Genomic DNA, 284559 nt, shown 5'->3' on the forward strand with positions numbered 1-284559 from the left:
TTTTCAATTGGATGCTAGACATGAAATGTGCTGTGTTGGGTCCTGGGTATTTTTGTATTCCTACACATTCCTTGAACTTAGTTCTGGGATTTTATGTGAAGTCAGTTCAGTTTATTTGGGTCTTGCCTTTAAGCTCTGTTGGGTAGGATGACAGCGGAATTCTGGGTAGGACCAACATTCCCCCAAATACTAAGGCAAAATCTTTCTGAGTATTGTAGCCAATGCTCAGTGAATTTCTACGAGTTTTCCATTTTGGCTGGTAGGAAGAGGCACTTTTCTCTGCTTTAAAATTCTGAAGATTTTTTCCTTTAGTCTTTTCATGCTGTTTTTTCCCCCAGACTTGAGATTTACTCAATGCTTAGGGGAACACTTGAGGGTCCTCCGCAGACACCCAGCACCTCGCTGTGAGGCTCCCTCTTCTCTGACTCTGATTATAAACTTGGGAGCTTGCTAGACTCCATTTGGGGCTCTCCTTTCCTGTACGGTGGTCTGGAAACTTCCTCCAGAGATGTAAGTGGACAATATTAGGGCCCACCACGTTTAATTTTTTTTTAAAGGGTTATTTTTTTTGTCCTTTTGGAACCGGGGATTGAACCTGCACAGCAGGAGCTTTGCCACTGAGCTATATCCCGGCCCCACCACATTTATTTTTTGAATCTCAGGGGTCATGATTCATCGCTGCCTGAGATCAACTGTCTTGAAAACTGTGGCTGGATTTTTAATTCTTTCAAAAAAAGAGAATACATCTGCTCTTAGGAATTCTTCATGCTGGAATCAGAAAAACACACCTTGGCTCATTTAAGATTAAGGCGGTTTATGGGCACAGGGGTGCCTGCCTGCAGTCTCAGTTACTCCAGAGGCTGAGGCAGGAAGAGCACAGGTTCAAGGCCAGCCTCAGCAACTGAGCGAGACCCCGTCTCAAAATGAAAATAAAAGGATCGGGGATGCTTTCTTTTGGTTTTGTTTGTTTTTGTTGCAGTGGCAGACTGGGGACGGAGCTCAGTGGTAGGACACCCCTGGTTTTCATCCCCGGCACTGCAAAAACAAAACCAAAAGAAAACAAAACGACAACAACAAATCTTCCCAGATTTTCTACAGGAAAAAATAACTTAGAAATACTCAAGACAGCTTGGGGGGAGGGGATGGTGTATGCCTATCATCCCAATACTTGGGAGGCGGACAGGAGTATCTCAGGTTTGTGGCCAGCCTCAACAACTTAGTGAGGCCCCCCCTCCTGCAACTTAATGAGATCCCCAATAAGAAGTTAAATAGGGCTGGTGAGCGGGGTGCGCTGGCACATGCTTGGAATGCCAGTCCTGGGGAGGCTGAGACAGGAAGATCCCGGTCATGGCCGGCCTCAGCTACTTAGCGAGGCCCTCCACAACTTAGTGAGTCCCTGTTTCAAAATAAAGAATAAAAAATTGGGCCGCGGGTGTAGCTCGGAGGTAGAATGCCCCTGGGTTCCACCCCTACCCCCCACCCACACGAAATACTCAAGACAGAGGAATTAGTCATTAAAAAAGTCATAAAGCGATTTCATATAAGCACAGTCGTGCGTCAATGAAGAAAGCAGCGGCAGTTCTACGGTCAGTTGCCGCGTCCATCAGCGGCGGGTGAAATCCGCCGGTAACTCAAGGGGACACGCTAACGCTTGCCCGAAACACAGACGCCCTCTCTCGGACCGCAAGGCTCTGTGCCTGCAGAAGCCCACCCCACCCCAGCACCCCCACCCCGCTGCCAGAGGCTGCAGTGCAGCCACGCGTCTCCCCGGATCTGAGCGTCCTCTGCAGACTTTCTATTGCTTTAAAGTTGTGAACGTCTAGCCCTGGTCATCCTTTCCAGATCAAGAGGCCACGTTTTGTGCATGCAGGGAAGACACAGGAATTCTGTGTTGCTGAAGGGATGCTCATTTTCAGGCATGGCAACTCAGCAAAAGAATGCTGTCCTGAGCTGGGCGTGGTGGCGCACACTTGTAATCCCCAAGCTTGGGAGGCGGAGACAGGAGGATCGCACAGGTTCGAAGCCAGCCTCAGCTACTTGGTGAGGCTCTCAGCAATTTAGACCCTGTTTCCAAATAAAAAATATAAAATAGGTCTGGGGGTATAGCTTGGAGAAAGCCTCTGGATTCCACCCCCAGTACCACAAAAAAAAAAAAAAGAAAGAAAGAAAAAGAATGCTGTCCTGAGGCTTGGGCATACCATCCACAGGGGCTGAGATGTGGACAGAAAGAGAATAGCTACTGGGCGTGGTGGCGCACGCCTGTAATCCCAGGACTTGGGAAGTTGAGACAGGAGGATCATAGGTTTGAAGCCAGCCTCAGCAACTCAGACTCTCAGCAACTTAGACCCTGTTTCAAAATAAAAAAAGGGTTTGGGGTGTAGCTTAGAGGTAGACTGTCCCTGGGTCTAATCTCTAGTACAAATGATTACTACTACTACTACTACTACTACTAATAATAATAATAATAATAATAGAGTTTGCTGTCAGGCCAGCAGTCCACGTTGGATTCTCTTCTCTAGCTCAGCCCTTCCTACCTCTTATTTGCAGCATTAATGGATTGCCACAACATAGACCCCCGAGATCCCTTTTCCTGTTTTTAGGCAGCTAAGCCAAGTGCATTTTGAATTTTCTATTTATTTTTTGCAGTACTAGGGATGGAACCCAGGGGCATTCTACCTCTGAGTGATACTCCCACCCCTATTTTTATTCTTTATTTTGAAACAGGGTCTCACTGAGTTGCAAAGGGCCTCACTCTGTAGCTGAGGCTGGCTACAAACTGCAATCTTCCTGTCTCAGCCTCCCAAATGCTGGGATGACAAGCGTGCGCCACCACGCCCGGTGTTCTTTTGGTTCTTGATGCACAATAAACATCACCTCTGAGCCAGGCCTGGTGGAGCTCACCCATGATACTAGTGCTTGGGAGGCTGAGATAGGAGGAGGGCAGGTTTGAGGCCAGCCTAAGCATTTAGTGAGATGATCAGCAGGCCAAGTGTACTTTGAATTTTCTATGGTTTTTTTTTCTTCCAGTGAGACCATTTCAAAATTAAAAAAAGGAGACAGTTGCGGTGGCGCACGCTTGTAATCCCAGTACTTGGGAGGCTGAGACAGGAGGATCACGGACAGCCTCAGTTACTCAGCGAGGCCCTCTGCAATTTAGTGAGACCCTCTTTTCAAATAAAGTATAAAAAGGAGGGCTGGTGGTAGCTCGGAGGTAGAATGCCCCTGGGTTCCATCCCCAGTCACACACACACACACACACACACACACACACACACACACCCCACCCTCTGAGTGGCCAGGCCCTGTCCTTTCCTCCAGACTCCTCAATCTAGGCACCTGGGTACAACATACTTATTCTTCGTAGGCAAGATAAGTCATTGGAAGGGAAAATGTGTTGTGGAGAAGTTGTGGTGCATTCCAACTTTATATCCCAGAGGAAGAAGCCGGACTCTATCACACCGGTGCTCACCTCAAGAATAAAGGCAGAGGTCCAGCTTCAGCCCCGGGCACTTCAGAGACCTTGCTTCAGTGAGGCTTGCTGCGAAGCAATGGCATACCTTCACGGGTGCTGGCCAGCTGGGACGCCGAAGGCTGCTCAGGGCGGAGTGGAGGTGCAGGGCCCGCCTGGCTTGCACCCTGGGCACACACCCCTGTGCCGTGCACCTGTAGGAGCCCAGATGGGGCATGTGCTGCCACTGCGTCCTGCAGAGACGTAGGCCCCGCCACCGCGAGGTCCCCACGCGGCCATCCCAATAAAGGACTTCTCTGGCATGGCCGAGTATGTGAAGAGAAAGTATTTACCACCCCTACTGCAAGCTGCGAAGCTCTCAGAATGACCCCACCCCTGGGCCGCCATCTTGTCAGTTCTGGATTAGAAAGAGTCAAATTATGGCACCAGTCTAGCTGTTCATCAACAGATGGATAGATCACAAAATTATGGGATATACACACATGGGATTCTTTTTTTGTGTGTGATATTGGGGATTGAACCCAGGGGCATTCTACCTCTGAGCTACACCCCCAGCCCTACTTTTAATTTTTTAGTTGAAGCAGGGTCTCACCAAGTTGCGGAGGGCCTAAGTGGTTGAGGCTGCCCGAGAACCTGCGATCCTCCTGTCTCGGCCTCCCAAGTACTGGGATTACAAGCGAGCGCCACCACGCCCGGCTGCACACAATGGAATTCTACTCGACAATCAAGAAGAATGAAATTATGGAATCTGCAGGAAAATGGATGGACCTGGACAACACGTGAGATTAGCCAGTCACAGTGAAGGGCCGATGCTTCCTCTCATATATGGAAACGAGGGAGTAACCAGGATACAGAGAGAGACTTTAGGTAACAAAAGAGAAGGGGGGCTCTAGGGGACGATCAATGGAGGAGTCACCTCCATCGACATCAGTGCACAGGTGAGAAAACCAGTGTGAATGAATCTCAGTGCCCTGTGGGGAGCGGGAGGGCAGGCGCTGGGGAGCCCGCCACGTGCTGTGCGCACGTAGGTCCCTATCACCCCGTTACGATGTGAGACGACAGTGCACCAAAGAAAGTATAAAAATAAAGACAAGAACAGCCACCAGAGCCGGCGACTCAGTCCCTCCCGGCAGCAGGCTCACTGCAGCCCTTGAATCACAGCCTCGTGCTAACGCGTGCAAGGGAGGTGTGAGGGACTTACCCTTCAGCCCTCACTCTGTCAATAAATACTAATGATGGTAACGGTAGTACCAGCTGTAGATGCGGCTTCTCATTTACTCCCACAGCACCGGCGCGGTGTCGCCATCCCCCTTTGATAGACGTTGACCCAGGTTCAGAGAGCGTAAGTAACTTGGCCAGCGCCACGCAGCTGGGAGGTGGCTGGAGCCCGGTGCACCCATGATATTATTATTATTATTATTATTATTATTGTTAATTAATTTTTTTGGTGGTACTGGGGGTGGAACCCAGAGGTGTTCTACCTCTGGGCTATACTCCCAGACCCATTTTATATTTATTTGTAAACGGGCTCACTAAGTAGCTGAGGCTGGCTTCGAACCCGTGCGATCCTCCTGTCTTAGCCTCCCAAGCACGGGGATTACAAGCGTGCGCCACCACGCCCGGCTGCACTCATGATCTTAACCAAGAAACTACTCGCTGGATCAAGCCGCTCTCTTCCCCTCTTGGGTCTTAAGTCCCTTCCACGTTTAGGAGGGAGAATAGGAAGATTTTCAGTCCTAAAATTCTGGGCTTCTTTGGTCCCCTCGGAGGCCAGCTCTGCTCAGCACCTCTCTCTCAACACTCCCTGCAGCCAGTGCCACGCTCGGTAGGGGAGGGCCGGGTGATGCGCGCACAGCTGAACAGCTGGGACCCCAGCACCTCGCCATGCGGGGCGCCAAGCGCTGGGCTGGGTGGACGGCAGGGCCGCTCGCGAGAAGCACGGCACGTGGATAGATGCTTTTGGATCATGGCCGCCGGTCCCACCACCTGGAAAGCTGACAGCCACATGGCGGTGTGACACCACACGGCTTGACTGTCACGGGATGCTTATTCCTGTTTCCAGAGAGGCTCAGATGTAAAAAGAGGTCCCTGAGACCACAGCCAGCAGGAGACCAGGCTGGAGGGACCAGAGCCCTGGGATGGCGCGGCGAGAGGCGGGTGGACTCACCGCAGCTCAGGGGCACCTGCTGGTGGCGGCGGGGGGGCAGCGGGAGGACTCAGCCCGCACCGTCCGAGGCCCGTCCCTGTGGAGGACCGCCTCACGCAATCACGGCTCCTTCACTTCCCTGCGCTGGGGCAAATCTGTGTGCCCTAAAACAAAGAGGAAGAAAGCAATTCAAAAGCAAACAGCCAGAGTCTGGGGATTCTAACTGCTCCTGGAAATGTTGCCTGGCGACAATTAAGCGTTTCCATCAGCTCATATGGCCTCTTCTGTCAGCCGCAGCCAGTGACTCAAAGTCAGGCAGCCCAGCTCTTCCTCCTCCTCGCCCCGAACCAGCCAGCTGAAGGGCTGGGCAGAGGAGCTGGGCAGGGGGCAGGCAGAGCAGCTGCCCTTGCCCCTGCAGGACCTGATGGGGGCAGAGGGATCCTGGCCTGGGGTGAGCTGGCACCCTCTGTGGCCAGGCAGGCCCTGTCCTTCTGTTTGGGGCCGGCCCTCTCCTGAAGGGAGCGCTGCTGGTCGGCTCTGTGAGGTATGGAAGACTTGTGAAGCCTGTGCCCAGGGCTGTGGCACAGGGTCCCACCTGCTAAGGCTGGGGTCCCTCCCGGGGAGCCACCGTGAGGACCCCAGTGGCCCTGCCTGCGTGGGCCATATGAAACGGGCGAGTCTCGGGGAGAGCCTGGGGCCCAGGTCCGGTGTCTGTGCGCTTCCACACCCTCGCGCCTCCTGGACCCGAGAGGCGCGGGCCCCAGGAGCCATCAGCTGGCCCCGGGACGCTGGCTCTCTGAGCCGCCACCTCGTCCTCTGCTGGGTCAGGCTTTTGAGCCAGGGCTGGCTTCCTCCCGGGAAGCCATTTACCCACGGTCCCTGACTGGCTTTGTCAGCCCAGGCACTGTCAGGGGCTGAGGACAGATAAGGCTGCCACAGTCCTGCCCTCTGGAGCTGACCACTGACGATCAAATAACCAAGCACACAACCATCAAAACAGCCGAAGCCGGGCGTGGTGGCGCACACTTGTAATCCCAGCATTCAGGAGGTGAAGACCGGAGGATCGCAGTTCACAGACAGCCTCAGCTACTTAGTGAGGCCCTTCGCGATTCAGTGAGACCCTGTTTCAAAAAATAAAAAGATGCCGGGCGTGGTGGCGCACGCTTATAATCCCAGCATTTGGGAGGCTGAGACCTGGAGGATCGCAGTTCGCGGACAGCTTCGGCTACTTAGTGAGGCCCTCTGCAACTCGGTGAGACCCGGTTTCAGAATAAAAAATAGGGCAGGGGGTGTAGCGTGGAGGTCAAATGCCCCTGGGTTTCATCCCCAGACCTGCAAATAAATAAACAAATAAAATAAAAGGACTAAAAATAGGACCAGGTGTGTAGCTCAGAGGTAGAATGCCCCTGGGTTCCATCCCCAGACCTGCAAATAAATAAACAAATAAAATAAAAGGACTAAAAATAGGACCAGGTGTGTAGCTCAGAGGTAGAATGCCCCTGGGTTCCATCCCCAGTACCGAAAAACAAAACAAAACAAACAAAACCCAAGCACACAACCATCAAAACAGCAGAGCCAGGCGTGGTGGCGCACGTTTGTGATACCAGCTTTTGGGAGGCTGAGACAGGAGGATAGTGGTTTGCGGACAGCCTCAGCTACTACTTTAGTGAGGCCCTCTGCAACTTGTTGAGACCCTCTTTCAAAATAAAGAATAAAAAATAGGCCGGGAGTGGTGGCGCACGCTTGTCATCCCCGCGCTCGGGAGGCGGAGACAGGAGGATCGCGCAGGTTCGAAGCCAGCCGCGCGCTGGCTTAGGAGACCCTGTTTCCAAAATGAAAATGTAAAAATAGGTCTGGGAGTGTAGCCCCGAGGTAGAAGGGCTTCCAGGAACGCCAGTACCACCAAAAAAAAAAAAAAAAAAAGAATAAAAAATAGGTCTGGAGGTGTAGCTCGGAGGTAGAATGCCCCTGGGTTCCATCTCTAGTACTGCAAAAACCCAAACCCAAACCCAAACCCAAAAAACAGCCGAGCTGAGGACAAGAAGGCTGAAAGCAGTCAGTACCTGCAGGTGGCAGGTGGCCCAGACCCACACAGGTGAGAGCTGGGGTGAGTGGGGGGAGCCCGGGGGGCAGAGTGGGTGATCTGAGGAGTGAGGTGTGGGAGGGCCTCAAGAGCAAGGGGCCCATAAGCCACCAAGAGGGGCGGGGCACACTGCACAGGCCGAGGGGTGTGAGGGGTGTGAACATCCAGGTTGCCTTCTAGCACCCTGGGGAAAGCAACGCCTGATGGGGTTAGGACGCGAAGCTGAGGCTGGTCCTCCTGGGCCAAGACCAGCTGGCCAGGAAGCAGGCCTGGGAGAGGGAGCCCTGTCCCCCACCTCCGCCCCACAGACGCCTTCTCTGCAGCTGGCAATCTAGACCGAAAACAATGCCGGGAATCTCCGGCCAGGGATGCGGTATGGATGGCTTCTATTTATAAGCAGAGAGGGGCTGAACAATGTAGCAACTGGCGCTGAGTGGGTCTGTGGCCTGACCTCCTGAGGGACTCTGGAAAGCCTCAGAGCCAGGCCGGAGGAGGTGCAGAGGGAGGCGGATTAGACAGCTGGAGGCCCCGACCCAGCTGCTTCCGCCAGGTCTGCTCAGTCCACTGAGGACTTGCCAGCCCCATGTGTGAAGGTGCAGGCCCCTGTGAGCCGAAGCCCGAACCTCCTTCCCCGCTGTGCGGTTTAGAGACCATGATCACACGTATACATAAAGCGAGGGGCAGCGGGACGGTGGGGGGGCAGTGTTTGCCTGGCAGGTGGGGGTGCTGGGCAGCGCTGCCCGTGCGACAGGCAGGGGTTCCTTCTAAGGTGAGTGGACTTAGGTAGCAGGGCTCTGAGGTCCCACGGGGACAGCCCTGGCCTAAAGAGGAGCGGGAGGGCAGCACAGCCCTGCCCACCACTGGCCCCGCTGGCTCCCTTTTGTGACTTGGGCAACTGCTTCCTCTCCGCCTCATTTCCTCACCTGAAACCCATGGGTTCTAGTGCATAGCCCACAGGGAGAAATGTGACGAGGCAGTGGGGAGGGGGCCCCGGTACCTGGGAGACTAGACAGGAGACCGGAGGTTCAAGGACAGCCTCGGCAGTGTGGTGAGGCTCAGCAACCTAGCAAGACCCTTTACAAACAAACAGCCTGGGCTGGGGGTGAGGCTCAGAGGTAGAATGCCCCTGGTTCAATCCCTAGCAACGCGCGCACACACACACACACACACACACACACACACACACACACACACACACGGTGTTGGGAGTGCTGCTCAGTGGTACAATATCCCGGGGTTTGGTCCCCGGTAAAACACAAAGCTGGGCACGGTGGCGCACGTTTCTAATCCTAGTACTTGGCTAGCCAGCCTCAGCTACCTAGTGAGACTCTGCAACTTAGTGAGACCCTGTTTCAAAATAAAGAATTAAGAGCCAAGCGTGATGGTGCACACTTGTAATCCTACTTGGGAGGCTGAGACAGGAGGATCTGGGTTCGTGGCAAGCCTCAGCTACTTAGTGAGGCCATCTGCAACTTAGTGAGACCCTGTTTAAAATAAAGAGTAAAAAATCAGGCTGAGGGTAGAGTCCAGAGGTAAAATGCTCCTGGGTTCACTCCCCAGCAACACACACACACACACACACACACACACACACACACACACGATAAAAAAAAATTAAAAAATAGGGCTGGAGGTGTAGCTCGGGGGTAGAATGCCCCTGGGTTCCATCCCCAGTACCAAATACACACACACACACACACACACACACACACACACACACCCTCTGACAATACTGCAATATCCCTGGCATATCATAAGCCCTCAATGAACTGTGACTTGTATTATAATCACATCAAAAGAGGGAGTGTTAGAAAGGCAGCCCGCGGGGGCTCACTGTGCTTCCGCCCAGGGACCTGAATGACGGAGCACTTCCCGGGATGAATTCCAGGAGCCTAGCTCCAAGCAGAAAGGCTCCTGGGTAAAAATATTTGGGAAATGGCATTCTGCTGACTTACAAAGCACCCTTGCATATTACAGGCTCAGCAGCATCCTTTCATGAAAAGATCTGTAAAGCTGTGTTCCAGCCATTCTTTCCCCAGGCTTCTGTGACGTGGGTGCTTTTTGTCTCGGCAGAATGACGACTTCAGGAGGAAGCAGGCGGCGTGCGTGCCGAAGGCGCAGGCCAGCGGAGGGGCCGGACGGGCCAGCTGCTTTCTGCCACGTGCTTGGCCCTGGAGGTGCAGCCCCGAATCCCGGCTGGTTCTGTTTGCTAAAAAGACTTAAAAATGAGAAGCAGTGAACTGATGACAGGAGGGAGAGAAAGACTGAGGTGACGCCAGAGCTGCCTGCCGGGCTGGGCTGGAACATGAATGGGTGGCGCGGGCCGTGTCAGGCAGGAAGAGGGTAGGGCTGGCATTTCCGTCCGATTTCAGTTAGGGGTTTCATGGAGGGGCTCAGAAGCAGGGAGCCCACTTGTACTGTTGCATACATACATACATACATACGTATGTATACACACACACACACACATATATTTAGCAGTTTTCCAGAGACTAGCTTAGACTAGTGGCTTTTATCAACAATTCCAGAGAGATCACTTACCCTGGACACAGTAACCATGACCATGGAGGTAGGTTCTGTGAGGGAGAGGGTATTTAGGGTGACTGTCATGAGAGGGTTTCTCAACATGTGGTCCATCATCCATCTATATTGGAATTGCCTGCCTGTTAGACTTGGGGCCCACACCAGTTGTGCTGGGCAGGTTGGGATCTGAGCAAGCTGTGTCAGTCGGTTGCCGGTCAGTTGGGGCGGCATTGCACCGAGGGGCCCCCTCCCCGGGGCAATGTGCTCCTGCCTGATACGGAGCCAATGGCCAGGATGCTCCCACCCGGCCCAAACCAGATAAGGTGGGAACCTACTTGGGACATTGACCCGCTGTTGAGTGAGACTTGGTTTGTGGGATGTCACCGCCTGACGTGGTGCCCAGGCCCCTCATGTACTGCCTCCTTCAGCCCAAGCCACCGCCAGCCACACAGGCCCCAAGCAACCCCCATCCCACTACTGGGGACAAAACCTTCAAGACGCACCGGGGCCACGTTCTGGTCTTGGAGCTGGTGAGGCCCAGGGCCGGTCAACCTGCATGGGCCACAGCCTTTCTGCGGGGCAAGCACCAGTCTCCCAACACAGGGACGGGGATGCTGAGAGCAGTGTGACCACACCAATGTGTGTCAAGGGGACCGTACTTCTGTCCCCCAAGACACCCGCTTGTGCCTCTACTGCCATGTTACATTCTGAAGCATCAGTTTCACACACAGGACATTTGTGCTTGGGAAAAGTCAAGGAAAACATGACCTAGCCCACGGAACCTGCTGGTTCACTTTCCTTCTCCAGTTCACGAAGTGGACCACAGAAGAGACGGCCGTGCCACACCCACCCACTGCGACACCCCACCCCAGGGCCTGCCGGCCACCGTGGCCGTTGTACCTCACGCCTGCTCACCCAGACTCCTCTGCGCTCCCTGCCTGCAGGTGAGAGCCACTGTGCATTCCTAGAAGATGAGGGTGCTGAGCTGAGCTGACCCCCACCACCTATTACTGCGATCAACTCCAAAAAAGGAACTCGGAGGGGCTCAGACGCCAGCAGCACATTCCTCTGTGCCGTCGCACGACACCAAGTGGCGGAGTGCTCTATCTGGCTAAGTGCAGCTGATACGGCCGTGTGGAGAGATGTCACATGCCACTTCAATGGAGGATTAAGCAGAGAACCTGAGGTCAGGGTTTAGGCCAGGCCAGCTTCTATTTATAAGAAGGAGCCTCTGGAGCAGGGGGTAGAGGACTGGCTGGGTGGGTCTGGTCGGCAGGATGCAGGCCCTCCGCCGCTCTCCATCAAACGGGAATCCCTCTGGCTCAAGACAGTTGTGTGGACAGGCTAGCGCAGGCTGTCTGGACTGTCCCCTGCTTCACTGCAGCCTCACACAGAGAGGGTGACAGGCTCTCCAATCCCACAAGGACCGAACAGTACATGCTAAGTCTCTGAAGAGCCCAGCGCTTCACAGAGGCAGAGCCCCTAATTAACAGAGAGCACAGAGAGCAGTCCTCCTTCTGTCAGAAGCAGAGAGCCCAGGGCGACAGTCTCCACGGGCTCTGCAGAGCTAACTGCAGGCCTTCGCTCTGCTAAGAGCTGTCCAGGGAGGGGTTCCTGGAAGCCCGCTGTGCGATACTGAGACGCCTCCTCTTAGGAGCACAAGACACCGCGGAACACAGCACCAGCAGGGGTCCAGCCCGGTCCAGTCCTATTCAATCAGTCCCCAAGAGTGAGGCGTGTGAATCTCTGTCAACAACTCCCTGGGGGGGCCAAGCCCCAGGCAGAAGGAGCCCCCAGTGGACCGTGGCTCATGGGAGACCTCGCTCTGCTCTACCTGCCCAAAACCAACCAGCAGAACAAGCCATCTCGCTGGCTGCGCCACAGCAAATGAACACAGCTAGCATTTATTCCAACATTAAAAATGTCACTTTCCAGTATGTAGAACTCTGAGTCATGGCCCCTTTCCAGCCCTCCCTTGCCAATGGCCCCAGCCAGACCTCTTCATATTCTGGACCTGAAAGAGAACAAACTCTTACACCGATTTCTGAGGTGAGGTAACCCTTGTTTGTTATCAAGATTTCACAGGCGTAAGAAATAAAAAAGAGCCAGGGCCTGAAAGACACTTTCATAGACTCCTAAAAAGCACTTTAATGAAACTGGAATTACAATCACTAGGCCACACTGGCAAGCACCTTGTCAAGCCCAGCACTGCCTGCTGGTGGCACCTGGCAGTGGAGTGTCTGCAGCAGCTTGGGGTGTCTTTTTTTTTTGCAGGTCTGGGAATGGAACCCAGGGGCATTCGACCTCCGAGCTATACCCCCAGCCCTATTTTTTTTTTTTAATTTAAGACAGGGTCTCGCTGAGTTGTGGAGGGCCTCATTAAGTAGCTGAGGCTGGCCGCGAACCGCGATCCTCCAGTCTCAGCCTCCCGAATGCTGGGATTACATGCATGCGCCACCACGCCCGGCTCCTCCAGAATGTGAGAAGTCAGCTGCAGGGCAGGGCCCGGTGCCGCGCTGAGAGGAGCAGGCAGTCTGAGAGTGCGTCTGGCAGGGCCAGGCCCCTCCCTGCTCATGATAATACTAACGGTGCTGCCTTGGCTTGAGATGGGCGGCGCCAGGAGGCGCTGCCTACCTCCACCCAGTCACTGAGCGGCTGCACGGTCGGACAGCACCAAGCTCCCGGCTCCCACGGGCAGCTGCCAGCGTCTCCCTGGGTGGAGGGTGCAGGTCTTGGGACTGGGGCCGACTCTTCCCTTGGTGACCAACACCCAGTGCTGGTTTTTCAGAGCCACAGAAGTGGAGAAACTTCTCTCCTTGGTTATGTCCTGAATAAGCCCACACACATTCTGTATAGAAACAGGCCAGTTTAATAGCAGGAAGAAAACCCAACATGAAATATAAAACAAAACAGGTCGTCGGGCATCTTGAATTTTGGTCTCTGCTGTTTCTCTCTGGGTGTGTTTCAGTGAGAAAGTCTCTCTGACAGCCCGCTCCGTGTTGCCTGGGGAGGAGGAGCCACAGGGGCCGTCGCTCACAGGACGGGGAAGGGACGCCGACACCTGCTCAGCTTCTCCAGCCGCCGAATCCCTGGACAGACCTGCGAGGAAGCGCAGGAGGGCCGGTTAGCTCCATTGCTGCCCAGGAGGGCTTTGGCGCTGCCCTGCTTGCCTGAGCCAAGGGCAGGACTCTGGATTCTACCCAGGAGCCCACTGTGAGGACCAGTGCGCAAGACTGGGGCCACCTGGAGCTCGAGGGCAGCGTGGAGCCTGAGGAACAGCAGGAACAGGGAAGCACCTCCCAGTCCTGCCTCTCCCAAGCATGTCTGCTCTCTGGCTCCATGGTCCTTGAGGTGGTGAGGCCCGGCTCCTCCTGCCCTATTCTCAAGCTGGAGAGCCGAAACCCAAGACCTGCTGCAGAAGGAGCCCTCATCTTCCCAGGACAAGCTTTTTTTTTTTCTTTTTTTTCTTTTTTCTTCCTTTTGGTGGTACTGGGGTTCCTGGAAACCCTTCTACCTCTGGGCTATACTCCCAGACTTATTTTTATACTTTTTTATTTGGAAACAGGGTCTCTCAAGCCAGCATGGCTGGCTTTGAACCTGCGTGATCCTCCTGTCTCTGCCTCCCATGCGTGGGGATTACAAGTATGCACCACCACACCCAGCTAGGACAAGCTTTTAAATGGGAAAAAGGGAAGCAGAGCATGAGCACAGAGAACATCAGTATCTGGCAGTTTTCACAGTCCTGCCCCTCCATTCATCTGTTAGGCCAGACTCCCATCAGGAGACAGCTACTTACGAGTTAGATGATCCAAAGGTGAATCCTGAAACACAGACAAGAGGCCACATCAGTGCACACCCACGTGAAAGCCAAAGGTGGCCTCCTGGCTAGGCTCTTTCCCCAGAGTCCCTAGCGGAGGCCCTTCCTGACCCTGTCTGCAGGACAGGCAGCAGCCCTGTTCTCCAGCAGGAGAAAGCAGGCCCTCCTTCATTTGTAAGCGTTATCTTCCTGGTATTTTAGGGCCTTCCCCTTCTCCCCAGGCTGCTCTGTACCACACAGACAGACCCACTTCCTTAGGGAGCCTCGGCTATTTTTCTTTAAGGCCCGCCTGCTCCCTCTCCCGTCTTAGGACCAGAGGTGCAGGATGCCTGGCCTAGGCTGGCTCTGCCGCTGTGTGTGCCTGGGCATCACCGAGCCCCGGGAGCTGTCTCTTCACTTGTAACCCTAGCGATGCGAAGCTCTGTGCTTCCTAAGGTGCAAGGACAAAGGACCCACCGACTGTGCTATCTGAAGAAGCAGTCACACCAACGCAAGACATCTTTGGCTTTGGCAAGTTTCTCCTTCCTGTTTTTGAGTCTCTGGTGTGGCTTTCTAAAGCAAGGCCTGGCCTCTCACTTTCAACATGGCTCTCTCTCATTCCTTTGAGTGTACGATCCTTGCTTTCCTGAACAAATCCGTGCCTCGATGAAAACCGAAACCAAAACCAAGGTTTAGTAAGACTACGTGGAGTTCTCAAGTCCTGAGATAAAGCCAGCGATTTCTTTATTCGATAAGAAATGGCATAATGTTGTGAGTCTAATTAAAATCTAAAAAGGAACACTTTCTCCAGCCATGCTGAGTTTTTAAATACTACAGTGAACATTCACTAACAGGCCCGACACTCCCCCCTTTAGGGGGAAGGAGTTTATTGAGGAAGCGGCGGCAGGCCACCGCACTTGTGCATGAGGAAGGGCCGCCTACCTCCAGTGCCTGATCCAAAACCAGAGAATCCGCTGCTCTGGGTCCCAAAACCAGTAGTCTGCTGGGACAGGGAGCCAAACGTAGGAGCATTCTGACTGGCGAGAGTGCCAAAGGAGGTGGTGCTGCTGCTGCTCCCAAACCTGGTTCAGAGAGAAGTGGACTGTGGTCAGCGCAGCCTCGCGACGCCCGGCTTCCCCAAGCCTCAGACCACTGTCATCAGTCAGAGATGCAGAGCGGACATGATCTGCATAACAGGCTCGCTCTCTGCTGACAGACTCTCAGGAAGAATGGGCTGTATCCCAGGGCAAACCCGTAGCTTATATTTAAGAAGGACACATAACAAGAACGTAACTGAAGCCGGGCCTGGTGGTGCACGCTTGTAATCCCAGGATTTGGGAGGCTGAGACTTGGAGGATCGCGGTTCGCAGCCAGCCTCAGCTACTTAGTGAGGCCCTCTGCAACTTGGTGAGACTGTTTCAAAATAAAGAATAAAAAATAGGGCAGGGGTGTAGCTCGAGGTCGAATGCCCCTGAGTTCCATCCCCAGATCTGCAAAGAAAAAAAAAAAAAAAAGAATGCAACGGAAAAGCACCCTGGCCATGTGTGCATTTTTGTCCATGGTCGGAGCCTCAGGCCATCTGGAAAGCAGCAGCACTGCTTGCTTTCACTATTTCCATCTCTAACAACCCTTCAGTTTCTCATTTACTGACCAGCCTCCTTTCCCCATTTCTGTCGTGAGCCCTCGATTTTATTTAATTAATGAAAGAGATGGGGTCTCACGAGGCTGCCCAGGCTGGCACTGTCCTGGGCTCAACCCTCCTGCCTTGGCCTCCCAGGGAGTGGGAACCGTGGGGCACACCCTGCAGCTGCTGACCACTTACTGCACAAGAGGCTTGCCATTCTAGCTGCCTTTTTTTTTGGGGGGGGTGCTGGGGATGGAACTCAGGACCACTGTACCTCCGAATTACATCCCTAGCCCTGGTTTTTAGTCTTTTTATTTTTGAAACAAGGGTATCAATGAATTGCAAAGGGCCTAAGTAGCTGAGGCTGTCTGCGAACCGCGATCCTCTGGTCTCAGCCTCCCAAATGCTGGGACTAAAGCTGCGCCTTTCTTTCTTTGGTGGGGGAGGGGGCAGTTTCCAAATCATTCACTCAGAATTTTTAGTGTTTTATGAAATTAATAAATACAACGGAGGGGACACTCCCAAGGCAGCCTCACTCAGGGCTTCAAGCTGATGCTTTGGGAGGAGACTGGACCTGGGACAGGAGCCTCCCAGGGCAGGGCGTCGGAGGTGTCCTCTAACAGTGCAGGAGGGTCCCTGAGCCATGAGCGAGGCCGGGGCTGGCTTCCTGACTCCTGCCTCGGGTGGCCTTCTCGGCCTTGCCAGCCCTGTTGACAAGATACAGCCAGGGACCTAAAAACAATAGCGGCTTTTCTAGTGATTTAACATCTCAGCCAGTGCTTGTTAGCCCCATTCTAGAGAAGGGAACCGACCAGCCAGTGAGGGTTTACATGGGAGTGCCATGCCAGCAGAATGGAATACTTTCTATTAGTAAAGAAAAGGGCTGATTTCAAATAAATAAGTAAATAGGAAGAAATAAAATCTCAAGAGTGCTAGTTAACTGAACTTTCCTGCCAACTCCGCAGTGGTGTGTGCAGGGCGGGGGCAGGTGGCCTGGCCTCGCCTCTCCTCGAAAAGCTGCCCTCAGCCCCACTCCTGGTGTTCCCTGGGGGATCGTGAAGGCCCGTTAGTCCCTGAGTAAGACCCACGGAAAGCCCATCCACTTGGGCACTCTCCCAGGGGCCATGCAGGGCCTTCGTTGAGAAGAAGGTTTTAAGAGTCATTTACTTTGGAGATAAAGATATCTTGCCGAGACTCATCCCTAGCACCCTTGCACATCCCCCAAACAAAATCCTCCTCCCCACCCGGGTCTTGAGGCCAGCCTGAGGGTGAGGGGCACGTTAAGAGTCCTTGTTTCAGATGCTCCCACCTGCTTCAAATGAGGACTCTGCAGCCAGCCCCATACACCGTTGGGACTTTGTGGGGTGGCAAAGGCTATTTTTGACTTGTGGTGGTGGCAACCAGACTGACACCCTGGGGCCCTCACAAGCAAATCCCTACCACATTTTCCGGGGAGGCTGTGTGGAGGGCAGGAGAGCGACTCTCACGGGGAAGACGCCCAGGTGGCGTACTGTGGGAGCCGCCCTGGGCCTGTGACACTCAACGGCCACGCTGGGTCCTGGGGTAGGGTGATCAGAGACGAAAAGTCTGGGCAAGATATTCCTTTATAAGGTCAAACTCAAGCCCACCGAGGTGCTCTCCCCACACATGGCGGTGGGGCTGTGATGACCAGCACAACAGAGCCTGTTCAAGGAGCCACATCCCGGGAGCAACGGGGCTCCACAGCGACTTGTTTGCCTGTTTCAAGGCGGGCCTTCGGCTCGTCATCCCACGTTTGGGAAATACAGGAATGTTCTTTTCAGAGCCAGAGCTCTGGGCCCAGTACTTTGGGCTGGCTGAGCAGTAGTTTCCCCAAGGTGCCGCCCCAGGACGCTTACCCGAATCCTCCTGCGCTGGCGGCCGCTGTACCCTCTCCGAACACTTTGCCTCCCGTCGAGCCCAGAGGGCTTGTAAAGGATGGGGCTGAACCGAATGCTGGCACCCCTCCAAACCCAGGGGATCCCCCAAAAGTAGGAGGGCTGCCAAACACTGGAGCAGCACCGAAGCCACCTGAGCAAAACAGAGGCAAACAGAACGGGGAGAAAGAAAGAGACAGAGCGGACAGCGGGCAGCGAGAAACCAAACCAAAAGAGGAAGGAGAAAAGGGAAGACAAGGTTAGAAGCTCAAAGACAAAGAACTGCAGTAATGGGCAATGTCCCTTCTGGCAACACGATAAGAAACCCACACCCCAAGCCAAACTGCCCCCTGCATTTGCAGCAGAGGTCTGGGCACACAGGAGGGCCCCACAGACCCTGTGTTCAAGACCCGCGTCCCTTTCAGAGGCAGGCCGGCTCGTCACCCAGCCTCAGGAGCAGACCACCACCCAGCGCCCGCTCGGTACATCAGGCCCCTCCCCAGCCCCACGCTGTGATGGGCTCCTCACTGCAAAGCCATCCTCAAAAGCCCCCTCCTAACCCAGGTGTCAAGACGACAGGGTTAGCATGTGTCACCACGGGCCGGGCCTCCAGCTGCACAGACACCCAGGGCATAAAAGTGGAGGCTCCGAGCCCCTCCCGGGAGAACCTGTGAAGTGGGTCATGGTGGAGACGGTGATGTGCGCCTGTGCTGGCACCCGGCCAAGTGCTTCTGACTTATTTACAGCCTGGTAGATGCACGGCCCTTACCAGTATCCCTCTCTCTGTATGGAAGTGTGAAAAACAAATGCTTTCTTTCTGCGGTTTGGAGCTCCTCCTTAACAAAAAGGCACACTGAACTTCTTCTGAGGAAGGGTGTGGTCTAATCCAGCAGTGAGGCAGCTGGGAGGAGGGCCTTAGTGTCCAGATGCTGCGCTGTGGCCTTGGCGACCAGGCAGAGTTGGAGGGGATGCGGCCGGAGTCCTCAGCGTGCTGAGCCAGTGGGGACAGCGACTGTGGACACAGGTCAGCCTCCTCTGAGGGGTGGCCCTCTTTTCATAGTAAATAGAGCACGTAGGATGCTGGCTCCTGAGCCACAGGCTAAAGGGAATCACAGGGCCGAGTGGCCGCCAAGACACCATCAACCTAAGGTCGCAGGGACGTTATTCTTTACCCTCTTGTCAAGTGAATCTGTTGTTAGAAGATTATGAGGCCTTAAACACACTGCAAGCTTCGGCTGTCTGAACCAGATCAAATACTGGGCACGAAGCGCTATCCGGCGAATTCTCAAGGTAATGTTAGTTTGCGACACAATTACGTGCGTGCCTTCCACTAAAGGTGACACAAGGGAGAAGACCGCTCTGCTGCCTGGGCAACAGCCTGCATTCTAAACCCGAGTGAAATTCCAAGCCATGATAACGGAGACTGGGGGACTGCAAAAATAACAGAATGGAAAAAAGAAAGTGCTAAAAACTCTTGCAGCTGAATTATTTAAGACTGACCGCAGATCTGGTTACACTTTCTTTCTAGACACACGGTGCTTGATCTAGTGCCTTGTATTCAACTTTGTTTAGATTTCCTGGGAAGGTGAGTGAAAAACGAGACGTTGCAATGACTGAGAAAGTAAACTGGACAGGAGAGGGGATGCGAGTAAACACACACGTGTCAGAGTCCAATGAAACGGAAAGAAGCAGTCACCGTCTTACTTTGGAGGCAGATAACTCACTCTTAATGTGAGAAGGCATTAATTTTATTACAGATGTATTTTTATGATTTCCTTCTCCAGAAGAAACAGAAACTTGCTAATACCCAACAGTGAAGAATCCCCTGCATTCCTGAAGGCGGCCTGGCACCAGGTGCGGCACCAGGTGCTCCCCGCTGGGGAGCGATGGAGGCTCGCCTCCTAACTCACGGTAGTGGGCCGGCAGGTGGTAGAGCTGGAACCGGAGCATCTGCCTGACTCTAAGCCACCTCTCCTCAGCTCTCTACCATGCATCCACACCTCGGCAATGGAGCAGGGTGTAGACCCACAGGCAGGAGCTGGTGGCAAGGCCACATTCAGGTTCAGTCTGCCTCATCTTCTGTCCTCTCCTTGGTAATCTCCACCACTGCTGTTTCCTTTTACTGAAGGGAGGACGGACACTTTTGAAAATGTTCAAAGACCTATCCATAACACTGGCCTGAAATCCCTCTTAAAGGGATAGTCCTGATGTCTTTGGCACCTGCCCTGCCTGGGCCAGGGGGAGCCCCAGTCACCTGACTCTCTCTGCAGCTGGGATGCAGTGTGCTTCGCCGCCCAGTGGCGCCCTATCTGCAGCGGCCCTGCCTCCTGCCTGCTTTATGGTGAGACCTCTCCTCCACACGCTGATGTTTCTGGTGACTTCACCCGTCTCAAGGGTGTAGAAGGCAGCTCTCCCTCCACCGGCAAAGTGGTGCTGCCTGTAACTCCCGCACTTGGGAGGCTGAGACAGGAGGATGAGAACTTTGGCCAGTGTGGTCAATTTAGTGAGAACCCTGTTCTCTTAAAACAAACAAACAAACAAAAAAGGCCTGGGATGTAGGATGTAGTACTAGCAGACTAGCAGAGTGCTTAAGAGGAAGAGAAGAAAGGCAGACCTCCGCAATAGTCTTGAATCTAGGAGGATTTATCATATAGAAAAATATTGTGAAAAGTAGGAGGATGTGTTTTCTCTAAGACTGATATATAATAAGAGGGTCAGATTCTTAAATCAACTGGGACATGATTAACAGGGTAAGAAATTACACACAAGAATGAAAAAGGCAAAGAAAACACTGGGTTCCTAAAAAAATAAAAAAGGCATGATGACTAGCGAATGAAAATTTCTCAAATGGCTTATTTAGGGTCAAAAGCTTTGTGTCTTTTCATTGTATGTATGTATGTATGTATGTATTGCGGGTCTGGGGATGGAACCCAGGAGCATTCGACCTCCGAGCTACACCCCCTGCCCTATTTTTTATTTTGAAACCGGGTCTCACTGAGTTGCGGAGGCCTCAATAAGTAGCTGAGGCTGCCCGCGAACCGCGATCTGCTGGTCTCAGCCTCCCGAATGCTGGTTTGACAAGCGTGCGCCACCACGCCCGGCTCTGGTCTTTTCATTTTAAAATCATTCTGTGTGTGTGTGTGTTGTGTGAAGCTGTGATGCCTGCTTTCAGTTTGATTTCTCCTCTCGTCCATTCACTCACCCATCCATCCACTCACTGTGGCACTGGGGATGGAGCCCAGGCTGCCATGCCGTGCCGGCGCTCTCCCACTGAGCTACCCTCGTCCTCTAGTCCACCCTAAATCCCAGAACAGTGTTCGGAGCTGGCAGCCAAGCCACCACTCAGGCTGAGGTAAGGTGCACCGCCTTCGGGGGCGCGGTACCTCAGGTTCTGAAGGTGCGAGAGCACGCTCGGGTTTGGGGTGGCTTCACTTCCAGGGAGCACCTACCCCACAGGGAGCTGGCTGGAAGGAGCCGCGTTCTCAGCACACAGCCTCCCCCATCCTGCCTTCCACAAACCTTATCACACAACTTTATACCAGCAGGGCCAGTGATGTAGACCTTCTGCAGACCTCAGAGACAGAAACAGTACATGTTTTTGTATCTAAGCATACCCTTCTTTAAATTTTTAAATTACAAATGCAGAATATAGGATTGTAAAAAGGCATACAGTTTATAAATGAATACTTTATGTTTATTTACTTACTTTTTTAGTGCTAGGGATTGAAACCAAGGACATTCTCTCTCTGAGCTAACATTTTATTTTGAAATAGGGCCTACGTTGCTGAGGCTGGCCGTGAATCTGTGACCATCCTGTCTCAGCCTCTGGGATCACAGGTGTGTCACCATACCCAGCCAATTATTATGTTCTGATCTGTTAAGTATTAACAATATTTTCTTCCCTAAATAGACTCAAAGTTCTCTCAAGGGCAGCATTACATGCATTCTGTCATTTTTGGACAAGTCTCAGAAGGCCTGGAAAATCATTAGGAAGGTAGGAGACGCTCAATAAATATAAAAGTCAACTGGAGAACAAAGCAACTTCCACTCTGATCCCACTCCCTTGAGAAAACCACCTCAGGGAAGCTGCCTCCCAGATACCTACGCGAACGCAAACACACGTGTGAAGATAGCTGCGTGCAGTGCGTATGGGGTACCTGTTTTATTTGGAGTGGAAAACCCAAAGCCTTGTGAGGCCACGCTTCCTCCTCCAGAGCTGAAGGTGCCAGCAGGTTTCTGGTCTCCAAAAGATGAGCCGGTAAATCCTCCAAATGTCTTGGCCCCACTGTTTCCAAATAAGTTAGAAGTATCTGCGGGGAGGAAGAACACAGGTGAGGGGCTTGATGGAAATGTTCATATTTATTCTCAGAAGAGAGCGATAAGCCAGGCGTGGTGACGCACGCTTGTAATCCCAGCATCTGGGAGGTGGAGACAGGAGGATGACAAATTCATGGCCAGCTTCAGCTACTCAGTGAGGCCCTCTGCAACTTAGTGAGACCCTGTTTCAAAAGAAAGAATAAAAATTGCCAGGCGTGGTGGCGCACGCTTGTAATCCCCGCGCTTGGGAGGCGGAGACAGGAGGATCGCGCAGGTTCGAAGCCAGCCACGCTGGCGTAAGAGACCCTGTTTCAAAAATATAAAATAGGTCTGGGAGTGTAGCCCGGAGGTAGAAGGGCTTCCAGGAACCCCAGTACCACCAAAAAAAAAAAAAAAAATTGCCGGGCGTGGTGGCACACGCTTGTAATCCCCGCGCTTGGGAGGCGGAGACAGGAGGCTGGCGCAGGTTTGAAGCCAGCCTCGCTGGCTTAAGAGATCCTGTTTCCAAATAAAAAAATATAAAATAGGTCTGGTCTGGGAGTGTAGTCTAGAGGTAGAAGGGTTCCATCCTCAGTACCACACACACAAAAAAAAGAATAAAAATTAGGGCTCAGGGTGTAGCTTAGAGGTAGAATGCCACTAGGCTCCAACTTCAGTACCACACACACCCCAAAAATAAAAAATTAAAATAAAAAAAGTAGAGCACACACACATGCATGAGACAGGAGGGAGGGAGGGAAAACACTTTCGCCAGGTGCCCGCAGGCCTTGATTTTCATGGTCCTGGCAAGTTTGTACTCGCTGTGGCAACAGGCTCAGGACTTGCTGTGGGACACTACAGGAAACAGAAGGGCAGAAAGCCCACTGGAGCCCCAGGGCTCGAGGCCCCAGCCAGCAGCCAGCCTCCTGGGACTGCATGCTCTGGGGAACAGGGCCGCTTCCCTCAGTCTCTCCGTCTGAAGACCAGCTTCATGTCTGTGCACACAGGGAAATCAAGCCAATGGCCACAGCTCCCGGTGTGCTCACTGACAACAGCAGCAGAGCAGGGACAGCCTGCATCCCTGGTCCGCTGGGAGCAAGGCTTCCAGTCTGATTTCCTCTTTCTAAGAGGGTCAGTGAAGCCCTTGACCTTTCAGATACCTATCTTGTGGGTCATTCCTCCTCTAGCCACGCACTGAATCTGCTCCACAAATTAAAAGAAAAAAGGAAAGTGAAAACCCAAGATGGGTAAGAACTTTTGTTATAAGAAATGCAAAGCTGGTATGTGTGTGCATATATATGTGTGTGTGTGAGACACGCAAAGCTGGTAAGTGTGTGCATATATGTGTGTGTGTGAGACACAGGGAAAGCTGGTAAGTGTGTGCATATATATGTGTGTGTGAGACACACGCAAAGCTGGTGTGTGCATATATGTGTGTGTGTGAGACACACACACAATGTCAAAGCCGCATACATAGGAGAAGGTGCTGAAATAACACAAAGAGCTTTGACACTTTGGGAAGGGTGGCGGGCAGGAATAACTCACGTTTCCCCGCCATGTTTTGATGGGTGTTTTATGAAATGAGTCTAAACTCCTGAGAGAGCAGCTGTCCCGACTGGGTGGGCGTGAAGACACAGGCTGAAGCAGGGGACAAACGCATACCTGGGCGGACAGTGGCGCGCGAGTCTGTCGCCGAGCGTGAGGTGCAGACACTGTGAGCCCAGCCTTTCCCAGCTGCCAGGCGCCCACAGCGAGGGCGCGAGAGCGAGGTGGCTGTGGAGGGGTGGCCCCCACCTGCCCCACCCACCCGGGGAGGGCTACGCAGCCACTGTTTCCGTTCAGTATTCTTGAGCTACAATCTGGGAGGTGACTGGCCCCATTTCAGGGACACTCACCCAAGCTTCTCAGCACCCAACACATCAGGTCCCACAGTGCAGTCAGCACCCTGGAAAGCCCCGCCGGCAGCGAAGACCTGGCTAAGGACTGAGCACTGCAGTGGCCGGAGCTGTGACAGCTCCTTCCAGTTGGTGCCGAGCGACGACTGATTATTTAGCTCCGGTGGAGCTGACTGGTCCCCTCAATGGGGAGCCAAGGTTCCCCTGGACTCCTTCAAGCGAGCGTACTCGACACCAAAAAAACGCGAGTCCTCAGCCACTGCGTACCCCGCTATTTCAAGAGCCGGGAGCATCATTCTGACCTTATTAGTGCTAGCAACGTAAAATTCTAAATGACAAATTCAAGTGCAAGGTTAGGGGTGGGATCTCCTCAGAAATCTGGTACGACCGTGGGAAATGAGAGATGAAGTGATTATACCGGGACAATGCCGTGCATCTTAAATTCTTTGAGCAGATGGAGACTGCCTAGAAGTCTTTGCGCTTCTCTCTCCACCTCCTTCCCTCCCTCCCTCCCTGTGCCTGTGTGCACACGTACGCACGTGCGTTGCACTGGGGACTGAACCCCAGGGACATTCTATGTCTGAGCTAGTCCCCAAACCTATTTAATTCTTTATTTTGAAACAGAGTGTTGCTCAGTTGCCAAGGGCTTTGCTAAATTGCCAAGGCTGGCCTCAAATCTGCGATCCTCCTGTCTCAGCCTCCCAAGTACTGGATTGCAGGCATGCGCCATCACACCTGGCTTTCTAAGAATTCTTTGTTAAAGAAAATCAATCAGGCAGCACCAGGCTCCAGAAAGGAGGGGAACTCATAACGGAGCTCAGAGCCACAGAGGAGATACGCTGGCCTCACACCTGAGGGCATGGCAGCAGTGTCTTACTGCCGGCGGCGGCAGCAGCGAGCTCACCGGACGGCACCAGACCAACGCACTCAACAGCCTACCAGGCTCCAGAGAGGAACGGCGGACAGCGAGCCCAGGTGAGCCGCTGCGGAAAAGCCGGGCGGGATTCGGCAGATTTCTCAGCGCAGGGAGCATCTAAAGCTCCCAGGGGCTGGGTTCAGCACACCTTGCAGGGACTCAGAGCGGAGCTCAAAACCAGAGAAGAAATACGCCAGCCTCACGGCCGAGGGCGTGGCAGCGGCGCCATATTGCCACCGGCGGCAGCAGCAGCGAATTCACCAAGTCCACTACAGTTACATCTGCGCACTTAACAACAGTGAGTCAAATTGCGGGCCCTGGAGGAGAAATCCCAGTACTGACTCCCAGAGACTTGACCCAGTGGGGGAGTGGCGGTGGTAGAGATATCACATCATAGGAGAACGCCCAACCTGGCACCCCTCATGGTTTAAAGCAGCCTTGATTGACTCCCTGGGTCTGAGACTCTGCGATACAACCCAGTAAAGGAGTAGTGGGGACCGAGATACCACAGACTCGAGATCCAGAGCACCTTAAGTGAAGTCGTAGTGACCAAAGGGAAGAACCCAGAGAAGGCACAAACTTCCGAAATCATGGGAAAGAGAAATAACAATGGAGCAATGAATGCCCACACCCCACAACATCAGAACCTGAAAAAACAGAAATTCAGAGATTTCTAGAAGATCAAATCAGGAAAATAACTGTAGAAATAATAGAGGTGTTTCGAAAAGAATTCAGAGAGTCAAAAAGAGATAAAGGATGCAATTAATGAAGTAAAGGCCTCAATTCAAAGTACAAACAACCGACTAGACCACATGGAGAATAGAATCTTGATCTTAGAAGATCATTCAAAAAATGAATGCATAGTTTCTAATTTAGAAAGAAAAATCCGACAGCAGGAATCTGACATTGAAGAAATATGGGCCCATTTTAAGAGAGCTAACCTAAGAATAATTGGAATAGAAGAGGGAAAAGAAGGTGAAACCAAAGGGATAAGTAATATCTTCAAAGAAATAATAGCAGAAAATTTTCCAAACATAGAGCAAGAGGTCAATACACAGGTCCAGGAAACTTATAGAACTCCCTTTAGACAGGATTGGAGAAGAGGATCCCCACGCCACATAATTGTCAAAATGACCAATGTGGAAGCCAAACAGAGAATCTTAAAGGCAACAAAAACAAAGGGCCACGTGACATTCAGAGGCAAACCAATTAGAATCACTCCAGACTTCCCAAACCAAGCCATGAGAGCCAGAAGGGCTTGGAGTAACATATTCCAAACTCTGAAAGAAAACAACTTCCAGCCAAAAATTTCCTACCCAGCAAAACTTTCTATCAAATTAGATGGGGAAATAAGAAGCTTCCATGACAAACAGAAACTGAAGAAATTTATGTCTTCAAAACCAGCGCTAGAGAAAATACTCAAAGAGATTAACTACAAAGAAGAAATAGGTAACTTACACCAGAACCAGAGAAACAAGATTTTCCATCCAACAGACAACTAAGATTGGTTATCTGTGGAGATTCATTATTTATGTTAGTCTTTTACCTATCTCTAAATTGTATTGTTTGCTTTTATTGTTGCTATTTTTAGGATTTCTAGCTGGAATATTAATATACCTTCAGATATAGCATTTGGAAATATTTTATCCCATTCGATCAGTAACTTTTAACTCTGTTTACATTGTCTTTGGATATACAATATGCTTTTATTTTTTAGGGAGTTTGTTTACCCTTTTGTTGCCTGTGCCACTGAAATCATATCCAAGAAATCACTGCCAATTTCAGTGTTGTGAGGTTTTATGACCCAGATTTTCTTCTAAAAGTTTATAGTCTTAAGATTTATATTTAGGTCTTTTATCTATTTTGAGTTAATATTTGTATATGGTGTTAGGTAACGGTCCGATTTTATTCTTTTCCATGTAATTATTATTTTACAACAATATTTAGTTAAAAGATAATTATTTCCTCCACCAAATGTTCATGGAAATCTTGTCAAAAATAACTTGACAATATATGGAAGAATTTATCTCTAGGCTTTTATTTAACTCCAATGGTTTATATATCTGCCTTTAGAACAGTACTATACTGTTTCAATTATTGTAGCTTTATATGGTTTGAAATCAGAAAATATACATCTTCTAGCTTTGTTCTTTTTCGAGATCATTTTGGGTATCTAGAGTCCATATTCCATATTAGGATAAATTTTTTCTGAAAAATAAATAAATAAATATATGATAGTTTCACCTTAAAAAAGAAAAAGAAAGAAATATTCTATGGTAAGAAAGAAAGCAAAAAGAAATATTGAAATGTTATCTTTAAGTCATCAAAAGCTTGGTATCAGACAAATGAAACTGTTATGTGAGATTATCAACGTTAATATTGGATAAACTGCTATAATACTAGATGTCAACCACTAAGCCAAGCATGGGAAGGAGGGATGGGAGGGAACGGGGTGGGGATCGGGTAGGGGCTAACTGGGCGATGTGTGCATGTATGTCTACAAAAGTATTATTTTTATCCCATTATGATGTATGAATACAGTGCACCAATAAAATAAATAAAAAAAATCAATCAGAGAGATATCCACGTGATCATGTTTAACTGTAGTACCTGGAGCCAAGCCTTTTAACATTTTTGGATACAGGATCTTGCTAGTAGTTTAGAGTCTTGCTGAGTTGCTGAGTCTGGTTTGGAACCTGTGATCCTCCTGTCTCAGCCTCCTAATTACTGAGATTAAAGCATGTGCCACCACACTTTAAAAAATATGGTAAATAAGAGAATGTTTTGGTAGGTAAAAAAATACATATTTCATAGTATAAGTTTCTTCCTCACTTGTGAATAAACCAGCCAGGAAAAAAACAAAGTCTGTCTTTGCAGAGCCACCTGATCACATGCGACAAGTTCAGGTAAAACCGACCCCGTTCTGAGCCTCCCCCCGCCGGTCTTTTATTTGGCAGCATCACCGACACACTTCAGCACCAGGGTCTACTCAACCTCCATTCAATGTACTTGATGTAAATTAAGCTTGATGTGAAGAGTGCCAGAGACCAGGCTCCAGGTTTTTCTGGAGGTCTGTCACTAAACACGGACCCAGCACACACCCGGAAGAGGGCGCTCTCAAAGCCCTGGTCAGGGGCGCCCTCCGCAGGCAGAACAGAGGGACCCGTGGGTCTGAGAGACCATGGCCAAGGCTGTCCATGCTCCCCTCACCGTGCCCACAGGACAAGGCTCAGGAGGCAACGTGTCCTCTGGGTAACAATGCAGGCTGCTCAATCTGAGGCTCCAGGAAGCCCATCTTTGGTGGAGCCTCTGGGGACCACACCTTAAAGTCCCAACAAGGCCTGAGCTTTGGAGACAGAGCACGCCAACTCCCAGCAATGAACTTCTCTGCTTGTCTCCTCAGCCACGGCACGGCTCTCGTGGCTTCTCCGGGCGAGCGGCAGCCCTGGGACCAAGGGAGCTGCTGCTCTCCCCGTCTGCGCTGAGATAGCCGCGCGCTGTGTGCCGCGCCAGGGAAGCATAAGGGCAGTTGCACAGGGCACAGCCGAGGCCTCCACTTCCGCCAGGCAGGGCAGTCATTTAGTCGTGTACCTGCCGCAGCCACATTCCTCTTAGGAGGGCTTCTTCGTTATCAGTGAAACGGGGATGGTCACATCCAAGAGGCCCACTGTAAGGAGTGCTCAGACCACTGGCATCAAGCACCTGGCACACAGCAGGTGGCTAATGAGGCTGGTTCCCTCCTGCTCCATGTTCTATCAAGTAAGGACTCCAAAGGCTGCCAAATGTCTAGGGAAGGTGAGATCCCAGGCCGGCTGAGGCTCAGGCACGGTATGCAGAGGACAGCGCATCCCCGTCCCCGCGGGAGGGCCTGCAGCATGAGCGCCCAGCGGACACAGGGAGAAGTGCGGGGCTGTGCAGGCGGCTCTGACAAGCAGGAGCGCAAGGCACGGGCCGGGGCTGAGTGGAGTGGAAAGGTGAGCCAGGCAGCTGGCGGAGGGCTCCAACTCCGCCCAGAGCTGGCCTGCAGTTTATCAAGTTGCGAGGAAGTTGTGAGGGGTTCCGAGTAGGGAGACTGGCAAGATAAAAGCAGTTTAGAAATACTTGATTTCGAATGATCTCCTGGTCACAGTGAAGGAGACTGGGGGCGGGCAGAGGGCAGACCGCCGCCATGGCCCAGGCGGCTCTGGGGAAGGAAGGCACTGCACAGGGTGAGGGGAGAAAGCGGCAGGCGGGCACTGTGTGAAGGGCAGGCAGGGAGCAGCGGGCGCACAGCCGAGGAGAGCAGCGCTGCGCACAGGTAGCGAATGCCGCCGTCACCCGGGGGCAAGAAGCCGCCCTGAGGATCTTGCACAAAGCAAGAGGGGCTGTGCTGAGGACCACGCCCTCTCGGTGACTCCCCTGCTCCTCCTCCTCTGTCTCTTCCCCTGTACTTGGTCCCAAGGTCAAAGGGTTCCTGTTCCTTTTACTATCAAATCACAGGTCTAATTTTTAAAGTTAAAATGATGAAAAGGTATACGACAGCCAGCACTCAAGAGATGAAGGCTAGCAGGTGCCTGTGGTAAAGAGCAGATCAAGAGATGAAGGCTAGCAGGTGCCTGTGATAAAGAGCAGGTCGGTGTTAGGACAGCACAAAGCATCAGGAGTGCGCGCCAGGGCATCAATGACGTGCTGGTGCGCATTCGCCAGTCTGGAACAAGGAGTCCTGGTCTGCAGGGTGCCCTAACTTCCACCGTGTGAACGCTCCACCACGCTGACTTCCGGCTACACCGTGGTGTCACTGCAGTGGACCTGGGGAGAGCGCAGCTGGCTCTTGTGAGCCGACGCAGCATCTCCAGCCGACGTCCGAGAAGCTACGGTGACAGTTAAGAGCCAGAACACGAGAGGTGAAGTGGCCAGAAGAAAGCAATGTTTACAGAGACACGATGCACCTAAGTCACGAGCAATGCTGGCGGCAAAAGCAGCTCGCAGGCGATGACCCAGCCCTGGGGTGGCCCCGAACTTCTCACCGACACCTGCCGAGGGCCCGGTCTCGCCAGGTGCTGTGTCTGGCCTGCTTCACCCGGCCCAGGAACAGATCTGCTCGTTTCTGGCTTTGACTTCATTTTATTTTTTGTGATACTGGGGACAGAACCCAGGGGCATTCTACTTCGGAGCTACACCCCAGCCTCATTTTTTATTCTTTATTTTGAAATAGGGCCTCACTAAGTAGCTGAGGCTGGCCGGGAACCTGTGCTCCTCCTGGCTCAGCATCCCACGCACTGGGCTTACAAGTGTGCGCCACTACACCCAGACTGGCTAGGCTTTAAAGGTTTGTGTTTCTGAAGTATGCGTGAGGCCAAGGAAACAGCCCATGTCTCTTGGGCAAAACAGGCTTTGAAGACTATTAGACTTGATTTCTACGATCTCTTCATTGTAGGATTCTGAATCCCTTCTGGCAGAATGAAAGCTGAAGAACAAAAATGTCTGATTATATAAGCTCGTGAGTTAAGAAGGATGTGTCGACAGCAATCTTCCCTCTCACATTACTCAAGCGAAAAGCGACATCAAAAGAACCATTTCTTACTCTCTGGACCTCCAAGAGCAGATCAGGGCAGGAGTCTGCTTGAACTCTGCAGGTCTTACTATCAGGGAAAACCTGCCAGGCTCGGAGAACATCGCTCACGGTACATTTAGACCTCGTATGGCGCAAGAGAGGGGCTGCCGCACCCCGTGTGCCCCGCTAAGGAGAGAAGCTGCAACAGGCGCCTGGCTTCCAACCTCAGCCTCCAGCCTCAGGATATGTACGTTTTAAAGATTTAAACTAATTTCTTTCATTTCCAACTGTGAATAGACAGACCGATTTTAAAAATTAGCTGAAGAAAGTGCTTTCAGGTGCAGCCTCACACGAAAAGAGAGCTGAAATGTAAGAGATGAGAAATAGCCAAAACTTCGACTCTGCAGCAGCTAAATTCAAGCAGATGCGGAGAGAGAAGCAAGCCCACGGGCCCGCCCCGCGCACAGCCTGCTGCCGGTGTGCTGCGTTCCTGCCTGCTTGCCTGCGTCTGCTTCAGGGCATCGCAACACTAAAACAGAGCAGCCCCGGCCTCGGAAGAGAAGATGGCTAAGTCAGTGCGCCGTCCTTCCCGCAGCTCTGATGCTTCTCCCGCTTTATAGGACATCTCATTAAAAGAACAACAAGCTGGGCGTGGTGGTGCATGTTTGTAATCTCAGCATTTGGGATGCCGAGACAGGAGGATCGTGGTTCGAGGACAGCCTCAGCTACTTAAGTGAGGTCCTTTGCAACTTGGTGAGACCCTGTTTCAAAATAAAGAAGAAAAACTAGGACTGGAGGTGTGGCTCAGAGGCAGGATGCCCCTGGGTTCCATCCCCAGTACACAAGAAAAAAACAAAATGAAACAAAACAGAGCCAGAGCGTGCTGCTTTGGGGCAGCACTTTTTTCTTGGTGGTCCTGGGGATTTCACCCAGAGTCAGCCTACCTCAAGCACTCCCGGCCTGTTTGAACTTTTTGTTTTGAAACAGGGTCTTGCTATGTTACTGAGAGCCTCACTATGTTGCCAAGGCTATCCTTGAACCTGCGATCCTCCTGACTCAGCCTCCTAAGTACTGGGACTACAGGCAGGCACCATCATACCTGGCTGGAGTGGATATTTTAAATGGCCCTCCAGATCCCCGTGTCCCGCTCTATGCTTGTGAAGCTTGGAGACACCGCGAGGATAACTTACTCGGGGTGGCTGGAGATCCAAAGCCCCCGCCGGCGGAGCTGAACGGGTTTTTGTTGGCCGCATCCTGGCTGGGTTTCCCTCCAAGGCCACTGAAGAAACCTCCCCCTCTTCCAGTGTTTCCAGACCCGAACACGCTGCCACTGGAGGTGGATGCCTGCTAAAAGACAAAAGGGGCAGGGAGCAAGAGAGGATGAGCGGTCACCGTGAAATGGCTGGCCACTTCTGCGGCGGGGGCTCATGGCTGGTCCACGTGGGAAGGCAGGGACCCTCAGCGTGCAGGCCGGGAGGCCGGGCTCTGCACAAGGACTTCCTGCGTGCCTGCAGTCCTCAATATAATGCGGGTGAATGGCAGGTGCAAAGTTCTATATTTATCTGCCCTGCTACCTGAGTGTCAGACCCAAGTCCAGGGAAAGGAAGACCAACTCCACATGAGAGCCCCCAATACTTCTGATTCTTATGCCTGGCTGAACTCAGCAGATGACGCTAAGTGTTCAATTTGGCCACTTTCATCCTAAATGACTCTTCCAGTACTGCAAAGGAGCTGAAATGAGCTCCATTGCTGAAATGATGACCACCACTGAATTCTGTCCAAGCTTGCAAGTCGTGTGCCCAGAGGCACGTGCCGACTCACAGCTGGACCGGGCACCAGACACCCCATTTGTTTGGGAGCCGGCTCTCTAAGGACGCCCAGTGCTGGACTCACGTGAATGCAGCTGACGTCTCCTGGACGGAGAGTGCAGAGATAGCTAGGCTTTAGAAACGGGTCGCTGTGCAGAGGAGCCTCACAGGGCGCTCCCTTCAAAGGGGCAGAGTGGTGCTGTCAGTCCTCTTCTGTAAAACGGGGGGAATAAACTACACATCTCAGCTGGGCGCCATGGCGCACACCTGTAGTCCCAAGGACTTGGGAGGCTGAGACAGGAGGACCACAGATGAGAGGCTAGCCTCGGCAACCTAGCGAGACCCTGTTTCAAAATTAAAAAGGGCTGGGAATGTAGCTCAGAGGTAGAATGCCCCTGGGTTCAATCCCCAGAACAAACAAACAAACAAAAAACCAAAAAAATACCGACTGAGGATCTGCAGAAGTGCGTACCCAGTAGGCAGTCACTGGGGAGAACGCGGACGGCCAGCCACGCACCTCAGAGAGGGCGAGAGGACAGGTGAAAAGGACACCAGAGGGGACCATCCTGGAGTAGTCACTCTACTGTGCTGTTCTAGTAAGTTGTTTTTTTACTTCACATCCTAGATTTAAACTTCAGAAACAGATCGAGACTTACTGGTGACCGAGGAGGCACGAGTATTTTTCCTAGACAGCAGGGCCCTCCGTTGTGGACGGGCTCGCGAGGAGGTAACGATTCTGATTTCACTAAGGAAGGACCCGGGAGGGAGGGAGTCCTGACGGACTGCGCTCCCCTGGCCAACCCCGCTGTCTCCGCTCAGGGTTTACGCCATGTGTTGATGTTATTTGTTATTTGCCGGAAGGCAGCTGGGCTGCAGTTACCTCCTTCACACTGAACAGACCCGGGCGGCGGCAGAAGGCAGCGGTGTGAAGCCTGTGTTCAGGCCTGCCTTTGCTTCCTTTTTCCTAGCAGGTGGGAGAGGGACGATGGAGGCTTTCGTGTCAGGCGCATCACTACTGCCCTCGCAAGACTTTCAAATCCCAGCCTGACTTTCTTCTAACCAGCTTCATGAAGGGAACGGCTCATGTACAATACAATACGCTGCCCGACAGCGTAAAACTCAACACGCTTTGGGATGCTACTGCCAGTGTTTAGAATCATGGCAAAATATATATAACATACAATTTACCAACTTTTTTTCTGGTATTAGGAATTGTACCCACACACAGTAGCTCTATCTCCTGAGCTACACCCCAGCCCTTTTCAATCATACATACACATGTGTATGAATGAAAATTACCATATATATGAAAATTGTCATATATATTGCCATATATATGAAAATTGCCATATATATACATATATGACAATTCATATATATATATATGACTCGCTGAGACTGGCTTCACTCCTACAATCCTTCTGTCTTAGCCTCCCAAGTTTTTTGGACTGCAGGCATGTGTCTGGCCAATTTAATCTGCTTTTCGTCGTACTGTGGCTTTGAGCCCAGGGCCATGCTACCCTAAGCCACACCCCAGCCTAGTTTTATTCTTTGGAATCAGGGTCTTGCTGAGTTGAGGAGTCTCCCTACTTGCAGAGGCTGTCCTTGAACCCGAGAGTTCCTCTTCCAGCTTCCCAAGTACTGGGATTACAAATGTGCACGCCACGCCCAGCTCAATCTAACCGTTTTTAAGTGTTCAATTCAGTGGCATCAGTTACATTCATAATGCTGTGCGACTATATCCACTGTCTATTCCCAATACTTTTCATCACTTCAAACTGAAATCCTGTAATCATTAAGCACTAACTCCCCATTCCTCCCTCCCTCCAGGCCCTGGCAAGCCACATCTATGTCCTGTCTCTAAGAATGCATACATTCCAAGCATTCCATGTAAGTACAGCCGCTTAGTAATTGTCCCTTCGTGCTTGGCTTCTATCACTTAGCCGACCGTTCTCCAGGTTCACCCATGTGCAGCATCAATTAGAACTTTTCCTGGCTGCATAGCACTCCGCAGAATGGATACATCACATTTTGCTTATCCTCTGGTCTGTGGCTCCACTGACTCTTGGGTTGTTTCCATCCTTTAGTTACTGCAGACAATGGCAGTCACCACTGGTGTAAACGTATCTCCTGGAATTCCCTTTTTCTATTTCTTTGGGTACAAGCCTAGGAGAATTTGAGTCATATGGTAGTATGCTCAGTCACATGGTCAATACTATGTTTAGCCATCCGAGGAAGCACCAAATCATATCCATATCAGCTGCCCAATTTTATACTCCCACGAGCCACGTATGACAGCTCTGACTTCTTCTTCTAACATGTGGCATTTTTGTTTAAATTACAGCCATTCTAGCCGGGCGTGGTGGCACATGCTTGTAATCCCCGCGCTTGGGAGGCGGAGACAGGAGGATCGCGCAGGTTCAAAGCCAGCCGCGCGCGCTGGCTTAGGAGACCCTGTTTCCAAAAATGAAAATGTAAAAATAGGTCTGGGAGTGTAGCCCGGAGGTAGAAGGGCTTCCAGGAACCCCAGTACCACCAAAAAAAAAAAAAAAAAAAAAAAAAAAATAAATAAATAAATAAAAAATAAATAAATTACAGCCATTCTAGAATGTGTGAAATAGTTATCTCATTGTAGTCTGATTTTCATTCCCCTCGTTTTTAACGCCAAAGGTCACTTTTTCTTAGCTTACTGGTCATTTAAATCTTGCCCCAAAGCTGCTAAAAGCTTCTCAAGCCAGAAAATCCTCTCAACCTCTGGCAAGGCCTCTCCTCACCTGCCCAAGTCCACCCCTTGAGGCTCTTCCACCGTGCTCACCACACAGGCTCCGCTCCGCCAGGCCCACGAGCTTCCCACCCTCGAGAGCTCCATTCTAACTAACGGAGCGTGCTCAATTCTGCTAAAGGCGGTCGGTCATAACGAAGCTTCTCTCCCACACGCTCCTGTCGAGCAGACATGGCCTCTCTCTCCTGCCCTTGGACCTTGAAGGGCCTCGGTGGAGCCTCGATGAAAAGGGCGCAGCTCCCACGGAAGCTCTGGGACTTCTGAGGACTGGTAACAAAAGGCTCTCCAGCCTCACCTCGGCTCCCTGTCTTAGAAAGCTCCTAAGTGAAATGGAGACACCAGGCTGTGGGAAGCCTAGGACCAGAGGCCAGATGTGGGTGGGAGTTAAGGCCAAAGCCAGCAGCCAACCACCCCACGGACACCGAGGGTGAACTTTGGGGTGACACTAGCGCCAGTCTTTCAGCTGGAATCACAGCCACCATGGGACAAGGACAAGCACCCCATCCGTGACCTCTGGGGCTAGAGACTCCAGTGCCCTCAGCATTAGTGGGGTTCTTACACTATCTGGATTTTCCCCAGTGTTACCACGAGAGTGAGGTTTCCTAGATCCTTTTATATCTTAGCCAGCTAAGTTTTCTGAGGATACTCTTAACCACCTGAAAATGAACTCACTTTTAAAAGGCCTCTGTCCTCAAAGAATAAAATCTTGACTTTAATTTTTGGCCCAGTCAGCGGCAAACAGTTCTTATGACAGAAGACTGGGGCGGGGGTAACAACCTGGCGTCCATCACTGCAGCGAGCGCTTTCTCCCGACTGCACGTTAGGCGTGTCAGTCTCCTGTGTTAGCTGCAACTGCTCACTGCCACAGACATCACGTAAATCTCCAACCAATGTTTATAAAACACGTGGGTTGCTTCAGTTTTTGGCTACTTCAACAATGTTATACGAACAATCTGTACCTAGTGTGTGCGTTAGTTTCTCTGAAAAATATGTATCTGGCGGTGAAATTATTGGTCTTTTATTAGATGATACAAACTATGATCCCAGGTGAATGTACCAATCTATACTCCCATTAGGGCATACGCGGGACCCTCAGCATTGCTGGGCTTTTAATTTTTGCAATCTTTTAGCTATGTATCTTTTCATAGTTTTAATTTATATTACTAATCAATTGAACATCTTGATGTTTACTGCCATTGTCTGCCCCTTTTTAAAAAAAAGTTTTTCGCCGGGCGTGGTGGCGCACGCTTGTAATCCCCGCGCTTGGGAGGCAGAGACAGGAGGATCGCGCAGGTTCGAAGCCAGCCGCGCGCGCTGGCTTAGGAGACCCTGTTTCCAAATAAAAATGTAAAAATAGGTCTGGGAGTGTAGCCCGGGGATAGAAGGGCTTCCAGGAACCCCAGTCAGTACCACCAAAAAAAAAAAAAAAAAAAAAAAAAAAAGTTTTTCAATTACATCATTTTCAGGGAAATGGACGGAACTGGAGGACATTATGCTAAGTGAGATTAGTCAGTCACAAAAAATAAGAAATCAGATGCTTTCCCTAATATGTGAGAGTTAGGGAGAAATGGGTCATAGGAGGAACTCTTATAAGAGGAAATCCTATAGAGGAGCAAACAAGACAACCTAAAGGAGGAGAAAGGAGGGGGGAAGAGAAAAATCTCTAAAACACACAATGTACTTAAACATATCGAAGTCAATCACTAAGCCAAGCAAGGGAGGGAGGGACGGGGAGGGAATGGGGTGGGAATTGGGTAGGGGTTAAATCAGCGATGAGTACATGTTTGTACACACACATTTTTTACCCCAATATGATGTTTGAATATAATGCACCAATAAAAAATTTAAAAGAAAAAAAAAGTTTTATCCCTATTTTTCTGATTGTGGTAAAATACACACAATGTATAACTGACCTTGTATTTTTGGTGTGGTAATGGGGACTGACTCCGGGTGCTCTACCACCGAGCTCCCAGTCCTCCTCTTTTTGAGACAGGGTTTCACTAACTTGCCTAGGCTGGTCTTGAACTTGTAATCCTCCTGCCTCAGCCTCCTAAATACTGGGATTACACACATGTGTCCCACATCAGTCTCATTTAAGCTATTTTTACTTCAGTGCAATTAAGCGCAGTCATAGTTTTGTGGAACAAAACTATACTTTTAGGACCTGTCTTTTGCCTGTTTTCTTTTAAGTTCCCCAACTTCACGCAGAAAACGCAATCAATGTTGACATATAATTACAACTGTGTATAAGGCTAATGTCCAAGATGTCATTTCCAGCGCATCCCAAGCTCCCTAATTGTTACCACCTAACGCGAGAGCCATCCCAGTTTCTACCGCTTGGTAAACCTGCCTGCCCTCAGCCTCTGGGCGGCGGCAGTCTTAGGTGGGCGCACCGGTGACAGCTCCTTCCACCCGGCACCAAGTGTGGGGAGGCGCTCGTTTAAGTTGTGTAGGAGCAGCCCGCTTTTACTTCACAGCTTTCCCGTCATATAAACAGCACGATGTGTCCATTCTCTGACTCGTAGGCTTTGGGCTGTTTCTTGCTTTTCGCTACCAGAACACAGCACCCTGGTGAACGGGCCTTTTCTCTTGGCTCCACGAAGCAGCCACGCCGGGCCGGAGAGCAGTGCGCGTGGCTGCCTGGTGGCTTCTGAAGGAGCTATGTGAACTTCCCCCTGCGAGCGTCGACAGCCAGTTCCCAAAGCCCGAGTCTTCAGCAAGGCCCTCCCGACTGTACGATTTCTGTACATCAGCTGCTTCTTGTACAGTTGCTCTGTTGGCTACAGAGGCTACAATTCCCCTATTTCATGACTTGTCTTATCATAAAACTAAAAAGACCATAATATTGGTGAAATAAAAAAAAAAAAAAGCCCCCTCGGACTTCCTTCAATTTCTTCAGTCACTGTTTATTCGAAAAACTGTCTTGATTTTGCCTCCTTCTTTAAGGACTCATTTTATTTTGCTGGTTTAGAAAACCCATGTCCACTGAAGCTATCTTCTCACTTTCTTCGTCACTGCCGGGAAGTCAGCTGTCAGTTCTTCTATGGCTCCTTAGAAGGTAGGCTGTCTTCTTCCTCCGGTTGCTTTTAATCTTTTATCTTTGTTGTTTTGCACTTGTACAGAATGGATTTCTTTTTATGTGTTCTATTTGGCAGCTGTTAGACTTTTTTTTTTCCAGTACTGGGGATGAAACTCAGGGACATTCTACCTATGAACTATACCCCTAGCCCTATTTTTTATTCTTTATTTTGAAACAGTATTTACTAAGTCACTAAGTAGCTGAGGCTGGTGTGAACCTATCCTCCGGTCTCAGCCTCCCAAATGCTGGGATTACAAGCGTGCACCACCATGCCCAGCTGCTGTCAGACTTTTAAAAAAGTCTCGATCTAGCCAGATGTGGTGGCGCACGCTTGTAATCCCAGTCCTTGGGAGGCTGAGACTGGAGGATCCAGGTTGGCGGACAGCCTCAGCTACTTAGTGACTTAGTAAATACTGTTTCAAAATAAAGAATAAAAAATAGGGCTGAGGCTGGGGCTCAGAGGTAGAAGACCCTGGGGTTGCATCCACAGTGTGCCAAAAAAAAAAAAAAAAAGTACCTATTGGTTTTGGAAATTTCTTCCTTTCTCTTCTCCTTCTGGGACTCTGACTAAATGTATATCAGATTTCCCTTTAAAAGATTTTGGCTCTCTTATTTTTCTATATCTTTTGCTCCCTATGACACAGTCCAGATAATTTAACCCAACTTCTAGCTCAAGGGTCAGGAAATTATAACTGCTGGCCTAACTCATGCCCACCATCTGTTTTTGTAATAAAGCTTTACTGGCACATAACCATGCTCTTTCATTGCACATTGTCCATGGCTGCTTTTGTGCAACAAAGGCACAGCTGAGCAGCGGAGACACTTTCTGTAGCCATTAAAGTCTAAACTATCTTTTATTTTTGCAGTACTGAGGGTTGAATCCAGTGGTGCTCTACCACTGAGCTACATCCCAGTCCAGTTTTGTTTTAATTTTTGGTAGTACTGGGGTTCCTGGAAATCCTTCTACCTCCGGGCTACACTCCTAGACCTATTTTATACTTTTTTATTTGGAAACAGGGTCTCTTAAGCCAGCGCTGCTGGCTTCGAACCTGCGCGATCCTCCTGTCTCCGCTTCCCAAGCGTGGGGATTACAAGCGTGCGCCACCATGCCCGGCTCAGTTTTATTTTTTAATTTTGAAACTGTCTCACTAAATTGCCCAGACTGGCATCACCATCTTGGGATAGCATCAGGCCCTACGATTCTGGAGTCTAGGGTCACGGGGCGGAGGGTCTCTTTTGAACTCTCCATTTTGATTCTTAGTGCTGTCTGTCCCTTTGCCCTTGAGACTATTACATACAGAAATTCCAATGTCCTGACACTGGTGCATGCCCTCAGGGCAGAACTGGTCTCTGCGTTCCACCTTCCTTCTCTAGGCTCCCATTTTTATTTTAATTTGACTTGGTAAAATACCATGTTAGCTTATCAATGCTTTTAAAAATTTGGTTTTAGCTGGGGACAGTGGCACATGCTTGTAATCCCAGGACCTGGGAGGCTGAAAGGGAAGGATGCCAATTTCATGGCCATCCGTAGCAACTTAGCAAAGCCCTCCTTAACTTAGACTGTTTCAAAATAAAAAATAAAATAGGGTAGGGTTGGAGGTGTAGCTCAGAGATTGCCCTTGGGTTCAATCCCCAGAACCACCACCTCCTACCCCTACCCCCCCCCCAAAAAGAACCATGTTTAACTCAAGAATTTTTTTTTGAGGTACTGGGATGGAACCCAGGGACATTCTACCTCTGAGCTGCACCCCCAGCCCTATTTTTATTCTTTATTTTGAAACAGGGTCTCACTAAGTAGCTGAGGCGGGCCTGGCCGTGAACCTGCGACCCTCCTGTCTCAGCCTCCCAATTACTAGGATGACGAGTGTGCGCCACTGTGCCAGTTTAGCTCAGTAACTTTATATAAAACAAAGCCTAGTGGGAGAAGAGTGATGGGAACTATGCAAGCAAGCACTTTCCCAAAGAGCTGCCTAAGAAAGGCCAACGTCCTGGCGACTCTCTAAGGTAACTGGTGACTTCTGCACCCTGAAGGCAGAAGGGGAGTGGAAGGAATGCACACACCCGTGCGGCTTAGACACACAACACGGACACTGCACTGGGGAAAAGTAGATAGACGTTAACAATGGACACAAACACACATGCTTACCTGGCCAAAGACTGTCCCACCAGCACTGGATGCTTGGCCAAACACAGAACCGGTATTACTCGAACCAAAACCTTTAAAACACAAAAGTTCAACTTAGATGAGTCTTTTACAGCATCGAATGTTTTCTTCAAAATTGACTTATGGCTTACAAAATTGACTACACAATCCTCTTATATACTTTAAGTTTACCTCTAGATTACTTGTAATACTTAGTAGAACATAAATGCTATATAATTTGTTGCTATACGGCATTGTTTGGGGAATAACAGGAGAAAAATCCACCAGGTGCTTAGTAGATTTCTGTTTTTTAAATGGTTTCCAATCCTGGTTGGTTGTATCTGCAGATACAGAATCTGCAGAGACAGAGGGCTGACCTCTTTGTAAAGATCCGTGTCTACTGCTAACACTTTATAACAAACTCCAAAGGTCTAAGAATGGAACCCTTCTCCTACCGAGTGTGGGGGAGTTAATGGTATCCTCTTGGGTAGCTTTCCCCCAGACTTCTGGCCATCAAGAGTATTTTCCAATGACTGTCTCAAGGTTATGAACATTTCTTTTTTTTTTTTTTTTGGGTGGTACCGGGGGAGTTAATGGTATCCTCTTGGGTAGCTTTCCCCCAGACTTCTGGCCATCAAGAGTATTTTCCAATGACTGTCTCAAGGTTATGAACATTTCTTTTTTTTTTTTTTTGGGTGGTACCGGGGTTTCAGGAAGCCCTTCTACCTCTGGGATACACTCCCACGGGCTACACTCCCAGACCTATTTTTTTACTTTTTATGTGGAAACAGAGTCTCTTAAACCAGCACGGCTGGCTCCAAACCAGCGCGATCCTCCTGTCTCCGCCTCCCAAGCGTGGGGATTACAAGCGTGCACCACCACGTCTGGCTGGTTATGAACATTTCTATTCCCTGGTTTCCTCTGCATCTCAAATACCAGACTCTTTCCAGCAGCAAATTCTCCTTCTGGGTGGAGATATTGGGCTGAACAGGACCACAGCCAGCCAGGCAGAACTACCTTAAACAGAAGAGCTAGAGACATGGACAGGGAGGCAGGAGTTCCATTCTCATTCCGGTGACTTATCAGACAGGTGAGCTTGGGCAAGTCCTCAACTGGGACTGCAGGAGGCAGCCTAGTACTGACTGTGTGAAGCTCCCTTGGGGGGCCTGGTCTTGCTCAACTGGAGTGAAGAAGCCTGAGCCTCCAGCGCCTTGGTTTTCTCCAGTTCTGACCGCAGAATGGGCGACACACTGCACACAGAGGCAGTGGGAACACCTTGCTCTCTTTCAAGACTCACAGACCCTCCCTGCTTGTTCTTGGGACCAGCTCATCATGTTTCCATCACCTAACAGGCCGTCCTGTCCTTCCACAGGGCATCAGGCAGACCTCAAAACTGCATCTTTTCACTGCTGTGTCCTTACAGCTGTTCTTAGGACTGTTCTTATATTTGTTAAAAAAAAAATCTTTCCTAATAAATTATAAGCTGTTTTCAAGTAAATCATCACCAAGATAGGAGGGATCACAGGTTTGCAGGAAGCCTCAGCTACTTAGTGAGGCAGTGTACAACTTGGTAAGAGCCTGTTTCAAAATGAACACAAAATAGGGCTGGGAGTGTAGCTTGGAGGTCGAATGCCCCTGGGTTCAATCCTCAGTACCACAAAAAGAAAAAAAAAAGTCAAATTTTAAAAAGTTTTGGTCAGGCGTGGTGGCCGACGCTTGTAATCCCAGTACTTGGGAGGCTGAGACAAGAAGACTGCGCACGTTCGAAGCCAGCCGCAGCTACTTAGTGAGGCTCTCAGCAACTTAGTGAGACCCTGTTTCCAAATAAAATATGAAATAGGCCTGGGTGTGTAGCCTGGAGGTAGAAGGCCCCTGGGTTTCATCCCCTACACCATAAAAAAAAGTTGTTTTTTTTTTTTGGGTGGTACTGGGGTTCCTGGTAACCCTTCTACCTCCAGGTTACACTCTCAGAAACCTATTTTTTATATTTTTATTTGGAAACAGGGTCTCTTAAGCCAGCATGGCTGGCTTCGAACCTGCGCGATCCTCCTGTCTCCACCTGCCAAGTGCGGGGATTACAAGCGTGCACCACCACGCCCGGCAAAAAAGTTTTGTTTTTTTAAACCAGAACAGTGAAAACAAAATACCCAATTCCTTAAATACCAGTATCTGTTCTAGCGAGGAAGATGGCGTCAGAGGGAATAAAAAACTATCCCAGAGCAATGAACTACAAAGAGGAGACCCGGGCTCTCCTGGCTCCGTGACTGGCACTATCTGAAATGAGATCAGTTTCCTTGAGGCTTGACAGCTTTGGCTGCAGTGCTGCTAAGGGGCCTTCCAATTTAAAACTTTATACTGCGAGCCATTAAACTAATTGCCATAACCTCACACTAAAGAGGCTAGCTTTCCCCCGTGGAATAGGCACTCTGGTGGCTGGCAGAGTAGAGAACTTGCTGAGGCCAAGGACCAAACCTGGAGCTGCACCAAGCAGCGGCACATCTAGTGCACTAGGCTAGGCAGTTCCCCAACTCACGTGCTCCACCGCCCTCTGAACCTTACAGATTCCTTTCCAATGACAAAAGTCACCCAAATTTGTTGCAAATGTCTCAAGTAGCATGGAGGGGACGAGAGCAAAACCTTCCAGAAATGCTTACCTGAGGCTTGACAAAAGCTAAACCCCGAGGACGCTGCTGTGGAGGTAGTGGCTGAGGCGCCACCAAATACCGAGCTTCCTTGCCCAAAGCCGGGGCTCTGACCAAAAGCAGGAGGGTTGCTCTGGCCAAACAGCCCCCCTCCTGTGCTGGCAGAGGACTGTCCGAAGGAGAAGGAGCTGGAGCTGCTGGTGCTTGAGGGAGCGCCGAAGACATTCCCACTGGTGGACGTGGGGGTGGAGGACACGGACTGGCCGAAGGCAGGCACTGAACTGAACCCAGGCTGACTGAAGGAGAAGCTGCTTGCAGGGCTGCTGGTCGCCTGTCCAAAGGCTGGGGCCTGTCCAAAGGCTGATTGCCCAAAGACCCCTGGGGCCGAGGTGCCAAACGCTGGACTGCCGAAGCCCGAGCTGCTGACCTGCGGGGTGGCAGCTGCCGTGCTGGCTATGCTGCCTGTCTGCTGCCCAAACAGGCTTGGCACAGTGCTGGCTGCCACCTGCCCAAAGATGGGGGTGCTGGAGGGGGCAGTAGCTGTGTTGCTGGTGAGCTGGCTGAATGCAGAGCTAGAACTGGCGGCAGGTGGCTGAGTAAAGACTGATGAGCCAGAAGTGACAGTTCCAAACACTGCTGTCTCTGTAGCGGGGCCTGGAGCACTGCTGGACACAGGGCTGGAGACTGTGGGGGAACGCGAGGTTTCCCCAGCCACGGGGCCTACACTTGGGAGCGTAGCTGCTGCAAGAGCAGCCTGCCCAGGCGCTGCAAAGGTGGGAGCAGGAGATACTGCCTCCGTCTTGATGTCAAGGCCCCCAGCGGCTGCAGGAGCGGCCTCGGCAGAAGGCGCCCCGGACGCTGCTGCACTGGGGCTGCTGACAGCAGGCTGCACGAGAACGGGCTCTTTTTTAACGGAGTCGGAAGTGGGCAGAGGCGCCTGGGGAGGCGGTGCTGCCTGCTGCAGCCCCAGGAGGGAGGCTGCTGAAGCCGAGACCTCAGCGCTGCCTGACTTCTCAGGCACGGTGGATGGAGTGGCCTCCTCTGTGCTCTTACCGGAGGACATGGGCAAGGAGGGGGCAGAGGCCGAGCTTAGCAGGCCACCAAAGGACAAGGTGGGCGGCGAGGTGGGGAGGGCAGCGGCGGCGGAAGTGGCTGTGGATGGAGGGACAGGTGGTGGCACAACAGTATTGGTCTGCGGGCTTCCAAACGAAAAACCTGCCTTGCCACCACCGAGCGAGGCTCCACCCAGACCGCCCGCCCCAGAGGGTGCTGAGCTGGTGAGTGGCAGGAGGCCAAAGATACCGGGGGAGGAGCTGCCAGGGCCCGCGCTGGCTGCTGCCGGGGGGGCGGCGGCGGTGGCGGCTACAGAGGACACGGGGGGCTCTGCCGGCCTCCCCAGCACTGGGGGGCTGGCGAAGCTGAACCCCGAGGGTCCACCTGAAGTCTTGGGCGGCGAGGTGCTGCTCAGGCTCGCGGCAGAAGCCTTACTAGCTGGCTTCGGCGAATCCCCCGCCTGGCCCACGCGCAGTCCTGAAAAGCTCCCTAAAGTCTCTCCAGCCAAAGAACTTGGAAAGAGGAGCTCTCCCAGCTTGGATGGTGGAGTGTCCAGCTTGCTCGAGGTGGTGGGAAGGGGAATTCCAGAAGGTGCCCCAGGCCTGCTGCTGGGGGAAGCAGACTCTCCTGGAGACGCAGCGGCAGCGCCGGGGGTGCTGGGTCCCGATGTGCTTCCTGGGGGAGGGGAGCTTTCAGGAATGGTTTCATAAAAGGCTTTGCCTTCCCCACCAAAGGAGAATGTGTTGAGCTGGTTTGACTCTTTTGTGGGGGCTGTTGCACCTAGCAAGAAAAATAAATTAGGAAACAGGTTGGATTTAGCAAATATGACCGTCACATTTCCACTAACTGGATTTCTAAGCCAGAGTCTCTTCTGGCTACAGAGTCAGGAACAGCTGGTTCTAATGGCAGCTGCTTTGGAGGACAGAAAAATGTTTCTCCACAGGACCATTAAAGGAACAAATATTCTTTTTATGACCATTAAATCATAACAAATGTATGTCATCTAGAATACCTGAAATTAACAAATTACCCCAAAGGAGAAATAAAAAAGGCTCCTTGGCCGTGCCCTACTAACAGTGGTGCTCGGCGCTGCGCTGAGCGCGCTGCCTCCCTGCCACCCTCGGCACGGGGAGGGCTCGGCACTAGCCTCCTGCCTCCGACTGGCCGGCCAGGGCTTGATGCAAAATGGAAGTTCTTCCTTTATTTTTACATGCACAGAGTGTCTTGTATGATCTTTGTTTTTTGTGGTACTGGGGATTGAACCCAGGGGCATTCTACCTCTGAATGAACCCCCAAGCTCTATTTTACTTTTTATTTTGAAAGAGTCTCACTAAATTGCTCAAAATGGCTTGGAACCTGAGATCCTTCGGTGTCAGCCTCTCAAGTACTGGGATTTCAAGTGTGCACCTGCTACACTTGGTTTAGACAATCATTCTTCTATAAAAGTAAAGACTACTCACTAGGGATCCATTACGTAAACGATTCTGTCATTGGTATATCCTCGCCCTATAGTATCAGTCTATAAATTGATGAAAGTTCAAGTGACAAATGGAAAAGAAAAATCTTAATTCACATGTTAACATCAAATGTTAAAGCACTGTTTGTAGAAACAAATCCTTTCCTTGTTTTCTTTTTTTTTTTGGGTTTTTTTGGTGATACTGAGTATGGAACCCAAGGGCTTTTTTTTTTTTTTTTTTTTTTTACCTCCAAGCTATACTCCCAGACCTACTTTGTAATTTATTTGGAAACAGGGTCTCACTAAGTTGCTGAGAGCCTCACTAAGTAGCTGAGGCTGGCTTCGAACCTGTGTGATCCTCCTGTCTCAGCCTCCCAAGCGTGGGGATTACAAGCGTGTGCCACCATGTCCAGCTTCTTGTTCTTAATTTTTTAAACAGACAGAAATCCTTCACATCAGTTTCTTTTTTCTTTCTTTCTTTTTTCTTTTTTTGGCGATACTGGGGATTGAATCCAGGGCCTTGTGCATGCCAGGCAAATGCTCTAGCACTGATCTATAGCTCCAGCACCTTGAATATACTTCTTCTTTTTTTTTTTGGTGGTACTGGGGTTCCTGGAAGCCCTTCTACCTCCGGACTACACTCCCAGACCTATTTTATACTTTTCATTTGGAAACAGGGTCTCTTATGCCAGTGTGGCTGCGTGATCCTCCTGTCTCCGCCTCCCAAGCGCGGGGATTACAAGTGTGCGCCACCACGCCCGGCTTGAATATACTTCTAATGCACATTATTAACATCTAATTTACTGCAGAAACTATAAAAAAAATGCAGGAACATTTAAAATGTCAAAGCATCTTCACAAAAATCACCTGCACCATTTAGAGAAAACACAAGAGTAATGCTATGCAGTGCAGACTTACCTTGCGCAGCAGAGAAGTTAGAAGACGGCGTTGGTGTGATTATCCCGAAATTAAAGCCGGTCCTAATGAGTGGAAAAAGGGAAGTTAGAAGGGGCCTCACCAAAGGCACATCATTCTCCTTTTAGTATTTACTTATAATTCACTCATATAACCTGCTCTCAAGGAATTTACACTCAAGAGGTAACGGCAGGGTTACAAGTGTGCACCCTGGAAGCAGCAAGCCACTGCAACATCTCCACGCAGGGAGAGGCGATTCGTGGGGGGTAGAAAGGGTGCAGCTGGACAGCTGAGGCTGTGGAGGGACGGCTGGGCTTCCCATGGCAGTCTGCGTGGAAACCACTTCCAAGAAAAGCAGAGTGGCAGTAGTGGAAAAGCACTGGAAACGTGCACTGGAGCAGAGGGCCTGCCCGGCGGCGGAGGAGGGCTGGAGGGCAGAAGCCGGGGCTGGGGGACCTCCGAGTGCCCACACCAAGGTCAAGAAGCACGTCTGTCTGCAGAGCCCCCGGCTCTGAGGGCAGATGCCGGGCAGAGCGCAATAGAAGCCAGTCTCTGCCACTTGGACAGTGCTCTGGGCTGGGCTGGGAAGATGTGTTCAAAACCTGGCAGCTCCTCTTATCTCTTCTCTCCTGCACACGCTCTGTGTGCCGCGAGTAGACACCACACCAAAGGAGCAAACTCAGCGCGAGGGTGAACCAGAACAGACTATTCTCTGTACTAAAAGCAACAATAGCAAGGCCAAAACTAGAGTTTTAAAATATGAGGGACCAAGCATACCATGCAAATAACGTAAGGATTTTAGATTTTCTCAGTCACTGTTGCCTTCCCCAATGAACAAAGATCATCTAAGACACGCTAAACATTTCTTGGTGGTACTGGGGTGGAACCCAGAGGCTTTCTACTTCCGGGCTATACTCCCAGACCTTTTTTTTTTTTTTTGGAAACAGGGTCTCACTAAGTTGCTGAGAGCCTCACTAAGTAGCTGAGGCTAGCTTCAAACCCGTGCAATCCTCCTGTCTCAGCCTCCCAGACGCAGGGATTACAAGCGTGCGCCACCACGCCCGGCTACGCTAAACATTTTATCATCTTTTTTGTGTGTGTGTGTGGTACTGGGATGAAACCCAGGGGCATTCTATTTCTGAGCACCCAGCCCTATTTTTTTTTTTTTTTTTTTTTGTGGTACTGGGGTGGAACCCAGAGGCTTTCTACCTCCGTGCTATACTCCCAGACCTATTTGGGGAAACAGGGTCTCACTAAGTTGCTGAGAGCCTCACTAGGTAGCTGAGGCTGGCTTCGAACCTGTGTGATCCTCCTGTCTCTGCCTCCCAAGTGCGGGGATTACAAGCGTGCGCCACCATGCCCGGCCTATTTTTTATTCTTTATTTTGAAACAGGGTCTCACTGAGTTGCAAAGGGCTTCACTAAGTAGCTGAGGCTGTTTGTAAACCACGATCCTCCTCTCTTCAGCCTCCCAAATGGTGGGATAACAAGCGTGTGCCACCACGCCCCGGTGCCATTTTATCATCTTAAAAACAAAAACTCTTACTCTGTTGCTAGGCCTTCACCCAGGCAAACAAATTTTATCTAACAGAGAAAAACTACTCCCTCAATAACCCAAACTTTTCCAGCTTATTTTTAAAATAGGAAGAAAAATGTCATTTCACAGAAGTCAAGACTTAACTACTACCACTTATAAAAGATTCAATAATTCTTGGCATTGACCTACTCTTTAAAATTCGCTCTGAGTTACACTCCCAGCCCCCAGCCCTATTTTATTCTTTATTTTGAAACAGGGTCTCACTAAATAGCTGAAGCTGGCCGTGAACCTGTCATCCTTGTCTTAGCCTCTCAAGTACTGGGATTACAGGTGTGCACCACCACACCCAGCTTTCAAATTACCTTGGAAAAGTATACAAAAAATACATTAATACGTAATTCTCTCCCTTAAATTCTATTCTCTAGTGTTCTCTTTTTTCCTTATATGTTAGATTGAAGAATATCTAAGAAGCATATTAATATCAGGGTAAAAAGGTTGTGGTCAGCAGGATTCCAGTTACAAGAGCACAGACTAAAAGCGCTTCAGGGGCTGCTCTAGTGGACCTGCACGTGCAAACCTCCAGCGGCAGCCAGTCTGCTGACGCCTCTGATGGCGGCCAGTGTGGCTCCTCAGTATGGGGAGGAGGACATTTCAGTAGCTCCAACGGCTTTCGACATAAGTGCTTTTAACCCAAGGAACTGGAACTCGCATACCCAGTAAAGAAAGCCTATCTCAGATGCAATCTAGAAGAGTCTTCCATTTCATGAAATGTCTCAACTTTACATGTTTAGCCATCATTATTTCTAAAAAAATGAAATCAAGAGACCCCCCCATATCTATATAGAACCCAAGTTTCAAATGGCTCTTGTGTTCCGTTGCAGGTTTGTGTATCAAACTCACAGTACAATAAAGCCAACTCAAGTGTCACATCTAGCCCCCAAATGTGATACATGAGATGATCTAAAAATTTAACAGATCTACTACCAACGACAGTGATGCACATGCTAAAAAACTCCAAACGAAAAGCGAATAACACACAAATAAATCTGAGCTACAAAAGGAGAAATAGATTTACATTAAACTTGCAGCTACTGCCGCTATCAGCAGGTGTACTGTCATGGTGATAAGAACTTCATCAGTTTCAGGCATATAAAGATCCCTACGAATTGCAAGAGTTGGGGACTGTATCTATAAAGTTGCTAGCAATTTGCCACAAAACCCAAGCTTATTACTGACCCTGGTGAAGCAAATGAGAAAGGCTTGCTGAACTGCCCCGCAGCAGAAGGAGTCGAGGTCACAGCTGTTTCTGCCTTGGCTGTCCCCGGCCCTGAAAATAAGGACATTAAGACAGCTAGTTAGAAGCATGATTATGGGTGCAATTCCCTGCAGCTCAGGCTGCACGGTGCGCCGAGAGCCTCGGTTTCCAGAACCTCAGGTACATTCTGGAATAAGTCGGGAGCCAAGGATGGAAGCATGCTGCTGAGCTCAGGCCCAGGTCTCCCCCTGCCCTTAGAGACTTCCAGCGTAGCTTATATTTAAACTTTAAAAGTACATTCTTCTGGGTTATAAATGAATAGAAATATGCTTAAAAGGTGAGGCTAAGCTATATATATACTTGTTTAGCTTTATAATTATTTGAATTTAACATACGCTGAAGGAAAAAAAAATCCAAAGATAAATATATCAATATGCTAAAGTTTTCTGAGTGGTGACTTCACTGGACTTATATCACACTTATTTCTCCATTCATTTCTGCACTTCCCATTTAAAAATCCCAAATCAAGCCACGCAAGACAATAAAAAAATACCTTGTCTTTAAATGGATATGGGGTAGTTTTTAGTAAAAAATAAATTTTTAACTACTAGAATGCTGTTGTGTGAACAACCATGTTCATTGGAGCCTCACTTATAATTGAGAAATACGATAACCTAAACTATCAGAAGAGTGTTGTTAAAATTCACCAGAAAACTGCAAAATGAAGCCTTAGCCACTAAAATGAATCTATACCCTGGCTTGGATAGATGAACAAGACATTTATTGTGGGAAGGGGTAAGGGAAACGAATATATATAGGATAGATGTATTTTTGTTTAAAAAACAATGAGGTAACTTCAAGAGGTACACATAAAATTAATGGCTGTTAACTTTGCAAGATGGAATTTACAGACAGGGCACCTTTCACTACCTACAACATGGGGGAGTTTTTTTTTGATACATAATAGTTTTATAAATCAGAAAAACAATGAAAATACTTCCATTATTAACTAACAAAAGAACTACTTTATAAAAATTTTAGAAATGCCTTTTCACAAAAAGAAACTTTAATTGGGAGTGGTGGTACTATAATCCCAGTACTTGGGAAGCTGAGACAGGAGGATGGCAGGTTAGAGGCAAGCATCAACAACTTAATAAAACCCCCTATTTCAAAATAACAAAAGAGCTGAAAAAAGGAAACTTTATGCAAACTCAGTAATTTTCTTTCTTTCTTTTTTTTTTTAACGGTCCTGGGAATTGAACTCAGGAGCATTTTACTTCCAAGCTACATCCCCAGCCCTGTATTTTATTCTTTACTTTGAAACAGGATCTCACTAAGTTGTGGGGGCCTCACTAAGTAGCCGAGGCTGGCTGTGAACTTGTGATCCTCTTGTCTCAGCCTTCCAAGTACCGGGATTACAAGTGTGTGCCATCACACGCAGCTCAGATAGGAATTTTCAGAGAAGTTTCCTACATGCCCAAAGCTAGTTATTTTCTAAACCTTGATAATCCAGGCAGTGAAAACACAAACATCTAGCAATGTAGGAAGGCCTCTCACCATCCCATGGGGTGGCGAGTCTCAGAAACTTCTTTGCAAGTCACATCACTTGCCTATGACTGCATGAAGCCAAGTCCCGCAGAGGTCCTTGACTCTTAGCTTCAAGAGTGACAAGGAGACTCTCCAATGAAGTCCTTGAAAGAAACTGGAATATATGACCTTTCAAAAACTTTTTCTAAAAGGCTATCCAAGAGTAGAAACAAATTTCTTAGTTTGAATCCTAGATGATTCACAAGTCTGAAGACTCCTCTAAAGTCTCCCTTTCCACGTCGAGCGTTAGGCCCCACGTGAGAAGCGCTATACATCTCCTCATGGGAGGTGGCCATGACACCAGCCGCGGTTCCACGCTGATCTGAATTCTAGAATACAACTCTGGCTTACACAATAATGGTTTCCTTTTGAATGAAAGGAATATTTATTGAAGGGAGACCTGACATCCAATCAGAAAGCTTTGGAAAACAGAAAAAGAATGACCGTATGACTAAGCAGATTATGGGACTTGGGATGTGGGAAGGTAATGTGTGAAAAACAGCGTAACAGAATGTTTTCAGGACCCACTTGAGTGAGGTCAAATTATGAGGCTGCTGACGCGCACGGAGAGTCACGTGTTCAGAGAAGGCAGGCACAGGAGAGAAGTCAACAAAAGGGGACACCGAGCGAGACACGTATGAAAATTAGGTGCTTCAAACTGGCTTAGGGGCAAAACACTTACGTTACTATAAAAGCCCACTTAAGAATATTGAGGGAGCACTGGGCAAGTGTGTGAAGCCATGAATTTTTTTTAGTAGCCTGGGGCTGGAACCCAGAGACAGTCTGCGTCTGAGCTACATGCCAGCCCTTTCACTTGGAGACGGGGCCTTATTAAGTTGCTGAGGCTGTGAAACATCTTCTAGCACTGACTTCTCACATCACTCTATGATCTTACACCGTGACAAAGGCAGCTTTTGAAATGTCACGGTGAGGCAACAATTTTCATTCCATTTAGTCGAGAAAACAGTTCAACATTCTGATCTAGTCCTCTCTAAACTGTGATCACTCAAGCAGGGCAGAAGACAAGGTTGTTGTTTCTTTTTAAACTTAAGGAAAGGTTTAAGTTCTAAATTTCTTTAAAAAACTCAAAATTGAAGAAGCTATTGAAGAGCTCATTAACTTCCCAGAAACTCTTTATCAGCGTAGGCCTTTTTGTTTGGTACTGGGGATGGAACTCAGGGGCATATTCTACCTCTGAGCTACACCCCATCCCTACTTTTTATTCTTTATTTTGAAACCGGGTCTCACTGAGTTGCAGAGGGCCTCACTAAGTAGCTGAGGCTGTCCGCGAACCACGATCCTCCTGTCTCCGCCTCCCGAATGCTGGGATTACAAGTGTGGGCCACCACGCCCGGCTTCAGCCTAGGCCTTTGTAATATGACCTGTACTAGATTACTATGTCAACTTCCCATGTGATCTAGAACAATAAACTCTACTAGGTGCTTCTTGCACCTCTATTTTAGGAAAACAAAAATGCAAACAGACCTGAAGTTTTATCACCAGATGACAATGGGCTGGATGCTGCCGTGGGCCCTGATGGCTTTAGCGAGTTTATTAGAGATCCCTGTAAGAGAACACATGAAAAACGTTTGTTATACCACTAATACCCTTGGAATAAAAAACCATGTAAAATATAAAAATAAAAACTAAGCAAGCAGGAATACTTCATAAATACTTTCCTTTAGCTTCTTTATGAAATAAAAGGGAACAAGAAGCCAAAGTTTCAATATAAGTCAACCGGTCATAGGATCACATTGGAGGAGAGAGGACTAAGCCACAAGGCCTTGAGCAGTCGCACCAGGCCAGCCAATGATTTTCACTCCTTTTAGTAGAGAAAACAGAGAGTTGAACACTTCGATCTAGTCTTGCGCTGTCTTCCCAGGGTCCAGCACAGTACTTGGCACTTGAGAAACTGGCCGAAGAATAAGTGGGAATGGTTCCAACTCAGGGAATTGACAGTGAGGTTACAAGCAAAACTGTCTGACTCCTCCATCTCCAAGGCCCGCGCTCCTGAGCTCGACCTATGCCTTGCCACCCGCCCTCCACAGTGACGACGCAAGCCCCCGGGACAGTGCCAAATGCTAAGTGCATAAGTGCCATTTTGTCATGAAACACCACGAAAAGGGCCATGTCCGAGAACTCACAACAGGCAAGCTTGGAAGTGCAGTCTCAAATCCTGATCTCAAACACACGCTTACGTAGCTCAGAGACAGATGTAAGAAACCAGAAATCCTTAATTCCAGAGGTGGCTGGCTCTACTTTCCCACCATCTATTATCTTCTAGACTGTTTAACTGTTTCCAGTGTAACTTGTTTTTATAGAAGTCTTAGCAGTCTTAAGGCAGACATAACATCAACTGTAAATATGCAAACTGTGAAATACAGAGGTTGCAGGAGAAGACAAGACAACCTATCTCCCAGACACCGATACTGACCAGTGTGTGCGTGGGGTGGGGGACAGGAAGAAGCCAGCCGCTGTGGGCTGCGTCTGAGTGCACTGGCTGGGGAGCTTCGAGCCCGGGCTGCTTCATTAGTGGGCCGCACCTGCATAGGACTGCGTAGGACTGCTGGACGCATGAACTGGGATAGTATTAAGTGAAAGTAAACTGCAAACCCAAGCACCTCCTCCGCATGTATGGAATTAGAATTAGGGCCCACGAGTACAAGTACGGAGTGTCAAGTGGCCCAGTTTCAGGTACTGACTGACTGTTCTTGCTAACCACGTCAAGGCTGGCATAAATGGTAGGGAATGAATCACAGTGTGATCAGATTTATGGCTCATTTAAATAAAGGATTTAAAAGATTACAATTTTCAATTAAAAGCAGACCCTGCGTGACTACTGGAGTGAACATCAGTTACCTGTTTGGCCTGGCTGGTGGCCACTGGGGCTAACACTGGGTGGGGCGTCTTGGCTGTGGAGTATGGGACTGAAGAACTGAAAAACACACAAAGCATACAATCAGACACACAGGACTGTGTAAAAATCATTCACAGCTGTAATCCCAGTACTTGGGAGGCTGAGACAGGAGGATTGCAGGTTAGAGGACAGCCTCAGCAAGTAGTGAAACTCTCCTTAACCTAGAGAGACCCGTTTCAAAATAAAAACAAAACAGGGCTGGGGTGCAGCTTAGAAGTAGAATGCCCCTGGGTTCAATAGAAAGAACAACAACAACAACAAATCACATTCACCCTTGAGCCAACTTTCTGTCCATAAGTGATACCAATTTTACATAGAATATGTCTGTCTGGGAACCCTACACAAGCTCCTCTGCCATTTTGTTGATCGAAGAATACATTTTTAGTAAAATAAGAGTATTTAGCATGAAAGTCGAAACAGTGACTTAAGACTTAACTTCCTCCCTGTAATCCTCAGGGTATTTTTGGTACATGGGGATCGAACCCAGGGTGGTTCTAGCTCAGAGCTACACCCCCAGCGCTCTTTTATTTTTAAATTTAAAACAGTCTTGCCAAGTTGCCACAGGCCTTGAACCTGCAATTCTCTTGTTGCAGACTCCCAAGTACTAGAATTACAGGTGTGTGCTATTACGCCCGGCATAAGAAAATATATATATATATTTTTTGTGGTACTGGGGATGGAACCCAGGGGCATTCAGCTCCGAGCTACACCCCCAGCCCTCTATTTTTCTTCTTCATTTTGAGACAGCATCTCGCTAAGTAGCTGAGACAGTCTGCAAACCGTGATCCTCCGGTCTCAGCTTCCCAAATCCTAGGATCACAAGCGTGCGCCACCACACCTGGCTTCCCCAGCCCTATTTTTTATTCTTGATTTTTGAAACAGGGTGTCACTGAGTTGCAAAGACTTCACTAAGTAGCTGAGGCTGACCGTGACCCATCTCATCCTCCTCAATGCTGGGATTAGAAGTGTGTGCCACTACACCTGGCTAGGAAATAACTGAACTATATCGATATACATCTCTTCCTTACCTGGAGAGTGAACCCTCTCCTTTCCCATCCTCTCTCCACTCTAGATCATGTGCAGAATTCCTGATTCTCTGAAAGAATGCTCAACAGAAACTATGGGCTGACTTGCTGCGCGAAGAAGAGATGTGGGCGCTCACAGCAGCTACCCCTGGACCCCGGGCTCAGTGGGTCAGCCACAACGGAGACAAACGTGCCAGTCCTCCATTCCAACCCGCACCTTTGCTACAGTATGAAAACTACATGCAGGGAACTATTTTTATTTTTTTCACTCATTAGTGTTAACAAATGGAGAAATCATCTGTCAATGCAATTGCAGACAAAAGTTCTTTTTTTTTTTGTAGCACTGGGGATTGAACTCAGAGGCATTCTAACTCCAAGATACACCCCCAGCCCTATTTTATTTTTTATTTTGAAACAGGGTCTTGCTAGGTGCTAGGTTGATGAGAGTCTCAGTGCTCTCTCTCTCTATCTCTCTCTCCCTACCCCCCCTCTCTCTCTGCGGTACTGGGGATGGAACCAGGGGCATTCTACCTCTGAGCTACACCCCCTGCCCTATTTTTTAGTCTCTTTAAGTTTTCTGAAACAGGGTTTCACTGAGTTGTGAAGAGCCTTGCTAAGTAGTTGTGGCTGTCTGTGAACTGTGCTCCTCCGGGCTTTGCCTCCCGAATGCTGAGATCACAAGTGTGCTCCGCCAACCCAGCTAACAATTTTCTATTTAAAAAGTTAGTTTAGCCGTGCGTGGTGGCGCACGCTTGTGATCCCCGTGCTTGGGAGGCAGAGACAGGAGGATCGCGCAGGTTCGAAGCCAGCTGCGCTGGCTTAAGAGACCCTGTTTCCAAAAAAAAAATATGTATATGTTTATGTATGTACGTATGTATGTATGTATGTATGTGTGTGTGTGTATAAAATAGGTCGGAGAAGGGTTTCCAGGAACCCCAGTACCACAAACAAAACAACAACAAAAAAATTAGCGTAGAAGAGAAATATCAAGGATAAGCTCATGACTCATGAAGGAAAATTCTCAAACAATCACGTTGGGATTTTCTGCTAGGATAACACAGAAACCTTTCAAAAATCTTAATGAGAGAGAAGAAAAATGGACTTTGTGTGTGTGTGTGTGTGTGGTACTGGGGGTGAAACCCAGGGGCTTTTCTACCTCCGGGCTATACTCCCAGGCCTATTTTATATTTTATTTGAAAATGGTCTCACTAAGTAACCGAGGCTGGCTTCGAACCTGCGCGATCCTCCTGTCTCCGCCTCCCAAGCGCGGGGATTACAAGCGTGCGCCACCACGCACGGCAAAAAAAAGGACTTATTTTCAATGAAACAAACTCCTTTAAGATTCTGCTAAAGCCTTAAGTTGCTGCAGATGTGCCTCTCTCTGGAGGAGCACGTCCCGCTGCCCCGAGATGCTCCACCAGCAGGTCCACAGGCACAGTGCTCCCCTCGCCTTTGCTCAGTCTCCAGTGGAAGAAAGGAGTGTGCAGGCGAGGCCGCCGGGACCTCAGTGACCCCTGGGCGGACACAGCACGTGTGCTGAAGGAGGGTTGGCGCGCACAAGAATCACATGGGAAATGAAACAAAAAAAGAAAACCAAAAGTAAAAATAAAAGCAGCAATTTATTCTAATCTTGGGAAAAAAATTGTATGCCCCAAATTTAGTTATAATACGATGGTGACTTAAATGATGCAAGCATTAGACTGAGTGGAACTGTCGTTCCATTTACTTGTGATAATGCTATCTCCTGGGTATCCTAGATCCCCAAACACACCATTAGGACTCACATTACCTACCTACCAGGCCACGTGACACCCCTAGAGACAAATGCACTTCAGTGCCACCAGCCAATGAGCTGTCTGCTAAGTCAGATCCAAAAATCCCTACCATGATCCAAAAGGGCGAACAGAAAAGAACAGTGCACCCCAGTAGACACGCTCGAAGATGTGCGGAGCATGTGCCAGAAGATGGAAATAAATAGCTATAAAATTTTTGTGAGGTGGAAAAGGCAAATTCAGTTACATTTTGGATGACTTTATTCTATGTTCTAGCAAGACAGACCTGAAGTATATCAGCCATTTATCTTGAAACTGTTCTACAACTATAAGAAAAAAAAATCCAAGGACCAAAAGCAGAAAGCAGATCAATTATAAAATAAAGTTGCTAAATTGTGAAGCATTAAATGTTGCCTAGGAGCTGGGTGTGGCGGCGCACACTTGTAACCCCAGTACCTGTGAGGCTAAGACAGGAGGGTCGAAGATTCGCAGCCAGTCTCAGGTACCAGGCAAGGCCCTCCGCCACTGAGTGAGACCCTGTTTCAAAATAAAGAATAAAAAAAGGCAGTCCTTCAAGAAGAGAGAAATGTTATGAGGGAAGCCAGGAACTAAATGAAGGAATAAGTGACACCAGAAATGGAAATTATATAGCTAAACAAAAAGACATTTCCTTCTCATTTAAATCTCTTCAAAAGATAGCTTTTTTTTTTTTTTGGTGGTACTGGGGTTCCTGGAAGCCCTTCTACCTCTGGGCTACACTCCCAGACCTATTTTTATATTTTTTTATTTGGAAACAGGGTCTCCTAAGCCAGTGCACGCGGCTGGCTTTGAACCTGCGCGATCCTCCTGTCTCCGCCTCCCAAGCGCGGGGATTACAAGCGTGCGCCACCACGCCCGGCAAAAGATAGCTAATTTTTATAATAATGAATTATAGGGTTTATGACACAGGCGGAAGTCAAATGTACAGCACAAAGGAAGGAAAGGAAGAAGCTGAAGAACATTGTTACAAGTCTTATACTATTCTTTAGTAGATAATACCACTTGAAAACAGACTATGATAAGTCAAAGATGTATACTATAAAACCTAATGCAACCACTTAAGCAATACAATTTATTATATATAATCATAATAAATATATTAAAAATACAATTATAATAAAGCAATATAATTATATATAATAATTATATAATAATTATAATTATTTACTTGGTTAATTATAGCTAATTAACCAAGTAAAGATTAAATAATAAAAATACTCAATTCAAAAGAAGGCAGAAAAAGAGGGAAAATGGAAGAACAGGTAAGACAAATAGAAAACAAACAGCAATATGGTGGATTTAAACCTAACATGTTAATAATAACACTAAATACTCCAATGAAAAGCCAGACTGCCTCTGGGCGTGGTGGCGCACGCTTGTAATCCCTGTGCTTGGGAGGCGGAGACAGGAGGATCGCGCAGGTTCAAAGCCAGCCTCGCTGGCTTAAGAGATCCTGTTTCTAAATAAAAATATAAAAATAGGTCTGGGAGTGTAGCCTGGAGGTAGAAGGGTTTTCAGGAACCCCAGTACCACCAAAAAAATAAAAATGCCAGATTGTCAAACAAGACTTAAAAAAAAAAAAAAGACTATTATAGCTGGGTGTGGTGGCGCACGCTTGTAATCCCCGCGCTTGGGAGGTGGAGACAGGAGGATCGCACAGGTTCAAAGCCAGCCTCAGTTGGCTTACGAGACCCTGTTTCCAAATAAAAATATAAAATAGGTCTGGGGGTGTAACCCGGAGGTAGAAGGCCCCTGGTTTCCATCCACAGTATTACCATCAAAAAAAAAAAAAAAAGACTATTATATATGCTGTCTACCAGAAAACCTTCTAAGTTATTTTTAATTATGGTAAAGTACACCTAACCAGTTTCTAACTAAAAATTAAGTGTATTTTTAAGTGTATAGTTCAGTAATATTAAGTATATTCATACTCTGATGCTATAAAACCCATTTTATTAAAAAAAATTTTTTTTGAGGTACCAGGGATGGAACCCAGTAGATTTCTACCTCTGAGCTACACCCCCAGCCCTAATTTTTTATTTTGATACAGAGGTTTCACTGAGTTGCAAAGGGCCTCACTAAACAGCAGGTGAGGCTGGCCACGAACCACGATCCTCCTGTCTCAGCCTCCCAAATGCTGGGATTACAAGCATGCGCCACTATGCCCGGCTTAAAAAACCCATTTTATGATTATATATTTTTTTGTGGGTCTGAGGATGGAACCTAGAGGCATTCTACCTCCGAGCTACACCCCCTGCCCTATTTTTATTCTTTATTTGAAACAGGGTCTCACTAAGTTGCAGAGGGCCTCACTAAGTAGCTGAGGCTGTCCACGAACCGTGATCCTCCCGTCTCGGCCTCCTGAATGCTGGGATTACAAGCGTGCTCAACCATGCTCGGCTTCATAAAAACACATTTTAAATATAAAAACACAAAATAAATTCAAAATGAAAGGATGGAAAAAGATATACCATACTAACACTAATCAAAGAAAGGTGAAGATATTAACATTGAAGAAAATAGGTTTCTGAGCAATTAATTTTCTGGAGATTAAGAGGGTCATTCTGTAAAAACGTAATCAGTTTACCAAAGAGCACAACAATCCTAAATGCTCGTGAAACTAGTAAGAGAACTTCAAGAACCATGAAGAGAAACGACGCAATGCAAGGACAGTAGGCCGCTCCCAAGCAGGCCGGGATGGGACGGCACTTGCACGGCAGGAGCGGACAGCACTAAGAGTGCGACGACTGCCGAGTGGGGCGCAGCTGCGGGAGCCAAGGCGTTTTCCCTGCGGCGCTGGGGATGGAGCCCAGGGGCATCGACCTCCCCGCTACACCCCAGCCCTAGTTTTTATTCTTTACTTTCAAACAGGGTCTCACTGAGTTGCAGAGGCCTCACTAAGTAGCTGAGTCTGGCCGCGAACCTGTGATCCTCCTATCTCAGCCTCCCAAGGACTGGGATCACAAGCAAAAACTCTTAAAGGAAAACACAGGTGTAAACCTTACAACCTCGGATTAGGCAAGTTTCTTAATATGACATCTAAAGTGCAAGCAACAAAAGAAAAAATAAACTGGACTTAATCAAAATAAAAAGGTTTGGTGTCGAAGAACATACCAAGAAAGTGGAAAACAACCCAAAAGGTGGGGGGAAATATTTGTAAACCACGTATCTGATAATGAATGGAGATAGATTATATAAAGAAAAACTGTGCCGGGCGTGGTGGGCACGCTTGTGATCCCCGCGCTTGGGAGGCGGAGACAGGAGGATCGCGCAGGTTCGAAGCCCGCCACGCGCGCTGGCTTAGGAGACCCTGTTTCTAAATAAAAATGTAAAAGTAGGTCTGGGAGTGTAGCCCGGAGGTAGAAGGGCTTCCAGGAACCCCAGTACCACAAAAAAAAAAAAAAAAAAAAAAAAAAAAAAAAAAAAGAAAAACTGTGTAAGTACATATGTAAAAGACAAAGGGAAATAATTCAATTTAAAAATAGGCAAAGATAGCTGGGCACAGTGGTCTACACCTCCAAGTCCAGTACTTGGGAGGTTGAGACAGAAGGACCTTAGATTCAAGACTGGCCTCTGCAACTTGGTGAGACCCTGTTTCAAAATAGAAAAGGCTGGGGGTGTAGCTCAGAGGCAGAATGTCCCTAGGCTTCAATTCTAGTATCACAAAAGGGCAAAGAAAGCAGGCAGGTATAGAACAAGCCTATAATCTCGGCTACGCAGGAGAATGAGGGAGGAGAGGATCAGAGTTCAAGGCCACCCTGGGCAACTTGTGAGACCCTCTCTCAAAATACAAAGGGCTGGGTTGTAGTTCAGAACTAGAGGGCTTGCCTAGCATGTGTGAGACCCTAGATTCAATCACCAATACCATGCCACTCTTCCCGGAAAAGGCAAAAGATTAAAGTAGATATTTCTCTAAGAAAGAAATAAACAGCCAATGAGCCTATGAAAAGATACCCAAGAGCTGGGCAGGCCTATGCTCCCAGAACTGGTAGGTTGAGACCGGAGGATCAGAGGTTCGAGGCCAGTTCGAGGCCAGCCTCCACAACTTAAAAGACCCTTGGCAACTCAGTGAGACCCAATTTCAAAATAAAAAATAAAAAGGACTGGAGTGTAGCGTGGAGGTAGAATGTACCTGGGTTCAATCCCCAGTACCCAAAGAAAGGACACTCAACATCATTAGCTGTGAGGAAAAAACCAAACCCAAAACATAATGTGGGTAAGTGACCGCTTCACGCCCTCTAGGACGTGTATGATAAAAAGACAGTCGATAGTAAGTGCTGGTGAAGATGAGGAGAAACTGCAGCCCGGCACACTGCTGTCGGGAATAGAGAATGGCTCAACGGCTTTCTAAAACGGCTCGAAAAGCTCAATGGGAAATTCCCCTACGAACCCGCAATCCCTTTCCTAAACATCCACCCCAAAGAATGAAAGGCAGGGGCTCCGCTTCCAGTCCACCGGGCCTGCCCTGGCTCCCTCGGCTCCGGCCTCCTGGCTCTCTGGGGACCTGCCAGGCCCGCTCCTGCCCTAGGCCCCGGCTTGGGACCCTCCCCGGCTACTCAGGGGACCTGCTCTCTGGCTGCTCCAAACTTCACTTAAATGTCACCTTCTTGCAGAGGTCTCTCCTAAGCATCCTACTTACAATCTTAACCCATTCCCAGACGATATTCCCTAAAACACACATTTCCAAAGCTGGCAAGCCCCCCGCCCAGGGAGGGGAGGACTGACGTCCCCCCGCCCAGGGAGGGGAGGACTGACGCCGCGCGATGGATCCCGGAGGCGGCAGTCATCTATGGCGTAACTGGAGGGTGCTGACTAATTTCTTTCTGACAAGGGAGCGGTAGGCGAGCAAGTCGGTCAGGGAATCTGCGCTCCACCATTCTCCTGCACCTACTGTCCCTCATAAATCACATTTCTACTTCTTTTCGTTGCTTACTGTCTCTGTGACTGCAGAACGGCTTTTGGTCTGTTTTCGTAACTGCTTTCTGGTTAGCACCGAGGACAGTGTACTGGCGAACAGTAGCTGACCATTAAGTACTGCTGAAAGAAACGGATAAGCGACTGGCACGTCTCTGGGCGGGATGAGGCGCCTGCTCCTCCTGCGGCCCACCTTCTCTGCTGGCCACTTCCTTCCTGCAGCCTCGCCGCGCCTCCAAGGGCCCTTTCCTGGGTCTGGCATTTACGCCCTTGCGCCTCTCCTCTCCTTGCCCAACGGCTTCTGGTCCTTGAAATGTCGACTGCAACACTTTTCCATACGCAACCTGTTCCCAAGCCCACTCACTCAGCTGCCCTGTTCCGAGCGCTCCCAGCACCCTGGATTTCTCCTTCGTGGACTTAACACCGCAGCCATGGACCTTTAACTGGTAGCTTCCTGGCCGCCTTCCTGCTGACATGTGCGTGCCGTGAGAGCAGGCGCGCGCACATCTCACGACTGTTTCCCCGGCTCCCTACGGCCACCGCGAGAACCCGCTGAAGGGAGCGAGCGCTACAGAGGAGGCTGAATAGCCACGGACCTGCCCCAGGTGAACACTCCTCCACAAAACAGAAGCTGGCCAGTGAAGAATGGGTGAAGCCGACAAAGATAAGAGCAACTGATGGCAGAAGTATGGACGCTTTTCCTACAACAGATCTGTAAGATACCACTTAGAAAGAGTTGAATACAAAATTAAGTTTAAAATTTAAACACTAGAAATAAATGAAAAAACTACTGCTTCAAAGAATCTGAAACTCAGTCATTTTGCAATGAACATATTTCCTTCCCAATTTTCTTGTGCAGAGGCAGTACGTAATCAGTTTCTTTTTCTCCCCTCAGTACTAGGGATCAAGCTACATCTTCAGCCCTATTTTTTATTCTTTGTTTTGAAAAAAGGTCTCTCTTAGTTGCAGAGCATTTTTCATTTATTAATTTAGTTTACCAATAAGTTAATAAATAAGTAGTTATTAGAAGAAACAATGAGAGCCAGGCATGGTTGCGCACGCTTGTAATCCCAGTACTTGGGAGGCCGAGACAGGAGGCTTGCAGGTTCAAGGCCAGCCTCAGCTACTTAGTGAGACCCTGTTTCCAAATAAAAAAATAAAATAAGTCTGGGGTATATCCCAGAGGTAAACGGCCCCTGGGTTCCATCCTCAGTACCACACAAAAAAGTGAGCCCAGTGTGGTAGCACACATCTGTATCCCAGAACTTGGAAAGCTTAGGCAGGAAGATCACAGGTTCCCAGCCAGTCTCAGTAACTTAGTGAGAGTCTGTTTCAAAATAAAAATAAAATGTAGCTCAGAGGCAGAATGTCCCTGGGTCTAATCCCCAGTACCACATACACAAACAAACAAACCAAATAACAAAATTAAAAAAACAAAAACAAAAACAAAACAACCCATCAACTGTGTTCCAGGCACAATGCTGGGTAAGTAAGTAAATAATAATGCCAGAGTCCAATTCTGTGGAGAAAGAAGAGAAAGTTTCTTCAAGCTTCCTCCTCTTCAACTTTCAGGTCCATTTTTCTTGTAAGAAAAAGAACAAACTCAGAAGTGCTCTTCAAACAAAGCCCTTGCCAAACATCAGCTCTGACGGCGAGAGACAGCCTCCCAGTGGCCGCCGGCTAACCTCGGACAGTCGAGCCTGTCCTCCCCACGCGCTGCGCCTCCCTGGCCTACAGGACGTTCTGCCTCTCCATAGCTGTCCTCACGCTCCCTCTTTTGGGAACCTGGCAACAGTCTCCAATCCATGAAGCAGTTCTTCTCTCAAGAAATTTCTCAACAGTCACAAACACCACCAGGGTCTAATCAGCACTCCAAACTTCAAGGTCACTACATGATAGAAAAGAGGGTAAGCTTGTTGGGGGGCCTTAATGTGGCCCTGAGATAACTACAAAACCCCTAGAGCAGGCAGTGTTGATACACAATCAACATGGGGAGGAGGGCCAGCTGGCCCTGAAGCAGGGCCACTCAACAAAGCAAACTGGAGCGGCCAGATCGCGGGCACCTTTAGAGCACCCCTGGCCAGTGGCCGCTCTTCTCGCTGCTGGACTCTGGGCACCAGACACTAGCTCCTTCAAAGGCCCTGGTCTTCACGATCCCCACATCCAAACCAAGAGAATGACCCTAATGCTTCCCTATGACACACAGGAAGCTGGAAGGAATTATGGCTACAAAATGCACAGAACAAGGGCCAGTGCTGTCAGGGCAGTGGAAGGGAGAGGGCACCCGAGCTCGAAGCCCTGATGTGGAAGAAAGACAAATGAGGTCTAGCCAGTCATCCACCCTCAACCATGTCCTACCACTATGAAAACCCATAAAAATTTAAAATGAGCTGGGCCTGGTGGCACACGCTTGTAATCTCAGTACTTGGGAGGCTGAGACAGGAGGATCACAGGTTTGTGGCTAGCCTCAGCTATTCAGTAAGGCCCTCTGTAACTTACTGAGATCGTGTTTCAAAATAAAAGAATAAAATAGGGCTAGGGGCATAGCTCAGAAGTAGAGTGCTCCTCAGTTCTATCCCCAGTATCACATACACACAAAAAAATCTTAAATTGAGCAATAAATAAACCACTTATGGCAACTCCAGGATAACTATATTTTTAGAGTTCTATTCTTTGAGAAAACAGGTGAGTGATTAGTGATAATATTCATTACTATTAATAATAAATAAACCAATTTAGATGAATATTTGTAGAATTGGAAACTTGGGACTTGATGGGCTAAGAGGGCCCAGAGGATAAGCAGGAAGGTCTGTAAACACGTCAGCCGGGCGTAGTGGCACACGCTTGTCATCCCAGCGCTTGGAAGGCTGAGAGAGGAGGATGACACAGGTTGGAAGCCAGCCTCAGCTAATTAGTGAGGCTCGCAGCAACTTTATAAATAAATAGGAGACTTCCGGGAAGACGGCGACCGAGAAAAGCAGGGCTTAAGAGCCCCGCTAACAACAAATATCCATTACCACAAAATCAGCGCCTTTCAAAGCCAGAAAACAACATCACCAGAGAAACAAAAAAAATCACCAGGCTCCAGAGAGAAAGCGGACTGAGAACAGAGCCACAGAGGAGATCCTCACGCCCGAGGACGCGGCAGACGCGGCAGCAACGCCATACTGCCGGCGGCACTGGCGAATTCACGGGACGGCCACAGCAAGCCGAGGGGAGCCGCTGCGGAACAGCCAGGCGGGATTTCTCGGCGCAGAGAACATCTAAAGCTCCCAGTGTCTGAGCTAAGCACACGCTGCAGGGATTCAGAGTGGAAATCAAAACCAAGAAGAAAAAAACGACAGCCCAACAGCCGAGGGCGTAGCAGCGGCGCCATATTGCCACCGGCGGCGGCAGTACCGAATTCACTACAGCTACATCTGCGTACTCAAGAACAGTGAGTCAAATTGCGGGCCACAGCGGAGAAATCCCAGTACTGTACTCACTGGGACTTGACCCAGTGGGGGAGGGGCGGTGGCAGTGATATCACACCACAGGAGAACGTGCAACCTGGCACCCCACACAGTCTAAAGCAGCCTCTATCGACTCTCTGGGTCGGAGACTCTGTGATACAACCCAGTAAAGGAGTAGTGGGGTCTGAGATACTACTGACTCGAGATCCAGAACACCTTAAGTGAAGTCATAGTGACCCAAGGGAAGAACCCAGAGAAGGCACAAACATCCGAAATCATGGGAAAGAGGAATAATACTGGAGCAATGAATGCTCACAACCCCACAACATCAGAACCCGATAAAACAGAAAATCAGAGATTTCTAGAAGATCAAATCAGGAAAATAACTGTAGAAATAATAGAGGTGCTTCGAAAAGAACTCAGAGAGAGCCAAAAAGAGATAAAGGATGCAATTAATGAAGTAAAGGCCTCAATTCAAAGCACAAACAACCGATTAGAACACATGGAGAACAGAATCTCGCTCTTAGAAGATGATCATTCCAAAAATGAACACATAGTTTCTAATCTAGGAAAAAATATCCGACAGCAGGAATCTGATATTGAAGAAATATGGGCCCATTTTAAGAGAGCTAACCTAAGAATAATTGGAATAGAGGAGGGAAAAGAAAGTGAAACCAAAGGGATCAACAATCTCTTCAAGGAAGTAATAGCAGAAAATTTTCCAGACATAGAGCAAGAGGTCGATACGCAGGTCCAGGAAACTTATAGAACTCCCTTTAGACAGGATCGGAGAAGAGGATCCCCACGCCACATAATTGTCAAAATGACCACTGTGGAAGCCAAGCAGAGAATCTTAAAGGCAACAAAAGCAAAGGGCCAAGTGACATTCAGAGGCAAACCAATTAGAATCACTCCAGACTTCCCAAACCAAGTTATGAGAGCCAGAAGGGCTTGGAGTAACATATTCCCAATTCTGAAAGAAAACAACTTCCAGCCAAAAATTTCCTACCCAGCAAAACTTTCTATCAAATTAGATGGAGAAATAAGAAGCTTCCATGACAAACAGAAACTGAAGGAATTTATGTCTTCAAAACCAGAACTAGAGAAAATACTCAAAGAGATTAACTACAAAGAAGAAATAGGTAACACACATCAGAACTAGAGAAACAAGATTTTCCATCCAACAGACAACTAAGATTGGTTATCTGAGGAGATTCATTATTTATGTTAGTCTGTTACCTATCTCTAAAGGGTATTGTTTGCCTTTATTGTTGTTAATTTTTAGGATTTCTAGTTGGAATATTAATATACCTTCAGATATAGCATTTGGAAATATTTTATCCCATTCTATTAGTAACTTTTAACTCTGTTTACATTGTCTTTGGATATACAATATGTTTTTTATTTTTTAGGGAGTTTGTATACTCTTCTGTTGCCTGTGCCATTGAAATCATAACCAAGAAATCACTGCCAATTTCAATGTTGTGAGGTTTTATGACCCAGATTTTCTCCTAAAAGTTTATAGTCTTAAGATTTATATTTAGGTCTTTTATCTATTTTGAGTTAATATTTGTATATGGGATTAGGTAAGGGTCCGATTTTATTCTTTTCCATGTAATTATTATTTTTCAACAATATTTAGTTAAAAGATTATTATTTCTACCACCAAATGTTCGTGGAAACCTTGTCAAAAATAATTTGACAATATAGGGAAGAATTTAGGTCTAGGCTTTTATTTAACTCCAATAGTTTATATATCTGCCTTTAGAATAGTACTACACTGTTTCAATTATTGTAGCTTTATATGGTTTGAAATCAGAAAATATATATCTTCTAGCTTTGTTCTTTTTCAAGATCGTTGTGGGTATCTAGAGTCCATATTCCATATTAGGATAGATTTTTTTTTCTGAAAAATAAATATATAAATATATGATAGTTTCACCTAAAAACTAGAAAAAAATAGATTCTCTGGTAAGAAAGAAAGCAAAAAGAAATATTGAAATGTTATCTTTAAGTCATCAAACGCTTGGTATCAGACAAATGAAACTGTTATGTGAGATTATCATTTTTAATTTTGGATAAATTGCTATAATACTAGATGTCAACTACTAAGCCAAGCATAGGAGGGGGGGATAGGGAGAGAACGGGGTGGGGATCGGGTGGGGGCTGACTGGGCAATGTGTGCATGTATGTCTACAAAAGTATGTATCCCACTATGATGTATGAATACAGTGCACCAATTAAAAATAAGTATGAAAATAAATAAATAAATAAATAAATGTTTCTTCATACATATGGAAAAATAAATTTCTTTTTTTTAATTTTTTTTTATTTTGGTGGTACTGAGGGTGGAACCCAGAGGCTTTCTACCTCCAGGCTATTCTCCCAGACCTTTTTTTACATTTTATTTGGAAACAGGGTCTCACTAAGTTGCTGAGAGCCTAACTAAGTAGCTGAGGCTGGCTTCGAACCCGTGCGATCCTCCTGTCTCAGCCTCCCAAGCGCGGGGATTACAAGCGTGCGCCACCACGCCCGGCCTTGGAAAAATAAATTTAAAGAACAGAAATGCCGGAGAGGAGGTGAGAGAGGAGACTGTGACTCCTGAGATTACCAGTCCTCTGAATCAGCAGTAAGTGTTAGAACTGAAGTGTCAACTCTGGAACCCTAACAGCATTAACAAATCAAATGTCACACCTGACCTAGCAACTAACCTAGGTACCCAGGCAGACACACAGCAGCGCGAGCTGAGCACATGCCAGGCAGACTCGGAAGGCTCACAGGTGGCGGTGACTTGCTGAAAGCCCACGTGTGGGAGCAGCGGGGTTGGCTGTCCAGCGTCACCTGCCACACCGAGACGGTCGGCAGCACTGCTGCCCCGCAGGCGGCTCTTCTCCTGTACAGACGTCTACCAGCTCAAACATGCTGAAAGCTGTAACGTACCCCATGGCTGCAGAGGGGGCTGCAGGATTATTCTTCAGTTCCTGAACATTTACCACTTGAGGGACATTCTTCAAAGTGGATTCGGTCAAAGCACTCACAGCTACATAAACAGAGGGGAGAGAAGACCAGATTAACTTCAGTTCTAGCCACAAGAAACGAGCCAGCACGTGGCCTGGAGCAGACCGCACCTCATCACAGAGGAAATCACCGAGCTCTGTGCTCGGCGGAGCGCCTGGCCGGCCCCGTCAACAGCTCACGAGACAAGGCTGCGTGCACTTCGGCCAGGAGTACTAGCAGGGGAGAGAATTCCAGACTCCCCGGCCGGCGTTGCCGCAACAGAACTGAGGTGCCTGCTGCACATCCGGCCGCCCTGCAGCAGGGCAGCAGAAGCCAAGGGAGTAACAGCACCCAGACGTGGCTCTCTGCCTCGCATTCATCTGGCTCCCCACGGGCACAGCACTGCCAGCCTCTGTGTTAAGTGCTAAGAATACAAAAACTATCTAAAATGAAGTTCCTTCGCTAATGGAGCTCATGGCCTAGTGAGACAGACATGCTGGCACAACGAATAAACTATAAAAATCTGAGCTTGGAAAAGATACGGAAAGAAGTCAAGAGGCTTGGATTAAAGAATGGTTATATATTCACAATATTAAGGAAAACTGAACTGAAACAGAATGAGCACAGGTTAGACTTGGGCTTTGCTATGATACTTCTTTGAATCTTGCCCTACTGAAATGCAAAATGGTTAATGGGTATGCTAATTTCAGCCCTCACAAAGTGGCTGGGCTCCTTAAGATACTATGAGATGGTCTTAATATCACCAGATGGTCTAGTTTCAAAGATTAATTTTGGGCTCAGCGCAAACAGCATTCAGAAGTAGGGATTATCAACAACATCGAAAAATCCCAGAGATTTCCCACTTAACTCAATGTGGAAGATCTGACCTCTCAAAAGAAAACCATTTCAGACCTAGTCTGTGCCTTCTGGGAGCTCTCTCCCAAGAGGCAAGGGCTATCAAGTCAGACTTCTCTGAGGGCAGCAGAGAGCCAGCTGATTCCTGCCTCCTGCTGCCCTGGCCTCTCACAGTTGCAGGGCTCCCATTTTTACCTGGTGCCTGATTGGCCATCTGCCGCCTCAGGGCTGCAGCAGCAGCTGCCTGGGGAGCTGCGACGGTGTGGGAAGGGCCAGGCGCGCCATGTTTCACGGTTTTCGTTGCCAGCATTGTGCTATCAGCCCCTTGAGGAATAATTTTGCTAGTGGATGTAGACACTGAAAGGAAAAGAAAAATTAAGTGAGAAAGTGGGTCAGAGAAGAGGAACATACAAAGGTTAAAATGGCCAAGTTTCCATGTTAAGCTGTAGGGAAAATGCTAAAATTAAAAATTCTTAATTGTTAACACAGAAAACTGCCTGTTAAGTGATAGCTGGCACTTAGATCTTCCAAAGACATCGGAAGCAGCCTGCCTGCCTGCTGCCCTTGTTGGATACACTACTCTGCATGAACACTGTCTGACGCTTATCTAGTACTGACCGTTCCCTGGCCTCATTAGAATCTGCTCACTGCGGTGTGATGCAATCGTGTTTGTGTGTGCTAGAAGGCAGCTCATGCAATGTCTTGACCCTAAAGGTGTGAGAGCACAATCCAGGTGGCTTTAGGGAATCGATTCCAACAACGCGCCTGGGAGCCAAGGACTTTTGAGGCAGAATATGAAACAAGACTGGAATGAGCTGGATTGGAAAGGCCTGAGTGTGGGTGTTGCTTTCTACTGAGGTGAATGGGCTCTTCTTTTACTCCTGCTGGGGTTCTGCTTTCAACAACACAAGCTGGACTCAGCAGGGAAGCTGTCAGGTAAGGGTGGAATCTCCTACTCCTCACAGTGGCCTGCTCACTGCTTTCAATGGGAACGTACATCTTTGGAATCAATCTTCTAATTTTTGGAATACCAGCAGAAGTGAGCTGAAATATTGGTGTAATAGTCTAAAATCTCGTTTTGGTTCCTTCATTAGCCAGAAACCCAATAGGGAGCAAAGAGTATTCTTTCTCCCCATTGACTTACTTGAAGTTCCCATCCCAGCAGGTGAAGAGCCATGAATCAGGTGAGACTTAGCAAAAGGTGTTGCCTGGGGCAGGAGACTGGGCTGGATGGAAGGAGTGCGGGCCACGGGGGCGTGCCGAGGGGCCTGGACCACAACCTCCTCATCTCTGCAGGATGCCCGGGCATCTTCACTCTCCAGAGACTGAGAGATAGAGGACGTCGAGCTTACTTCATCCAAGTCTTCATAGTATCTCTGAGACAGGAATGCTGACCGTGACAGGCTGGCTACAAAAGCCATGACAAAGCATCCATTAGACAGCTCAAAGCAAGTCGAAGGGCTGTGCAATTTTCACTGTTAATAGAGATATATCTCATTTGTGAAGAGACTGTTATGTACTTTAAGTGGAAGTGGCTATTGCTGAGTGTGAACAAAGATGTTTTTGGTCACTGACCAAAGGGACTTTCAAAAACAGGAGTAGGACAAGGCCATCTTGACTGTCAAAGAATGTGAAAGAGAGAAAGAATAACGCCGGTGGAAAACCAAGAGGCCTGAGCCCTCGCCATCTTGACTGTCAAAGAATGTGAAAGAGAGAAAGAATAACGCCGGTGGAAAACCAAGAGGCCTGAGCCCTCGCCGGCAGAAAGACAATGACTGGAAAAGTAAACAGACAAGCTTTCAGGGCAGGTGCTACCGCTCTCCAACAATCACCACCCAAGAATAGGTCTAATGCAAGCTGGAAAAGACAGAATGGTCTCAGTCCTGGTTGTCTCAATGTTTCCAGATGAATCCAATGGTTTTCCTGAATTAAGACTACTAGATTTAAACACACACACACACACACACACACACACACACACACACACACACACTCACACACTCGAATCCTGGTCTTCTCTTCTTGTTCCCTTTGTTAAAATTATAAAGACTTTATGTTATATTATCTTCTATTATGAATTTTAGAATGCACATTACTACCTATATATTGGAAAAACCAAAACATAAGCAAAATGCCCAACCCTTCCTCCCCCCCAGTTACTCAAAGCAGCCTGGCTGACACTTGATCTCTGTGCCCGGCGAGCACACCACTGTACATGCTCTCAAGTGTGTTAACAAGTGTGACATAAACAAGCGCACTGGGGACCAAGCTACGTGTGGGCTCTGCTGTCCAGTGTGGTAGCTACCAGCCATCTGTGCTATTTAAATTTCAAGTAAGTATGCCGGGCGTGGTGGTGCACACTTGTAATCCCAGCATTCAGGAGATGAAGGAGGTTCACGGTTCGCAGCCAGCCTCAGCTCGTGAGTTCTTTGCGACTCAGTGAGCCCCTGTTTCAAAATAAAGAATAAAAAATGGGGCTGGGGGTGTAGCTCGGAGGTAGAATGCCCCTGGGTTCTATTCTCAGTACCAAATAGAAATGAATGAATAAGTAATTAAAGTAAGTAAACGTAAAGGAATGAAAATGTCTACTCCTTGGTTGCACTAGCCACATTCCAAGTGTTCCAAGACCACTTGGAATTACTGTGGCCGGTGGCTACTATGCTGAACTACACAGATACCAAACATTGAAACAATGGCAGAAAATTCTGCTGGACAGTACTGAGCTAGAGTATTGTGAAACAAATGAACATGCAGGAGTCGTGCAGAAACTCATCACCAGATCAATCAATTAAAGCACAGTTGATATTATTGAGAACTTACTTGGTGCCAGCTCCTACACAGAGTATCTATATGCATGACCCCATTTAATCCTTTTTATTACTCTAAAATTAAAAATTGCTATTAGTTAAATTTATGGTTAATGCTTAGAAAGGTTAAGTAATTTGCCTAAGGTCATAAAGCTGTAAGTGGTAAAGCCCAACTCAAAGACCACATTTTATTTTATTTTTGGTACGGGGGATTGAACCCAGGGGAATTTTACCTCCAAGCTATACCGCCAGTCCTATTTTATTTTTATTTTCAAACAGGGTCTTGCTAGGTTGATGAGGCTGTCATTGAACCTGCAATCCTCCTGTCTCAGCCTCCCAAGTACTGGGATTACAAGCCTGAGCCATCATACCCAGCTCAAAGACCACATTTGCACTCAGCTCTATAATAAGACAGAGCCCCATGTCAGAAAGAATTTTGACCCCATGACCTTTACCCCCTAGTGCTACATACATGGTGTGCTATATGAGATTACTAAAGAAATTCTGTAAATATAAACAAGATTATCAGTCAGTTGACCTAAAAATAGAGAAGTTATCCATGATTGTCTGGGTAGACCACACATTAAATCCCATGAGCCCTTAAAGGCAGAGAAATGAGCTGAGTGTGGTGTTCTCTTGTAATCTTGTAATCTACTTGGGAGGCTGAGGCAGGAGGACTGTAAGATCAAGGCCAGCCTGGGAAACTTGGTGAAACCCTGTCAATTAAAATAAAATAAATATATAAATTTAAAGGCATAGACGTAAACAAAGCAAAAGATGAGGCCAGACAGGTATTCCAGAAGAGAAGTCTAAGTAAGAGAAGGACTCGTGACGCTGGCCTGAGGAGCACGCACGAGAGACTGGGCCCTCATCCTAAGGTTGCAGAAACCGATTCTGCTAATGACTTGCATGGGCTCTGGGCTTGGGAGCTGCACTTCCCCAGAGGTTCCAGGTAAGAGCTCGGCCCAGGCAACACTTAAGGCGCAGCATCTGCACCCTGAGAAGAGAGGACTCAGCTGAACCGAACGGCGTCTGGACTTCTGCCCACAGAACTCTGAGAAAGTACGTGCTATCTGAAGCCCATAAATCTGTGATAATTTGTTATGTCATCCATAGTAAACACATACAAGCCTCACATTTTCTTGGAGTCACACCATTCCCTATCATTTCTCTAATACCCTAGTTCCTGAGAGTTATTAATGACAAAACCTTCCTAGCTGGCATGACAGCATGACTCTCAAGGTCTGCTACAAGGGGAGGGAGTTGGTGATTGAGTTTCCTTTATCTTTCTGATGCCACTCCTTTACTCTGGGTGGAGCTGGCCCTGGTACCTGAAAGACGAAGAGCCACACTTACTAGCATGAGCAGGAGTTGCTCACTCAGAAGCCTGGAGCATGATGGTGCCATCTCCGGAGCTGAATAGGTCTGCTATTCCTGCTAGGATTAAGGATGCAGCTAGCTTCCTATATAAGAAAAAGGGTCCTGCTGAAATGAAGAGCCTTACTCTGCTCAGGGTCTATCAGGTTAGGAGAGGTAGACAGCAGCAGAAGCACAGAGGACCACGCGATGACCTCGCAGCTCGGGTGAACAGTGGAGGGTGCGCCTTTGGAGATCAAGGCGAGGACAACCACCTTTATCTGACACTGCGCTGCTGTCCTGACCAGCACAGCAGAGGGATGGGAATCGCAAGACGGCGAGCGCAGAAATGGAAGTGCTCCTGTCTACAGGGGATATAAATACTTCCACAGCTACACATCTCAGAAACAGCTAGAGGCACATGATTAGAACAAATGAAACTTGCCAGTTGCTGACTACAAAGTCAATATGCAAAATTAAATGTATTTCTGCATACCAGAACCAATATAAAACACAGACTTTGAGGAAAAAATGTATCCGCTATTATAAGTACAAAAAAATTAAATTCTAGGCCGGGCATGTTGGCACACGCTCGTAATCCCCGTGCTTGGGCAGGAGGATCGCGCAGGTTCGAAGCCAGCCGCATTGGCTTAAGAGAGCCTGTTTCCAAATAAAAAAAGTATAAAAAAATAGGTCTGGGAGTGTAGCCCGGAGGTAAAAGGGCTTCCAGGAACCCCAGTACCACCAAAATAATAATAATAATAATAATAATAATAATAATAATAATAAAAGATTAATTCTTAGCAATAAATCTAAAAAAAGATGTGCATGTCTTCCATGTAGAAAACATTAAAGAAACTAAAAAACCAAATAAATAAATGTGTACCGTGTTTAGAAACTGAAGGGTCACCATTGTGCAGTGTCAATTCTCTAAGTGACCTACAGACGAAATGCAATCCTAAGGGAAGCCTCAACTTTTCTTTGAAGGCTGGGGAAGGCAGAATCCCCCCTCCTTTTGTATGGTGCTGGGGATTGAACCCAGGGGACATTCTACTTCCAAGCTACATCCCCAACCCTACTTTATTTTAATTTTGAAACAGGGTCTCAGTAAGCTGCTGAGTCTCACTACTTGCCAAGGCTGTCCTCAAACCTGTGATCCTCCTGTCTCAGCCTCCCAAGGACTAGATCACAGGCAGGTGCCACCACACCCAGCCTCCCTCTGGTTTTTCATCTGGTGAACAGACATCAAATTCACCATCTTGACCATGAAGCATATAGTTTGGTGGTATTAAAATACACTCATAACCCACTTCCAGAACTCATCTTTCTAAACTAAGCTCTGTCCCCATTAACTGGCAAACAATCGACAAAGTAAGAAGAGAACTTCTCCATTCAGCCACCTTCCTACTTTCTGTCTGTGTCTATGGCTTTTACTACTCTAAGTATAGAGAACAGAATTTAAAAAGACAGCCCGCTTATTAACCGGGAAATGTCACACCCAAAGAGGAACCACTCTAGATCAGGGGCCGGCAAACTACAACCAATGGATGGCTATCTCCATTTACAAAGTTTTATTGAAATGTCGACACACCCCTTCCAGTCCCATCACAGCGGCAAAAGGAGTGGCGCACTAGAAAGCACTGGGCCGCAAGACTGCATCACTACCTGGCCCTTTAAGAAGGCTTGCCAACCCTGCTCTAGTCTGCGGCGCTCTCTGCAATAGTGAATGTTCTCTGTCTACACTTGTCATTACAGTAGCTACTAGTCACATGTGCCTACTGAGCACTGGGACTGCAAAACTAAGATTTTAATTTAACTTAAATTTAAATGGGCTACTGTACTGAACAGCACAGCTCTAGAATCTAGAACGAGAACAGTACTGAGACTTCTGTTAGTGCTCATTAAGACAGTGTGATAGCAGTACTTTCTAAGCAGTATATGAGATCAATAGACATGCACTAAGTGGATAATTGATTTGCAACAAGGATGGGTTTTAAGTTGCTGAGGTTGATTCTGAACCTGTGATCCTCCTGTCTCAGCCTCCCAAGTACTGGGACCACAAGAGTGTGCCATCACACCTGGCTTAAATAGGACTATTCTAAAATTAAGAACTTGTGTTCATCAAAACAGAATTTTAAAGATAAACACAGACATAGGCAATAAAGCAAAGTAAGGTCATAACATGTTTTTTTGTTTTTTTTTAAGGAAATTAAAATACTTATGTAAGTTAATGGCAAAAAAAGAATTCCTTATCAACTATAGCTTCTTTTCAGCAGGAATTTCAAATAGTCACTGTCTAATTGCAGTTTTTTTCTTTTATCTTAAGAATTTGACTTTCAATGTAAACGTACTCAAAGTCCCTACCAATCAGAAAAGTGTGAGGCCAGGGTGCGGCTCAGCCAGGCCAAGGCCCTGTGAGCCGCTGCGTGGAGCTCGGGGGCTGCAGAAAGCAGAGCAAAAAAGCCAACTTGGCAACTCAAGTCGCTTCATCCAACGTGCAAGCTGCTTCCTACAGTAACATTCAGATCCAAGACACATTCTGGGAATATTTTCTTGACACACATTTACACAGGCTATGTGCGTGTGTACGCGCGAGCACCGTGTTTATGCTTACAAGTTTCAGGGCCCATTCTCTTTACCTGGAGCAGTGGATCTCACTGGTGGGGTCTTCCTCTTGGCCAAGAAGTTTCTCAGTTGTGCCTGTTTCACCGGGGACAGTTTAGCTGCAAGAAATTCATCAACCTGTAAATGCCCAAAGCTCAGCTTTCAAGATGCCAGGAGCTGGAGGAGAGGACTGGGAAAGATGATTATTTACCTGGTACTTTGGGCAAGGGTTTTGCCTGAGATTCTATGGTGGTTTTTAACAAAGCATTGCGCAGGCTTTCCAGGTCACTGTCAAAACTGAAACAAGACAATGTTACATATAAAACAACTATGAGCTAAGAAATCTACAACTATGTGGGGTACCCACCTTCTTAAATATACCCACAAGCGAGTAGAACATATGCACTACATGAACATGCCATCTGGCCAACTTATATAAAAGGAGAAATAGCAACCTTCCCATGATGCACCGCCCCACTCCACACACAACACTGGTACCTCAGTAGAAAGGGCCCTTAAAATCGACACACGTGGCCTCAAAGCAGAAACACCAAAGCACCTTGGTAACTTCAGGGGTACACCCTGCAACTATGAAGATCTGAGTCTCCACACTCACGCAGAATGGCAAATGTGGGCTTCTGGTTGGTCAGTCAACCAATTCTATTAATTGTCTTTTCCTTTCTTCTTTTTATTTTCTTTTTCAAACCCAGGGCCTTACACATGCCAAGCGGGCACTCTACAAATAAGCTACAGCCCAACCCTCTTAATTTTATTTATTTATTTATTTATTTATTTTTGCAGGTCTGGGGATGGAACCCAGGGGCTTTCGACCTCCGAGCTACACCCCCTGCCCTATTTTTTATTCTTTATTTTGAAACCTGGTCTCACTGAGTTGCGGAGGGCCTCACTAAGTAGCTGAGGCTGTCCACGTGAACCGCGATCCTCCGGTCTCAGCCTCCCGGATGCTGGGGTTATAAGCTTGCGCCACCACGCCCGGCTACCAACCCTCCTAATTTTAAATAAAACATTACATGGGATCTTTTGTGATCACTGGGCGTCTACATTCTCAGGCACGATACTCAGTGCATTAGACTTAATTCTCCAGCAAACTCAAGCCAGGTACCGTCATTCTCACTTCCAGGCAAAGGAACCAAGGATCAGAGAGGGTAAGGAATCTGACTACGATCACACATCCCACAGAGTTGCTTTCAAATCCACAGCTGAACCATTTTAGGATCATCCTGCATTACTCTCCAAATGTTTACTCTTGTATTCACTTCACTAAACTGACTGCACACCTGTGAGTGTTGCTCTGGGTGGGGAGAGTGGAGGGCAGGCTCCACGGGGATGTCTGGTTATAGAGACGGAGCTGCTGGAGACTGTCCACCAGGCGATTCAGCCTCTTCCTCTGCTGGTTGATGATCTCCCGGTTGTTGGCCAGAGTGTTGAACAGCGTCTCTCGCTCTGGCACAAGCAGGCGCCTGTGACAGCAATGAGAAAACAATCAAGCGAAGGAACCTTTCTGATGCCCCTCCCCAAATAACATAAGAACGAAAAAATGGAGAACCCGCAGACAAGAAGCATCAGGAAAGTACTAGAAAATAAACTGGAGATGAAAGGCTACTGAGGCTAAGACAGTCTAGGAACTAACACTGAGAGCACACTGGCCAGGCCCACGGCAATGGGCGGCAGCGAGCGGGCAAGCCCCGGTGGGCCACGGGGACCAACAGGGCAGGAGCGAGATGGAGGTGGAAACAGAGCCGGAGTCATCATCTGGGCAGGTAGAGGGTGTGTTTTTCTAAGTCTATGTTATATTCAGTAAGAAGATAAAGCCCAGGCTCCGGGAAGTCTGTAGAGTCAGCCATCTCTTCAGGCTGCTGCCAGGAAACAGTGGCACAGCACCGCACCGGGTGCCATGGAGGCCACCCACCCAAGGAACTAGACAGACACGAGGAGTAGGGCTTGGGGCGCACACCTGCGTCCCAGTACTAGGGAAGCTGAGGCCGGCGGGTCACAGGTTTGAGGACAGCCTTGGCAAGTACTGAGACTCATCGACCTAGAAAGACCCTGTTTCAAAATAAAAATCAAACCGGGCAGGGTGTAGCTTGGAGGTAGAATGCCCTGGGGTCGATGCTCAGTATCACAGGTGGAGCAGGGCAAGAGCTGATGCTGGGAGCAGGTCTGAGGGTGGAGGGGGCACAGGCCTGATGCTTCCGCTTTTCATTACCCACCCCTAGCTCCTTCAAATTACTCTATCAAACTGAGGGGCAATTTAAGTGGCCTTAATCAGTTACACACCCAAAGGTGGCTTTGTTACCGCATACCAACACATATATGTTGCCTCTTAACACTAGCTGTAGAACAAAAATGCCAATGTTAGACTAAGACTCTGGATGTATTTCTGCTTCTCCCCTTACCTGCGGGAGCCCACGACAGCCGAGTGAACACCTCTCGTGACAAGGTATTTCTACACAAAAGTTTAAGGAGGCATTTCAGTAGGGACAAGATAAGTCTGGAGCAGAGCTGAGGACAGAGAGGTGCTACTGAGATAGAAAACAACGCCGAACTAAGAAGCTGAACTCTACAGAAAGGGAAACCAAGGAGCACCGGTAGCGGGAATCCACGGAGCGGCCATAAAGGCAAAGGAAGCCTGTCCTCTGTTAGCATCACGTACTTTTAGCAAGTCAGCTTATTCATTAGCAAACAGCAGAATGTCCATCCTGCAGGTCAGGCTCCACCCTAAGAAAAGCACTCAACAGCTAAAGGCAGAACCTGGGGAGTGGGCTGACGCGTTCGGTGGGGCTCTCGGGGACAAGGGCTGCAGGGCAAGGTGCGGATTCCTCCCCTGCACAGAGCAGGGCCCCCGGGCAGGGCGCTTGGCCTTTCTGCACACAGCACAGCATCACTTATTCAGTCCTGCTTCCTGAACTACAAGCACGCCCTGGCCCTACCCCTTACAGCACACCCACTGCCCACAGTAAAGCCCCGCAGCCTGTTTTGTAAACCACAGGCCAGTATGGGGTTGTTCCCAAACAGGGCTAATCAGAATAACCAAGGGTAGCTGTTTCAGAACCAGCTCCCCTCCCCAGTACTGGGGTGGAACCCAGGGGCATTTCACCTCCGTGCAACACCCTCAGCCTCGTTTTTTTTTTTTTTTTTTTTTTTTTGTGGTACTGGGGGTGGAACCTAGGGGCTTTTATATCTCCGGGCTACACTCCCAGACTTATTTATTTATTTATTTATTTTTATTTATTTATTTATTTTTTTGTGGTACTGGGGTTCCTGGAAGCCCTTCTACCTCGGGGCTACACTCCCAGACCTATTTTTACATTTTCATTTTGGAAACAGGGTCTCCTAAGCCAGCGTGTGTGGGTGGCTTCGAACCTGCGCCATCCTCCTGTCTCCGCCTCCCAAGCGCGGGGATTACAAGTGTGCGCCACCACGCCCAGCTACCCCCAGACCTATTTTATAGTTTATTTGGAAATAGGGTCTCACTAAGTTGCTGAGAGCCTCACTCAGTAGCTGAGGCTGGCTTCGAACCCTGATCCTGTCTCAAGACTTCCAAACGCTGGGATCACAAGTGTGCAGCACCACACTCAGCAAGAATCAACCATTTTAAGGGCGAGTGTGTTGTTTCAAATTTCTTAGGCTATTTCCCTGTTTTCAATGAAGTGCATTTTATTCATTTTGGAAAATACATTCATAAACCAGATTTCCAGGAGATGAGGCGAAAAGGTTTTCCGATTCTTTTGCCATCATTCCTCTCACTCTTTTAATTATCCGTACAAGTTAGAAATGTTTTCTCAAAAAACAATTTCGGCAGGTGTACTGGCTCATGCTTGTAATCCTACTTGGGAGGCTGAGAGGGGAGGATCACAGGTTTTCCCGCCACAAGTTTGTGAGACCCTGTTTCAAAATAAAGAATAAAAAATAGGGCTGAGGGTGGACCTTGGAGGTAGAATGCCCCTGGGCTCAATTCCTAGTACTAGAAAATAAAAAAACAGAATAAAATAAAATGGCAATTTTGAAGCTAGGCGTGATGGTGCACACGCCTCCCAAGTCCCAGTACTTGGGAGGCTGAGAAAGGAAAATCACAGGTTCAAGATCCACCTCAGCAAGTAGTGAGACTGTCATTAACCTCGTGAGACCCTGCTTCGAAATAAAGAAAGCCAGAAGGCTGTGGTGGGCACGCTTGGAATCCCAGCATTCGGGAGGCTGAGCAGGAGGATCGCAGTTCATGGACAGCCCAGCTACTTAGTGAGGCCCTCTGCAACTCAGTGAGACTCTGCTTCAAAAGAAAGAATAAAAAATGGGGCTGGGGGTGTAGCTCGGAGGTAGAATGCCCCTGGGTTCCATCCCCAGAACCGCAAAAAATATAAAATAGAGAAAGTCAGGCATTGTGGCACATGTTTGTAAATCACAGTACTTGGGAGGCTGAGACAGGAGGATGGCGTGGTTTGCAGCCAGCCTCAACTACTTAGTGAGGACCTCTGCAACTTAATGACATCCTGTTTTAAAAAATAAAAATAAAAAACAGGGCTGGGGGGTGTAGCTTGGAGGCAGAATGTCCTTAGGTTCCACACAAGTACCACAAGGAAAAAAAAAAAAAGGCAATCTGAAATGCACAGAATGCTGGGCATGGTGACGCGCGCTTGTCATCCCCATGCTTGGGAGGTGAAGACAGGAGGATCGTGCAGGTTCGAAGCCAGCCTCGCGCGCTGGCTTAAGAGACCCTGTTTCCAAATAAAAATATAAAAAATAGGTCTGGGAGTGTAGCCCGGAGGTAGAAGGGCTTCCAGGAACCCCAGTAAAACACACACACACACACACACACACACACACACACACACACACACACACAAAAAAAAAAAAAAAAAAAAAGAAGAAGAAAAAAAGAAATGCACAGAATTATTTTTTTCAGCTGGGCGTGGTGGCACACGCTTATAATTCCAGCATTTGGGAGGCCGAGACAGGAGGATTGTGATTCACAGACAGCCTCAGCTACTTAGTGAGGTCATTTGCAACTCAGTGAGACCCTGTTTTAAAATAAAGAATAAAAAATAGAGCTGGGGGTGTAGCTCACAGGTAGAATGTCCCTGGGATCTGCCCCAATACACTTAAAAATAAATTTTTTTTCCCTCCTCAATACTGAGGATTGAACCTAGGATCATACACATGCTATGCAAGCACTCTACCACTGAGATATAAACCTGTTCCATTTAACATCTTATTTAATTAATTTATTTCAGTGGTACTGAGGATTGAACCCAGGGGCATTTTATCTCTAAGCTACACCTTCAGCTCTATCTTATTTTTATTTTGAAACAGGGTCTTTCCAGGTTGATGAAAGTCTCACTACTTATTGAGACTGTCCTCAAACCTGTGATCCTCATGTCTCAGCCTCCCAAGCACTGAGATTACAAGCGTGTGCCACCACATCCAGCTTTATTTTATGACAGGGTCTTGCTAAGTTGCCAAGACTGACCTCAAACCTGAGAATCTCCTGCCTCAGCATCCTGAGGAATTGAGATTACAGGTGTGTGCTACCACTCCCAATTAGAAAAAATCTTGTGTTTTAATGCTATTTATTATTATTATTAATTATTATTTTATTTTTGCAGTACTGGGGATGAAATTCAGGTGCATTCTACCTCCAAGCTACACCCCTAGCCCTATTTTTCATTATTTATTTATTTATTTATTTATTTATTCATTTATTGGTGGTACTGGGGTTCCTGGAAGCCCTTCTACCTCCGGGCTACACTCCCAGACCTATTTTTACATTTTTATTTGGAAACAGGGTCTCCTAAGCCAGCGCGTGCGGCTGGCTTCAAACCTGAGCGATCCTCCTGTCTCTGCCTCCCAAGCGCGGGGATTACAAGCGTGCGCCACCACGCCCGGCTCATTATTTATTTTGAAACAGGGTCTCACTGAGTTGCAAAGGGCCTAAGTAGTAGCTGAAGCTGTCTGCAAACCAGAATCCTTTTGTCTCAGCTTCCCAAATGCTGAGATTACAAGCGTGTGCCACCATGCCCGGCTTTATTATTATTTTTAAGCACTATTTTAATTTTTATTATTATTTTTGTGGTACTAGGGGTTGAACTTAGGTTCATTCTACCTCCAAGCTACACCCCTAGCTCTACTATTAAATTTTATTTTGAAACAGGGTCTTGCTAGGTTGATGAGAGTCTCACTACTTGTTGAGGCTATCCTCAAACCTGCGATCCTCCTGTCACCAACTCCCAAGTACTGGGATTACAGGTGTGCACCTCCACGCGTAGCCTATTTTTATTTAATTTTCAATTTTTTTTTGTGTGTGTGTGTGTTACTAGGGATGGAACCCAGGGGCATTCTACCTCTGAGCTACAACCCCAGCCCTATTTTTAAATCCTTTTTATGTTTGAAACAGGGTCTCAGTGAGTTGCCAAGGGCCTCACTGAGTAGTAGCTGAGGCTGTCCGCGAACCTCAATCCTCCCGTCTCTGCCTCCCAAACGCTGGGATTACAAGCGTGTGCCACCAGGCCCGGCCTACTTTCATTTTTATAGTCGTTCTCCCTCCTCTCTAACTTTATTGGTGCTTCACTAAGGTGAAGCTGCAAGTCACACGAATATGCACGCGGGACTTGCTGGAGTCTTCATCCCCCACGACCCAGCGGCATCATCTGGTCCACGCTCTCCAGTTCTGCCCTCTCCCTCCCCACCTTCCTCCTCCAGCCCCTTCCACTGTCCCGGTTACTCTCCTCAGCTATCTAGAGTTCCATATACGGAAGAAGGCATCCAACCCTTGACTTTCTGAGCCTGAATGATCTCACTTAGCACGGTATTCTCTAGTTTCACCCAGCTTCCTATGACCAACATAACTGTGTTGTTCTTCATGGGGTGAGTAAAATTCCATTGTGTGTAAAAGCCAATTTTTCTTTATCCATTCAGCTACTGACAGACACCTATGCTGGTTCCATCATTTGGCTATGGCGAACTGTGTTGCTATAAACATGGATATGCGTGGATTACTATAGTATTCTGAATTTAATTCTTTTGGGAGGATACCAAGGAGTGGTACAGCTGGCTGTACAGAGGGTCCTTTCCAAGCCTTTGAGGAATCTCCATAGTGATCTCCACAGTGGCTGTACTAATTTGCAGTCACTGAGGCATTCCTCTTGGACAACTACACCAAATCCCCGTCTTCACTAACATCACTTGTGCTACAGTATAAATTTCTTATGTGGATTGTTGTAACCACGATCTTTAAACAAAATTTTTAGACATGACATGACGGGCAAAAAGAATGAATGCTCATAGGTTTGTACACATGCTCCGACATAATCTTTCAAACAAAAGGGCAACAGTGCCAAGCGGTGGAGCAGGCCTGTAATCCCAGTACTTGGAAGGCTAAGACAGGAGGATCACAGGTTTGAAGTCAACTCCAGCAACCTAGCAAGGCTCTTATCACCGTAGCAAGACCATTTCCAAATAAAAAATAAGATGGGGCTGAGGGTGCAGCTCAGAGGTAGAACGGCGTTAAAGCACCAGCACCACACACAAAGAGTGGGGCCAGGTGTGGTGGTGTACACCTGCAACCCGATACCTGGGAGGCAGATAAGATCATCACAGGTTTGAGACCAACCTTGGCAACTCAGAGAGACTTGCAGCAACCTAGCAAAATCCTATTTCCAAACAAAAAATAATAAAACAGGGCCAAGGGGGTGGCGGGGAATCTTAGAGGTAGAATACCCCTGGGTTCAAGATGTCCAGTACCAAGAAGGAGGAAAAGCAAAAGGCAGTGTTTACTTCACGCAGGGTGGATGAGAAGGCTCACTCACTTTTGTCTCTTCTTTTGTTCCAGATGCCGATCCCACTCCAAGTCTAGAACATCATTTACATCTTGGACGGCAAATTTCACGTACTGATGAAGGCGCCGAATTTCCTACAAGAAAAAAATTAAAAGACAAATAATCCCTTTTTCTACTATCCTAGGGGAAGACGGACCAAAACAGTCAAAATAAGTTTGAAATATTTCTATATAAAGAACTATAACAAATAATAAAAACATAATATGGCTTAATATAACCAAGACTTAAAACTAACTAAAATGAAAAACAGAAAATCAACTTCTTTAATACTGTGACAAAGAGGTGGTACAAAGAAAAGGGCGAGAGCACGGGTACGTCTGCCCAGGGCCCCAGGGAGCAAATGCTCCTGCCTCGTTCTCAATTTTCAGCTCCTACAAAGGATCACAACATGGTCTAGGAATTTTCCACTGCATCCTGGTACTCAGACAGTGCATCCATTTAGTTTTTGCTTTCCCACCCATGAAATTAACTGTAATAGAGACAAAAATTATCCTACAAAATAGTGCTGAAATAATTCTAAAACTATCTATTCATAGCACAGAACATAAGTCATCTTATCAGTTGAGAAGTACCCACTTCTCAAAAACAAAGAAGAGTATCAGCACTAAAAACAGAACTTACCATCATTAATATTCTTACCTACTTATCTTAGGCCAGAAATAACTTTCTTTAAATGTGGGGCCATTGCTAACCTCCATGCCCACACAAATTGTCTCTTAAAAGTTAAAAATAGAGATAAAGCATTTATTTATATTATTTATTATTATTATTACTATTTTTATTATTATTTTATTTATTTATTTTTTGGTGGTACTGGGGTTCCTGGAAACCCTTCTTCTTCTGGGCTACACTCCCAGACCTATTTTTTATACTTTTTTTATTTGGAAACAGGGTCTCTTAAGCCAGCGCGGCTGGCTTTGAACCTGCATGATCCTCCTGTTTCCGCCTCCCAAGCACTGGGATTAGCATGCGTCACCACGCCCGGCTTTATTGTTATTATTTTTTGTGGTACTGGAATGGAACCCAGGGGCATTCTACCTCTGAGCTACACCACCAGCCCTAATTTTTATTCTTTATTATTATTTTTTGGTGGTACTGGGGTTCCTGGAAGCCCTTCTACCTCCGGGCTACACTCCCAGACCTATTTTATATTTTTATTTGGAAACAGGGTCTCCTAAGCCAGCGCGCGAGGCTGGCTTCGAACCTGCGCGATCCTCCTGTCTCTGCCTCCCAAGCGCGGGGATTACAAGCGTGCGCGACCACGCCCAGCCTTTTATTCTTTATTTTGAAACAGGGTCTCACTGAGTTTTAGAGGGCCTCACTAAGTAGCTGAGGCTGGCCGTGAACGGCGATCCTCCTGTCTCAGCCTCCCGAATGCTGGGATTACAAGTGTGCGCCACAACTGTCTTAGAGATGAAGCATTTAATTAAGTATATTTAAAAATGGGAAAATATGTCATGTACTGGGAAAAGCTCTGTGCATCTGGTTAAAGATCTGACTATGATGAAATCTATTTTCAAGATCACTTTTGAATAAGGGTGTCTGTCCCAAATGAAAACCAGAAAGTGTCATATAAGAGTCAAGCTAATTGAAGAAAGCAGCAGTCACCCTAGTAGCAGATATAAACTTCAACTTTATACTCGGTGACTCCAGGAGGCTTTCTTTGACCAGGTCAAAGAATACCTATGCATTAGCTAATTCTTTCTTGCAGATACTCAACTGGGTTAACCAGCAAAAGTCAACTCTCTTTCAAGGCCGATCACAAATACCTCTTTTCAGCAGGGCGTAGTGGTGCACGCTTGTAATCCCAGTATTCAGGAGGCTGAGATCAGAGGTTTGCAGAAAGCCTCAGCTACTTATGAGGCCCTCTGCAACTTAGTGAGATCCTGTTTCAAAAATAAAGAATTAAAAAAATAGGGCAGGGGTATAGCTTGGAGGTCGAATGCCCCTGGGTTCCAGGTTCCAGCCCCAAACCACCCCCCCCCACAAAAACCACAACATAAAAACAACAGATACCTCTTTTCTGTGGCTTACCTACTCTCTCATTTGTGGTCCCATAGCAACATATGCCATAGTAAATTTCTATGTTCAAGCCAGGTGTGGAGGCCCACACCTGTAATCCCAGTACTTGGGAGGCTAAGATAAGAGGATCACAGGGCCCGAGGGCTACAGAACATAGAAGCCCCTCAGCTCTTCTGCAAGGGCAATTTCTCCTTTCCTCTTACTGTTAGAATTTTACTAGAGAGGGTTGGAAAGGTCAGGAAGAGTGGTCTGCACCCTTCAGTTCTCTGCAGTGGGAGGCCTTCCTCAACTGAGACCCCACATGTGAGGTGACAAAGACCAGGGCTCCCACACACCATAGGAGTCAAGGCCAATGTGAGGAGGGGGAAACGATCCTCACACTAAGGCCAGTTGGAGTAAAATGAAAGATGAAAAACAAAACCCAATTGGCTGGAGCAGAAATGAAGAACAATTAGAGTCAATGGAAGCCCAGCGTGGTGACACACACTTGTAATCTCAGCATTCAAGAGGCTGAGACCGGAGGATCATGGCTCGCGGCCAGCCCCAGCTACTTAGTGAGCCCTTTGCTACTCAGTGAGACCCTGTTTCAAAATAAAGACTAAAAAATAGAGCTGGGGGTGCAGCTTGGAGATAAAAGGCCACTGGGTTCCATCCCCAGTGCGGGGGGAAAAAAAAAGAACCAGTGGAAAAAGCTACATTACAGCGCCCCAGCAGACCGAGGCTCCAAGCTGGCTCCACTCTTACGAGCCCAAAGGACTGGCGACAGAGCTTCTCGGCCGAGCAAGCTCAACTTCCTGATCTACATAAAGAGGCCAATAATAACTCTGACCAAACAAGTCTATCTCTAGTCCTTAAAACTAGAGATAATGGAGCCGGACAGTGGCACAAGCTTGTAATCCCACGCTTGGGAGGCAGAAACAAGAGGATCACGCAGGTTCGAAGCCAGCCGCGCTGGCTTAAGAGACCCTGTTTCCAAAATTAAAAAACAAAAAACAAAACTAGAATTGTAAAAAAAAAAAATGCAGCCAGTTACCTGCCACTCAAGAAATAGTTGCTACTTTAGTAATTATTATTTGTGATTTGATTTATAAATGTTTTGACAGAATGCTCTCTACTAACCTTAAGGTTTAATAAAGATATTATTATTATTATTATTATTATTATTGTTGTTGTTGTTGTTGTTGTTGTTATTGTTATTATTTTGGTACTGGGGATTGAACCCAGGGACATTCTACCTCTGAGCTACATTCTCTTCCCTATTTTTATTTTGAAACAGAGTCTCACTGTGAGAGTATCACTATTTGCTATGGCTCAAACCTTAAAACCTCAAACCTGCCTCAACTTCCCAAGTACTGGGATTACAGGCATACACCACCACACCTGGCCATATATATATATTTTTTTTTGGTGGTACTGAGGATGGAACCAGGGGCATTCTGCTTCCGAGCTACACCCCAGCCCGATTTTTTTTTATTCTTTCTTTTGGAACAGGGTCTAAGTTGCAGAGGGCCTCACTAAGTAGCTGAGGCTGTCCGTGAACTGTGATCCTCCGGTCTCAGCCTCCCAAATGCTGGGATTACAAGCGTTTGCGACCACGCCTGGCTTCCAACTCCTATTTCTTTTTAAATAGGTTTTTTTTTTTTTTTTAGAAAGTGGAGAAGAGTGCCATTTCTTTTGCCACAATTTCTAAAGGAAGTTTGTGGAAAGTATGGTAAATTATTAACAGAAAATCAACAGTTTCCCAGGGGGCTGTCACCAAATACACGGCTGAAAAAAAAGCAGCAATGGCTGCAGGGCAGCATTCGAAAGCTCAGAGCTAGAGAGCTTCTCCCTCATACCTGGAGCTGAGCTTCACTCTTGGGATCCAGCGGTCTCTTGTAAATTAGGTGGAGATAGCCAGAATCCCGGTTCCTCCCATTCTGTTCTCTGGCTTCTTCCACACCAGCAAAGCCCTCAAGCAAGGTTGTTTTCAAGGTGCTTATGTCTCCATGAAGAGACTAGAAAGGACAAAAGAACAAATGAATTGATACAAAAGCTGCTTTTCCAAGAAATAAAACCTCTTTGTTTGGATCAAAGATATCTTCTCAAATATTTAACATGATGAACATCTGAACTGATTTAATAGCTATGTAAAAAAAATAAAGCTTAGCCAGGTGTGGTGGCTCACGCTGGTAATTCCAGCATTTGGGAGGCTAATACAAGAGGATCGCAGTTCGAGGACAGCCTCAGCTACTGAGTGAGGCCCTTTGCAACTCAGTGAGACCCTGTTTCAAAATAAAGAATAAAAAATAGGGCTGGGGGTATAGCGGGGAAGTAGAATGCCCCTGGAATCCATCCCCAGTACTGCAAAAAATAAAAGAAATAAAATAAAAGCTTACTACTTGGAAAGAAAAAATACCAATAATCTTTATTTTTAAAGTATTGTTTTGTTCAGAGTCTCACTAAATTGTGAAGAGCCTCATGTTGCTGAGGCTGGTCTCAAACCTGTGATACTCCTATCACAGTCTTCCAAGTACTGGGATTACAAGCGTGTGCCATCATGCATGGCAATAAATAAATAAAATAAAATCTAATGACTGGCAACTTGGAAAGTAAGAAAAGTACTGACAGTACTCAGGATCCTACTACCTAAAGACAATCACACTAATACACTGGAGAATTTTCTCTTTCCAAGCATATTACTTAAGACCAGAACTCTGAAGACAGGTATGGTGGTACATGCTTGTAATCCCAGTACTTGGGAGGCTGAGACAGGAGGATCACAGGTTCACGGCCAGCCTCAGGTACTTAGTGAGGATCTCTACAACTTAGTGAGACCTTGTTTCAAAATAAAGAATAAAAAACAGAATAAAAAATAGGCAGTGTAGCTTGGAGGTAGAATGCCCCTGGGTTCATTTCCCAGTTTAAAAAAAAAAAAAAAATGACCAGAACTCTGGAGACAGTTCAAAATTGGTCCGTGGCACTATTACTCACTAAATCAGAATTTTCAAAAAATTACTTCAGCCAGGCATTGTAGTGCACGACTGTAATCCTAGTACTTGGGAGGCTCTGATAAAGGATCGCAGGTTCAAGGACAGCCTCATCAACTACGCGAGGCTCTCAGCAACTTAGCAAGACCCTGTTTCTAAATGAAAAATTAAATAGGGCTGAGGGTAGAGCTTGGAGGTCCATGGGTTTTACCCCAGTTACACACACACACACACACACACACACACACACACACACGAGCGCGCACGCGCGCTCTGTAATAGCGTGCGTTACACAGGAAGGCTGTAAGGCTCAGTAAGGTAATCCAGGTGAGGTACTTAGTACAGTGACTATACAATGAGCAGCAACAAAAGGAACAATAAATACTATTCTCTACAAATATTTGATATTATTATACTGTACATGTTCTCAGGTATTGTTTTTTCCTTAACAGTAGAAAAGAGAACAAATTTTCAAATATACCTAAACTAAATTAGTAACTACAATAAAGGTCTACAGAGTGCCTAGTATGTGTCAAGGGGATAAAAACTACTATTTCACTCCACAGATAAGAGAACTGAAACACGTGGCACGTGTGGTTTGTCATGAAGTCCTAAAGGTAGGATGTGGAACAGGCAATCCCAAGTGAGCCACTCGGCACACACTATAGCAGCGGTGGTCCTTGAGAACCTAAGTGAATGTAGCCGTGGAGGACTAGGACAGTCGCTACAAACACAGTCCACCTGAGGGCAACTCCACGCAACACACGGACCTCTGTGGTGTCTTTGATCTCCAAAAGGAAAGTGTGCAGGTCGTCCGACTCCGTCCGCAGCAGCCTCATCTCCTCCACAGTGCCCACCTGGAAACAGGCTTTGGAAGTCCGCGCCTTCAACTCCTCCAACTCCTTCTGGAAGTGTGCAATCTGCAGAAGCCACGAGTGAGGGAACGGCGACCACAGCAGGGCCTGCCTTGCTCCTGGCCACCGACCCCAAGGCTAGATTCGGTGGTCATGGAGGCCAAGCGAAGGCCTTCCAGTCTCGCTGTCAGGGCTCCTGCTGGGGAAAATCCCTCGGGATGCACATTTACCTCTTCCCCAATTCCAGCCATCACAGGATCTGAATCTTTCCACTGATGTCCCTGTTTTTCTGTGACAGGAGGTTGAAGTGGCTTTGCCTAAAATAAGAAAAAGTTTAAAAATGTCTCCTATACTGTAAGCGATCACATCAGTGCCTGTCACACGGTGTAGCGATTTCATGACACAGGTGTTGCTCCCTCCATCATCCTTCTGAGCTGTATTTCGTGGATCTCCACCTTGTAGACATGGCCCACACGGTGGAGGCACAGGTGGGCAAGACATGAGGCCCTACTGAGGGAACACACTCCTGCTGGGCATGATGGATCCTATTTCAACAGCTGAGTACTCAGGAAACAGAAAGTTAAATGGGGCACGACTTCAGATGAGACAACCAAGAAAAAGCCTCTTTTGAGGCTGCCACGTGAGTTCATCCGACACAAGAGGTAAGGGAGACAGCTACAGGACGGTCCTGGCGGCACCTTCCAGGCAGTGAGAGCGCGCAAGGCCCAAGGCAGGAAAGGCCTCCGGAGGCAGGCAGAGGAGGAAGTAAAGAAATGAGCGCTTCATGGAGGGAGGGCGCTGGAGAGGACAGGGATGGCGCGGGAGAGGACAGGGACGGCGCGGGAGGCAGGCAGGGAGGGCGCTGGAGAGGACAGGGACGGCGCGGGAGAGGACAGGGACGGCACGGGAGGCAGGCAGGGAGGGCGCTGGAGAGGACAGGGACGGCGCGGGAGAGGACAGGGACGGCGCTGGAGAGGACAGGGACGGCGCGGGAGGCAGGCAGGGAGGCAGCGCTGGAGAGGACAGGGACGGCGCGGGAGGCAGGCAGGGAGGCAGCGCTGGAGAGGACAGGGACGGTGCGGGAGAGGACAGGGACGGCGCGGGAGGCAGGCAGGGAGGGCGCTGGAGAGGACAGGGACGGCGCGGGAGGCAGGCAGGGAGGGCGCTGGAGAGGACAGGGAAGGCGCGGGAGGCAGGCAGGGAGGCAGCGCTGGAGAGGACAGGGAAGGCGCGGGAGGCAGGCAGGGAGGGTTGAGGGAGGCTGCACCAACAAGCTTAGATTCAGCTCCAGGTGTGCTGAGAAGCCACTTCTGGTGCTCTAGGAGCTTAAAGGACTATGATCAATCAACAGATTTCTCCTGCTGCACAAGAGCAGGGATGGAAGTGAGAGGGAGAGCAGTCGGGAAGCTGCTTAGGTAAGATGCGACGGCCTGACGCAGACGCGGGGGACCAGAACAGTGCTCAGGCTGTGCGGCACAGCAGGGCGCAGCTGACAAGACCTCCTAGCCTGGATTCAGGAGTGATACTACCCGACCAAGTGAAGAGTCCAGATGCTTTTGGGTCTGGGGCCTGTGCTAATGCCTGCTGTGTGCTGCCACTTACAGAGTCCCGAGAGCACCAGAAAAAGAAGAGCTTCTCCAAAGACAGAAAGCAAGAGTTCAGCATTAGAGGTGTTAAAATTGGGATCCCCTCAACGGCCGGCATCAGAGCCTTCCGTGAGGCAAGGCCGCTATTGAGGCCTCCGAGGCCGGGATCGGAGCCTGCCGAGAGGTTAGGCCGGTGCTGGGGCCAGCGAGGTTGGGATCGGAGCCTGCCACGAGGCAAGGCCGGTGCCGGAGTCTCGGAGGCCGGGATCGAAGCCTGCCGAGGGGTTAGGCCAGTGCCGGGGACAGTGGCCGGCATTGGAGCCTGCCGTGAGGAAGGCCGGTGTTGGGGCCTCTGAGGCCGGGATCGGAGCCAGCTGAGGGGTTAGGCCAGTGTCGGGGCCAGCGAGACCAGAATCGGGGCCTTCCATGAGGCAAGGCTGCTGCTTGAGCCAGCGAGGTCTGGATCAGTCCACCGGGTAGCCAGGCCACAACTGGGGCCGTCAAGAGTGGGATCGGTATTTGCAACACGGCATGCACAGAGAAATATCGCAGAAAATTAAAACCGGATGCTTCCCCTAATCAGCAATAACTAGGAGGAAACGGGCAACAGAAAGTGGTTGAGCTATAGAAAGGGCCCTATAGTGAAGCAATTAAGGTGACCAATCAGAGGGTATGGAATAGGGGAGGATGGAGCCTCTTTAAAAAGCAGGAGGTACATAAACAAATGTATCAAAGTTAATCACCAAACAAGCATGGGATCCAGGGAGGGGGAGGGAATGGGATGGGAGCTGGATGAGGGCTAATTGGATGATGTGTGCTTGTATATCCTCTCAAGTCTTGTATTCCAATGTGATGTATGATTACAATGCACCAATAAAAATAAAAATAAAAAATAAATAAAATTAAAAATAATAAAAAGATAAAAGCAAGCCATTCAACAGAAAAACAGACTAAGAAAGCAGACAGATATTGCATAAAATAAAATATCCAAATGCCCAATAATCATATGAAATAAAGCTCCATTTTGCTGACCATTAGGAAAATACAAATTAAAACCACAAATACAACAAAAGATGAAAAATACCAAGATTTGCAAGGATGTGGAACAGATGGAAGTCTCATGCACTCTGTGGGAACCCCCAGATGAATGACCCAGAAATTTCAGGCCTAGCTATGTGCCCACGAGAAATGTACATGTATGTTTGCTCACTGGAAGACATCAACTAATATGGTCACAGCAGTTCCACTCATAATCGCTTCAACTGGATCTACTCAAGACTGAAATTGCACTTAGAGTAAAATACATACCGGTAATATCGTCACACAATGAACAAATACAGAACAAACTCACAAACATGCTGAGGAAAACAGCCAGCTGTGAGCATCTATGTTGCAGGACTCTGTTTGGTAGAAGGCACAAAGTGCAAACTGAGCCGTGCGGGTCGCCCTCGTGACACTGGGCAGCAACAGACTAGAGGGCCTGGGTGGGGGATTCCGGGTCCTGGCAATGCTCCAGGTTGTTAGTATGGGGGCCAGCTACCAAGGCGTGCTCAGCTAGCAACAACTCACTGAGACGTACACGCACGACTGCATTTTCTTTCTGTATATTAACAATTAAGGTAAACAGTAAGTGGCTTTAATGAGCACACATGACAAATATTCAAGTCACATACTTTGGTATTCCCTATCACATAATCCTAATGACTAATCCCAAGATTTGAATCCTAAAACATGAAAATCTGTTTTATTAATATGTATACTTGAGGCAGTAAATTAATTAACACAAACATTGCAAGTTGAATTTAAACATACCTGAGGAGAGCCTGACTTTGCCACTGGAGGGGTTATCCTGGGTGATTTCTGTACCATTGCGGGCACCGGACTTGGACTGCCCTGAGCAGATCTCCCTGTTAGCATACGAAGTCAGTTAATCAAATACTATTTACTCTCATTATTTTTCATCACAAATTCCTTTCTACAAATCTAAGAAAATAGCTGATACACTATCCCTGGTTCTACTTTTATAATCTTTATTAAATATAATGACTAGGCTGGGCATGTTGGCGCATGCCTGCAATCCTAGTACTTGGAAGGCTGACAGGAGGATCACAGGTTCGTGGACAGCCTCAGCAATTTATCAAGACTTTCAGCATTCAGCACCAGCAACCAAGCAAGGCTGTGTTTCAAAACAAAAAATAAAAAAGGGCTGAGAATACAGCTCAGAGGCAAAACGCCCTGAGTTCAATTCCAGTACCAAAAAAAAAAAAAAAAAAAAAAAAAAAAAGTGATGACTACCTCTGCTTTAAGACAATGAGAAAACACATGTTAAAATTCTGGGTGTGAGCCGGGTGTGGTGGCGCACGCTTGTAATCCCCGCGCTTGGGAGGCAGAGACAGGAGGATCGCGCAGGTTCGAAGCCAGCCACGCTGGCTTAAGAGACCCTGTTTCCAAAAATAAAAAAAGTATAAAATAGGTCTGGGAGTGTAGCCCGGAGGTAGAAGGGCTTCCAGGAACCCCAGTACCATTAAAAAAAAAAAAAAAAAAAAAAATTTTTGGGTGTGAAACCTTTTTTTTGGGTAGTGCTAGGAATCAAAACTAGAGCTTGCTAGGCAAGCACTCTATTTCTACCACTACACTCTAGGCACAGTGTGTGAAACACTTTTACACATCAGATACAACTGGAGTGCACCTGATGAAAAGCACACGCACTCCCCTGTGGAGCCCAAGGGGCTGGCATCCTCACAGCAACTCTGGATGCACCACTACACACTGGTGATAAAAGGTGAAAACCCGGCCGGGCGTGGTGGCGCACGCTTGTAATCCCAGCATTTGGGAGGCTGAGACAGGAAGATCTGGGTTAGTGGCCAGCCTTAGCTACTTAGTGAGGTCCTTTGCAACTCAGTGAGACCCCGTTTCAAAATAAGGAATAAAAAATAGGGCTGGGGGTAGAGCTTGGAGGCAGAATACCCCTGGGTTCCATCCCCAGTACTGCCCCCTCCCCCCAAAAAAAGTAAAAACCCATTAGACTAGAACAAGACTCCCCATCACTTTATGAAAGCTCAGTCTTCAGGACCCACTGGAAGCTTCTAGCACAAGTCTCATCCTACTGCACATTATAGTCACCTAGGACGCTTTGAAGAAACAAACACCAAAAATTCATACCCAAGCTTTATCCCCAGAGCCTGACCAAGGTGTTAGAAAGTAGGACCCCCAGTAAACCTAGTATGAACTAGGACTTAGAGCCAATAATCTAGGACCCACAATTCTTTTTTGTGTGTGGTACTGGGGATGGAACCCAGAGGCATTCTACCTCCAAGCTACACCCCCAGCCCTGTTTCTTATTGGTTATTTTGAAACAGGGTCTGAGTTGCAAAGCCCTCACTAAGTAACTGAGGCTTTCCTTGAACCACGATCTTCCTGTCTCAGCCTCCTGAATGCTGGGATTACAAGCGTGCGCCACCACACCAGCTCTCAATTCTTAAGAATTAAATAACAAAGCTGGGCACGGTGGTGCAGGCCTGTAATCTCAGTACTTAGGAGGGTGAGACAGAAGGACATCAGGTTCTAGGCCAGCCTTAGCAACTTAGCAAGACCTTATTTCAAAAGAAAAATGACTGGAAGTATAGCCTGGAGATACAATGTTCCCGGGTTCAATCTCCAGTACAGGAGGAGGAGGAGGGGAGGAGGAGGAGGAGGAGGAGGCGGCAGAGGTAAAGGATAAGAATTAGGATGATGATGATGACGATGAGGAGGAAAAGAAAAATAAGCCAGGCCACAGTGGTGTATTCCTATAATTTCAGGTACTTGGGAGGCTAAACTAGGAGGATCACAAGTTTGAGGCCAGCCTGGGTAACTCAGTGAGAACCTGTCTAAAAATTAAAAAAAATGAAGCCCGGCGTGGTGGCGCACGCTTGTAATCCCAGCATTCGGGAGGCTAAGACCTGAGGATCGTGGTTCAGGGGCAGCCTCAGCTACTTAGTAAGGCCCTTTGCAACTCAGTGAGACCCGGTTTCAAAATAAAGAATAAAAAATAGGGCAGGGGGTGTAGCTCGGAGGTTGAATGCCCCTGGGTTCCATCCCCAGACCGGCAAAAATAAAAAAAATAAAAAAAAAATAAATAAAATTTAAAAAAAAAATAAATAGAAATAATGAAAAGGGCTGGCGATATAGCTCAGTGGTAAAGCACTCCTGGACTCAATCTCCAGTACCTGGGAGAGAAGGCAAAAAAACAAAACAAAAACAAAAACAATGGTGATGACAAAAGAATGCTGAGCAGTGGGAAGAGAGAAAAGTATACGTGCAATGTGGTTCAGATTTTCTCCTACAGTAAAGTGGTTCTTAATGTTTGGGGTGGAAGATAAATGCCTTTTAGAGGGAGAGGTACAGTCCTGAGGCGACTGGCAACTTCCCAAGGCGGTCCTTTCTCCTGAACAACAGGTAAGGAGCAAAGGTTTCAGGAATTGTACAGCTCACACTTTGCTTAGTATTTACCAAAATAAATTTACTCCTGACACTCAAAATCCAAATGGCTGCCCAAATATGTCTGGCTCGGTATTATCACTGGTATTCATGAAAAAACGAACTTAACAGACACAGACCTTGCAAACGCCATTTTACCACTGTGAGTAAATTGACCTTCACCTGTCAGGACAAAGTGAAAGCGTGTGACGGGCCGCGCATCACCTACGATTTGCCCCAAATCTTTACTCTGAAAATCATTACACAGAAACAATTAAAGTTGATGGACAGTTCGCAAATCAACTGGTCTAACTGGTCACAAATGTCAATGCAGCAAAAGACAAAAAGAACAACAAGAACAAAAACGTAAGAACTACGTGAGTTAAGTGAGACCAAGCCAGAATGCAGCGTGTGGTCTTCACTGGCTCCTGGACCGGGAGAGGAAGCACGGAAAGGACATTGCTGGGGCAACTGTGGAGATGCAAAAGCGTCTGGTTAGATTGTGGTTAAACTTTCCTAGTTCAGTAACCTATTATATGCCTCCTTGTTTTTTGAGAAGACACTAAAGTATCTGTGTGCAGTTAATGCTCAAATGTTTCAGAAAACTTACATAAAAAGAAGAGATAAGCATGACTGGATCCCAGGACCTGGGAGGCTGATACAGCAGGCTCGCAGGTTCAAAGACTGTGCTAACTCAGCGAGACCCTCGGCAACCTAGTAAGAACCTGTGTCCAAACTAAGTATTAAATAGAAAGCACTGAGGGTGCAGCTCAGAGACAGAATGCCCCTGGGTTCAATTCCCAGTACTGAAGACAAAGTAAATGGTGTAAACTGTTACCGGTGCTCAATCTCAATGAAGGGCAGAGAATTCACCTACAATTTTTGTACCTTCTCTGTAGGATTGAAAGGAAATAAAAAAGCAGATAGGCTAGGTACATTTGCCCACAGAGTCCTCTTTTTTGTGTGTGGTTCTGGGGATGGAACCCAGGGGCATCTATTTTTTATACTGAAGCAGAGTCTCACAAAGCTGCTGAGAGCCTTACTAAGTTGCCAAGGCTGGCTTTGAACCTGGGAATCATCCTGTCTCAGCCTCCCAAGTACTGGGATTTACGGGCGTGTTCCACCACACCCAGAGCAGAATTTTCTAATACACTTCAACTTAACCTGCCTACAAATATTCCCATCAATTATGCTTAATTATTAAACTTGTTCATCATATGTCTGATGTTGAAAACCCAAACAGGCACCAGGGGCGATAAGCACAGGAGTCCTTGGGTGTTTCTTCTTCCACAGGGCGGGCTGCACACGAGGACCCATGCCTGAGAGCAAGATACTTTCTGAGTCTGCAGGAGAAGCGCGAGAGAGACGAGGCCTCCACAACGGCACTGACGCCACTGCAACTCTCAACTCAGAGTATAAAAATTAAGATCATCTTAGAGTGATAGAGGAAGCAAGAAAAAGAAATTTTGCCAAACTATAAAAAATATATTTTTTGGTAGCAGAAACTGAATCCAACAGATTTCTATCAATGAACCCTCGGGACTCACTAAGTTGCAGAGGCTGGCCTTGAATGTATGATCCTCATGTCTCATCCCTCTAGTGCTGGGATTGCTGGCACAAAGATTCTTCTTGCTTTGTGTTTGTTTTGTATCACTAAGGATTGAAGCCAGGGGCATTCTACACCCCCAGCACTATGTCATTTTTTATTTTGAAACAGGATCTCACTAAGTTGCAGAGGACCTCCCTAAGTTGCTAAGGCTGGCCGTGAACCTGCGATCCTCCTGTTTCAGCCTACCAAGTATTTCTGGGATTACAAGCATGCACTAACATGCCCAGCTGCAAAGAATCAAAGAATCTTTTTTTTTTTTTTTTTTTTTTTTTTTTTGCGGGTCTGGGGATGGAACCCAGGAGCATTTGATCTCTGAGCTGCACCCCCTACCCTATGTTTTTATTATTTTGAAATAGGGTCTCACTGAGTTGCAGAGGGCCTAAGTACCTGAGGCTGTCCACGAACTGTGTTCCTTCTGTCTCAGCCTCCCAAATGCTGGGATTACAAGCGTACGCCACCACGCCTGGCTTACAAAGACTCTTAACACACTGAAAACTGTTCCTCTAGTTCAAATAATATTATGTCCATATATGAAAGTACCACTATCAGTATGGGGAGGGAGAAGAGAGGGTGCAGGATGCAGAGGGCATGACTATCTCTTTAGATCTCACTATGATGTATAATTACAATGTATAATAAAAGTATAAAATTAACAAAAAGAAAAATAAAAAAAAGAAAACTTCATGTGAGAGAGGACTGAGGTCCAAAACCACTGATTCCAAGTCCTACCTGATGGTGAGGGAGAGACGGAGGCCTTGAAAGACACGGAGCTGGGTGATGCCGAGAGGGGCGTGGGGTGGCTGAGCGGTCCAGAAGCAGCTGGCTTGGAGGCGGAAGAAAATGGCAGCATGGAGGGCGCACTTGGGGAGCCACCAACAGGGGCGGAAGTGAACCTGAAAGTGGTGTTGAAACTGCATCAGAACAGCCCGCTAGAAGATTCTTTCATACTGGTTATTTCATGGGAGCAATATCAAAGAATAACTTACTATCCACACTTCATTGCCTTCAGGAAACATAAATGGATTTAGCTTTTACTTATAAGAGGTTAGTAGCCCAGGCGTGTTGGCACACACTTGTAATCCCAGTACTTATGGGCTGAGCCAGGATCGCAGGTTCACAGCCAGCCTCAGCTACGCAGAGGCTCTCTGCAACTGAGTGAGATCCTATTTCTTTTTCTTTTTTTTTTTTTGTGGTACTGAGGGTGGAACCCAGAGGCTTTTCTACCTCCGGGTTATACTCCCAGACCTATTTTTTATACTTTATTTGGAAACACAGTCTAAGTTGCTGAGAGCCTCACTCAGTAGCTGAGGCTGACTTTGAACCTGTATGATCCTCCTGTCTCACCCTCCTAAGCGCTGGGATTACAAGTGTGCACCACCACGCCCAGCAGTGAGATTGATTTCAAAAAAAAAAATGAAAAGTAAGAGCTGGAAGTGTAGTTTGGAGGTAGAATCCCCTGGGATCAATCCTTGGTTCCTCTCAGTAAGTAAATAAATGGTGAAAGGAGAAAGAAAACATCATCGGCTTATTTCAGACTGAATTAATTCAACTAAAATATCAATTAAACATTTAATGTGAAGATGAAACTCAGTTTATCATGGTATAAAATACTAATTTTCTAACGAAGTAGAGTCCAATTATAAAAATTCATGTTGGAGTGATTGGCCCCTCTCAAGAGGAAAAAAGGCAAAGGAAAACAGGTCACCACTTTTAGAATGCTTGTGGTCTAGTGGGAATGTAAAGGCAATTCTATTTACTAAGTAAACGTCTATCAAAATCTAAGTATCCAGCCTTAGATGACTGGTCAAATAAATTATGGTGCAGCCAACAAAAAAGAGCACTACGCAGTGAGCAGAGGAGTGGCCGAGTGCCGATTTAACTTTAATATCGACCTGCGGCCGCAGCTCCGCCCTGCAACCAGACAGTCCAGGTAAGTAGGGCAAAAGCCGGCAGTACTGACGCTCGGTGGCTGTCCTGGAAGCTGGAAGACGCGAAGGATCCGAGTGTGGCAGCAAGCACATGACTGGAGTCCAGCTCCTGGGAGGCTGAGCGTGGAGGATTATTTGTGTGCACGTATTTAAGAACAGCCTGAGCTGTTCAGATCAGAACAGTAGGACCCCATCTCACAAAAATACAGGGAGTGTTTCCCTCGAGAAGCATAAAGTTGAGTGGGGAAAGGGAACAAGAAGATGAAGTAAATAAGACATGAGCACGCTGGTGGGACCTAGATCTAAAGGAAACTAGATCCCATCCTAACCAGTTTAGATTGTACTCGAAAAGCAACGAGAAGCCACCTGGGACTGCAGGCAGAAGAGCCGCCTCACATGTCCACGGCGGCGCAAGCTCACTCGGGCGGCTGGTTTCTCAACTGAGAAACAGTGGGAAGTCAGGCGTGGACGTGAGAAGAAAATAAAGACGACAAGGGATTCATTTCCTTTCCAGAATGTGTATTCAGGATCGTGTCCTTTTTTAAAATTAAGAATAATGCCTGAAATGTAGTCTGAAAATGCAAAACAAGCACTTAAAGGTAAATCCCTAGAAGTCAACGCAGAATTCTAAGGGATCATTCTAGACTCTTTCCACTGATGAAATGCAAGCCTTCGGTTGAATTTTAACCATTTGCAAGCATTACTTTGGGGGAAAAATCTATTCGGTGACTGAACTCACAGATCGTCTACTTCTAGTGAGCAACATGCAGGATTTCTACTGGAAATATTGGGAGGAGCCAAACTCCACAAGTGACTTACTTTTCACCGAGGTTCACCTTGACTGCAGGGGCTGAGGGGGAGAAGGAGGGTTTCACTCCCATGTTCAGAGCAGATACGCTTGGCACTGGTGTGCTTTCCAGCGTGGGCTTAAAACCCGAAGATCCGAAGGAGAAGGGAGCAGCAGATGGGGCCACGGGCGATGCTGCAGGGGTGGGCGCCAAGGAGGCTTTGGAGGGAGGAGCGAAAGAGAAGATAGAGATGCCAGAGCCCAGGGCTGCTTTGGGATTGTCCGAGCCACTGGGATAGGGAGGGGGCTCCCCAGTGATGGAAGCAGGTGACTTTGAGGGTGCGGAACCAAAGGCAAACACGGCAGGGCCTCCCCCAGCAGAGGGCACGGGGAAGGTGGCGACGGGAGCAGCCGGCAGCGCGGGCGGAAGGGAGGCGGGAGCTGCTGCAGAGGCATCGAGCTTCTGTGGGGCTTGAGGGGAGGTGGGGGTAGTGGGAATGCTTCCTGCAAAGAACATAAAGGAAAAAGTTAACCACGTAATAACGGAGTCTGTACACCAGAAAGCAAGTGAAGAAGGGTTTGTGGGCAAATGAAACCAATAAAGTTGGCCTTTTAATGGCAAATACTCCGCAGGAGATGTACGAAACTTTGAAAGAATAACAACAGAGACAAGACATCAGACTGACACTCCTCCAGGCTGCTATGGTATTACAAACAGTGAAAACTGACTCTGCATAATTCTGCAAAAGAAAAAAAAAATCTCCAAGTCAGATCTCTACCTCAAGATATTCACTAAAGCTATTCTACGCTGTGTGCTGTGGTGCGTACCTATCACCCTGGGACTTGGAAGCTGAGATGGGAAGAGTGCAGGTTTTGGCCAGCCTCTGCAACTTAGTGAGACAGTTTCAAAATTAAATAGGATTGGGACTGCAGCTCGAAGGTAGAATAGTCCTGGGTTCCATCCCCAGTGCCATAAAAAACCAATTCCAGATGTACAGATACATAAAAACGCTGCTGTTAGGTCTCTAAGAGCCATCAACTCGATAACTTTACAACAAACCACAGAAACGGTTATGTGTGACTGCGGAGTTGCCTAAGTGACAAAATACCTAAAAGGTAAATGAACTAAAAAAGATCTGTAACAAATGATAAAAATATTTTGTTTTTAAAGAACTCAAAAATCGTGCTGTCACCGGGCGTGGTGGCGCACGCTTGTGACCCCCGCGCTTGGGAGGCGGAGACAGGAGGATTGCACAGATTCGAAGCCAGCCACGCTCGCTTAAGAGACCCTGTTTCCAAATAAAAGTATAAAAATAGGTCTGGGAGTGTAGCCCGAGGTAGAAGGGCTTCCAGGAACCCCAGTACACCAAAAAATAAATAAATTGTGCTGTCTGTGGTGGTGCGCACCTGTAATCCCAGTTCTTGAGAGGCTGAGAAGGGAGGATGGCAGTTCAATGACAGCCTCATCAAGGTTGTAAGACTTTCAGCAACCTAGCAAGGCAGTTTCAAACAACAACAACAAAAAAATTGTTTTTTAAGTACTGGGACGAAACCCAGTGGCATTCTACCACCAAGCATCAACCCGGCCCTATTTTTTATTCTTTATTTTGAAAGGGTCTCACTGAATTGCAGAGGGCCTCACTAAGTTGTAGCTGAGGCTGTCAACGAACCATGATTCTCCTGCCTCAGCCTCCCAAATGCAGGGATTACAAGCAGGCGCCACCACTCCTGGCTCAAAAAAAATTTTTTTTTAAAAAAAGGGGAACTGCCAGGTGTGGTTGTGCATAAAAAATGCTATGATTTCAATTTAAAACCAGCACGCCAATGATGTATACTATGGAGAAAACTGCCTATGAAAAAACATTGGAAAAGCACATCCTGAGGTTAGGCTTAACACGTATTGCTTGCCAAAACTGTTATAAGGCAAACACGTGAACCCTCTAAATGAAATATCTAAATAAGTAAATTAAATAGGAATTTTCTTTATCAATATACTTCGTAATTATATTAACGGGCTTTGGTTCTTCCAAACTAAGATGACAGTTTATCTTCATGGAAGATACTGTCTGGACTCTAACACCATGGAATCTGTGAGCTATAGGTATGAAACTACCGCCTTCTGAAAAGAGGCCCAAGCAAATCCTCACTTTTATGTAAACATAATACAAGCAAATCTATTCGCTACTACTCCTTTTACATGGTAGAGACAGAATCAGCAACAGCGAACTTCTTTGAAGACAAAAACACAGAGATGTTAATCACTTCAATGTGTATCAGGTAAGCCAACAGAGAAATGTCAGATTCTAGGAAAACCATAAGCATTTTTCCCTGAAAATAGAAGTGGACATCTAAAAACCAACACCTTGCTCTCACTGATTTTCTCGGCATAGCACCTAAGAGCTATATATAGTGTGGAAACAGAACCATGAACGTCTTCTGAACCCACGACCTATGGCTCGGCTTGATCTGGAGTCGTGTAGGGACAGACCCCTCCTGTTCAGGGCTTGGCCCACTCCATGAACATGGCTGTTCCCTCTGCCTCCAAGAAAGACTGACAGTACAGCCCATCCCTGGACACGCTCCAACATTCAATGGGCTGGCGGCAAGGCCCCGCACAGTGAACTGTGCTCAGAAACTTCACCCCATGGGCTGCCAACCTGACAGGCTGCCCTGCTGTTACAACCAGACCAGGCAACGGGGTGTAGGTAGATCATGGCACTCACGACCACAGGGGAAACACAACTCGAAGAGCGCTCACACTGTCGATAATGGACACTCCAATACAATACCAGCTCAGTCTGTGCCAGCCACCTGGTGTGTGGCTTGGGTGGCAGCTGGCAAGGCTCCTTTATGATGTACACCTCACTTCTTGTTAAGGAACAGCAAGGAAATATGCCCCAAGTGTTGTCAACATTATTGAAACCCACTGATAAATAGAGCGTCTTTTAGATATGGAGCTAGTTACATTAAGGGCTTTTTTCACTATACTAGAAGGACAAAAAAGTCAGCTATATACTCACAAAATAAAAAAGGCCAGCATTGGCAAAATCTCAATACATGACAGAAATGCCCTTTTAAGCATTTCATATTTCCTTCTCACAAGTGATACAGTATCGCTGAGAAAACTCTGAAACAGACAGCCTACGCATGTATGCGCATCACTGTGCAAGAATATGTCCAAAGTGCTGACTGCGGCTAGTGTAATGGCGAGCTTGAACTGCGTGTGCTTACAGGTTTTCCATTTTCCCTCCAGTGCATATTACTCAAGTAATGTTTTCAAAAAGGAGGAAATACCTAAAGAAAATTAAATATCAACAAAGGAAAATAAATTCCCTACTTTTCCATCATAGATAAATAACTCTTAGAGTTTATTCATCTCTCTACTTGTTTCTCAAGGGGGTTCTTTTTTTTGTGTTTTTGAAACTGGGACTTGAACCCAGAGCACTGCACCTGCAGAGCAGGCACTTTGCCACTAAGCTACATCCTGGCCCCTCTTTACTTTTTTCTATTTTTTTCTACGTGTGTTTTTCTCAAAAAAAAAAAAAAAAAAAAAAAAGAAAGGGATCACGAGCCGTGCACAGTGCACACTTGTAATCCCAGAGTTTGGGAGGCTGAGACAGGAGGATCACAGTTCACAGCCAGCTTCAGGTACAACTTAGTAAGGCCCTTTGCAACTCAGTGTAACCCTGTTTCAAAATAAGGAATAAGCCAGGCCTGGTGGCGCACACTTGTAATCCCCGCGCTTGGGAGGCGGAGACAGGAGGATCAAGCAGGTTCATAGTCAGCCTGGCTGGCTTAAGAGACCCTGTTTCCAAATAACGAAAAAATATAAAAATAGGTCTGGGAGTGTAGCCCAGAGGTAGAAGGGCTTCCAGGAACCCCAGCACCACAAAAAAAAAAAAAAAAAAAAAAAAGGAATAAAAAAATAGGGATGTGGTGTAGTTTGGAGGTAGAATGCCCCTGGCTTCGAGCCCCAGTATCGTCCCCCCCAAAAAAGGGGAGTTTTTCGTGATATACTCTGTCAACAAATGTACTTTTAATAGTTCCATGGTTGTTTCACTTGATAGATGTACAATCATCAATTTAACCAATCCTTAATGACTGAATACATCTTTGAAATGCATGTCATAAGCACAGGTCACATGCCTGTGATCCTAGTACTTGAGAGGCTGAGACAGGAGGATCACAGGTTCAAGGCCAGTCTCAGCTAGTAGTGAAACTCTCACCAACCGAGTGAAACTCTGTTTACAAATAAATAAAATTGGGCTGGGGGTGTAGCTTGAAGGTAGAATCCCTCTGAGTTCAATCCTCAGTATCACAAAAAAAAAAAAAAAAGAGCAGGATAAGAGTTAATAACTGACAGGATGGATCCAGATAACCACCCTCTTCCTCTACAGCAATGGCTGGAGAAAGCAAGGGCGAGCATGCGTATTCAAGGAAGAGATCAGATCACGTCTCCCTAAGGTGAGGCTCGCATGCAGCCTTTACACCGTCTTCTTCGTCCCTGGAGATACTCCCGTGCCTGCCCGTGGTGCTTCAGCCAGAGCGGGCAGAGGTGCGTACCTGAAGTCCTGGGCTGCCGCTCTCCCTCTAATGAGAGCCGCTCTGGGGTCTTGATGAGTGGTCTAACCCCAGGATTCTGGTTGATCATGTAAAATGGACAGAGCACACCATCTGTTGAAAGTAACATAAGAACTGGCGCAGGAGGAAGTGTCTTTTCATCGTCTGTTAAAAAAGGTAAAAGTGATAAAAGAACCAGTCAATTTGAGGGCCTGGGCGCAGAAGAGAGGCCCTGCCTACAAGGGGCCGAAGGGGCTCAGCCCAATAGCAGCTAAGTCCTTGCATTCTGATTCGAGCCGAGCAGTCTTGCATGTACCCACTATTTACCGAGTGCTCCTACGGCTATCAGATCACCATCACCCCACTGGGCACCGTGGGAGCCCCAGGAGCCGTCCACTCTCCCGAAGCCCTCCGCCTTTATGAGTCTCATGTTCAGGAGATCAGTTCAACATTTCCCTGACCAAGAATAGTGTCTCTAGAGAGTGCTAGGTTCAACAACAACAAAAAATGATAGATAGCCCAGACACTTTGGAACACAGAGGCAGACACGACAAGCCAAGCTGCTTTATGTTCATTCCCAGTTCAATTGTATGTATATGTTCTGTCAGTTGAGATTGCAAGAGAATCAGAGTAAATACACTAATCAGATGACAAAACTGCCTGACGAGGGCGAGAGCCAGGAGCTCAGCAGTGCCCAATGAGCACAGCTCCCTAAACTGCAGCACCAGGCGCAGACGCTCCTGCTGCACGTCCCCATTTGACCACTCAGTGTGGCTGAGCTCCTGCAGGGGAGAAAAATCATTCAGAGCACACTCCTGGACCAGCTGTGGACGCCATCGGCTTGAAGCCTCCGTTTTGTAAACCCCGCCTTAATCAAGTATTGGAGTTCAGTCCCAAACTAGGGTGCCACTCCCTCTGAGAAGTCACTGGGGAACTAAGACAAGTGAATGTTACATATTTCAACAGATTCTAAAGCATACAGACACGCACATGCACACGCAACAACAGTGCCTGGCTGTGCTCTCACTCCTCAGGCGGAAATGTGCTGAAAGAAGTTAAAAGTGCCCAGCAGGGTAAACCGCCACGAACATGTCTAAGTGGCTTTTCAATATTAACCATTACTAGAAAGAGACTAGTTCTGCACCAAGCACTGGCAACACCTACTGACAGCGATCTCCACTTGGCTGGTATAATCTATGGCAACCCCCATGGGCAAGGAGTCATCACTCCTCTCTGTCACGGGCAGCTCAGCGCGACTCGAGTCCTCTAGTAGCCAAGATTCCCAATTAATCTGGGGGGAGAGAGAGAGAATATGCATATTGGTTAGAGCTCTGTATCAGTTCCGGTCAACACTGTTCAAATAGGAGAGGAAAAAAAGATGCTCACTCGGTTTAGCTTCATGTGTTTACTGGGAGGCTCTGAAATCTGGGGAAAATTGCCTAAAAGCCACAAATAGCTCAGGGAGTGAGCAGTAATTTCGCAACTCAATTTCTCTATCCGTTTCTGGGGTGTAAAGCCGCTGCCTTGTGAATAAATGCTACGAGGAGCTCCGCGTCGCCAGAGTAAATTGCTCGGGAGTTGGAGAGGCCCCAAAGGTGGGAAATGAAGTCAGTGCCTCAGCTGCCGGGCAGTGTATGTTTTGTGCCTGATTCTTTATCACACACGAAAAAGAAAACATACTGCAGTGAATGAAGATTCCTCTGAGTCTAGCTCTTCTTCACTGTCGTTGGCTCCTGAATGAGGATGACAATGGAAGACATGAAGAATGAAGCTGAAACCACTTCATGGTTCCATGCCCCTCTCTAGTCATGTATCCTGTGTTTAATGAGCTAGAAAGAGTAAATCTGTCTGCAGCTCAGATGCTGAGAGCCACTTTCATTAAGGCTGAAAAAGAAAATCCAGGTCCCACAGGAGACATTATCATGAAAATTTTAGAGAGAAAAAAGTGCAGGAGTTAACTGCATGGAGTCCCTTCTTTGTATGGCAGCTGATGGTGATGTAGAAGAGTCTACGACTGAAGGACCAGAGCCGAATTGCAGGGCCTAAGTGAAAAGGCATGCGCGCTTAAGCAAATGCTCAGAGATCCCAGATGCGGTTTCTACAATCAAGAGTACAGCTAGTGCGATAAAAGAACTTCTTGATACAGTGAATAATGTCTTCAAGAAATATCAGTATCAGAACCGCAGGGCACTTGAACACCAAAAGAAAGTTTGTAAAGTACTCCAAAAGTTTCAGTGATACTCTGAAAACATATTTTAAAGATGGCAAGGCAATAAATGTGTTCATAAGTGCCAACCGACTAATTCATCAAACCAACCTGATACTTCAGACCTTCAAAACTGTGGCCCGAAAGTTGTATATGTTAAGAGATGTACTTCTCGGTGGCAGTATTAAACTGCCTTTATCTACAAATTTTAAAGTTTGACTGTATAAATTACCAGTCCCTCCTGAAGGAATCTAATCCAGGATGTTGAATGAGATTATTGCCATTTTACACAGTATTTTTTTTTAAATATAGCTTAATCATAATCTCACACTGAAGATTTCGCATCCCTTTTGCTATTATCATTCTTTTAAGAATTATAACCCTGCCAGGCGTGGTGGCGCATTCTTGTAATCCCCGCGCTTGGGAGGCTGAGACAGGAAGATCGCATGGGTTCGAAACCAGCCTTAGCTACTTAGTGAGACTTTCAGCAACTTAGTGAGACCCTGTTTCCAAATAAAATATAAAAAAGCCGGGCGTGGTGGTGCACACTTGTAATCCCTGCGCTTGGGAGGCTGAGACGGGAGGATCGCACGGGTTCGAAACCAGCCTCAGCTACTTAGTGAGGCTCTCAGCAACTCAGTGAGACTCTGTTTCCAAATAAAATATAAAAAGGTCTGGGAGTATAGCCCAGAGGTAAAAAGCCTCTGGGTTCCACCCCCAGTACTACCAAAAAAAAAAAAAAAAAAAAAAAGAATTATAAGCCAAATAGCTGGGCATGGTGGCGCACGATTGTGATCCTAGCATTTGGGAGGCTGAGACAGGAGGATTGCGGTTTGCGGACAGCCTCAGCTACTACTTAGTGAGGCCCTTTGTCACTCAGGGAGATCCTGTTTTAAAATAAAGAACAAAAAATAGGGCTAGGGGTGTCACTCGGAGGTAGAACGCCCCTGGGTTCCATCCCTAGTACCCCCCCCCAAAAAAAAGAATTCTAAGCCAAAAGAATTTACACCTTAATGTGTCATTATATAACATTCCTTAAAAGAATTATAAGTATTGGTGTTTGTTTCTGACATTTTAACTTGAAAAGGATATGCTGCAAGACAATGTATTTGGAGACTTCCGGGAAGATGGCGACCGAGAAAAGTGGGGCTTAAGAGTACTGCTAACAACCAATCTCCATTACCACAAAAAGAGTGCCTTTCATAGCCAGAAAACACCATCACCAGAAAAACAAAAAAACCCACCAGGCTCCAGAGAGAAAGCGGACTGAGAACAGAGCTCAGGGCCACAGAGGAGACACACGCGCCCGAGGACGCGGCAGCAGCGCCATACTGCCGGCGGCAGCGGCGAACTCAACGGACGGCTACAGCAAGCCAGGTGAGCCGCTGCGGAACAGCCAGGCGGGATCTTTCGGCACAGACAGCATTTAAAGCTCCCAGTGGCTGAGCTCAGCACACGCTGCAGGGATTCAGAGTGGAAATCAAAACCAGAGAAGAAAAAATACGCCAGCCTCATGGCCGAGGGCGTGGCAGAGGCGCCATATTGCCACCGGCGGCGGCAGCAGCAGTGAATTCACCGAGTCCAGTACAGCTACATCTGCGTACTCAAGAACAGTGAGTCAAATTGCGGGCCACAGAGGAGAAATCGCAGTATTGGGCCTCCTGGGACTTGACCCAGTGAGGGAGTGGTGGTGGCAGAGATATCACACCATAGGAGAACGTGCAACCTGGCACCCCCCATAGTTTAAAGCAGCCTCTATCGACTCCCTGGGTCGGAGACTCTGTGATACAACCCAGTAAAGGAGTAGTGAGGTCTGAGATAATACAGACTCGAGATCCAGAGCACCTTAAGTGAAGCCATAGTGACCCAGGGGAAGAACCCAGAGAAGGCACAAACCTCCGAAATCATGGGAAAGAGGAATAACACTGGAGTAATGAATGTGCACAACCCCACAACATCAGAACCTGATAAAACAGAAAATCAGAGATTTCTAGAAGATCAAATCAGGAAAATAACTGTAGAAATAATAGAGGTGCTTCGAAAAGAACTCAGAGAGAGCCAAAAAGAGATAAAGGATGCAATTAATGAAGTAAAGGCCTCAATTCAAAGCACAAACAACCGATTAGACCACATGGAGAACAGAATCTCGCTCTTAGAAGATGAGCAATCCAAAAATGAATGCATAGTTTCTAATCTAGAAAAAAATATCCAACAGCAGGAATCTGACATTGAAGAAATATGGGCCCATCTTAAGAGAGCTAACCTAAGAATAATTGGAATAGAGGAGGGAAAAGAAAGTGATACCAAAGGGATCAACAATCTCTTCAAGGAAGTAATAGCAGAAAATTTTCCAAATACAGAGCAAGAGGTTGATACACAGATCCAGGAAACTTATAGAACTCCCTTTAGACAGGATCGGAGAAGAGGATCCCCACGCCATATAATTGTCAAAATGACCAATGTGGAAGCCAAGCAGAGAATCTTAAAGGCAACAAAAGCAAAGGGCCAAGTGACATTCAGAGGCAAACCAATTAGAATCACTCCAGACTTCCCAAACCAAGTCATGAGAGCCAGAAGGGCTTGGAGTAACATATTCCAAACTCTGAAAGAAAACAACTTCCAGCCAAAAATTTCCTACCCATCAAAACTTTCTATCAAATTAGATGGAGAAATAAGAAGCTTCCATGACAAACAGAAACTGAAGGAATTTATGTCTTCAAAACCAGCGCTAGAGAAAATACTCAAAGAGATTAACTACAAAGAAGAAATAGGTAACACTCACCAGAACCAGAGAAACAAGAGTTTCCATCCAACAGACAACTAAGATTGGTTATCTGTGGAGATTCATTATTTATGTTAGTCTTTTACCTATCTCTAAGTTGTATTGTTTGCCTTTATTGTTGTTAATTTTTAGGATTTCTAGTTGGAATATTAATATACCTTCAGATATAGCATTTGGAAATATTTTATCCAATTCTATTAGTAACTTTTAACTCTGTTTACATTGTCTTTGGATATACAATATTTTCTTTTATTTTTTAGGGAGTTTGTATATTCTTCTGTTGCCTGTGCCATTGAAATCATATCCAAGAAATCACTGCCAATTTCAATGTTGTGAGGTTTTATGACCCAGATTTTCTCCTAAAAGTTTATAGTCTTAAGATTTATATTTAGGTCTTTTATCTATTTTGAGTTAATACTTGTATATGGGATTAGGTAAAGGTCCAATTTTATTCTTTTCCATGTAATTATTATTTTTCAACAATATTTAGTTAAAAGATTATTATTTCCACCACCAAATGTTCGTGGAAACCTTGTCAAAAATAACTTGACAATATAGGGAAGAATTTAGCTCTAGGCTTGTATTTAACTCCAATGGTCTATATATCTGCCTTTAGAACAGTACTACACTGTTTCAATTATTGTAGCTTTATATGGTTTGAAATCAGAAAATATATATCTGCTAGCTTTGTTCTTTTTCAAGATCGTTTTGGGTATCTAGAATTCATATTCCATATTAGGATAGATTTTTTTCTGAAAAATAAATATATAAATATATGATAGTTTCACCTAAAAAAACAGAAAAAAATATTCTCTGGTAAGAAAGAAAGCAAAAAGAAATATTGAAATGCTATCTTTAAATCATCAAACGCTTGGTATCAGACAAATGAAACTGTTATGTGAGATTATCATTTTTAATTTTGGATAAATTGCTATAATACTAGATGTCAGCCACTAAGCCAAGCATGGGAAGGAGGGATGGGGAGAGAATGGGGTGGGGATTGGGTGGGGGCTGACTGGGCGATGTGTGCATGTATGTCTACAAAAGTTTGTATCCCACTATGATGTATGAATACAGTGCACCAATAAAATAAAATTAAAAAAAAAAAAAAAAAAGACAATGTATTTAACAATATTTGGTAGCGAATATTCAATAGTTTACATCTGTTAAAAAACAAAGCTACGCGGAGCACTCTGAGGGACTCCCAGAATAACTAGACAACCCTGAAGGAAGGATCCAGGAGCTGCAGTAAGCCAGGGGCCTATGCCTACCTCGGGGACACAGGGGACCTCAGCTCTCATCACCCCATCCCTTAAATGGTCAGTCTTCCTTTTCCTGAGAAACCCCCAAGTGCTCCCAACAAGTCCCCTTCTGCTGGTCTGCTTGGTTAAGTGCCACTCCTTCCAAGAAACGACTCCTGACTTTTATTTTTTTTTTATTGTTTATTTTTTTATGGTACTAGGGGTGGAATCCAGGGGCTTTTCTACCTCTGGGCCATACGCCCAGACCTTTTTTATATTTTATTTGGAAACAGAGTCTCACTAAGTTGCTGAGAGCCTCACTAAGTAGCTGAGGCTGGCTTCGAACCCGTGCGATCCTCCTGTCTCAGCCTCCCAAGCGCGGGGATTACAAGCGTGCGCCACCACGCCCGGCGACTCCTGACTTTTAAAAATCCTAACATGTTGTTTAGCTTTCTATGTTGACAAGAACTGGGCAGCACAATCACAGTAATAAAGCAGGAAATCAAAAAACTGTTTGGACAAGGAATGAACTCTTATTACATGACTCAGTCAAAGAGTAAATCACAGATGCAAACTCGCACTAAAATAAACAAAACCAATTTTATCTTTTTTTTTTTTTGTGGTACAGGGGGTGGAACCCAGGGGCTTTTCTATCTCTGGGCTATACTCCCAGACCTATTTTATACTTTATTTGGAAACAGGGTCTCACTAAGTTGCTGAGAGCCTCACTAAGTAGCTGAGGCTGGCTTTGAACCTGTGCGATCCTTCTGTCTCAGCCTCCCAAGCGCGGGGATTACAAGTGTGCGCCACCACGCCTGGCATTTCTTATTTTTTTTAATTTTGGAAACAGGGTCTCACTAAACTGCTGAGAGCCTCACTAAGTAGCTGAGGCTGGCTTTGAACCTGTATGATCCTTCTGTCTTAGCCTCCCAAGCGCGGGGATTACAAGTGTGCGCCACCACGCCTGGCATTTCTTATTTTAATTTTGGAAACAGGGTCTCATTAAGCTGCTGAGAGCCTCACTAAGTAGCTGAGGCTGGCCTTGAACCTGCGATCCTCCTGTCTCCGCCTCCCAAGCACGGGGATGACAAGCGTGCCCACCAGGCCCAGCCATCCTCAGACTTCTCACCTCCGTGATGGTGACAGTGACATGCGTTCAGCAGACACCAACTTGGAGAGTGGGGCGTGACCTCGCCCAGCCTGCTGAGGTGCTGCCCCATGCTTCCTTGCTGTACCGGCAACTGAGCGAGCTGCAGCCCCACCAAGCAGGATACCGCGTGGGCATGCCGGCACAACACACTCCGTGCGCCGTGCTGCTCACGAGGATGCTCTGGGTTAGGTCTATGAAATGTGTTCTCACTCCGCTTTCAACTTAATGATCAGTTTCCTGGGATCATTGGAACTTTAGATCTGTTTTCTAAGGAGTCATGTTTGATATGATCTGCACGTTTCTCTAACATGATTGAGGATGGGTCAGAGTCACTTGTATAGAAGGGACAGGTTCAAGTAAAAGAAAGGAAAATAAAGATTGTAAAATAGAGCACGGCAGAAAAAGCCTCCCGGTGTGGTGGTGCAGGCTATAATCCCAGTACTTGGGAGACTGAAAACAGGAGGATCAGAGGTTCATGGCCAGCCTCAGCTACTTCGGGAGGCCCTCTGCATCTTGGATCATTTATTTTTTATTTTTATTTTTTTGGTGGTACTGGGGTTCCTGGAAGCCCTTCTACCTCCGGGCTACGCTCCCAGACCTATTTTGACAATTTTATTTGGAAACAGGGTCTCCTAAGCCAGCACACGTGGCTGGCCTCGAACCTGTGCGATCCTCCTGTCTCTGCCTCCCAAGCGCGGGGATTACAAGCGTGCACCACCACGCCCAGCATCTTAAGACCATTTAAAAAAATAAATAAATAACAGCCGGGCGTGGTGGCGCACGCTTGTAATCCCCGTGCTTGGGAGGCTGAGACAGGAGGAACGCACGGGTTCAACGCCAGCCTCAGCTACTTAGTGAGGCTTTCAGCAAGTTAGTGAGACCCCGTTTCCAAATAAAATTAAAAAAAAAAAAAAAAAAAAAGGTCTGAGAGTATAGCCCGGAGGTAGAAAGCCTCTGGGTTCCACCCCCAGTACCACCCAAAAATAAATAAATAAAAGAGAGCTTGGAGGTGTACCTTGGAGGTAGAATGCCCCTGTATTCTATGTTTTATCCCCAGTACCACAAAAAAAAAGAAAAGGAAGGAAGGAAGGAAGGAAGGAAAGAAAGAAGAGAGAGGAAAAGAAAAGAAAGAGCCTCCTACACATCCAGATGCACTGTGGTTGGAGGTTATTTACTAGTACATTTTCACAGACTACGGATAGTTTCCAAGAGAACAAAGGAAGGTGTGTGTGTATGTGTGTGTGTGTGTGTGTGTGTGTGTGTGAGAGAGAAAGAGACAGTGTCGTACCTCTGAGCCATTCGCTCAGCCCTATTTTGTTTATTTTGAAACTGGGTCTCACTAAATTGCTGAGGTTGGCCTCAAACCTGCAATCCTCTTGTCTTAGCGAGAGCTTTTTTTTTTTTTTTTTTTTTTTTTTTATTTGAGGTACTGGGGATGGAACCCAGGGGCATTCTACCTCAGAGCCACACCCCCAGCCTTATTTTTTTCTTCTTTATTTTGACTCAGGGTCTCCCTGAGTTGCAGAGGGCCTAAGCAGCTGAGGCTGCCTGTGAACCTCTATCCTCCCATCTCAGCCTCCCAAATGCTGGGATTACAAGCGTGCGCCACCACGCCGGCTAGCAAGGGCTTCTTAAAGACACTGAAGGAACTGCTCTATCTGACCCTACCTCCCAGTGCAGTACTCAAGCCCTCTGCTAAAGGCATTCTGCCAGGCAGGGTTTGCTCTCACCCAGAAACCCAGGAAAGGGGCGGCGACCTCATCTCATCTTAATCACATAGTTAATAAAGGGGCGGCGACCTCACCTCATCTTAATCACATAGTTAATTCCCTTCGCAATCTTTCTCTGGAATGCATTACACAACATAAAAGCAACAAGCAAGCCTATTTACCTGATCACTTTGTCGTGCAAGGATACTGACTTCTGTTGAAGCTGCGGATGCTGCCAGCACCAAATCCCTTAAGAAAAAAACCAGAAAACAATTAAATGCAAACATATCAACAGCTCTAACCCAACATATGTCTGGGTTGACAGTAACTTCTACGACGATTTCCTCCATGAGTCCAGGACAGGACAAGGTTCCTAGCTGGCTGAAGAAAGGTGAGGAGATTCTAGGTGCAAATCTGAGCCCTTTAGTTCCTGGGTGAAGCCTCAGATCTGACTACTGCCTACCTAGGTGAAGGCAAAAGACAGACACGAGAGAGCCTGGTCACAGTTCACAGCAAATGTGCCTCCCTAGTGCAGACTGCCGAGCCAGAGGGACAGAGGCTTCAGAAACCTCACTGGGCGTGCCAGCGCAAGCCTGGAAGCCAGGTACCGGGGAGGCTGAGGCAGAAGGATCAAGAACAGGACAAGTTTCAAGGACAGCCTCAGCAACCTACCAAAATCCTGTTTCAAAATAAAAATAAAATGAGGCAGGGGTGGAGCTTGGAGGGAGAATGTCCCTAGGTGCAATCCCTAGAAAAACACACATGCACGCATACACACATAAGAAAATCTTTCGATGGGAAAATTTGCTCTCTGAGAGAAACTTATTTTTTGGTAGTACTGAAAATTTAACCCAGGGGCATTCTACCTCCAAGCTGCACTCTCAGCCCTAATTTTCATTCTTTATTTTGAACAGGTTTTCACTAAGTTGCAGAAGGCCTAAGTAGCTGAGGCTGGGTGTGAACCTGAGATCTTTCTGTCTCAGCCTCCCAAATATTGGGATTATAAGCATGTGCCACCACACCCAGCTTTGAGAAAAACTTTTTTTTTTTTTTTTGGGGATACTGGGGATGAATCCAGGGGCATTCTACCTCTGAGCTATACCCCCAGCCCTATTTTTTGTTATTTTGAAACAGGGTCTCACTGAGTTGCAAAGAGTCTAAGTAGCTGAGGGTGTCCATGAACCTGGATCCTTCTGTCTCAGCCTCCCAAATGCTGTGATTACAAGCAAGTGCCACCAGGCCCAGCTTTAAGAAAACCTTTAATATGATCCTTAAATACCAATATCTTCCTAAGTCATCATTGGGGTTGAGAAAATTGTTCTTTCAGCCGGGCATGGTGGTGCACGCTTGTAATCTCAGCATTCGGGAGGCTGAGACCGGAGGATCGCAGTTCACGGACAGCCTCGGCTGCTTAGTGAGGCCCTTTGCAACTCAGTGAGACCCTGTTTCAAAATAAAGAATAAAAAAGAGGGCAGGAGGTGTAACTCGGAGGTCAAATGCCCCTGGGTTCCATCACCAGACCCACAAAAAAATAAAATAAAATAAAATAAAAATAAAGTAGTACATATTCAATCTAAATAACTCCAGATTGGGAAAAAGTAGTCAGAAAGGCACCAGCTAAAAATATGCTCTGGGCACCTCAGCCTTTACAAACCTCTTTTCTTACAGAAAAAGACCCCCAGGCAGAGCAAGGTGACCCACGACCGGGCAGTGACGGCAGCGACCCTCTGCTCACCACTCTTCCACGTAACTGAGGTAGTAATGATGCTGTCTCTCCGTGCAGCTGCCGTAGCATGGCTCCATAAAGTTCACAAATATCTCCGGGTGCTTTTCTTCTTTCTTCTACAATAAGCAGGGCGAGAATAAACAATCTCATGTGTAGTTTTCTTTCTTGAATTCTACACAGTGTTCTCCCCTCCATTTGGTTCTGTCACACAGCCCCTCCTCAGGGGGTCTCCACTCACCACCCCACCACGGCATCCTGTGGCCGCCTGTGCCTGAGCTGCCTTTTCTCTCCATCCCCGAACACTCCTTGACCGCTCTAGTCAGAAAGCAAGACACAAAACCAAGAACTTTTCCTTGGTCATCTCTGTACGCTCAGCTTTAAAGTGGTGTGTAACACTATGCATTTGATAAAAAAATTTAAAAAGGATGATATTCTCTCGCTTTTCTAAAATTTCTTTATTAGGTTACCAGGACCTAAAGTTCACAGCTTAAGTAAAAGCAGATTTTATAATTTTTGTTGTTACCCCATAACTCAACATCTACACATGCGATACTTAAAACACCCTAATTTTGGCTTCCGGCCCATTACAAAGCTTTGAAGTCTTACACTTGAATCTGTACCACCATGGCCAATAAGTAAAGGAAGCCGAGACCTAAGTCTCTGACATTATCTGAAGACATATTTAATTCTTAGAAAACAATGTTCTTCTCACATACATACCGGTAAAAGAGCCATAACCACATCTGGAGATGTTTCTAAAGTCCCATCTGCAGCAGCATACACTATTGTGAAGACATATGTACCAATCCACAGCACATCCAGAACTAAAATAAACGTGGCCTCCAATCAGTAGGTAATCAAATTACAGCAACCAGATACATCAACATGCATCTTATGTTTGAAATAACCATGGTATGCTACAAAATCTGACATACTACAGGTAAAAACGTCAAAGTACTAGAGCTTTTACAAAGTCTAGGTTTCACTGAAAAAAGTATAACTCACAGATACAAAGACTCACGAGGCCCAAATTCATTCAAAGTAGTCGCTTTTCCTGCTGGATTATCACCAGGGCAAATTCTGAGAAATTCTAATAAAAGCTCAGGATCCATTTCAAGTGTCCGGCCATGAGACACAGGTGTCTCTAGGGGAGAATCACTACACTAACTTAATTCGCCGACTGAACAGTGACGTTATTCATGAGGCAGGCACCCACATTCCTCTATGCAGGTACGGAAATAACTACGTCTGTAATACAGGAAGAATCCCATCAGAGGCCAGCCCAAGTAAGAAAAGCAGTGTTACCTCGAACAGGATGATCTGACTCGTAAAATGGAGGACAAGGAATGACTTTTTTTTCCTGCAAAGTCTGAAAGAGATTTAAAAAGAAAAAAAAGAAAAGGGTGTCAGATGAAAAAACCCCTAAACCAATGAAGCTGTCAATCCAACCCGTTCCCCTAGAAGCTGCCCGCTCCATCTCTCTGGCGGAAGTGACTGAACAAAGAGAACGCCGTCTACTCCTGGGACCTATTCAGAGAAACACTCGCACAAACACGATGCGACGTAGGTAACACGGACGTGCAAGGCGACTGCGTTCACAGGAACAAAACTCCTACCATGAAGTAGGAAGTCACGGCGCTTTTACACAGTAGACTCCCACACAGCCCTTAAAGAGAATAAAGATGTGCTGTACCTAAAGAGCTGGAAAAAAGACCTCAATATACTTAAAAAAATAAAGGGGGGGGGGGCAAACAGCAAAAAAAAAAAAAAAAAATCAAGACAAGACAATTGCATTATCTTTTCTTTGTGGCATCAGGAACTGAACCAAGGGGCATTCTACTTCTGAGCTACACTCCCAGCCCTATTTATTTATTTTTATTTTTTAATTTTGGTCTAAGTTACCATGTTAGCCTTAAACCTATTATCCGTCTCAGCCTCCCAAGTGCTGGGACTATAGGGGTGTCTACAGTGTCCAGAATGCATTATCTTTTTAGAGGCTAATATTCCTAAAAGAGTAGGTATCAAAAAATTTTTTTTTTTTTATGGTACTGGGGTTCCTGGAAGCCCTTCTACATCCGGGCTACACTCCCAGACCTATTTTTATACTTTTTTATTTGGAAACAGGGTCTCCTAAGCCAGCGCGCATGGCTGGCTTCGAACCTGCGCGATCCTCCTGTCTCTGCCTCCCAAGTGCGGGGATTACAAGTGTGCGCCACCACGCCCGGCTGGTACCAAATTTATATAACAAGATTTAGCAATAACATATAAGAGACCTGCTGCACTGGTGTGCACCTGTAATCACAGCTACTTGGCTGAGACAGGGAATCGGTTGAGCCCAGAAGTTGGAGGCCAGCCTGGGCAACACAGCAAGACACTGTCTCAAAAAACAAGTGTGTGTGTGTGTGTGTGTGTGTGTGTGTGTGTGTGTGTGAGAGAGAGAGAGAGAGAGAGAGAGAGACAGACAGACAGACAGACAGACAGACAGACAAGAAACTAACCTTAGGCTGGGTGTGGTGGCGCACCTTTGTAACCCCAGCATTTGGGAGGCTGGAGGATCGTGGTTCACGGACAGCCTCAGCTAGTAAGGCCCTCCGTAACTCAGTGAGACCCTGTTTCAAAATAAAGAATAAAAAATTGGGAAGGGGTGTAGTTCGGAGGTCAAATGCCTCTGGGTTTCATCCCCAGGCCCACACACACACAAAAAAAAGCAAGCAACTAACCTTAACCTCACATCTGTGCCACCATGTCTACAACCCAGCACTTCCCAGAGAGCAGGCTCAAGGACAAATGCACAGCACAGGGGTCACACCACCCGTGAACCCCCTTCATGTCCAAGACTGGAGGATTCTCTGAGAGTCAGTCTGTACAGAGGAGTATTTGTAAATACTTGTGACCAGTACCTCAAGAAAATCACAGGGAGAGGACAGAGTACACATGCAGGAAACAAGCGGCCATGCTTTTCATTGCCCACAGGTGCAAGAAACAAGCCTTTCAAGTGAACTAAATTAAAAAACAAATCCCAAGGGCCAGGGCTGGAGCTCAGTGGCGGAACGCTTGCCTAGCCTGAGTCAGGCTCTAGGTTCATTTCCAATACTTTAGGAAGAAGAAAAACAAATACTGGGCTCTAACGCAGAAGAGTGTGCGCTGTGGTTGTAACTTCTTTTCCCCGTAACATCTTTTCTTTCTTTTCTCTCTCTCTTTTTTTTTTTTTTTTTTTTTTTTTTTTTTTGTTGGTACTGGGGGTTGAATCCAGGGACATTCTACTCTGAACTACACCTTCAATCCTACTTTATTCTTTTATTTTGAAACAAGGTCTAAGTTGCAGAGGGTCGAGGATCAGAAGTTGGGAGAACAGTGTGTAGAATAGGATCACATCTTACTTTAAAAGCAAAACAGAAAAGTTTTGTATAAGCACCCAGAAAAGTGAGGAAAGCTACGCACCCTAGACACAGTGGGCGTCTCTGGAATGAGGACTAGGGGATAAAGGGAAGGGAGAATTCTTTTCTTCATTCACTAATGAACTTGTTAAACTGAGCATAAATTACTTATTAATGGGGAAAAATAGAAAGAAATTCCCAAACCACTCCTGAATTATGGCTAACGTAAGTAAGAGAAGGTGTGACGTCCAAGGCAAGAACTTACAGGGAGGTACTGGACCACAGTTCCGTTCTGCTTTCCCACAGCCAGCTGCTTTCCTTTGGGGCTCCAGCACACTGCGCCAAGAGAGAACGCTGCCAGTTAGAAACGGAAGAGCACGGAGGAAACCACGAGACGCACCACATGACTGCTACGTCATCACGCTCCTCACTGTCCGTCCTCGGGAGGCCAGAGGATCATCCTGACCCAACCAGCAGGGCGAAGCCATTTTTAATTAAGATTTACCCATGGGCCACTGAATGGAAAGCTTAAAGTGCTTTTTCCGTAGAGTACTGCCAGAAAGCAGCCAAGCACGGGAAACTCTAAACTTTTATTTATTTATTTAGCGGGTCTGGGGATGGAACCCAGGGGCATTCTACCTCCGGGCTACACCCTCAGCCCTACTTTTTTATTCTTTATTTTGAAACCGGGTCTCACTGAGTTGCAGAGCCTCACTAAGTAGCTGAGGCTGTCTGCGAACCGCGATCCTCTGGTCTCGGCCTCCCAAATGCTGGGATTACAAGCGTGCGCCACCACGCCTGGCTCAAAACTCTAAACTTTTTAGATGGTATAAGGAGAATGAGGTTTTAACCTATCAGGAAATCATTCTCTTGCAATTTATTCCTAATCCTTCTTGTGAAGGTATATGACTTTCAAAGGATGGCTTTAAACCTAGAAACAATTATTTTCAAAAAAATAGTTTTAAATCAGCTGTACCAAAATATTTCTCTGGATAACACAAGCAGATTCAAATTAATTCATGTATACTGTTTGCCTCCAAAGACATTAACTATGGAAATAAAGACTACAACCCATTTCTACCAAAAGGGCCATAAAAACAAAGAACCATCCGCTTTTACATGCAAAAATTAATTTTTAAATAGCTCACTACTGCTGTATGTCATGGAGTGACAGTCTTTATTACCCACCCGATGTAACTGCCACCGTGGGAGGAAGAGTGGCACACACTTTCACCACTTCTGTGACTTGCAGGACAGCAATACTGCCGTCGGCCAGACAAACTGCTACCATGGACGGGACAGTGGGGTTCCACTTCATATCCATCACCATGCCTCCGGCGTCCTTCAAAAGCTTGTGATAGGCGAACGGACGCTTCTGCTGCTTAGCCTTTTAAAGCAAATGCACAAAAGGAAAATAAACATAATATACACTTGATATTCAGGAAAATTATTGAGTTTTCTTTAAATCACATTTCATCCGTTTTCATAAGCATGAAAAAAAGTGTTGACTCTACATAGCAATTATTGGTTATTATTTCTATAGAAATTTGAGAATGCAATGTAATTATTCTGGTACACGCAGAAGGACTCCCAGGATGGGAATGTACAAATGGAACGCAATCAGTCAATAGTAGAAAGAACATTAAAATCTCCGCTCTGCTTTTTAATGGCGCAGGACCTTAGACAGTTACTTAAGCTCATTAAGTCTGTTTCTCCATCTATAAAGTGAAAATAATGAGCCGGGTGTGTGGCGCACACTTGTAACCCCAGCATTTGGGAGGCTGAGACCGGAGGATCGCGGTTTGCGGCCAGCCTCAGCTACGCAGGCCTGGGAAGTGTAGCTCGGAGGTAGAATGCCCCTGGGTTCCATTCCCAGTACCAAAAGAAAAAAGAAGAGAAGAGAAGAGAAGAGAAGAGAAGAGAAGAGAAGAGAAGAGAAAAGAACTAGGCCTATATGTGAGCCTATGGTATGCATGAACAAGGGCAATGCATATTCACTCATACGGGCACAATTGAGTATAAACACTCAGTATTCTTGACTACTACCATTTTTAAACTGCTTGAAATTGGCAGAACACTGCAATAGGGCATCAGAAAGCAATATGTAGAAACTTGAGATTACTTTCAGTCTGTGGCCTGGGGCCAGTCACATGAACCTCCCTGGTTGGTGTCTAATGCGCACGTGAGAAATGACGACACTTTGGGCAAGTGGAACATGGGGTGCAGTCTTTAAGTCTTTTTTATCTCAAAGATCTATGCTTCTATAGTTAAGAACTTTTTCGTACTGGGGATAGAACCCAGGGGCGTTCTACCTCTGAGCTGCACCCCCAGCCCTTTTTTTTTATCCTTTATTTTGAAACAGGGTCTCACTAAGTTGTAAAGGACCTCACGAAGTAGCTGAGGCTGGCCACAAACCTGCAATCCTGTCTCAGCCTCCCAAGTACTGAGATTAAAAGCATGCACCACCATGCCAGCTTATTTTTTACTCTGAAACAGGTTCTCCCTAAGTTGCTGAGAGTATTGCTAAGTTGTTGAGACTGCAATCCTATCTCAGCCTCCCAAGTACTAGGATTGTAGGTGTGTGCTACCAAGCCCAGCTAAGGACATTTTTTATTTGTGTGTGGTACTGGGGACTGAATCTAGGAGCACTCTCCCTCTAAGCTATACCCCCCAGCCCTTTTTATTGATTTATTTTCAAACAGTATCACTAAGTTGCTAAGGGCCTCACTAAATTGCTGAGGCTGGCCTCACATCTTCCTGTCTTAGCCCCCATATACTGGGATTACAGGCATGTGCCACCATTAACAGCTCTCTAGTTAAGGACTTTTTCTTTTCTAAGCCATATTTTAATCTAGAAGAAGACGTCAAGGGTCAGTCTAGGCAGCTTCCCAGTTATAATTCCACATGAGAAAATCCTTTAGACTTCGACTGACACTGTAGTTTACCAGCAGCTCACCTCATTTGAGAATGTGCGAACATCAAAAAACGCAATAATGGAACCATATTCACTGGACATCATGCACACCGACAAAGTGAGGCTATCACAGCTCAGCGCCAAGTGGTGGACAGGGAACTTCATAGGAACTAGCAAGCCCTGGACTTTATCAACTAGAAAAACATGAAAAAGACAAAGCAACACACAGTATATTCTAAGCATAGAGCCACAAGCCCTGTGTCCAGGTCAACATGAAACAACTTTTGCATCCACACAAACACACGCCCCGATACCTCGTTGTACAGATAAATCTTAACTTCCTCCTGGATGTCTAATGATGCAGTAAGTGTCCCTGGGCTGCCTCCTCATACAACCAAGGGCAGCTGTGGCTGCTGCTCTTGTTGGAATATTTTTGCTACAATGCTCCAAATAGCACACATGCCCATTTGTTTAGGTGGCACTGTTGTGCCAAGTGAAAACCCGTGTAACAAAGCCTTTTTCCTAGAAAGCTGGAGCCCAAGTTTAACTGAGTAAAAGTGAGGCCTAACCGTTAAGTTTTTCTTTCCTCTGAACTCAGAGGAACAAAGAAATACAAAAAAAGACAAATAACAAAGGCCCCAAAGAGAAAACCTAGAAAGTCTTTCAGCATCCTACCTGACACTTAGTTGGCTTGGGGATCAATCATAGGTCCAAAAGCAGTTTTAATTTTATCACTAGAATGATTTGTTAGGAAGAAAACACACTAGCAAACCACCCTAGTCCTCTACGTACAAAGTAAATCAAGGGACTCACCTATTTTATTGGGATCATCTCCAGGTTTATTTTGAATAAGAAGGTTTTTAGTAGGAAAAACTTGCAATCCGCTGGCTCCACCAGCAAATACCAGACCATACTTGTTGGATATGGCAAGCAGACTTGAGCGCTCCTTGGGCAAGTCCTCAGGAGAGTCAAAGATTCTCACCTTCTTCAGTGCTCTAAACTGAAAATCCTGTTGTGAACAATCAAAACAAGATCAACTTGGGGAAAACAGAAAATTAAATCATGTCTGTTGTTAAACTGCAGTAGGCAAAATTTCTTTTTTTTTTTTTTTTGGTGGGTCTGGGGATGGAACCCAGGGGCATTTGACCTCCGAGCTACACCCCCTGACCTATTTTTTATTACTTATTTGGAAACAGGGTCTCACTGAATTGCAGAGGGCCTCACTAAGTAGCTGAGGCTGTCTGCGAACCGCGATCCTCCGGTCTCAGCTTCCCAAATACTGGGATTACAAGTGTGCACCACTATGCCCGGCTGCAGTAGACAAAATTTCTGAATAACAAAAATACATGTGCTTCCCCAAGGATAAAATAAGTGAAAGAAAAAAAGTGAAGCCTTCCTTGACCAATCCGGCTCACACTGATCTTTCCCTTTTCCCGAATTCCTGGTTGAATTTATTGTCTAAATCGTCACACAGCTAGAGTCTATTATCTTGTCCTACTTTGTGAAACTGTATCATCTCATGGCCTAGCACAGTACTTAATAAATTGTCGATAAATGTTGAACGCATCACCAACTTCACTACAAGTTCAGACTTCCAGTGCAGCACTCAACAAAACACACCAAAATGACCACACAGATGTGGTCATGACCAAGTGCCCAGAACTGGCATAATGGTACTAACTGCTTAAAATTCCATCAGACAAAAGGTTATGGCCACTCTCTGGGTGTTCAGGACCTTTATGCAAAATGTAGCTGCTACACACATATCAAAAACACAAGTTCAAATCCCTGAACACAGACTCTAGGCCAGATGTGGCTCAATTCACCAACCAGGAGACTCGTCTCACAGCACTCTGCTTTCATCCAATCAGGAGACTCGTCTCACAGCACTCTGCTTCCCTTAGGAGCAGACCACGGCCTCTGCCACAGCCGCTGCCACCCCTGCCCCCCTGCCTATTTTCAGTTTTCGCTTCCTTCAATTTTCATGCTCCTTAGTGCCTTGAAGCTTTATTCATGTCTGGCCTCGAAGCCATTTCTGACGCTTTTTTTTTTGGGGGGGGGGCACTAGAAATTGAATCAGGAAAGCCGGGCGTGGTGGCGCACACTTGTAACCCCAGCATTCAGGAGGCTGAGACCAGAGGATCACAGTTCGCGGACAGCCTCAGCTACTTAGTGAGGCCCTCTGCAACTCAATGAGACCCTGTTTCGAAATAAAGAATAAAAAATAGGACGGGGGTATAACTCGGAGGTTGAATGCTCCTGGGTTCCATCCCCAGACCCGCAAAAAGAAAGAAAGGAAGGAAGGAAGGAAGGAAGGAAGGAAGGAAGGAAGGAGGAAGAAAGGAAAGAAATTGAGTCAGGGGCATTCAATCTCTGAGCCATGCCCCCAATTCTGTTTTACTTTCTTACTTGGAAACAAGGTCTCCCCTGTTGGTTGAGGGTCTTGCTAAACTGCTGAGGCTGGCCTCAAACCTGTGATTCTCCCATCTCAGCCTCTCAAATATTAGGATTACAGGCATCCACCACCATGCTGGGTTCCTGGCCTTCTTTCAATGCCAAAGACAAATTTTAGTATGTACTAACTCTTGGTAAAAAGGTTCCATAAAGCCTGGCGTGATGGCTCAAATTTGTAATCCTAGTACCTGGGAGGCTGAGACAGGAGAATCACAGGTTTAAAGACAGCCTCAGCAATTAATGAGACTCTCTCCAACCCACCTACACTGTTTCAAAATAAAAATTGGGCTGGGGGGTGTAGCTCGGAGGTAGCATGCCCCTGAGTTCAATCCTAAGTACCAAAAAAAAAAAAGGTTCCATAAGCTTATCACTTTATCTCTTTGATCAGCTATATTTTTGTTCTCTAAGCCTATCTTCAGGTCAAGGTTGTTTTTTTTTTTTTTTTCTTTGAGGGTCTGGGGATGGAACCCAGAGGTATTTGACCTCCGAGCTACACTCCCTGCCCAGTATTTTATTCTTTATTTTGAAACAGAGTCTCACTGAGTTGCGAAGGGCCTCACTAAGTAGCTGAGGCTGTCCGCAAACCGCGATCCTCCAGTCTCAGCCTCCCAAATGCTGGGATTACAAGCGTGCGCTACCACGCCCGGCTAAGATCAAGGTTTTTAAAAAAAAAAAAAAAAAAGAGTCCAAATCTCCTTTATGCTTACATTCCAAAAGTGTAAGAAAAAGACAGCTTTTCCTGGCCTCCATTTTTGTAGACTAGTCTTATCATGTGCTTCATAAAGGATTCCTAACACGCCCCACATACTACCTTCCTTGGACTCCATGTCTAATACGCATTTGCTAAAATTAGATCAACTGAGATACTTCATTCCAAACAAAAATGGTGGACAAAAATTCACACAGCTTTCCAGGTGAGCCTGTACTAGAGTTTCGTGCAGGTGTGGGGAATTAAAATCGCCAGTCTTTTTGGTCATTCTTATCCTGACAATTCCAACTATCCTATTTGGTCTTGGCCACCTGGGTGCAGAGAGCCAACAAGATGAAGAGACACAGAAAAGCTGTCCTGTTAACAGTAACAAAAATGGAGACTATCATCTTCAGTCTGTGGTCCTAAAGTCTTTTCTTCCTTCTATCCCAGCCAATCTGAGGAACATGACCATTCCCGTTAGGTGGCTGGCCACAGGCAGTGCCGCTCAAGGGGATCACTACCCCTAAAGTGCATTTCAGCGATCTGTGGTTCAGAAGAATGCCAAAAATCTTCCTACAACTCACTTCAGCTGTCTGTTAAAAACAGCTCATGTCAAGAAACTCAACACTAAGAAAACAAAGCATCCAATAACAAAAGGGGCAAATGAACTAAATAGACACTTCACAAAAGAAATTCAAATGGCCAGTAAATGCATGAAAAAAATGCTCAACATCACTGGCAATCAGAGAGATGCAAATCAAAACTACCCTGAGATTTCACCTAACTCCGACTAGAATGGCAATCATTCAAAACACAAACAACAACAGATGCTGGCGAGGATGTGGAGAAGTGGGAACTCTAAGACATTGTTGGTGGGATTGCAAATTAGTGCAACCACTTTGGAAAACAGTATGGAGAATCCTCAGAAGAATGGGAACAAATCTACCATTTGATCCAGCAATACCACTGTTGGGTATCTACCCAAAAGAAAAGAAACCAAACTACCAAACTAATGCATGTGTATCTATGTTCACAGCTGCACAATTCACCATAGCCAAACTATGGAACCAGCCAAGATGTCCATCAACAGATGAATGGATTACAAAACTGTGGGATATGTACACAATGGAATTTTACTCAGCCATCAAAAAAAAAAACTCAATTACGTCATTTTCAGGGAAATGGATGGAACTGGAGGACATTATGCTAAGTGAGATTAGTCAGGCACAAAAAATAAGAAATCAGATGCTTTCCCTAATATGTGAGAGTTAGGGAGAAAAGAGGAGCAAACAAGACAACCTAAAGGAGGAGAAATGAGGGGGGAAGAGGAAAATCTCTAAAGCTCACAATGTACTTAAACATATCGAAGTCAATCACTAAGCCGAGCAAGGGAGGGAGGGACGGGGAGGGAATGGGGTGGGAATTGGGTAGGGGTTAAATCAGCGATGAGTACATGTTTGTACACACAAGTTATTTACCCCAATAAGTTGTATGAATATAATGCACCAATAAAAAAAAAATTTTAAAAAACAGCTCATGTCTTGTACCCTCATTGTTAGAACCTGGGCATTATCGGGGGGCCTCCCACGTTGTCAACTTGGGAATCACTTGACCCTCCTTCAGCTTCCTAAGGTAGGGCTGATTTCCGGCGCCAAAATCGCGTTCCTCGTTCAATTAAGTACAGGTTTTGTAGGATGGCTGCTCTTTCCTGGTTCCACTTTAGGTCAAGCCTGGGCCACCTTCTAGTAGTACAATGGCCGCGAAAAAGAGCGGATCGTAAATGAACCTGGCTCTCAGCTCACTTATCAAATGACTTGGGAAAAATTCCATCCCGCCCCCGACTCTTCAACCTCAGCGATTACTCCGCAGAGCGGCTGTGGGTGACCACCACGCTGCCCGGCGCACCAGGAGCCGCTTACTATCGGCCACCGCACGAAGCAGCGAGGATCGCTCAAAGGCGCGCCCGAGACGCCCTGGGCACGGGGAGGCAGCCCGGGGCGCTCTCGCCGGCTGCAGCGCGGGGAGCTCCGCGATCTCCGGCGGCGCTAAACTGTTCAAGCAGGAGGCGGAGGCGGGGCTCCGCGGCAACGCCAGGACTCGGGGAGGGAGGGAGGGCCCGGCCAGGCTCTGACCTTCATCTCCCGCTCGGGGATCATAGCATCCATCTCGTCTCCCATCGCGTCGCCCTCAGTTTGACAAAGAAGGCGCCGCAGCCGCCGGCGGCCTTGCTCACAGAGCCCAAGCCGCAGGGAAGCCAACTTCCTTCCCTCACAGCCAGCGGCGCGCAAGGAGCACGAACTTCCGGCGCGCGCTGGTGACGTCAGAAGCCTTCTTCCGTGAGGTGGTGGAGAGAAGCGGGCGGGGCGTCTTCTGAAGTCGCGCGCTCGACGGGTCGCCGGCCCTGATTGGCCCGCTCGAACGAACTAGGGGGCGTGGCCGTGGGCTCGCGCGCCTGCGCCCTGGCGCTGCCCTCGCGTTCGCCAGCCCTAGCGGGCTTCTGTAGTGTCGGGTTTCTTCTTTGGGTGACAGGTAGTCCAGTGCTCCTCGCCGAATATTAGGGCTAAAAGCCTGACGAAAACCCTAATAGCGTCCTATTCAGAGTAGATAGGAACTTAAATATTTCCAGGGATAGAAGCGTGGTGGCGCACGCCTGTAATCTCAGCACTTGGGAGACTGAGGCAGGAAGATCACAAGTTTGAGGCCCGTCTGGACAACTTAGCAAGACTCTCTCAAAATAAAAATAAAGAGGTTGAGGGTATAGCTCCATGGTAGAGTCCCCCTGGGTTCAATTCCCAGTACAGAAAAACATTTTTTAAAAAACCTTACTCAGAGCCCGGCGTGGTGGCGCACGCTTGTAATCCCCGCGCTGGGGAGGCAGAGACAGGAGGATCGCGCAGGTTCGAAGCCAGCCGCGCGCGCTGGCTTAGGAGACCCTGTTTCCAAATAAAAATGTAAAAATAGGTCTGGGAGTGTAGCCCGGAGGTAGAAGGGCTTCCAGGAACCCCAGACCACAAAAATAAAAATAAAAAAATAAAAAAACCTTACTCAGGTACATTATAACTTCAAGGTTTCCTAGTCACCCAAGGGCTTATTAACATTTAATTAATGGAATAAGGGGAGCTCAAAGTTATAAAAATTCTCCAATGACCTCAGCCAAAGAGGGAGGTGGACATGCCGACAGACAGTGCACAGTCCAACGTGGAAGAAATTTCTGCAGTGGAATTATAAACGCTCCAGGGCCGTGAGTCTAGGCCTCTTAACTTGAGGGCCATGAGTCGGCTCAAGGAGGCACAATTTGCCGCTGTTTGAATTTTAGCAGTTGGTCATCTGTTCCAAGCCTGTTTCTCGTTTTAGTAAAACAAGAACAATATGATAGGGCCTGCCTCCTGGGGATATCGGGAGGAGTAAATAAAGTTTAAAGTCTTAATCAGTTTGCTGCTGTGTTAGTTATTCCTTCTGAGAAAAAAAATTTTTTTGGGGGGGCGGGTCTGGGGATGGAACCCAGGGGCATTTGACCTCTGAACTACACCTCCTGCCCGATTTTTTATTCTTTATTTTGAAACCGGATCTTACTGAGTTGCAGAGGGCCTCACTAAGTAGCTGAGGCTGTCGATCCTCCAGGTCTCAGCCTCCCAAGTACTGGGATTACCAGCGTGTGCCACCACGCCCAGCTTCCTTCTGAATTTGCTGAGACCACAACCATCCCCAAGATACACCAAGAAAGACATTGATAAGTTCATCTGGTTTATTTCCAATCTGTAGCAGTGAGATCCCACCCCACAAATATATTTACATACATACATACACACACACAACTCCATTCGCCTGAATTTGCCTGACAAACTCCTTTTGAATCACGGAGACAAAACCCTATTTAGCAGTCTCCATGTCACTGGTTATATTAGTTACATTTGGTCTTTTTCAGAGAGAAGACAGGTGAAGTCCCAAGAAGCTGAGTCCTTAGTCAGAAAAAAGTCCTAAAGCCAAAGGGAGCCAAACCTGAAATACACGTACACCCTCCTTTCCAGGGACTACTTTTAAAACCCTCTCTCCTCGGGGGTAAGTTCTAAAAAACAAAGGGGACGATCCCCCCTCCCGCCCCTGCAATGAGACCGCTTCCTGCATTTCCCAAAGGCTGGAAGCGCACCCACTTCCTAAGATGTGGAACCCACTGAAATAACCCTGGTGGGCTCTGTCTTCCTCACAGACAGCAAGAACGGGCAGCTGAGTCCTACAGGGAGGCAGGCAGGCTTGCTCCTCCCCAAGGGAAAAGTGGGACGGGCAGCTGCTAGTCTCATATCTTGGTGGCAGTCGGGAAAAGAGGAGAGGGTGGGGTGCAGGTTTATATTTACAGAGAGGAATGTTGCGCTAGGGTTTAAACTTCAACTAGGCCTGTGCAATTGAAGCAGCTCTTTAGGCTGAAAATCAGCCAGTCATAGCCAAATACTATTGCTCCTGAACTAGCTAAGACCAGAGGATTAACCGAGCAAGCCATGCCCTCCTGCCCTACCCACCTTTCTCCCTCAAGCTACTGCAGGGGCCGCACCCTGGGCCCTTGATGAGGGGCTCTGCTCTCACAAGGACCCAAAGGGACCCCACCAAGACTCCCACGGCCCCTAGTCCCGAAGGTTTTGCAAAGGCTTTTTCAAGACTCTTGCCCGATTTGGAGCTCAGCTTGACCGCCCTGGGTTGCAGGGCATTCACCCTTAGGCCCCCTCCCCATCCACACACGCACTTCCTAACATTTATCTCACTTTCTTTGGGGGGGGGGGGAGTTTGTTCTCCGCTGGACTCCAACTCCCATAATTCACTGCTGGCTTCTGAACTCTTAGTCAATAGCAAGTGCTTAATAAATAGGTTCAGTGAATGAGCGTATCTAAGCCCTGAGTGCACGGGGTAAAGGGCCTCAGAACACAGGTGGGGTCAGGATCAAGGTTTGACACCTTCCTGGAGATCTAAGGGATCTGGAGCAGAGGCATGGGCCAGCCTTGCTGGAAACCAGGCTTCTGAGGCTGGGCCATGAACACAGAATGCAGGGGCAGCCTGGTGTTGACCCAAGTCCCGACACCAACTCTGAGGCCCTGGGGAGGGCGAGTCCTGACCCAGGGCCTTCCCAGTCCTTCCTTGTTTCCAACACGAAGTCATCCCAGAGCAGGGGTGTGGCGCGGGCAGGGTATCTGACCTGGGCTCTTTCCACCTTCAGGTTAACCCCCTAACCTTGGGCAAGGCACTGACCCCCAGCGGGCCCCCACAGTGAAATGAGAAGACCGGTCCAGCTAACCCACGGGGTGGATCAGAGCTCTAAAATCCCGTGAGTCCATTAAAAAGAAGGTCACAGGTGATCTCAATCCACCCCCAGGCTGAAGGTTTTGTGCAATTTAGAGAGAAATGACCATGAGAGACAGTGGGCACAGCGCATGCCAGGTCAAAGTGGGGAGACTGGACGCTTGGAGCAGGTGCTCATAAATGCTGGCACCCGCCGCACCATCCCACGGAGTCAAGATTCAGCCAGAAAGCGAGGCCGGAGGGTTCCTTCCTGAAGGGCTCAAATGCCTAGCTCCGTCCCTCCTGCCTCTGCGACATCATTGAGGGTAAGTAGCCGGGGGCGTGGGCTGGGGGGGTCTGCTGGTGGTGGGCACTGGAAACTTGGAGCTGTCCAAGGAAGCCTAAGGAGGCCCAACGCCTTGCGCCAGCATCTTCTGAGGATGGGCTGGGGTCCTCAGCAGGGCCAGCCCTGCAAGCCTGAACTTAAGACGTGTTCCGGAAGGATGGAGAGTACTGTCCCCAAGAGTGGGGGACACGGGCTTCTGGCCTCCTGCCCTCTTGGATTTTTGGTTTATTGCCAGCCCTTGTGTACAGGGAGGAGGGAGGAGAGAAGGGACGGAGAAGAGAGGGGCGGGGACTCCAGGCTCCGGATTCCCTGGTCCAGAACCCCTTTTAAGGCAGATCGTTTGTGCTTTATAAAGAGACAGAGGAAACCAACCAACCAACCCATAATGACCAAACAAACAGGACAAGTCGCGAGGAGTCAGGAAGATGGGGAGTCGAGGGAGGAGAGCGGGTGGGCAGGGCGCCAGGCGGGTCCTCAGGGCAGGCTGGCAATGTCTCTCTCTGGAGGGGGCCCGACTGGCTTGGGGCTGCTGTCCTTGGCTTTTCCTTCGAACATCATGACTCTGGTTAGCAGATGGAGAAAAGAAAAAAAAGCAAACATTGGGATTAGGACCCCTTGCCCTCAGCCAGAGAGGTCTTCCCAGCCTTCTGTCTGTGGGGTCCCCAACAGAATGCCCCCAGATAAGTCCTCTGGGGGATCTTTGTGAAAGCCCATGCTGGTGGCTATATGGAAGGGGTTTATGGCCCTGTTTTTATTATATATATATAGTGGTGCTTGGGATGGAACCCAGGGGCTTTCCACCTCCGGGCGACACTCCCAGCCCTACTTTTTATTCTTTATTTTGAAAAAGGGTCTAAGTTACGGAGGGCCTCATTAAGTAGCCAAGGCTGGCCACGAACCTGTGATCCTCCTGTCTCAGCCTCCCAAGTACTGGGATTACAAGTGTGTGCCACCACGCCCAGCTGCCAGGCCCCATTTTACAGAGGAGAAAACAGAGTCTCAAAGTCCTGACGTGGCCCCTGAACCAAAAAGGCAGTCCAAGGTGCAAACAGGGCTGATGCTCCGGGCCACGCATATGCCTTCTCCCAGCCTCGCTACCTGGGGAACGTTGAGCAAGGCTGGCCCGTGGCTCTGCTCCAGACCCCTCAGATCTTCAAAAAGTACCCACTGCACCCCAAGTCCAGCCTAGGGTAGAGGTACAGAATGGAATCCCTGAGGGGAAACAGCCTGGATTATTTATTTATTTATTTATTTATTTCGGCGGTATTGCGAGTGGAACCCAGGGACTTTTCTACCTCCGGGCTATACTCCCAGACCTATTTTCTACTTTATTTGGAAACAGGGTCTCACTAAGTTGCTGAGAGCCTCACTCAGTAGCTGAGGCTGGCTTCGAACCCGCGCGATCCTCCTGTCTCAGCCTCCCAAGCGCGGGGATTACAGGTGTGCAACGCCTGGCACAACGCCCGGCAACTGCCTGGGTTTGGATGCCAGCCCTACGGATCCCAGCTGGGTGACCCAAACTAGACACACAGCCTCTCTGATCATCAGCGTTTCTGTCTGGAAGCAGGAATATAAAAAGCTCTGGCCCTCAGCTAACTCCTTCATGAAATGAACAGGTGGTTTCCATTTATTTATTTATTTATTTATTTATTTATTTATTTATGTACTTATTATTTGTGGTTCTGGGTATTAAACAAGGGGCATTCTATCTCCAAACTATACCCCCACCTCTATTTTATTTCTTTTTTTTTTTTTTTTTTTTTTTTGCGGGTCTGGGGATGGAACCCAGGGGCATTCGACCTCCAAGCTACACCCCCTGCCCTATTTTTTTATTTTTATTCTTTCTTTTGAAACCGGGTCTCACTGAGTTGCAGAGGGCCTCACTAAGTAGCTGAGGCTGTCCGCGAACCGCGATCCTCCAGGTCTCAGCCTCCCGAGTGCTGGGATGACAAGCGTGCGCCACCACGCCCAACTTCTATTTTATTTCTTACTTGGAAACAGGGTCTCACGAAGTTGATGAGAATCTCACTATTTGCTGAGTCTGTCCTCGAATCTGCCACCCTCCCGTCTGGGCCTCCAAAGTACTGGGATTACAGGAGTGCACCACCACACCCAGCTTCCCTTTGTACTTTAATGAAGTAAATCCCCTTTCACGGAAGCCAAGTGTGTGTCTTTTTTAGCTGTGACAAATGACAAGACTTCAGGGAGTTTGTCCAAGGACCTCGACGAGCAGGCTCGGCTCCCGTATGTTAGATGCAGGCACTGGCCTAAAATCCCACGTCCTGTCACCAACATCCCCCAGGAGATGTGTTCTCATCCCCATTTTATAGATGAAGAAACAGGGCTCGCGGACCCAAGGTACCCAGCCTCGGGTCATTCGGGTAGCGAGTGACAGCGTTAGGATTTGAACTCAACCGCCCCGGAGAGCTGATTCTCAACTTTATTTGATGCTCACAACAACCCCATGGGGTAATAGAGTTGCTTTACTAGGGAAGAAAACAGACACCTAGGAAGTGTTGACCGTAGATGTACCGTCATTACACCTTGCTGCGGCCAGCCGCCGGCTCTGGTTCTACTGATGTTCCACCTCAGGGTTACTCCCCTGTGACGGACGTGTGACCGGGACCATTTCACAACCAGGGAAAGAAGGATCAGGAAAATCCAGGCCCTCGCCCGAGCCGGGGCCTCTCCCCGCAGAGGGACTTTGCCTCCAGAGGCCCCGCGGGAGCGGAGGAGGTACTCACAGCTTGAGGACGGCCGATCGTTTCCCCAGCATCATGTTCACGAAGTCTCGGTAGGAGATGGTGTCGCTGCCGCCGCCTGTCACCTCCGAGATCATCTTCTTCATCTCCAGGTGGGTCTTGGGGACGCCAAGCTTTTCCATCATCCTCTTCAAAGACATCAGGTCTGCAGCGGGGAGAGCAGATCCCTTCGGTGTAGCCCGGCCGTGGAGGCCAGGCGAGCGTGGGAATGAACCAATCCACGGCTGCACCCCACACCTGCGGAGACGAGCTCGCCACACGCACCCGGCTCTCTCCAGAGGCCATATGGGCTGGTGGTTGCAGACCTGGGTGGCAATAGCACTCCACCATTTATTTTTTCTTTTCATTACTGGGGATGGAACCCAGGGGCCTTCTACCTCCGAGCTACACCCCAGCCCTGTTTTTTAGTCTTTATTTTGAAACAGGGTCTCACTGAGTTGCAAAGCGCCTCACTAAGTAGCTGAGGCTGGCTGCAAACCACGATCCTCCTGTCTCAGCCTCCCAGATGCTGGGATGACAAGCGTGCGCCACCGCGCCCGGCTGAACTCCACCATTTTTGGTTGTGGGACCTGGGCGATCTTCTGGAGCCCTCTGAGCCCTGCTCCCCTCCGTGGTAGAAGAGCTCGCTGGGATCACTCAAAGGCCTAATGTGTGCCAAGCACTGGCTCAGAGCAGGTGCTCAATAATGGAGCCACACAAGGGCGCACCGTTGTCATCATTTCCTCTGCTGTCCCCTGCGGTTAGCTGAAGCGTCCGCTCCCCTGCTCCCCAGACAGCTACTGCCCTGGGGGCGGGACCGGGGAGTGGGCCTGACCCCAGCACCAAAAGTCAATCTCTTGGGTCCAGTGTGTCTGGGGACTAATTGCCCCCCTTGCTACTCCCATCCTGCTGTCCTAGGGTTCCGCCTCAGCTGCAAGGGAGAGAAAGTCAAAAATACCCTTGGAGCAGGAAAAGCAACCAAAGAACAGAATTCAAGAAAAACAAGGGAGGCACCAAAAAGTCACTACCCCACACCCCCCAGGGCCGCTCCTCTGACCTCCCTGCTCCCACCAAGATCTGAGGCAATTTCCTTGGCATTGTTTTGCTGTGAACAATGGATGGGCTAGGCTGGGGAGAGGGGCTGGGCATCGCTGGGGCCCTGAGCAGAGGGAGGCCAGATCTCACCCAAGGAGCAGGGCAGGCAGGACGGCTGCCAGTCCCAAAGGTGCCAGTTTGTCCAGGGCCTTCCAGGGAGCCGGGCAGCTGCCGGGCAAAGAGCAAAAGGGCTCCCTCCTGCACACGGCTCACCAGACTGGAAATGGGCAAGAACTTTCTGGAAGGCATTTTGGCTGGATGCTTCAGAAGGCTTTGACCCAAAATGTCTTACTTGTGAGATTTACTCTAAAGAAATGACCAGCCACTGGGTATGGTGGCGCACGCTTATAATCCCAGCATTTGGGAGGCTGAGACTGGAGGATCACGGTTCGCGGACAGCCTCGGCTACTTAATGAGGCCCTCTGCAACTTAGTGAGACTGTTTCAGAATAAATAAAAAATAGGGCAGGGGGTGTAGCTCAGTGGTCAAATGCCCCTGGGTTCTATCCCCAGACCTGCAAAATAAATAAATGAATAAAAAAAAAAAATAAAGCCAGGCATGGTGGTTCACAATTGTAATCCCAGCATTCGGGAGGCTGAGACCAGAGGATCATGGTTCGTAGACAACCTCAGCTACTTAGTGAGGCCTTCTGCAACTTAGTGAGATCCTGTTTCAAAATAAAGAATAAAAAATAGGGTGGGGGTGTAGCTCGGAGGTCGAATGTTCCTGGGCTCCATCCCCACACCCACAAAAAATAAAAATAAAAATAAAATAAATAAAAAGGGCTAGCTTGGAGGTATATTGCCCCTGGAATCAAACCCTAGTACCCAAAACAAAGAAAAATGAACAAAAAAGAAATAGCCAAGCCTGGCGTGGTGGCACATGCTTGTAAACCTAGCATTTGGGAGGCTGAGACTGGAGGATAGCGGTTCGCGGACAGCCTCAGCTACTTAGTGAGGCCCTCTGCAACTTAATGAAAGACCCTCTCTCAAAATAAAGAATAAAAAATAGGGCAGGGGGTGTAGCTCGGAGGCCGAATGCCCCCTGGGTTCCATTCCCAGACTTGCAAAATAAAATAAAGTAATAATGGTTAAAACTGAGGCAGGTGACTTAGTGAGACCCTGTTTCCAAATAAAATATAAAATGGGTCTGGGAGTATAGCCTGGAGGTAGAAAGCCTCTGGGTTCCACCCCCAGTACCACCAAAACAAAAAACGAAAAGAACTGAGCCAGGTAGCACACACTTGTACTCCAAGCACTTGGGAGGCAGAGACAGGAGGATCACTGGCCTCAACTACTTAGTGAGGCCCTCCACAACTTAGTGAGACCCTGTTTCAAAATAATTAATAAAAAATAAGGCTAGGGGTGTCGCTCAGAGGTAGAATGCCCCTGGGTTCCATCTCCAGTACCATCAATCAATCAATCAATCAATCAGTCAAATAATAATAATGGTTAAAATTGTAAGTCATCTGAATGATCAGGACTCAGGTATTAACCAAATTAATTAGTGAATCCATTCCTATAAAGGAATATCAGGCAGCCATGACTGGGAGGCAGATAAACCTGTTCAGAAGCCAAGGCCTGGGCCCTGGGCCTGTCCCTCAGCTACCAGTGCTCAGGCGAGTCCTCTTACCTTTCTGAGCCTTTGTCTCCTCATTTGTGAAATGAGGTGTTAAAAGCAGCCCAGTGTGTTCATGGTGGCTCGCACCTGTCATCCCAGCACTTGGGAAGCTGAGACAGGAGGACTGAGGTCGGGATCAGCCTCCTCAACTTAGTGGGACTCTCAGCAACCTAGCAAGAACCTGCTTCAAAACAAAAATAAAGCCGAGCGTGGAGGCGCACGCTTGTAATTCCAGGACTTGGGAGGCTGACGCAGGAGGATCGCAGGTTCGAAGCCAGCCTCAGCTACTTAGTGAGGCCCTGTTTCCAAATATAAAATGGTCTGGGAGTATAGCCCGGAGGTAGAAAGCCTCTGGGTTACACCCCCAGTACCACCAATAAATAAATAAATAAATAAATAATTGGGCTGGAGGTGTAGCTCTGAGGTAAAATGCCCTTAAGTTCAATCCCCAGCAACACACACACACACACACACACACACACACACACACACACACACACACACGGCTTAGCCAAGTGTGGTGGTGCACATCTATAATCCCAATACTTGCAAGGCTGAGACAGAAGAGTCTCAGGTTCAAGGCCAGCCTCAGCTGCTTAGCAAGACCGTCGGCAACTTAGGGAACCCCAATTTCAAAACAGAAATGCGAAGGGGGCCGGGGGTACAGCTTAGAGGTAGAATACCCCGAGCTCAACCCTTAGTTCCAAAACAAAACAAAACCCAGCCCTGACCACGTGGTAGCTTTGCAGGTCTCCTACCAGAACACAAGTGCCACCGGCTAGGTCTGGCACCCCAGGGCTCAGACAGCAAGATGGATAGGGTCTGTAGGAGGAGGGAAGCATCAATGTACGTAAAGCTTCTTGGCAACTGTAGGACACCGGACAGTGGTAAAGCAGGCTGGGGACAAAGGCAACACCAGCCCCCAGGTCCAGGAGTCCAAAGCCTTTCCAGACAGCCCTAGGCAGGGCATGGGTCCTAGTCTCCAGTCACCCACACAGGTGCATCAGTGGGCCCCCCGCATCCCATCCCTCCTGCCCAAGCCATCAAGGGCCCACTCACCAATCTCGCCTTCATTGTTCAGATCAAACTCCATGTATTTCTCTGGAAATCACAAGCAAAACCTGGGCTTAGCCTGGGAGCAGCATCCCTCCCAGCAGGGCCCAGCGACTGCCTGGAGAATACCTCCAGGGCCAGGCCCTGGCCCCTCCCTCAGTCACGTGTGCCTTCAGCTCAGCCATGGTCTCTGCAGGAAGCTCCTCCTGCCTGCGCCACCCCCATAGGTGCACAAGAGCAGAAGGGGGCAGGGGCCACTCTGACCCTAGTCCTGAGAAGGCAGCCGCTTCCTCCCGGGGTCCCCAACCAAGGGCAGCTGGCTGCATCTGAGTCGGCAGAAACAAAACTGGGGCCAGTAGATTCCTGGCCCTGGAGACCTGGGGATCCCGGGGTTGGGGAAGAGTGGGTGCGGACAGGCATTGGGGTGTTTCAGGAGTGTGTCTGATGACATTGATGGGCAGTCAAGTGTGGGATCCCTGGGTTCTCAAACCAAGAGAAAAGCCATGAGCCGAGCATGGTGGTGCACACCTGTAATCCCAGGACTTGGGAGGCTGAGATGGGAGGATCACAGGTTCGAGGACAGCCTCAGCAAGTAGTAAGACTCATCAACCTAGTGAGACCCTGTTTTAAAATAAAAATAAAATAGGGCTGGGGATGTAGCTCGAAAATAGAATGCCTCTGGGTTCAATCCCCAGTACCATGAAATGAAATGAAATAAAGTAAAATAGGGCTAGGGGTATGGCTCAGAGGTAGAATGCGACTAGGTTCAATTCCTAGTATCAGGAAGAGAGAGGCGGTGGGCTTTCTCCAGCTCCCAGTGGCACAATCCCCAGGCCCCCACAGACCCTGCCCCCCAACCTCACCCGCAGACTCTGAATTTTAAAATACCTTGATCAAAGAGTCCAGAAAACCAGCAGAGAGGGAGGGTGACAGAGATGAGCCTGGTGTCTTCTGATAGGGCCTTATGTCAACTAACCTTGTGGGCTTGGGCAGGTCACCCCTGGCTCAGCAGAGCGGGCCCTGTGGTCTCTTCTGCATCCCAGAGCCTGGGGTCCTCCTGATGGACTGTGAGCACCCCCAGCCCCTCCACCTGCCCACACACTGGCCTCCTGGTTCCCACCCCCTCCCCACCTGCTCTACTGCCTGGAATGTTAGCTCAGGTATACCCATGGCCCCTTTTTTAAAATCTTTTTATCTTTTTTTTTTTTTTTTTGCGGTACTGGAGATGAAAACCAGGGACATTCTACCTCTCAGCTACACCCTCAGCCCTATTTTTTAGCTCTATTTTGAAACAGGGCCTCATGGAGTTGCAAAGGGCCTAAGTAGCTGAGGTTGGCCGTGAACTGTGATCCTCCTATCTCAACCTTCCAAATGCTGGGATTACAAGTCCTAAATGCTGGGATTACAAGCGTGCACCACCATGCCTGGATTTTTTTTTAAATATTCTAATTTTGAAACAGGGTCTTCCTAAATTGCTACAAGTCTTGCTAAATTGCTAATATTGGCCTCAAACCTTTGAGACTCCTGTTTCAGACTCCCAAGAACTGGGGTCAAAGGCACGCACCACCACGCCTGACTATTTTTCTTCATTCTTAATGTAAAAAGCATCATAGCACCCTGCTCCGAGCAGGGGCTTTGGAGCTGGACTGACAGAGTTCAAGGGTTCAAGTCCCAGCTCAGCCACAGGCGAGCTGTGTGACTCCCGGGCAATGACCCCATCTCTGGAGCTTGGGTTTCTTCACCCCCCTAGCAGACTGAAGTGATTTGGGGAGCTCGTCATGGTGGCTGTTAATAATAATATTATTATTATTATTATTATTATTTATTTTTTTTTTTTTGGTGGTACTAGGGTTCCTGGAAGCCCTTCTACCTCCGGGCTACACTCCCAGACCTATTTTTACATTTTTCATTTTTGGAAACAGGGTCTCCTAAGCCAGCGCGCGTGGCTGGCTTCGAACCTGCGCGATCCTCCTGTCTCCGCCTCCCATGCGCGGGGATTACAAGCGTGCGCCACCACGCCCGGCAATAATATTATTTTTTGATGCTAGGGGTTGAGCCCACGGGCATCCTGTCTCTGAGATAATTTTTACTCCAGCCCTCTTTTTACCTTTTTTTTTTTTCAGTACTGGGGATGGAACCCAGCATTTTACCTCTGAGCTTTATTCCAGCCCTATTTTTTAGTCTTTTTACTGGGGATGGAACCCAGGAGCATTTTACCTCTGAGCTATATTCCAGCCCTATTTTTTAGTCTTTTTATTTTTCGAAACGGGGTCTCGCTGAGTTGCAGAGGGCCTCACTAAGTAGCTGAGGCTGGCCGCGAACCTGCGATCCTCCTGTGTCAGCCTCCCAAGTGCTGGGATTACAAGTATGCGCCACCGTGCCCAGCTTGTAATTAATATTATTAGCCATCTATGTCCTGTCTGCACTCGGTGAACTGAAGTCCAACTGACAGGCTCTCAGCCCTGGAACAGGCAGGGCGTCCCCATTGCAAACACTTGGGGTGGGAGTGTGACCTCCCGGATACTGGCCACGGCTCCTCCGGGGAGTCCAGAGCCCTGGCGCCCCGTGTGCATCCCTGGGGCAGGGAGATGGGTCTGCCCCGCTCCGTGTATGCACAGCTCCTCGCCTTTCGAGCCGCTGGCTGGGAATCGAGATCCAGAGCCCCGAACAGAGGGACCTTTATGCTGTCCCTCTCCCCACGCGGGCTCCTGGGCCCTGTTTTCTTTTCATCCCGTGCTGCCGGGATTCAATGGGCAGAAACCCTGCCCCCCTGCCCCACTGCTGCGACACAAATGTCCATTCTCCGCAGGGGCTCCTGAGACCTCCACCACGGAGAGGGAGTCAAGGACTGGCTCACAAAGGGAGGATTGTGTGCTGGGGCCCCGGGAGCGAGCAGGGCCTGGGCAGGAGCGGACAGGAGCCAACCTGAGCCCTGCTGGACAGCTGGGGGAAAAAGGGGCAGGGCCTGCAGGCGGGGAGACGGAGAGGGGCTTGCCCCTACCTCCAGGGGCTCCCCCATCTCGGAGCCTGCTCAGGAGAGGGCATTCTGGATGAAACGCTGCAGCCCAGCCCTGCAGAGCTTGCAAGTACCACACGCCGGGGCTGCGGGGCCAGCCTGGCTCCCCTGGGCTATGGGGGCAGCCAGCTGCAGCTCACCTTTGAAGGCCGCCAGCTTTTCCGGGAGGTCCTCTTCATCATTATACTTCTGGTCACAGAGGAACTCCTATAACGGCGAGAGCACCGAGCTGAGCCGGGGCAGAAGTCAGGCATGCAGTTCCCGTGCCCGGCCACCTCCCCTCCTGGGCCTCCAGGAATGGCCAGGAAGGGGTTGTCCTGGCTTCCTGCTGACCCTGGCAGGTAAATCTGTCTACACAGTCCACCCTGGGGGTATGGGACGCCTCCTCAGGAGCTTGGGGAGGGTGTTGGAGGATCTGTTATAAAGCTAAACACCTTTGATGAGGAGCTGGGCCAGCCCCCAGGGACCCCGGCTCCAGGACCCCTGAAGCCGTTGGCTCTAAAGACCAGCTGCCTGGTTCCATCACTCGCTTCTTAGGTGTGTGATCCAGTGCAAATCAGCTGTTCCTAGGATCTCTACTGCCCTGTCCGCCAAGTGAGGAGAGCCAGGTAGCTACTTTTTATTTTCTTCTGGTACTGGAGGTTGAACCCAGGGGCATTCCACCCCCACCCTATTTTATTTATTTATTTATTTATTTATTTATTTATTTATTTATTTTTGGTGGTACTGGGGGTGGAACCCAGAGGCTTTCTACCTCCGGGCTACACTCCTACACCTATTTTATACTTTATTTGGAAACAGGGTCTCACTAAGTTGCTGAGAGCCTCACTTAAGTAGCTGAGGCTGGCTTCGAACCTGTGCGATCCTCCTGTCTCAGCCTCCCGAGCGCGGGGATTACAAGCGTGCGCCACCACGCCCGGCTTATTTTTTATTTTGAAACAGGGTCTCACTAAGTTGTTGAGGGTTTTGCTTAGTTGCAGAGACTGGTTCTGACCTGGAATCCTCCCGTCTCAGCCTCCCAAGTACTGGAATTCCAGATGTGCACCACCACACCTCACTACCTTTCTGGTCTGTTGTAAGCCCTAAACACACAGGAGATAGCAAAAACCTCAGTGACTCCAGACCTCAGACCCCCACTTACTAGCACGAAACGACCACAACAGTGCCCCCCTCCCTCCTTGGGCACCTGCCCCTCCGTGGGTGCAGTGCACCAGGAGAATGAGGGGCTTGATATCCGACACTCGGGGGTGATCATATGGGGCTCAAATTGGCCTCTCTGTGGCTCAGTTTCTCCCCCCCCCCCCCCCCCCCGCTCAGCACCCTCAACGGTAGCAGAAACTCACTGGGCGGTCGCTCCTGCCTGGGTTGCAGAAGGTCTGACTCCCCCCACACCACTTTTGGTAAACTTCTGACTACGGTCAGCACTATGTTATACTAATCTCAATAATCCTCCCAGCTGATACTGGGCGTGGTGGTCCATGCCTACAATCCCAGCACTTGGGAGGCTGAGACAGGAGGATCGCAGGTTTGTGGACAACCTCAGCAAGTAGTGAGACTCTCATCAACCAAGCAAGACTCTGTTTCAAAATAAAAATAAAAGCCAGGGTGCTTGGGAGGCTGAGACAGGAGGATCACGGTTCGCAGACAGCCTCAGCTACTTAGTGAGGCCCTTTGCAACTCAGTGAGACCGTTTCAAAATAAAGAATAACAAAATAGGGCTGGGGGTGGAGCTGAGGTTGAATGCCCCTGGGTTCAACCCCCAGTAACACACACACACACACACACACACACACACACACACACACACACAAGTAAAATAGGGTTAGGGGATGTATCTTGAAGGTAGAATGTCCCTGGGTTCAATCTCCGGTATAAAAACAAAAAAAATACAGAGGCTGCAGTATAAAATAGGGTCAACAGCCGGGCGTGGTGGCGCACGCTTGTAATCCCAGCATTCAGGAGGCTGAAACTGGAGGATCACAGTTCACGGACAGCCTCAGCTACTTAGTGAGGCCCTCTGCAACTCAATGAGACCCTGTTTCAAAATAAAGAATAAAAAATAGGGTCCGGGGTGTAGCTCGGAGGTCGAATGTCCCCGGGGTTCCATCCCCAGACCCGAAAAAAATAAAATAATTTAAAAAAATAGGGTCAACAGAGTGGCACAAGCCTGTGCACCCAGAGCCCCTGGAGGCTGAGGTAGGAGGAGCACAGATTTGAGGCCAGACTCAGCCGATTAGCAAGACCCTGTCTCAAAGAGTAAAAAGGGGTGAGGATGTGGCTCCCTGGTAGAATGCCCGGATGGGCTCTGGGCTGGGGCAGGATTCTGGTCCCTCGGGATCCCTCCTCAGAGGCTCCTGGACACCGGGCTCCCCTGTGCGATCGAGCCGAGCGATTCCAGCTTGCAGTTCAGAGATGGTGAACTCTTTCTGAACTCGTGGCAGCAGGCACTGGCGATTGTCTAAGAAGTCTTTACTTGGCAAAATAAAAAGCGAGCCTCCCTGTGTGACAGAGCCGCGCCCCATGTCTCCCGCCTGCTGACTTCATCTGTCTCTCGCTGGACCCAGAAGCGATCCAGGACCCCAGGAGGCGCCTGATTTGCCTTCGGTCGCAAACAAGAGTCAATTGTCTGGCTTTGGGTGAGGATGGGGTGGGGGAGCGGGGAGAAGAGCTGGGAGGAAGGGAAGGCCTTCCAGAGCCAGTGGCAGTGGCGGCCTGCGGGATCACGGGAGGAGCAGCCCGGCTGGGTGGTGAGGCCCAGGGAGGTTGTGGGCAAGCCAGGCAGACCCAGCAGGCCCTGGGGCTGCCCCGCCCGCCCGGCTGCAGGAGGGCACAGGCCACAGGTTACAAACCAGCCCCAAGCCTCCCCTGCTGCCTGTGGACTGGAGTATTTCACCGACTAGAGATGTATTTCACCTCTCAGATTTTTTTTTTTTTTTTTTCGGTACAGGGGATGGAACCCAGAGGCACTCTACCTCTGAGCTACATCTCCAGCCTTATTTTTATTTTATTATTTATTTTTTATTTTTTATTTTTAATTTTTGGTGGTACTGGGGTTCTTAGAAGCCCTTCTACCTCCGGGCTACACTCCCAGACCTATTTTTACATTTTTGTTGGAAACAGGGTCTCCTAAGCCAGCGCGTGCGGCGGGCTTCGAACCTGCGCGATCCTCCTGTCTCTGCCTCCCGAGCGTGCGCCACCACGCCCGGCTATTTTTATTTATTTATTTATTTATTTAGTGGGTCTAGGGATGGAACCCAGAGACATTCTACCTCTGAGCTACACCCCCTGCCCTATTTTTTATTCTTTAATTTGCAACTGGGTCTCACTGAGTTGCAGAGGGCCTCCCTAAGTAGCCGAGGCTGTCTGCGAACCGTGATTTTCCTGTTTCAGCCTCCCAAATGCTGGGATTACAAGCATGTACCACCACACCTGACTGGTTTCCTTTTTGGAACAGGGCCTCACTAAGTAGCTGAGGCTGGCCGCGAACCCGCGGTCCTCCTGATCCCAAGTCCTAGGGTCGCAGGCGTGTGCCACCACGCCGGGTTCCATCCCCACTTCTGAACCACCTCGCCCCGCTCTGCTCCCTTTCGTCCCACAGGACAAGTCACCTCCTAACACAGTCTCCACTGACAGGGCTTAGGATGGTTATTGTCCATCGTCTCTCCTGCTAGTATAAAGGTTTTACATACCAGGTGCTTCATAAATATTTCCAGGATGAGTGAACAAATTGAGGTTCAGAGAAGATAAGTAACTTATGCAACGCTGCTTAGCTAGCAAGTGGCCAAGCTGGGAATGCGCTCTGCTGGGTGCTGCTTGGGCTCCCTGCCTGCACACAGCTGGGGAAGCGGGCAGGAGCCTGGAGAAGGCAGGTCCCCAGCCACAGGTCCCGGTCTTCTGACCCGCCCCGATGCCCAGTGCTCAGCAATGCCCAGCACAAAGCAGGCACTCACTAAACATCTGTTGAATATTCCAATAGAGAAGCCTGCCTTTCAACCAGGGTTACTTCCTCCTCAGTTCCTTAAACTGGTCAAACAGCTTTGCAAAAATGTATGCGTATGGCTGGGCAGGGTGGCCCATGCCTTTAAGTCCCAGTACTTGGGAGGCTGAGACAGAAAGATCACAGGTTGAGGACAGCCTCAGGTTCTTAGAGAAATATAGTTTTGAAATAAAAATAAGTAGCCACAGCCGGGCGTGGTGGCGCACGCTTGTAATCCCCGCGCTTGGGAGTCTGAGACGGGAGGATCGCCCAGGTTCGAAGCCGGCCTCAGCTACTGAGTGAGGCTCTCAGCTACTTAGTGACACCCTGTTCCCAAATAAAAATATAAAATAGGTCTGGGAGTGTAGCCCAGAGGTAGAAGGCCTCTGGATTCCACCCCCAGTACCACCAAAAAAAAAGTAGCCAGGCATGGTGGTGCATGCCTGTAATCCAGTACTTGGGAGGCTGAGACAGGAGGATTGAAAGTTCGAGGATAGCCTCAGCAAGTAGTGAGAGTCTCAGCAAACCTAGCAAGACCCTGTTTCAAAAAAAATTGCAGCCCGGCGTGGTGGCACGTGCTAGTAATCCCAACACTTGGGAGGCTGAGACAGGAGGATTGCAGGTTCACAGCCAGTCTTCCTTCTACAACTTAGTGAGACCTTGTTTCAAAATAAGGAATAAAAATAGGGCTGGGGGTGTAGCTAGGCAGTAGAATACCTCTGGGTTTAATTCCCAGTACTGCAAAAAAAAAAAAAAAAGAAAGAAAGAAAGAAAGAAAAAGGAAGAAAGAGCCGGGCGTGGAGGCGCACCCTTGTCATCCCCGCGCTTGGGAGGCTGAGACGGGAGGATCGCACAGGTTCAAAGCCGGCCTCGGCTACTGAGTGAGGCTCTCGGCAACTTATAAAAACTAGTTCTGTGTGTGTAGCCCAGAGGTAAAAGGCCCCCTGGATTTCATCCCTAGTACCACAAAATAAATAAATGAATAAAATAGAAAGAGAGGGAGGGAGAAGAAAGGAAAGAAAGAAAGAAAGAAAGAAAGAAAGAAAGAAAGAAAGAAAGAAAGAGAAAAATAGTTCGGGGTTGTAGCTCAGAGGTAGAATGCCCCTGGGTTCAATCCCCAGGACCAAAAATAATAAAATACAAAAAATTAAAAGGGCTAGGGTGTCCTCTGGAGGTAAAATACCTCTGGGTTCGACCCCCAGATCCAACAACACGACAACAACAGGCGTCGTGTGCGAGGCCGCAGGGGACTCGGGAATGGACTCGCACCTTCCCACGCGGGGAAGCGGTACCGATGGCCTTGCCGGAGCCACAGAGTGACGGGCGGCAGGAGCAGCTGAGCGGCTCCTGCGTGGGGAGCAGCCCTCCCGGCCGGGCGAGGGCAGCTGTGCCTGCAGAGGCGGCCAGGCAGCGGCTCCCACCCCACCTTGGGCTTCGGGTTCTTGGCTCCTGCTCACCGCAGCCCACAGTCTTCCCTCCAGACAGCCCCCCTCCTCATCCCTGTTCAGCCGCGGGCACAGCCTGGAGGGGAGGGGGGACCTCATCTCCCACAGGGAGAGGAGATAAAGCCACCCCACCCCAGATATTTGGAAGTAAAGCAAAACAATAAAAAGATAGGGCAGCCTAGAGCCAGAATGCCTGTTTTTGTTTTTTGGTGTTTTGGTTTTTTTGCGGGTCTGGGGATGGAACACAGGGGCATTCTACCTCCGAGCTACACCCCCTGCCCTATTTTTTATTCTTTTATTTTGAAACCGGGTCTCACTGAGTTGCAGAGAGCCTCACTAAGTAGCTGAGGCTGTCCACGAACCGCAATCTTCCAGTCTCAGTCTCCCGAATGTGCTGGGATTACAAGCGTGCGCCACCACGCCCGGCAGAATGCCTGGTTTGAATCCACTTAGGAGCTGTGTGAAAATGACTTCACTTGTCTGTTAGCTAAGGAAGAACAAAAAGATCCTATCTATCTTCTAGATAGGATCTTCCTAGAGATTACACTATGCAAATAAATGCATGTAAAATACTTAATATAGGACCTGGTACTTAGTAATACTAAATAACTGAGTAGCCAGATGCGTGGCTCACCCCTATAATTCCAGTACTTGGGAGGCTGAGACAGGGGCAGGCTCAGCACAGAGGGACACTTTCACCAATCCAGTGAGACCCTGTTTCAAAATAAAAATAAACACCAGGCATGGTGACGCACGCTTGTAATCCCAGAGCTTGGGAGGCTGAAACAGGAGGATCACACAGGTTCGAAGCCAGCCTCAGCTACTGAGTGAGGCTCTCAGCAACTTAGTGAGACCCTGTTTCCAAATAAAATATAAGATAGGTGTGGGAGTATATCCCAGAGGTAGAAAAGCCCCTGGTTTCCATGCCCAGTACCACCAAAATAATAATAATTAATAATAATAATTATTATTATAATAATAATAAAGTAGAGCTAAGGGTATGGCTTGGAGGTAGACTGTCCCTGGTTTTGATCTTCAGTACCAAAAAAAAAAAGAATTGTTAGTATTTATTATTATTTTTTAGTAGTTCTATCCATACAATAACCCCCATCAGTTATTAGGCAGATTAGGAAAGAGAGACGCTGACTCCTGGTTTCAGCTGGTTGAGACTCCTCTCGACTTTCTGGGTTTCCCCATTGACGGATGCACCAATGGAAGCTCAGAGAGGTTTCTCAACTCGTGTAAGATGATAAAGCTTCAGCCAGGTATGGCGGCTTGTGCCTGGAATCCCAGTACTTGGGAATCTGAGATGGGACAATCGTGGGTTTAAGGACAGCTTCAGCAATGTAGTGAGACTCTCGACAATCTAGAAAGACCCGGTTTTCAAACAAACAAAAAACCAAAAAAAGGGCTAGGGTGTCGCTTGGCAGTAGAATGACCCTGGGTTCAATACCCAGTCAAAAAAAAAAAAAAAAAGAAAAAAAAAAAAAACATGCCGGGCGTGGTGGGCACGCTTGTAACCCCAGCATTCAGAAGGCTGAGACAGAAGGATCGCGGTTCGCGGACAGCCTCAGCTACTTAGTGAGGCCCTTCACAACTCAGTGAGACCCTGTTTCAAAATAAAGAATAAAAAAAGCTGGGCATGGTGGTGCATGCTTATAATCCCCGCACTTGGGAGGCGGAGACAGGAGAATTGAAGCCAGCCTCTCTGGCTTAAGAGACCCTGTTTCCAAATAAAATATAAAAAACAATAGGTCTGGGAGTGTAGCCCGGAAGTAGAAGGGCTCCATCCCCAGTACCACCAAAAATAAAAGAAAGAAAGAAAGAAAGAAAGAAAGAAAGAAAGAAAGAAAGAAAGCAAGCAAGCTGGGTGTGGTGGCTCACGCTTGTAATCCCAGCATTTGGGAGGCTGAGACGGGGGGATTGCGGTTCACTGACAGTCTCAGCTACTTAGTGAGGCCCTTTGCAACTCAGTGAGACCCTGTTTCAAAATAAAGAATAAAAAATAGGGCAGGGGGTGTAGCTCAGACGTCGAATGCCCCTGGGTTCCATCCTCAGACCCGCAAAAAAAAAAAAAAGAATAAAAAATAGGACAGGGGGTGTAGTTTGGAGGTCGAATGCCCATGAGTTCCAGCCCCCCGACCCACAAAAAAATAAAAATAAAAATAAAATGTCTACCCAGCCACAGAACCCAGACGGCACTGCTCAGAGCATCCAGCTGCACGCCTGTTCAACAGCTGGGGAAACCGAGGCCCCTGAAGGGAACGGTCTTGCCTAAAGCCACAGTGGGGGTGAGCCTCCCATAAACTCGGAGCCAGAGACATGCAGGGCGGAGGGATTAAGGCTGTTCAGGCTTAAGTCAAGTCAGGCTGTTCAGGTTCCAATCCCAGCTCCAGGGCTTGGTAGCTATGCAGCCCTGGACAGCTTGCTTTACCCCTCGGGGCCTCAGTTTCCTCCTTCGTCAGACAGAGTCCTGCAATGAGACCTCCCCACAAGTGGCTGTCAGGATTCAGCGGGCTCACTGCATAGGCAGCGCCGGGATTCCAGCACACTTAGGATGTGTCAGAAACCATTCTTGCATAACCCTGATCACCCAGACTCAGCCAATTTGCGTAGAGAAAGGACCCACCCGCAACTCTCCTGCCACAGTCCTCCCGGGAGCCAGGGCAAGCTTCACATTACCCCTGGGCTCCCATCTCAGCCCCAGGGGACAGCGCCCCCAGTAGCACTGCCCCCGGCTTGGTCACCACAACAGCTGATGCACACGGGGAGGGCCCTCCCTCCGACCCAGGAGCCCTGCTCAGGCCACAAGAGGCTGTGTCCGGGCCTCTGGGGCCCGGCCAGCTGCCCACAGCTCCCTAGCTAAACTCCCTTCTGGGGCTGGTACCTCCAGCACCTTCTCCCGGGCCCTTGCTCCTGGCCCTCCGGAGATGTCTTTATGTATTAGACGCAGCAGAATTTTAGGGTGGGCGGATATCACCATTCTGGAGGCCATCCAAGGGCTGGCAGCTGACACCCTGGGCAGGAACCCCAAAGACACAGAACCCCACACTGGCCTCTGACGCAGCTCAGAGGCTCTTAAAGGGCCAGCGCCAGGCCACAAATGCCCGGCCTGGCACCTGGCTAGTAGCAAGAGCCTGTAACGTGCACCCACAAGGACGGCGGGCTCACATTCCCCAGGGCAGCTTGGGGACCTCATCCGGACACCATGTCCTTGCCAATAGATGGGGCAGCTGAAGAAAAACACGCCAGCGGCCAGAAATGAAGCAAAGCCCGCAGAAATTCCATCTGCAGCTGCCTGGGACCTGGCCACAGCGAGGTCACAACTGGCCGCACCTGCGGGGACACTGAATCCCCAGAGGCTCACGTGACTGCTTATCGCCATCTTCCTTATAATATATTAAGGGAGAGCAAGAGAGACGGGTGCCCAGCGATGCCAACTGGCCACCCGCACCTGGGCAGGAACGGAGCAGTTCCACCAGGTACACAAGAAAATAAAGAAGCCAGGCCTGTATAGTCACCCAGGTCAGGTCTCAGAGGGCACCTAGGTCCCAGAGGGGCAGGGGACATAAACACCACCAGGCAGTGATTCCCAGCCTGCCCTGCCGGCTCCCTGCTCAGTACAGATGACTCGTAGGCTCCTACATGCGACCAGGAACTCTGAGCGCCCTTCATTCAACCCTGGAGGGCTGGGACATCAAGATGAGGTCGCCAGAGATCCTTATCCACATAAGAGAGGTTTGTGTCACCACCGGGCTGCAGCCGCATGGTGCACACGAGCCAGGGCAGGCGACAGGCAGAGTCAGGAGTCTGGCCAACCTGGTTCAAGTCCTGTCCCCCCACTTCCTGGCAAGTGTCTTCATGGGGCTCAGCCTCTGTTTCCTCATCTCTACAATAGGAGTCATGATCATTCTTGCCCCACAGGGATGTTTAGAGATGATGCATGTGTCAGGCCACAAACTTCTATTACTGACTTATAAAATCCTGGTCAGCCGGGCGTGGTAGCACATGCTTGTAATCCCAGTACTTGGGAGGTTGATGCAGGTTCAAGGACGGTCTCAGCTGTATCAACCAAGTGAGAACCAGGCTGGAGGTATAGCTCAAGGTAAAATGCCTCTGGGTTCAATCCTTAGTGCCACACACACAAAAAAAGTCCAAGCACAATGGACCCCACCTATAATCCTAGTACTTGGAAGGCTAGACAGGAGGATGGCAGGCTCAAGGCCAGCCTCTAAACTTAACAAGATTTACAAGTTTGTATGACTACAATGCACTAATAAAAATTTATAAATTAATAAAAAATAAAAATGAAAATAATAGCCAGGAGTGGTGGCGCCCACTTGTAACCCCACCATTTGGGAGGCTGAGACCGGAGGATCGCAGTTCATGGACAGCCTCAGCTACTTAGCGAGACCCTTTGCAACTCAGTGAGACCTTGTTTCAAAATAAAGAATAAAGCGGGGTGTGTTGGCACACGCTTGTAATCCCATCACCTAGAAAGAAGGCTGAGACCAGAGGATTGTGGTTCATAGACAGCCTCCACTATTTAGTGAGGCCCTGCACAACTTAGTGAGACCCTATTTCAAAATAAAGAATAAAAAATAGGGCAGGGGGTGTAGCTCAGAGGTCGAATGCCCCTGGGTTCCATCTCCAGACCCACACACACAACAAAAAAGAATAAAAAAATAGGGCTAAGGGTGTAGCTTGGAGGTAGAATGCCCCTGGATTCCATCCCCAGTACCACAAAAATTAAATTAAATTAAATTTTAAAAGACTAAAAAAAAAAAAAAGGCTGGGGATGTAGCTTGGAGGTACAATGTCAGAGTTCTATTCTCAGTACCGCAAAAAAAAAAAAAAATAATAATAATATAAAAAAAGCCGAGGATGTAGCTCAGAGGTAGAATGGCCCTGGATTCGATGCCCAGTACCACCAAAAAGAAAAGACAGGACCCAGCCTGGCGTGGTGGTGCACCTTTGTAATACTAGTACTTGGGTGGCTGAGACTGGAGGATCGCAGGCTCAAGGACAGCCTCATGAATTTAGCGAGGCTCTCAGCAACCTAGTGAGACCCCTGTTTCCAAATAAGAAATAAAATCGATCTGGGGATATAACTCAGAGGTAGAATGCCTGTGGGTTCAATTCCCAGTACCACCAAAAAGAGAGGAGAAAAGATTCCGGGCCCTAGCGGGCAGGCTCACGTCCTGCCTGGCTCCTCCTGCTCAGCCTGGGGCACGGGTCCACTGAGGGGCAGCTCGCCCAGCCCCTCTGCTTCTCTCCGTCCCTATGGGAAGCTGGAAAAATTCCTCCCGTTGCCATATATGGCCGGGGCTGGCTGGCCTGGGGTCACTGACCATGCCATCAGGGCGCGGGGAATGCCAGCTATGTGGAGGAGTGGGAGGCGCTCGCCGGTCCCCCTTCAGTAGCTTGACATTTTCACAAGCACCCCCACACACAAACACAGGGTGGGGAGGGGGCGCCCACAGCAGGAGCCAGAGAGACTGCGTGGACAGCCTGGGTTCCAGCCGTGCAACCCGGGGTCTCCGGCGGTGCCCAAGCAGCCAGGCAAGCGGCAGATCACGCGACCCCTGCAGGCCCATGACACCCCGCGCCGCTGCCTTCCTGCTTGAACTGGGCCACTGGGCAGTGCTGAACCCAGTCCCCAGAAGCCACACTCCAGTGGATCAAAGGAAGGCAGCTCCCTCTAGAATATTCTACCCCAGAGACTCTTTGCTGCTGCCACGGCCGGGTGAGCCCAGGCTTGTTTATCTCCGCTGACTGTTTCAAGGGCTTCAGAGGGGGCAGGGATCATGGCTCCTGCGAAGGCCAGGCCGGGCCAGTGAATACTTCAGACATATTCTAGTTTTCCACTCCCTGTACCTTGAGGTCCCATAAGAAGACAAACAGCAGCTAGGCCAGCCCTCCTTCACACCTTACATAGATTATCTCAGGGGGAAATCTGCAGCCACTATTATCTCTTCTCTGCGATGGAAGTTCAGAGAGGTGCTGCCCAAGGTCACAGAGCCAGGTGGCCTGGCTATCACGCTAAACCCAGGTGTGGCCACCTTGACCTGTGGGGTTAGAATCGGCAGAGGCTTCTAGTTCAATCTGGAAGCTTCCTTCTTCTAGGGGCCAGAATGCACCCTGCGCCACAGCCAGACTGCAACCTGGGCTCACTGGTGGCTCTCGGCACAGCACCAGGCAGGGACAGGGCACGAGACGTCAAGCTCTGCCCGCTGGCTCCCGTGTGGCCTGGGTCTGCCGCCTGCCCTGTCTGGGCGTGGGGACCCCAACGTGGCCAGGTCACAGCCCCTTCTAGGCCACCCACTTTCCAGTCCTTGTGCTGTCGCAATCAGCCCCCAATAGCCACAACCCCCCCTTTCCTTTTTTGTGATACTGGGGGTGAAACTCAGGGGCATTCTACCTCCGAGCTATACCCACAGCCCTATTTTTTATTCTTTCTTTTAAAGCAGGGTCCACGGAGTTGCAAAGGGCCTCACTATGTAGCTAAAGCTGTCTGAGAACCATGATCCTGCTGTCTCAGCCTCTCAAATGCTGGGATTACAAGCGGGCGCCACCACGCCCGGCTCACCTTCTTGCCAAAACAACCCCGTGCCTAGTCCCACCTCTACCTCCCGAGAGCGGAGTTGGCCGGAAAGGCCCCACACTCTCAGCTCTCCTGGCGGGTCAGCTAGTCACCGAAGCCCCAACGCCAGCTGTCTCTGGCTCAAGGTCCTGCTGGCTGTGGGTGGATTCAGCCAGCTCAGAACCCACCCAGCCCAGCCACCCAACCCAGCGGCCCAGGGGGCTGTGTGAGGTCAGGATGGCAGGCTCCGGTCCAGAGGGCAAGAGCAGCCAAGACTGAGGCTGAACAGGAGGGAGCCCCGTAGGCCAGGACCCTGGAGCCCCAGCCAAATGTGCAGGCAACCGTTCAGCAGAGATGCAGGGTGCACCAAGAGGCTGGAGAAGGGGGAGGTGAGCACTTGGAGGGACCCCAAGGTGTCCAGAACCCTCTAGCGGACAGCCATGGGCAGTCCAGGAAACCCAAGGAGAGGGTTGGACACGGTGGTAATACCAGTACTTAGGAGGCTGAGACAGGAGGATCACAGGACTGAGGCCAGCCTCAGCAACGTAGCAAGGCCCTGTTTCCAAATAAAAATTAAAATAGGGCTGGGGATGTAGCTCAGAGGTAGACTGTTTCTGGGCTCAGTTTGATCCCCAGTACCAGGAGAGAGAGAGAGAGAGAGAGAGAGAGAGAGAGAGAGAGAGAAAGAGAGAGAGAGAGAGGTGGAGAGGGGGAGAGAGAGAAGTTTCTGGCAAGATGGAATACTTCAACAGGGTCCCCACCCCTGCATCCACCTCCCACAGCCTCTACCAGGGCTCTGCTGACCCCATCGGCCTCTCACCCAGGACTCTGAACTGGGCTCAGCCCCAGGATGTCCAGTGGCCCAAAGGAGTCGGCCTAGGGAATGCCCAGCATGTTTCACCAGTTAGCAAGAGGCAGAAAATAACACTACTACTCTCCACAGGGTGCCTCCGGAGGGGGGCGCGCTGGATAAGCACCCCACTACCTGCCTGCATTCTGAGCCTCACAGCGACCCCGCCCGAGGCGAGGCCCCGGCTGGAGGCCTCAGAGCCGGAACAGACAGAGGCCAGATCTGATCCAGGTCCCCGAGGTGCCTGGCTGTCCTGCCTGAGCCAATCCATATCTCCTAGGGTTGACACGCCATTAAGCAAACTTATAGAGCACCCATTGTGTGGCTGCTAACCGCCGGAAGGACGGACTGCTTCGCAGAAAGACACCAGGACCAGCAGGGAAAGCCCGAGTCCCTAGACCACCTTCCCTAAACGCCAGAGGAGGCTGCCTGTCCGTGGTGGCGGCGGGGTGGACAATCTCAGTCCTAGGGAGGCTGAGCCAGGCGGGCAGCAAACCTAAGAGCCACACTGAGTTAGTTCTGCGCTGGGAGCAGGAGGTCGCAGGGAAATGCCAGCGTCTGAGCTGAACCCAGCCCTCGTGCTCTGTGCTGGACGGCGCTGGCCCGGGGTCCCCCCTGGTGCCCAGCCCTGCACTGCGCCCAGGGGCTCGCGGGCGCGGTCCGGCCGCACGGCGCTCCTGGACGACCCCACCTCCCCAGCCTGCAACCCGAGACTGGGCTGGCCGGGGCTGGGAGGTGGAGCGGACTTACCTGGAGTCCGAGGCGCCGGGGCCGGGCCGGGGAGGCACGGGGGGCACGGGGGGCGCGGGGCCGGGGGGCGGGAGCGAGGCTGGTGCGCGGTGCACCGGACCTCGCCGGCCCGGAGCGGGGTCTGCGGGTGGGCGGCGCGCCCCCGCCCCTCCGAGGACCCGCGAGCGCGGCTTACCCGGTTGATCTCGGCCAGCCTCCTCTCCTGCCGGGCTTTGAGCAAGCCGAACGCCTTCCCTCCTGCGGGAGACAAAGAGGCGGCGGGGAGGGCCGGGCTCCCGCCCGCCGTCCGCCCCGCGCAGGTGGCCGGCGCCTACCTTGGAACCTGTTGCCGAGCGCGACCGACATGGTGGGCGCGGGGCTCCGGGCTCTGGCGGCCAGCGAGGGACGGGCCGGGACGAGGGACGGCGCCTGGCCGGCTCCGGGGCGAGTGGCGGCGGGAGAGGGCGGGGAGCCTTGGCCGGACACACCCCTGCGCCCGGCCCGCCCTCCCGCTTCCCGCCCGGCCGCGGGCATCAAAGGGCCTTTATGCCGGACACCAGCCCGCCGCCCCTGTGCTGGTCCCCTCTCGCTCGGCCAGGGCCGGAGAGCATCCCCGCCGAGGGCGCGGCCAGCGCGGGCTGGACTGTGGCCCTGGCGCGGTGGTGCCCCGACACCAAGGACGCTGGAACTCAGAGGCTTGTTAATAACCCGTTTCTTGGGCGCCCAGGGGCATCAGGAGCGTGGTCACTCCTCCTCGCAACTCTACTACGGAGGATCTTCATTCCCATGTTAACAGGAAAGTTGGGAAGGTGGCCTTAACTCAGTAATCCTTGAGCTCAGGATGCAAGAAGCACGTGCCTGCGTGCATACGTGTGTGCGCACTACCTCCGAGCTATACCCCAGCCCCTTTTATTTTTTGTTTTAAAACAGGGTCTCCCTATATTTCAGAGGCTGGTTTCCAACCAGCCTCTGTCTCAGCCCCCCAAGAATTGGGGATATAGACATGTCCACCATGCCCAGCTGAACCGGGGACTTCTTGAAGTCTAGTGTCCGAATCCGGGCAGTCTGAAAGGGGGCGCTCCCAATAAGAAGACACAGATGGGGACGACCTGGTCAGTGATAGGGCCAGGCCCCAGCACACACCAGGCGTGTCCCTGGGGACTAGAAGTACCCTTCCCCAGAGAGTTGTCTCCCTCTGGACCTTTAGCATCGGGATCCTGGGACCAGCTGGTCATCTTTTGCTGACTGCCTCAGGAGAGGGAAGTGGCCAGCGGTCCCCAGACAGGGCCTGGGCTGAATAGGTGGGGCCAAGGTCATCATGGCCACTGGGGGGTTGTCTCCTGCCCTCCAGCAGGGCTAGTGAGTGTCTGTTGCTCCCAGATCCTAGTGTGTCCTGAGCCTCAGTCCAATCGCCTGTAGAATGGGTCAGATGAGGACTTCTCGCCGAGCAGGGGCCATTATAACTTCCTTTTCTGGGTGGTTTAAGCTTAAAAGCTTGGCAGGGAGACGGGCTTAGGAGTTACACCCCTTCCCCAGTGGAGATGCTCCACCCAGAGGTGAGAGAAGAGACCTGGCTTTGAGCAGGGCCCTCGTCGGCAGCGCCTTGTCCAGGCTCAGCCAGCCCGTTGGCCCGGCCAGTTGGGCTAGTTGGCCTGGGTCAGCCATCATGTGGGGCAGGGCCACTCCACCGTCCACTGCTCAGCTGCCAGGCGGCATTGCTAACCAGATGTGCAGCAGCTGCCACATTCCAGCAGCAGTGAGCAGCCCCAGCTCCGGGGCCAGAGAACGGCTCTGCGCACCAGGCACGATCAACATTGTGACTCACTAGCTGTGGGGCCTGCAGCTCATCAGCAGGGATGGAATGAAGCCCGTCTCCCACCCGTCAGGGATGCCAGGACCGGGCTGTGCTGATCCCACAGCACAAGCCCGTGGAGGCTGAACCCCAACAGCAGGCATCGCGATATCAGCAGAGTCTGGTGGGTTAGGACTGGGCAGGGGGATCAGGTCCTGACCCAGAGATCTTTGAAGAACCCCCATCTTCACCAACTCCCTGTGGAGCCTTCCCACCTTCAGCCTTTCTACCCCCACCCTGACCTCTACCAAGTCACCCCAGCTCAGCTCAGCAGTGCCCACCACATGCAACCCCAGCTCTCGCCTTTTTTTCCCCTTTGGTACTGGGGGTGGAACCCGGGGCATTCTACCTCTGAGCTAAACCCCCAGCCCTATTTTTATTCTTTATCTTGAAACAGGGTCTCATTGAGTTGCAAAGGGCCTCACTAAGTAGTATCTTAGGCTGTCCACGAACCTGGATCTTCCTGTCTCACCCTCCCAAATGCTGGGATTACAAACGTGCCATCATGCCCATCGGGACTGATTTTTTTGGTGGTACTGGGAATGGAATTCAGGGGCATTCTACCTCTGAGCTACACTCCCATCCCTACTTTTATTCTTTATTTATTTCTGGTACTGAGAATGGAACCCAGGGGCCTACTACCTCCAGGCTACACCCCAGACCTATTTTATATTTTATTTGGAAACAGGGTCTCACCAAGTTTCTAAGAGCCTAAGTAGCTGAGGCTGGCTTCGAACCTGCATGATCCTCCTGTCTCAGCTTCCCAAGTACTGGGATTACAAACATGTACCACTAAGCCTGGCTTTTTATTCTATATTTTGAAACAGAGTCTCACTGAGTTGCAAAGGTCCTCTCTAAGTAGCTGAGGCTGTCCGTGAACCCCGATCCTCCTGTCTCAGCCTCCTGAATGCTGGGATTACAAGCGTGCGCCAACACACTCAGCTTTCTGGCCTTGATTTGAAGGTTCTCTGTGGAGCAGCGGGCTTATCCTCTGAACACTAACCCCCACCCGTTGGGGTAAGGAACAGGCTATGTCTCATTGAATGACCTTAGACCAAGAGATCCCATTATTCTGAACAGGCTTCAGGGACCTGGCCATAGCTGGGTCAGCCTCTTTTGGGAAGCTGGGATCAGAAAGGATCTATATAGTTTCTCTCCTGTGTTCTTGTTCGTTCTCTCTCTCTCTCTCTCTCTCTCTCTCTCTCTCTCTCTCTCTGTAGTACTGGAGATTGAGCTCAGAAAGCTATCTCAAGCTATCTCTAAGCTATACTCCCAGCCCCTTTCATTTTTTATTTTGAGACAGGGTCTTGCTAAGTTGCTGAGGGTCTAAGTTGCTGAGGCTGGCCTTGAACCTGCAATTCTCCTATTTCAGCTTCCCAAGTACTAGGATTATAGGCTTACATGCCCACGCCCAGTCTCACTTGTGTCTTGCAAGCATATGACCTAGTGACATGCAAGCCAGGTCTTTGAAGGGGAGGATTGGGCTTGTCTGCTTCCATCAAATCATCAAATGCAAGAAAGGCCAGGTGCCCTGGGGCACGCCTGTAATCCCAGAGGCTGAGGAAGGAGGATGGCAAATTTGAGGCATGTATGTGTAGTAACTTAGCAGAGACCCTATTTAGAATCAAAAGGAGCTGAGTGTGGTGGCACAGGCTTGTAATCCCAGCATTCGGGAGGCTGAGACCGGAGGATTGTGGTTTGAGGACAGCCACAGCCACTTAGTGAGGCCCTTTGCAACTCAGTGAGACCCAGTTTCAAAATAAAGAACAAAAAATAGGGCTGTGGGTGTAGCTCAGGGGTAAAATGCCCCTGAGTTCCATCCCCAGTACTGCATTAAAAAAAAAAAAAAATAGCCGGGCGTGGTGGCGCACGCTTGTAATCCCAGCATTCGGGAGGCTGAGACCGGAGGATCGCCTTTCGCCAACAGTCTCAGCTACTTAGTGAGGCCCTCTGCAACTCAGTGAGACCTGGTTTCAAAATAAAGAATAAAAAACAGGGCAGGGGGTGTAGCTCGGAGGTCGAATGCCCCTGGGTTCCATCCCCAGACCCACAAAAAAAAATAAAATAAAATAAAATCAAAAGGACTGGGGGTAAGACTCAGTGGTAGAATGACCCTGGGTTCAACCTTCAATACCACCAGAAAAATAAATAAATAAATAAATAAATAAATAAATAAATAAATGCCAAGGGAGTTGGTCTGCAAAGAGAAAAGATAGAGAAGCAGAGGTGGAGACCAAGACCAAGACAGAGGTGGGAGGAGGAAAGTCGCCCAGCCCAGCACTCAGCTGCCAGCGAGGCCTGGTGGCTTTTCCCAACCCAGGGGTCCAGGAGACCCTCCCAGTGAACTCTTCTGCTTAAACCAACTCAGGAAGTGTCTAGCCTTGTGGCCAAGAGCCCGGATGGAGTGTGCTGTGTGGTCCCACCCTCTAACTGGGCTTTCTAGAGCCATCTCATGCTGGCCAGGCCCCCACCCAGAACCTTAGGCTGCCCACCCCCTTGCTAGAATGTTCCCTCCACTGTCTCCGCCTCCCCCCACCCCACTGACACCCCTCCCTGCTCCTTGCAGTGCTGCTCGGACACCCCATGTCTGTTTTCTTTAGTTCTGGGGCGAGCCCAGGGGCGTTCTAGCAGTGAGCGCCGTCCTTAGCCCAAATGCTGTTTACTTGGAGACAGGGCCCTGCCAAGTTGCACAGGCTGGACTCCACCTTGCAACCTTCCTTCTTCCTGAGTAGCTAGAATTACAGGTGTGCGTTACTTTACCTTGCAGGATACTCCATTTTGAGGTCACTAATTCCTGCCTCAGTTTCTCCACCCTGAATCAGAGATCAGCTGAAGGATTCTCTGAACCCCACCTCTCAAGCTCCCTCAATGCCTAGATTTTGCCTGACAAGGCCCCCAGAGCCAGGAGGGGAGGGGGTGCCTCAGTCAGGATCCCAGTGAAGTCCATGAGCTTAGCTTCCCTTCCGCTGTATGTGGACAAGAGGGGTCACCAAGTGTCCACTCTCCCTGCTTGCTGGCCTACCCACAAAGGCAGCATGTGCACCCACAGCCAGGGCCCTGGCTGCCCACCAGCGGCGGAGGATCAAAGACTCACCACCCAGTTCGGTAAATGGGGCCTTTATTCCCTCGTCAACAGAATTGGTCCACGCTGGGCGCGAGGGGAGGTTCTGAGCCAGCGAGGCACCGTCAAGCCCGTGCCAAGGCCCTGCTGTCTGCTGGAAGAGGGCCCAGGAAGGGCAGGAGGAGTGCCAGGAGGAAATGCCAGGGAGTCCTGGGCAGAGGCCTCGTGGGCCTGGCCACAGGGGGATTCCCCAGGCAGGCCAGGCTGGAATGGCAGCCAGGCCTCCACATGCCTGGGGCCTCCCGCACGACAGACAGGTGGGGCTGCAGGGCCAGTTGGGGAAGTGTCCATCAAAGCAGGGGCGTAAAGGGGTGCTCCTGCTGGCCTGGGGCACCATGACTCAGACCCCTTCAGCTCCTCAAGGGCCTAGCTCTCTGGGCAGATGACAGGCCCAAAGGGGTATGAGGCCCAGGCAGCTTATTCCTGCAGCCAAGTGCACTGCAGGCCCAGATCCTGGGAGAGAAGCAGCCAGAAAAGATGTCAGAACCCCTGCCAGGGGTGGGACTTGCCCCAAGGCCACGCAGGCCACGCCAGGATCCCCCAAGGGATCCTGGGCTACAGATTCCACCACTGTGAGCGCCCCGGAACCCGCGTTTTTGACCAGCCTGGCCCCTTGGCTGCCAGAGCCATGGCATGTGTGGCTGGTGGCGGGTGTTGGGGATACAGTGGGCTGGGGTCAGCTCCAGGACTAGGGGCTCCAGCTCCCTGAAGGTGTCACCCCTCAACCTCCCAGGGGCCGGGCCTGCTGTCCGGAGGGAGAACCAGGGTGTCGGCTGCAGGGGACTTAACACGACAGAGCTCCCCCAGCAGAGGTGGGTGCCTGGCTCACAATCGGGACTGTCGTGCACCTGTGCACGCACAAATGGACCTGAACGCACGTGTGTGTCATGCACAGATATGCACCACACACATACATGGGCGTGTATGTTGCTGTCGCTGGGGTGTGTGTGCAGGACATTGCAGAGGCTGAGTCCTAGGAAGGAAGGTGTGTCTGGGCAGACCGGGGAGGGAGGCATTCACAGGTGTGGGCACACTTGGGTGGGGGGTGCCCCAGCCAGTAAACAGCAGGCGGGCGAGCTCGTGCTGGGGGCCTGGGGCCTCACTGCCGGCCGGCACAGTGCTCGGGTAAGCTGTGCAGAATGGCCTCCAAGTTCTGCTTGTCGGCGCGGATCTCGGCCAGGTCATTCTCGAAGCCCTGGATCTTCACCTCCTGCTCCTCCGACTCCTGTTCCAGCAGCCTCAGTTTCCGCTGCAGGGCCCCTTGGGAGCCCAGCTGCAGCCGCAGGCCTTTCAGCGCCCGCTGAGTCTCGTTCAGGGCCTGGGCTGGGGCTCTGTGGGTGTCCAGCGACCCTGCAGAGGGGCACAATGGCCTCAGCAGGAGCGGGCTCCCCTGCTGGCCCCAGGAACCTGTTCGGTCCCATCTGGGATGCTCCCCAGCTCAGCCCTCAGGAGGCTGACCGCCCGCCATGCGGGAAGTGATGTGGGAGGGGTGGGGGTCTGGGATCCCGCGGGCTCACAGCAGACTTGGGAGCTGCCCGCCGGGTGGCCTGGACAACTGCTCGTTTCTATGGCTGTGTTACTGTGATGTACAAAGGCCCTGGAGAGTCCTCTCTGAGCCCTAGTTTTCTCATCAACAAGAGTGTGGGTCTAGCCGGGCGTGGTGGCACACGCTCGTAATCCCAGCATTAGGGAGCCCGAGACAGGAGGATCGCGGTTCATGGACAGCCTCAGCTACTACTTAGTAAGGCCCTTTGGAACTCAGTAAGACCCTGTTTCAAAAGTAAAGAATAGCTGGGTGTGGTGGCGCACGCTTGTAATCCTCTCGCTTGGGAGGTGGAGACAGGAGGATCACGCAGGTTCAAAGCCAGCCACGCTGGCTTAGGAGACCCTGTTTCCAAATAAAAATATATATATAAAAATAGGTGTCTGGGAGTATAGCCCGGAGGTGGGAGGGTCCAGGAACTCCAGTACCACTACCAAAATAATAATAATAGTAATAATAATAATAATAATAATAATAATAAAGAATAGCCGGGCATGGTGGTACACACTTGAAATCTAGCATTCGGGAAGCTGAGAAAGGAGGATCATGGTTCGTGGACAGCCTCAGCTACTTAATGAGGCCCTCCACAACTCAATGAGACCCGGTTTCAAAATTTTATTCAAAGAGGACTTCCGGGAAGATGGCGACCGAGAAAAGCGGGGCTTAAGAGTCCCGCTAACAACCAATCTCCATTACCACAAAAAGAGCGCCTTTCATAGCCAGAAAACACCATCACCAGAAAAACAAAAAAACCCACCAGGCTCCAGAGAGAAAGCGGACTGAGAACAGAGCTCAGGGCCACAGAGGAGACACACGCGCCCGAGGACGCGGCAGCAGCGCCATACTGCCGGCGGCAGCGGCGAACTCAACGGACGGCTACAGCAAGCCAGGTGAGCCGCTGCGGAACAGCCAGGCGGGATCTTTCGGCGCAGACAGCATTTAAAGCTCCCAGTGGCTGAGCTCAGCACACGCTGCAGGGATTCAGAGTGGAAATCAAAACCAGAGAAGAAAAAATACGCCAGCCTCATGGCCGAGGGCGTGGCAGAGGCGCCATATTGCCACCGGCGGCGGCAGCAGCAGTGAATTCACCGAGTCCAGTACAGCTACATCTGCGTACTCAAGAACAGTGAGTCAAATTGCGGGCCACAGAGGAGAAATCGCAGTATTGGGCCTCCTGGGACTTGACCCAGTGAGGGAGTGGTGGTGGCAGAGATATCACACCATAGGAGAACGTGCAACCTGGCACCCCCCATAGTTTAAAGCAGCCTCTATCGACTCCCTGGGTCGGAGACTCTGTGATACAACCCAGTAAAGGAGTAGTGGGGTCTGAGATAATACAGACTCGAGATCCAGAGCACCTTAAGTGAAGCCATAGTGACCCAAGGGAAGAACCCAGAGAAGGCACAAACCTCCGAAATCATGGGAAAGAGGAATAACACTGGAGTAATGAATGTGCACAACCCCACAACATCAGAACCTGATAAAACAGAAAATCAGAGATTTCTAGAAGATCAAATCAGGAAAATAACTGTAGAAATAATAGAGGTGCTTCGAAAAGAACTCAGAGAGAGCCAAAAAGAGATAAAGGATGCAATTAATGGAGTAAAGGCCTCAATTCAAAGCACAAACAACCGATTAGACCACATGGAGAATAGAATCTCGCTCTTAGAAGATGAGCAATCCAAAAATGAATGCATAGTTTCTAATCTAGAAAAAGATATCCAACAGCAGGAATCTGACATTGAAGAAATATGGGCCCATCTTAAGAGAGCTAACCTAAGAATAATTGGAATAGAGGAGGGAAAAGAAAGTGATACCAAAGGGATCAACAATCTCTTCAAGGAAGTAATAGCAGAAAATTTTCCAAACATAGAGCAAGAAGTTGATACACAGATCCAGGAAACTTATAGAACTCCCTTTAGACAGGATCCCCACGCCATATAATTGTCAAAATGACCAATGTGGAAGCCAAGCAGAGAATCTTAAAGGCAACAAAAACAAAGGGCCAACTGACATTCAGAGGCAAACCAATTAGAATCACTCCAGACTTCCCAAACCAAGTCATGAGAGCCAGAAGGGCTTGGAGTAACATATTCCAAACTCTGAAAGAAAACAACTTCCAGCTAAAAATTTCCTATCCAGCAAAACTTTCTATCAAATTAGATGGAGAAATAAGAAGCTTCCATGACAAACAGAAACTGAAGGAATTTATGTCTTCAAAACCAGCGCTAGAGAAAATACTCAAAGAGATTAACTACAAAGAAGAAATAGGTAACTTACACCAGAACCAGAGAAACAAGAGTTTCCATCCAACAGACAACTAAGATTGGTTATCTGTGGAGATTCATTATTTATGTTAGTCTTTTACCTATCTCTAAGTTGTATTGTTTGCCTTTATTGTTGTTAATTTTTAGGATTTCTAGTTGGAATATTAATATACCTTCAGATATAGCATTTGGAAATATTTTATCCAATTCTATTAGTAACTTTTAACTCTGTTTACATTGTCTTTGGATATACAATATTTTCTTTTATTTTTTAGGGAGTTTGTATACTCTTCTGTTGCCTGTGCCATTGAAATCATATCCAAGAAATCACTGCCAATTTCAATGTTGTGAGGTTTTATGACCCAGATTTTCTCCTAAAAGTTTATAGTCTTAAGATTTATATTTAGGTCTTTTATCTATTTTGAGTTAATACTTGTATATGGGATTAGGTAAAGGTCCAATTTTATTCTTTTCCATGTAATTATTATTTTTCAACAATATTTAGTTAAAAGATTATTATTTCCACCACCAAATGTTTGTGGAAACCTTGTCAAAAATAACCTGACAATATAGGGAAGAATTTAGCTCTAGGCTTGTATTTAACTCCAATGGTCTATATATCTGCCTTTAGAACAGTACTACACTGTTTCAATTATTGTAGCTTTATATGGTTTGAAATCAGAAAATATATATCTGCTAGCTTTGTTCTTTTTCAAGATCGTTTTGGGTATCTAGAATTCATATTCCATATTAGGATAGATTTTTTCTGAAAAATAAATATATAAATATATGATAGTTTCACCTAAAAAAACAGAAAAAAATATGCTCTAGTAAGAAAGAAAGCAAAAAGAAATATTGAAATGCTATCTTTAAATCATCAAACGCTTGGTATCAGACAAATGAAACTGTTATGTGAGATTAACATTTTTAATTTTGGATAAATTGCTATAATACTAGATGTCAACCACTAAGCCAAGCATGGGAAGGAGGGATGGGGAGAGAATGGGGTGGGGATCGGGTGGGGGCTGACTGGGCGATGTGTGCATGTATGTCTACAAAAGTTTGTATCCCACTATGATGTATGAATACAGTGCACCAATAAAATAAAATTAAAAAAATAATAAAAACTGAAAAAATAAGAAACAAAAAAAATTTTATTCAAAAGAATAAAAAATAGGGATGGGGGTATAGCTTGGAGGTAGAATGATCCTGGGTTCCATCCCCAGTACCTCAATAAATAAACAAACAAACAAACAAATAATAATTAAATAAATAAATAAAAAGTAGGGCTGGGGGTGTAGCTTGGAGGTAGAATGCCCCTGGGTTCCATCCCCAGTACCGCAATAAATAAATAAATAAATAAATAAATAAATAAATAAATAAATAAAATTAAAAGGCTTGCTGTAAAGTTGGGTGTGGTAACACATGCCTCTAATCCCAGTACTTGGGAAATCAAGACTAGAGAATGGCAGGTTCAAGGCTAGCGTAAGCAATTTAGAGAGATCTGTTTCAAAATAGAAAATAAAAATAGGACTGAGGGTGTAGCTTGGAGGTAGAATGCCCTTGGGTGCCTTCCCCAGTACCAGATACACACACAAAGGATGCTGAAACAGGGATATTATGCTACGTGAAATAAGCCAGTCAAAAAGGGCAAATACCATGTTTCCATGTGATTCCACTAGGCACCCAGAGTCTTCAAAGTCTTAGAAGAGAGATGGTCAAGCCGGGTGTGGAGGCGCACACTTGTAATCCCCGCGCTTGGGAGGCTGAGACAGGAGGATCGCACAGGTTCGAAGCCAGCCTCAGCTACTTAGTGAGGCTCTCAGCAACTTAGTGAGACCCTGTTTCCAAATAAAATAGAAAATAGGTCTGGGAGTGTAGCCCGGAGGTAGAAAGCCCCTGAGTTCCACCCCCAGGACCACAATTAAAAAAAAAAAAAAGAAGAAGAGAAATGGTCAAGGCCAGACTCAGCAACCTAGTGAGACCCTACTTCTTTTTTTTGTTGTTGTTTTTGCAGTACTGGGGATTGAACCTAGGAGCATTCTACCTCCAAGCTACACCCCAGACTCCCCTTTTTTACTTATTTATTTATCTTTTTGTGGTACTGGGGGTGGAACCCAGAGGCTTTCTACCTCTGGGCTCCACTCCCAGACCCATTTTCTATTTTATTTGGAAACAGGGTCTCACTAAGTCGCTGAGAGCCTCACTAAGTAGCTGAGGCTGGCTTTGAACCAGTGTGATCCTTCTGTCTTGGCCTGCCAAGTGCTGGGATTACAAGCGTGCGCCACCACGCCCGGCTTATTCTTTATTATGAAATGGGATTTAACTATGTTACAGAGGGCCTCACTAAGTAGCTGAGGCTGGCCATGAACCTGTGATCTTCCTGTCTCAGCCTCCCAAGCACTGAGATTACAAGTGTGTGCCACCACGCCCAAACAACAACAACAACAAAAATCAAATGGTGCTGGGGGCGTAGCTTGGAGGTAGAATGCCTCTGGGTTCAATTTCCCCTGTAACAGAGAGAGAGGATGGTGGTCACCAGCGGCTGGAGGAGGGGTGGGGAGTGGGCATTTGATGGGAGTGGGGCTTCTGCTGGAGAAGATGAGGCGTTATGGAGACGGATGCTGGCGATGGCTGCACAACATGCCACTTCTATGGTCTGGGTCTTGCATGTCCTCAAAGGACCATGTAAAGAAGGCTTGCTCCCCAGCCCGGGGCCTGATCGGGAGGTGGTGGAACCCTTAGCAGTGGGGTGTAGGCCCTTGGAGACCATGGGCCTAGACTTCTAATGCCTCTGAGGTACAGCTAAGGCGCCTGCATTAGGGAAAGCCAGGGACATTCTACCTGTGAGCTACACCCCAGCCCTATTTTTTATTCTTTATTTTGAAACAGGGTCTGAGTTACACAGGGCCTCACCAAGTAGCTGAGGCTGGCCGTGAACCACGATCCTCCTGTCTCAGCCTCCCGAATGCTGGGATTACAAGCGTGTGCCACCACGCCCGGCTGGAAAGCCCTCTCTTCCTGCCTGCCTGCTTGCCTGCCTATGACCTGTGTTCCCATCTCAAAGCTTCAGGGCCAGCTGATACGTGTGTGTACGGGACAGTTTTGAAGCAGAAACAACACGTGCTTACTGTAGGAGCCCTGTTTGTCATCCTTCAACCCCGTGCAATGACTGAGGAAATGACTTATTCCTTTGAGCCCAGAAAATTACCAAGCATACATGCTTCTAGGTTAGGATTACCTTAGCTCACTGTCCATGCAAGGATTTTAGAGCTGAAAAAGTTTGAGCTGTTTTTTAAAAATGCTTTTCAAATGGGGCTGCAGATGTGGCTCAGCGATAGAATGCCCTTGGATTCAATCTCCAGTACCACCAAAAAAAAAAAATGTCTAAGACCATTTTGGTGCTTTACCCATCTGTCTACAAAGACTAGGGCATTTAGTGTGCCACCAGTTATACCCTCCAGCCATTTTCAACAAAACTACCCTAAAAGAAGGACCAGTGGCCACTTTTGAGAGAGTTTAAAATATCAGAAGATTAAGAAGACTCATCTGGAGCCGAGTGTGGTGGCGCATGTTTGTAATCCCAGTACTTGGGAGGCTGAGACAGGAGGATCACAGGCTCCATGCCAGCCTCAGCTAGTGAGGCTCTCAGCAACTTAGTGAGACCCTGTTTCCAAATAAAAATTATAAAATAGGTCTGGGAGTGTAACCTGGAGGTAGAAAGTCCCTGGGTTTCATTCCCAGTACCACACACAAAAAAGTAATAAATAATAAATAAAAATAAAAAGACACTCTTAGAAACTTGTGTTATGTTTCTAGAGTAATCCTTGTTTGGTCTCCAGATGGCAACCTTGCATTGGCAATGGGCAGACCATACCTGACCACGTTATGACTTTACATCGGTATTTTAAATATCCAAACACTTATGCAGTGGATATAAATAGAAAAAAATGATGTGCCAACTTATCTCAATAAAACATCGTATGTCTATAATCCTTAAAAATAAAGTGGGGCATGGGGGAGGAAGTTAGGCGATTGGGGTGTGCCCCTGAAGCGGAAGCTGGGGTCCTGGTCCTTCCTGTTTCTGTTTCCTGGCTGTCCTCAGGGGAACAGGCCTCGTCTGCCACCTGCTCCTGCTATGACCCAAAATAAACCTTTTCTCCTTTTTGTGGAGTGCTTGGGATCAAACTCATACAAGCTAGACAAGTACTCTACTGTTGAGCTCCACCCAGCACAAACGCCCCCCCCCAACAGTACCTGGGATTGAATCCAGAGCTTTATGTAAACTAAGCAAGTACTCTACCACTCAGCTATATTGCCAGCCCTTTTAAATTTTAAATTCTTTTTTTTTTTTTTTTTTTTTTGCGGTTCTGAGGTGGAACCCAGGGGCTTTCTACCTCTCAGACCTATATTATATTTTATTTGGAAACAGGGTCTCACTAAGTTGCTGAGAGCCTCACTAAGTAGCTGAGGCTGGCTTCGAACCTGCGCGATCCTCCTGTCTCAGCCTCCCAAGCGCTGGGATTACAAGAGTGTGCCACCACACCTGGCTTTAATTTTTAAATTTGAGTCAGTACTTTACTAAATTACCCAGACCAGCCTTGAACTTGCTCACCTCCTGTCTCAGCCTCCCAAGTCGCCGGGATTACGGGCTGCGCCACCACACCCAAAACCTTTCCTCCTCTCAAATGGCTTACTTCGGGTATTTTGTCACAGTAGCAGAAAGCTGTCTAACATAGCCACCATGAACACTTAAAAATGGTGATGACAGTAAACTTTATGTTTTTGTGCCTTTTACCACAATTTTTAAAAAAATGCACACTGTTCCTTTCAGCTGAACTGCTTTGATGGCTGTCCTCCCAACCAGGGCTCCTGGGAGCTCTGTGCTTTGCCCGGCTGTCCCGTCACCTGCCACGCCTGAGGCTCATCTGGGGGTTGACTTCCTGCCTAAGGGCCGCTATGTTCTGAATCCCAGCACGTACCCTGCACTGCGGTGAGCACCTTCTAACTCCTCTACTATCACCCTGTCTTACACACAGGGAGCGGAGTCACAGGGGGGGTGACGTGCCCAAGGTCTCCAAGGACGGGGCGGAGCCCGACTTGAATCCTGGTTTGATTCCAAGCCAGCCCCGACCCTCGCTGCCACCCTCACTTCCTGGCATTCTCTCCTCGCCGAGAGCTGGCCCTCATCAGGGCCGCAGAGGCGTCCTAGCACCTGGTAAACATTCTCATCCCCCTCCCGCACAGGCCCGCCCGAGGCTGCGGGAGGCAGAGACAGTTGTTCCAAGAGAACTCACTTGTAGACACCCACTCTGCCTCGCTCAGGGGCCTGGGGGGTCACAAGAGCTTGACGGACTAGGGTGGAGGCGGGCAGGCCGTGGAGAGGAGACCGAGGAAAAAAGTCCCAGGACTGTGTCTCCCAGGAAGATGCCCTCGGAGACTCGGGGGTTCAGGGCTGGCCTCGACTCTCCTTACCTAGCTCTACGAGGAGCTCCGATAAAGTCTTGATGTCCTTCTCCAGGGAGATGCGCGATTCCTGGATCTGCCGCTCTACCACGCTCAGCCCGGCGCCCACCTTCGGGGAGAGAGGGGACAGCTCGAGCGGCTCCCTCTGGGCTGCTGGGGGCGCTGGGCAGGACCTCGGCACACCTACCTGCTCAGCTTCCTCCCACTCCTGGGCGCGTTTCTTGGAGGTCAGCGCCAGCCGGGAGGCCTGACGGAGCGTGGCCTGTGTCTGGCTGGCGAGCCGGCTGGCATGGCGCCGCCCCTGCTTCCCATCCCTCTGCAAGGCCTTGGCGAGCTATGGGATGCCATGGCAGGGAGGAGAGGGAGAGTGGAGTAAATGCTTTGGGATAAAGCATGGCAAAGATGCCAAGCAGTCGTCCGCTTCACACACCAGGGCATGGGCACCCTCGCTCATTCAGGCACTCAGCAAATATGCGCGGGATTCAGCTCGACAAGTATGGCCTCTACATGGTGCACATCGCTGGGAATGATTCATTTCTCCCCAGAAGAGAAACTCCAACTATTAAGCCAGGCATGGTGGCGTACACTGTAATCTCAGCATTTGGGAGGCTGAGACAGGAGGATCATGGTTTGCGGCCAGCCTCACCTACTTAGTGAGGCCCTTTGCAACTCAGTGAGACCCTGTTTCAAAATAAAGAATAAAAAAAAAAAATAGGGATGGGGTGTAGCTCAGAGGTAGAACGTCCCTGGGTTCCATTCCCAGTACCAAAAAAAAAAAAAAAAAATTAAATAAAAAAAATAGTATTTGGTCTCAGTTAATAAAAAGCCCGGAGGTTTTGGAGACAAAGCCAGACCGGTCCAGGGATGCGTCCTGGGGATGCGACTTGAGTCCCGAAGCCTGGCTGGGCCTCGGGTCGTCACCAGGCACCCCGGGGACTGCAGTGCCACCGATCTCATGATCATCAACAAGGTCTCCGTAGCTAAGCTAAAGTCCCTGAGCTGAGACCTGGGACCCACCAGCAGTTAGCAGTGTGGCATGTTTAGCACAGACGGGGGAAGGAGGCAGATCTGTAGGGACATCCAGGCAAAGGAGGGCAGCGCTAACACATCCCCGCCCCAGGCTGCGGTCGAGACCCGACCTTGGCGCGCTCCTTGGCCAGCAGCTCTGCTTCCCTGCTCTTCTTCCTGGCACTGGAGGAGAGCCCGGCCGCATTTCCCAGCGTCCTCTCCGCCTGCCTGATCTTCTTCTTCACGTCCACGAGCAGCCTGTCCCCAAGGCCCCCTGCCTTCCTCTGCAGTGCGGCTTGGTCCTGGGGCCGAGGAAACCGTGGCTTCATTCCTGCAAAGCCGATCCAGGTGTCAGAAACGGGCTCACACCTGGAAAGCCTGCTGGGCGGTGACTAGCAGGTGCTCCACCGGCCCCGGATTCCTGGGGACACAGCAGAGTTCAAGACCAAGTGGTGTGTGTGCAGCCTTCCCAGGCTCACCCAGGAAAACTCCCAAACAGCAAGATATACTAAATGCAAGACGCACTGAAGGTGTGTATTGAATTGAGCCAGGCGAGGTGGCACATACCTGTAATTCCAGGACTTGGGAGGCAGAGACGGGAGGACCGCAGCAAGTTAGCAAGGCCCTCAGCAATTTAGTGAGACCTTGTTTCAAAGTAAACTAGGGCAGGGGTATAGCTCAGAGGTAGGATATCTTTGGGTTCAATCCACAGTAAAAACTACACACACACACACACACACACACACACACACACACACACACACGGACAATTTCTATTATGAGCCAAGTGAGGTGGTATATGCCTGGAATCCCCATACTTGGGAGGCTGAGACAGGAGGATGGAGGGTTCAGGACCAGCCTAGAAAATTTAGTGAGATCCTATTCCAAAATAAAAATAATAAAATAGGGCTGAGGTGCAACTCAGATGTAGAACATCCCTGAGTTTAAATGCAGTTCTATAATAAAAGAAAAAAAGATACATATTATGATATCTATATTGTAGTGCTGGGGATTGAACCCAGGGGCATTCTACCTTTGAGCTACAGCCCAGCACCATCTCTTTTTATTTATTTATTTATTTATTTATTTATTTATTTATTTATTTATGGTATTGGGGGTGGAACCCAGGGACTTTTCTACCTCCAGGCTATATTCCCAGACCTATTTTATACTTTATTTGGAAACAGGGTCTCACTAAGTTGCTGAGAGCCTCACTAAGTAGCTGAGGCTGGCTTCGAACCTGCGGGATCCTCCTGTCTCAGCCTCCCATGTGCTGGGATTACGAGAGTGTGCCACTATGCCCGGCTATTCTAACCCTATTTTATTTTTTATTTGGAAACAAGGTCTCACTGGGTTGCTGAGGCTGAGTTGCTGGTCTTGAGCCTGTGACCCTCCTGTCTCAGCCTCCCAAGTACTAGGAATACAGATGGGCACCACCACGCCTGACATGAAAATTGTTAAAGTCACGTCCTTGCACCGTGGTCAATGCCTGGGCCGAAGGTGCGGTGGGACCCACAGTGCACCTCACAGCACCACCTGCTCATCTCTGTACTTTTCAAAGGCCACTCATTTCTTTTAGTTTATTTTGGTGTGTGTGTGTGTGTGTGTATGTGTGTGTGTGTGTGTGTGTGTGTACTGCTACAGTGGAAACCAAAGCCCTATGTAACAGGATGGAAGGAGGGAGAATAAAAAATAAAGGAGCAAGAAGTATAAAAAAATTAAGATGATGGCATTATAGGAGCCAAATGTTCCATTTACCACCGATCTCCCTGGCAGGCAAGACAAAAAGAGAAATGTGACCATTGTCAGAAGTTTCTTCTAAGAAACATTTCTCCTTTTTGTAAAGAAAGAGAGACTTTTTTTTTTTTTGTGGTACTGGGGGTGGAACCCAGAGGCTTTCTACCTCCAGGCTGTACTCCCAGACCCATTTTATATTTTATTTGGAAACAGGGTCTCACTAAGTAGCTGAGGCTGGCTTCGAACCCGCGCGATCCTCCTGTCTCAGCCTCCCAAGCGCGGGGATGACAAGCGTGTCCACCACGCCCAGCTAGAAAGAGAGACTTTTCTATTTTTTTCTTTTCCAATAAAATTCTAAGATAATTTTATTATAGGAATACTGGTAACAGTAGACAAAAGTTTCTTTTTTAAAAAATTAAGACTAAGCCGGGCAGGTTGGCTTGTAATCCCAAAACTCAGGAGGCTGAGACCAGAGGATCCTGGTTCACGGACAGCCTCAGCTACTTAGGCCCTTTGCAACTCAGTGACACCCTGTAGAATGTCCCTGGGTTCCATCCCCAGTACTGAAAAAAAAAAAATTAAGTCTGGCCTGATGTGGTGGCCCGTGCTTGTAAGCCCAGTACTTGGGAGGCTGACACAAGAAGAGTGCAGGTTCATGGCTCGCTTCAGCATGAACCTGGTGAGATCTTCTGCAACTTAGTGAGACCCTGTTTCAAAATGGAGAATTAAAAAATGGGGCCGGGGGTGTAGCTCAGAGATATAATGCTCCTGGGCTTAATTCCCAGTACAAAAAAATATTCAGTCTTATGCCAGGTGTGGTGGTGCACACTTGTAATCCCAGTGCTTGGGAGGCTGAGACAGGAGGATTGCAGGTTCGTGGCCAGCCTCAGCTACTTAGTGAGACCCTGTTTCAAAACAAAAAATAATAAAATAGGGCTGGGGGTGTAGCTCAGAGGTAGAATGCCCGTGGTTTCAATCCCCAGTAACACACACACACCACCACCACCACCACCACCACACACACACAATCAAATCTTATCTTTGGGGCTTTTCCATCCATACTTTTCTTCTTGTACACAAAATTTTTCCTTCTTTCCTTGGGATTGAACCCAGAGGCATTCTACCTCTGAGTTACACCCCAGCCCTATTTTATTTTGAAACAGAATCTCATTGAATTTCCTAGGCTGTCCTTGAGACCTCAATCCTCCTGTCTCAGCCTCCCAAGTGCTGGGATTACAGGCCTGGACTACCACACCCGGCTATAAAATTGCTGTTACTTAACAGTGTATCCCACAGAGTCTTAATTCTACAGTGTGCTAATACATGTTAGGGGAAACATCAATTAAGTTGCAGTCACATGATCCAGGTCACATGACTCCTCAGGACCTTAAACATTCTAAAGGTGTATTCTGTAAGGCCTCAACTGAGTACTATGGCTGGAGACGCTTCCTAACCTTATGTGAACATACCCCTCCTCGAATGAACATGTCATAGGCTAGGACCAGGCCCTGCGGAGGGCAGTACCACCGGCCATTCTGTGAATTTCCCTTCCATCCTCAACACCAGCCGACATAGACCAACCAGGGTAAGGGAGAGAATGTCTGAGATGAGATGGGGTGGGGAGAAGAGCCTGGGTGTGGAGGTTAGAGGTTAATCTTTGTGTGAACTATGGAGCTGGGCCAACCTCACCATCGTCATCTTCTTTCGTGTGTGTGTGTGTGCGTGCGTGCACGCGCAAGCTTGCGCTTGTGTTTGTTACTGAAGATTAAACGCAGGGCTTGGAGCAAGCTAAGGAAGTGCTCTGCCCCTGAGCCACACCCCCAGCCCTTTTTCTTTTCTGTTTTGAGACAGGGTCTTGTTAAGTTGTCAAGGCTGGCCTCGATTGTGTGATCCTTCTGCCTCCTGAGTATCTGGGATTGCAGGTTTACACTCATGAGCCTGGCATGAAGGTACATTTCCATCCAGTTCATGCAAGAACTTATTCTTCGAACCATCCAACGAGAGGGTAATGCTTTGTGAGGTAACGAGCAGACCATGGCTGGAGGCAGGAGAATGCAAGGTGAAGGAGTCCTGCCTGCTGTGGGATCTATAGCAGGTGACTTTAAAGGATTTATAAAGATGGGTTGCAATTCTAGCATTCTCAAATCCTAACTTTCCACCACTCTATATCTTTGAATTTACACATCTCTACATGTGACCCTGGATACACAAGCACCCACAGCCTCATCTTTCGCGCAGGAGGCCCCCAGCCCAGGGGGAGCAGGATCTCAGGCTGTGAGGCCGTCACGGCTTGAGCCACATGTCTAAGGGGCAGTGACAGGGCGGGGAGGAAGGTGGGGCCTCTGGTGAGGGCCAGCCGAGGCCCGATTCCTGATCTCAGGCCCTAAGACACCTGGGCTCGGGTGGGTTCCTGCCCTGTTGGATGGGGAGCCAGAGATAGAGGACAGGGGCTCCTCTCCGGAGCAGAGGTGATTCTGCAGAATCCCCTTAGAGCAGGGCACCGAGGCAGGGAATCGTTAGCACTGGCCTGTTCTATTGCCCACTCAGCTCCAACCCAGGAAAGGAAAAGCCATTCCTTTCCTCAGTCTCCTCATCTGTGAAATGGGGGTCCCTAGCCTCATTTTCATAAAACTCAAAGGATATTTGGCCAGGTGTGGTGGCGCACGCTTGTAATCCCAGCATTTGGGAGGCTGAGACTGGAGGATCGCGGTTCGCGGACAGTCTCAGCTACTACTTAATGAGGTCCTTGCAAAGGTTCGCGGACAGTCTCAGCTACTACTTAATGAGGTCCTTGCAACTCAGTGAGACCCTGTTTCAAAATAAAGAATGAAAATGCCGGGAGTGGTGGCGCAGTCTTGTAATCCCAGCATTTGGGAGGCTGAGACCGGAGGATCGCGGTTCGCGGACAGCCTCAGCTACTTAGTGAGGCCCTCTGCAACTCAGTGAGACCCGGTTTCAAAATAAAGAATAAAAAACAGGGCAGGGGGTGTAGCTCGGAGGTCAAATGCCCCTGGGTTTCATCCCCAGACCCGCCAAAAAAATAAAAAAAAATAAAGAATGAAAAATAGGGCCGGGTGTGGTGGCGCACGCTTGTAATCCCCGCGCTTGGGAGGCAGACAGGAGGATTGTGCAGGTTCAAAGCCAGTCGGACTGGCGTAAGAGACCCTGTTTCCAAATTAAAAAAAAAAAGTATAAAATAGGTCTGGGAGTGTAGCCCGGAGGTAGAAGGGCTTTCAGGAGCCCCAGTACCACCAAAAAAAAAAAAAAAAAAGAAAGAAAGAAAGAAAAATAGGGCAAGGGGTGTAGCTCGGAGGTAGAATGCCCCTGGGTTTCATCCCCAGTACCACACACAAGACAAAAAGGATATTTGGCCTGGCATCAACCGACATCCTCGTCTAAAGAGAAATTCTATCCTCTCTCTGTAGCCCCAACTCAACACTGGACCCAGGTGGCCATATTTACACCAGGGACCAGAGCCCTGCTCAGAGCAGACCACACCAGGAGTGGACAGACAATGGCACCAATTCTTCCCAGCTGGACCCGAGGGGCCCTGGCTGAGGTCTGGTGGCACTGGTGGTCAGATGGGCTGGCCACGTGGGCTGGCATGGGACGTGGGGAGGCACCTGTGCAGGGGAGTGTGGCTGGACTTCTGCCCTGGCCAAGGTGAGGTGGGTGGCTGTCAGGACCCACATCCCAGCAGGACACACGTACCTTCCAGGTCAGCCAGCAGGGTCTTGGCTCCTGCGACCGTCACCGTGGCAGCGTGGACAGATGAGGAAGCCCGGGCCAGGGCCCCTGTGGCCTCCTGGTGCAGCTAGAGGGAGCAGGCAGCTGTCTAGAGGCAGGTCAGGTGGGCTCCGAACCCACAGATGGACCCCAACATCCCCACAACTCTGCTCCGATAGCTGCTCACCAGGAGCCCCTGGGCAGCCACGCTGCATGTATATTAAGCCCAAGTCTCCCCCAAGAAGATGACAGTTCCCCAGAGGCTCTGAGGAAACCGAGGCATGAGAACGAAAGGAAAGAGGAACCATAGACCCTTCCTCTTCAGAACGCTACTGCTTTAGTCGGGGGCTGGGAGGCTGGAAAATCTGCTTATTATCAATATTACAAAGCTCAGAGCCGGGCGTGATGGTGCACGCTTGTAATCCCAGTACTTGGGAGGCTGAGACAGGAGGATCACGGTTTGCGAACAGGCTCAGCTACTTAGTGAGGCCCTCTGCGAATTAGTGAGACCCTGTTTAAAAATTAAAAAGAAGAAAAAATAGGGCTTGGGGTATAGCTTGGAGGTAGAATGCCCTGGGTTCCATCACTAGTACCGCAAACAAAACAAAACAAAACAAAACAAAAACAAAGCTTTTCCTTACAGACTCACAGCTTCTTACACCATGGCCACTAAACAAGGCTGGATGACTAAAGGCCTGCCTGCCTGTCTGCCTGCCGTGGTCTGTCCGTCTGTTCGTCCGTCCGTCCTTCCTTCCTTCCTTCCTTCCTCCCTTCCTTCCCTCCCTCCCTCCCTTTCTCTTTTCCCTCCTTCCTTCCTTGCTGTACTGGGTACTGAACCCAGGGGCACTCTCCCACTGAGCTATACCCCAGCCTTATTTATTTTTTTTATTTTGAGACATTCTCCCTAAGTGACCTTGATCTTGCAATTCTCCTGTCTCAGCCTCCTGGGGTTACAGCTGTGAGCCATCATGATCGGATAAAAATTACTCTAGAGGGGTCTTTTTTTGGGGGTATTGGGAATATAACCCAGGGGCATTCTACCTCCAAGCTACACCCCCAGCCCTGTTTTTTTATTTATATTTTGAAACAGGGTCCACTGAGTTGCAAAGGGCCTCACTAGGTGGCTGAGGCTGTCCGCGAACCACTATTTTCCTGTCTCGGCCTCCCACGTGTTGGGGTTATCAGCGTGCGCCACCACGCATGGCTTAGAGGGGTCTTTTATACTATAAAAGGTTGGAAGCAACTAGCCCAAGTTAAGTCCACTGGGTGAGTCTCCTTGAATTCCCCGATTAGTAGTGAATGCTGTCTCTTTCTCTAGACTGGAGACACCAGGCTATGCGGCGCAGCACCGTGAGCCCTGGGGAATGCTCAAAGCAAGTGCTCACTTAACAAATGGTGCATGAATAGCCGGAAGGAAGGAAGGAAGGAAGGAAGGAAGGAAGGAAGGAAGGAAGGAAGGAAGGAAGGAAGGAGCGACCGTCAGGCTGTAACCTATACTGAGGAGGGGAGGTGAGTGTGGCCCTGGGAGCCACCCTCCATCCACCTGTGGGTCCATCTCCTGGACCAGCCTCTCCTCTCAGGAAAGCGGGATCTCCTCCCTTGGCTCTGGCCGCCTCTGAAGTTCTCTGAGGTTTGGGGGGAAGCACCAGAGAAATGGAAAGAGCTCCTGCCTGTCTTTGCCTTCTCCCTCTTCTACCCTGGATCCCAGATCACGGTCAGAGCAGCCTTGACCTCCTCCAGGGGCCCCACTCAAGTGACAAGAGCTGACCTGTGTGAGGGGCTCCGTCTTCCGCAGCGCTGCCCGGGCAGCAGCCTGGAGGGCCCCGGCAGCCTCTGCGGCCATGCGCTCTCTTGATGCGATGGTCTTCTCCAGGGTCTGTACTTTCAAGTCCAGGTCCCGGGCTTGGGACTCGGGAGGCTGTGGGGAGAAAGCGGCTCAGTCAGGGCCTGAGGACCAGGTCCTCTATGAAGAGAAAGATGCCCTGCCCAGAAGTCAAGCCTCTCACCCTGGAGAGCCAGCATGCCTGCCTGACGCCCCAGGGACATCGGAAGCCCCGGGGACAGGGTGGCAGGGTGGGCCACCTGTGGACCCTGGGGAGCAGAGGGGCCATGGGAGAGAAGCCAGGCTGGGGGACCTGCCATTGGGGGCTCATCTCTGGGCCCCAAATCATAGCTGTGCAGCCTTGGGCAACTTCAACTCACCTCCCTGACCTACGTTTCCCTCACTGAGAAGTGAGAATCCATCCCCAGGCCACAGTCCCTTATCCTAAACCTCTGGCTGGGTGTGCAGAAATGTCTGGACTTTGGAAAAGCAAGACTGTGAAGGAAGTATGTTTCCTGGGTGGTACCCGGGGCAGCAGCAGGCCCAACACATTAATACCGGTGTATCACGCTCTGCAGGCAGCAGAGGGTGAAGAGGAGGGATGAGAAGCTGTGGACATGTTACACCCCAGGCGCTCTGGGTCAGTGTTGGTCCCAGATGCATCTGGATAGGCTGGCTGCTTTTATCTTTTGGTGCTGGGGTTGAAACCTGGGGCCTTGCGCGTGCCAAGCACGTGCTCTACCACTGAGCCACCCCCCCAGCTTCCTGCTTTCTTAAAGTTCAGTTTCTTTTCTTTCTTTCTTTCTTCTTTTTTTTTTTTTTTTTTGGTGGGTCTGGGGGTGGAACCCAGGGGCATTTGACCTCTGAGCTACACCCCCTGCCCTATTTTTTATTCTTTATTTTGAGACAGGGTCTCACTGAGTTGCAAAGGGCCTCACTAAGTAGCTGAGGCTGTCTGCGAACCGCAATCCTCCGGTCTCAGTCTCCTGAATGCTGGGTTTACAAGTGTGCGCCACCACACCCAGCTTAAGTTCAGTTTCTGAGCTTGGGGATTTCCGGATTACTAAATGGACAGGTGGTAACTGACGTATTTATTCAGAGGAGGTGAGCAGAGGGTGAGGGGCTCAGAGGAGATGAACGAGTCCCTCCCGGCAGCCCTAAAGTGACCCCGTGAGCGGGGCCCACCAGGGAGGTGAAGACTGAGCCCAGGGAGGGAAGGTCCTTGACCAAGGTCATTGAGGCCGGAGCAGCGGAGCCGGCACTCAACATTCAGTCTCATGTTTTCACTGGTGTCACCAGAATAGTGAAGAGGCCCAGCCTTGGCATTACTATTGGAATCAGCAATAGGTTGGCTGTGCCCCAGCTCTGCCAAGCCCTGTAGGTAAATTATCTCATTTTATTTTATTCCTGTGGTGCTGAGGATGCTAAGCAAATGCTCTACCACTGAGCTACGTCTCCAGCTCTTCCTATTTTTTTTTTATTTTTTGTGGTACTGGGGATTGAGCTCAGACACACTCTACCACTGAGCTGCAGGCCCCATCTCACTAAATTGTCCCAGCTGGCCTGGAACTTGCAATTGTCCTGCCTCAGCCTCCCAAGCAGTTATAACTACTATAACTACTATACGTGTGCACTGCACATCTGGCTATGATTATCTTTTTTTGTGTGTGGTACTAGGGATGGAATCCAGGGGCATGTTACATCCCAGCCCTATTTTTTATTCTTTATATTGAAATAAGGTCTCACAAAGTTGCAGAGGCCTCACTAAGTAGCTGAGGCTGGCCTCAAACCTCCGATCTTCTTGTCTCAGCCTCCCAAATACTGGGATTACAATGATCATCTTATTTTAATCAACTGCTATACAGTTCAAAATAAGCCATGTCCCCCGCCTCTGCCCTTGACCCAGTGATTTCTCCAGAAGCTCCAACCCCTTTCCCACCCCCACGCAGAGCTGCAAGGACAGCCGAGCTGACCAGTGCTCCAGGGACAGCCAGCGAGGCCAGGCGTGGGGCTGCGTCCTCAGTGTCTCGTTGCAGAGTGGCCAGCACCCTCTCCGCCTCGGGCAGGACCTCTGCCACAGCCGCGCCCAGCGCCTTCTGGGCCTCTTGGGCCTGCTGGTACCTGGGAGGAAACAGAGGCAGACGGCCCGGGCAGCTGGGCGTAGAGCTGTCCCTCCCCACCACGATCCGGATGCCTGGCTAGAGCCCCTGGTTTGCAAAGGCCTCTCCAGTTTCCTGGACAGTCTCTCCTTTGCGGGCTGGCGGCTGGCAGCTGGCCTTGGAGAATGGCTGCTCTCTGCCGCTTTCAACGAAGCGGAGAGTGAGGCCGTGAACGGGCCACATTCTCCTTTCTTCGTTCATTCAATGCACCCACTCTTTCCTGAAAGGCCACTTGCTCCTCGCCTGAGAACCACATGGGTTGCAAACATGTGGCTCCTTTGGGCGAATCGTAAAGGAAAAAGCGCCTGGTGGCGTGGGAAGCGGTGGCCCAGGCCCTGTCCTTGAGCTAGCCTTGCCCTTGACCCAGGGCACGTCACTCTCCACTGGCAAATGGAGACGCCAGTGCCCTGTGATGGCTGCAGGCCTTTGTACCCCTGACGGGCTACGGTCTGTCATCAATCAAGGAGAATACGTCTCCTGTCCTGGGCAGCAGTACACTCCCTGGCCTGCCCAGACTTGCCCTGTGCCTTACCCCCTGCAGACCAGCGCTCCTGTCCCTGGGGGGGTGGGGGTGTCAGGTGACCTCACCCCAGTCATGCCGGCTTACAGCTGGACACCTAATCTGAGCTGAGCCAATCGAATGCTCTCATCTAGAAATAATAACTTGGGGCTCAGACAAGAAGACAAGGCGCTCCTGGGTCCTTGAACTCAGAGGGACATAAGGGGCACCCAGAGCAGAGAGGCTGAGCCACCTGGCCTGCAAGGCAAGAAAGAAACTGGTGCTGGAGAGGAGCAGGGAGGAGCTGCCCTGCACTAGGTGGTGCGGAGAAGAGAGAGGCGCTGCTCTGCGTTCCAGACCAGCCTTGGACCACGGCAGCGCCTCTGTAGCTCTCAGATGAACCAGCCAGGCAGTGAGGACGCGCCCTCACTTCTCCATGCATTCAGCTCACCCTGATCTCTCAGGGGCCTGGCATCCCGACATCAGACATCCCGACATCCCCTGGCCCGGGTCTGGGTGGGATGCGGACCCTGCACGACCTGACCAGCCTCGAAGAGCATCTGGACTCAGGAGACACTGGTTCTGGAACCAGCCGCCTGTGTCAGGGTCCCATGGGCTCCTGGAGGCTGAGCCCAAGTTTCTACTGCACCTGGGAGGTCTCACCTGTCCTCCAGGTCCTGCTGGGTCTCCAGGGCCTCGCTGCCATCCACTAGGCCCCAGAGGAGCCAGTAGCTGGTGTTGGAGGCGACCAGGGCGCGCCGTGCGGCGGCTTCGATCTTGGCGGCTGCGTCCCTGTGGCTGTATCAATCACACCTGGCTGTCATGTGAGCTCACGGAGGGACTGAGCCCAAACCCATACCCACAGGCCTCCTGCAGGACAGAAACCCTTCTACCTGCCTGCCACATGGTGAGGTGAGAGGACAGGGACACACTCACCTGTTCCTATTCTGTACCAGGATGTCTGAGTCCTATACAAGGACGAGCCCCACCTTTTATGGCTTTTTTTTTTTTTTTTCATACTGGGGATGGAACCCAGGGCATTCTTCCCCCAAGCTACACTCCCAGCCCTATTTTTTATTCTTTATTTTGAAACAGGGTCTCATTGAGTTGCAGAGGGCCTCACTAAGTGGTAGCTGAGGCTGTCTGCGAACCGCACTCCTCCTGTCTCGGCCTCCCAAATGCTGGGATTTAAAGCGATCACACACTCGAGTCTCAGTTTGGGCAATGATTATACAGTTACCCTAGTGGAGGCAGGAGAGGACAGAGGCCCAGGCAGCCTGGGCCGAGTCCTGGCTTTACTGCCTCAGTGCGTTCTTAAGCCAGGTTCTTAACCTGGCTTCTGTGTTTCTATATCTACCAAATGAGTCTAAGGTTCCTAGATCTAAAGTGGAAAACCGCGATAGATTCTGGTTTAAGTGTCATAGCTACCTACCTACCGTCCTGCTTCCCTCCCTCCCTCCCTCTCTCCCTTCCTTCTGGTGCTGGGGATTGAACCCTGCTCTAGCCACCCCCCCAGCCCTTTTTATTTATTTATCTTTGTGGTGCTGGGGATAGAACCCAGAGGCTTTCTACATCCAGGCTACACTCCCAGACCTATTTTCTATTTTATTTGGAAACAGGGTCTCACTAAGTTCCTGAGAGCCTCACTAAGTAGCTGAGGCTGGCTTCGAACCTGTGCGATCCTCCTGTCTCAGCCTCCTGAGCGCGGGGATTACAAGTGCACACCACCAGGCTCGGCTGTAAAGATGTTGTTTAAAAACCACCACCCAAGGCTCAGATGCCCGCAGCTGGTCCAGCTCCCACCCTGCACCTCTGGGCCTCACCCCTTCATCCCTCTCCCTCCCGGGTGGTGACTTTTGCTTCCTACCCGGCAGCCTGAACTCACTAATCCCAACTCCTGGGCACTCGTGCGGCTGACCCTGTAGAGAAGGGCCGGGGCCCCTTTACAAAGGCATGGACACTACCTCACCATGCCCTGGGCATGGGGCTTACCTCCTGGCGAGGGCACGGGCCTCTGTGGCCAGATGGCTCCAGTTGGCGGGCTGGCTGAGCCCTTCCTGAACAACCACCTTCAGAGGGAAGAGGGGGAAACTGAGGCCCAGCCTGGGAGGGCCAGGGCCTCATCTGGCTAAGTTATGGGGCTGTGCGATTAATTTCTTATTTTTTGATATTAGGGACTGATCCCAGGGCATCATTCTACCTCTGAGCTACCCCCAACCCCTGCCCTATATTATTATTATTATTATTATTATTATTATTATTATTATTAATTTTGTGGTACTGGGGATGGAACTCAGGGACATTCTACCTCTGAGCTACACCCCTAGCCCTGTTTTTTATTCTTTATTTTGAAACAGGGTCTCACTGAGTTGCAAAGGGCTTCACTAAATAGCTGAGGCTCTTATTTTATTTGGAAACAGGATCTTGCTAAATTGCTGAGGCTGGCCTTGAACCTGTGATCCTTCTGACTAGGCCTCCCAAGTACTGGGATTATAGGCACGCCCTGATGCCTAAAGACCCACCAGGGCTGCAGGTTCCGCCTGGTTATTTTCTGTGTGCCCAGCACTGTGCAGGGATAGAGACCTAGAGGACTCTGCCAGTAATCTTATAAACACCCAAAGCGAGCCACAGAGTGGGCTTCCAGTGGGCAGGGTCCTGGAACCTGCGGGAGCCAAGCCTGCGCCTAGCTGCGCATGCGCTGTCTGCTCAGCGCGCCTCGTTCTTTGCAAAGGCTCTCCCCCAACCCACGGACGAGGCACGGGACGAGCCCTCTTTTTTAAGATGACACTGAGCCTCCCTTAAAGGGAGAGGCATGCCCGAGGTCACCAGGTCAGTGGCACGCGCAGGCTCGGCAGGGGCAGGGGCAGGGGCGGTACCAGAGACGTGAGAAGGGAGGCTGCTCGCAGAATCTCCCCTTCCGAGGACGCCAGCGCCCCCTCCAGGTCAGCCAGCTGGTTGCAGGTCTTCTGGGCTCCGGCGTGGGCACAGCGGGCTCTCCTGCTCAGCACCTGCAGCCGTGCCCGGGCGCCCTTCACCGCGCCCTGGAGGCCAGCCATCTGCTCCAGGAAGGCTTCTCGAGCCCCTGCCGGGAGCCCGCAGCCCAGGGGTCAAGCACAGTCCAGATTCCACCCCCGGGAGCCCGTCTGTGCCCACCACTCTCCAGGGCCACAGCGGAAGCCCATCGCCAGCCCAGAGCACCAGCAATGAGTCCCAGAGAAAAAGTGTGCCCAAGAGGCAGGACACACACAGCAATCAGCCTGCTCGAGGGCCGGGGGCCGGGCCTCTGAGGCCCAAGGACAGCACTGTTATCCCAAGAGGCGCATGCACCAGCTCGTTCAGCCTTGCCACCAGGGTCTCCCTCTTTTTCTTTCTTGGGGAAGTACTGGAGGTTGAACCCAGAGGCATTCTGCCTCCAAGCTACGGCCCCAGCCCTATTTTATTTTTTTTTATTTGGAAACCAGGTCTGGCTAAGTTGCTGAGGGACCTCACTAAGCAGCTGAGGCTGGCCTTGAACCTGCAATCTTCCTGTCTCAGCCTCCCAGGGACCAGGATTACAGGCACACGCCACCACCCTCTTGACAGTCCTGCTAGTGGGTCTCAGCTTATCTATTTCTGGGTGCTGACGGAATACAGCTGCTTACATGAAATTTCACAGAGCAATCACTTCTCTTCCAGTACTCCCTGGTGCCTGTGTTCTGGGGCTACACGTTCTGCCTGGTTATTTTCTGTGTGCCCAGCACTGTGCAGGGATAGAGACCTAGAGGACTCTGCCTGTTCAGCACCTGGAACAGCGCCCGGAGCCTTGCCTGGGGGAGGGATTCAGCTCCCAAACCCGGCCCCCAGCTGCACTAAACTTACAGAATGGACAGGAGGCACGGGGCTGGGGGCACTGAAGGGGAGGCAGTGGAGCCCCGGGCTGGGTGCTGAGAGCCCGCAAAGCATCTGACCAGGCTGGCGGCTGCCTGGAGGGCCCCAGCTGGCCAGCCTGGCCTCCTGCTTTGCGCTCCCTGCTCCCTCTGTACCTGGCAGCAGGCGGTGACCCTGGTAGACATCCCCCCGTGGGGCCTCTGCCTGCAGAATGTCCAGGGGCCCCCAGGGACTGCCGCAGTCAGAGCCCTGCAGCCACCCCTCCATCACGGTCAGCCTGATCTTCAGCTTGGCTGCCTGCAGGGGACAGGGCAAGAAAGGTGCATGAGGCTGGTGGGCTCGCTGGACCCTCCCTCTGGCTTCTCTTCCTCTCTGCGGGGTCCCCGCTACACATCCTACCCTGGGCCTCGAAGCTAAGGGCACTCCAACCCTGACAACCCTCCCTGCCCATCCACGGGGGCTGGCTCTTCGCTCCTCATGCCAAGGGACCCGCTGGCGCTCAGCCTGCAGCGGGAGGAAGGGGAACACACGTGCATCGCACACCCTGCCCCGCTCCTTCCATCGCACACACAAAGGCCACGTTTACAGAGCACATGTTAGCAGCCAGCCTTGGCAGGAGTGTGTGCCACGGCTCAGCCACCTCAGAACCACCCTAGCAGAGGGCCCCGGGGTCCGCAGCCTGGTCCTTGATTCCAGAGTCCAAAATGTTCAGGCAAACCACAAGGCTCCCCATTACTTACTTGATGGCATAATGGCCTAAACTCATTTATTTATTTATTATTATTTTTTGCGGTACTGGGGGTGGAACCCAGGTGCATTCTACCTCCAAGCTACATACCTAGCCCTATTTTTTAGTCTTTATTTTGAAACAGGGTCTCACTGAGTTGTGAAGGGCCTCACTAAGTAGCTGAGGCTGTCCTCGAACCAGGGTCCTCCCGTCTCAGCCTCCTGAATGCTGGTATTATATGCGTGCGTCACCACGCCCGGCTCACCTAAACTCATTTGGAAGAAGCAATGCTCTGGAAAAGGCTGCTAGGAGCATTTACTTATCTACATGCCATAAGTATGCGCGTTTGGTCCTGCAGAAATATCAAGGGGCTGGCCCACAGGGCTGCCTGCCTCGCTTTTAGCACACAGTCTTGGTGTCCTTGGCCTTGGGGAAGGGGGCGTAGGCCCGACTCGGTCCATTTTGTTGTAGGAGACAGTGAGACTTATCAGGGCCGTGTCTGCCTGCTGGGGGAACACGGGGCTGGCGAAGGGGATCCCGCCCAGTTAACCCCAGAGCTCCAGCTCCCAACCCCTGCACCCTCCCACCTCCCTGCTCAAAATTTACTGTGCTCCGCAGGAGGGGCGTTGCCCCCCAAGGGGTCAGCTGCCATCTCACCCCACAAGGGAGAGGAGACCTCGGCCGGGGTGGCACCTCTTTCCTGTCCATCCAGATGTGGGAAAGCCTGGCTGAGCCTGGGGCTGCACATGAGCAGGGGACAGGTGCCCAGCACAGGCCCGGAGCTCGGGGGGCGGGCCTGGACGGGGCCTGGGCTGGGTGCTCACCTCCTCCTTCACCAGGGCGTAGCAGGTTGGACACTCCTGGCAGCGGGTGCCATCCTCGGTGAGGAAGAAGTTGTCCTGGCAACGGTCACACTTGTAGCCCACGAAGCCCGGCCGGCACACACACGTGCTGTTCTCATGGCACTGGGCCGAGGCGGCGCCCAGTGGGGAGCACCTGCATGCTGGAGGGCCCATGGCTGTGATGGACCCCAGCCCTCCCCTGCGGCTCCCACAACCCCCTGGGGCGACTCCTAGAACTCCAGGACCCTGGCCTGAGATTCTTTTTTTTTTTTTTTTTTTTCCCCAGTACTGGAGTTTGAACCCAGGGGCATTCCTTAGCCCTATTTTTTATTCTTTATTTTGAAAGAGTCTCACTAAGTTATGTAGGGCTTCACTAAGTAGCTGAGGATGTCCACGAACTGCGATCCTCCTGTCTCAGCCTCCCACATGCTAGGATTACAAGCGTGCGCCACCACGCCCTATGTTATTTTTTACTCTTTTTTTGGGGGACATTCTGGGGATGGAACCCAGGGCAAGATTCTACCTCTGAGCAACACCCCCAGCCCTGTATTTTATTCTTTATTTTGAAACAGGGTCTCACTGAGTTGCAGAGGGCCTCACTAAGTAGTAGCTGAGGCTGTCCACGAACCGAGATCCTCCTGCCTCAGCCTCCCAAATGCTGGGATTACGAGTGTGCATCACCAAGCCCCATTTTATTTTTTTTTATTTATTTTTATTTTTATTTTTATTTTTTGTGGTACTGGGGTTCCTGGAAGCCCTTCTACCTCCGGACTACACTCCCAGACCTATTTTTGCATTTTTATTTGGAAACAGGGTCTCCTAAGCCAGTGCGCGGGGCTGGCTTCGAACCTGCACGATCCTCCTGTCTCTGCCTCCCAAGCGCGGGGATTACAAGCGTGCCCACCACGCCCAGCCCCATTTTATTTTTTATTTTGAAACAGGGCTTCACTAAGGTGCTGAGAAGCCTTGCTAAATCGCAGAGACTGGCCTCAGACCTGCGATCTTCCTGTCTCAGAGTCCCAAGTCCTGGCATTACAGGGGTGCGACATCATACCAGGCTCCAGACTTGTTTCAACGGCCCTGGAGACCTGGAGACCCACTGGGCTTAGTAACCGTCAATGCAGCCCAACCATACAAATGGGGAAACTGAGTCTCACAAAGGCGACGCGATAGCCCCGGCACAGGGCATTTAGCGGTGGCACCTGGGATGAGGTTCTCAAGCTGTCACCAGGACGCTGCGTTTCCACCTCACTCACTCGCTCAGGAGACAGGACCCGCCTGTGACCACCAGCTCTTCCACTGTCCCCACTTCCCCATCAGCCATCTTTGGCAAGATGGCAGGGACACCCCTCCCAGCAGCCCAGGAAGGACCCAGCTTCCTTACCCCGGCAGCCCTTGATGGAGAAGCCAAAGAAACCCAGCTGGCATCGGTCGCAGGCCCGGCCGGTGACTCCGGGGCGGCAGAGGCACTGCCCGGTCTCGGGGTGACACTGTTCCTCCTGGGAGCCCAGCGGGTGGCACTGGCAGCTGTGGTAGGGAAGGACCCAGGTCTGAGGCCAGCTGCAGGCCACTGCTGGCCCAGCTACTGGGCTCAGCTGTGCCCAAGGAAGCAAAGAATCTCACCGGATGCTCACCAGCCAGGAAAGAAAAAACATAAAAGCTATGGTGATACACGTTTTGGGGTTGGCAAGTCATGGTACAATTAGCACACTAGAGGCTCTGAGAAGCCTCGCAAGGAGGAAATCTGTCTGCTTTCCTTGCCATTTCCTGTAGTCCTCCACATCCTCTAAAGATGACTGTCTAAGGTGCTACTGCAGGTGGCCAGAAAGGACACCCAGTTCCAGGCATCACCAAGATGAGAATCAGAGACCAAACGTGCCCTAAGGATGCTCCTTAGGGATGCTCCTTAGGGATGCTCCTTGAGGATGCTCCTTAGGGATGCTCCTTAGGGATGATCTTTAGGGATGCTCCTTAGGGATGCTCCTTGAGGATGTTCCTTAGGGATGCTCCTGGCCTGCATCCTGGGCTGGCAGAGCCCTGGATCTGACACCAAAGGACCGTCCCTTTGTCCCCATTTGGTGAAGGGCATGGTGGACTTGGCGGTGGGCCTGCGACATGTTGCAAAGTCAGGCCCCCCCGGAGGCTCCCTGTGTTGTCTTCCATCCTGGCCAGACACCCAGGGCGCCTGCAGCCTCGCCCCACCTACCTCTGGCAGCCCCGCCCAGGCTGGAGGTCGTAGAAGCCAGGGCTGCAGCGGCCGCAGTCCCGGCCCGTGACGTGAGGCAGGCAGGTGCACTGGCCAGTGGTGGGGTGGCAGGGCGTCCGCCCACCGTCCGAGCCCTCTGGCCTGCAGCTGCATGCTGTGGGAGCAGGAAAGGGTGTGGGGAAGGATACAGACCATATGATCTGTATCCTTCCATCGGGGGTCCAGTGGAAGCCAAGAAGTGTGTGTGGGGGGCCCTGGACATGACTCAGATTCAACCCCGAATCTTAAGCCCTGTCTGGAATGAGGCTCATAGGCTCAAACCTCAGTCCTTTGCTGAGACAGCCCAGAATGGTCTTGGTGGCTGGTGGCCCTTGTGAGCCTGCCCTGAGCCCCAGCCGGCTGGAGAGAGGGCCAGAGACTTGGTCAAAGGTCATGGGCAGAGCCCTGCGCCATCCTGGGCCATCACAGGCAGCGTCTCACTCTGGGACAGAGCAGGGTTCCTGATGGGGAGTCCTGACGGGGTTCTATGGAGCAAGAGGGCCGTGAGGTGCTGTGTGGGGAAGAGCTCTGGAGCGCATAAATTCAGGGCAAATGCAGGACTTTTGGGGTCCTCTGCAGACTGATGCATGCGCCCCCCCCCCACCCAGGGGACAGGGCCAAGTGCTAAAGGTTGGTGGGGAGAAGCTTGGAAGAGGAGGATGCGCCTTGGACCTTTGGAGCGGAACAAATCCCTGCACTTTTTAGAGACAACAAGAGGGAGGGGAACCTGCCTGGGGCCTCACGGCCTGGCCTAGGGCCCCCCCAATTTTGGTGAATTCAGCAGCTACCCCACCTAGGTCCTGGGGACAGGGCAGAGCCAGGCGTGGGCCCAGGTGCCAGACACTCACGCACACACTTGTCCTGGGGTCGTGGGGCCAGGGCGCTGCCGTAGAAGCCCTCCTGGCAGCGCTCACAGTGGTCACCTGTCGTGTTGTGCAGGCAGCGCAAGCAGTGGCCAGACTGGGGGTCGCAGTTGCCCACTGCATTGGGGTCCACGTTCCCGCTGCACTGGCACCGGCGGCAGGGTTGGGGGGCTCCAGAGAGTCCCAGTGGGTCCCCAAAAAAGCCATCATCGCAGCCCTCGCAGCGCCGCCCTGCATGAGAGAGAGCAGGTGGGCAGCTGTGCCCACAGGGGGCAGAAGGTAAGGCGGCACGCTGGTGCCCCATAGCTGCCCACTGGCTGTGTGGTCTTGGGCAAGCTGCCGTGCCTCTCTGAAGGTGATCATTTACTTCATGGCAGCCACTCCCAGGACAGCTGAAAGGCACAGGGGATGTCTGTGCAAAGCACTTAGCCTCTGGCTAGCAGGCACCTGGTGGGCTACACATCCCCACGCCCCAGTGCCAATGGCTCCATCCCATCAGCACCTCGGCCAGCAGCAGCCCTGCCGCCTTCCCCAGCACCACCGTGACCATCACCTCCAGCACCCACATCCTCGTCAGCAACTCTGTTGTCACACGGTCACCATCCTCAGCATCACCCTGACCCTCATTTTCATCGCCATCTCTGTGACGGTATTGGTTGCATTTGCTGCCAATACCGTCATCACCACCCTTGTCGGTGACATCTCGATGATCACCTTCGGCCCCATCTGTCATTGCATTTGTTGCCAGCATCTCCAGCATCACCCGGACCAGGACCCTCATCAGCATCTTGGGCATCATCTTCATCACCAGCATCTCCATCCCCATGGTAACCGCGCTCAGTCACCATCTGGACCTTCATCCTCATCTCAAGCATTACTTCACCCTCATCTTTTCTCTTTCTTCCTTCCTTCCTTTCTTTCTTTCTTTCTTTTTTTCTTTCTTTCTTTCTTTCTTTCTTTCTTTCTTTCTTTCTTCCTTCCCCCCCCTTTCTTTTTGTGGTACTGGGGATGGAACCCAGGAGCATTCAATCTCTGAGCTACGCCCTTAGCTCTAATTTTTGTTCTTTTTTTTTTTTGTGGTGGTACTGGGGGTGGAATCCAGAGGCTTTCTACCTCCGGGTTATACTCCCAGACCTATTTTATATTTTATTTGGAAACAGGGTCTCACTAAGTTGCTGAGAACCTCACTCAGTAGCTGAGGCTGGCTTCGAACCTGTGTGATCCTCCTGTCTCAGCCTCCCAAGTGCGGGGATTACAAGCGTGCGCCACCACGCCCGGCTTTTTGTTCTTTATTTTGAAAGAGGGTCCCACTAAGTTGCAAAGGGCCTCACTAAGTAGCTGAGGCTGGCCCGAACCTGCAATCCTGTCTCAGCCTCCCGAATGCTGGGATTACAAGAGTGTGCCACCACGCCTGGCGCTTAGCCACCATCTTGACCTTCATCCATTTCTCAAGCCATTACGGCACCATCATCTTCATCACCACCTGGATCGCTTTCTCATTATCGTCCTTTTCGATGTCACAAAGCCCCTGTCACCCTGATTTCCTCATCTCTACTCTTCCCAGCCCCTTTGTGCCCTTGCTTCTGTGGCTTCTGAACTTCCTCTGGAAGCTCCAGCTGGGCTCCTGTCCTGCCTCCTGGGTGGGACCTGGGCTTTGGCCTCCTCCAGCCCTCAGAGCCATCAGGAGCCTCAGAGGAGATGGTGTGGGAGCAGACTTTTGGAGGGTGGCGGCCTGGGAAGTCAGCTCTGGACACAAAAGGGGTGTACAAGCCCATTCTTGGACTCTGGCATCCCCTGGTGTCAGCCTCTCTACAGCTGTCTCCATGGGGAGGGGTCTCCTTGCTCACCTGAATTTCATGTTCCTGTTTACATTTTTACATGTTTCAGTTGTTATAACAACTATGTGCTCCATTTATAATTTTAAAAATGACTCTAAGCCGGGCGTGGTGGCACACACTTGTAATCCCCGCGCTTGGGAGGCTGAGACAGGAGGATTGCGCAGGTTCGAAGCTAGCCTCAGCTACTTAGTGAGGCTCTCAGCAACTTAGTGAGACCCTGTTTCCAAATATAATACAAAGTAGGCCCGGGAGTATAGTCTGGAGGTAGAAATCCCCTGGGTTCCATCCTCAGTATCACAAAAAGCAAAATAAAATAAAAATAAAAATGACTTCATATGTAATTTTAAAATGTAACTGAAAAAACAGCTGTGGGCTCCCTGTGTCCTCAAAACTCATCAGTCTTCCTGCAATCAAGCTAATACTACTGCTCTGAGCAACCTTGAAAAGAAAAAAAAGATCCCGAGAAAGAGAAGTCTGAACAGAGTTCAAGGTCGAGGCCAGAACCTGCCTCTGGGATTCTGAAACAGAGTGAAGTCAGGGATGGGGCACTGAGGCTGCCGCGCAGGCGTGAGCCACACGCCTGGAGCCAGGTGAGGGTGGCCCGCAGGCCGCTCTGAGGCACAGGCAGCGGGCAGTGTGGGCTTGAGGCTGGTAGGGCTCAGGACTTGGCTGCAATTAATCCTGACCCCGCTGTCCGGGTCAGCTGTCTGCGCGCCAGTCTCTCCCCAGGCCCAAGGAAGGAGCTGGCAGAGGCCAAGGTCTGCAGCCGACCCAGGTCACCCTGCCGGGAGGGTGGGGGGCGACCTCTGCACAGCCAGTGACATCAGCTGCCCCCGGAGTCCCAGCGGCGTCACCGGGGGTCCACGGGAGCTTCTCCGATCTCCACCTACACTGGGTGAGGCTTTGCTCAAGTCTGCAGACCCAAGGGAGACGCAGTCGGGGGCTAGGAGACGTGGGGAGACGTGGCGAGATGGCGGCGGGGTGCGGGTCCAGGGGGGACCTGGATCTGCTCGAGTCTGTCTGCTCAGCCCTGCTGGACACCGAGGTGGCCCTGGAGCTGCTTCAGGGGGGCCCCAGGGAAGCACAGCTGACAGGACTGACTCAATGCAGCTGCACTTCTCAAGAAAAAAACCAGATATCAAGAGCTGGCCCTGGTGGCGCACGCTCATCGTCCCAGCACTTGGGAGGCTGAGACGGGAGGATCGTGGCTCACGGACAGCCTCAGCTACTTAGTGAGGCCCTCTGCGACTCAGTGAGACCCTGTTTGAAAATAAAGAATAGAAAATAGGGCTGGGGGTGTAGCTTGGAGGTAGAATGCTCCTGGGTCCCAGCCCCAGACCCGGAAAGAAAGAAAGAAAAGAAGGAAGGAAGGAAGGAAGGAAGGAAGGAAGGAAGGAAGGAAGGAAGGAAGGTAGGTAGGTAGATTGATTCAGTCAGGCATGGTAGCAAACACTTGTAATCCCAGTACTTGGGAAGCTGAGACAGGAGGATTGTGGGTTCGCGGCCACCCTCAGCAACTTGTGAGGCCCTCCACAACTTAGTGAGACCCTGTTTCAAAATAAAATAAAAGAGGGTTGGGGGTGTAGCTCAGAGGTAGATTACCCCTGGGTTTAATCCCCTGCGCTGCAAAATAAATAAATAGAGAAAGAAATAATAAAATAGGGCTGGGGGTGTAGCTCGGAGGTAGAATGCCCCTGGGTTCAATCCCCAGTACCGCAGACACACACACACAAATCATATTTCTAGGATAGGAACCTTGACAACGTTAGGCTAAATAAAATAAGCCGGATGCGGGAAGACGGATATCGCGTATGGTGTCATTTAAATTAGATCCCACAAGAGACAAATTCAGAGACAGGAAGAGTGGCTGTGCCGGGGCCGGGGGAGCAGGAAGGCCGCCCTCATTTAACGGGTACAGTTCATGTGTGGGATGATGAGAGGTTCTGGAGATGGACGGCGGCGCCAACGTGCCTCCTGCCGCCGAGTTACACGCTTAAATGAGGGCGGAAGTGGCAAATTTTGCGTTACATATTTTACCACCATAAAAAATTAATAGCATAATATACCCAAAGCCATTTAACTATACAATTTAAATGGGTAAATGGTTGGGCATGTGAATATCACAAAAGCTATTAAAAAAAGATGGGGTGTCTAGGAGGGGCCGGGGTCCCGCAAGAGAGATGAGAATGGGAAGCCCTGGGAATGCAAGGACGAGGCGGGCTCCACTCCACGTGGTACCCGATGGCATTTCATTTTATTTTGGGGTGTTTCCTTCTTTTGGTGCCAAGGATAGAACCCTGTTGACATTTTTTTTGGTACTGGAGATAGAACCCAGGGACATTCTTTTTTTTTTTTTTTTCCTTGCAATACTGAGAGTGGCACTCAGGGATATTCTACCTCCCAGTTACACCCCTAGCCCTGTTTTTTCATTATTTTTCACATATTTACTTTCTAGCCAATTTGTTAGAGTCCTTGTACTGCCAAACATGCCTGGAACTCCAGGGAAGGGAGTGGACGACGGACGGCCTCACCCGCCCGCCATGCAGTGCACGGAAACTGGGTCCATGAGCACCGCGATCATTGAACAGCCTTGTAAAAAATTGTAACAGGAGCTGGAATTTGAATCTACTGCGGGTCTTCACTTCTCAGTGCAGCTCAGCATTGAACAGAACCTCATCTTCGGGCCGGGCGTGGGGGCACGCTCGCAATCCCAGCACTCGGGAGGCTGAGACCTGGAGGATCGCGGTTCGTGGACAGCCTCAGCTACTTAGTGAGGCCCTCTGCAACTCAGTGAGACCCGGTTTCAAAATAACAAATAAAAATAGGGCAGAGGGTGTAGCTCGGAGGTCAAATGGCCCTGGGTTCCATCCCCAGACCCGCAAAAAAAAAAAAAAAAAAAAGAAAGAAACCTCATCTTCACTTCTCAAAAACACAACCCCTGACAAAATTTTATGGGGAAAAAAACTATACTTTTTTTTGTGTGTGGTGCTGGGGTGGAACCCAGGGGCTTTCTACCTCCGGGCTATACTCCCAGACCCATTTTATATTTTATTTGGAAACAGGGTCTCACTAAGTTGCTGAGAGCCTCACTAAGTTGCTGAGGCTGGCTTCGAACCTGCGTGATTCTCCTATCTCAGCCTCCCAAGCGCGGGGATGACAAGCGTGGCCACCAGGCCCGGCCTGCATACTGTGTGTGTGGGGGGGGTACTGGGGATGGAACCCAAGGGCAGTCTACCTCTGAGCTATAGACCCAGCCCTATTTTTTATTCATTATTTTGAAATAGGGTCTCACTGAGTTGCAAACCACCTCACTAAGTAGTAGCTGAGGCTGTCCTTGAACCCAGGATCCCTGGGGATCCTCAGGCATCTCAGCCTCCCAAATGCTGGGATTACCAGGGTGTGCCACCACGCCCGGCTAAAAATGCATACTTTTTTTTTTTTTTTTTTTGCGGGTCTGGGGATGGAACCCAGGGGCATTTGACCTCCGAGCTACACCCCCTGCCCTGTTTTTTATTCTTTATTTTGAAACCGGGTCTCACTGAGTTGCAGAGGGCCTCACTAAGTAGCTGAGGCTGTCCGCGAACTGCGATCCTCCAGGTCTCAGCCTCCCAAATGCTGCGATTGCGCCACCACGCCCGGCTTAAAAATGCATACTTTTAAAGGAAACTATGTGGCCCAAGGTCCAAGAGATTACTTGCTAAGTTTTCTGGTCTCCAAATAAACTCTTCAGTTTACACAAGAATCTCTCTCTCTTAATTATTTCTTTATTTTTGAGACAGGGTCTCATTAAGTTCAGAGGGCCTCACTGAGTAGCTGAGTCTGGCCTTGAACCTGCGATCCTCCTGTTTGGGCCTCCAAAGTGCTGGGATTACAAGCGTGAACCTGAACCTGCTGGAACCCAGGGATATTCTACCTCCAAGCTACACCCCCAGTCCTTTTTACTTTTTGTTTTGAACCAGACTCTCCCTTGGTTGCTAAGAGGCTCTCTAAGTTGCCGGGGCTGACCTTGAACCCGTGATCCTCCTATCTCAGCCTCTCAAGAACTGAGGTTACAGGTGTGCACCTCCACACCCAGCTCTGAATCCAAGGTTTTTCCATCTTTGCTGGGTATCAGTGTCTCAGGGAGCTTGTTGGGAAAACATATCCCTGACTCCATCACAAGCCACCAGCTAGGCTTGGGGCCATTTCCCAAATCACCTGAATACGCTCACGGAGCTCACGGATTAAGTCGGCCAGCAACTCTGCAGCCTGGGGCCTTGACTATGGGTCTTGGTGTCCTCAGAAGTGATACCTACGCTAAGTTACCCCTAAGCTGGGCTCTCCCAACCTGCCGTGCGCCCAACCCTAACGCCACACCCCAAAGCCCAGGGTGTCAGGGGCTTGTTCCCCCACACCGTGGGGGCCACTCACCTCTCTGGCCTGGGGGGCAGTGGGTACACACCACCTCCCCACTCTCGGGGATGGTCGTGCAGGACGACTGTCCAGGACACGGACACGGCTGGCAGTCATCGGCTCGGCCCAGGAAGGGGTTGCCGTAGAAACCGGGCAGGCAGCGCTCACAGGACGGGCCCTCGGTGTGGTGGCCACACAGGCAAATCCCTGAGGGTGAAGACAAGCAGCTGCTGACCGCCGCCCAGGCCCAGGATGCCCCCCAGAGGCTGTGCATCCTGGCAGGAGTGGTCACTGAGGGGAAGACCCCTTCCAAGGAAGGGACAGCCTGGCCCAGGATGGAGAGTCCAGGCCTGGAGCAGAGACCCCGGGCCCACATCCACCTCGGTGCCTCAGTGTCTACCTGCAAAGTGGAAACCTCTGATGTCACCATCACTGCTTTCAAAGCGCCCTGAACCTCCTAGGCGTGCAAGATTACCATTTCTGCTACCACTAGTGTTTTGCCCCCAGACCTTTCTCTGAACCCAGGCGACACGACCAGCATCTGATTCCACTGATTTCCCTTGTCTCATTCTCTGTGTCCCCTTCACATGGAGGTCCATGGGAAGAGGGATGGCGAGGGGTGCAGACCCAGGCTCCCCGCACGGCATGACCCTGCAGAGGCTGGCCCCGGCCGGGGTCGGTGGGCTCCCAGAGACTGCTTGGCCTCCGAATGGTCCCTGCCCTCTGATGTCTGAAGAGGGGGATTCTGCGAGCCCTCTTTGTAGCCCAACAGCCCCCGGCATTGGTTCAGAGCCTGGGGTGCTTGGCAGAGTGAACAGCCTGATTGTTAAGGGGCCACCATGGCCGCCATGCCAGGGGGCACCCAGCAGCACTCAGCCAAGCCGAGGTGGATGCAGAGAAAAAGGGACGGGTTGGGAGGGGGTGAACAAGCAGAGCAGAGGTGGCGTTTGAGGGGCAACACCCCACCTCGCCCAGCACCCACAGGCCCGTTACTCCCCCAGGCTGAGCAGCGGGGCCACTCTGCCCACTGTCTAGGCCAGGATTTGCCCATCCCGTGTAGGAGGGCAGGGCCAGGGCTCTGTGAGGGGAGCTGGGTGCACAGTTCCTACCACCTGGCCTTGGTCCCACCTCATGAGAAGGCTTTGCGTCCTCAGTAGGGACTCCCTGGTGCACTGTATGTGGAAGGATTTCAAGCCCTCCTCCAGGCTCGATTGGTGATGTCTGCCACGGGCACAGGAATGGAAGACACCTCCTGTGGCCACCGTGCCAGAGATCCTGCTAGCTCCTGAGGCAGTGAAAGGCCCACAGCGTGGGGTGAAGGGAGGCCTGTGTTCAGCCCCCTCCAGCACCCGGGGGCCCTGTGACCTCAGGTGTGTCTGCTGGTCTGCAGGTGGACTGAACAGCTGGGGCTCCCCGGGCAGTGGGAGGCTCAGCTCTGCCACCTGCTGGCTGTGCGGCCGCCCTGCACCTTAGGTCCCTCCCCTGTCAGATTTAAGGTCCCCGCACCTGCAGGGGAGTTTGCAGGAGTCAGTAATCAAGTGTACAAAACAGTGCCGGGCGCAAGGAGGAAGTCAGAGACACTACTTATTTCCCAACTTCCTAAAAGGTAAAGACTCTTGTTATCTGCATTTCCCTGCTGAAGCTCTGAAGCACGGTCATGGCTGAGGTTCGGGCAAGCCAGGCCTGTCTTCAGAGTCCAGGCGCCTCCCGACCTCCATGTGGCCTTTCCCCACAGCCCGGAGGCTGGGATACTATCACTGTCCCCACGTTACCGGGAGGAGCTGGGCTTTGGGAAATGGCTTTCCCAAGGCCATTGGCCACGAAGGGGTGAGAGTGGCCGGTTGTGGCTCTGGGTTGACGCCGATGAGCTGCTGTCACCTGCGTGGCCCCCGTGGGTGCCCCTGCTGGCACCTGCTGAGCCAATGGCTCTGCCCTTCCTCATGGCACCGCTGCATGGCAGGTCCCTGAGGTCTTTCCTGGTTCTTTCTGGGAAAATGGATCCGCCCAGAGGGGGGCACGCAGAGATGGCTACAGAGCAGCTAACCTTACCTGATGCACACACAGCCTGGGCGCGGAGCCTGACACCCAAGTAGATCCCAGTTGCTACTTTTCGTGAGATGCAGGGCGGCCAGGTGGGAGCAGGAGTGCTCAGGGTCTACATTTCCCACATCTCCGCCAACCCTGGCGCAGGTCAGCCCCCATCCCAGTGCCAGGGGCAGCCCAGGTGGCCTCAGGGTGGCGCGGGGACTCACCTGTGTTGGGGTCACAGGTGCCGTGCTGGTTACAGGTGCAGGGGACACAGGGGGCATACGGACCCCCCCGCGGCGTCTCCCTTTTGTATCCTGGAGCACAGGATTCGCAGAACTGGCCCGTGTAGCCCTGGGGACACGAGCAAGTCTCCACCCAGGAGGCTGGGGGGGACAGCCCCCGCTGGGGCTGGGCCGACGTGAGCCGGACCTCACGCAGGAGCACTTGGCCTGCGCAGTAAGGAGAGAGACAGGAGGAGAGCTAGGTGCACGCTCCGCACAACCTTCCATTCACAGATGTCACGGCTGGGTACAAAGGCAGCGTAGCCGTCACCCCACTCTTAAAACAGCAGTCAGATCAAGGGTAAGGGAGACACAGACAATCCTCAGAATACCAAGTGGACACGGCGAGCCAGGCACAGTGGAGCACACCTGTACTCTTATTAGCTGGAAGGCTGGGACAGGAGGGTTGCAGGTTCGAGGCCAGCCTCACACACCTAGTGAGAACTTGCTTCAAAATAAAAAAGGCAGCCAGGCGTGGTGGCACAGGCCTGTAATCCCAGTACTTGGGAGTCTGAGACAGGGGGATTGCACAGGTTCGAAGCCAGCCTCAGCTACTTAGTGAGGCTCTCAGCAACTCAGTGAAACCCTGTTTCCAAATAATATAAAAGCTAGGCGTGGTGGTACACGCTTGCAATCCCAGCATTTGGGAGGCTGAGACCGGAGGATCGTGGTTCCTGGACAGCCTCAGCTACTTAGTGAAGCCCTCCACAACTTAGTGAGACGCTGTTTCAAAATAAAGAATAAAAAATAGGCAGGGGGTGTAGCTTGGAGGTCAAATGCCTCTGGGTTCCATCCTCAGACTCTCAAAAATAAAAAATAAAAAAGAAAGACAGCCGGGTGTGGTGGCTCATGCTAGTAATCCCTGCGCTTGGGAGGCTGAGAGGAGAATCGCACAGGTTCGAAGCCAGCCTCGGCTACTTAGTGAGACCCTGTTTCCAAATAAAATATAAAAAGTAGGTCTGGGAATATGGCCGAGAGGTAGAAAGCCTCTGGGTTCCACCTCTAGTACCACCAAAAAAAAAAAAAACAAAAAAAACAAAAAAAAACAAAAAACAAAAACAAATAAAATAAAATATAAAATAGGTCTGGGAGTATAGCCTGCAGGTAGAAATCCCTTGGGTCCCCAGTATCACAAAAGTAAATAAATAAATAAAATAAATAAAAAGGGTTAGGGTATAGCTTGAAGATAGGATGGCCCTGGGTTCAATCACACACACACACACACACACTATATATATATATACACATACATACATACATACATACAAATATATATGTTTAAACTACAATGAACCGTTCGGAGCTCTCCAACTGGGAAAACATTTAAAAAGCAACCATGGTGGAGTGGGGGTGCGGGGAACTCACGTAAGCCCCTCAGAGCTGAACGCTACCTCTGTGCAGTTTAAGGCCTACGTCCTCAAGTGTCAAGTCTTACAAGAGGTATGGAGTCTAGTGAATGAAATAGCTCAGTAATTTAATAGAAGGACTGTTTTTTAACTTGGGTTAAAAAGAAGCTAAATGCAGCACTCGGGAGCCTGAGACCGGAGGATCGCGGTTCGCGGACAGCTTCAGCTACTTAGCGAGGCCCTCTGCAACTCAGTGAGACCCTGTTTCCAAATAAATAAATGGCAGGACTGGGGGTGTAGCTCAGAGGTAGAATGCCCCTGGGTTCCATCCCCAGTACTGCACAAAAGAAAAGCTAATTTATGTGGAAATTTCTCATCTGCAAGGAAAGTGAATGTAAACCATTCAAGTAAACAATAGCGTGTTCATTTTGAAAATAAAGAACCCTGACATTTGAAAACAAGATGGTGTGGAAGCATGAATACAAATGAGCAGGCTTTGCTTCCAGTAACAGGAGTTCTGGGTCGTGTCAGACCAACCACCGCACAGAAAACAACTGTCAGCTGCAGGCAAATAGGAAAACAGCCGTCTCTGAGCACCGGAGAAGACGCGGGCCAGACGCGCGGGGAGGGCCGGCGCTCCTCATCAGAAGAAAGACGGGAGCTCTGCAGGGGAACATCCGACAGCAGGCGTTAAGATTTAATGTGCACACCTTAACCCGACATTCGCGTCTCTAGGACTCCACTTCACTTGCACAAGAACGCAAGGATGCGCCTGAACCAGGGCTCAAAGATGTGTGTAGAGCAGACAGGGGACGGGGTGTGTCCGCATCAGCGGGAAATCCGTGTGCACTTTACTCTAGCGCCTTGGCCCCAGCTTCCCAATCACAACCAAAAGGCTCTCAGATTTGCTTCCTGGTCCTCAGAAGTGTGTGTGTGTGTGTGTGTGTGTGTGTGTGTGTGTGTGTGAGAGAGAGAGAGAGAGAGAGAGAGAGAGAGAGAGAGAGAGAGAGAGAGAGAAGAGAGAGAGAGAGAAAGAGAAAGAGGGAGGGAGGGGGAGCCAGGCATCTTTAACCAACCGGCACCTTCAGGTGAGGTCTGGGACCAATGACCAAGCGGCAGAGCCTCGCAGCAGCAGAGTCAGCCAGCAGTCACGGTCACCCTCAGAATTTTTTTTAAAGTCCTTTTTTTTTTTTTTTTTTGGTGGTACTGGGGGTGGAACCCAGAGGCTTTCTACCTCTGGGCTATACTGCCAGACCTTTTTCTTTCTTTTTTTTTTAATATTTTATTTGGAAACAGGGTCTCACTAAGTTGCTGAGAGCCTCACTAAGTAGCTGAGGCTGGCTTCGAACCCGTGCGATCCTCCTGTCTCCGCCTCCCAAGCGCGGGGATGACAAGCGTGCGCCACCACGCCCGGCTTAAAGTCTATTTTTTTGTGGTGGTCATTGGGGATGAATCCAGGAATTCTCTTTCACTGAGCTACACCCCCAGTCCTTTTATTTTTTATTTTTATTTTATTTTATTTTGTACTGGGGATTGAACCCAGGGGCATTGTTCCTCTGAGCTATACCACCCAGGACAATTTTTTATTCTTTATTTTGAAACAAGGTCTCACTAAGTTGCGGAGGACCTCACTAAGGGGCTGAGGCTGGCCAGGAACCTGCGATCCTTCCTGTCTCAGCCTCCCGAGTACTGGGATGACAAGCGTGCGCCACCACGCCCTTCATTTTTAAATTCTGAAACAGGGTCTCACTAAGTTGTTGAGAGTCTCACTAAGTTAATGAGACGGATCTTGACCCTCTGTCCTCCTGTTGCGGCCTCTCAACTTGGGGTTACATCCGGTGCGCAGCCTACCTGGGCTCTGTCCTAGGGCTGACCACCCCAGACTACACTGTTCATTCATCTTTGCCCTCCGGGCGGGCAAATGGCCTCGGAGCTTCTGGTCTCCCCTGAACCCCACTGACTCCTCACAGCAAGGCTCTCCCCTCCCTCATCTAGCTGTTTCCCCTGATCATTTAAATACATAGAATCATTTTTATGATATTTGCTTTCACTCATTCTGCGCGTTCCAGGTAGGACAGGCTCGCGACTGGAGGAGAGGGGGTGCTGGGAACTGAAACCAGGGACTAGCCCTGAGCTCCACCCCCAGGCCTTTTTATGTTGAAACAGGAACTCACTAAGTTGTTGAGGGTCTTGCTAAATTGCTGAGGCTGGCCTCCCACCTGCGACCCTCCTGTCTCGGCCTCCTGATTACTACGATTGCAGGCATGCACCACCACGCCCAGCTTCACGGCAATTTCGGAAACCACGTGTAGGTAGATTGCGGCCGGGAACAAGTCAGCGGTGAACCACGCCAATCACAAATAGCCAGAGTGAGCGGCGGTGAGACAATCACCGGCCGGCTGTGTGTGACAGGGACTTGGAAAGCCGGGCCTGCTCCTGGGGCTGCTATGGTGGGATTCCTCCAGGGACCACAGGGGTGTGGGGCTCCCAGGAGAACCTGCAACACCCTGGACAAGGGCCCTGAGCCCTCTGGGCCTGAGTCCTTCTTGGAAAAGTACGGAGTGCCACCACCCGGCTGCAAGGACTCAGCACGGCAGGGGCCCTGCAGGAGGGCACCCAGCCCGGTGCCTTGAGGGCAGGATGTCACTGTTACTGACCAGGAGGGCCCGCGCCTTGCCCGCTGGCCCGGATGTGCAGGGCGGTGAGGTTGGCGAGGAGGCGCTGGAAGTGGAAGGCGGGCAGTGGGGGGTCGGCGTCCTCCGAGGTCTCCTGCAGGCTGCAGGGAAGGGGTCAGGGTACGAGTCTGGCGTGGGAACAGGTGGTGCCAAGAGCCTGGCCATCAGTGGCGGCCCGCCCGCCCACCCTGGGGACCGCCCTGTCCATCCGATCTCTGGACACAGGGGACACTTACAGGAACTGGAGCTGCGCCTGCCCCGGCTGCCCGGCGTCCTGGGGGCCCGAGACGCTCGTGTGCCTCAGAGCCAGGGCCAAGCCCGCCCCTTCCAGCCTCAGCTGCACCAGGGGCGGGGAGCCGCCAGGGGGCACCCGGAAGCTCAGCGTGAGGGGCTGCCCGTAGCTCCGCCGCTGGTCTCCCAGGAACCGCTCTGAAGACAAGAGAAGAAAGCTTTTGGCAGTCTTTGTGCACTTAGCTTGTATTGATTTCGTTTTCTTTCTTTCTTTTTTCTTTTTCTTTTCTTTTTCTTTTTCTTTTTTTTTTTTTTGCAGCACTGGAGATTGAACTTAGGAACATTTTCTCTCTGAGCTACACCCTTAGCCTTTTGTACTTTTTCTTTTAGTGGTGCCGGGGATCGAACCCAGGGGCTTTCTACCTCCTAGCTACTCCCCCAGCCCTATTTTTTAATTCTTTATTTTGAAATAGGGCCTCACTAAGTTGCAGAGGACCTCACAAGTTGCTGAGGCTGGCCACGAACCTGCGATCCTCCTGTCTCAGCCTCCCAAGTACTGGGATTACAAGTGTGCGCTACCACGCCCGACTATATTTTTTTCATTTTTGCGTCAGGATCTTGCTAAGCTGGCCAGGCTGGCCTTGAACCTGTGATCCTCCTGCCCCAGCCTCCTGCGTTTCTGGGATGGCAGGCATGCACCACTACACCCAGCTCTTTTTTTTATTTATTTTTTAATACTGTGGTTGGAACCCAGGGGCATTTTACCTCCGAGGTACACCCCCAGCCCTATTTTTTTTATTTTGAAACAGGGTCTCACTGAGTTGCAAAGGCCCTCACTAAGTAGCTGAGGCTGGCCTTGAACCTACAATCCTCCTGTGTCAGCCTCCCAAATGCTGGGATTACAAGCTGAGATGGAAGGATCGCGGTTCATGACCAGCCTCAGCTCCTTAGTGAGCCCCTCTGCAACTCAGTGAGACCCTGTTTCAAAATAAGGAATTAAAAAATAGGGCTGAGGGTGTAGCTCAAAGGTAGAATGCTCCTGGGTTCCATACCCAGAACCATAAAAGGAAAGACAGGCAGGGTAATGCATGCCCCTAATTCCAGCAGCCTCAGCAAGTAGGAAAACCCTGTCTCGAAAGAAAGAAAGAAAGAAAGAAAGAAAGAAAGAAAGAAAGAAAGAAAGAAAGAGAAGGAAGGGGGAGGGAGGGAGGGAGGAAAGAGGAAAAGGCCAGGCATGGCAGTGCACACCTGTAATCCTAGTACTTGGGAGGCTGAGACAGGAGGATCGTAGGTTCGCGGCCACCTTCAGCCATTTAGTGAGACCTTCCACAACTTAGTGAAACCATGTAATTCTAGTGATTCCACATATTCCACAAATAGAGGCCCCCAAAGGCGTCCACACCCTCATCCCCAGAATCCATGCGAGGGGCACTGGACAAGGAAGAAGGAATTGAGACTGCAGGGCCGTAGGGTGGTTAGTGAGTGGTCGTAGAGCAGAGAGCAAACTGGCTCATCCGCTGGGCTCAAGGTCATCACAGGGTCCTCAGAGACAGACAGGGAGGCAGGAAGGGTAGCCAGGGGGGAGACAGGCTGCTCTGACTCAGGGGAGGAGGCGGGCAGCCTCTCCAAGGCGGGGTCCATCTCCCAGGAGCCTCCGAAGGAGCCGGCCCTGACTCGGCCTCCATCAGGGCCTCCATCCGAGCACTAATAGGATACATCTGGTTTTCAGCCTCCAAGTTGGTGGCAATTTGTTGCTACCTGCTACGGTCTGAATGTGATCTATCTCCCCCCATCCTGAACTCCGGATGCTGACACTTAATCCCCTCTGGGGGGTATTAAGAGGGTGGAAACTTAATTCCGCTGTGGTGTAGAAAGGTGGGGTCATCAGGGTGGGGCTCCCAGGATCCAATCCTGGGTGGGTTTGTAAGAAGAGGGAGAGAGACCGGAAGACAGACACACACGCACACCCCTGTCTCTTGCTGTGTGATGCCCTGCGCTGCCCAGGACTCTGCCAGCTAGAAAGCCGTCACTAGATGTGGCCCTAGCCCTTGGACCAAACCACGAGACAAAAGAAACCTCTGCCTTCTAACGCCTCCAGTCTGTGGTATCGTACTATTATCAGTAAAAACTGGATGGTATCACAGGAAACTAGCCCAGGCAGACCGTCCCCACGCAGGGCGAGCAGGCACCTGGTGCTATGAGGTCCTCCTCGTCTTCCAGGCCCAAGAGGATGCCACCTGGGTTCCATCGTGGAGGGTGTTCTGGGCCGCCCAGGCCCCTGGCCCGCCAGCCCCCAGCTCCTAGATGGCAAACACAGAACACAGCCCACCAGCGTGAGGCCTGCAGGGGCGGCAGGCATAGAGCCCCGGGTCTGGGGGGAGCCCCAGAAGCTAGGGACCAGCTCCGCGGGGGCCAGCCAGACCTCTGGGCCTTTAGACAGGTTTTGAGTTAAACCCAGAGACAGTTCAGTGACCCCGGCGTGGGGTCTTGGGACATCAGGGTCATCTCTAACAGTGCTGGTCACAGCTTCTCCCCAGCAGCCCCGACCCTTGGGTACAAGTGGCCTTAGCCCCACTGCACCCAGGGAGGCCAACTGGTTAGGAAGGGGGTCCCCAGTCCCAGCTCAGCCCCCCACCCCTCGGGTGACAGCAGATACACCAATCACAGTCCAGCATGGACTTCAAGGGGGACCCCGGAGCACCCCAAGGCGCGGGGGAGGGGTGGAAGGGCCCGCGGGAGGCCTGGGGCTCCTTAGCGCTAGGCCACCAAGCTGTCGCTGCAGACTGCGTGTGCCTAGCGAGCTCCCTGACCCCCCCAAGCTGGCTCGGAGGCCGTGGAGAGTGGCGCTCTCGGGCAGCGGCTCTCAGAATTCGTCCAGATTCTCCAGGGAGACCCCTTCAGAGTCCGTGAGACCCAAGCACCTTCTCAGCAACCTCCTGTCCTGAGACAGGAGGATCGCAGGTTCTCGGCCAGCCTCAGCAACTTAGCGAGGCCCTCAGCAGCTTAGTGAGATCCTGTTTCAAAATTTAAAAAATAAATAAAATAGGGCTGGGGGTGTATCTCAGAGGTAGAATGGCCCTGAGTTCAATCCCCAGAACCACCATAAAATAAAATAAAATAAAATAAAATAAAATAAAACAAAGCTGCTTGAATTTTTTTTTTTTGTCTCTGTCAAAAGCAGATGGTGGAATTTTCTAGAAATGGCAGGATGTATGCAGACACCATGGGAAGAACAGAGGCCCCTGGGAGGAGCCCTGGCGCCACGAAGCCAGGCCCCAAGGCCCGCAAAGACATCAAGCTACAGCCCCACTCACCAAGTGATATAAGCTTCACACTGGCTGGGTGTGTGTGTGTGTGTGTGTGTGTGTGTGTGTGTGTGTGTGTGTGTGGTATTGGGGATGGAACCCAGAGGCATTCTACCTCTGAGCTACACCCCTGGCCCTATTTTTTTATTCTTTATTTTTGAACAAGTTCTTACAGAGTTGCATAGGGCTTCACTAAGTAGCTGAGGCTGGCCACAAACCCGCGATCCTCCTGCCTCAGCCTCCCAAGTACTGGGATTACAAGCATGCACTGTAACCCAGCTCACACTGGCTGTTTTTATTTTATTTATTTATTTTTGTGGTACTGGGGGTGGGACCCAGGGGCTTTTCTGCCTCTGGGCTACACTCCCAGACCTATTTTATATTTTATTTGGAAACAAGCTCTCACTGAGTTGCAGAAGGCGTCACTCCAGCCTCCCAAGTACTGGGATTACAAGTGTGTACCACCACACCCGGCTACACTGGCTGTTTATAAATGAATGAATAAACACTTCTAAAAATCACATAGTTTTCCTTTCTTTGTGGGTGTTGAGAAATAAAATGAGGGGATGTCATGGAAGCCTTGAAACCAGGGCTGGGCTAAGGCAAGAGCAAATCTCCATACTGCCTTAGGGTCCAGAAGCCCTGGCCCCCCTTCGCCCCCTAGACTCCAGAGCCGGCAGGGAGGGCTGCTCCTAAGCCCCTCCGCCTGCGTTCTGCAGAGTGTCCAGCAGAGGGCGCGCTGCCCCTGCATCTGAGCACACACAGGAGGTTCTGTCCCAGGGCTGCCTGCCCCCCTTAAGGGGAGAAGGAAAAGATAAGGGTGCTCCATGGACCATGGTGGGGACCCACACTGGCTCTGGTTTAATGCAAATTAAATTATCATTATTTATTTATTTATTTATTTATTTATTTATTTATTTATTTTTGCGGGTCTGGTGATGGAACCCAGGGGCATTTGACCTCCGAGCTACACCCCCTGCCCTATTTTTTATTCTTTATTTTGAAACCGGGTCTCACTGAGTTGCAGAGGGCCTCACTAAGTAGCTGAGGCTGTCTGTGAACCGCGATCCTCCAGGTCTCAGCCTCCCAAATGCTGGGATTACAAGCGTGCGCCACCACGCCTGGCTTTAATTATTAAATTATTAATAAAATTAATCAGAGCTCTGCCAAATTCCTGCTCCAAAGACAGGCCTGTGCCACCTAGAGTCCGGTCCTATCCAGGAGCCCCCGCAGCCCCGCACACATGGGGCTCAGCAGGTGTTCAATAAACAGAGCAGGAGTAGCCTGAACCCCCAGCATTAGGCGCACAGAGGGAGGGTGACTTTCATAGCGTGAGTGAAAATTCCCCTCTGGGATCCAAAGGGCGCCACATACCCAGGCTCCTAACATCTCTGCAGGGAGACGGGGAGCCGGCAGGGCCTGGGAGGGAGGCCTGGGCGGCAGGGAGGCGCAGGGGCCGCCTTCTCACAGGCCGGCCCCGGGCTGGGGTGAGCCCTGGGCTGCGGCCGCGCGGACACTGCCTACCCTGGCGGAAGTCGGAGAGGACGTGATGCTGCTGGAAGCCCGCGGCGGTCCCGCACACCGTGGAGTGGCCGTAGCAGAAGCAGCTGCTGCAGCCCACGGGGTTGTGGGGCTGCAGGTTAAACGTCCCCGGGCGGCACCTGGAAGGGAGGCGAGGTTACCCACCGGGGCACCGGAACCGGCCAGGACGGCGCAGGGCCGGGCGTGGCCGGGCTAAGGCGAGGCTAGGATCCCCGGGAAACTGGAAGTGTGTATATTTTTCAGAAGGCAGAGGAGTTGCAAAGACAGTGAAGCCGCCTCCATAGCTGATGCCAGATGCTAACATCTGACCCGCCCCGGCGTGCTTAGCAGAACCAGGAATTAACATCCTAATGTAGCCGAGTCCGTCCGTCCTCCTCCCATCTGTAACAGCCTCCTGGTCCTTCCCTGTCTCTTGAGACCTGGACACTTTTTTTTTTTTTTGGTGGCACTGAGGATTGAACCCCGGGACATTTTACTTCCAAGCTACACCCTCAGTCCTATTTTATTTTTATTTTGAAATAGGGTCTCGCTAGGTTGATGAGTCTATTTCCTGAGACTGTCCTTGAATCTGAGATCCTCCTGTCTCAGCCTCCCAAATGGCTGGGATTACAAGCATGAGCCACCAGGCCCAGCTCCTTCTTACTTTTTATTTCACAACAGGGTCTCCCTAACTTGCTGGAGGTCTCACTAAGTTGCTGAGGCCAGTTTCAAACCTGAAATCCTCCTGTCTGGGCCTCCCAAGTTACTACATTACAGGCATGTACCACCACAGCTGGCTTCAGGTAACCTTCAGAATGCTCTACAACTGGGCTACGTCTCTGATGTTTTTGAACAGTGAGATTGAAATTATGGGTTTAGGGGAGAAATACACTAAAGTCTAACTCTTGTCGATCGAGGGGACACGAAACCCATGCAACATCAGCGGTGATGTGAACCTTCTTTTTGTCCAGTTTCGGTGCTGCCCACCCACCGGGTTTCTCCTCTGAACTGTCAACACCCCACTCATTAGAAGGAAGTCGGTAAACTCAGCACCGCCTAGACCGGGAGTATCGGAGGACCTGGGGCATGCGTGAAAGCCACCGCCGTGATTAATACGTAGTTTGAGGTTGTGTAAGTACCCTGCGACTCCTGCGAGCGCCGCCCACCACGCCAGCGCCCACTGCGCCCTCCGCCGGCAGCGACTGCTACGGGATGTTCTCGCCCGGGCGTTTTCCTTCTCTATTTCTTGTTTGGAGTTCTGCAGGGAAGACTTGTCCCTGTGTCCTCACATGTATTTATTTATTCAATCATCTATTTCCGTCAGCCTGGAGCTGCGGGTATTTACTGTGTTCTTTGGGTTCTGATGCAATCCTGGCCTTATTATTCTGTTGCTCAAACCGTTCCAGCTTTGGGGGCTCCTGTGTCCTTTTACACGACTCCCCCGAATCCTGGCTTGGGATTTGGGGGTGATTTGGGGATTTTTGCGTGCTGGGGGCGGGACCTAGAACCTCCAGCGAAGCAAATGCTCGGCTATTGAGTTCTCCTGGCCCCTGGGGACACTTGTTTATTTTATTACTATTATTATTATTATTATTTAGTATAAGGGCTGATCCCAGGAGAAACTGTGCTTCTGAGTTACACTCACAGCCCCCTTGTGTGTGTATGTGTGGGGGGGGTACTGGGGATTGAGCCCAGGGGCATTCTACCTCCAAGCTACTCCGCCCACCCAGCCCTTTTTTTTAATTTCTTATTTTATTTTTTTATTTTTTTTATTTTTTGGTGGTACTGGGGGTGGAACCCAGAGGCTTTCTACCTCCGGGCTATACTCCCAGACCTTTTTTATATTTTTTATTTGGAAACAGGGTCTCACTAAGTTGCTGAGAGCCTCACTAAGTAGCTGAGGCTGGCTTCGAACCCGTGCGATCCTCCTGCCTCAGCCTCCCAAGTGCGGGGATTACAAGCGTGCGCCACCATGCCCAGCCAGCCCTTTTTTTAAAAAAAAGGTTTTGTTTTGGAGCTGGCCTGGTAACACACATCTGCAGTCTCAGTACTGGGGAAGTTGAGGTAGGAGGTTGGCAGGTTCAAAGCTAGCGTCAGCAACCTAGTGAGACCTTGTTTCAAACCAAGAATAAAATAGTACTGGGTGTGTAGCTCAGAGGTAGAATACCCCTTGGTTCAATCCCTAGTGCCTACATATGTATTGTTTATTCTATATGTTATATATATATATAATTTTTTTTGGAAACAGGGTCTTCTAGGTTGCTGAAGCTGGTCTCAAACCTGAGATCTTCCTGTCTTAGCCTCTAAGTACTAGGATTACAACCGTGTGCTGCCATACCTGGCTTCACACCCCCATTTTTTTCTTTCTTTTCTTGTGGTATTGGGGATTGAACCCAGGGGCACTCTATCTCCAAGCTACACCCCCAGCCCTATTTTATTTTTTATTTCAAGACAAGGTCTCACTAAGTAGCTGAGACTGGCTTTGAACCTGTGATCCTCCTGGCCCAGTCTTTCAAGTACTGAGATTACAGGTACGCACCACCATGTGCCCAGCCCTACAATTTTTTTTTTTTTTGGTGGTATTGGGGGTGGAACCCAGGGGTTTTTCTACTTCTGGGCTATACTCCCGGATCTATTTTATACTTTATTTTGGAACAGGGTCTCACTAAATTGTGAGAGCCTCACTCAGTAGCTGAGGCTGGCTTCGAAACTATGCGATCCTCCTGTCCCAGCCTCCCAAGCGCTGGGATGACAAGTGTGCGCCGCCACGCCCAGCTCCCACAACCCTTTTAAAATGTATTTTAAACTTTGAAATAGGGTCTTGCAAAGTTGCTAAGGGTCTCGTTACATTGCTGAGGTGGGCCTCAAACCTTCGAGCCCTGGTGTCCCCCTGACTCTACATCCTGGCCCCTGCTCTCAGGTGACAGCTCACCCACCTGTCACACAGGTCCCCTTCCACGTTCTCTTTGCAGGGGCAGCGCCCACTGCGAGGGTCACACGTGCCCAGGCTGCCGGCCGCGCTGCAGGTACAGGGTCTGCCAAAAGACCGGGGCCAGGGAGGGACAGTGTTTATTGAGCAGCGTTAGACAGGATGACTCATCCTCGGGAGAAACTCCCCTGTTCCTCTGATGCCCTCAGACTGGGGCGGGATGCCTGCCCTGTCCTGGCGTCTGCTCCCCACCTTGCTGAGGAAGTGACCGGCCCACCCACCCATTGGCCAAGCCTCGCTCATCACTGTCCTGTCCCCTCCATGGGGACATCCTCTTGTTCACCACCCACTGCCCTCATCGGTCACCCACCTGTCCTCATCCACCACCCATCTGCTAAGCTACCGTCTCTGCCTGGTGACCCCGGAGTCCGGGGATGGCTGTGTGGGAGGAGATGGATGGGAGGTGTGGTAGCACCCAAGGGCGTCGCCTGGCCTGGGGCTGACAGTAGACAGGTGGGGGGAGGCTGCCGGAGGGAGCAGTTGCTCAGCAAGAAGCATGAGCAGTTTGCTAGACACAGGCGGGGCCTGGGATGCTCCAGATGAAGACATGGCCCGTGCAAAGGCCCGGAGGTCAGGATCTGGAGGGCAGCGGGGCCCCCGCCTAATGTACTAAGGGTACTGGTACTTCGTTTTGTTCTGTGGTGCTGGGGATGGAACCCAGGGCCTCGTGCGTGCCAGGCAAGTGCAGTACCGCTGAGCCACACCCCGGCCTGAATGGTCCTGCATCTCGGAGCTGCCAAGAGTCTGCCAGGTGCCCCGGGCCGCACGCCACATTCCTATCACCTTGCAAATACGAATGTAAGACACCATTGCTCCTACCCGGAGCCAAGCTCATTTAAAAGTGCGTCTGGATTCATGGAGGCTTTACCTGCTTTTCTGGTCCCTTTATTATTTTCTCCATCAATTGATGGTAAAGGTGTTAGGCTCCTCTTCTGAGGCCCAAACCCAGCAGCCCCTGCCTGCCTCTTCCCGTGGTCGCCCCAGAGCACCGCAGGCTCTGCACACGGTGCTCAGCCTCCCTCTGCCCAGGTGCCCGGAGCAGAACCCTGAGGACCAGGGCCCCTTCTTTCTTCTGCCCCGTCCCAGCATCCCGCCATCTTTGCCTTGTGAGGAAATCTTCCTGTTCTCCTCCCCTTCCATGGGGCCAAACCCCAGCACAGGCTGCCCAGGGCTCCTGCCCTGGCCTCTGCTTCTAACCTCCACCTGAAGCCTCCTCAGTGCCTGCCTCTTCCTCGGCCCACCCACCGCTGTGTGCTGCCTGGGCAATACGTGCCCATGAGAACCGGGCATCTCCTTGGAAGCCTGCCCCGCGCCCTGATGGCTGAGCTTCTCAGGCCCACAGCCCGCCTCGGAATCGCCTCCCGGGGCTGGACGGCTCTGGGCCTCACGGGGCTTGGCGTACAGAATAAGGACCGGGTCGTTCAGTGATTCAGCGCCCCTCACCTGCAGCCGCCCTCGCTGAGCGAGTGGAAGCCGGGCAGGCAGCGGTCACACTTCCAGCCGGTCACGGTGGGCTTGCAGGCGCAGGTGCCCGAGTCGTCGCACTGGAGGCGCAGGGAGCCTGGGAAGGGAGTCCGTAGGGTAGTGGAGGCCGGGCGGGCGGGGGGGGGCCCCGGGTACACTCACCTGCCGGGTGGCAGTCACAGGGCCGGCAAGGCATCCGTGGCTCCCAGCGGTGGAAGTTCTCCTCGCAGCGCTCACAGCGCGGCCCAGCAGTGTGGTCACGGCAGCGGTGGCAGCGCCCGCCATGGCCTGTGCTGCGGAAAAGCTCCCGGTCGAAGGTGCACTCCTCAGAGTGGCCGCTGCAGTTGCAGGCTGTGGGCAGGAGGCAGGGAGGGGCCTGAGCAGCCCTGGCCCCCCAGGGGCCGGAGGGGGCTCAGCACCAGTCGCTCCCCTGTGCCGAGCAAGCAGGCAGCTTAAGGAAGGGTAAGAGTCCAGGATGGACCTTGATCAGGCCCAGCTTGGTCAAGGTCATAGAGATCAACCAATACATCCTCCCAAACAGAAAACTCTTAAGGGCAAGGTGGGCACCATTAATAAACACGCCAGGTCTCTATCACTTAGAATCTCAGTATAATGTACTACTGCATGACAGCAGTAAGTGTACAAAAAGATTATTTATTTATTTATTTATTTATGGTGCTAGGGCTTGAACCCAGGAACATTCCACCTCTGAGCTACACCCCCAGTCCTATTTTTTATTCTTTTTTTTGGAAACTGGGTCTCACTAAGTTGCAGAGGGCCTCACTAAGTAGCTGAGGCTGGCTGTGAACCCACGATCCTCCTGCCTCAGCCTCCCAAGCACTGGGAATCCAAGCCTGTGCCACCATGGCCGACTAAAAAGAACTTTTTAAAAGAATTGAAGTCAGCATACTTTAATGATAAGTGCAAACTTAGGTTTATGGCAGCACGATTCACAGTAGCTATGCTGTGGATTAACATAAGTTTCCTTGGTATCTGTCAGCAAATAAATGGATTCAGAAAAGGTGGTGTACGTACGCGGTGGAGTTTTAGTCCACCATAAAGAAGAATGGAATTGCATCATGTGCAGGAAAATGGTTGGGATTTAAGAGCATCAAGGTTACATGGAGCCAGGCGTGGTGGTGCACGCTTGTAACCCCAGAGCTGGGAGGCTGAGACAGGAGGATCGCGCAGGTTCGAAGCCAGCCTCAGCTTTCAGCTACTGAGTGAGGCTCTCAGCAACTTAGTGAGATCCTGTTTAAAAAAAAATTATATATATATATATTGTCTGGGAGTATAGCCTGGAGATAGAAAAGCCCCTGGGTTCCACCCCCAGTACCACCAAAATAAAAAAATAAAATAACTAAAAAATTAAAAAAAGGTTACATGAAATAAGCCAGACTTGGAAAGTCAAGGTTCCTTCATATGTAGAAATTAGAAAGAAAAAAAGAAAGCAGAGGAGAGAGAGGCCTCATGAAAACAAAAGGGACACTGGTGGCATAGAGGGGGCAGGGAGGGGAGGGGAGAAGGAGAGGAGGGGAAGGGGAGGGTCTGGAAATGAACCTGACCAAGTTACATCATATGCATGTTCGAATGTCACCCTGAATCATACTATTATTTATAATTATAATGCACCAATAAAAAGTTGATTGAAGCCTGGCGTGGTGGCGCACGCTTGTAATCCCTGCGCTTGGGAGGCGGAGACAGGAGGATCGTGCAGGTTCGAAGCCAGCCGTGCTGGCTTAAGAGACCCTGTTTCCAAATATATATATTTTTAAAAAGTATAAAATAGGTCTGGGAGTGTAGCCCGGAAGTAGAAGGGCTTCCAGGAACCCCAGCACCAGCAAAAATAAAAAATAAATAAAAATATAAAATGTTGATTGAAAAAATAAGGCTAAATCAACATATTCCCGTGCCGGCTCTGCTGAGCGTGAAGGCCAAGCTGGACAGGGTTGGCTCTGAGACAGAGGAGGGAGCAGGGGGACGCCTGGGCAGGGGTTCAGCGTTTGTGCCAGGAAGCGATATTTGTCTGGGGTGAGAATCTGGAAGCAGAAGCTGCCTGGCCTCTTGTGCCCCGGGAGGACCCTCCTGGTGCTGGGCCTGGCAGGGAGGGCAGGGGAAACCCATTAGGGCCCTGGTGGCCCCAGGCGGCTCCCAAGGCAGCGTCCTGCCCTAGGAAACAGGCTGCTCACAGCTCTGGGCCTGAGTGGCACATGCCCAAGAGGACATCTTGCCAAGGTGTCAGGCAAGCCTGCACGCATGTGTGTGTGTGTGTGTGTGTGTGTGTGTGTGTGTGTGTGTGTGTGTGTGTGTCTGGGAGCCGGGCAGGGCTCGGGCACAGGGGCCGCTGGCACAGCAGGTCCCAGCGCCCTGTGGTATGCGAGGTTAGGGGTTAGAGCTACATGACAGGGGCCTGGGACATCAAAGGGCTGTCAGGCGTGGGAGAGGCAGGTCAGCACCCCAGGGTGGCCTGGATCTTATTAGCAGCTGGGGCGGGATGGTCAAAACAAAGGGACGCGTGGGGTCCTTCCCAGCCCTCCTGCCACGCGTCCTCAGAGCTCCTCTGGTGGACTCAGCCTGGGGAGCTCTTTGTGGGGGGAGGACCAAGGCACAAATGCTCACTCCCCACGCCCCGGCTATCATCTCCAGCTCCCCCCACCCCGCCGCTGCTCAGGGACCACAAGCCGCACCCAGTGCCTCCCAGGCCTGGGGTCACTCACGCAGACACTCGTTGGCGGCCTCGGCCGTGCCACGGGCCCATGGGCGGTCCTGGAAGAAGGGCAGGCAGCGCTGGCAGTCCACGCCCGTGGTATTGTGCTGGCACCTGCACACCAGCCGGCCTTCCCCGTCGGGGCCACACTCGCTGGCGTGCCCGTTACACTTGCACCTGAGGACAGAGTGTGGGGGGCGCCTGCTGACCAGCAGCCCCTGCGTGTGGGTGCCACCCGACTCCGCTGCTCCACCGGGGCCTCTACTGAACCCTACTATGCACCCTGGGGTCTCAGTGATGGACACCACGCTGCACAGGGCCGCTGTGAGCTGTGCACGTGGGTGAACCCAGGACTGTTCCCACTGAACAGATAGATGGAGAAAGAGGCACAGGAGGAGACCCAAGGAAGCCAGTTGGTAAGTGGCTGCCACATGGGCTTCTGCCTGGGAGGAGTTCTATGGATGGGGCCTCAAGAGACCCCTGAAGAGTCTCTGTCTCCCTGGGGGGCAGCAGGTGGGCACCGGGGCAGTGGTGTGGGAACCAGGAAGGTTCTCCTTTATCTGTGTCCAAAAGGGCAAAAAGGCCGGACGTGGTGGCGCACACCTGTACTTCTGTAATCCCAGAACTTGGGAGGCTGAGCCAGGAGTATCCCAGGTTCACAGCTCGCCTCAACAACGTAGTGAGCCCTCCAAAACTTAGTGACACACTCTCTTTCTTCTTTCTTTGTTTCTTTCTTTCTTTGTTTCTTTCTTTCTTTCTTTCTTCCTTTCTTTCTTCCTTCCTTCCTTTCTTTCTTTCTTTCTTTCTTTCTTTCTTTCTTTCTTTCTTTCTTTCTTTTTGGTACTGGGGCATTTTACCTCCGAGCTATACCCCCAGCCCTATTTTTATTCTTTATTTTGAAACAGGGTCTCACTGAGTTGAAGAGGGCCTCACTAAGTAGCTGAGGCTATCTGTAAACTGTGATCCTCCTGTCTCAGCCTCCCAAATGCTGGGGTTACAAGCATATGCCACCATATCCTGCTTCTTTCTTTCTTTTTTTTCTTTCTTTCTTTCTTTCTTTCTTTCTTTCTTTCTTTCTTTTCTTTTCTCTTCTTCTCTTTCTGTCTGTCTTTCTTTTGTCCTTCCTTTCCTTCCTTCCCTCCCTCTCTCCTTTCTTTTCCTCTTTTGCAATACTGGGGACTGAACCCAGGAGCATTCTACCTTCAAGCGACACCCTCAGCCCCATTTTGTTTTGAAACAGGATCTCACTAAGTTGCAGAAAACTTTCCTAAGTAGCTGAGGCTGTCCACAAACCTGCGATGCTCCTGTTTCAGCCTCCCAAATCCTAGGATTACAAGCTTGAGCCGCCACGCCTGGTTGAGACCTTGTTTCAAAATAAAAAATAAAATAGGGCTGGGAGTGTGGCTCAGAGGTAGAATGCCTCTTGGTTCCATCCTCAGTAAAAATAAGTAAATAACAGCCAGGTGTGGTGGTGCATACTTGTAATCCCAGTATCTGGGAGGCTGAGACAGGAGGATCGTGGTTTGTAGACAGCCTCAGTTACTTAGTGAGGCCCTTTGCAACTCAGTGAGACCCTGTTTCAAAATAAAGAATAAAAAATAGGGCAGGGGGTGTAGCTTGGAGGTAGAATGCTCCTGGGTTCCATCCCCAGTACCGCCAAAATAAAAAAGTAAAAGAATAGGCTACTTGAGGCCGGGCGTGGTGGCGCACGCTTGTAATCCCCGCGCTTGGGAGGCAGAGACAGGAGGATCACGCAGGTTCGAAGCCAGCCACGCGCGCTGGCTTAGGAGACCCTGTTTCCAAATAAAAATGTAAAAATAGGTCTGGGAGTGTAGCCCGGAGATAGAAGGGCTTCCAGGAACCCCAGTACCACCAAAAAAAAAAAAAAAAAAAAAAAAAGAATAGGCTACTTGTTCCAAATTCCCAAAGAGCCTGTGCTTTTGAGGTCCTCCCTGGGCCTGTGTCCCCATGACACCCCCAGGATCCAGAGTCAGGCAGAATAGGCAGGGCACAGAGTTCCTCTGTGTCCCGGCCTGCACGGCATGCTGGGCCCAGCCCAGCTGTGCAGCCACCACACTGTTCAAAGCCGTGTGGAGGGCGGCCATGGATTCCAGACCCAGCAGGTGACCGGCGTCCTCGCCAGAGCCTCCCATGGAGGGGCTGCGTGATTCCCACTTCACAGATGAGGAAACTGAGGCTCGACTCTCAAGAGTGACAGGCACGTGGTGGCAGAGCTCAGAGCCAAAGCCCTAGACACACTTCCAGGGCCGTTGGTGGTCCCCTGAGCCGAGGTCCTCCCTGCGCCCTTGGCAGGCGTTGGCTGGTTGCCGGCCACTGTGCCAGGACCCAGGCACGGGGTGTGGGAAAGGCCGGCTGCAAGCCTGCTCCCCGGGGCTGGGGCGAGCGGCGACATCGTGGCATCTTGGAGGGCGAGGCGGGCCCAGGCAGTGGTCAGTGGGGAAGGGACAACACCCTGCCTGTCACACTGCAAACAGCACCCTCTGCCATGAAGTACCCTGACCCGAGGGAGAGGGCAGTCGCGCAGGTCACTGTGGGGCACAGGCTGCTGGGACCACCTGTCCCCCATCTGAGAGCAGCCTCCTCCAGCTGGCGGCCGGTCGGAGGGTGGTCTGGCTCCAGCAGCTGGGGTCCAGATGTTCTCTGGCCCAACACCCCTTGACAGCAGTGAGCTGGGGTTGGAGAGCCCTTGGAAGGTGTGGCTGGACTCACGTCGGGGTGGGAGGGCAGAGCGTCCACACTGATGCCCCCTCTCACTCCCAATGCCAGCATCCCCGGGGCACACAGACATCCCGAAGTGCAGGTGCTGGCCCCTTGTCCCTGCCCGCCTTCCCCAGCCCTCCAGGGCCACCCCAGGGTCCTGCCTCATGGTAGCCCAGCTCTGGGCGCCAGCCTTGCTGTCCACTGCCTCAGCCCGCCATTCACACGTCCAGCTGCTTTTCAAACCTACGTGGCCTTGGGGACAAGCTCCGTATCTGCCACTGCCCACCTGGGCCAGACAGACCGCCACTTCTCTCTTTCCTCTCTTGGCCCCCATCGGCTGTCAGGGGACTGGGGTGTTTGAACAATATGACCCCGTTTCTCCCCTTGCCAAGCCTTTGACAGCTTCCTGAAGACTGGCCACAGGAAGGGAAGAAATTCGGCCATGGTGCCGGCCGCTTCAAAGCCAGTCTCCACCTCCAGCCCAGCCACATGCCTCCTCGTCCCTCAGGCCCAGCTGCAGGGCGCCCGAGCCTCGGTGCCCTCTGTAGAGCCAGCTCCCCAAGCTCCTGCACGCCCTGTCCTCGATATCCCGGGGCCACAGACATGTTTCTGGGCCGTGATATGGCTGGCATCTGCCGCACCATGAGACAGGGACAGGAACACGTGGTCTCCCCTTCTGCTTTCAAAGAAGAAACCTGAGACGCGGTCACACTGAAGATGTCATCTATACGTGGCGGCTTCTTGAGACGCCGCCCCCAAGATGAGAAGGCAGGGCCCCCATCTTGGGGCCAGCCCTGCTTCTTGGCAAAGGAGATGCTAGCAAAACACACCGGCCACAGAGAGCTCAGGATGCTGGGGACCCTGGACCAGGGGCAGGCAGCTCTCTCTAGGGCCAGGAGGCGACCCGTCCCAAAGAGAAAGGGGGGACGGGACCCCTCCAAGCCGAGGAGCCAGCAGGTGCCAAGGCGGGTCTGTCTGGCACTGGGGGCCCCAGGGGAGGAACAGCTGGCGTGGGGCACAGCAGGAGGCAGGGTGGGTCAGGGTGGGCAGCCACTGGAGATTCCCACATGGGACTCTTCCCGCTGCGGATGGACACTGGGCCGTGCTTGCCTCCCGCCTCCGACCTACCTGCCACCCACGGAGAGGTCAGACACGGCGTAGTAGTAGGACTGAAGCACCCTGGGGTCCTTGAAGATGTCGTCCCCAAACGTGTTGAGCCGGTCAAGGGAGATGAGCAGCTCGGTGCTGGTGACCCAGTCCTGGGGGCACAGGGACACTGTCAGCGGCTCCTGCTCCAGCACAGGCCCAGGGGCTGCCCCGGGGTCACAGGGATGGGCCCAGCTCAGACGGGTCCTGAGGGCAGCACAGGAGCTGGGGACCTGGGCACACTGGCCTGGGTGGGGCCATACGCTGGCTAAGCAGCTTTTTCTTTTCTTTTCTTTTTTCAGTACTGGGCATTCTACCTCTGAGCTACACCCCCAGCCCTATTTTTTATTCTTTATTTTGAAACAGGTCTCACTGAGTTGCGGAGGGCCTCACTAAGTAGCTGCGGCTGGCCGCGAACCATTATCTCAGCCTCCCAAATGCTGGGATGACAAGCGTGCGCCACCACGCCCGGCTTTGAGGATGCGCGTCAACATCACGGCGCCAGTGGGGCGGGGACGGTCCCTCCCTCACACAGGTGCCTGGAGGGCACCAATGGCAGCCGCAGGTACCTGCTCAGGAAGGGGTCCAGGTGCCGATGGGAGGGCAGCAGCCAAGGCGGCCCATCTAAGACCCTAAGGCGCAGGCCACCGGCATCTCCCAGCCACCCTGCGCCCCCTGCCAGAGGCCAGTTGACCACAGCGTTTCCAGAGCCCAGTCGGGGAGGCCGAGGTGTCTCAGCTTCTCACATGCACTCAGCTCACAGCACTGTGCCAGGTGACACCTCCATCGCCTCGAGGGTGGGGACCTGCGGCCCCTCGCTCTTCCTGCACCCCGGCCCCCGGGCTCTGCCTGGCACGCAGCGGGCCCCGGCTAATGCTCGCCGATCGTGGAATGAGCAGCTTCCCCGTGGAAGCGCGTGGCGAGGAAGTAGGGCGCCCACGTGAAGGTTGACATTTCCATCTGCCTGCTGTTATAATCAGAGGCAGCTCCGGTGGAATATTAATCAGAATTTTAATTCAGCCCAGGAGCCCTGGTTTAGCAATCAGGCCCATCAGGACAGAAAATGAGTTCCTGGCAAAGCCGGCCTTCTCCTCCCAGCACGACCCGGCCCGGCGCCTTCCCCGCGCCCAGGGCGCTCACTCCCAGCTTCGGGGCTGCGGCCTGACCCGGGACCTCTGCCGGAGGACACTTCGGCCCAGGACAGGGTCCAGCTCCAGCAGATGCAAACGGGAACCTCGGCACGCAGCTGAGTGTGTGGGTCCCTGGGGCTCCCTGAGTCACCCAGGCTGAGCTTCTCAAAGGTCAGTGTGCACTCAGGGATCGGGTCCTGGCTGGGCCAGTCTGGTCCGCATCACTTTTTTCTTTCTTGCTGTGCTGAGGCTGGAACCCAGTGCCCCGTGCGTGCCAGGCAAGCCCTCTAGCCCTGAGCCACTCGCCAGCCCGCAGGCTGCCTTCTCACGACAGTCTCCCGGGGCGAGGCTGAGGCAGCGGGTCCCCGGAGCAGCCAAGGAGCAGGCGCCACAGCTGGGGCGGCGAACCCCAGCCGTCTGCAGCCGAAAGCACAGACTCTGTTCTCGGGAAGGGTCACCGAGAGGGTCAAGTGACTGGAGGTCTCGTCCGGATGTGGGCAGATGCTGGGATTAGGGTCTAACCAGGGCCCGAGCTCTACTCACTAGGCTGGCCAGCCCTTCTGCATCTGCCGCCCAGTGGACCAGCATTCCAGGGCCACAGAGCAGGCAAAGACGGCCCACTTCTCCAGCTCCTCAGGACCCCTGCATCCACTGCCCAGCCCGCGACCTGCTCCGTCGTCTGCCAGGATGGCAGCAGGCCAGGCCAGGATGGAGTTCTGAGACATGGGGTGAGAGTCCGGAGAGGGGACATTTGTCCCCATAGTCTAAACTGCAGGGGAACCCGGGGCCCGCAAGGTCGCTGGTCTCAGGGCAAACCATCCAGGGATTCTGCAGCTCCTGGAGTTAAAACTGCAAGTGGGCGCTGGGGCTGACCTCAGACAGAACCCAACGTCATGGAGAAGCAGGAGGCAGATGGCTTCGCTAAGTACCTGAGGCTGGCTTCGAGCCTGTGCGATCCTTCTGTCTCAGCCTCCCAAGTACAGGTATTATAAGCGTGCAACACCACACCCAGGTCTTTATTTATCTTCAAAAAAGGATCTCACTAAGTTACTGAGCTCTGACCTCAAACCTGCGATCCTCCTTAGTCTCCCAAGTGCTGGGATCAGAGGTGTGAGCTGTTTTGCTCAGCCAAGGAGAAATTAATTTTAAACAACCCACATGGATCGAGGTTCGTGGACAGCCTCAGCTACTTAGTGAGGCCCTCTGCAACTTAGTGAGACCCGGTTTTAAAATAAAGAATCAAAAATAGGGCAGGGGGTGTAGCTTGGAGGTTGAATGCCCCTGGGTTCCATCTCCAGACCCACAGACTTCTCCGTGGACGGGAGAAGCAGGCCCTGGGCATCGGGAGAGGCAGCGCCGTGTGGCAAAGGACTCATCTGGTCGGAGGAGAGCCCTGCCTGCTGCCCCTGGGACTGACCATGGAATGAGGGTCTGGAATGTTCGTCCTGATGAGAGCGCCTTACCACCAGCCGCGCCAGACGGCTTGTGCTGGGGAGGGGACTCGAGGGGCCTCAGGCCATGCAGTTCTGGTTAGATCTCTGGAGAGGCCGGGACTAAGGTCAGCCACGTGGGTGGTCAGCCACGTCTATGTGGACAAGCTCCTAGAAACACTGCGGACCTCGGGGCTGGGTGGGCTGCCCTGTTGGCAACACTCTGGACACACTGTCACATGTCAGAAATGCTGTCCCCAGGACCCCTCTGGGAAAAGAGAACCCAAAACGCCAGGCCTGGGCTTTATGGACCCTGCCCCATTTCAATCTGTGTGTGTACACACACGTACACATACACACATGCACATATTAGGGATTGAACCCCAGGGCATTCTACTTCTGAGCTACACTCCTAGCCCATATATATATAATTTTTTTTTTTTTGTGTGTGTGTGTGTGTGTGTGGTACTGGGGGTAGAACCCAGAGGCTTTCTACCTCCGGGCTATACTCCCAGACCTATTTTATATTTCATTTGGAAACAGGGTCTCACTAAGTTGCTGAGAGCCTCAGTAAGTAGCTGAGGCTGGCTTCGAACCTGTGCGATCCTCCTGTCTCAGCCTCCCAAGCGCGGGGATTACAAATGTGTGCCACCACGTCCGGCAGCCCCATTATATTTTTTATGTTGATTTATTTTTCGGTACTGGGGATTGAACCTGGGGCATTCTACCTCTGAGCTACACACCTAGCCCTATTTTTTTATTCTTTATTTTGAAACAGGGTCTTCTAAGTTGCAGAGAGAAGCTCACTAAGTAGCTGAGGCTGGCCGCAAGCCCGTGATCCTCAGCTTCCCAAATACTGGGATTACAGGCGTGCACCAACTACCACGCCTGGCTTTATTTTTTATTTTTATTTATTTATTTTTATTGTTTTTGCGGGTCTGGGATGGAACCCAGGAACATTCAAACTCTGAGCTACACTTCCCGCCCTATTTTTTTATTCTTTATTTTGAAACGGGGTCTAAGTTATGGAGAGCCTAAAGTAGCTGAGGCTGTCCATGAACGGTGATCCTCTGGTCTCAGCCTCCCGAATGCTGGGCTTACAAGTGTGAGCCACCACGCCTGGCTTTTTATTTTTTATTTTGAAACAGAGTCTTGCAAAGTTGCCGAGGGTCTCGCTAAGTTACTGAGGCTAGACTCGTACCCGTGGTGTCAGCTTCACCAGCACTCAGATTATAGGCGTGTGCCACCACGCCGGCTCTGTCTGTATCCTTCCATTATAATAAACTGTCTCTGTGAGAATAATGTGTTTTCTTGCAGGGACTCATGAAACCCAGGGGTGGTCTTGGGGACCCTGAAACCAGCCCACTCAGCTCTCCTTACGCTGCGCAGCCTGGGTCAAAATCACTTTATTCTGGGCCTCAGCGTCTCCTTTGGAAACAAACAGAACTTGAATCGTGGCACTGACATCCCAGACAGGCGAAGCGAGGCCTTGGCAGTCTCTGGGGATGGACATGGCAGCTTTACTCACCTGCAGCCTGTCTGAGCCCAGGGAAATGACTCCAAGGCCGACTGTCACCCAGCTGCGTCCAGCCGACAGACACAGCTGCGGCGCACACGCAGGGAAGTGGGCATGTGAGTCCGGGTCCCGCAGGGCCGCCAAGCTGAGCAGACCCACGTGGACGGCTGGATCCACATGCCCGCTGTTCTCTACCCTGAGGTCAAGACCAGTGAGTCGCTGCGCTCTGAGCCCGGGCCGCGAAGACCTCAGGGTTTCCCATGATTTGCATTTGATCTTCCCAAGAGCCTGGGAGACACAGGCTGCCCCGGCCCGTTATCAGTTCACAGGGAAGTGAGTCCCCGCAGCAGAAAGTGCAAGCGGGGCATCGGGACATTCTGTCTGGGCCCTCCCATCGACTCGGGTGTCCACTGCCCTGCAGAACTCCTTTGCGGCCCCAGGCCTCAGTTTCCCCAACTATATAAAGAAGGGGCTGGACTGGGGATGTAGAGCGCTTGCCTGGCATGCATGAGGCCGGGTGAGCCGGGTTGTCACAAAGATCCTGGGGGTCACAGGAGGCAGGGGAAGGGACAGCCCTTTCCCGAGCAGCCCCTCCTCCACCGGTGCCCTTTTCTTTATCTTTTATCGGTGCTGGAGACTGAACCCAGGGGTGCTCTGTATCTGAGTTATACTCCCAGCCCTTTTAAAAATTTTTTTAAAACAGGGTCTCGATAAATTGCTAAGGCTGGCCTTGAACCTGCAATCCTTCTGTCTCGGCCTCCCATGTCCTGAGATTACAGGTGTGCACCACATACCCAGCTCCACCTGTGTCTAACAGGCACCCACAGACAATTGCAGCCTTCCAGGGTACAAAGTATGAAATCCCCCTCTCCTTCTATCCCCTGATTCAGGAGAAGCTCAGCTGCAACCCAACCTCCAAGCCCCCCTCTGCTCTGACCTGCAGCCCGGGGCTTTCCTCGAAGTTGTAGGCGCTGGGCCGGCCCTCCAGGGTGGAGAAGGCCACGTTGCCTCCGCTCAGCGGGGAGATGTCACTGAACTCCGAGGTGCAGAAGGCCACACGCTCGTCCTCGCCCGGCTGCAGGTAGAGGCCCTCAGGCCGGCCGTAGGTCTTCTGGCAGGAGGCGCTGTAGTACTGGTAGGGCTCCCAGGGGCCATCGGCACGGCTGCGCTTATAGATGGCAAAGCTCTCGGGGCGACTGGTGTGGAACTTGAGCCTCACGTAGGTGATCTCGTAGGCCTTCCCTGCGGCCGGGAGGACGGAGACCCATTTTACAGAAGGGAAGGTAGTTGCAGAACTCTCTGGGAGGAATCATTAGAGCAGTCTGCGGCTCAGGACCAGAGGTGCTGCTATCGATTAGTGATGCCTGCCGGGGGCATGGGAGAGGGCCGCTGGCAGGATTCCCAGGAATCTGCCATCCCTCATCTCGCTGCGTGCCTCCCTGCGCTGGAATCTGTGTCGTCACCCCCGACAGGCAGCCAGCTCTTTCTGCTCCAATAGCTAAGCCCAGGATGTTGCTACATCCTCAGAAAGCTGCTCTGCGTTAGAAAGCTGTTCCTTTGACTACACCCCAGCCACGCCGGCCCTTTCACCTATGCCTCTGGCCCCATTCCTTGCAGGGGCTCCGGTTCCAGTCCCGAGCCCCTCTGATCCCAGCGAATCCCCTGGGAGCCCTCACTTCCTCCAGCCTCTATCTATGTCTCTGATCCAACTTTCCCAGCCGAGGCCTGTCAGTCCTGGCCTTGTCTCCCAGCTCAACCTCCAGCCACTGAATTCCCCCGCTCTGGCCACTCCATGGGAACTGTTCCTGCAAAGCTGCCCTATTCACAGTCCCCCAGGGCCCCACCTTGCCGTGTGCCGGGGCCTCTGAGCATTGCGCTCCCTGCAGGTCCCCCAACCCTTCTCTCCCAGCCCTCTCCCGGGCCCCTCCCTCCCCCATGCTGCTGAAACCAAGCTGGGGACCTTCGCACCCCAGGTCCAGCGCTGGCGCAGCTCCACCAGCCACTGCCGTCGGGGCCCATGGCAATGATAGATCTCTCACGGTGACTCGACTACACTGAGAGGCGGGGCGGGGATGGACAGCCGGGCAGGGGACTGGAGGGGTGCGGTGGGTGGGCAGCCGGATGGAAGGGGCCCCCTCATTCCTTCTTGTTGGGGTTTGAGTTTGGAGTGTCCTCTGCAAACGCCCGTGTGTAGAAAGCATTTCCCCGATGCCGCAAGGTTCAGAGGTGGAGTGTGTCTGGAGGCGCTGGGTCCCTGGGGGAATGGTCCTGGGGACTACATCTGCCCCAGGCAGCTCCCTGCCACTCCCTCTGATTGCCAGGACTGAGCATGGCTTTCCTCTACCACGCCCTGCTGCCATGATGTTTCTGCCTTAGAGCCGGCCAGCCATGGACTGACCTCTGAAACCGTGAGCCAATAAGCCCCCCCTTCTCTAGGTTGCGCGTGTTAGATATTTTGGTGGCAGCAACAGAAAAGCCAACTCTGGTGGGATGTCAACAAGGGATGCCCGAGAGAGGAACAACCTCCATGTCACCGCAGAGAGGCCGCCAGGTGGCCGCAGACGCCCGGCACCAGGCGGCCACTCGCTGGGCATCTGTGTAGAGTGGCCAGCAACGGAGCTTCCCCTACGCTCTACCATCAGCAGAAGACGCGGACTCCATGCCGGGCGTGGTGGCGCACACTTGGAATCCCAGCATTTGGGAGGCTGAGACTGGAGGATCGCGGTTTGCGGACAGCCTCAGCTACTTAGTGAGGCCCTTCGCAACTCAGTGTGACTCTGTTTCAAAATAAAGAATAAACTGGGTGTGGTGGCGCACGCTTGTAATTCCCACACAGGTTCGAAGCCAGCCACGCTGACTTAAGATACCCTGTTTCAAAAAAATATATGTGTGTGTGTGTGTGTGTGTGTGTGTGTGTGTGTGTATATATATATATATATATATATATATATATATATATATATATATATATATATGGTCTGGGAGTGTAGTCCGGTGTAGCCTGGAGGTAGAAGAGCTTCCAGGAACCCCAGTACCACCAATAAATAAATAAAGAAAGAATAAAGAATAAAGTATAGGACTGGGGGTGTAGCTCAGAGGTAGAATGCCCCTGGGTTCCATCCTCAGTACCGCAAAAAATTAAAAAAAAGAAGAATGGAGGAGGAGGAGGAGGAGGAGGAGGAGGAGAGAAGGAGGAGGAGGAGGAGGAGACGACGACGTAAACTCCCCAGCGCAACACAGGGGGAGGGAGGGAAAAACACGTGTGCACACTACAGTGTGACCATTATGAACGTCCATTACCCATCACAGCAGAGTGGAAGTGATTCACACATCCACCAGTTGGCAAATGAACAAAGGCAACGCGGTCTGTGGCAGCGTGGAGTGGTATCGGGCAATCAACAGACTGGGCCCTGCTTGCCCTGGACAAACCCTGAGGGCACCGTGGCAAGGGCGAGACGCCGACCCCACGGAGCACGTGTGATGCGGTGCTGTCACGGTCCAGAGCCGGCGATCCATGTCCACCCGCACAGGCAGGTGAGTGGTGGCCAGGGCCGGCTGACGGTGAGGCTGGGAGGGAGTGGGAGGTGCCTTCTAACGGGTAGGGGGTTTCTCTCAGGAGCGATGAAAATGTCCCAAGATTGGGGCTGTGATGGGCACGCACTCTATGGACACACTAAAAACCACTGCGTTGTAGCTTTTCTTTCTGTTGTGAATGAAACCAGGGCCTCACGCGTGCTAAGCAAGCGTCTTACCACTGAGCTGCACCCTGGCCCAGACTGTCTACTTTAAACGGGTAATAGGTATCGTATGTGAATTTCATCTCTACAAGGGGTCTGTAAACCGCACATCCGTTAGGACGGCTACTATCAAAAAGCAGATAGCAGGCCGGGCATGGAGGCGTGCACCTGTGACCTCTGTACTTGGGAGGCGGAGGCAGGAGGGTGGCCGGTACAGCAATGTAGCAAGACTCAGCAACTTCTCAAGATCCTGTTTTAAAATAAAAAAATAGAGCCGGGCGTGGTGGCGCACGCTTGTAATCCCTGCGCTTGGGAGGCGGAGACAGGAGGCTCGTGCAGGTTCGAAGCCAGCCGCGGTGGCTTAAGAGACCGTTTCCAAAAAAAAAAAGTATAAAATGTCTGGGAGTGTAGCCCGGAGGTAGAAGGGCTTCCAGGAACCCCAGCACCACCAAAATAAATAAATAAATAATAAAATAAAATAAAATAATAAAAAATAGGAAGGGCTGGGGGGTGTAGCTCAGAGGTAGAATAGCCCTGGGTTCAATCCCCCATAACACACACACACACACACACACACACACACACACACACACACACACACACGGTACCTCCCAGTACCATGATTGGCTGAAAGGGTGGTTTTGGAGAGCTATTTGTAGAGACCCACGTCTGTGGCTATTCGCAATAGCCAAGTGGAAAAAACCCAAGCGCCCTCTTGCGGATGAACAGGTGGGCCAGATGCGGTCTGTACCTAGCAATGCTGATAAGAGTCTCACTACTTACCTAGGCTGTCCGCGAACCTGCGATCCTCCTGCCGCAGCCTCCCAAGTACTGGGATTACAGGCGCGCGCCACCACGCCCGGCTTGTGCCTCTTTCTGACACGTGCTGAAACTCTTCCTGCGCCGCCGTCCAGGCTGGGCCTGGGGCGCGTCCCCCCCTCCCCAGCCCCCTATCTGAGGAAACCTTGAGAACTCCCTAAAGAGAAGCCAGTCGCCAGGTGGCCAGCGCCGCAGGACCCGCTCCTGGACCTTCCTAGAAGAGTCAACTTCATGGAGACAGGAGGGGACGGAGGGGACGGAGGGTTTGCGGGTCCCGGGGAGGAGGGGCCGGGAGGCCGTGTCTAAGAGGCCCGGGTTTCTGTTTTTGAGTTCTAGAGAGGATGGTGGTGGCGGTTGCACAAGAATGGGGGCCTGGTGTGCCCCGGGCGCACGCTGAAAAGTGGGTACGATGGGAAATGCTGTGTCTTTTACCACATTAAAGGACAAATTCAGGAAAGTCAATATATCGGCCCTTTGGGAAGGCAGTCTGGCTGGCGAATGGATGGCAAGCCACAGGAATAGTCCTGGCCTTCAGCTGAGGAATCCTACTTCAGGGAATTCACGTGAGAAAAAGGAGACTAAACTCACGAAAGCGTTCACAGCGTGTTTTATACCGTGGGAGAAATTGGGCCCACAAGGAAATAACTAAGGGGATGGTTTTGTTGTTCTGCTTGTGGTGTTGGGGACTAAATCTGGGGGCGTTCTACCTCTGAGCTACACCCCAGCCCTGTTTTTAATTTTTGATTTTGAAACAGGGTCTTGTTAAATTGCTGAGGCCGGCCTCAAACCTCCAATCCTCCTGTCTCAGCCTCTCAAGTACTGAGATTACAGGTGTGCGCCACCACGCCTGGCTCCTAACTAGGAAACATAAGTTCCTACAAGGATCGAAACCATTAAAACAGTTGACAGACTTCCTAACACACAGGGAAAGCCAACGTCAAAATGTTGAATGAGAAGAGAGACACAGATACATGTTAGACGTCCATTTCTGTGTGCAAATCCCTAAAGAATCAGGACCTGCGTCCACCTGGAAAGCACGCCTGGCCTCGGGCCTGAGAGCCACTTTCTCTCCTTTCTGGTTTTTTTCCCCCTGTATTTTCCCCATTTGCTCTCACAGTGCTTGTTCTCATTGAAAAGCTGGAGAAAACACATTTTTATAAGTCTTTCAAAAAAGCCACCGCCTTGCCAGGTTTCGTTTTAGGATGTTTTTCAAAGTCCGTGGCAACACAGCTTGGCACCGTCACTCGGAGTCCCTTTAAAGAAAGCACGTGTAGCTGGCGGAGCCCGGGTCCGGGGGCGGCGTGTGGGATCCCGGATCCTGCTCGGAGCGGGCTCCGGGCCTCGGGGCCAGGCGGGAGCCCGGGCAGATGTGTAGGCACCGAGGGTGCCGCGGGGAGGCTCGCTGCTCAGTAAACAACCGGCAGCCAGACACCTCTCGGGAGGGGAGCTTGGAGCCACTTAAAAGGTAGCTGGCAGCTAGAAGCGTGAGCGGGAAAGTCTGAGGCTGGGACGGCATGCAAACAAGCAACATCACACGCTAAGAAGCCGCTCTCCCTTCCTTGCCAAGCCAGGAGGTGAGGGAGACATCACAGAGGCGCGGCGGGAACTGTTTGTTAGGACAGTTAATTAGCAGGCTCGAGAAAGCGACTCATCCTCCCTTTGTGATGAGAAAACTCCTGCCAAAGGCAACCAAGAGCCCGGGAAAGGAAGCGGCCTTCGAAAGGGCGACGAGGATTAAACCAGGGCCAGTGAGGAGGTTTCAGGGGGCCCGAGAGAGGTGTGCTCCCGTCAGGGAAGCTGAGCCGCCGGATGCGCTGTTCCCGCTGCCTGGCATGCTGTTCCCTCTGCTCCCATGCAGCCCGCCCTCGGCCCACCCCACCGGGCTGAGCACCTGGCTGAGTGCTTTCTGCACACCGTGCACCTGAGAGCCCGTGTGAATTTTACTAACGAGGAGGCCGAGGCTCAGGAAAGGAAAGGGACTCGCCCACCTGCGCGCGGAGGAGAGTGGACACTTGACCACAGCCCCCACACCAGTCACTGCCCAGGGCCAACCACCTTCCTCTCTGCACTGCGGGTCCCCAAGAAGAGAGGGCGGCCCGGGAAGGGGGTGCTGGTGCCCGGGGAGACACAGAGGGCCCCCCCGCAGCCCAACCCCACACCAGAGTGCCAAGCCGGGTCCGCTCCCACCAGTTGGGACACACAGCCAAGTTGAAAGACAGCGGGACGGTTGTAAAACCACGCCGGCCACATCCGGCAGAGTGCGCGCCGAGGAGCCAGGCTTATTTTGGGAAGAATGGAAAGAAAACAAAGGTCCTTAATTGGAGCCATCTGGGAGCTGGGCCTGGGGCGGGCGGGGGCAGCGCGGGCATCAGAAACAGGCGGGAGGCGGCTCCAGAAGGGGCGCGGGCCGACCACCCACCGCCTGTCCCGGCTGGGTCTCTGTGGTTTTGGAGTTCTGGAGTCCCCCTGCGAGCTGGGGGTGCCCCTGAGCATCCAACACGCCAGGGACAGGAGCCTGACCCAACGCAGGCTCCCACTGCAGCCCTGTCTCCGCCCCTCGCAGGCACCGAGGCTGTGGACGCTCTTGTCTCAGCCTGGGAGAGCAAATGGGCTCTGTCTCGCTGCTAATTACCCGGGCTTTTGTATGAAGAAGGGTTCTGATGGTCCAGCCCAAGCGGAGCAGACCGCGGCACCCAGACTGCGAGCCTGCAGGGAGGGGCAGTAACTCACAGATAAAGAGCTGGAGCCGTGGCGAGGACACATGCAAGGTTCCAGAGAATGAGCGGTGGTGACCTGGTGCGCGCTGGGGTCGGTGCTGAAGAGGGAGCTGACTCGCGATGTCTTGGAACGGTTGGGGAGGAAGGAGGACGGCTTCACTGTCACAAAGTACGCTCAAAACAAAATTACTACCTTGACCTTATTTTTTTTTTTTGCGGGTTTGGGGACGGAACCCAGGGGCATTCTATCTCCAAGCTATACCCCAGCCCTATTATTTTTTATTCTTTATTTTAAAACAGGGTCTCTTAAGTTGTGGAGGCCTCACTAAGTAGCTGAGGATGGCCGCGAACCCAGATCCTCCCGTCTCAGCCTCCCAAGTACTGGGATGACAAGTGTGTGTCACCACGCCCGGTTTACCTTGACCTTTTTTTTTTTTTTTTTTTTTTTAATGTACAGCTCGCCATCCTGGGAACCGTCCCCACTACCCATCTCCGAAACATTTCCATCTTCCAGAAACTGTCTCCATTGATCCTGAGTCCTTCCTCCTGCTGTGCCCAGCAGCTCCCATCCTTTCTGTCTCTGTGAATCTGATGGCTCTAGGGCCCCGTGAGTGGGCTAGGGATGTAGGAATCGTGCAGGATCTGTCCCTCTCTGATTCACTCGTAGCACCTGACACGATGTTCTCAATGTTCATGTGTGTTGACTGAATTTACTTCCTTTTCAAAGCTGAATAATACTCCGCCGTAGGAACAGACTGTATTTTGCTTCTCATCATCGGTCAACGGATGCCTGGGTTACTTTCAATTTTGACTCTTGTAATTTTGTACTGAATCCTAACGAGACTCAGGTCCTAGTCCTAGACTCAGGGTCTAAAGGCGCCCAAGGGCTGTCTGACGTCCATGAGCCTGCTTAAGTTACCTAGTCCAGCACCCACATGGGAAACTGGGCCAGACGAGAGGTCCAGGCGGAATCCCCCTGGAGCACCATGATTCCCACAGGCAGAGCCAGGACACGAGGCAGAGCAGTGACTTGAATGTAGCGCCTCAGTTTCCCCATTTTGTAGAGCGCTCGGGATCGCGCCAGGCACAGGGCGTGCGCACAGTCAGCTTCAGGTCTTAACTCGTCCTCCTGACCGTCACGGACCCAGCACCCCGAGCTGGTGCAGGGGCAGCTGTGAACACAGGCGCCCCCACCTCCTGAAGCCGGGCACGGTGACAGATAAACCCAGGCCTCCTCCGCACCGCGCAGGAATGTACAGGCAGGCGCTCAGCCCAGTCCTGAGGGGCCAGGGGCTTCCTGGAGGAGGCCACCTCTCTGCTGAGACGGGCAGATGGACACCTGTCCACTGCTGTGTCCCGGAAACACAGGAACTGCCGTAGCGCACTGGGACCTGGTCACGGCCCTGAGATGGACAACGGCCAGGGCAGGGCAGCAGGCGGGTACACAGGAATGATGAGAAGGGAGGCAGGAGGCCAGAGGGAGGCCGCCTGCCCCCTCCCGGGCTATGGGATGTCCATGCCGTCCTGGGAGGCCCGGGGGTGGGGGGAACATGGAGGCTGAAGCCAGCTGGACCCAGGTCTGCGGAGGGGAGGCTCTGGGGGCAGACGGAGGCTAGCCAGCACTGCTGCCTTGACCCCTGACCTGCCTGGGGCCCTGTGTTCCAGCCAGAATCCCCAGGGAGCAGGAAGCTGACTCGGCACCCAGCACCCACCCAGCCAAGGCCAAGCCGGCCGCCCACCCGGCAGGAAGACAGCCAGGACCTGGCCGAGGCCCCAGAGACAGCTGGCTCTGGGGCCCACGCCTCACCACGGCTGGCCCCACCGGCTTCTCCTCCCTACCTGGGCTGTCCTCACCCCAGACAAAGCTCCTGCGGGCTGTCAGCGTCTTCAGAGCACAGACCCTTGTGCACGACCCCCTCCGTATCTGGTTGACTTGGAGCCCCAAAGGGCAGCCGCTGCGTGCTCTCGCTAGTGGCCACACGGCCCAGGCCAAGGGTGGAGGCTCGGTACAGACCTTAGGAATGGCCAAAGGAACCCAGCGAGGAATAACGTGTGAGCCGGGCGTGGTGGCACACTCTTGTGATCCCAGCATTTGGGAGGCTGAGACGGGAGGATTGCAATTTGCGGACAGCCTCAGCTACTTAGGCCCTTTGCAACTCAGTGAGGCCCTGTTTCAAAATAAATAATAAAAAATAGGGCTGGGAGTGTAGCTTGGAGGTAGAAAGCCCCTGGGTTCCATCCCTAATTCTGAAAAAAAAAAAAAAAGAAAGAAAGAGAGAAAGAAAGAAAAAACAAAGAAAGAAAGAAAAAGAGAAAGAAAGAAAAAAGAAATAACGTGTGCACCCACAGACCAGGACTGGGGCATGGAGAGAGAGGAGGGGTCTGTCCTGCACTCTCACCCTGGCTGGGGCTCAGAATGCATCTGGCCAGGGACTCGGAGGATCTTAGGTTCCAGAGGGTTCCCAGCAATCCAAGACAGTACAAATGGGAGCGAGACCCTCACCCCAAAGCCAGGGCAGCCTGGGCTCTTCCCAGGATGGATGCCAGGGGATCAGCCAGCTGTGCCTAAATCCCAGTACTTGGGAGGCGGAGACAGGAGGATTGAAGGTTTGAGGCCAGCCTCATCAGCTTAGCAAGACCTTGTTTCAATGTAAATAAATAAATTCCCCAGTAAGACACACACACACAGGACCAGCCTGACCCCCAAGCAAAGCACAATAATTAGAGTTCCCAGGGCCCGCCATTCATCGGCCTATGCGACCCTGAGCAACTGATCGCATCCTCAGAGCCTCGGTTTCCCCATCTGCAGAACCCTAGCCGGGCACGGTGGCGCACACGTGTGGTCCCGGTGCTTGAAAGTGGAGGATAGCAGGCTCGAGGCCGGCTTCAGCAACTATTGAGACTCATCAACCTAGCGAGACCCTGTCTCAAACTAAAATAACAAAATACACTAGGGCCGAGGGTGCAGCTCAGGGGTAGAATGCCCCGGGTTCAATCCCAGGTATCGCTCACGCGCGCGCACACACACACACACACACACACACACACACACACACGGGAATGACTAAGAGGACAGGCTGAAGCAGCAAGTTCCTGGCTTGTGACCCGTGGGTAACTCTCCCCCTAGCTCTCACCGGCGACCCTTCCTCCCCACACTCTCCCTGCGATCTGGCTTCCCTGGGCCTCCGTGGAGGCTGGGTGGAGGCTGGGAGCTATGGACCCGCTGGGCCTTTCATCCCAGACAGGAAGACTCAGCTCAGTGGATGGGGAACAGATGTCGGGAGCCACAGGGGGCTGGGAAAGCTGCGACCTCCATCCCCTGACCGCCTTTCTCTCCCCACCCCTCCCCCTCGCTCTGGGGGCCCTGGGTGGAGCCATCAGGAGAGGGGGGTGGGCACAGAGCCTGCAGAGGTGGCCCGCCCAACCCGTCTAAGGACCACGGGGGACCCTGAAACTCCTAGGCCGTTCCCTCCCTCCCAATCGAGCAATCTGTGGCTGGGTCATGTGGAACCCCAAATAGGCCAAACCGGGATGCCTGGGCTCAACTGCATAACCAGGTCAGGGTCAGGGTCAGGGCACCGCCTAGGAGCCTGGGAACATTCCCCAGTCCCCACTGCAGAGCCCACCTGCCGGACCGCGGGCCCAGCATCGTCCTCCGCAGGCAGACCCCAGCTCAGGGCTGACCGCCTGGGGGGCGGACACTCCTCCTGTAGAGAGACGGCCCAGAGCCCCCTGCGGTTTCCACCCAGCCGCCTCCTGGGCCCAGATGCTGGGTGGACCAGGGGTGCTGTCAGCCATGCATCAGTCCTGTGTAGACATCACTTCTGGATCCCCTCCTGGGCCCTGGCGCTGTGTGACCGAATGGGAAGGATGCTGGTGGGTTGGACACACGGGTGTGGGGCCTGTGTGCGCATGGGTTTTTTTTTTGTGTGTGTGTGATACTGGGGTGGAACCCAGGGGTTTTTCTACCTCAGGGCTTTAATCCCAGACCTATTTTATACTTTATTTGGAAACAGGGTCTCACTAAGTTGCTGAGAGCCTCACTCAGGAGCCGAGGCTGGCTTGGAACCTGCACGATCCTCCTGTCTCAGCCTCCCAAGCTTTGGGATCACAAGCGTGCGCCACCACGCCCGGCTCCGTGTGCTCATTGAGAGCCGTCCTCTGCCCGTGCAGCGTGGGGCTCTCGGAGCCTCGGGGTCCTCGCTCATAGACAGATCAGAACCACCCTCTGCCCCGAGGGTTCTAGAAAGTGCTCCCCAAGGCCAGGCCGTGGGCGCATGGGCCCAGCACCCCACCGACACGCAGTAAGTGGGCACTGCCCCCAGCTCAGAAACTCAGCTGCTTCCCCAAAATGGCTCCTGCCCCATCCACCCTGGACCGTCCCTTTCTTTGGAGTCGAGATTCTGCTAACACGTGCGGCTCCCTCTGCCACAGAACACTGTCCCCCCTCAACACCCACGCTGTCCCATTCCTTCTCCTGTGCCCTTGGGGTCCCTCTCCCTGCGCCTCCTGCCTGGCTTGCGACCTGGGTCCAGACAGGCGTCCAGAGAGGCCCAGCGGAGGGGCCGCCGGACCCGCCCGCTCTGCTGAGGGCTCAGGGTCCTGCCGCCCCGGCCACGCGGCTCCCGGGAGGGGCCAGCTCGGCTGTGGGCAGCACTTCATGTCAAGTGTGCGCTCTGATCCCCACATCTACGCCCAGCCGTGTGCCTCTGAGGGGAACACGAGCTCTCTGACCACCCGTTATTCATCTGAAAATGGGGTTACGGCTCCATTGTCATTATCCAAACTCACTGGCCCCGGCCGTGCTCTGGAATTCAAAACTTCCTGGAGTAAACTCAAGAGAGATGAAATGGGGCTCAGATCAGAGGTCGTGTGACCCCCAATCCTTGGTTCTCCGGGGGGGGGGGTTTGGTGGCCAAGTGTGCAAATACATGCTTCCACTAGAATAAACAAGGTCTATACATAGCCGCAGGTCAGGTTTAGCAGCCGAAACGAGTTATAAAAACACCCTTGAACTGTCAGCCGACGCCCTGGGAGACTTGGATGTCACAGAAAAGGGAGAGTGACTGGGGAAAAGACCAGACCCCTGAGAAGGCGGCGGAGCTGCCCCAGGAAGACGAGCCCAGCACAGAGCAGGGACTGAGGACACGGCGGCTGGACCTGTTCCCACAGTGAGAGAGATGGGATGCCCATTCCCAGGGACCAGAGGGCTCCTGTGCCCTGGCAGGGGTCAAGTGTAAGGACTCGTGGGCAGGGCAGGGGACAGCCATGGCGACTGTCCAGGTACCCAAAGGCCTGCTGAAACCTGGTCCTGCCCTGGGCGCTAAACCTTCTGGTGGGTGGGGAACGCCTGGGCTCCTGTCCCAAGGACAGCCCCAGATCCCAGATTAGCCTCTTCCCTACAGCGCGGCCGTCACCCCTGCAGGTCAGCTCTCTCCCCAGCTGTTCGGGTCTGGGTTGAAAAGCCATTGTAGGGGTTGTCTTTGTATACAGACCCCAAAGTTCTGCAAAGGAATCCCAGGAGGCCCCCCAGCCTCCCACCCCTTAGTCCATCCCTGGGTCCTGTTCCTGGGTCCCCTCTATCTGGGTGCTGTGGATACTAAGGGGGGCAGGTCCTGTTCCCAGGTTCCCTCTCTGGGGTTCCTGAGGCTATTATGGAGTGCAGGTCCTGTTCCTGGGTCCCTCTATCTGGGTCCTAAAGCTAAGAGGGTCAGGTCCTGTTCCCGGCCCCCTCTGTCTGGGTGCTGTGGATACTAAGGGGTGTAGACCCTGTCCCTGGGTCCCCTCTATCTGGGTGCTGTGGATACTAAGGGGTGCAGATCCTGTTCCTGGGTCCCCTCTATCTGGGTCCTGTTCCCAGCCCCCTCTGTCTGGGTGCTGTGGATACTAAGGGGTGTAGATCCTGTCCCTGGGTCCCCTCTATCTGGGTCCTGTTCCCAGCCCCCTCTGTCTGGGTGCTGTGGATACTAAGGGGGGCAGATCCTGTTCTCAGGTTCCCTCTCTGGGATTCCTGAGGCTATTATGGAGTGCAGGTCCTGTTCCTGGGTCCCCTCTATCTGGGTCCTGCAGCTCCTAAGGGGGGCAGATCCTGTTCCCGCCCCCCTCTGTCTGGGTCCTGTGGGTACTTAGGAGTGGTGGTCCTGTTCCGGCGCCCTCTGTCTGGGTCCTGTGCGTACTTAGGAGTGGTGGTCCTGTTCCCTGCACCCTCTGTCTGGGTCCTGTGAGTACTTAGGAGAGGTGGTCCTGTTCCGGCGCCCTCTGTCTGGGTCCTGTGCGTACTTAGGAGTGGTGGTCCTGTTCCGGCCCCCTCTGTCTGGGTCCTGTGGGTACTTAGGAGAGGTGGTCCTGTTCCGGCGCCCTCTGTCTGGGTCCTGTGGGAACTTAGGGGCCCAGGTCCTGTTCCCGGTGCCCTCTGTCTGGGTCCTGTGGGTACTTAGGAGAGGTGGTCCTGTTCCGGCCCCCTCTGTCTGGGTCCTGTGGGTACTTAGGAGAGGTGGTCCTGTTCCGGCGCCCTCTGTCTGGGTCCTGTGGGAACTTAGGGGCCCAGGTCCTGTTCCCGGCCCCCTCTGTCTGGGTCCTGTGGGTACTTAGGAGAGGTGGTCCTGTTCCGGCGCCCTCTGTCTGGGTCCTGTGGGTACTTAGGGGCCCAGGTCCTGTTCCCGGCGCCCTCTGTCTGGGTCCTGTGGGTACTTAGGAGTGGTGGTCCTGTTCCGGCGCCCTCTGTCTGGGTCCTGTGGGTACTTAGGAGTGGTGGTCCTGTTCCGGCCCCCTCTGTCTGGGTCCTGTGGGTACTTAGGAGAGGTGGTCCTGTTCCGGCCCCCTCTGTCTGGGTCCTGCTGCACTGTCCCCTGCTCTGCGCCTCCCTGGGGCTGGGGCCGGGGGCTTACCCAGGCGCAGGGTGATGTTGACGGAGGTGGGGTACTGCACCCCGAAGGCCATGGAGGGGCTCTGCCACCAGGTGCTCTCGTCGGGGCTGTGGAAGTCGGTGAGGTAGGAGGCGTTGTGGTGGCGCCGGGGGTCGGCCGCGTCGCAGCGCTGGCACGGCGCCCCCGCGCCCGGCCGGCCCACGTGCGGGCAGAAGTCCTCGGCCGGGCTGCCGCAGGTGTGCGAGGCCAGCGCCCGCCGCCCGAACGCCGCGTTCTCGAACTCGGGCAGGCAGCGCCGCGGCCGCCCCGCGCCGTCGTAGCACGCGCCCATGCCCGTGCCCGTGCCCGTGCCCGTGCCCGTGCCCGTGCCCATGCCCATGCCCAGCAACAGCAACAGCCCCAGCGCGCCCGCCGCCATGCCCGGGCGCCGCGTCCGCCCCGCACCGACAGACAGACCGACGGCCCGGCCCGGGGGCGCCCCGCGGGGCCAGGACCGCCTCCCCCAGGACCGCCCCCCCCAGGACCGCCTCCCCGGCGGGCGGGACCGCGGCTGGCCCGCCCTCTGCTCCTGCCTCGCCCGGGACGCAGGGCCAGCCCGTGCCGCTGAGCACCGTGGACAGGCGCACCTGCTGGGATGGCGGCGGTCCTCGCCTTCACCTGGGCTCCATCCTTAGCGCCCCTCCCCCAGCACCAATCCGCCCCAGGACTAATCCAAGCGTAAGTTCGACCACACTCCTGGCGATCCGCTGGCAGAATTCCCTTAAAGACCTTCAGCAGAATTCCCTTAAAGACCTTCAGCTGATGGGAAAAGGCCCATGGGCCTAGCTTACTCGAGCCAACTGATCTGAACGTCAGTCTTATCTTTAAAAAAAGATACCCCCAGAGTCGGGCGTGGTGGCGCACGCTTGTCATCCCAGCGTTCGGGAGGCTGAGACTGCTGTTTGCAGACAGCCTCAGCTACTTAGTGAGACCCTGTTTCAAAATAAAAGAATAAAATATAGGGCGCGGGGTGTAACTAGGAGGTCAAATGCCCCTGGTTCCGCCCCCAGACCCGCAAAAAAAAAAAAAAAGATACCCCCACAAAAACACCTCAAATAGCATTTGGCCAATTATCTGGGTACCACAGGCTTTATGAACACACAAAGTAAACATCACGGCTACGTGCAGCAGTACATGCCTGCAATCTCAGTACTTGGGAGGCCGAGACAGGAGGATCATAGGTTCAAGGCCAGCGTGGGGTAACTTGGTGAGACCCTGTTCAAAAATTAGGAGAAAAATTGGGTAGAAACTCTGGGTTCAGCTGGGCATGGCGGTGCACGCTTGTAATTCCATCATTTGGGAAGCTGAGATAGAAGGATCATGGTTCACGGCCAGCTGAGACCCGTTTCAAAATAAAGACTAAAAAAATAGGGCTGAGGGTGTAGCTCAGAGGTAGAATTCTCCTGCGTTCCATCCCCAGTACTGCAAAATAAAGAAAAGGAAAAGCTCTGGTTTCAATCCCTGGTGTGAAAGGAAGGAAGGAAGGAGGGAAAGAAGAGAGGAGAGTAGGGAGGGGAACGAAGGGTACCAGGGAGACCAGGTGGCTCTCTACTGCGGGACACACAGTGCTTGGCAGGCTTCCCTGGGCTCTAGAAGCAGCACGTTCTGTACTTGGGACTTTTCTGACCCCCTTAGTGGGTGACAGGGGAAGGCAGCCATCTCTGAGCGGTGCCCAGAGCAGGAGGGGCGTGTGGCAGCTCCAGGCCGCACACAGCTGCCCTGCCTCCTGGGTCATGTGGCCCCGCGGGTCTCATGGTGGTGGAGGGGTCCATGGTGGGAAAAGACCATGTTTATGGTAAGAAAGCCGCAGTGTCCGCCCTGGAGCTCCGGCAAGGGAAGCCAGATGCAGGGAGAGCTCCACCATTTACGAGGCAGCTCTTGGCCTCTGCCAGGAGAGACTGAGTCATGAGCAAGGGGACCGAGTGACCCCGTGGCAGGATGGCCATCCAGCGCCGCACACGGCCACACCCACAGAGCCCTCCGTCAAGCAGGTCCAGAAGGCATCCTTCACATCATGGAGTGGACCGCACGGGGCCATCCGGGTGCTGGGGAGCTGTGTGAGCCCTGTTATGAAGGACGCCTGCGCTGATCCCTACCTCACGCCTATAGCCAGAGGGAATGATCCGCTGATGGGGGAGAAAGAAGCCACGCGCTGTGGGTGGGCCTGCTCAGCGCGCAGTTACAGGACCAGGCGGAGCGCTGCTGTCCTTCTACCCGACTCTGGGGTTGCCCCTGGAGTGGGGTCCCAGTGGGCGGCATTTGTGCACCTGGGAAAGATGTTAACGGACGTGGGGGCAAGAGGCTTCGCAAGCCCAGTATGGCAAGATCGGAAGGCTCTGACAAGCAGAAAACCTCTCCAGGAAGGAGCAGCCTTGTCTGGCTCTCCTGAGCTGGGGTGATGGAGCCCAAGGAGATGGGTCTCCCTCCCGGCTCTAGCTGCACTCCTTGCCGTCCTAAGAATTCAAGGACTCTGCTTGAACACATCAAAGGGAATCTCCTTGGTTCAGTATTTAGCTGCTTGTATGAGCAGGGGAAGGGGCCATCTCGGGGAATTAAGCCATGTGACGTGCGAGCCATTAGCCACACAGAGCTTGGAGTCAGACGGACCCAGGCCCAGATTCCAGTTCCACTGCCCCGTGACTATGGTGGGCCCTGTGGCCTCTGTCCCCATGGCTGGGAGCCGCGCTGTGCTGGAGAGGCTGCGCGCTGAGCTGGTACTCCTCGCCACCTCTGCAGCAGGGTCCCAGGCATGGGGCAGGTCCTGCCAGTCGGACGTCCTGGCTGGAGGCGCAGAGCCAGGGCGCTTCTGCCAGAGGCTTGGGGTACAGGGAGCTCACTGCCCTGGGTGCCTCCATCCCCAGTGCGCGCTGGGATGTCCTGGTGCAGCCGTGAGGCAGCAATGGCTTCCTCTCCTTTCTGGCCTCTGGCTTGTAGTCCAGGGAAGTTCTCAGAGAATGCAGAGGTGGTGACAGCTTCCCTGGCAGCCCCTTTCATCTTCCAACTCTTCACCTGAGGATGTCCTGTCCTGTATTTGATCCTTCCCGTTGGAAATATCAGACACTGAGCCCAGAGCCCAGCGTGGAGCCTGCACCTGAAACGATCGCTGCTACACAGCAGGGCGCTACTCTCCACATACGAGCCCGCAGAGGGCCTGCAGGGCTGGAGGTCGGGTCTCCCAGGAGACAGGGACCCCGTGTGCCTCGCTCTGGGTCCCCATGGCCTGCGCTGAGCACCGAGAGAGCGCTCGTGAAATGAACAGAGTCCAGGGCTGGCAAAGGCTGATCCTTTGGGCCAGAGATGATGGCTCCTTCCAGATGCCAGATGGGTGCCCGCCACCCGTGCCCAGCAGCCCCTGAGGGGCCATCCTGCCTGGGGACCTCTGTGGAAGTCTGCACCCCCAGCTCAAGCTTCTCTCTGGCCACCCTCAAGGTGCAGCTGTCCCTGTTCAGGTGCTATCCACCACCAGGTGGCGACATTGGCCTTAGCAGCAGGACTGGCCTCTCTCCCCCCTCTGTGCCAGATACCTCCAGCTGTGTTGTGGGAGTGGACCAGCACAGGCTGGGGCAGGCGGACCTGGGACTAGAATAGGGCCCTTCCCGGAGGTTGCCTTCCCATCCCTCCGTGCCCTGCGGAGCACGGCCTGGACCCCAGCATGCGCAGCCGTTTGATGGGGAGCTCAGGAGGGCTCAGAGGCAGGAGCAGCTCCCCAGAACACACAGCAAGGGGAGCCCAGAGCCAACCCGGGAGCCAGGTCTCCCAACTGCCCCGCAGCAGCTCAGGCCATTCTCCCTCAGCTGCCAAGGAGCCCCTGCCCCACCTGGACGGCTCTGTCCATGCAGGCCTGGCCCAGGAAAGCCCCTCTGGGGCCAGATGGCGGATGCTGGCATCTCAGATCCTTAGTGGGTGGCAGCAGCGGAGAGGGGCACCGAGGACTGCTTCTGACCTGTCTGGTAAGCGCTTTGTGGCTAAATCTCAATAACCGTAACTTTCCCAGGTACTAGGATCTGAGAAGATGAGTCTATAAAGTCCCAGAATACAGCTGCACAAAAGGGGAAACTGAGGTCCGGAGAGGGAAAGTGGTTTGTTGAGGACATGTTCACAGCAGGATATGACGGGGTTCCTCCTACCCCTGTGGCTGGTCCTCCTAGGGTGGGCTTCTGGGCCCATAGAACCCAGGAACCTGAGTGTGCCCCTGAGGGGGAGGGAATGCCTATGCACCCACAGCATCTCAGGACCACTCCCCAAATTGGAACAGTGAGCCCAGAATGAGTATGGGCATGAGGAGGTCAGTGTGTGGGATGCGGGCAATAGAGGGGTCCTGCCACCTCCAATCAAAAGAAGGCCCTGGAGTATCCATCACCCCAGCAAGGATGAATGCCCCCTAAATCTGAAGCCAGGGCCCCGCACACACATGACCCCACACCCACAGAAGCCGGGGACATATGTCTGGCTCCCTACAGCCTGGGTCTTTGAGACCCAACCCCAGATCCCAACCTCAGTCCCATCCCCTGAGCCCCTGGGTGGCCAAGTCCACACATGCCCAGCAAGGGTCACATTGGTACCATGTCCTAAGTCGGCGAGTGTCTCGAGGCTTTCAGGCCTGGCCCCCTGGCTGGGGTCCCTGGGGCCTCCCCCAGGAACACTTCGCCTGGGGACCCCTCTGGGAGCAGTGGCCAGGGATGGAGAGGAGCAGCACGGAGCGCCCTCTGCTGGGAAAATGGAGCGACTGCAGGTGGAGAGGAGGCTAGGACCCTGCCTGCCTCCTTTAGGAAGATGCATGGGGTGCGGACCAGGGACCGGCCAGGAGTGGGGTGGTAGGAGGGGCAGAGGTCCCTGTGTGGCCATTGGGGGCCTGGAGGATGTAAGTGCGCAGAGCCACGGCCTTCAACTCGGGCTGCCCGCAAAGGCTGAGGGCTCCCCTCCCCAAAGCCCACCTGCCAAGGGTTAAAAGCTTCCAGGCAAGGCGGAGGGAGAAAAACCCTGTTGTTCTGATTTGCTTAATGAACGTTAATTAAGGAGACAGAAGATAGCTGATTCCTCCAGGACAGAGATGAAAGGCCCGTTAATTAAATCTGGGGAGATCGGCCAGGGCCCTGCTGATCCCTCCCGACAGCTGCGGCCCCGCTGCAGTCAAAGTCAGAGTTGTGGGCACTAGCAGAGGGGGGTGCACCCCCCAGCCTGGAGGCCCTGCCCTGGAGGCCTAGAGAGGAGCCCTGGGTGGAGTCATGCCTCGGTTTCCCCATGTGCAAGTGAGAACCCCGGCCGGCCTCCATCTCCCCTCCTGTCAAGTGGGGAGATGCCCCCACTCTGCAGACGGCTTCAGCCACAGGGAGACTGACTGCCAAGGCTGTGTGGGGAAGCCTGCGGGGCCCCCCTGCCAGTCAGCGGCAGCAGAATTCAGACTCTGGTGTGCCCGGTCCCAGAGGCTGACCTCTTGCCGTATTCTCAATATCCACACGTGCGTTTCTCCCCGGGCTGGGCACTGGGGTGTCACACACAGTGATGAATAGACTGTGGCCTCCTGGGGCTCCCCAGAGAACTAGGGGGACAGACAGGGACCCAGGAGATGGATGGATGGATGGATGCATGGCTGAGGTGCTCACAGAGCCACAGAGGAACTAGACGGGGGCCCCATGGGCCCCGTGTGGGGCCGTGCAATCGGGTGTCGCTGAGGGCACAGCTCAGCAGAGAGCCACGGATGACAGGGATGCAGGGTGGAGAGGGAGGGCTCATGCTGATGGGAGTGGACAGGGGCCCTTAGCTGTCACCCTCACAGAGCATCTCCTTCCTGGGAGGTAAGCAGTCCAGACAGGCTGAGGGATACGGCTGGCCCGGGCATGTCACCGCGCTGCCCAGCAACCGGCTCAGCCCCTCTGCTGTGTGAGCGAACCCTGGGCAGCCCTTTAAGGCAACAGGGTCCAAACGGGTGAGGAAGCCCCTCCTGGGGGGCCCAGGGAGCCACGGAGTCCATTCATCCATCCATCCATCTACTGGACCGACATTTGCTGAGCCCACATGCCAGCCCCTGGGCCGGGCACAGGGGTGAGCAGGGCAGTCAGGTTTCAAAAGACCTCCCCCCCCATCGGCCTCCCCCAACCCCCACTGCAGGGAGGAGGGCTGCGGGAGGCTTAGCAGCAGAGACAGTTTAGAAGTTGCTGCTGGAGCCCAGGGAGAGAGAGGTGGCTTGGACATGAGTCAGAGGGGCTGGAGATCTGGAACAAAGTGTGGCCCCCAGGCATGGGCATCTGTGCTGGGGAGGTAAATCAGCAGTTGGCCGGGCGGTGGCGCACGCTTGGGAGGCTGAGACAGGAGGATCACAGGCTCACGGCCAGCCTCAGCTACTTAGTGAAGCCCTTCCCACCTTAGTGAGACCCTGTTTCAAAATAAAAAATAAGAACTAGGGCTGGGGGCGTAGCTTGGAGGTAGAATTCCATGGGTTCAACCCCCAGTTCCACAAAAATTAAAAAGAAAAAGAAAATCAGCAGTCAGGCTGGGGGAAAGCTGGCCATGGAAGGGGGTGCTGTCCTGGGATGGGGGTCCAGCTGGAGGAGCAGACCTGGGGAATATGGGGTCAATTTTAAGTGTCAAGTCAAGTATACCAGAGGTGATCTGAAACAAGTGTCTGGGGCAGTTTTCTGGCCCTGCTCCTCTTGTGCTGTGTGTCCTTGAGGAAGCCCCTTCCCCTCTCTGGGCCCTAGAATCCTCAGCTGTGTACTGAGGGGTGGCCTTGGTAGCTGTCCAGAGCAGCTCTCTTCCCTAAGCCTCTGCCAGGGGTCTGCCTGCCCCTCCTCAGTGAGGGCCTCAGCTCTGGATCCAGCCTCTGGCCCTGCGAGTTCCCTGTGACACTTCCTCTGGGTCCTGCTTGGCTCCCCGGGGCCTGACACTCCCCAGAAACTGCAGGGGCCAGATCCACACGGCCTCCAAGCCCCTGCTTCTGCAGTCAGACCCGGCCACTCCCCGTGGGCAGATGAAGCCAGCTTCCCCACGGTGGTGGCCCTGAGGGTGGGCAGCGCACGGGCCTGACTCCTGCCCGGACAGGCCATGTGGCCTGCGCAAGACCCCTAGGGGATGAATGAAGGATGGTGAATAAAGAATGAATGAATGAGTCTGCGTTCTGGAGGCTGAAACGGGAGGATCCTGATTCACAGACAGCCTCAGCTAAAGTGAGGCCCTCTGCAATTCAGTGAGACCCTGTTTCCAAATAAAGAATTAAAAAAAATAGGGCTGGGGGCGTCTCTCCGAGGTCGAATTGACCAGGCGAGGTGGCGCACGCTTGTCATCCCAGCATTCGGGAGGCTGAGATGGGAGGATCCCGGTTTGCAGACAGCCTCCGCTGCTGAGTGAGGCCCTCTGCAACTCAGTGAGACCTTGTTTCAAAATAAAGAATAAAAAATAGGGCAGGGGGTGTAGCTCAGTGGTAAAATGCCCCTGTGTTCCATCCCCAGTATGAAGAAAGGAAGGAAGGAAGGAAGGAAGGAGTTGGGTCCCTCCTCCATGTGATCTCACAGAGGAACAGGTCGTGGCCCGTCGGTCCCTTCCTCCCCCGGCTGGCTGACTCTCCGCAGGGTGCCGGGTCCAAATAAAACAGTGGTCTCTGATAACCCGGTTGGTGTTTTTACCTCCCTCCTAACCCCCCAACTCTATTTCAACCTAACATCTGGTGCCGACCCCGGGAGAATTTTAGGGGTCCCCCCTTTTTGTCTCTCTTTTTTCTCTCTTTTTGAGCCTCATACTCTCCGAGCCGCCAGCAGCTCGACCGCGAGGTCCTGCGCTGGCACTTGGCTTGCAGATGTGTCTCCATCCGCCGCTGCTGCCACCCTTACGCGGCCGCCATCCCCATTTTGTGATGGTACGTAGTCGCTGCCTGGTGACGTCACAGTCACCATCTTGTGGTGGCGCGTGGACGCACCACCACATCTGACCGGGCTGGCTTGTAGGCGCCGGTTTCTGCAGACACTGGTTCTCTCCTCACCGCCCCGGTCACCATCCTATCCCAGGACAGCCTCCCACTCTAACCCGCTCTGTTCCCCCTGCCTTCCTCCCTTAAGGAACCAACTCAGGAGGCTTTTCAAAAAATTAAGAAAGGCTGAGGACGGTCCTCAAACCCCTATCCGAGATTTGGTTAACATGGCATTTAAAGTTTTAATTCCAGAGAGGAACAGGCGGAGATGGAGCGTACACTCCGACTTCGCCAAAAGGCAGATCCCTGGTAGCTGCCCTGCGGCTGGCGGTGGCGGCTCAGCCCTCTGGAGCGCCACCTAGGGGTGGAGGACAGCAACGGCGACTACCTCCAGGAGCCGGCCTCAAGTGCGGCAAGGCCACGCCCACCAATCAGACTGTGCCCGACGTGCGGCCAGGAGGGACACTGGAACAGTGCCCTTGGAAAAGGGTGAGCCCCAGGTGCCTCAGCACAGGGGGACCACCTTTCCAGACCAGGCCCCGCTGCTGGCCCTACTCGGCCTGGCCGAAGACTGACGGCTCCTGGATCCTTCAACCTCCATCCTCATTGCCAGCCCAGGGTAGCTCTCCAGGTAGCGGGTAAGCCAGTCTCCTTTTTGGTTGCCTGCTCAGTCCTTCCATCCTTTCAGGTTCTAGTTTTTCCTTTTCCGATCTTGGTACAGGGGACTGACGGCAAGCTCTCCTGACCACACACTCCAGGCCTCTTTTACAGGACAAGATTGCTCCGCCTGCAGCTCAGCAGTCTACAGAGGGCTCCGCTACAACAGCCTCAGGACAAACTGTCTTGCACTGTTTTGGGCCCACTAAGCTTCGTTTTTCTCGGCATAATTCTCTTTAATGTTTTTATTTCAGCAGGTCCTCTCGTTCACATAGTATGATGCTCTCTCTGGATACCAGACAGCCATAAGTGTTAAACCCCCTAAGATCCGTTACTGATGCTCCTGACACAACAGCATGCTTTCATTTGACCAGACTGACCCCAACCCACTCGCTGCTCTCACGATTTGCCTTTTCTTTAATAGCTCCTCGGCTGTTAAAGTCTCCTCGAACGCCCTCACCAAGGTAACCTCCGACTCCGCTGCAGCCATACTCCCACCTGCCCACTTTGGGAGGACCCGACCTCTCCCGGCCCAGGGGCCCCCTTACAACACCCCCTGACAGCCCCTGACAGCAGGAATTAGTTCAAGAGTTGAGCTCCGCCCATCTTCACCAAAAGGCCGGGTTGATAAGTTGGGTCCCCCCCCATGTGCTCTCACAGCGGAACCCCGGAAGCCAGAAGCGGAGATATCGCGAGACTCCAGACTCCAAACATCGTGGTGCTATAGAGGTCGGGGAGAATGGCATGCCTGTAGAACAGCGGAGCCTCCGATCCCCCACGTGACTCAGCCGGCCCCTCAGGACTACAGCAACTGTCTAGACGCGTGGCCTGTCGGTCCCTTCCCCCGGCCGGCTGACTCTCCGGAGGGGCCGGGTCCGAATAAAACAGCGGTCTCTGTAACCTGGTTGGTGTTTTTACCTCCCTCCTAACCCCCCTACTCTATTTTTAACTTAACAGGAAGGAAGGAAGGAAGGAAGGAAGGAAGGAAGGAAGGAAGGAAGGACGGACTGGAGTGAGTGGAGACATGAATGAGCTCCTGCTTTGCCGGAGGACGAGAAGCGCGTGCGTGGAGCAGAGCCCCTCCTCCCTGGCTCTCGTGGGCTCCGTCCAGCTGGGGGGGGCTGACTCCCGTGGGCTGCCCAAGCACGGGGGCGCTGGCCCCATGGTTCCCCACACCTGGAGCCCCCCGGCCTCGGCGCACACCGCTTCCGCCCGGCTTCTCGCCCCAGCCCCCCGGGCCTGGCTGGCTCCGGCCTCTCGTCTGTGTCCTCTCCGCCCTCCCTCTGAGGCTGCGGAGGCCGGGCCGGGCCTCCTTTACCACGGTGCCTCCGCTGTCACTGTCAGCTGGAAAAGGACACTGGCCCTGGGCAGCGTTGTCACTGCAGGGAAGCCGTCTCGAAACAGCAGTCTAGTTTCTGAGCTCTTTTCTTTCTTTCTTTTTTTTTTTTCTTTTCTTTCTTTTTTTTTTTTTTTGGTGGTACTGGGGTTCCTGGAAGCCCTTCTACCTCCGGGCTACACTCCCAGACCTATTTTTACATTTTTATTTGGAAACAGGGTCTCCTAAGCCAGCACGCGAGGTTGGCTTCGAACCTGCGCGATCCTCCTGTCTCTGCCTCCCAAACGCGGGGATGACAAGCGTGCGCCACCACGCCCGGCTTCTGAGCTCTTTTCTGCGGAGAACAAGGAAATAGCGATTGTCAGTCACCGGGCGGAACCCAGCCAGGGAGAGGACGCTCAAGAAAGCAAGAGCCGCGGGCCAGCGCCATCCTGCTCTGAGAGCTCTGCGCTCCTCCAAGACTGCGGGGGACCCCGAACCTGCACGACCCCGGTCTGCACCCTGGGGGCTTGATATGACCCTGCAGCGCTTTCATTGTCCTGGGTAAAGGTGACCCCTTGGGCCTCAGTTCCTGAGACTACTGGACTCCCACCTTTCTGGGCCCCTCCAGACCCTCAAGCAGTCCTGGTTCTCTCTACCGCAGGACCTTTGCACCTGCCGCCTGGAAGGCCCATCAGGCCTCAGAATGCTGTCACTTCCTGACGGAAGCTTCCTATGCCCCGCTCCCTGTGGTGAACCCCTCCCCCTTTGTGGCACCTCTAACAGGAAGCCCATTAAGTGCTTATTTCGTGTCTCTCTTCCCCAACTAGACTGTTGGTTCCTGAGGACAAGAAATCAGTCTGCTGCTGCATCCCTGACATGTATCTCAGGAAGGAGATACACTCGGCCGGCACTCAGTAAGATGCAGGGGATGAAGGAACACGTGGAGCAGTGAGCATACAGAAGGAGCCTGATGGTGGGCGGGGAGCACCACGCGGCCCAGGCGCCACAGGCTCCTTCCTGGGATGGAGGGCCAAGGGCAGGCAGGTGCTGGCGGGCCGGGACGCGCCGTGATCTACAGCACGCCTCTCCCTTCAAGCGGCTTTATTTTGAAAATGTGAACTTTACAAATGTCAGGCGGATCCTCGGCCTGGGACTGCCGGGAGCCCATTAGCATTCCTGAGCTTGGCTAATGGGGCTCTGCATAGGCCGCGGGAAATTTATGCCCGCCTGCCGGGGCCCCCGGGAAGGGCAAGCCGGGGGGAGCTCGGAAAATCAAACTGAGGCTACCAAGTCTGCTCGGGAGGCGCGGCCCTGCGGGGTGCCGGGAGGGCGGGGAGACCACCCCAGGAACACTCAGAGGGGAGGCTACGGGCCGGGTCTCCGAGCAGGCAGGTGCAGTATGGGACACCCCTCTGCCTATCTCAGACATAAAGGCCTCTGGTTGCCCGGTGTGGTGGCGCACGCTTGTACTCCCAGTACTCGGGAGGCTGAGACTGGAGGATCACTGGTTGAAGGCCAGCTTCAGCAATTTCGTGGGACCCTCAAGCAACTTAATAAGACCCAGTTTCAAAATAAAATATAAAAAGAGCTGGGCAGGCACAGGCTTGGTGGCGCACACACGCCTGTAATCCTAGTACTTGGAGGACCGAGACAGAAGGATCGAAGGTTTGAAGCCAGTCTCAGCAACTTTATTTATTTATTTATTTTTGGTGGTACTGGGGTTCCTGGAAGCCCTTCTTCCTCCGGGCTACACTCCCAGACCTATTTTATATTTTTGAAACAGGGTCTCTTACGCCAGCGCGGCTGGCTTCGAACCTGCGCGATCCTCCTGTCTCCGCCTCCCAAGCGCGGGGATTACAAGCGTGCGCCACCACGCCCGGCCTCAGTCTCAGCAACTTTAGCAAGACCCTGTTTCAAAATAAAAAATAAAATAAGCCAGGTGTGGTAGGACACGCTTGTAATCCCAGCATTCAGGAGGCTGAGACAGGAGGATCGCGGTTCAGGGACAGCCTCAGCTACTCAGTGAGGCCCTCTGCAACTTAGCGAGACCCTGTTTCAAAATAGAGAACAAAGCTGGGCGTGGTGGCGCACGCTTGTAATCCCAGATATTTGGGAGCCTGAGACAGGAGGATGGCGGTTCGCAAACAGCCTCGGCTACTTAGTGAGGCCCTTTGCAACTTAGCGGACCCTGTTTCAAAATAAGGAATAAAAAATAGGGCTTGGAGTGTAGCTCAGAGATAGAATGTCCTTGGGTTCCATTCCCAGTACTGCAATAAATAATAAATAAGTAAACAAAAAAACAGGACTGGCAAGCCAGACATGGTAGCACATGCTTGTAATCAGTGAAACCCTGTTTCCAAATAAAGAATAAAAAAAATAGGGCTGGGGGTGTGGCTCAGAGGTCGTAGAATGCCCCTTGATTCAATCCCCAGTACCTCAAAAATAAATAAAATAAATGGCGGAGGGTACCAATTCCAGTACCAAAAGGAAAAGAAAAGAAAACCAAGGCCCCTGGTCCTCATCCTGGTACCCAGTGGGCCAGGCCCCTCCCGCCCGACACCTGCGCAGCCTCCAGGCGGCCCCTGCAGGAGGGGCATTCGCCTCTGCTACAGACAGGGAGACTGAGGCCTGGGGAGCCACGAGGCTGGCCCGCGTCCTGCGGGGGCTGTGGACAGCCTCCTCGCCCTTCCTCCCTCCCCTTCCATTTCCAGGAAGTCCCCTGTGGGGGTCCCCTTAGAACCCCGCTGCCAGCCTCGCTGGGGAGTGTGGGGAGGCGGAGGTCTGCCTGAGCACGCTGTTCCCCGGAACCCGCCTGCCCCCACCTTCCCGGGGTCCCGGCGAGGCGGGCGGCTTCCCCAGCGTGCTTGCGTCTGCTCCCTCCCAGCAGGCGGTTGGTCTGCATGGGGTTTTCTTTGCAAATCACGCTCCTTGCCCTTGGGTGTCTGAAGATCCCCAGTGGCACCCGCCCCGCACACAGATGTCGGAAGCTGACGGGGGCGAGGACACCTGTGGGGTGTGCTCTGTGTGTGCACGTGGTGCTGTGTGATGCACGCGTGTGCGGGGCGACCTGGTGTGGCAGAGGCTGGGCGGGTGTGGACCCGGAGCTCGCCGGCAGGCTGTGGAGACCGAGAGGACTGCCGCAGGGACGTCACTGGTGAGCCCGCGAGGGCGGCTGCCGGACGGGAGGATGGTGGCCGGGGTGGCCCCTGCGGCCAGCTCTGGGATGCGGGGGTGCAGGAGGGCCCCCGGGACAGCTCCGGGCAGAGGCTGGCCTCTCTGGGACAGCGTCTGAGGGGCCAGGGAGGGGACTAGAGGCCACTCGGATATGAGGTGGGGGCCACAGAGGGCAGCCGCGAAGCCGGCCCTAGGTTTACCTGTGACGGCCTTCGACAGACAGGGTCCTGACCACAGCATGGACAGGTTAAGGTCAGAGATGAGCCCCAGGTTCCAGCCGCTGAGCCTGCCTGCCTGCCTACCCGCCTGCCTTCCTCCTCCTCCTCCTCCTTTTTATTTTTTAAAATTAATTAATTAATTATTTTTTGGTGGCACTGGGGTTCCTGGAACTACCTCCGGGCTACACTCCCAGACCTATTTTTACATTTTTATTTGGAAACAGGGTTTCCTAAGCCAGCACGCATGGCTGGCTTCGAACCTGCGCGATCCTCCTGTCTCTGCCTCCCAAGCGCGGGGATGACAAGCGTGCGCCACCACGCCCAGCCTCCTTTTTATTTTTGAGACAGGGTCTCACCAGGTTGCTGAAACTGTCCTCGAACCTGTCATCCTCCCATCTCAGCCTCCCAAGTACTGAGATTACAGGTGTATGACTCTTTGCCTGGCTGACACTGAACCTTCCGGCATCCAGAACAGGGCAGTGCAGAGGGCTCCATCCTGTGGGACCCAGCACAGTAAGTGCCACTCAACACCACGCCTGCCACAGGCACCTCCTCCAACCAGTTTCAAAATAGCCCCAGAAGAGAGCTGCACCCCAAGTCTGAGACTCAGGGGTGGGGTGACACCCCAGGGTCCCTGGGCTCTAAGGGCTTATCTGTTTTTGTTTTCTTCTTTGTGGTACTGAGGAAGGAACCCAGGGGCATTCTACCTTTGAGCTATACTCCCAGCCCTCTTTTTTATTCTTAATTTTTTTGAAACGGGGTCTCACTGAGTTGCAAAGGGCCTCACTAAGTAGCTGAGGCTGTTCGTGAACCACGATCCTCCTGTCTCGAGCCTCCCGAATGCTGGGACTACAAGCGTGCGCCACCACGCCCGGCTCCTATCTGTTTTTAAGGGTTGGTGCGACTCCACAGCAGGACCTCTGTCTTGGCCTTCGGGAGCAGAAGCCCGGAGGCGTGCAGGCCACAGAGCCAGGCAGGTGGCGATGTCCTCAGTCACATGTCTCCTGCCCGCGCCCGCGTGAGAGCTGGGACAGGCCCCCGCTGGGCCCTGCGCAGAAGGCGGCCTCCGGTCCCTGCCAGCGAGGGCCAGAGCGGCGCAGGCCCAAATGGAATCAGAACAGCCCAGTTGCAGGCAGAGGACAGGCGGGGCGGCCGGCCAGCAGAGGCCCCTAAATAACGGGGAGTGACCGGCACGTCTGCCACACGTCCCGGCCGGGGGACAGGCCCCGGCTTCATAACGTGTGATCGATGGGCCTAATATGGGATTGGAGACGCCAGGCTGGCAGCCCCAGCCTGGCCTGCCGGCTGCCACTTACCCATATATTTATTTATTTATGCATTCTCCTCCGTGGCAAAAGCCCAAAAACAATAAAAGAAATTGAATTGCATATCAGATGGGACATCAGAGGGAGATACGGCCATAAATCGCGCTGTATTTATTCCATAAATATCAGCGCCTCCTGGATACCCAGAGCCCGTTATGAAGTTATAATCAGAATCTGGTCCCCTGGTGCCGCCGCCAGCCCCTCCCCCACTAGACACACAGGCTGGGTCCCCCAAATAAATAACTTCCTCAGGCCACCTGCCGCCATCGAGGCAGGCAGCTGCTCACCCCTGCTGCTCCACCCAAAGTGAGGAGGCGCAGGGCCCAGCGGGCAGGGCCGCAGGTGGCTAGCGTGACGGGCTGCCCGGGCTGCCGTGAGCCAGGGAGAGGATGGCTTCCTCTGTCCCCTACCTGTCCACCTGCCGCATCAGAGTCTGAGCAGAACTGCCATTCTCTCTTTCTAGGGCACTGTCTTGGGGAGGAGGATGTGTTGGTCAGCTTTCTGTCACTATAACAAATTACCTGAGGATATCGACTTATTAAGAGAAAAAGTTTGTTGTGGCTCACAGTTTGGAGGCTCCGGGTCATGATCGGTTGGCCGTGTTGCTTTTGGTCCTGTGGGAGGCAAGAGGCACAGAGAAGCAAGACCTCATCTTGTGGAGGAAAAGGCAGGGGTCCCAGTGTCCCCTTCCCAGGGCATGGCCCCAGTGACCAGGAGAGCTCCCGCGAGGTCCCACCACAGCAGCACGCTGGGGCCCGTGGGGGGCACTGCAGACCCCAACCGCAGCAGGGGGTACAACTTACACCCGGTAAAATGCACAAATGATGAAGTGCACAGCTTGATGGATCTCTACATGTGTCTGCACATATAAAAGCACCCCCAAATCAAGGCAAAGAACATTTGTCACTTTGAGAAATTTTCTGACAAGCCCCGCCTGTTGCCTGTCCTTACCACCTGTCTCATCAGCACAGCGCATGCAGCACGCTTTAGAACTCAGGATTTTTTAAAATATATTTTGTTTGTTTTGTTAGTACTGGGGGTAGAACCCAGGGGCCGTCTACCTCGGGGCCACACCTCTGAGGTCTCGCTACGTTGCCGAGGCTTCGAGTCTGCGGTCCTCCTGCCTCAGCCTCCAGTACTGGGACCACAGGTGTGCACCACCACGCCTGGCTGTTTGTTTTGAGACAGTGGCTCAGGCTGGTCTCGAACTCCTGGGCTAAAGTGGTCCTCCTGTCACAGTCTCTCAAGTAGCCGGGAATATAGGCGCGCACTAAATTCAGATAAATGCAGCCATACGACATGGAGTTTCCCATTTGTTCGCCATCCGTGTGTGTGTGTGTGTGTGTGTGTGTGTGTGTGTGTGTGTGTGTGTGTGTGAGCTGCCCGTGCAGCTGGGAGTCTCGGGGTCTGCGCCTTCTCATTGCTGAGCAGTATTCCATGTGGGCATCAATTCTCTCATCTCTTCTCCTCCAGGTGAACATTTGAGAAATCGCTCTGAATTCTACCTCTGAGCCACACGCCCAGGCCTATTTTATATTTTATTCTGAAACAAGATCTTGCTAAATGGCTGAGAATCTCACTAAATTCCTGAGACTAGCCTCAAGGATACATCTCAGCCTCCCAAGGACTGGGATTGCAGGTGTGCGCCCCTCTCCCGGCGTACTATATCCATTCTTGTGGGGTTTTCTTGGGCATGGCAGTGCCCGCCTCTCTGGCCATATGCCCAGGAGTGGGGTGATGGCTCATAAGGGAGACGCGGCTCTATCAGGAACTTCCTCCTTCTCCTTCAAAGTGGCCGTTGATGTTTCTCCCGCCATGGCAGCCCGCGAGCGTTCCGGTTGCTCCAGCCGAGCACCGACACTTGCTGGTGTCTGTCATCTTCATGCTAGCCGCTCCGGTGGCCGCGTGCTGAGATTGCTTTGCTGACTCTCACCTGGAGGACGGCACGGGTCGTCCACCTGGAGCTCCTGCCCCAGCCCCTGCCCCAGGGGCCAGAGGGGCCCCGCCATCCCGTCCCCACTTGCTCTGCTCAGCCAGGGCAAGCGGAAAGGTTCTGGTGGCGGTTGTGGCCTCTGCACGGCCCCCTCGCTCTCTCTCCCCAGCCACCTCCTTGCACTCGCCCCCCACCCGCCCCCCGCCCCCCTCAGTCTGTCTCCCCCTCTCAGAGGTCAGCGCCCAGGACAGAGGCTCTGCTGGTTCCCGGGACATCCAGGGGCCACGGGGCAGAGGCACAGTCAGTACCTGCAGATGGAGTGAAATAAGTGGGCGCAGGTGATGGGGCGCTGTTGATGAGGGTCGCTTGTGTTTCAGCAGAGGTGAAACTCACACACCGACAATTAACCACTGTGAGCTGTGGGTGTGCGCGACATACAGCCCCCCACGGTGCCCCTGTGTCTCCCAGCGACCAAGCGACAGGCCCATTGGCACGGTCTTCCCAATCCCTGCCTGGAACTTCATACGCTGCCTCTCCTTTATACCTACTTATTTAAATACACCCTTGGGCCGGGCGCGGTGGCGCACGCTTGTCATCCCCGCGCTTGGGAGGCGGAGACAGGAGGATCGCGCAGGTTCAAAGTCAGCCGCCCCGGCTTAAGAGACCCTGTTTCCAAATAAAAAGTATAAAATAGGTCTGGGAGTGTAGCTCAGAGAAGTGTTTCCAGGAACCCCAGTACCACCAAAAATAAAAAATAAAAAATAAATCCACACTTGGGGATTAAACTCAGGGGTGTTCTACCTCCAGCCCTATTTTATTATTTTCTTTTCTTTTCTCTTTTCTTCTTTCTTTCTTTCTTTCTTTTTTTTTTTTTAGTACTGAGGATGGGACCCAGAGGCCTTCTACCTCTGAGCTACACCCTCAGTCCTACACCCTCAGTCCTATTTTTTATTTTTTAGTTTGAAACAAGGTTTCACCAAGTTGAAGAGGGCCTCACTAAGTAGCCGAGGCTGGCTGTGAACTGCGATCCTCCTGTCAGCCTCCCAAGTGCTGGGATTACAAGAGTGCGCCACCATGCCTGGCTCCTATTTTTTTCTTAATTTTATTTTTTAACTTTTTTTTTTGTGTGTGTGTGGTACTGGGGATTGAACCCAGAGGCGTTCTACCTCCAAGCTATACTCCAAGCCCGATTTTATTTATTTGGAAACAGGGTCTCACTAGATTAATCATTAACTTGCTCAGGCCGGTTTGGAACCTGCGATCCTCCTGTCTCGGCCTCCAGAGTACTGAGATTATAGGAACACGCCACCATGCCTGACTTTAATTTTTTATTTTGAAATAGGATCTCGCTAGGTTGCTACGGGTCTCATAGAGTTGCTGAGGCTGGCCTCGAACCTGTGATCCTCTTGTCTCAGCCTCCCAAGTACCAGGATCACGGGCCTGTACTATGCTACTTTTTAATTTTTTATACCCAAATGTCACTGCGCATCTCCCAAGTCCCCACCCCCAGGCTCACTGCGGCCACAAGCTTCTCTTCTGCGGTGTCAAAATGTGCCACGAGAGGCTGGCTCCGGGGCGAGGCTGGCTGACGGGGGCTCCCGCCCAGGCGGGTGCCCTGGCACCTCCCCATGCGGCTGTCCAGGGTTTGATGGGCGCAGGGGGACGGAGGCGGCTGGGCTGTCCCAGCTGCCGGGGACTCTGCTGCACCCTCTGTCCCACGAGGCTGGACGATCCTGGGTGACCCCGCGCAGCCGTCTCCCCCTTCCGCCCACAGGCTTTCCTTTCCTTGGGGCTACAAGCTGGGGGAGGGGACCACAACCCAATTTATTTGCCAACAAATAAAGAGCTGCCGTGATTGGGGTGGTGGGGGAGAAAGTTTAAAGGAGAAAAAATACCTTGGGTGATGCCGTCTCCTGCGTCTTTATATTCTGAAACGGATCGTTCTGGACGCAGGCAGAAGGCCTGATTTAATATCCTCATGGAAAATGCTGCACCTGATCCAATTACCACGGGAATTTTGATACAGTCAGCAGTCAAGATGAAAGATTCAGAGGCGCACACCGTGGAGTAAACACAGAGACTGAATTACCCGCACTCCTCCGGGAAGAGTTAAGCGGCTGGGTCGCGGAGAGGGCACCCCGGGCCAGGCTGGGGGCTCCTCTGAGGCCGCCTCACCGCAGCCCCCGTGGCCACGCTTCCCCGGCCCCACAGAGCCCGCGGGCTGCATCCACGGCCGGCGGAAGGGTCTCCACTCCGGTCACCGGTGAGGTGGGCCGGGGTCTGCGCAGAGAGCTGTCTACCAGCTGCGGCGCGGACCAGCTCGGCCCTGAGCCCTGGGGTCTAACTTGGTGTCTGGTTCCTTCTCTCACCCCTGCAGCCTGCTGTCCGTGCCCCCGCCAAAACCACTTTGAGCTGAGAAGGGATCGTAGGTTCATGGCAAGCCTCAGCAACTTAGTAAGACCCTGTTTCAAAACAAAAGATAAAGCCGGGCGTGGTGGCGCACGCTTGTAATCCCAGCATCTGGGAGGCTGAAACAGGAGGATCATGGTTCACAGACAGCCTTGGCTACTTAGTGAGGCCCTTTGCAATTCAGTGACACTCTGTTTCAAAATAAAGAATAAAAAATAGGGCTGGGAGTGTAGCTCGGAGGTAGAATGCCCCTGGCTTCAATCCCTAGCATGATAGAGGAGAGAGAGAGAGGGAGAAGGCAGACCCGCAGGCAGGCAGGCTTCCAGCGCCCCTACTTGGCGCAGCTCCTTACCCTACCCTGGCTCAGGCCCAGCCCCTCGTCTGGAAGCCTCCAGTGGCCCTCCTGGGTCCCTCGCTCGCCTTACTGTCCTCCTGTGACTGCCAGCTTACACGCTCAAAGCTCGCCACGTCCCCTCTATGCTCAAAACCTCTGGCCACCTCTGGCTGCCCAGCTAGGATATCCATCTTCAAGGTGCTGCCCACCCTGGACCGCGTACCTTCTCCAGCCAGCCCTGCCTGCCGGCCCCCTCCACCAGGGCCCTGTCTCAGCTCCGCACACCTGGAGGCCACCTCCAGCGCCCTCTCTGTCCACACTGCTCTCTGCCGCCACATGCACACACCCGTGGGCTGACGTCACCTAGCAGCAGCTCCTTGAGGTACTAGCCAGCACCTATCACCCGCCCTGCCCCACCATCCCTCCCTGTCCCCAGGCTGGGCCAGGCTTCCCTGGGACGTCACGGTGAGTCCCTACAGAGGCCACGATTAGCTCCTTTTTTTTTTTTTTTGGTGGTACTGGGGTTCCTGGAAACCCTTCTACCTCTGGGCTACACTCCCAGACCTAATATATATATATATATATTTTTTTTTTAATTTTTTTTTTAAATAGAGTCTCTTAAGCCAGTGAGGCTGGCTCCAAACCTGCACAATCCTCCTGTCTCTGCCTCCCAAGTGCGGGGATTACAAGTGTGTGCCACCACACCTGGCTCTTTTTTTTTTAACTGGCGATGGAACCCAGGGGCATTCTACCTCCGAGCTATACCCCTAGCCCTATTTTTTATTCTTTGTTTTGAAACAGGGTCTCACTGAGTTGCAAAGGCCCTCACTGAGTAGTAGCTGAGGCTGGCTGGGAACCTGTGATCCTCCCGTCTCAGCCTCTCAAGTACTGGAATGACAAGTGTGTGCCACCACGCCCAGCTACGATTAGCTCTTAAATCCGTCCAGCACCCCCCGGTGAAGGTCCACCTCCCCCACTGGACTTGGGCCACATGGTGTTGGGAGGGCCAGCGCTGCCAGGTCCCTGGCTGTGCCCACCGTGCCACCCCAAGGTTGCAGCCTCCCTGAGCCGGGGAGATGGATCTGAAGAATTTATTGAGGAGGTGGAGCCCGCAGAGCTGGGGCGCAGGCTCCTCCCCGACCCCGGAGCTCTGCGGCTCAGCAGCCCTCCACAACGGGGGCATCATGGCGACGCGGCCAGGTAATATCACGGGCTTCGTCACCGCCCATGCAGGTGGACGGAGCCAGAGTGTCAGCTGCTGCTGTGCTTGGCATTTTGGACACTTCCTGGGTATTGTTGGGGATCAAAGACGTGTCCTCCCGAACTGGAGGGTTCACTACAGCCTCTGCAGCTGCTCCTGCATCCAAGACTCCTGGCCCAGCTCCTCTCTGAGGCCGGGCCTCCACAGCGCACAAAGCTATAAACCCTTTACCCGTAAGCCTTTTACCTATAAACCTGTGGTGGCAGCGCGCCCCGCACCCCACCTCCCGGGAAGCACAGGCCGGTGTGGCGTGCACGGGAGGGGCGGGCTCCCCGTGGGCAGAGATGCCACGCTGTCGGTGGCCTCTTCCCGCGGTGGCTTTTGTGCACAGACATAATTACTCAGACAATGACCTTGATGTTCCACCTGAACGCTGGGTTCATGACCGTTGCTCACTGAAAAATGGCCCCTTCCTTCACCTGCGAAGGTCAGTCTGCACACGGAGGTCCTGATTAGAAATCTGGCCCAAAGGACAATCTCGTTTAAGCACCATTTGATTGCCGTTTGGTCTCATTTACAAAACCCGCTAATCAAGCTCCTTTAAACGGTTTAAATGGTATAAGTAAACTTAAGATACTTGACTTTCTTTCTGTAGGTATGTACGTACGTACGTGTGGGGCTGGGGATTGAACTCAGGGCTGTCCTACCACTGAGCTACCTCCCAGCCCTATTTTATTTTGAAACAGGGTCTTGCAAAATTGCTGAGGCTGGCCTCACGCCTACCATCCTCCTGTCTTAGCCTCCCAAGTACTGGGATTAGAGGCGTGTACTGCCCCAGTGCCCAGAGACCTCATACTGTAATCAGTAAAATTCTCCCCAACTTAAATGCTTGAACCACCCAACATACACACGTGTGAGATTAAAATATTCGTATTACTGTTTTGATTCTTTTGAACACATTTGTACTTGGTTCTAAGCCTTCTCAAAGGCGCCACCTTCCCACGGAGATGATTTTGCTGTCCCGAGTGATCTGGGGTCGCCTTCTCAGCGGGCAGCGTGGCTGGAGCACCCCGTTCCTGCCTGCGTCTCCAGGGGCCTGGAGCCCCGATGGCAGTGGGCTGGGGGGCTCCCGGCCGGGCAGCAGCGCGTTCCACTTTCTCCAGCCTCGCCCCCGCCGGGGGCTCCTTGGGTTGATTGGATTCAGCTAATCCGTTTACAGCCTCCTCCGCTCGCCAGTCTTTTCAAATTCCTCTTTCCCGTTAGGGCAGAGACTATGGAGGGCACTTAATGACAGCTGATTGGATTCTGTGTCTCTCCCAGGGTTTCTGTGACAGTCCGAGGTCACCCCAATGACGGGCCCGGGGAGAAAAACACGGCCACTAACTACCTAGAAAGAGGCTGAAGTGGAGGCGGCCGCGAGGACCGGGCAGCTCCCAGGCCCAAGGACCGCAGTGGAGCGGCGCTCCCTGCGGCTCGCTGGCTTTGCCAACCGCAGGCCCTGAGTCTGCTGCTGCCAAACCCGAGGTGCTCAGAGGAGGCTGGCCGCGGAGACCTGGGCTTCGGGAGCACAGTTCCGGGAGGGCATGGGCAGCCTGGTGTTACCTGCCGCCACCAAGCTGTCCCCATCTCTGAGCCTCGCCTGTTAAATGAGCCAGCCACACCCCGAGCCTTAACACTGCCTCCAAGGACCCCATGAAGGCAGTGACCAGCCTCCGCTTGGTAGTGGGGCTCAGAGAGGTTAGTGACTGGCCCAAGATCACACAGCGTGGAAACCGTGGAGTCGAGGTCTGATTCCTTGGCTCCCTGGGCGTGGCCACCACCGGCTCCTTTCTTACCGCCCTGGGCCTCCCCTGTGGCTGGGGTTGGAGGGCGGCAGCTCCCCCGAGCCTCCACCATGGAGAGGATTCTCCCTGTCACTCATCCTCAATTATCTCGCTGCCAGGAACCTGAGAACCAAATCTCTTGGAAGGCAGGCAGCCTCTGGCTGACGCGAGCCCATCTTGCCGCCTGGGCTGACGGCCCTGTGGCGGGCGCCTGCCTGGCCCCTCGCCACCCAGCCTGGGCCTCTCTGGGCTACAGTGGGTGCAGGCAGGGGGAGCGCTGGGTTCTCCTCCCTTTCTGCTGGCCAGGGTCTCCCGGTTGTCTTGGCAACTGAGCTCGGCCTTGCCAGGCTGTGTCCCCTGAGATAAAAGGTGCAGCGGGCGGGCAGGGGGCCAAGCTGCGGGCCCCATGGGAGCACACGGGGTGACTGCAGAAAGATGGCCACTCACTCGCTCTAACCCGGGCCTGGGGGACCTGGGTCCCATCTCCAGGAATGACCGCGGGAGAGGCCAGACCTCCTGCGGCAACTGACCCCCAACAGCACAGCCACAGTCGAGCGTGGCGTGGGGGTGTCTCCTGGTCCCCCCACAATATGGGGATTTTCAGAGTCGGCTGTGGCCTGTCGTGCGGGCCGCGCTGCCAGGGGGCGATGTGCCCACTTCCCAAAGGAGGTAGCGAAGGTCGGAGGGGCAAAGTCTCTCGTCTTGGCTGCTGTTTCCAAGACCCAGGAAACAGAGGACAGAGGAACAGATCTGGGAAATCCTTGTCCAGGATTTGGGGGCAAGTGTTGTAGGAAGGTAGAGCTCCCGGGAGAAGCCAGAAGATGCCTACAAGGTGCGGTTTCAGGTGAGAGCGGGGCTCGGTCCAACCCCGAAAGGGAGTCTGGGGCTAGGTAGCTTGGCGTTGGCCCCACCAAGCCCAGGAGCTGGGCTCCACACCTCTGTGGCTAACTCCTGCCAGCCCGGCCAGGAAGAAGCTGGCGGAGGGATGGCCAGCTAGCAGAGGGCGCCCGAGGGGACCCCTGCTGGGGACATGAGGGCCAGGAGTCTAACCCAGCCCATCCACGGCCCGCCCAACCCCTGCCTGCTCTTGGCATGGAAGCTGAGAGGCGTCTTCTAGGTGCTAATGACTCACACATGCATCCAGGGCTTATTATGACCTGCTTTGAATCAGGCTCTAATATACATCTCACCATGGAAAATATGGCCGGGGCATCTCCTGTATTATTTATGCAATGGAACATCGCCGGGGTAAAGAAGGGGCCGCCTGAGATGCACACACACTCTCGCGCGCACACACACACACACACACACACACACACACACACCTCGGCCAACTCCCAGAATTCCCTGTGCGCAGAGGGACGGTTAGACACTCCTGAGAGTTAAGGCCCTTCTCCTCGGGTGGCCCAGCAAACCGGCAAACAAGGGAGCCCATTTAAAGCAGCGATTCTGCAGCCAGGCGTCATGGGGGTGTACGCCTCCAATCCAGCTCTTGGGAGGCTGAGACAGGATGGTGGCAGTTTCAAATACAGCCTTATCAATTTTGTGTGTGTGTGTGTGGTACTGGGGTCCCTGGAAGCCCTTCTACCTCCGGGCTACACTCCAAGACCTACTTTTTATATTTTTATTTGAAACAGGGTCTCTTAAGCCAGCACAGCCGGCTTCAAACCTGAGCGATCCTCCTGTGCGCCACCGTGCCCGGCGCCAGCCTTAGCAATTTAGCGAGACCCTGTTTGGTTCAAAATGAAAAAGACTAGGAATATAGTGGGGAGGGAGAGCATCCTGGGCCCCTGAGTTCAATCCCCAGTACTAAAAAATAATAAGAACAATAATAAAGACAACTATTGGTATCCCAGCCGGCCCTTGGACATGGCAGGCATCTGCGGTCTGGGGAGGCTGACCCAGATCAAATCGCTCTGCGGGATGAGAACCGAGGACCAGGGCGGGGAGGTGGACCCAGCCCCAAGCCCTGGAGCCATCAGTTCTGCCTGTTCAAGCTCCGACTGTGCTCAGCTGGCTTTTCCTGTGGCCTCTGGTGGCTGTGGTCCTCGCCACCCCACAAAGTGGGATGCACTGAGCTCACCTGGAGGGGTCTCGCCTCCCGGCCCCTGGGGTGGCCGTGTGGCTTTGCTCCAGCCAGCAAAGCGAGGGTGTGAACGTTGGTGTGGAGGCCTGGGCCCCGCCAGCCGTGAACGCACTGTCCCTCTGGCCCGCAGGCAGCTGTGCCTGGCGCCTGTGCTCGGGGTCTGGACTCTGAGGCTGCGAGGTACCGAGTTGCTAGCCCTTTGCCTGAGCCAGGGGTCCGCCCTGAGCCCACGCCTGCCCCGTGCAGTGCTGCCTGTTGAAGGCTCTGAGCTTTGCAGCCACAGAGACTCCATTCCTGCCCCTCTGGTGAGCTATTTGACCTGGAAAACCTGGCCTCCCCCCAGGGGGATGGGTATAAACCAGCGCCACCTCCACTGGCCGGCGGGAGACTCTGGAGCCTTTACTGGTCAGTGCTGGCACCTGGCTTCCCAGCCTGCTGCCCGCGGACCTGCTCCCAGCCTGGAACGGCTGGCCACAGGCAACTCCAGCAAGTTGTCACGGAGACCGCATGCGCCCTGGGAGAGACCGCTCACCTGCGGGCAGACATGCCGGTCAAAGCTGCGTGGCTGGGGGCGGCTGCCCTCCCCCCTTGTGACCTCACTTCGGAGAAGTGGCTGGTGTCCACCAGCTGACAGCTGTCTGGAGCCAGGTGAGGGGGTGATGGTGGCGTTCAGGGTGATAATTAACTTGGCAGACCATCTTGGGGACTTTCTCTCTCCTCCCTGAGCTAAGGGTCAGCCTGGGCCTTTCTAGACACACTGATTGTTTTTATGTTTGGCTTGGTTTGGTTTGGTGCTGGGGATTGAACCTAGGTGTATTCTATCTCTGAGCTACACCCCATCCCCCAATCCCCTCTATTTTTGAAACAGGGTCTCAAAAAAAGATGCTAAGTTGCTGAGGGTAGCCTCGAACCCGCAGCCCTCCTGTTTCAGCCTCCCGAGTACTGGGATTATAAGGGTGAATCATTACAATCAGCTTGATCCCTTTATATCAAAATCCTTGTGTTGTTTCCAAGCCCAGCCCCCATCACTAGCCAGAGGAGATAAGGAGCCCCTCGGGCTTGGGGAGAGTGTGCCTGGGGGCCGAGGGGAGCAGCTGGAACTTGGGGTTGGTGTCTGCCCGCTGTCCTCATCCCTGTGCCTCCTGTCTGGCTGGGGGACACTCCTGGGACATGGAGTGTCGTAGATCTGCCCTCTGTGGCCGCCCCTGGGGCAGAGCCAGCCGGGGGCCACGGTGACGTGAGGTCAGGGAAGACCACAGAGGCGTTTTACCCGTACCTCAACAGGAGCCCACACGGGGCCAGCCAGAGCCAGGGACAGTGTGGGGCAGCATCCAGAGCACCCCGCCCCAGCGCCACAGCGGTGGGCTTTGTCATGCGGTGGGGGGGTCCAGGTTGGTGCAGCAGAGAGGGGACAACTGGGGGCATTGGTCAGGGAAGCCGGGACCTGAGAAGGAGCGGCCTTGGCTGCCCATAGGAGGGGCAGGGTCCTAGGCAGAGGGAGGAGCTGTGAAAAGGCCCCGGGGCGGGACAGATGGGTGGTGAGGAGTCTGGGCTTTGTCCTGGAGGCTTCTGCCGTGTCCTCTGTGCTGCAGGGAGTTGCAGGGTCTGTTCTGATGGCCGCACCCTGGTCATTCCCCGGGTCTGTGCCAGCTCTAATCCCCTCAGGGGCCTCCCAACAGCGTTGCCGGGACAGCTGCGGACCGTCGACTAGATAGCTGTGGCAATCACGGAAAGAGAGGCCTGTGCTGTGTGGTGCCAGCCTGTCAAACTGGTGTCTGGGGGCCTCAGTTTACCTACTGGTGCAGGCACCTGGGTGACCGGCACACGAGACCCCGGTCAGTGACCGTCACCACCGCCCCTCCCACCCCGACAGCCATGGCGGGGTCTTCAGCATCCGGGCCAGCCACCGTGGTGGGCAATGGTGGCCGCAGCCAGCGCTGCAGAGAGCGCGGGGAAGGCAGGAGTGGGCGTGGGCTGTGAACTGAGCTGCCCCCTCTGGCTGGGCCCCAGCAGGCGGCGTGGCCGGGTAGCCCCAGGTGCTGGCCCAGGCCCAGCCCATCTGCTGAGATTTCAAAGGCCACTGTTCTGAGAAACAATGGAGCATAATAAAGCCAGGCTGGTCAATATTCCACTGAAGGGAAGGGAAATACCCAGAGAGACCTAGAGATGTACAGAGCTAAATGGAGACTCAGCAGAGAGAGACACAGACAGACAGACAGACAGACAGACAGACAGACAGACAGACTCACAGTCAGAGCTACAGCAGAGACGGAGAGAGAAGCAGAGAGATACAGGCCGAAACAGACACAGGGAAGGAGAGAGGCAGGTGGCCGGCTGGAGATGCAGGCTGCGGGCACAGAGACTCCCAGGAGACGCACAGCAGGGGGCAGCCAGAGCCCCGTCCACGTGCCACAGCAGAGACACAGAGACCTGGAGGGCAGAGGGACGCAGGCACCGCCCAGAGAGTGGGGAAGGTCAGCCACCCAGGGAGAGGCGGGGAGGGGCCCAAGAGAGCTTGGAGAAGCTGCTATGGGGCTGGGACGCCCGGTCTTCAAGCCCCTCAGGAGGGAGCAGGTGGGGCTCCCCGTGTCCTGGCTGTGGGCAGGGGCTTAGATGAGAGCCCCTCCACCTGGCCGCCTGGGCTCACCTGGTAAGTGTGTGTCTGCGTGGGGTGTGTGCGTGGGGGTGGAGTTGAGTGGGCTGAAGACAGCCACAGCCTCTGGTGCAGCGCCGCCGCTTCCCCAAGCTCCTCTGGCCAGGCCACTAACCAGGACCATCGGTGAGTCCAGGAGAGACACGCTCCTGGCCGGGGAGTGCACAGAAGGTGGCACATCCTGGCAACTTGCCCGAGACCCTGGAGCTCTCAGCTCAACCCTCTTTAGAGTCACAAGCAGGTGGTCCAGTAGCCCAAGTCCTGAAGAATGGGCGTGAGCCGGGCGTGGGGTGCCGCTTGTTATCCCAGCATCCGGGAGGCTGAGATCGGAGGATCGTGGATCATGGCTCCCGGATAGCCTCAGCTACTTAGTGAGGCCCTTTGCAACCCAGTGAGACCTGTTTCAAAGTAAAGAATAAAAAATAGGGCTGGGGGAGTAGCTCAGAGGTAGAATGCCCCTGGGATCCATTCCCCAGTACTGCAAAAAAAAAAAAAAAAGGGTGAGTGTCCACCACAGAAGCCAGCTGCGTGTCCCTCCCTCCCTCTCACATGTGTAGATTGTCTGCGCAGTGTCTGGCTATAGTAAATTATTAATAAAAACTCGTAACGAGGTGTTGCTGGCTCTCCCACGGTTCTTCCTGGGTGCGTTCTGAATGTTCTCGGCCACCCACAGATTGCTGGACCACTGGCCTCCTTCTCTAGGCTCAGAAACCACATGCAGCTTCCTCCGAGGCTGGGGGTACTTATCCCCCAGGGGGCCCGCGCGGCCCAGCGGCTGGAACCATGCCTGGTCCGTACTCAGCACCCACTGGGCAGCAGCTACTGGTCCCTCGCTGGGGCCGGGCGCCACCCGGGGGGAAGCGGCTGAAGGCTCCGTAGAATGGAGGGTTCCAGCCAGTGTGCTCCCCGTCCCCCGCTGTCCCATCTCCAACCCGCGGGCTTCCTCTGCAGAACTCATCCTTCCTGAGACCAGCTCCCGCGGGTGGCTGCCACCCTGCCCAGCGGCGTCCGATGCTGGCCGTACATCAGAATCCCTGGGGAGCTGCAGACAGCCAGACCCTGTTGTTCTGTCTCTCACAACAGAGCCTGAGTCCATGAGCCTGGGAATAATATTGTCTTCTGTTAAAATAATCGCTTATATTACATAGTACATGTACTATTTCATAAGTACAGTCTTTTTATTATTGTGATAAAATACACACAGCATAAAACTCACCATTTTGACCATTTTACGGTATGCAATGTGCTGATGTTTAGATCATTCACCATATCGAGCAGCTAGGGCCTCGACCTGGTTCCCGTACTTTTTTTTATTGCCCCAGAGACCAATGAAGCTGGCAGCCCCAACTCCCCACCGTCCCCGACAACTGCTAATTTGTTCTCTATGAATTTGCATTTCCCGGACAATTTATATAAATGAATCATACATACATAGGTCTTTTGTGCCTAGTGTCTTCCTTTCTTTCTTTCTTTCTTTCTTTCTTTCTTTCTTTCTTTCTTTCTTTCTTTCCTTCTTCCTCCCTTCTTTCTTTCTTTCCTTCTTTTTCTTTTTTTATGAGGTACTGGGGATGAAACCCCGGGGCATTCTGCCTCCAACCTACACTCCCAGTCCTATTTTTTATTCTTTATTTTGAAACAGGGTCTCACTAAGTTGCGGAGGGCTTCACTAAGTAGCTGAGGCTGGCCTTGAGCCCACAATCCTCCTGTCTCAGCCTCTCAAGTGCTGGGATTACAAGCGTGCGCCACCATGCCCAGCTTCTTTCTTTTTTCTTTTCTTTTCTTTCTTTCTTTTTCAATTTTTCTTTCTTTCTTTTTCCTTTTTTTTTTTTTTTTTTGTACTAGGGTTGAACTCAGGGGTATTTTACTGCAAAGCTACACCCACAGCTGCTTTTTATTTTTCTTTTTGAAGTACTAGGGATGGATCTCAGGGGCATTCTACCTCCCAGCTGCGCCCCTAGCCCTATTTTTATTCTTTATTTTTTTGAAACGGGGTCTCACTGAGTTCTAAAGGGCCTCCCTAAGTAGCTGAGGCTGTCCGCAAACTACGATCCTCCAGTCTCTGCCTCCCAAATGCTGGGATTACAAACGTGCGCCACCATGCCCAGTTTCTTCTTTTAAATTTGATACAGGGTCTCACTGAGTTGCTGAGGGTCTAAGTGGCCGAGAGTCTCGCTAAATTGCCAAGGCCGGCCTGGAACCTGGGCTCCTCTGGTCTCTGCCTCGTGTGACCTGGGGCTGCAGGCGTGGGCCACTGCGCTGGGCTCTGCCTGGCTCCTCCACTCAGCATGATGGCTTAGAAACTCACCCCTGTGGCAGTGGGCACCTAGACTTTGGCCCCTTATCAAAGAATACTATTCCATGGTGTGGCCAGGTGTCCTTCATCCAAATTTTGCATGTTTACATGGTTTGACTATTGGAAACCACTTTGCCGTGGACTCTTGTATACACTTTCTTGTGTTGGACTAAGGCTTTTCCCAGCCCTAATTTTTATTTAGGGTCTTGCTAAGTTGCTGAGGGCCTCGCTAAATTGCTGAGGCTGGCCTCAAACCACCATGCCTCCTGTCTCAGTCTCCCAACTACCGGGATTACCAGCGTGTGCCGCCACGCCAGGCTGCCTATGGTATTTTTAAGAACCCGGGATGATTCTGCTGGGGAACCCGGGATGAATGCCAGGTTCAGTGTCTCCCACCTCATCTCTTATAGTTCACCTGAGGCCCCGTTTGTGTATTTGTGTACCTACTTGGGAGAGAAAAATCAGAGGCCCAGGGAAGCGAGTTTCCCTGGCGACTGTCACCAGTAAGTAGCAAAGTCAGGAGCCAGGGCAGGCCAGGAGCTTTTCTCTGTGACTGTCACACCTGACACCTGTCGCCATCGGTGGAAGACAGTGGTGCTCAGACAGCGAGGGTTTCCAAGGTCAGTTCTCCTGCCCAGGTCTGGCAGATCTCAAGTCGTGTGTTCCTCCGCTGCGGGCGCAAAGGCTGGCCCTGGGCACTGTGGCCCAGGGGTCAAACCCAGCTCCGGCCTGCTCTGGTGCCGGCTTGAGCTAGGAATGATGTTTGTGTTTTTTAAAGAATGGCAAAAAGGAATAGAAGATGATATATGCGGAGCCTGAAGCATTTCCTGTCTGGCCCTTTCCACTCTGGGGACGCCTGCTCAGTTTGGTGTCACAGAGACCTCCAGCCGGCGGCTGGGGTGCACGTCCATTTAAGGCACAGCCTCCCAGCTGCACCTGGCCCACGGCTGGGGCCCAGGGCAGAGGGACACGCTGCCAGGCTCCCCCAGCCCCTGCCCGGTCCCCAGGGCCAGAAGCCGGATCTCTGCTTCAGCCCTCCCCATCCCCAGAAGAGGGGGAAAAAATGACACCTCAAAGTGGGACATGAAAGTTTAATGGGGGCCAATGCATATTTAATGGGGCTTAACAAAGTATCCTTAAAGACATCCCAGACAGCCCTCCCCCCAGCGGGCCACCGCAAAAGCCACCCTGCCTGCCGCAGCCTCCCCTCCTCGGCTGTCTAAGTGGCATCCCTGGGACGGCTTGGCATTCGGCGCTCCTGCCAGAGCCAAGCGTGAGCCTGCAGTCTCTCCCAGGGAGCTGCCCTTCATTATTAATATTATGAGGCTGTCTGACGAGCCTGGGAGCCGCAGACATGTGCTGAGGGCTGCCTGGCCCTGTTCCAAGAGGCCCTCCCTCTGCGGGACAGAGCGCAGACTGGGGGCACCCCCTTCTCCCTCTGAAGCCGCTGGAGTGGAGGGCGGGCTGGAGGCACCCCAGGTCTGGGAGAGGCACGATGGGTCCCCCAAAGGCTGGGGGTCAGGAAGGGCCCTATTTACCGCTGACTCAGAGATCCCTGTGTGAGAATCCAAGATGCATCTTGGAAGGGTGGTTGGATTCTCTGAATCCCAGGGACCAAAAGTCACTGGCCACGGGAACCATGTTCCATGACCCCCACGCCACACTACAACTTTGGGGCCCCAGTCTACCTCAGGCACTTCAGATGTTTCTGGGAGCCTGCAGGATCGTGTCACTGGAGCATAGCAGCGCTATGTCTCGCCCAGGCGGCTGATGCCGGAAGCCTCTCCCACCCTTCTTTGTGGCAGTTCTCCAAGCAAATCCCTGAGACTCGGCGGAGGGTCCTCATCCCAGCAACTGAGTTATCTCCTCCTCCATCACCTGTTGCATGAGATGATGTGTAACCTGTCCGTGTGGCCCGCGCCTGCCCTGTGGTATCCACACCTGGGTATCTGCAGCTCCTTGACGGCCCCCACAGGGTACTGTGAAGACTTGCCCTGGAGGTCCAATGCCGAGCTACAGAGCTCCGGAAGCCTGGTCCTCGGCGCTGTGCAGGTGACTAGCATCCGCTGTCCAAATGCCCAGGCCGAATGCTGATGAGGGGCCTCCCCCCCCCAATACTGGGGACTGAACCCAAAGACATTCTACCTCTGAACTACATACCCAGATAGATTTTATTTATTTGGAAACAGGGTCTCACTAGGTTGCTGAGAGCCTTGTTAAATTGCCAAGGCTGAGCCGGGCGTGGTGGCGCACTCTTATAATCCCAGCGTTTGGGAGGCTGAGACTGGAGGATCGCGGTTGGTGGACAGCCTCGGCTACTTAGTGAGGCCCTTTGCAACTCAGTGAGACTTGGTTTCAAAATAAAGAATAAAAAATAGGGCAGGGGGTATAGCTTGGAGGTTGAATGCCCCGGGTTCCAGCCCCAGACCAGCAAAAAAAAAAAAAAAAAAAAAAAATTGCCAAGGCTGACTTTGAACCTGCAATCCTCCTATCTCAGCACTGATATTACAAGTATGCACCACCATGCCCTGGCTTTCTACCAACACTTTTTTATCTTGAAACAAGGTCTCATTAAGTTTCTGAGAGACCTGCTAAGTTGCCAAAGCTGGCTTTAAACCTGAAATCCTCCTGTCTCAGCCTCCCAAGTACTAGGATAGAGGAGTGAGCCGCTGCACCTGGCTGAGGGTCCCTCTTGATGCCTGCTCACCTAAACTCAGTTCTGGCGCTGTCCCCACGAAGGCCCCGGTGCCTCTGTCCTGCCCACCTGGCCCAGCCGTCCCCCGTCTCCTGCTCTGGGTGGCCCTCAGGTGGCTCCTTGGCCTGTCTCCTGTCACAAAGTGACCTTGCGAGTAGATTCCTGATCTCCACCAAAGGAGACCAAGCCCCCACCCCAGTCCAGATGCAAGCCAGGCCGACCCTCTCAGGGACCCCAGGACTCCCCATAGAAGGTCGCAGGGCAGGCGGAGATCAAGGACATGGGCCGCACTCCACTCTGTACTATTTATTCAGTGACTCGGGGCCCAACACTGACTTAGGGTCTGGCCCTGTTCCCCGGAGCCCATGTGTCCCCAGCTCCACCCGGGAAGAGCCACCACGCGCCCCTAACTTCAGTCCACTCCCTGAAGATCTGTGGCCCGGCGCAGCTGGACAGGAGAGTCCCCGTGAGGCTGGCAGGGAGCCCGGGCCTGCTTGGAATCCCACTACGGTCTCCAGCCATTGCAATTAGGATCTGTGATTCTCTGGCGTGTGTGTTTGGGCCAACACATTGACAGAGCGTCCGCCAGGGCTCTGCAGGGCGACCCTGTGGGTCACTGAAGAAGGGGAGGAAATTGAGAAGCCAACAGGGGCCTTGAATAACCACCCCCACCCCAGAATAGTTCTGATGCTTGCCAGGGGGAGGGGGTCCCGCAGGAGATCGTGTCTGAACAGAGCATTGCAGCCAAAGTTGAATCCAGACACCTCACTTGACAGATGGGACAGCACTGCTCCGGGGGCGGGGTGGGGTGGGAGGGGACTCCATTTGGTCGCCAGGTCAGTGGCACCCGGCCGTGGGATGGCGGGGAGGGCTCGGTGACCTCCGGGGCCACCTGTGACATCTCCGGGCTGCAGCTCAGGAGGAAGCAGGTGTACTGGTAGCCCCGACATCTCCCCAGCCCCCCCTGTGTTCCTGCCCCCCGGGAGACAGCCCACGCCCGCCCTCCAAGATGGCACAAAGGAACCAGCCGTCCTCACATGTGGGAAGCATTTTCAAATTCCTTTGCCATTTGTTACATCTCTTCTTTAAAAAATCTCCCAAACATCCGGGGAGGCCTGTGGTTTCACGATGCTGAGATTCTCTGAGCCTGGGACTTGGCGGTTGGAATATGCTCTGGATTGGACAGTCCCACCCAGAGCCCGGGCGCAAGGCCCCATTTGCTGGCTCCTGGGGTCAGGGGTTCAAGGATCCTCTCCTCCATCTCCCCTTTGGGGCACAGTGGAGGCCCACCCAGCAGGGGCCTGCTCACGTGGGGACGGAGCCGCCTGTGTGTTCATTCCTGCCTTCCTTCATGGAGATTGGGACCCCCCCCCCCAAGGCCTGGTGGGCTGTCAGGGCTCCAGGCAGGAGGACAAACCCCACCACACCTGGCCTGGTTCTCAGGCTCCTTTCTCTAGGGACCTGCAAATGCGGGGTGGGGCCCCAGGGGGTCAGACAGCTGCCTCACAGGCCTCTTTACTCTGGGCAGTTTAGACCCAAGTTCTTAAGGCCAGATGGAGCTCTCCAAGGAACTTTCCAGAACAGGACATGGTCGAATCCTGCTTTACCTCCCAGTCGCTGCTGTGGTTCCTGGAACTCATCGCCCTCCAGAACCTCAAGGGGTGAAGCAGGATCCCAGGGTTCCTGCCAACCCATAGTCCACGGTGGCCCAGCTTCACCCCCTTGCCCCAGGATCCAACCAGGTGGCCCCTGCCTGGAGTCCCATGGACCTTTCAGGGCTGGAGTCCTGATGGTGGCCATGAACACGGTTGATTCTGTCCAGCTCCTTTCTGAGCCCTCTGGGTTCTAGTGTTGATGACGTGTGGGGGAAAGTAAGGGCCAGAGAGGCAGGCGGGGGCTGCCAGCAGCAAATCTGGGCCAAAAATAGGCACCTGCTTCATAATCAAGCCCCACAGGGTGGGCCTGAGCCAGGATGGCTTTGGAGCCTGATAATCAAGAAATTAATGCTGGGCCCTGCAAGCTGGGCGGGGACTCTCAACTCCGCAGTCCTGCTCAAGGGCCTGTGCAGATCCAGCCTGGCCCTGGGGGGAGCCTGTGGGGGAGCGGGCTCAGGGTACAGGGAGGATGAGGCCTTTGTGCAACAGTAGTGGGGCGATGTGGTACTGATAACAATGAGGCGGTAGTGGTGAGGATAGTGGTGGTGATGGTGATGATGGTGGTGATGGTGGTGATGGTGGTGGTGATGGTGGTGATGGTGGCAATGGTGGTGGTAGTGATGGTGGTGATGGTGGTGGCAATGGTGGTGGTAGTGATGATGATGGTGGTGGTGGTGATGGTGGTGGTAGTGATAATGGTGATAATGGTAGTGATGGTGATGGTGGTAGTAATGATAATAATAGCCCTTGCTGTGTGTCCAGCCCCCGAGTCGCTGTGACTTACCTCATTGCATCTTCAAGGCCAGCTCACATTATTGTGTTATTTTATCATTTCCATTACAGATGACTAAACAGAAGCTCAGAGTGGGGAAGCCACCTGCCGAGGTCAGTTGGTCAGTAGCAAGGCCGGAACTGGGACTCACACTGTGTTAACCTTCCCCCCGGTCCCTGCTGCAGGGGTGCCGGCATACATGTCCACGTCCCCGCCCTACCAGTGGATACGCTGTCCTCCCTGTCGGCCTCTGAGCCTGGGATTCTCAGTGATCCTTTAGTGGGGTGATCTTGTGTCTCTCGTCTTCTTTGACCTCTGTTCGGGCCCTGAGAGGTGGCCCTGATCGCAGATGGGGCACCAAGGCCAAGGGGCACTGCAACTCCACAGAGGTCGTGGGCAGCGGAGCGGCCCATTGGCCGAGAGCCCAGTGCGCCCGGCTCTTGGCTCAGGGTCTTCCCACCGCCCTCGCTGGGGCGTCGCAGCCACGGCAGGTGTCCTCGCGGGAGCTGGCAGCACAGCCAGTGATGGGGCGTCGCCACGCTGTGGACCTCAAGTGGGCGCCTCAGCTCTCTGGGCCTCCATCAGGACTCCAGACAGCACCTGACACTTGGGGAACTTTTGTCCCAAGAGAGTGTTGCAAAGGATCCACCCAGGACACAAGCTCCGTCGCTGCTGGGGGCCCTGGAGAAAGCTCCCCACTCCCTGCCCAGGATGGCCTGTGCCCGGCCCTGGGAGAGGAAATCCTATTCATCCACCCTGTTAAGTTGGAGTCTAGTGGTCAATGGGCCCACACTGCTGTACTGGTCTAGGAAAAGGACACAGAAAAGCAGGGCTGCCCCCTTCCCCGAGCCTCCCACGGTTGAGGGCTACTCTGCCTGGTAATGACCCTACCCTCACCCCGTTGTCACCGAGGCAGCCAGGCAGTGCAGTAGGGGACCCGGGTGCGCTGTCCCCCCCCCCCCATAGCACCCAAGCTGTTGAGAAAGAAATTTAAAAACAGAACCAGATGCTTCTTTGAACATCCCTGGCACGCGTTTGGAAGGCAGGAGTTCCTTCCCAAACGTGTACACTTCCTTTCTCTCCCACCCTGCAGGCCCAGCCAGGACTGGCCGAGAGCCTCCCTGCAGGAGCGCCCTCCCCCATCCCGCTCCCCTCCAGCTCAGCCGCAGAGACAGCTCAGGCCCAGAGCGCGGGCTCCCCTGGGAGCCATACTGCGGGCCACTCCATCTGGCCCCGTGCCCAGCCCGTGTGCCTCACAGCCTCTGCCCGGCCTCCCCTCCTGAGAGGCCACGGCCTTTCCAGCCCCTGGGGACCTCCTGCAGAGGAAATGAGGCCCAGGCGGTGTTCTGGGGGAAGGTGACTCATGGCAGGGTCAGCACCGTCCGCCCCAGGACTCAGCAGAGTGGCAGGAGAGAAGCTGGGTCTCTGGGGGCTCCAGCCGGCCAGTTCCACGGGCTTGTGGGACACCTGCCATCTAGCCAGAGACCCAGCTCCAGGACTTGGCACCCCTTCCCCAGCCTCCTCTATGGGCCTTTCCTGGAGGAGTCGGTGAAGGGGGCTCTGCCTAGCTGCCCAGGGCTCCTGCGGGTCTCAGTTTCCCATCTGGACATCAAGAGTGAGGTGCTGGATGGCCTCTAACAGCTCTTCCAATTCTGATATTGCAGGATTTCAGTCACCCCCATCCCCCTTCCACACCACCACAACCCCATCTCCATCACTAAGGGAAAATAAAAGGAAAAAAAAAACACCCACCCCATCTAATCCTTTCCCGGCTTATACCACGCAGCTCAGCTCTCTCTCGGGCTCCTCTGGGGGATGATGGAAATGTGAATTTAAATAGAGTTATGTGGAGAGAACATTACCCAGCAGGTCCCAGCAGGAGAAGTCCTGCCGAGGCGCAGAGGCAGGGCCGCGGTCGGTCGGCGTGTTTATGAGAGGCCAGCACCTTTGGACAATTACAATCAGGACAGCTTGATTAGCCTCCCTCCTCGCCTCACCCCTTCCCATGAATCTCCTTAATAGCCGGCTGCCTTCTCTGGGGGCACCGGGGCCGCCGCTGGGGACCAGCCGCGTGTGGATAATCTCCTGGTGGCACCCCCATGCCATCCACAGCTAGCGGGGACTCCTGCTCTCCGGGCTGCACGCTCTCCCTCCCCAGCGGGGGCGGCCACCAGCCCGGACAGGATTAGCATGGCTGTCTGCTCTGAGCTGAGGCCTCAGACACGGGGCTCAGGGCGGAACGGGGATGGAGCCATGAGCTGGGAGCAGGCAGGAGGCCCTGACTGCTCCATAGCCCTGAGCCGGGGCAGGCCCACCCCCACCCTACTCCACTGGTGAACACCTGGAAGGCCAGAGTAAGCGCCTTTGCTGCTGGGCACAGAGTGGGCGCTTGGGGCAGGGCTGTGTGTACCACAGAGGTGGCTGGCAGCTCATTTTTTTTTTTTTTTTTTTGGTACTGGAGATGGAACCCAGGGGCATTCTACCTCTGAGCGACACCCCCAGCCCTATTTTTTATTCTTTATTTTGAAACAGGGTCTCACTGAGTTGCAAAGGGCCTCACTAAGTAGCTGAGGCTGGCCGCGGACCACGATCCTCCTGTCTCAGCCTCCCAGATGCTGGGATGACAAGTGTGCGCCACCATCATCACCGCCTGGCTAAGGTGGGCTCATCATGAAGGTGCACTTCTTGGGGGCATCTGACACCCTTAATCTCAGGCCAGGGGGGTCACGGCAAGCCCCCGAGGGGAGAGCCAGGAGCTGGGGACACAGCGTGTTATGCTCCAATCGGAGCTGAGAGACCAGGGGATCCAAGAGCAGGGGAGCCCCCTGCGGTCAGAGCAAGGGTGCTCCGAACCCGGATGGGCAGATTGAGGTAGTAGCTCTCTCAGATAATGGCCACGGTCTGAGGGTGAGAGGAGCCTGCTGGGGCTATGGCTCCAGGAGGTGCTTTTGCCTCTAAAGTAGTGGTGCTGATGAGGGGATGATGGTGGGGATGGGGATGGTGGCGATGGTGGGGATAATGATGGTGATGATGATAGTGGTGATAGTGGTGATGGTGAAGATAATGGTGATGAGGGTAATGATAACGATGGTGATGGTGATGGTGGAGATGAGGCTGGTGGGGGAATAATGATGATGATGACGGTGGTGATGATGACAGTGGTGATGACGGTGATGATGATAACGGTGGTGATGATGACAACGGTGATGATGATGACGGTGGTGATGACGACGGTGGTGATGACGGTGATGATGATGGTGATGACGACGGTGATGATGACGGTGGTGATGATGACGGTGGTGATAATGACGGTGATGATGACGGCGGTGATGATGACGGTGGTGGTGACGACGACGGTGGTGATAACCGTGGTGATGACGGTGGTGATGACGACGGTGATGATGACGACGGTGATGATGACGACGGTGGTGATGACGACAGTGATGATGACGACGGTGATGGTGATGACGATGGTGGTGATGATGACGGTGGTGATGATGACGGTGATGATGATGACGACGGTGATGGTGATGACGATGGTGGTGATGATGACGGTGATGATGATGACGACGGTGGTGATGACGACGGTGGTGATGATGACGACGGTGGTGATGATGACGGTGGTGATGACGACAGTGGTGATGATGACGGTGATGATGTCGGTGATGATGATGACGACGGTGGTGGTGATGATGATGACGGTGATGATGACGGTGGTGATGATGATGGTGTTGATGATGACAGTGGTGATGATGATGGTGAAGAAGACGGTGATGATGACGGTGATGATGACGGTGGTGATGACAGTGGTGATGATGACGACGGTGGTGATGATGACGGTGGTGATGATGATGGTGTTGATGATGACGGTGGTGATGATGTCGGTGATGATGATGTCGGTGATGATGATGACGACGGTGGTGATGATGTCGGTGATGATGATGACGACGGTGGTGATGATGACGGTGGTGATGATGATGACGGTGGTGATGATGACAGTGGTGATGATGACGACGGTGGTGATGATGATGGTGGTGATGATGACGGTGGTGATGACGACAGTGGTGATGATGACGGTGATGATGTCGGTGATGATGATGACGACGGTGGTGATGATGACGACGGTGGTGATGATGACGGTGGTGGTGATGATGACGGTGGTGATGATGACGGTGATGATGACGACGGTGGTGATGACGATGGTGGTGATGATGACGGTGGTGATGACGACAGTGGTGATGATGACGGTGATGATGTCGGTGATGATGATGACGACGGTGGTGATGATGACGACGGTGGTGATGATGACGGTGATGATGACGGTGGTGATGATGATGGTGTTGATGATGACAGTGGTGATGATGATGGTGAAGATGACGGTGATGATGACGGTGATGATGACGGTGGTGATGACGGTGGTGATGATGACGACGGTGGTGATGATGACGGTGGTGATGATGATGGTGTTGATGATGACGGTGGTGATGATGACGGTGGTGATGATGACGGTGTTGATGATGACAGTGGTGATGATGACGGTGGTGATGATGACGGTGGTGATGATGACAGTGATGATGATGACGGTGATGATGATGACGGTGATGATGATGTCGGTGATGATGATGACGGTGATGATGATGACGGTGGTGATGATGACAGTGGTGATGATGACGGTGATGATGATGATGACGGTGGTGATGATGACGGTGCTGATGGTGATGGTGGTGCTGATGGTGATTGTGATGGTGGGGATGAGGCTGGTGGGGGGATAATGCTGATAATGACGGTGATAATGATGATGATGATGGTGATGATGATAATGAATGATGGTGGTGGTGGTGACAAAAGTGTTGATAGTGGTGGTGATGGTGGTGATGATGATGGTGGTGATGATGATAGCCCTGTTCAGGGACAGTCTTGCTTCTGCAAGGTCTGCAAGGTTTTCTGCCCACCGGTGAGAGTTCCACACACCAGGACTTCCAGAAGTACCAGCATTGAGCCTGGTCTTCAAGAGACTCATCTGACCGTCCCTGGTGCGCAGGGAGGGTATCTTCCTTATTTGTCCCTGGGCTCAAACACAGTGGCCTCTCTGAGCAGAGAATGACAGGAATCCCAGTCTTGTACAGGCGGCAGATGCTGGTGCTGACCAGGTGGGCGACGTCTGTGTCTACAGAGTGGCCGTGGCGCCACAGAACCCAGAGATAGGCACTGCGATTGTGGGGTCGAGGGCGAGGGCTGAGGACGGGGCGCGGTTCTTGGTGGCTCACAGGGCGGAGGTGACTGCACAAAGGAAATGCCTAGCAGGACAAGGAGAGGTGGCTTTGGGGAGGCCGCTGTCCACTCCCCCTGACAGCAAGACTCGCTCCCCAGCCCTTGTGTGTGGGTTATAGGCAGGGCTCATTTCTAACAAATGGAATGGGCTGGTACTGATGGAACCTGGCCGCCAAGAGTAGATCAGAAAACACTGTGGCTACTCCGGGTACAGTGGCGCACTCCTGTAATCACAGTGACTCAGGAGGCTAAGGCAGGAGGATCGCAAGTCTGAGGCCAGCCTGGGCAACTCATGGGAGCCCTTTTTCAAAACAAAATAAAAAGTGCTGGGGATGGAGCTCAGGGGTAGAGCACTTGCCTGGCGCATGCTAGGTCCAGGCTTCAACTCCCAGTACTAAAAAAACAAAATAAGATTGTGGGCAGCCCCACCGTGGTCTGTCTCTGGATTTCTTGCTCCGGAGGAGGCCAGCAACACACTGCGAGGCGACTCAAGCCACCCACAAAGAAGTCCTTGGGGCAAGAAACTCAGGGCTCCGACCAGCCAAGATGGCGGGCGCGCCATCCTGGAAGCGGACCCTGTAGCCCAGCCCGGCCCTCGGCAGCCGCAGCCCCTGCAGACTTCTGACTGCAGCCGTCCTGGGGCCCTGGACGAGAACCTGCCGGCTGATGAATCCCTGACCCTCGTGATTCAGGGAAGATGATAAATGGCTGTTGTCTTATGCTGCCCAGTTTTAGAGCAATCTGTTAGGTAGCAATCAATAGCCAATACCATAACTACTTTTATTCTTTTTGTTCAGACTACAAAATCCCATGCGGGAGGCACTTTTGATGTGGGCTCGGCTCTGGGGGAAACGCCCTGACTGGAGCACGTGTCTCGGCAAGAAAAGCCAGGGATCCGATGGCTTTCATCGCACACTCAGGGCCGGGCTCCTGGTCCCGCTGAGCAGAGGGGCGCGGTCTTCTCCGTGTTGGGGCTGCCCCCGTGGACACCAGAGTGGAAAACTGTGTCCCCCAGCGAGGCTGGTCATTGGAAGTGGATCTAAGAAGGCCAGGGATTACTCACGCATGCCTGAATTCATTCATTCACTCATAACCAGGCCCCTATTTTGTGCCAAGAGCAACCATTCCTCGGCACTAAGACCCCTCTCCCAAGCCAGACGTGGTGGCTCACAACTATAATCCCAGTACTTGGGAGGCTGAGACAGGAGGATCGCAGGTTTGAGGGCAACTTCAGAGATTTAGCAAGACCCTTAGCAACTTAACAAGAGCCCATTTCAAAATAAAAAATAAAATAGGGGTGGGGGGTAGCCTGGAGGTAGAATGTCCCTGGGTTCAGTCCCCAGTACCAAAAGCCTGCTCCCCACCCCCGTGTTGCCTCGGTCCAGCCCCAGATCCTCTCTGCGGGGCTACAGAACAGGACCTGGACGTGGGAGAAGACCACCCAGGGCCTCAGGTGCAGAGCCGGCCGCGCAAGGGAGCCCAGGGCCGAGGCCGGCGCCTTGCCGTCAACGCTCAGCTCTGAACAGTGTGGGAAAGCAGGCAGGAGGCTCCCGCCAAGGCCAAAGGAGCCGGCAGGGAGGACGCGGAGTCTTAAAGACAGTCCTGCCCTTTGACTCGGAAATTCTCTTTCCGGGAATCCACCCTAAGGAAATAATTAGCGGGGCTGCCCTCTGTGCAGGAGAGACTGTCTGTGGTGCTCTGTTGTGTATCAACTGGAAACTGGAAAAAAATGTCCAAAGATGAAGGGAATGAACCAGCACAGGCCTCTCCTGTCCCGGCCCCAGAGTCGGATCTAGGGTAGGGGCCTCCAGTCTCCGGCCGTGTGGCCTCCCTATGCCTCAGTTTCCCTATTTGTAGACAAGGATAATGATAGGACTTGGCTAGGGGGCCCTGTAAGGGCTACAGGAGACAGTGCCTGTGGCGTGCTCAGTTCAGCTCTTCCTGGGGCCTAGAACATCTTCTGTACACATTAACCCATGTCATTATCCAATAGGCTTACACTAGCCGGGCATGGGGGTGCACACCTGTAATCCCAGTACTTGGGAGGCTAAGACAGGAGGACTACAGGTTCGAGGTCAGCCTCTGCAACTTAGTGAGACCATGTTTCAAATTAAAAAAATAATAATAAGGGCTGAGGGTATAGCTCAGAGGTAGAACACCACTGGATTAAACTCCTAGCACCATGCCATAATAATAATAATAATAATAATAATAATAATAATAATAATAATAAATAGGTTTATGTTTAAACATGAGGTTTGGGGTTTTTTAAAATACAGGGAAACTCTCCCTATCGGGTGGCTCAATGGTGAGTGTCACACAGCCTCAACCAGGTTAAACATCATGGCCATCTCATCTCTTTAGCCTGAGGTCTTCTCTAGGTTGCGCGCACAGATAGCGTGCGGCTTCCATCTCCAGCCGGTGTCCAGCACATAAAAGAAGCAGGTGTTATCACAACATAGGTTAAGCCGGCAAGATGGCACGTCTGTAATCCCAGTACTTGGGAGGCTGAGACAGGAGGATGGTAGGTTTGAGGCCAGCCTCAGCAACTTAGCGAGACTCTGAGAAACACCCTGTTTCAAAATAAAAAGTAAAATAAGGCTAGAGGTATGGCTCAGAGGTAGAATAACCCTCAGTTCAATCCTTAGTATCAAAAAAAGGGGGGAAATAAAGAAAAGAAAAAACAAAACAGAGGCACAGCTAGAATTGCGGAATGGCTGAGAAGGAACGGGAGGTCCGTCCAGCCTGCACGCGCCGCTCCAGGCTGTAAATGGAGGAAAAGCGGAGGAGACGCGGGAGGGGGCCCGGTCCCGGAGCGTCCTACAGCAGGTGGAGGCTGCACGCCTGGCCCAAGCCCCCAGGGAGCGCTGTCCTCCCTGAAGCACAAGGGAGCTGGGGTGGGGGAGCTCTGGGGGAGCGCTGGGGTGTTCATCTCTGAGCCCCGACTTCCATCGCCAGTGGCCACGGCTTCCCATTTGGGGCAGGCGCAGCTTCAGACGCTGGCACCTTCTGGGGTGGCAGGTGAGCCGCCTGGCACCTGGGAGATGCTGAATAAATGTGGCTGGCACTTTCCCGTCCCAGCCCGAGGGCCGCACAGGAAGACGCCCTCCGGCCAGCGCCGCTTCTCAGCACAGGGAAATAAAGTCCTAAGAAGTCGCTGACTCTCTGGCCCGGCGTCTACATCATCTCAGCAATGGCCAAGGAAACGTCCAAGCGGGTCCCCAGGACTGTTTCTGGACACGGTGATAATAGGAGGTGTGTGTGTATATGTGTGTGTGTGTGTGTGTGTGTGTGTGTGTGTGAGTGTGTGTTGGGACTGAACCCAGAGGCATTCTACCTCTGAGCTACATCTCCAACGCTTTTATTTTTATTTTGAAACAGGAGCTTGCTAAGCTGCTGAGACTGGCCTTGAACCTGACATTCTCCTTTCTCAGTCTCCCATGTATTGGGATTACAGGCATGGACCTGGCTGAGGTTATTTTTATAAATAAAAAAAACTACGAATGCAGATGTTTACAGACGGCAGCAGGGCCCACGAGGAGCTCAGAGTTGGGAATATTTAGACAAGTGTCGCTGTCTTAAGTTTGAAATGAACACTGTTATTGATAGTCCTCAGTGTTTACTGAGCGCTTCCCACATGCTAGAGCCAAGCCAAGCCCCCACTGGGCAGCTCTCATCCTCCTCCCCGCTGTCCTGGGAGGCAGGAGAGTTCTCAGTCTGTGTGTGTGTCAGTCAGCTATGGCTGCGATAACACTGCGTAACAACCACTCCCAACACCCAGTGGTTTACCGCAACAGCATTTATCTTCCTGGCTCGTGGCTCTGCTGGTTCAGGCCTACGTCACATGTGTCTCGACCTTCTGGAGCCAGCGGCCTCCCTGGGCACGTTCTTCTCGTGGCTGTGATAGAGCACAGGAGGGCGCCTGTTGAGGTCTGTGCTCAGAACACCACTCTGTGCTTCTCTTCACGACCCATTAGCCAAAGCGAGTCACAAGGCCAAATTCCCTGCAGATGGGTAGGAGGCCCACAGGGTCACAAGCCAAAGGCGCCGGTGCGCGGCTCTCTAACACGGAGGCAGGAATTGGAGCGACCGCGCCGTCTGCCCAGAGCCCAGCATGCACCTGGGGCCTCTCCCGAGCTCCCGCCTCGAGTACCCGACGCCCTGCCACGTCCTGGAAGACGGTCTAATGAGCACTTGCAACTTAACACGACCAGAACAGAAGTCCTGATGACAGCCACTTCCCCACCTAAGCAGGAGGCGCCGCCGTCCTCCTGTCGGCCCAGACCTCGCGTCCCCTTGCTCTTTCTCTGAACCTCGGTCTCGTATCTGCTCCGGCAGGCAGGCCTCCTGGCTCCGTCTCCTGACATCTGTCCACGTCTCCCGCCATCCTTGCCAGTGCAGTATCAGCAGCTTCTCACTGGCCCCCGCCACCCCCAACACGCAGCCAAAGCACATCTGCAAAAATGGCCATCGGACCTGGTACTTGGGAGGCTGAGACAGGAGGAGCGCAGGTTTGAGGTTGGCCAACGAAACTCAGTGAGGCCCTCTGCAACATAGTGAACACCTGCTGGAAAGTAAAATAAGACGGTGGGCATGGTGGCGCACACTTGTTATCCCCGCGCTCGGGAGGCTGAGACAGGAGGATCGCGCAGGTTCGAAGCCAGCCTCAGCTACTTAGTGAGGCTCTCAGCAACTTAGTGAGACCCTGTTTCAAAAATATAAAAAGAATAAAAAATAAAATAAAAAAAAAAAATAAAATAAAATAAAAAGAATAAAAAATAGGGTGGGGTGTAGCTCGGAGGTAGAATGCCCCTGGGTTCCATCCCCAGACCCACAAGAAAGAAAGAATAAAAGAAAGAAAGGAAGGAAAGAAAGAAGGAAGGAAAAAGACAGAAAGAAAGAGAGAAAGAAAGAAAGAAAGAAAGAAAGAAAGAAAGAGAGAAAAGCAAGCTCCTTTGTGGCCCTCTGAGTCGCCCTCTGCAGTGACAACCACTGTTGACGGTGGCGGCAGAGCTTAAACACTGGGGAAACAGAGTCACGCCCTTACCAACACATCTGCAGCCCGGCTTCTTTCCCTCCGTGCAAGGCTTGCCAGCTTTATGGATATCAAACGGGTACCTGTGGCTCCTCCCTTTCTATTTTTTATTTTTGGTACTGGGGATTGAACCTAGGGGCAGTCTACCTCTGAGCTATATCCCCAGCTCTATTTTATTTCTTATTTGGAAACAGGGTCTCCCTGGGTTGATGAGAGCCTCACTACTTGCTGCGGCCGTCCTCAAACCTGTGATCCTCCTGTCTCAGCCTCCCAAGTACTGGGATCACAGGCGTGCGCCGCCACACCCGGCCCGTGGGATCGTCACAGGAACAGGGACGCTCCCCTGGTTGTCCTGGCCCCGCACCTGGGGTTTCTCCTTGTCTCCTCCGGTCTCAGCCTCCCAAGTGCTGGGATTACAAGCGGGCGCCACCCCGCCCAGCTGCCTATTTTTATTTTTGTAAAAGAGTTCCACTAAGACTGCACTGGCCTTGAACCTGCAATCTTCCTGTCTTAGCCTCCCAAGTACTGGGATTACAGATGTGCACCACCATAACTGGCTAACAAACATCTTTTTCTCTTTCTTTCTTTCTTTCTTTCTTTCTTTCTTTCTTTCTTTCTTTCTTTCTTTCTTTTCTGTGGTGCTGGGGATGATGTGGAACCCAGGAGCATTCTACCTACAAGCTACACCCCAGCTTCTTTATTTTGAAACAGGGTCTCACTGAGTTGCAGTGGGCCTCACTGAGCAGCTGAGGCTGTCCGCAAACCGCGATCCTCCTGCCTCGGCCTCCCAAGTACTGGGATTACAAGCGTGCGCCACTATGCCTGGCTACAAATATCCTTTTAAATTCATAGCTAACCAAAAAAAAAAAGAAAGAAAGAAAGAAAGAAAGAAAGAAAGAAAGAAAGAAAGAAAGAAAGAAAGAAAGAAAAAGAGGAAAATCAACAGGGACCAGAAAACAAACAGATGCAGGAATCTGACTGGAGACGGAGCCAAAGCCATGTTGCCCCAAGCATTACCAGTTACGGGGACTCCGCCCTGGGTTGATGCCGGCACCGGCCGGGGGCCCTCGGATGGTGGCAGCTGACCCCAACGCGAGCCAGGGCCCGCGCTCAGCGAATGCACAGACGAGAAAGTTCTCTCTGCAGCAGGAGCAAGGAGGAGGAGGAGGAAAAAAGTCTCCCTAAAAATTAATACCTGTGGGCCTGTCCCCATGCACATTCTGGACACAAATTTATCCTACCCGTGAGATGGACACTTAACTTAAAATGGTCCCGGGCTTGGAGTGTCCTCCGATGCCTCATGGAGACAAAACCCATCCTCCAAGGAAGGGTAAACTCCCAGCCCACGACACACAGGATTGCCACGGATAAGCTCGGAAGACAGAACTCGCAGTCCAAAATTACAAAACACAAGTAAACAAGCTGCCACCTGAGAGCCGAGAAATGACAGCTACCACGACGAAGCAGGGCTTCGGGTGGCGGAATTAGAGTGTACAAAGAGCGGGAGGAGTAGGGAAGAAGGCACGCGGTGTTTAAAGCTGGGCCCCTGGAGGGAGGTGATGCTGGCGGAGTCCAGACTTCTGAACAAGAGTTTTTACTGGCCAAGCTGATGGCACTTGTAATCCCAGCGCGTGGGAGGCTGAGACAGGAGGATGGCAGGTTTGAGGACAGCCTCAGCAATATAACGAGACTTTCAACAACCTAAGGAGGGCATGATTCAAAACAAAAAATAAAGTGGGCTGGGGTGGAGCTTGGAGGTACAATGCCCCGGGTTCCATTCTCAGAAACACACACACACACACACACACACACACACACACACACACACACACACACATTTCTTTCTTTCTTTTTCTTTTTTTGCAGTACTGGGGTTTGAACCCAAGGGCATTCTACCTCTGAATTACACCCCCAGCCCTATTTTTTTATTGTTTATTTTGAAACAGAGTCTCACTAAGTTGCGAAGGGCCTCACTAAGGAGATGACGCTCGCCGCAAACCTGCGGTCCTCCTGTCTCAGCCTCCCAAGTACGGGCCACCACGCCCAGCTAGATCTGGGTTTGTGTGTGTGTGTGTGAGTGTGTGTGTGTGTGTGTGTGTGTGTGTGTGTGTGTGTTACTGAGGATTGAAGCCAGGGATGTGCTACCTCTGAGCTACATACACCCTTAGCCCTTTTTTATTCCAAGATAAGTTCTTGCTAACTTGACCAGACTGGCCTAGAGCCTGCGGTCCTCCTGCCTCCGCCTCCTCAGTAGCTGGAGTTTCAGGTGTGTGCCACTGCTCCTGGCACTATTTATTTATTTACAAAATGGGGATAAGAAAATCTACCTCTCACTTGGGAGGCTGAGACAGGAGGATGGCAGGGTCACGGCCAGCCTCGGCTACTTAGGCCCTCCGCAACTTAGTGAGCCTCTGTTTCAAAATAAAGAAAAAAAGATAGGGCTGGGGTATAATTTAAATCCCTAGTGCTGGAAAGAAAGAAAGAAAAAGAAAGAAAGAAAGAAAGAAAGAAAGAAAGAAAGAAAGAAAGAAAGAAAGGGAAGGAAGGGAAGGAAGAAAGAAAGAAAGAAAGAAAGAAAAGAAAGAGAAGAGAAGAAAAGGAAATCTTGTGAAGATGTCAATGAGAAAACTCATTCGGTGCCAGCACACAGTAGGCGTCCAGTGCCCACAGTAGGCGGCTGTCTTGAGCCTCTACAATGTGACCTGAAGCCTCTGCAGCTCCTGAGTTCCCTGCTCCTGTCCTGGCGGCTCCGCGGGCTTGGCCTGGCCCTGCCTCCTGCGCTGGGAGGCTCGTCCTGGTCCTGCCTGGCTTTGGAGCGGGGCAGGACGCCCTCTGTTTCCCCAAAGACAAGGCCGTGGGGCAGACGGAGCCCGCGTCCTGCCGAGGGCTGGGGGAACAGACATCGAGAACCCTTTGGGGGGTCCTGGGCAGGGAACCCAGGGGCATTCTACTGCCAAGCTTCAGCCCCTATTCTTTTACATTTTTATATTTATTTTATACTGGTGATTGAATCCAAGGGCACTCTATCTCCAAGATACACCCCCAGCCCTTCTTTATTTATTTTTTTAATTTTTGAAACAGAATCACTAAGTTACTAAGACTGGCCTCAGACCTGCGATCCTCCTTCCTCAGCCTCCCAAGTCCTGGGGCCACAGGTGTGCGTCACCATGCTCGGCTTTATTTTTTTTATTTCATAACAGAGGCCTTGAACTTGCAATCCTCCTGTCTCAGCCTCCCAGAGAATCCTTTTCAATACAGGAGCAAAGTCACCTCCCAGGCCCCTCTCTCCTGGTGAGGGGCCCTCCCCTCGCTCCCTTCCCTCACCCCGCCCCGCCCCTCCCAGCCCACGTGTGGCCAGAGCACCGCTCCCTGGGGTCCTCCGGTCTCCCTGCAGGCCACCCTCCCTGGGGTCCTCCGGTCTCCCTGCAGGCCACCCTCCCTTCCCCTACCTGGAACCCGGAGCCCCGCTTTTCACACTCAAACCAACCGCCAGGATGTTACGTTGAATAAATAAATAAATAACAGTTTTTTCTAAGAAGAGCTGCACTTCCAGCTTTCAAAATAACATCTCCCCTTCCTGCCCCACGTTTATTGAGCGCTGACTGTGCGCGGAGGACCTGCGAGAGGACCTGGGGACACAGGACCGAAGCAGGAGCATCCTCGCCGGCCCCCGCCTGGACAGCCCGGCCTCGGCACCAGCTCCTCCGCACACCTCGGCGCGCGCGCCCGCCCTGCTAATTCTCGCCTTTGATGGCAGTCTCTGGTCTGTCATCCCGCTCAGCGTTGACAAAGCAAAAGCAAAAAGTAAAAAGAAAGAAATCTACCCTGTCACTTGGACGCCCCACCCCCCGCCAGGCTTGGCAGCCCCCGCCCCGCCCCCGCCTTTGTATTATGGGTTTATGTCAAGGTATGTTGGATTCTAAATTAAATGTCAGCCCACTGTACATTTCTGGCTCCAGTTGGAGAAAACGAGGAGCCGGCGCTGGAGACCATCCAGTTGTTCAGCTCCCGTGCCTAACCGGGAGGGGTGACGAGCCCACGAAGCTCCGCGCACCTTCGCTGCCACTGGGAGCCAAGAGAAATTTATTTTTAATGATAAATGTAACTGTCAGCGTTGAGTTGAAACCGCTTTACAGAGAGAGCTGAGTGCCCTCGGCGGTGCGGGGCAGAGGCCGGGCGGACGAGGGCCAGAGGTCCCGACCTCAGCCGGCCGGCCCCCAGGCCCCGGGAGGCCCGCACATTTCACATTCGGCCCACGTCCACCGAGTCCCTGCTGCTGTCCAGCTCCGCGGCTCTCGTTGGGTGTCTCAGGCCCGGCTCTGTAGACCAAAAGGCACCGAGGCGTCGAGAAAGAGACAGGCTCTAGTGGGGCACAGACCAGGGTTCAACTTCTGGTCCCCCCGGCTGCTGTGTGATCTAGGCCAAGGTGCTTAACCTCTCTGGCCTTGTCTTTACAATGGGAATATGAGACAGAAACGGGGATATGAAGAGCGGGGCATGGTGGCGCACGCTTGCAACCCCGGTAGTTAGGAGGCTGAGACAGGAGGACTGCAGTTTGTGGCCAGCCTCAGCTACTTGGTTAGGACCTCTGCAACTCAGTGAGACCGTTTTTCAAAATAAAGAATAAAAAAAAATAATAGGGCTGGGGGTGTAGCTCGGAGAAAAAATGCCCCTGGGTTCCATCCCCAGTACTGCAAAAATGAATAAATAAACAAACAAAATCAAATGGGGATGTGAGCCGGGCCTAGTGGTGCACACCTGTAATCCTGGTACTTGGGAGGATGAGACAGGAGAATCAGAGGTTCAAGGACGGCCTCAGCAAGCAGTGAGATTCCTATCAATCTAGCAAGATCCTGTTTCAAAATAAAAATAGAATAGGGCTGAGGTGTAGCTTGGAGATAGAATGCCCCTGAGTTCAATCTTCAATACCACAAAAATAAAATAAAATGGAGCTGGGGTATGCCTCAGAGGTAGACTATCCCTGGGTTTCATCCCTCGTGCCACAGTAAATATAAATAGGGATATGAATAACACCCAGAGGTCTTTGGTGAGGATAACATGAATTAGATGGTCTTGCTAAGCTGGGCATGGTGGTGCACACCTGTAATGCTGGTACTTAGGAGGCTGAGACAGGAGGATCGCAGGTTCAAGGCCAGACTCAGCAACTTAGACTCTGTGTAAAGAAAAAAAGAAAAATAGGGCTGGAGATGTAGCTCAGAGGTAGAATGCTCGGTGCAATCTCCAGTACCAAAAAAAAAAAAAAAAAAAAGATAGTATTGCTAATGAATGATGTCTTAGCACATAGGAAATATTTTGCACTGCCGGGCATACATCGTGGCCCATGCCTGTCGCCCTACCACTGGGGAAGCTGAGACAGGAGGCCCACAGGTTCAAAGCCAATCTCAGCAACTTAGCAAGACCCTGTTTCCAAAAAAAAAAAAAAAAAAAAAGGGCTAAGGGTGTAGCTTGGGGGTAGAATGCCCGTGGACCCGACCCCTAGCACCCAAGTGATATAAACAAACTTTCTGTGTCAGTTCCCTCGCTTATAGAATGAGAATATCAGCAGCCCCTACCCCTGAGGGTGGCAGGGAGGGTGTAGCTGAGCAGATGCCCCCGGTTCAGGCCGGCCCCTGACTGGTGTCACCCATGTGCCAGCCTTACCTCCTCGTGGGCACTCGGATTCCGTCCCTCCCATGCTGGCAGACCCCGCCGCCCGCCCCCTGGGGGGTGCCCTGCGCAGGTCCCAGGCAGCCAGGCCCGCCCACTGGCCTGCGGTGGGCACCTGTCAAGGGCAGCTAGCTGCCTTTGGCAAGACGACAACCTATGATTGATACGTCCCGGCTTAAAAGGATGAGCAGGACGGATCACAGCCCTTCTCTCCGGAATCTCAACTAAAAACCTCAGACAAGGACTTGCCTGTGGGCGGGGTTCTCAGATCCAGGTGGCTCTGGGAAGGAAAAACAGGACCAGGGAGAATTAGTGAGCCAGAGAGGGTGCGGCAAGGGTGCCGGCAGCCTCACGTCTAATGCCACGTGGCCTGCAGGTCTGGGGGCTCCAGCTCCACCGAGACATTGGCTGGTCCCCGAAACGGCTCGCTGCTGCAGTAGGCTGCTGTGAAGCCCCAGTCCACCCCGGCGGGCATGCTGAGCGGGCCAGGCTTATCCCGGGCGCTCCACGCCATCTGGGGTGGGCTGGCATCCCCTTCTCAGATCTCCAGCCCCTCCCGGCGGGGCTGAGTAGGCGCAGCCCTGTCTTCCCCGGAATTCACCCGGTGGGAGCAGATGCCATGGGCCATCCCAGTCCTGCGGTACTCTGACCCTTCCTCTGGGGTCCTGCGGAGAGACGCCATCGCAGACAGGGTGCTGGGAGCCCCTCTGCCCCCCACACCGTTCGCACTCCCGCA

General features: G+C 51.6%; 3 protein-coding genes and 1 pseudogene across 6 annotated transcripts; 1 reads left to right on the forward strand and 3 right to left on the reverse strand.

The window, feature by feature from the left end:
• Positions 1-13286: 13286 nt before the first annotated feature.
• Positions 13287-126220, reverse strand: NUP214 (nucleoporin 214; the record flags this gene model as incomplete). 3 transcript variants are annotated; one of them, XM_080709288.1, is made up of 36 exons in its annotated part: positions 13287-13320; positions 14018-14042; positions 14960-15099; positions 17519-17690; positions 21694-21846; positions 31367-31520; positions 39992-40062; positions 42643-44463; positions 46058-46119; positions 48827-48917; positions 51918-51996; positions 53292-53367; positions 67492-67591; positions 68599-68760; positions 69548-69811; positions 75206-75289; positions 75382-75467; positions 76469-76651; positions 82991-83094; positions 86881-87039; positions 88782-88931; positions 89096-89182; positions 92264-92358; positions 97248-97411; positions 99266-99737; positions 103797-103958; positions 104958-105084; positions 113064-113130; positions 114617-114723; positions 115328-115431; positions 115913-115976; positions 118250-118320; positions 119173-119371; positions 120941-121092; positions 121712-121907; positions 126176-126220. In XM_080709288.1, the coding sequence occupies 36 exons, from the start codon at positions 126218-126220 to the stop codon at positions 13287-13289; spliced, it is 6282 nt and encodes a 2093-aa protein (XP_080565414.1). The 3 variants fall into 3 exon arrangements, with proteins under 3 accessions (XP_080565414.1, XP_080565413.1, XP_080565412.1); XM_080709287.1 differs by having other exon boundaries at positions 31367-31523; XM_080709286.1 differs by having other exon boundaries at positions 31367-31523; positions 97248-97429.
• Positions 105531-106218, forward strand: LOC308272574 (programmed cell death protein 10-like; annotated as a pseudogene). Its single transcript has one exon. The product of its transcript is annotated as a programmed cell death protein 10-like (transcript).
• Positions 126221-130128: 3908 nt separating the features above from the next.
• Positions 130129-153128, reverse strand: AIF1L (allograft inflammatory factor 1 like; the record flags this gene model as incomplete). The annotated part of the gene is made up of 6 exons (XM_080709046.1): positions 130129-130216; positions 132399-132561; positions 136170-136211; positions 139320-139386; positions 152959-153020; positions 153098-153128. The coding sequence occupies 6 exons, from the start codon at positions 153126-153128 to the stop codon at positions 130129-130131; spliced, it is 453 nt and encodes a 150-aa protein (XP_080565172.1).
• Positions 153129-158834: 5706 nt separating this feature from the next.
• Positions 158835-233696, reverse strand: LAMC3 (laminin subunit gamma 3; the record flags this gene model as incomplete). The annotated part of the gene is made up of 28 exons (XM_080708869.1): positions 158835-159085; positions 167021-167120; positions 167199-167345; positions 168151-168350; positions 173468-173570; positions 175251-175400; positions 177278-177425; positions 178626-178760; positions 179955-180031; positions 180839-181044; positions 181985-182126; positions 183381-183559; positions 184783-184925; positions 185605-185758; positions 186492-186737; positions 192755-192943; positions 194989-195213; positions 199049-199167; positions 199303-199495; positions 201487-201597; positions 204127-204263; positions 207060-207158; positions 208556-208673; positions 208739-208927; positions 211294-211460; positions 215133-215263; positions 220164-220468; positions 233387-233696. The coding sequence occupies 28 exons, from the start codon at positions 233694-233696 to the stop codon at positions 158835-158837; spliced, it is 4674 nt and encodes a 1557-aa protein (XP_080564995.1).
• Between the last annotated feature and the right edge of the window lie 50863 nt (positions 233697-284559).

This window comes from Muscardinus avellanarius, assembly GCF_963383645.1.
Source record: "Muscardinus avellanarius genome assembly, chromosome: 13".
In the NCBI taxonomy this organism is placed as follows: domain Eukaryota; kingdom Metazoa; phylum Chordata; class Mammalia; order Rodentia; family Gliridae; genus Muscardinus; species Muscardinus avellanarius.